This window comes from Pseudorca crassidens, chromosome 20 (assembly GCF_039906515.1).
Source record: "Pseudorca crassidens isolate mPseCra1 chromosome 20, mPseCra1.hap1, whole genome shotgun sequence".
In the NCBI taxonomy this organism is placed as follows: Eukaryota; Metazoa; Chordata; class Mammalia; order Artiodactyla; family Delphinidae; genus Pseudorca; species Pseudorca crassidens.
In genome coordinates, this window is record NC_090315.1 from 60,754,085 (window position 1) to 61,008,418 (window position 254,334).

General features: G+C 53.4%; 2 protein-coding genes, 6 long non-coding RNA genes and 1 other non-coding gene across 14 annotated transcripts; 3 read left to right on the plus strand and 6 right to left on the minus strand.

Annotated features, from left to right (window-relative positions):
* Positions 1 to 553: 553 nt before the first annotated feature.
* JPH3 (junctophilin 3) lies at positions 554 to 162,251 on the plus strand. 2 transcript variants are annotated; one of them, XM_067721390.1, is made up of 6 exons: positions 554 to 770; positions 3,745 to 3,838; positions 113,354 to 114,131; positions 156,878 to 157,002; positions 158,131 to 158,984; positions 160,547 to 162,251. In XM_067721390.1, exons 3-6 carry the CDS (start codon positions 113,383 to 113,385, stop codon positions 160,625 to 160,627), a joined length of 1,809 nt encoding a protein of 602 aa, XP_067577491.1. In that variant the 5' UTR covers positions 554 to 770; positions 3,745 to 3,838; positions 113,354 to 113,382; the 3' UTR covers positions 160,628 to 162,251. The 2 variants fall into 2 exon arrangements, with proteins under 2 accessions (XP_067577491.1, XP_067577489.1); XM_067721388.1 differs by lacking the exons at positions 554 to 770; positions 3,745 to 3,838 and adding an exon at positions 79,833 to 80,704.
* Positions 24,726 to 31,879, minus strand: LOC137214753 (uncharacterized). Of its 2 annotated transcripts, none has more exons than XR_010939024.1 (3): positions 31,423 to 31,879; positions 30,960 to 31,064; positions 24,726 to 25,530 (listed from the first exon to the last, which is right to left on the minus strand). It is a non-coding gene; the product is annotated as an uncharacterized lncRNA (long non-coding RNA). The 2 variants fall into 2 exon arrangements; XR_010939023.1 differs by lacking the exon at positions 24,726 to 25,530 and adding an exon at positions 29,602 to 30,024.
* Positions 37,540 to 42,533, minus strand: LOC137215143 (uncharacterized). Its single transcript, XR_010939169.1, has 3 exons — positions 42,328 to 42,533; positions 38,221 to 38,338; positions 37,540 to 38,008 (listed from the first exon to the last, which is right to left on the minus strand). It is a non-coding gene; the product is annotated as an uncharacterized lncRNA (long non-coding RNA).
* On the minus strand, positions 55,405 to 60,151 carry LOC137215590 (uncharacterized). Its single transcript, XR_010939336.1, has 2 exons — positions 59,736 to 60,151; positions 55,405 to 58,516 (listed from the first exon to the last, which is right to left on the minus strand). It is a non-coding gene; the product is annotated as an uncharacterized lncRNA (long non-coding RNA).
* Positions 147,995 to 160,148, minus strand: LOC137215749 (uncharacterized). The gene is made up of 3 exons (XR_010939395.1): positions 159,235 to 160,148; positions 150,191 to 158,939; positions 147,995 to 149,166 (listed from the first exon to the last, which is right to left on the minus strand). It is a non-coding gene; the product is annotated as an uncharacterized lncRNA (long non-coding RNA).
* Positions 162,252 to 168,989: 6,738 nt separating the features above from the next.
* Positions 168,990 to 223,873, minus strand: KLHDC4 (kelch domain containing 4). 4 transcript variants are annotated; one of them, XM_067721393.1, is made up of 13 exons: positions 223,697 to 223,839; positions 222,536 to 222,703; positions 219,832 to 219,923; positions 217,087 to 217,166; positions 216,415 to 216,513; positions 210,854 to 210,990; positions 186,800 to 186,892; positions 176,219 to 176,378; positions 173,693 to 173,768; positions 171,582 to 171,790; positions 170,666 to 171,071; positions 169,909 to 170,022; positions 168,990 to 169,562 (listed from the first exon to the last, which is right to left on the minus strand). In XM_067721393.1, the coding sequence occupies exons 4-13, from the start codon at positions 217,096 to 217,098 to the stop codon at positions 169,498 to 169,500; spliced, it is 1,371 nt and encodes a 456-aa protein (XP_067577494.1). In that variant the 5' UTR covers positions 217,099 to 217,166; positions 219,832 to 219,923; positions 222,536 to 222,703; positions 223,697 to 223,839; the 3' UTR covers positions 168,990 to 169,497. The 4 variants fall into 4 exon arrangements, with proteins under 4 accessions (XP_067577494.1, XP_067577492.1, XP_067577493.1 ...); XM_067721391.1 differs by lacking the exon at positions 222,536 to 222,703 and having other exon boundaries at positions 217,088 to 217,166; positions 223,697 to 223,871; XM_067721392.1 differs by lacking the exons at positions 186,800 to 186,892; positions 222,536 to 222,703 and having other exon boundaries at positions 217,088 to 217,166; positions 223,697 to 223,873.
* A 2,554-nt stretch (positions 223,874 to 226,427) lies between these two features.
* LOC137215748 (uncharacterized) lies at positions 226,428 to 229,809 on the minus strand. Its single transcript, XR_010939394.1, has 2 exons — positions 229,694 to 229,809; positions 226,428 to 228,902 (listed from the first exon to the last, which is right to left on the minus strand). It is a non-coding gene; the product is annotated as an uncharacterized lncRNA (long non-coding RNA).
* Positions 229,810 to 233,365: 3,556 nt separating this feature from the next.
* On the plus strand, positions 233,366 to 234,996 carry LOC137214346 (uncharacterized). The gene is made up of 2 exons (XR_010938869.1): positions 233,366 to 233,517; positions 234,485 to 234,996. It is a non-coding gene; the product is annotated as an uncharacterized lncRNA (long non-coding RNA).
* Positions 234,997 to 240,488: 5,492 nt separating this feature from the next.
* Positions 240,489 to 240,652, plus strand: LOC137215805 (U1 spliceosomal RNA). The gene has a single exon (XR_010939438.1). It is a non-coding gene; the product is annotated as a U1 spliceosomal RNA (small nuclear RNA).
* The last annotated feature ends 13,682 nt before the right edge of the window (positions 240,653 to 254,334 follow it).

Consider the following 254,334-nt stretch of genomic DNA (forward strand, 5'->3'; position numbering starts at 1 on the left):
CACCCCAGCCCCAGTCCCTCGTTATCCAAACACTAACCCAGGTGCTGCTGTGAAGTGATTTTGCAGATTAACGTCCCAGGTCAGGTGATCTTAAAATACGCAGATTATCTGGGCGGCCCTGACTCATTCAGGTGAGTCTTATAAAAGCAGAGCGTTTTCTCTGGCTGGAGGCTGAGGGGGCTGACAGAGATGGTAGAAGAATCGGGAGGCCGTGACACGCCGCCGTTTCTGCTCTGAAGACCGCTGGGGCCACGTGGGAAAGAATGCGGGTGGCCTCCAGGGCAGAGCATGGCCCCAGCCCACAGCCAGCAAGGACACGGGACCTCCGACCCACAGCCTCGGGGAAGCAGATTCTCCCGCAGATGGGAGCCCAGCTGGGGGACACGGGGCTTTTCGGCTGTGAGACCTGAACAGAGAACCCAGTAGAGCCTGTTCAGATTTCTGGCCCACGGAACTGTCAGGTGATAAGTGGGTGTTATTTTAAGCCACTAAGTTTGTGGTAACTTGTGCAGCAGGAGATGCTAACCCGCCTCTGCTCTTGATGCAGGTCGGGGAGGACGCAGAGATTGGGGTCAGGCAACTCCATCTCTTCCACTGGCACACCTCCATCCTGTGTTCATCCGTGGGATCTACCAGAGCTCCTGGTCCCTGCACGCGATGTAAAGACACTACGATGAGCTGGCTGTGGGGGTCCTCTGCTCCAGAGGCTGATGGAAAACAGCCAAGCGCCCCTCTTGTGGTCAACCCGTTACTGAAGACCCGGGAACCAGGTGAGTCTAACCACCTTTTATCCAGGTGTTTTAGACCTTCCTAGAACCAAAGAACCTTGATAAAGTCCCTTAACACAATCAATTCCCCCTTTAGGGTAACAGCCCAGAAAGTTGCATTCCCGTCCCCCCACCGAAAAAACAAAAAATAAGTAGGCGGCAGAGTGTTGGGCATGTCACAGCTCTGGGTACGCTGTGCCTTGCTGCTCTCCTCCCTCGTAGAGTTGAGGTGGTAGGTGTGGGGCACTTGGCGTCCAGCAGATGCTCAGTTAACGTTAGCAGTGGGGATGATGACCCTGAGGTGGAAGGCTGATCGCACCACCCATCCTGGATATCACCATTGTGAAGCTGCGTGACCCAGGGCGGGTCTCCTCGTCCCGTCACAAAGGTGAGACTAGAGGGGGGACTTGCAGCCCTGCCTGCACCGGAGCATCCCCTGGTCTAGGGAGGAGCTGAGCCTCTGCCTGGGAAGATGACCCAGACCCCTGAGCATCACTGAATGGCAGTGTCAGGTGTGGGTGGGAGGAGGGGTCGGTGCCGAGCGGACCAGTTAGGGCTTTGAAAACCAGTGTTTCAGGCATGTCTGAGACAACCCTCACGCGTGAAGAGGAATAATCAGAGGATGCTGGAAGGTTTCCTGAGGAGGTGGGCGTGAGGCAGGAGAGGGGGTTGGGGACGGCCCTTGCTCAGGCAAGAATGACCCCAGGCATGGGAGCAGGGGTAGGGGGTCTGATCTTGGAGGAAGACGGCACAGGTGTGGCCCTTACCTCCCCTCCCGAAGAAGACAGAAGGCCGATGTGGTCTCTGTTCTGAGCTGAATTGCTTCCTCCCAGAAGATGTGTTTAAGTCCTGAACCCTGTTACATGGGAATGTGGCCTTATTAGAAATAGGGTCTTTGCAGATATAATCAGGTTGAGATCAAATCGTTAGGGTGGATCTTAATCCATTAGGCCTGGTGTCCTTATACGAAGAGGAAACACAAAGGCGAGAGGCCATGTGAAGACGGAGGCCGAGACTGGGGGGAGGCAGCCCCAAGCCAAGGATACCTGGATCCCCAGAAACTGGAAGAGGCAGGAAGGACCCTCCCTAGAGCCCCAAGAGGGAGCACGGCCCTGCCCACACATGGACTTCAGACTTTAGGTCTCCAAACTGTGAGAGAATCCATTGCTGTTGTTTTAACGCCCCCCCCACCCCGCCCCCAGTTCATGGTCCTTTGTTGTGGCCGCCCCAGGACACTGCTCCAGTCTCCCAGGCCAGGGCGGGGATGGCCGATCGGTGAATGTGCAACACTGCCCATGAACTACCTGAGACCCATCCCAACCTGTTCTGTCTTGCTGTCTCAGACTACAAACGTGGGAAAACAAATTTTCATGTGCCCAGCTTCCCTTGCATCCAGGAGTCACTGTATGATCCCGTTCTGGCCAACAAGACCCAAGTACGTCTGCTGAGAAGTTTCTAGAACACTTCTGCTTCTTTAATAGAAAAAGTGTGTCAGGCATCCCTCTTTACCCTCCCCGACGGGCCTTCCTTGAGCACAGCATGGCCGCAGTGTAGGGGGGGCACGGCACTGGGGACCATGCTGCCAGTAATGCTGGGACGTCACCCAGGTGCTCAACTCAGCTTCTCCCACGAGAAAAATAAAACCACATCTGTCAGGTTACTCGGGTTTTCTGCTACCTGCTGCCGATTGCATGCCTTCCTCGACACTGTGGTCTCCCCCGGGGAGCCTTCCCAAACCTGTCTTCCCTCCGGTGGACCAGAGGGGTAAGGGCAGGCGCTCCGGACGTCAGACGAGCAAACTCTAACCGCGGCTCCCTCACCCCCAGCTTGCAATTCGCCCCCTCCTCCCAGCGCCTCAGCCCCCTCGATATGGAGATAAAGATATCGACTTGGGAAGGTGGCTAGATAGTTGAGATGATGCAAGTGCGTGGCAGATGGTTGACAAGTAGCGGCTGCCACCACTTCCAGGAGCATCTTCAGCCCCAGGTTCTAATGTACGTAGGGGCTCCACAAAAGCCCCAGCACCGGAAATGCTGTAGACAGGGCTAGGGCGAGGACTGGTCCATCTCACCGGGAATTTGAACAAGCACTTGACACCATATGGGTCCCCTATCCTCAGTGCGTGGGCGTGTTTACATTACAGACGCCCACGTCAGAGAACAAGAACAGCCCTGTATCATCATGGTCGTTGCCACCAAGGGCGTGGGTTCTGTGCACAGAGCACGGCGCCGGGGAGTCACCTGCCAGAAGACAGACAGCAAGTGACAGAGCTAGGCCTCGAGGCTGGCAGCTCCTGGTGCCTCTGGCCAAGCTAAGGGTTTTGGCACCGAGAGCAGGAAGGGCAGAAGTGCCAGGGGACAGAGCACTTTCATGCCTCATTTAACCTTGTAACATGCTTTGAAATCAATAGATCCTTATCCTCAGCTGGTAAAGGAGGCGATCAGGCCTGGGGGAAGGAGAACAGATACCGGCGGAGCTCAGCCTAGAACAAAAGATTCCTGACCCCAAATCCTACTGCCCTGTGCCCTCCAGAAAGGCAGAAGATCAAGCCCGGGTCAGGATGACACCTCTGTGGGCGAGGAGGGTCACTGGGGCTCAGGTGACCCTGGTGTCAAGGAGCTAACACCTGTCGAGACCTACTGGAGGCTGGGTGCTTTGCTTCATAATCTTGCTCGGCTCTCTTTGGACTCAGGCCACTTGCCCACGCAGACAGCCAGCAAGGACAGACCCCATATCCTCCCCGCTGTGTGACGCTAATCACCATGGGGGTTTCCTGACCAAGTAGGGACCTTTGCCCAGCGTTTTCACCAGAGCCGGTCTGATACGTATGTATGATGTATGTTTATATATTAATATGTATTTGGCTTCTGCTTAAGATTTTGTGTGAAGAGGATGTCCTGTGGCTAATGTTTTTAACCGTTGGTCCACCTATCACACGTGTGATTCTTGGTGATGAGACTTATTTTCTTTCCTGCAGGGACAGTATTCCTCAAGAACTTCTGGACAGAGCATTCAGAACCATTCCTGGCTACAATATACAGCAAGGCCATGCTGGGATGTCCCAGGTGAAGGTTAGTACTGTCAAAACACATGTGCTGGTGGCTTAATTAAATTCTGAGTTCCCTGAGAGCAGGGACCAGGTCTGATACTTTTTTGTCACTTTGGGTTTCCAGCTCTAGACAGTTGCCTTGTACATAGTAGGCATTTATTAAATGTTTGAGATGGTCATTCTGAATTCCCAAATAAGTTTTTGTGATGTTTCTCCCAAACAGAAACATTTTCTTCTGTAAAGATCGTGGTACTGTGCTAATTTCTCCAATTAGTGGGATAGCTTGTCAATTATGATCTCTTGTGTATAATTATGGTTCTACCCAAGTGCTTGCAAAGTGGAATGTTTTCAAAAATATTGTTGATATTTCCTTATAACATAGCATCAATCCCAGGATGGGAAAGACTTGAGCTGAAAGAGAATTTAGCAGTCAGGCAGGTTAACTTCTTAACTAGCAGATGAAGAAAAGAGGTAAAGGGCTACCAGGGATCACCCAGCCAACCCACTTATCACCCGCGTTGGGGAGCGATTGCTGGTGCAGAAAGTAATTGAAGTGATTTACAACCTTTTCAGATTTTTGATCAACTACATGTTTTTTTTATAATTTTATTTATTTATTTGGCTGCATTGGGTCTTCATTGCTGCACGTGGGCTTTCTGTAGTTGCGGCGAGCAGGAGCTACTACTCTTCGTTGCGGTGCGCGGGCTTCTCATTGTGGTGACTTCTCTTGCTGTGGAGCACGGGCTCTAGGCCTGTGGGCTTCAGTAGTCGTGGCACGTGGGCTCAGTAGTTGTGGCTCGCAGGCTGTAGAGCGCAGGCTCAGTAGTTGTGGCGCACGGGCTTAGTTGCTCCGTGGCATGTGGGATCCTCCCGGACCAGGGCTCGAACCCGTGTCCCCTGCATTGGCAGGCGGATTCTTAACCACTGCACCACCCGGGAAGTCCGGATCAACTACATGTTTGACCAAATTTCTCTGATTTTCATATGTGTTAACATTTTGCAATAACATGTGCTAGTCACTATCGATCCATGCTTCTGACATCAGATTTGACTTTATCCATGTACCCTGCTAACTAGCAGCTCCCAAGAGCAGCTCTGCTTGCTCACGGTGACTAGTACATGTGAGGTAATCGACTGAATGATTGATGAAACTTGGATTGAAATGTTCCATATGACTTTCTCATTAAGTCTGATGGCCCACTCAGCAGGCATCCTAGACCATCCTGTCTAATTGCTGCTGGGTTTTAGTGAGAAATATCTTTGGTTGCAATGGACAGTGATGTTAAACATTTAGGGTTTGTTTTTCTCACATGACAAGAAATCCAGAGATGGGTAGTGTTGGTGGTGCTGCTCCAGCAATGATGCTCAGTGACATCAGGGACAGCATCCATGATTCTTTTTGGCCTTTCCTCATGGTACCAATATGGCTGCCACCGCTCCAGGCATCACATCCTACACTAAATGCAGGAAAATCGGAGGAAGGGAAGAAATCAGCAGTGTACAATTCAATAGTTTTTAGTTAAAAATTAAAAGATTACAACCATCACTACAATTTTAGAACATTTTAACCACCCCAAAAGAAACCCTCCCGTGAGCCATGGCCATTGAGCCTGTGCGTCCAGAGCCTGTGCTCCGCAACGGGAGAGGCCACAACAGTGAGAGGCCCGCATACTGCAAAAAAAAAGAAACCCTGTACCTATTACTATCACTCCTCAGTTATCCACACCAACCCCAGCCCTGGCAACCACTGATCTATTTTCCACCTCTGTGGATTTGCCTCTTCTGGGCATTTCATATAGATGCAATTGTACAATATTTGGTCTTCTGCTACTGACTGCTTTAAGTTAGCGTGATGTTTACAAGGTTCGTCCATGTTGTAGCATGTGTCAGCTTCCCCCATCTTTTTGAGGTATAACTGACAAATAAAATTAAATACATTTAAGGTGTACAACCTGATGATTTGATGTACACATATACTGTGAAGTGATTACCGCAATCAAGCTAATTAACATTTCCATCACCTCACATAGTTAGCTTCTTTTTTTTATTAATTGAAGTGTAATTGACCTACGTCACTACGTTGGTTCCAGGTGCACAACACAGTGACTCAGTGTTTCTATACATAACAAAATGGTCCCCGCCATAAGTCTAGTTACCATCTGTCACCATACAAAGTTACTACAATATTATTGTTTGTATTCCCCATGCTGTACAATTCCATCCCCATGACTCATTTATTTTGTAACTGGAAGTTTGTACCTGTTAATCTCCCTCACCTATTTCATTCATTCCTCCCACCCCCATCCCCTCTGGCAACCGTGTATAAGTCTGTTTCTGTTTTGTTATGTTTGTTCATTTGTTTTGATTTTTAGATTCCACATATAAGTGAAATCATTATATTTGTCTTTCTCTGCCTGACTTATTTCACTCAGCATAATACCCTCCAGGTCCATCCATGTTGTCACAAATGGCAAGATTTTATTCTTTATTACGGCTGAGTAATAGTCCTTGACTATGCATACCGCATTTTCTTTATCCATTTATCCAGCAATGAACAGTTGGGTTGCTTCACTATCTTGGCTATTGTAAATAATGCTGCAGTGAACATAGGGGTGCATATATCTTTTCAAATTAATGTTTTTGTGTTCTTCAGAAAAATACTCAGAAGTGGAATTGCTGGATCATACGGTAGTTCTATTTTTAATTTTTAAAGGAAGCTCCATGTTGTTTTCAGAGTGGCTGCACCAATTTACGTTCCCACCAACAGTGTATGAGGGTTCCTTTTTCTCCACATCCTCGCCAATACTTCTTATTTGTAGTCTTTTTGATAACAGCCATTCTGATAGGTGTGAGGTGATAACTCATGGTGGTTTTGATTTGTATTTCCCTGATGATTAGTGATGTTGAGCATCTTTTCATGTAATGTTGGCCATCTGTATGTCTGCCTGGAAAAATGTCTATTCAGATCCTCTGCCCATTTTTCAAGCAGGTTATTTTTTTTTATGTTGAGTTGTATGAGTGGTTTGTATATTTGGATATTAACCTCTTGTCAGAAATCTCATTTGCAAATATCTGTCTCCCATTCAGTAGGCTGCCTTTTCGTTTTGTTGATAATTTCCTGTGCTGTACAAAAGATTTTTAGTTTGATATAGTAGCATTTGTTTATTTTTGCATTTGTCCCTTGCCTGAGCAGACAGGTATAAAAAAAAAGAAAATACTGCTAAAACCACTGTCAAAGAATGTACTGCCTATGTTTTCTTCAAGGATTTTTATGGTTTCAGGTCTTACGTGTAAGTCTTTAATCCATTTCAGTTTATTTTTATATATGGTTAAGAAAGTAGTCCAGTTTGATTCTTTCACATGTAGCTGTCCAGTTTTCCGAACACGATTTATTGAAGAAGATGTCTTTCCCCCATTGTATATTCTTGCCTCCTTTGTCATAGATTAATTGACCATATGTGTGTGGGTTTATTCCCGGGCTCTCTATTCTGTTGCATTTATCTATGTGTCTGGTTTTGTGCCAGTACCACACTGTTTTGATCACTTTAGCTTTGTAGTATAGTCTAAAGTCAGGAAGTACAGTGCCTCCAGCTTTGTTCTTCTTTCTCAAGATTGTTTTGCCTATTTGGGGTCTTTTGTGTTTACATACAAATTTCAGAATTATTTGTTCTAGTTCTGTGAAAAATGCCATTGGTATTTTGATAGAGATTGCATTGAATCTGTAGACTGCTTCAGGGAGTATGGTCATTTCAGCAACATTAATTCTTCCTATCCATGAGTACTATAAATCTTTCCATTTGTTTGTATTGTCTTCAGTTTCTTTCATCAGTGTCTTATAGTTACCTTTTTTGGTCTGTGATGAGAACACTTAAAAGTCTACTGTCTTAGCAAATTTCAGGGGCACTATACAGTATTAACTCTAGTCACCATGCTGTATATTAGATCCCCAGAACTTATTCATCTTGTAACTGAATGTTTGTACCCTTTGATCAACATCGATTGCTGTTTGTGATGACATTTTATTCAGCATTGTTGGGGCCATGGTTACCTGATACAGTAGGCAAACCTCATTGTTTACCCCTGGGGTAGTAGGAGAGCATTCATTAAGCAGACACTGGAGCATAGCACAGAGGTCCAAGGCACTGTCTCTCTTAGGGAGTCTACATCTCTAGCCAGGGAGCATAATGTACACACATGAATGAAGAAAGCCCTCGGAATCATGGAGGTTTGCTGTGCTTGCTTCATATATTATCACCTCACAAGGCAATGAAAGCTGCCGGCTACCAGGGATTATAGTGGGCACTTTATATATTTAATTCTCAGCACGGCCCTTCAATAGAATGGATGCTCTTGACTACATGTACTGGAAAATCCAACCCAAAGGGCCTTAAACAAAAAAGAAATTCATTGTCAAAAAGTCCTGAGGTGTGAAGATTCTGGAGTTGGTGAATGTATTGGCTCAAGGACACCATTGAGGACCCAAGCTTCTTCTGCCCTCCTCAGTGTGTCAGCCTTGACCTTAGTTTGGCTCTCCTCATGCTCACAAGTGGCTGCAGCTGTTCCAGGCATCACATCTGGCATCCAGAAGAAGAAGAAAGATTATCTTTCTTTGTGTAACAATTTTAAGGGCAAAAAAATAAAAACAAACAAAACAAAAATCTTTTACTGAAGCCCCTTAACTTAGGTTGTATCATATGCCCATGCTTAAATTAATCACAGACAAGAGGAAGAGAGTCATCATGGTGGCCCTTGACCAATCAGGATATGCCTTCTGGGGCTGGAGCCAGCCTCTCCTGAAGCCCATGGATGTGCAGAGAGTGTGGAAGGCAGAACAATGTCAGGGCTCTGCTTGCAAATGAGGACACTGGGGCTCACAGAGGTTATATAACTTGCAGGAGGTCACATCTGGTATACTGTATGCCAGATTTCTAACGCAGATCTGTCTCACCCCAAATCTCTCTCCACCAGACTACCCTGGTTCTTTACACGAGGTGGCAAGATTGGATAGGGAAGGGCTTATATCATTACAGGGCTGTTATTACCTTTTTTACGGTCATAATCACGGTGACCATCGTACTCCATTAGAGCCAGCTTATGTGTGTGTGGGTGCTCCGTAATCATTATTCTTATAGCTGGGCAGATAGAGTCTAGCCCCAGATAATCCCATAGCTCATTCCAACATAGTGTGAAGGTCAAGTCTGCCAGCTTAATCACCTCCACTTCTCTGGAGATGGACTCTGCAGCCTCTCGTGCTTTCTTCCTCCTTGTCCACCCCTCAGCTAGTTCTCTGAATGAGCGCCATGCTAGGACTGGGAAGGAAGTTGTTGTGTCTGCCTGCATCACTCATTAGCATCCCTGGGAAGTTTGACGAGGGAGGAGGTTCGAGTGGCTGTGCATCATGAGGCTGGAGCACCCCTGGATTTGCTGTCTAACCCATTTATGGTCCACTGCCGCGGCTAAGTGGGGAGTGGGTGCCACTGGCATGGAAACGGGCTATGCCCTGCCTTGGTCCTGAGCTGATAGGGGCTAAAACCTTCCTGCCATCTGGGTTCATGAACAGTCAGCGACGTCAGAAGCGGGACAGCTGGGAAAGCCCAGAGCTTTGGAAACTTGGGTTCTGTCTTTCCTACCTTGGCTTTGGGCGTGCCACTTATGCCCTCTGTACCCCAGTTTTCTTATCTGTGTAATGGGGCGCCGCATTGCAGGGCTGCTATGTAGCTCAGGGACCAAGGATACTGAGACTTGACAAGAGGCTGGCACCCAGGGGCAGCGGCCATGAGTGCCATTATCACTGGACTCGGGCCAGTAAAACTTGGGACGAAGTCAGGGCTCCTCCATGAAACTGTTGAGTTTTATAAACTATGGGCCAATTTCTTACCACACTTGGGTGTGGCCGAGTTGGATTCAAATGAAGTGAATTGATCCGGTAGTCACCTGACATCTTGGCAGACTCTGAAATGAGAGTTTAAATTTTCCTGTGAAGGCAGACTTCAAAGTCTCGTGAGCTTCCTCACTTTGTCCAGGGAACTCCGAAAGAAACATTCCATGGATTTATGTTTCCTTCCGGGTGAGTGTACCAGCTCCCTCTGGCTGCTTGGTACCTTGACATGTATTTATTATCTTACAGTTCTGGAGGTCAGAAATTAGTCTTTTTAAAAAATATTTATTATTTTTTTATTTATTTAGGCTGTGCCGTGTCTTAGTTGCGGCATGCATGTGCGATCTAGTTCCCCGACCAGGGATCGAACCTGGGCCCCTGCATTGGGAGTGTGGAGTCTTACCCACTGGACCGCCAAGGGAAGTCCCTGAAATTAGTCTTACAAGTTTAAAACGCGTGCATTAAAAGTGCAGTGTGCTCGGGACTTCCCTGGCCGTCCCGTGGTTAAGACTTCGCCTTCCAATGTAGGGGGTGAGGGTTCGATCCCTGCTCAGGGAGCTAAGATCCCACATGCCTTGCCGCCAAAAAACCAAAACATAAAACAGAAGCAATATTGTAACAAATTCAATAAAGACTTTAAAAACGGTCCACATAAAAAAGAAAAAAGTGCAGTGTGCTCAATGCTCCAGGCTGTGACCACACTCCTGGGGTGACACCATCTGCTGAGCACCAGAAAGAGATCCTAGGTCATTTCTGAAGACTAAGAGATCTGGCTCTGGATTGACATTGGCCCTCTGTATCCACGGGAGTCCAGACAGGAAAACAGACCACCCCAGCTCTTTTGGCAGGAGAATTCAACACAGGGCACTGGTGGAACAGGTGTGGAAGGCTGGAGGGGCAGAGAGGTAACATGCAGTAGCAGAGGGCAACACAAGCTCGGCCCCTGGAAGGGTGATGCTGCACATGGTCACTCCTCACCCGTCTCCCAACGCGTATCCTTTGGAAAGAGCGAGAATTCCCCTGCAAAGTCCCATTGGCTGGTTTGCTAGCTCTTAGCCTACTGCAACATAAAGTTGTGACATGTTGGCTTCACAAAGTGGATTTGCAGGTTCTATACCCACCTCGTCTAGTCCTAACTAAATTAAACACGTGCCTTAGAAAGATTCCTGCAAAGAAACTGAGGATTGAAGCAAATACTATGAAACTTGAACACAAGTAAGAGCCAGAAAGCGGCAGAGGCAACTGTCCTATTCCTGCCCAAGCTCTTTATCAGACGTGTCCCATGGAGAAAACAAAGACGGTCATCCAATCTGACCTCAAAGACAACCCCAGATTCCAGATGATCAAGAAGTCCCTTTGAAACACGTATTCAAAAAGCCATGATTATTGGCAAAAATCCTCACCCAAAGGCATCTTTCTGCCTTAAGTCAGTGATGATAGAAGCTGACAATTAGCAGGACATTAAGAAACATCATTTCATCTTTTACTCGGGCCTTAAAAATTTCCCTGTTGAGGGAATTCCCTGATGGTCCAATGGTTAGGATTCGCCAGGGTTCAATCCCTGGTCAGTCCCACAAGCCACACGGTCCGTGCCCCCCACCAAATTTCCGTGTTGATATGGGTCTCATGATTTTTGCATAAAATATGAGAACAGAGGCACATGTGTATAATTCATAAATTTTAAAACACACATATATTGTGCTGGAAAGTTTTTGCCCTAAAGAATTCATGTCTATTAGCTGTCAAAACACAAATGGAAACAAAAACCCCATATCAAACAGTGACCGATGGTAGGCAACATTTTAGCTTTATGCACTATGTAGTCGAGAACTCTGTAACGGGGATGGCTGCAGGCAAATGGTGAGGGCCTAGATGTGTTTTTTTATTGGTGGGGAGAGCCCGCTGTACAGAGAAGGCGTTTGCTAGAGGATTTTGTCTGTTTGTTCGTTTGTCTACTGATTTATTAGAACTGGACTAAGGAGCCCCTTCCCCGCTCCGTGTCGTTCTTACTTCTCAGCAGAGTGAGGGTTGGGTGGCGGGGAGACTAGAGCATCTAATAACCAGAAATGGGGGGATGGCTCTGGCTCCCCTACCGCACGTGGGTGCCAGTCCTAAGTGCACAGGACCTTACAGAGAAAACACAGTTGTGGACCTTTCTCCCCTTCAAGACTTCAAGGGGCAGGAAGTAGAGACCAGTGTCCCTCCCCTGCTTCACCCAGAGCCCACGCCTGGCTTGGCGATGGAGTGTGGAGACATATGCATTTGGATGGTTGGTAGGGATTCTTATCCAAGTCTTTCAAGGAGAACTTGACCTCCCTGAAATTACACACAACATTTGCATGTAAATGTCTGTACCCACTTTTTACAGCAAAGGGTCCATAACTTTCACCGTATTCCCAGATAAGCCTGAGACCCAAGGGAGGTTGACAAGAGTTGGGAAAACATCGCTCTGAGCTCAGACTGGGTTCTGGCCGCGGACCGTCACATCACCTTTCTGAGCCTCTGCTTTCCTCATCTGGACGATGGGACAATCCTGCCCGCACCTCCCCACCCCCAGTTGTTGCCATGGACACGCAGAGTAGTGATGCCCTGTACCAGCAACACCAGCCTTTGCTGACCCTGTCCTGCTTCCCAGGGCTGCGCTGGCCTCCCTGGGTTCCTGGCTACCAGGTTCCCCAGCAGGCGTTTTGTTTGTTTGGAACAAGCTCCTGGGGTCTCCTGGAGAAAAGATTCTCACCCGAGTTCCAGAAAACAAACACGCTCCTCCCCGCTTGCAGGTCTCCCAGCTGCTCCCTTGGCCCCCCAGCTGAGAAAAAGTGATGTTAGGAATGTTTATCTCTTGAGGAAGCCGAAGAGCACCTTTTAGCAGAACGAGCAGAAACCACAGGAGGGGTGCAGCGGGGCTTGCCAAAGCGTCCTAGCGTGGCACTCTGGGAATATCCGTTTCCTTTGTTCTGCCTCGGCTAACAGTGCTTCCAAGAGAGGCTGTCAGTGGAGCTGGAGACATTGGCTTTCTTGGCCCAATCATGGTCGTTTCATGTCACAAAACACACTGATGTCTCAGACCAAAGAGACTGGTCCTCAACTCCAGCTTTCAGCCTGTAGGCAACGTGAGGGGCCCTATACTGTGGTTGATATCTCGGCATCCCGTCCTGTCCTTAGGTGCCCTCTTGCGTGAAGAAGCAGGGCTCTTGGCAAGGTTCGTGCTGATCACATAATGGTTAAGGGCCTCAGTTCTGTAATCACATTGACCGGGGTTTGCATCCTGGCTCCACCACTGAAGAGCTGTGTGGCCTTGGGAAAATTACTCCATCCTTCTGAGCCTTAGTTTTCTAATCTGCAAAATGGCAATAACAAGCATTCTCACCACAACGGGTGGTTCCGAGACCTGAATGTGGTCATCGTAATAAAGCGTTCAGTATAGGTAAACGCAGACATGTGGAAAGGAGGTCGCAAAGGGTAGCTAGTGTTATTTCAGTTGTCTGATTATAAAATCCGAAAGTGGCAAAACACAAAAAAGTTCAAAGAAGAAAACCAAAAGCACTCGTGACCCCACGCTCTGGAGGCAAACACTGCTGGCTTCTGGTTAGGTTGCCGTTCAGTCTATTTTCTTTCTCTTTTTTTTTTTTCATTGAAATATAGTTGATTCCCAGTCTATTTTCTGTGCATGTGTATTTCATAGACTCATCTCACTGTGGAATGAGTACAGCTTACATACGTATATACGTGCTAACTTTTCTTAATTCCAGGCATGATGTTTCTTAACCCACTTTTTTTAAACTTAAAAATATATCGAGAACATTTTCTCCAGATCATTACATTTTACCATATTGCATATTTTCCCACACTTTGATGTTTCTGAAATAAAGATGTGTTTTAGAATCAATGTCAAAAGAAACATGCCAGCTATTTCTTCTCTTTCTCTTTTTCCCCTGAAGAGGGGGTTATGAAATGGGTGTTACACGTAAGGAATGATGGTATCTCAGACTCAAAATAACGGCGCTTTCAGAAAAACACTTCTTAAAAACCATATAGTATTCTTGGGTGTCTTTGCCATAATTAACGTAACCCACTTCTAATTTTGGACATTTCAGCTCCTTCGGTTTTTTTTTTTTTTTTTTTAACTATCATCAACAATGCTGCCAAAGAAAACGTATGGCAGGAAGTACAGTCTGGTGGGTTGCTGACCCAGTGGGACGGAGGTGGGTGGAGAGGTCAAGGGCACAGCCAGCCTGTGGTGACCTTGTAGGGAAGAAGGTGGGAGATAAGTACCGGCCCCCTTCCCCTTCCTTCCTCCCTCCAATCTCATTCCAGGGCTCCCTGCTGGCGAGGAAGGGGGCACAGTTCTTCAGGTCACCCCCCGGGCACCATGGGGAGGCACCCCAGATGTGCAGACATGATGCCCAGCGCACATCTGCCTTTAGGCTGGGAGCTTACCGCGCGGGCTTTCCCTTCCCGTGGAACAGAAGGCGCAAACCGAGCATGGCCCCCACCAGCGCCAGGCACAGACTGGGGAGCCCACATGCTCCGAGTCAAGAGCGGGGATGCTTTCTCCTGTTCTGCAGTTCTGGCTCATGCCTGCGTCTTGGGTAGGATGCTATTCTTAAGCGCCTGGCTCTGTGGATTTGTACACGGGAAGGGAGGAGAGGGGATTGACACCGTGCAGGGGTGGGCAAGGGGGCGCTGCCTGTGTGCTGTGCTAACAATGGGGCTGGGGTTGGCGGGCTGTCACACCCACTGCCGATGTTAATCACATCCTGCCTTGCCTTCCCCAGCAGCTCTGACACAGGAGGCCACACCCCGCTTCTGGAAAGCTCCGCTCAGACTCTAAGGGTGCTTCTTGGCCACGCTTCCCCTGTTGGGTCCCTCCCCCCCCGCCCCCCCCACGGATCCTGCTGCTGGCTCTGGAGGCTGGGTGGGCCCTGGGCGACCACGAGAAGCTGATAAAGCACTTTGTACAGCAGGCTCTTTGACGGGAGGACGCCTGTCCCCTTTGGAATGTCAGCGGTTGTGTGGGGCAGGCTCACAGGCAGGGTGTGAGGCCCAGCGCGGTCACTTGCAGCCAGGGTTTTGGGGTTGCAAGCAACAGAAGTGGTTGGGGGAGGGGGTTACTGGAAGGAGGTGAGCTAGTTTACAGAATAGAGAGGAAGGATGGACAGCAGATTACAGGACAGAGAGGAGAGGCACAGTACCAGGGATGTGGGAGAGGCACGGTCAACAGCCTGGAGGCAGGGGGGGCTCAATTTGCCCCATTTTACAATCCGAAGTCAGAGGGGAGGGGACTTGCCCAGGGACTTGCCCAGCCAGCCCTGAGCTCAGACCCCTGACGTGGTGCGATGGGACCAGCGCAGGTCCCCAAAGAAATCCAAAGCCAGCAGGTCCTTCCGGCAAAGGGAGTGCTTATTCCAGGGCTGCCTCCCCTCCTGGGTCCTGACCCCTGGGCGTTGCTTTCTTGGGATTGGCGGGCAGGCTGTGCCCCAGGCAGAGGGAGGGGGGCTCAGGCAGGACCGGGGTGTGACTCATTTCTGCCTACCCAGCCAAGCCCCAAGTGGGGAGGCTGGCCAGCAGGAGCCCGTGCGCAGCCGCTAAGCAGCTGCCGGAATCCTGCTCGGTGGCCTCAGTTTGCAGAGGCCACAGAAGCACGGCCTTGGCAGGATTCCAGGCCCTGCCTCTCTGACCACCAGCAAGCCCACCCCGTCGGTGTCCACTGCCATGACGAGTCCCGCCCTTCGGGCTCCGGACACACCAGACATCTCGCCCATCCCTACCCACTCCCCACCCATTATCACCTCACCCGGAACGCCACCGCCCCCCCGCCCCCCACCGTGTTCCTCCCAGCCCACTAACTTGGCATGTGAAAGAATTCGGGCTGTGCAGTCAGAAAACCACGGCGCCGTCACAACTTCCTGGTGTGGGTCTTCAGCAAGCTGCCTAGCTTGTCTCTACGTCAGTTTCCTCCTTTGTAACATGAAGATAAGATCTCCCCTGCAAGGTTGCTGTAAAGATGAGGGGTAGGGTGTGCAGACACCGAACTCTGGCACACAATAGATCCTAGAGATGATGGCTGTTTTTCTCATTCCAAGGCCCGGCATCTCCCTCTGGGACCCAGGCTGGAGGAATGCTCTAGGCCGCAGGGTCGCTCTCCCTTGTGCTGCCTCTCACCTTGATCTGGGTCGTTTTTATTTGTTGTTGTTTCTTTTTTTTTTTTTTTTTTGCGGTACGCAGGCCTCTCACTGCTGTGGCCTCTCCCATTGCGGAGCACAGGCTCCGGACGCGCAGGCTCAGCAGCCATGGCTCAGGCGGACTCTCAACCACTGCACCACCAGGGAAGCCCGATCTGGGTCGTTTTTGTAGCACTTCCCAAATGCCACCTTGTACTGTCCTCGTGGCAGAAGGGAACATTCTGGCTGCTTAAAACCAAGCCACACAAAAAACTCACTGTCATCAGTTCTTGCCTTCAAAAGTGGCAAATCATACTGGGGATGCTGGCCTCGGGATTCTGGTTAGCCAAGAGCAGAGGAAAACGTGTCATTTCAAAGCACCAGCTAGTGCTTTGTGCTACTAACTGCTGGAGTCCTGGCTTACCCGAGCAGCTTAGTGACCTTGTATACTACTCAGGGCTCTTTTCGCTGTGAATGACAGATATTCAACCCAAATCTCTAAAGGAAAAATAATATTTATTGGTTCACTAAATGGAAAACAGAATCTATAGGTGTGCGTAGCTCGGGTACAGCTGTATCCAGGGGCTCAAATGGTATCTTTCCTTCTCTTTATTCTGCTTTCTTCTGTGTGTTGGCCTCGTTTTGTAGATACCCTCATTTGTTTGACGAAGGGTGATGGTAGCTCTAGGTTTCTGTGTCAGGTTGTATATTCCAAATTTGGCCACATCTACATATGTCCCATCCCACATGCTCTTCTAAAATGTAATGTCGACATACTCCCATCAAAAGGGAGGGTTTGGGCTTCCCTGGTGGCGCGGTGGTTAAGAATCCGCCTGCCAGTGCAGGGGACACGGGTTCGAATCCTGGTCCGGGAAGATCCCACATGCCGCGGAGCAACTAAGCCCATGCGTGACAACTACTAAGCCTGCGCTCTAGAGCCCGTGAGCTACAACTACTGAGCCTGCACTCTAGAGGCCGTGCTCCACAACAAGAGAAGCCACCACAATGAGAAGCCCGTGCACCCAACGAAGAGTAACCCCCACTGACCACAACTAGAGAAAGCCCGCATGGAGCAACAAAGACCCAACGCAGCCAGAAATAAATAAATAAAATAAATATATATGTTTTTAAGTTTATTTATTTATTTTTGTTTTGCGGTACGCGGGCCTCTCACTGTTGTGGCCTCTCCCGTTGCGGAGCACAGCCTCTGGACGCGCAGGCTCAGCGGCCATGGCTCACGGGCCCAGCCGCTCCGCGGCATGTGGGATCTTCCCGGACCGGGGCACAAACCCACATTCCCTGCATCGGCAGGCGGACTCTCAACCACTGCGCCGCCAGGGAAGCCCTAAAATAAATAAATTTTTTAAAATGATAGGGAGGGTTTATGTTCTCTCCTCTTGACCTTGAATGCCCTTTGTAACCACCTCAACAAATAGAAAATTGTAGAAATGATGTTAGGTAACTTCCAAGGCTAGATCTTAAAAGGCATACAGCTGCTGCCTGGCCTGTTCTCTTTCTGGACACTTGGAAGCCAGCCACCATGCTATAAGGAAGCCCAAGCTGGCCTGTGCAGAGAGACGGCCCACATGGAGAGGAACAGAGGCCCTTTGCTGACAGCCAGCATCAACCTCCAGCTTTGGAGTCTTCCAGCTGAGGCCCCAGACAGTGTAGAGCAGAAAGGTTATCCACACCGTGCCCTTGTCTTGGCCCGGCCCACAGAATCTGTAAGCATAGTATATGTCTGTTTTCTGTCCCTAGGTTTTGGGGTAATTGGTTATATAGCCTTAGCAACTGCAATAGATTTCGTGATCCCTATAGCTGAAAATGTTTGTTGAGATAGATCTTCTTTCTCCCAACATCCACATCATCAGTTCTTAGTAAAGATGCAGATCAGTTTGGCATGGGTGAGTCTCATCTCTGAACCACCTCTTGTGGCCAAAGGGATGGAAAACTCTGGCTGGTGAGGCTGGACCGTGAGTCATGGTCTGGCCTGGTGAAGAGTGGGGACAGAGATAGCCAAACCTGGTCAGGACCCCAGCCGGGAAAATGGGGATGGAGCTGTTAGATGAAGCAGGAACCATTCTAGCCTGTAAAGGCAGGTCCAAGCTGACTTGTGAATTGCTCTACCAGTGAAGAAAATGTTTGTTAAGGCAGAGGTGATGGGGAGTTGGGAAAAGGAACCCAGAAAAATAACATTCATGTTGTTTCTCCTGCCATGCATGGGTAGGATTTGGAGAAAATAGGAGGATGTCAAGATATGCAGGCAACGAATGCCTCAGTTACCCTTGTCTGTGTGAGGAACTAATATTCTTTGCCCAGCCTCGCATTGGGTGTTTTATATGCATTCTCACTGAATGAGCCTGTACTCTTGGAGGGGAGGAACTGAGCCTCCAGGGCAGTATCTGGCATGTAATAGTGTGTTTTAATTAGGATTACATCTTGGCTGCTGTAACAAAGGCCAAAGTAACAGTGGTTTAAATAAAATAGGAGTTTCTTTTTTTCTGTCACAATTGCCCAAGATTAAGCAAATAAGGCCCATGTGGCAATGCTAGCTGCTCTTATAGATATAAGATCTTGGTGTTCTGCCAACCCCAATATGTGACTTCCATCTTCAGATCTAAGATGGCTGCTCCAGGTCCCGCCAGCACATGTCCATTCCAGCCAGGGCAACAAGGGAAGAGAAGACGCAGGGTGCCGCTTCCTCCTTGTAAGGACTGGCCCAGAAGTGTTAGCCCTCTCTTCTACTTACATCCCATTGGTCAGAACTTAGTCACATGGCCACATCTAGCTGCAAGGGTTGCTGGGAAATGTAGTTTCTAGCCAGCAACCATGTGCCCACTGAAACTCAAGGGTTGCATTGCTAAAGAAAGAAAGGGGAGAATGGGTATTGGGTGATAACCAGCAGTCTTGGCCTAAAACACTCGAAGCGGTATTCGTAATGAGAGAGGCAGTGTGTACACTGATTAAGGGCTCAGGCCCCAGGCAAGCTTCCAGAGGATTTTATCTCGGTTCTACCCTTTAATAGCGATGTGATGTTAGCCTCAATTTTCTTACCCATAAAACAGGGGTGATGATAAAACTATATTTCATTGATTCTAAGATTCACACATTGGGATGTGTTTACAAGTAATGACAGGCTTTTTCGTTCTTTTTTCTTTTTCTTTTTTTGGCTGCACTGTGCGGCTTGCAGGATCTTAGTTCCCTGACCAGGGATGGAACCCATGCCCCCTGCAGTGGAAGTGCGGAGTCCTAACCACTGGACTGCCAGGGAATTCCCATTTGTTTTTATTCTAAATAGTGTATACCATAATGGTCTATCTTACAACTAGTAGTGTCTAATATTCAATGAAATATTGTTTTGAGGATAAAATATGGAATATACATATTCTGTTTATTAATAGAATTATCAATAGAATATATAGAATGTTTACACTGATGTTTTCCACTTGAATAGTTCCAGGATCATAGTAAGAACTCAATAAATGCCAGGATCTTCAGAGGGTAGAAGGAAGTGGCTCATTCCGCTGGGGCTAAAATAATACCCAGGGCTCAGAGAGTATAAACCACCCAGCTGTCGTCAAGACAGGAGACAGGCAGGTCCTTCATCCCACGCACCACTGATTATAAAATCAATTTTGCAACTGATGGCTGCATGGTGGGGATGGGGGTTATGTGGGAAGGGGTGGGGACCAGCTCACTTACTGTCTTAGCTCAAGATGCTATAACAAAATACCATGAACTGGGTTGGGGGGGCAGTGCCTGCAGATAGCAGAAATGTATTTCTCACAGCTCTGGAGGCTGGAGTCCGAGATCAGGGTGCAGTGTGGTCGGGTTCTGGTGAGAGCCCTCTTCCGGGTCGTGGGCTGCCAACTTCTCATTGTATCCTCACGTGGCAGAGAGCAGAGCCCGGGCAGCCAGCTCCCTAGAAGGACCCTGATCCCATTCATGGGGGCTCCACCCCAAGCCATCCACCAATCCTAATCGCCTCGCAAAGGCTCCACCTCCTAATACCGTCATATTAAGGGTAGAGTTTCAACATACGAATTTTGGGCAGGACACAAACATTCAGCCCCTAACACTTACCTTCTGAGGTTTTCCTTCGTAAGCCCTGGGGCTGCCATAACAAACTGCCGCAAGCTGGAGGGCTTCAGACAATAGAAATGTATTCTCTCACCATTCCAGAAGCCAGAAGTCTGAAATCAAGGTGTGGGCAGGGACGTGCTCCATCGGGAGGCTCGAGAGGCGGGTCCTTCCTGCCTCTTCCGGTGGTGCATCACTCACTCCAGCCTCTGCCTCCGTTGTCACCTGGCCTTCCGCTCTGTCTCTCTCTGGATCCTGTCCTTTCTTTACAAGAAGAGGGCCCACCCTAATGCCTAGATGACCTCCTCATAACCTACCTGTATATCTGCGAAGACCCTGTTCTTTACACGTAAGGGCGTGTTCTGAGGTTTGGGGGGGATGTGACTCCTTGCGGGGCACTGTTCCATGCGGAACATCCCTCACTGCAGTCTGTTCCCTCTCTGGCTTTGCGTGATTCTGCTGTGGGTTTTTTTTGCCGTCTTTCACTCCCTGGCACATCTGCCAGTTCCATGCAGCATCCCTGATTCCGACCGTTTTGAACATTCTGTTCCACGCAGATGGGGAAGACAGTGCCCCAACCGTTCCGCTAGCTGCCGTTAAAATATAATAAGTTCGAGAAGATGGGGGAAGATAAGCCTGGGAGAAATAATTAACAGGAAGGAATGTCACATGGCGTGACCTCACTCAAGCACATCAAAATTTGTTACCATAGACTTCCTCAGATCTCCGCTTATTTTCTCCCCTTCAGTAAAACGTTCTAGGTAAGCACTGCACTTGTCAAAGCAGAAAGAGATGGCATAAGGAAGATTTTTCGTTTGAGGTGTCGACTTTTCTCTTTTTTGAGGTGAAAAGGAAATAAGGCGAGTGTTATGTTACAAGCCAGGTGGTTTTTCTAGCAGGGTCAGAAGGCAGCTTCTTAAGAGTCCACAGGCCCAGCTTGTTGAAATCAGCTGCTGGCTGCACTTGGGCCACGCTGGTGCAATGACGCTTTGGGGATTATTGGAAAGACGTTGTGCACTTGGTTTCATTAGGATTACGGAAAAAGTTTTCGGAGGTCAGGTTTAATTATTTAAAATCTGGAAGGGACCTGCAGAAATGATGTAGCTCAGTGGTTCCCAGATCTCTCTCAGCCCTAATTAACACCTTTTAAAGAAGATAACAAATATTTTGTAATGCTGCTTTTCTTATTCTGAAATGAAATTCATAGAATTTGTAACCTACCTACATACTAATTGCAAAAAAAAAAAAAAAAAATTCATACAATGCCCTAACTGCAACATAAAGGAAAAGTCATTTAAAATAAAACAATGTGGAATTTCAAAAGGTAAATGTTCAGGTCTGATCATCCTGGACGACACAGTGAAGTGGTAGACGCTTGGCCCAGAGGGACTCGCGGTGACACAGGTGCATCATATGGCGGCTCAGACACCGTGAAGCATCGCTGCCACTGATGGGCTTTTCCAAAATGGTGAACAGCTTTCAGTCAAGCTCTGAACAGAGGAAATGACCATCTGCCCTTGACCACATGATATTGTAGTTGCCTTCCCAGAGCTTCCAATGTATATTCCAGCTCTGCTAAAGACACATAAACAGAAAACAGAGCTGGTTCTAGACCCGTAAATTACAAGAGGACTTTTCATTTACATGAAGGTCTGGTGGGACATCGCAAAGTGGAGGGATTGGAGGAATTCTTCATTTTGGGGGACTGTCCCGCTCGTGGAATGCCTGCAAGTTTTCAGAACACCCCCTAGGAGGCAGCACTGCCCCTGTTGAGGACCCCAGATTTTCAGGGCCCCTCAATTTTTAAGGTAAACAGAATGAGGCTGAGAGATGGAAGACAGAAGCTTCTAGGCTAAGTAGCCCTACGAGCTGCAGAGTCACCTGACCTTGCATCCTGGAGGGAGGAAAAGGAAGCCTCCAGTGACCTGGACCTCACTTGACAGTGGAGGGTTTAGAGCACATGCTTTGGGGTCAGATGGACCTGCATCCAAGTCCTGGCTCTGCCGTCAACTGACTGTGTGCTCTTGGCCAGTTGCTTACTTGCTCTCTGAGCCTCAGTTTTCTCATCTGTGATATAGCGTTAATAATATGACCCCATTATCAGGTGGTTGAGAGTACTTAATAAGAAAGATGCATATAAGATGCTCACTTAGCACAGTACACGGTGACCTGAAAAGTCCTGCTCAACGATGATGAGACATTTATACGAAGGCCTCAGCCTGGGGGAGAGGAGAGCAAAGAAAATCCCTTTTCAATTAATTCTCCACTTTTTTTTTTTTTTTTAATTATCCACTTTTTGTTGTTGTTGTTCTGTTTTACAATTCAGTGCTTTGTAGGATGTCCACAGAGTTAGGCAACCCTCATCACTACCTAGGTCCGGAACATTTTTATCAGCCCCAAAAAGAAGCCCCTACCCGTTAGCGGTCACTCCCCGTTCCCTCCTCCCTTCAGGCCCTGGCAACCCTGTCACTGTAGATGTGCCCACTCTGGACATTCACAGAAGTGGTCCTCTGTGAGTAGCTTCTTCCACTTAGCATGGTGTTTTCCAGGCTCATCTATACTGTAGCATGTAGCAGGACTTCATTCCCTTTGATGGAGAAATAATATTCCACTGTTTGGATGGACTGCAGTTTACTTATTCATTTTTTCCGTTGATGGACATTTGGTTTTTTCCCACTTCTTGGCGTTATGAGTAATGCTCCACTTTTAGGGCACCAGCCAGCCCCTGACACGTCACAGGTGCAGAATGAGAGCTAATGGCATCTATTCTGCATCTGGGCCTTGGTTTGAATGAAAGGACATGAACAAGACAGGCTGGATTTGGACTCTGATTCCACATAAGTCACTGTGCGCCTTAGCCTTTCTGAATTTCAGTTTCCTCACTATGCAAGTGTGTGGTCATGAGGAATCAGCATGGTGTTTGTACATCAACCCTCTCTCCATCATCTCAGCCAGCCCTTTTGATGCCTTTATTTTAAATTAATTAATTAACTTAGCTGCATTGGGTCTTTATTGCGGGACACGAGCTTCTCATTGCGGTAGCTTCTCTTGTTGCAGAGCACAGGCTCTAGGCACGAGGGCTTCAGTAGTTGTGGCATGCGGGCTCAGTAGTTGTGGCACACGGGCTTAGTTGCTCCGCGGCATGTGGCATCTTCCTGGACCAGGGCTCAAACCCACGTCTCCTGCATTGGCAGGTGGATTCTTAACCACTGCGGCACAAAGGAAGTCCCTTGATGCCTTAATTAACAGGATTTAGCGGGTTCTGGTCTGGGCTGCGTGGGAGCTGGCCCATGCTGGCTCGTGAGAGCCTGCCTTGCAAGTCTCCTCCCAGCTGTGTAGTCAATGATGTCATGTTGATGGCTTGAAATCAACCGAAATGGGAGTGTTTACACCCTGGAACTCAAACCTTCAAATCAGGGATTCCCCCAACCCGAGAGCCTGCTATTAACATTAACAAGCACACCACAGGTTCTAATACTTTCTGTCAAGCTGGCCCGGGTGGCAACAGGCCAGAGAGATCAGGAGGGGGTCAGACGGGACAATCAGGGCTTAAACCCTAAGGTGCTGGAGCGGACGTGGTTTTCTGCACCCCAGCCCTGCCCACTCCTGCGGGGCTGCCACCCACTCCAGAGGTGGAGACCTCCACACCCTCACTGCCCCAGAATTTCCCTGGAGCCCAGCACAGCCAGTAGGACCTGCAGGAAGGTCTGTTGGGTGTATGGGGGGGTACTTCTGGGAAAGCTTTCCTCCCCAGTAAAAAGTAATGCAAAACTTAATCCAGGGCTTCCCTGGTGGCGCAGTGGTTGGGAGTCCACCTGCTGATATAGGGGACACGGGTTCGTGCCCCGGTCCGGGAGGATCGCACATGCTGCGGAGCGGCTGGGCCTGTGAGCCATGGCCGCTGAGACTGCGCGTCCGGAGCCTGTGCTCCGCAACGGGAGAGGCCACAATGGTGAGAGGCCCGCGTATCACAAAAACAAAAACAAACAAACAAACAAAAAACTTAATCCAAAAATGAAGACCTAAATAGACGTTTCTCCAGAGAAGATATACAGATGGCCAACAGGCACATGAAAAGATGCTCAACATTGCTAATTATTAGAGAAAAACAAAACTGCAATGAGATATCACCTCACACTGGTCAGAATGGCCATCATCAAAAAGTCTACAAATAATAAATGCTGGAGAGGGCGTGGAGAAAAGGGAACCCTCCTACACTGTTGGTGGGAATGTAAATTGGTGCAGCGACTATGGAGAACAGTATGAAGATTCCTTAAAAAACTGAAAATAGAGCTATCATATGATCCTGCAATTCCACTCCTGGGCGTATATCCGGAGAAAACTCTACTTCATAGAGACACATACACCCCAGTGTTCATTGCAGCACTATTTACAGTAGCCAAGACTTGGAACCAACCTAAATGTCCATCAACAAATGAATGGATAAAGAAGATGTGGTATAAACACACGTACACACACACACACACAGGAATACTACTCAGTCATAAAAAATGAAATAATGCCATTTGCAGCAAGATGGATGGACCTAGAGATTATCATACTAAGTAAGTCAGACAGAGAAAGACAAATATTATATGCTATCACTTATATGTGGAATCTAAAAAAAATACAAATCAACTTATTTACAAAACTGAAGCAGACTCAAAGACATAGAAAACAAACATATGGTTGCCAAAGGGGAAAGGAGAAGAGAGGGATAAATTAGGAGTTTGGGATTAACAGATACACACTACTGTATGTATAAAACAGATAAACAATAAGGATTTACTGCATAGCAGAGAACTATAGTCAATATCTTGTAATAACCTATAATGGAAAAGAATCTGAAGCTGTATACCTGAAACTAACACAACAGTGTAACTCAACTATAGTTAAATTTTTTTAAAAAAGTGATGCAAAGTATGAGAGGTCCCTATTCCTGGGAGCTTTCATGTCCACACACAGATGCCTGGAACTACAGCAGTGATCATGTGAAAAGCAGGCCAATGTGCTAAGGATGGGAGGAGCAGAAAGAGAGAGTTTTGGTCCCCAGTGACATCATTGTGCCCCTGGACCAGCCCTGGGACTGCCTGCCTTTGGACTGCTCACAAGCATTGGTAAAAATACTTCGCCATTTAAGCCATTTTTGGTCACATATTCTACTACCTGCAGCCCAAACAGTACTGATACCGATGCCAACATAGGAGAAGGCTGGAATTTCAAAGAGATGAGGGCAAATTCAGAGTGATCTGCCTAAGATTTAGAAGGTAGAAACCTCGGGGTAGCCAGGTAAGGATTTTTCCAATTCAAGGAGTGGCAGAGAAACAGGAAAATTCTTAGAAAAAAATGTAATTGACTAAAACTGGCCCCCAAAGAAATAGAAAGTCTGAACAGTTCCACAACCAATAATGAAATTGAGCAGTAATTTAAAATCTTCCCACAAAGAAAACACCAGTCCCAGTGAGTTTTACAGAAGAGCTCTACCAAATATTTAAAGTCTATCATTCTAGTCTCACAAAACTCTTCCAAGAAATACAAAAAGAAGGAATAGCTCCAGACTCATTCTGTAGGGCCAGTATAATCTTGATGTGAAACCTGACAAGAGTAAGAACAGAAAGTTATAGGTCAAAATCACCCATAAAAATAGACCCTAAAATCTTACACATAATATTAGCAAACCCAATCTTCAACATATAAAAAAATAATGTATCATGACAAACGTAAATGTATGCCAGGAATACAGGAGTGAAATAACATTAGAGAATCTATAAATGTCATTCATCACATTAACAGGTCAAAGGAGAAAAACCATTCCATCATTCATACAGATGCAGAAAGAGCAATGGCTAAAACTCAGCATCCTTTTATTATAAGAAGTCTTGAAAGAGTAAGAACAAAATTAAGGGCTTCCCTGGTGCTTCCCTGGTGGTGCAGTGGTTAGGAATCTGCCTGCCAGTGCAGGGGACATGGGTTCGAGCCCTGGTCCTGGAAGATCCCACATGCTGCGGAGCAGCTAGGCCCGTGTGCCACAGCTACTGAAGCCCGCACACCTAGAGCCCATGCTCCACAACAGAAGAAGCCACGATAATGAGAAGCCCGTGCACTGCAACAAAGAGTAGCCCCTGCTCGCCGCAGCTAGAGAAAGCCCACGCACAGCAACGAACACCCAAAGCAGTGAAAAATTAAATAAAATTTTTTAAAAGAACAAAATTAAATTTTCTTAATATCTTAAGCCTATCTACCAAAATGCTACAGTACACATAATTCTTAATGGTGCACAAAATAGTTTTTTTTTAATACATTTAAAAAAATTTATTTTATTTATTTATTTTTGGCTTTGTTGGGTCTTCATTGCTGCGTGCAGGCTTTCTCTAGTTGTGGCGATCAGGGGCTACTCTTCGTTGCGGTTCACGGGCTTCTCATCGTGGTGGCTTCTCTTGTTGCGGAGCACGGGCCCTAGGCATGCGAGCTTCAGTAGTTGTGGCTCACAGGCTCAGTAGCTGTGACTCGTGGGCTCTAGAACACGGGCTCAGTAGTTGTGACGCATGGGCTTAGTTGCTCTGCGGCATGTGGGATCTTCGCGTACTGGGGCTCAAACCCGTGTCCCCTGCACTGGCAGGCGGATTCTTAACCACTGCACCACCAGGGAAGCCCAAAATAGTGTCTTTAAAATCAGGAACAAGGAAAGGATGGGTGTCTCTTTGCTTCTGTTTAACATTGTATTGGAGGAGCTACCAGCATAGGAAAATAGGAAAAGTAATATTTATCAGGGTTGGAAGGGAAGAAACAAAACTATCATTGCCTGTCAGATAATATGACTACATTGGAAAACTAGAATCTACAGAAAAAATTATTAGAAATGAAAAAAGAGTTTAGCAAGGTAGTGTCCAGTCATTGAAAATTAAAATCTAAGAGCCCAGCGTACAAACAGAGCAACAGGGAACATGACAGGTGAGAGGCACAGGGTTCTATCTGCAAGAGCTGAGCCCATCACAGAGCCGCTGGTCCCCAGAAGAGGTTCTGCCCAAGGACAGAGCTGCTTCCGGAATGTGGGTGGGTCTGAGCCCAGGCGTAGCTCTGTGGTTCTGGCTGGTTGGAGGGAAGGCATGGGAGGGTGGGGAGCAGGGCTTTTCTGCGGTTGGTGCCAACTGTGAGTGCAGCTAGCGTGACTCTTCTCTGCTCTACGTGGCCTCATCCTCGGTGGACAGGTTGGGCATCTTGGCGGCCTCCAGAGGGTGAGAGTGGGCACGGCAGGGTCTCTCGGGACTGAGATCACAAGTCACACGGCATCACCACTGCATCTCAGCTCCCCAGCCGTATCATCTCCTTTGGCAATTTACCCCCCAAATCTGCAGTTTTTTCCTCTGTACGATTTCCTACTGCTGTTGTCACAAATCACCACAAACTTGGTGACTTGAAACAGCACAAGTGTATCATCTGAGGTCAGAAGTCTAAAATGGTCTGCAGGCTGCATTCCTCCTGGAGGCTCTGGAAGCAAACCCGTCCTCTTGCTTTTTCCAGCCTCTAGAGGTGCTGCATCCCTGGCTCGCGGCTCCTCTGTCTTCAAGGCCAGGGGCCCGGCACCTCCTCTCCTCTCTGACCTCGCGCCTCCCTCCTGTAAGGACACTGGCATTGCACGTGGGGCCCACTCGGATACTCCAGGGTAATCCCCTCCTCTCAGCATGCTTAAGTTAGTCACATCTGCAAAGTTTCTTCTGCCAAGTAAGGTAAATACAGCTTCTGAGGATTCGGACACGGAGGTTGTTGGGGGCTGTTGTCCTCTCTGCCAGAGGCTCACCCTTTCTTTCTAATCTGGTAGTTTCCAGACTTTTTCAAACATATTCCAATACAAGTTAAAAAAAAGAGCGTGGCCTAACATATGTAATGAAAGCCCTGGGCTTTGCAGCCAAACACCTGGATTCAAGCCGTGGTCCCATCTCCTGGCCGTGCTGCCTTGTCCAGACTCCTTAACTTCCCCATACTTCCACCTCCTCACCTGCATGAGGCGGGTGGTAGTATCCTGCGGGGGCCTCAACAGACGGGCACAGACTCGGTGGTTTAAGCCACAGACATTGTCTTACCGTTTTGGAAGCCAGAGGCCCAAGGTCAAGGTTCTAGTGATTCAGTGTCTGGAGAAGACTCTCCTTCCGGCTTGCAGACTGCCGCCTTTTCTCTGTGTCCTCACATGGAGGGGAGAGAGGCCAGCTAATCCTATGGGATCTCACTAATCCAGTGGGACCAGGGCCCCACCCTTAGGACCTCATTTCCTCTTTATTACTTCCTTGTTCCAAATGCAGCCATGCCTTGTTCCACTGCGCCACCAGGGAAGCCCCCAGAAGGCAGATTCTTTACCACTGGGCCGACAGGGAAGTCCCAGCTAGCTATTATTATGATTATGCATAAAGCCTGCATCTGTACTCTGCTGCCACCATTTAATGCACATCATCAAATCAGCTTGTGAATCTAGTGGGGGGGACACAATTCAGTCCATAGCAGGAGGTAATGGTACCTTGCAGAGCTGTGAGGAGTAAATGAATGAATACCCGTAAAGAGCTTGGAGCAGGGCTGTGGCACACGGGCAGTACGAGGGCTAGCTATTATTAGTATTATTTTTAAATCAAAGGTCAAGTTAAGTGCTTCCTTTTTATTTATTTATTTTTAAATATTTATTTTCTTTTCTTTTTTTTTTTTTTGGCTGCGTTTGGTCTTAGTTGAGGCATGCGGGATCTTTCATTGTGGTGCTCCGGCTTCTCTCTAGTTGTGGTGTGCGGGGTTTTCTCTCTCTAGTTGTGGCACACAGGCTCCAGAGCACATGGGCTCTGTAGTTTGCAGCACATGGACTCTCTCACTGAGGCGCACGGGCTCAGTAGTTGCAGCGTGCGGGCTTAGTTGCCCCTTGGCATGTGGGATGTTAGTTCCCTGACCAGGGATCCAACCCATGTCCCCTGCGTTGGAAGGCGGATTCTTTTTTTTTTTTGTGGTACGCGGGCCTCTCACTGTTGTGGCCTCTCCCGTGGCAGAGCACAGGCTCTGGGCGCGCAGGCTCAGTGGCCATGGCTCACGGGCCCAGCCACTCCGCGGCATGTGGGATCTTCCCGGACCGGGGCACGCACCCGTGTCCCCTGCATCGGCAGGCGGACTCTCAACCACTGCGCCACCAGGGAAGCCCCCAGAAGGCAGATTCTTTACCACTGGGCCAACAGGGAAGTCCCAGCTAGGTATTATTATGATTATGCATAAAGCCTGCATCTGTACTCTGCTGCCACCATTTAATGCACATCATCAAACACCAAAGAGAAATTTTAAAAGGATGAGGTGAATTGAAGTTGAAATGATAATAGTTTCTTCCCATACTTTTAACAGACCTTCTTTCATATATATGCCTTGGGCTTCCCAGTGTCTGCGTTTTCCAGACATGATCTTGGTGTTTGAGAAAATGCTCGAGTGAAGTGTGGGGAAACGCTGAAGACCTGCTTACGTCCCTCCTAACACAGGCTCCCAAGTCAAGGTCACCCCACCTGCTGAGCCTGACACCATAGCTGACGACATGGAGTTCTTATATTCACGAGGTCAAAGTCACCACACCAACACCCACATTCCCCAGCCCGCAGTTCCCGTCTTCTTCCCTTGAGATGAAAAACCATTTTTTTTTGTTTGAGACTCTTATGTCACACCCAGGCCACCACTCTGTTTAAGGGGGGATGCCCTTTGACCTTCACCACCGGTGCCAGCCTCCCCCCACCATTAGCACAGTGACCCTCTGGAGATACGAGTCTTGAGGCCCAATTGCATGAGACCTGGATTCATTTGGAAATGTGAAAAACTTATTTCCCAACTCCTTCTCATGCATTTCCCCCCCTTTTCTCAGTTGCCCACGAGGTGGACAGCAGCTGGGCTGAGGGTCAGTGAAGCTACACCCTGAGGGCTGCTTCTCGGAGAATTTGAAACCCCTGCCGTCCTTTGGGTCGGGGAAAACAAATTCACGGGTTTCCCAGGAGTTGGTGCAGCGTTGGAGCAAAACACTCTGGAATCTGGTTTGCATTTCCATTACCTCTGGCTGAGTCCCTGCGTCCTCTGACCTTGGCAGCGCTAGGATTAGAAGAAGAGAAGGTTCCAGCCTCCATTCCTGGCTCTCTCCCTTCCTCCTGCCTTGTTTCCTCTTTCTCCCTTCCTTTTCCCCCATTTATCTGTTTTTTTGGCTGCGCTGGGTCTTCATCGCGGCGCGCAGCTCTCTACTCTCTAGTTGTGACATATGGGCTCCAGGGCGTGAGTCCACTCATCTGTTTTTAACTGAAAAATTAATGTATGCAGATGATGAAACCAAACCCAAACCCTAGAGAAAAGTGTGCAATGAAAGTAAGTCTCCCTCCAGCCTACCTCTTCAGGGCACCAGACCTGCCTTCACACAGCGAAGCAGAGTCATCTGGTTCTTGTGTATGTTTTCAGAAATCGTCTCTATCCACATCCGTTCACTCAGCGATATGTGTATGTATACGTATCCCATGGACGTGTGTACACACATGGACGTTCATGTTCACAGTGCATCATGCATTTCTTACAGAAGCAGGAGCATCTCTACATCTTGCACTTTTTCATCAGTTTATCCTAGAGACTGTTGTGCATCGGCTCAGATAACCCAGCACTTCTTTTTGTCTGACTGTGTGTTTGTTGTTGGTATGTGGGTGTCAAGCTGTATGTATCCAGCCACCCTCCCGGCAGACATCAGTCCCCATCTTTGCTGTAGTAAACACAGCCTCATGGACGTGGCTGCTCGCACGCCTATGCAATATGCCTCGGCACACACAAGCCAGGCGTTGGTCAGAAAGTACCCCTAGAGGCAGGACGGCTGCACGGAGGGACCCGCCCAGTCAGTGCTGACAGCTGTCATTTCACTGCCTTCCAAAGAGGCTGCCCCACTCCCATGCCCACCCACCATATGTCAAAGCAATGCCCAGCCCTTCTCTCGACACCATGCAGCGCGCCACGTGCCAGGGGCCCTGCGGGCCTCCCACCAGAGAACTCACCCTCATCAGAAAGCAACAGCGTCCATCGGCTTGATTTTCAAATGACTTCACCACAGATCACCTCCTTCACCCTTGGATTGGGAATGTGAGCCTTCCCTGGAAACACTGATATTAAAAAACACAAAAAGCTGTCCTTAGGACACAGACAGAATTGCTGCCTGCACCAGGGGAGCCAGATAGACTGGGATCCGGATCCGCAGACCCCACCCTTCCGTCCCGCCAGAGCTCACCCAGCAAGACCAAGACATGAAATAGGCACCATCCTCGCCAGCACAGAAACAGCCCCTCTGCACCCTCCTCGGTCTCCGAGTCCCCAGAAGGGACTTGGAGCCCACCTGCCCGCCCAGCCCCGGCTCAGCGTAGCCAGCTGGGTGCACGCATGTCAGATTCACAGAGGTGGAACACTCCCAGCTACGTTCTCTGAAGAAGAAATGGCTGCAGAATCGGAGGAGACCGCCCTTACCACTGGACGGAGTCAGGTTTAAGACGGACCTCCCTTCCCCGAGGGCCACGCTTCCGGTGGACAGTGGCCTGGCCTGCTGGTCACCACGAACCACTCTGCAGAGTCCACCCGTTCCCACCCCAACGACTGATCTAGACATTATTTATAGACCCGAACTCCACGGAAACCATTGTGTCTGCTGTTGCTGTGGCAACGGGATGAGAAGCGGGCGCCAGGCGAAGGCGGTTGACGTCTACCCCGCAGCCCGGCTCACAGGTGTTATCAGGGGTCATCCGGGAATGAGAGGAGGTTTTCCGACGCACGTCCCATAGGGGCTGGTTCATGTCCCAGAAGCAGCACCACCTGGGTGTGGAGCTGCCGGCTGCCTGTTAGGTTTCATCAGACCTCTTGATGAAACCACCCAGAATGACGTCCCCCAGCCTGGCTGAGCTGCGGCCAGCCCAGGAGCCTCTCAGACCCTGACTTCTCACCCCAGGCCAGCTGCATCAGGCTCCCGGGGGGCGGGGCCCAGGAACTGTGTTTAATTTTCTGGATTGGTGGCATCGGCAGTCTAAACATGCAGAGGGCTTGTGACTTCCTGCACCCTGAATATCTGCTTTCATTACTTTCATGTATTTCCTTCTTTTTAAAAAATTTTTAAATATTTATTTTTTGCTGCGTTGGGTCTTAGTCGTGGCACACGGGATCTCTCGTTGTGGTGCGCGGCTTCTCTCTAGTCGGGGCGCACGGGCTTAGTTGCCCCACAGCATGTGGGATTTTAGTTCCCTGACCAGGGATCGAACCGGCATCCCCTGCACAGCAAGGTGGGTTCTTAACCACTGGACCGCCAGCGAAGTCCCCATGTATCTCCTTCTTGATGGAGGTGCAAGCATGTATATAATACACGTTCTTATCCTTCCCCCTTCAAAAAACAAGGATACCGCATCTACTGTTAACAGTCTGTTCTTTTTTTTTTCCCCACTCTAAATGCATGTACTTCTTTGTAGTTGAAGTATAGTTGATGTACAATACTGTGTTCGTTTCAGATGTATAGCACAGTGATTCAGTTATATATATATTCCATATGTATAGTATAATATATATATTCCCTTTCAGATTCTTTTCCCTTATAGGTGATTACAAAATATTGAGTAGAGTTCCCTGTGCTACACAGTAGGTCCTTGTTGGTTATCTGTTTCATCTATAGTGGTGTATATATTTAACAGTCGATTCTAAAGGTGTCCCTGAAGCAGTAGCTGCTGCTCCCTCCTTTTTCCAACCACAGCTGTGCCGTTTCCTTTGTGTCGATGACTAAGGAATCGTTAACCCAGATCTGTTTCCTGGGACAGGTTGCCCAGAAGCAGAGCCTACCATGATGATTTGTTTTGAAGCAACAATTAGGGAGTGAGGGAATCTGGACAGGAGGGACGGAGGCCACGTGAGGATGCCTAGGGAGCAGGCTTTCACACTCCTGCCCAAGCCCACCATCTTGGTGAAGGGCTTCCTGGAGTGATACAAATCACAGGCATCTCGCTTATGCAGGCAGGTGCCCTGCAAGAGGCAAGGCGGTTGTCCAGACATAGCGCAGGTGCCAGCCGCTGGAGGTGTGGACACACCCGCACTCTGGGTACATGGAGACAGTACGAAGGGCTCCAGAGATCCCTGGCGGATCCTGACGGTATCCGCCCCACTGCTGAAACCGAAGCTGCTTCCATTGTCTGTGGTTCAGACTGGCAGCTTCTCAGCAGCTGGAAAGCAGGATGCAAAGGCACTTACCTAGTTTAGGGACCATAAATGACCAAGTCATCCTCTGTTTACATAGCACCCCCATGAACAAGACATTGTGAGGGGTCCTGGAGGCCTGGCCCCCAGCGGGAGCATCAGACCTGTGGGCACAGTTTCCATCAGTGGGGCGGCCCTGCGTCCTCACGGCAGATTCTCAGGAAGAGGCTGCCGGCTGCACTGCCCAGCCTTGGTGTGTGCCGAGCCCCGCTGTCAACATCACTTGGTCCTCAGCTCATCTTATTTATCTGTTCATGGAGTCGGCGTAAAATACGTTCATTGGTAATTACTTGGTAATTGATTCTGACATTTGATACTAAAGTCCAAGGCCTGGGAGATAAGCAGAAAATCCTTGTAAGTGCTGGCAGAGATCACGTTACCCGAGGTCTCTTAACAGCCTCGTAATCACTTGCTGCCGCTTCCCACCTAGGCCTGCCTCGTGCGGTCCGTAAATCACCCTGCACGTGGAGGCCGGATCTCAGGAAGGGGCCGTGTGGTCCTGCGGAAGCCACGTGTTTCGCGGACCAGAGGCGTTTCTGTAAGGAGTTCCTCATAAGGATTTCCGACCCTTCCTTGGCCACCCGTTTGTACAGCGTTCCCAACCCCGCGTGGATCTCGCCTTTGGCAGGAAGGGACCCTCATTTTCTCCCGAGCGAGTCATCAAGCCCACGCTGCAGGTGGGACCTGAGGCAGTCCGTGGGATGTCTGTGCAAATCAGAAGAAAGATACCCCTATCTGGACTAAGTTTAAAAAGGCATGGCCTTCTGGGTGGAGGAAGATTGTAGGGGCTCAAACCTTTCGGGCTGCTCGTGCATCCGAGCAGCCTGGTATAGTAATTAAGGTATCGACTGCAGTGCCCTAGCAAAGGAAGCCAAAAGAGCAGAGCCGGAAGCGTCTCTGTCTGTCTCTTTCACGTCAAGGTCAAGCTGACTTGGTGCAACTCCTCACCGGTGGCTCCCCTGTCCTGTGGTGCTGCCTTTCTCCGGGTGCAGGTCGGGTCCCCCGGGGGAGATCTGCAGGAGGAGGGTCCTGGGGTCCTGCCTGGCCAAGGGAGACCCTCACTGTGATACAGCCTCCACAGGCCTCACCCCGCAGGGAGCTCCGAGGCTGGGTGGCCCTTCAGGGGTGTCCTAAGCAAGGCGAGGGGCTGGGCCTTTGCGTCTTGGACCAGAGTGGGTATGGCTCCAGGCAAGGCAGCTGTCTTCAGCTGAGGGTATTTCTGGAAAGGCTGTGTCCCAGAAGAGCAGGTATGAGCTCTCCAGTCCAGAAGGGTGGCCCGGCTGCTGGACACACAGTCAATCAGGTACACAGTGCGTACCTAGTGGGCTCACATGGGCTGCGTTCCAGCCGGCAGGGAGGGAGGGAGGGAAGGCGGGCCCTGGTCTTCAAGGACATGGTTCAGAAGCTTCACACCTCCCCTCCTCGCAGGTCCCTGGCCAGAACTCGCTCACATGGCTGCATCCCCCTGCTGGGAGTTGCAGTGTTGACGATGGGCACCCACGTTTCTGTTGGAAGCCAGAGGTCTCCATCCGAGAGAGAGATGGGCAGAGCATAGTACCTGGCACAGATGCAGCCCACCCAGAGCCCAGGTGCTCAGTACATCCTTGAGCGAGCAAAGAAGGATCTGGCCACCCACTGTATATAGGAAAAGGGGGTGTTTTCTCATGGTTCAGGAGGACTCAGAGGGATCATGTGTGTGTTAGTTTCCTGTGCTGCATAATAAATTGGCACAAACTTAGCAGCCGGAAGCAACCCCCAGTACCGTCGCGCAGTTTCTGAGGGTCAGGAGTCCAGGCTCAGCTGGGCCGGGTCTCTGCTCAGGGTGTCTTGGGCTATGATCAAGGTGTCAGCCGGGTTGCGTGCTCATTCGGAGGTTCGACTGGGAGGGCCCAGCTTCCCAGCTCGCTCTGGCTGTCGGCAGGATTTATTTCCTCGTGGCTAAAGGACCCAGGGCTCTGCTTTGTCCCTGGGTGTCAGCTGGAGGCTGCTCTTGGGCCCTCCCCATGGCAGTTCATAGCCTGGCTCTTTCCTTCTCTCTCACTCCCTCTGCTAAGACAGAGTCTTGTGTAATGAAACATAACCATGAGAGTAACATCCCATATTCTCATGGTTGGAAGCAAAGTCACAGGTCCTGCCCACACTCGCGGGGAGGGGGCCACCCTAGGATGTGTCTGCCACAGCACGAAGTTGTGAAAACACATTCAGGAGGCCTGGGCTCCAGATCCGGTTCTGCTACTGCTGTGTGACCTCGGTCAAGCCACTCACCTTCTCTGGGCCTCAGTGTCGTCATCTGGATGGCAAAGCAGTAGAGGCCAACGGTCTTTAGCTTCAACGTTGAAACAGATGCACTTTTTTCTTATATTCAGAGAACATGCTTAGCAGTTCTATTTTTCGTGTTAATTATACGAATGCTCCCAACTGTGGCTACAAGAGCCAATGGTAACAGAGAACTTGCTGTTGGTGGAATGTTTCCCGTTCACATCTGTGATCCTCTCAACGGTTCTACACTGAGGTATTGCTGTCCTCACTCTGGAGTTGCCGAGGGGCCTGCCCTGGACACCCAACTAGCAAATGGGCGCTGGGCGTAGGCAGGTCTGACTTCAAATCACCTGCCCTTCCCGCTAACGCCCTCTGTCCCTTATTGGCAGCTGTCTCCTCTCTCTGATGGAATTTAACTTTCAGCAGGAGGGGTGGGAAGGGAGGAGGCTGCCTCCCTTGACCTTGATAAAGTGCTTGGGAAAACCTGGGCCTCGCCTCGCCTTCCCGCCCCCTCCCTCCACCTTGCTGCTTCCATCAGAGCTCAGGGCAGAGCCAGGGGAGGCATGGGGATGGTTTGACTTTCCGGCAGCAAGGTTGGCCCTCGAGTGTGCCGACCATCATCGTAAATCTTTATGACATCTCATCTCGAGGAAAACAATGATCTGACCCAGACACAGTACTCACCAGTGAAATTGATCATCACTGGAACCTGCTAGCGCATTTGCCTGCCAGGGCCTTCCTGACTTTTACAGGGGTTCCTATCTCGAGTGATGGGCCTCAGCGGGTTCTAAAGAAGAAAGGGTGGCCCTTTCTCCATCCGTCAGGAGACGCACGGCACACTCACATCAGGGTAACCTGAGGAGGGCACTGATGGGGTGTGATTCCCAGAGGTGTGGGCAGGCAGGGGGCCAGCAGGAATAATGCAGTAAAGCTGCAGAGCTGCTACCTTGGGGGAGCAGGGCCTTGGGGTAGGAAGGCGGGCATTGCTGGAACCGGGAGGGGGAGGTGTGTGGAGCCCACCGCCTTGACCGTCAAGGGATACCCCGGCCCGAGGCAGTCCTACAGGAAGGGATCCAGAGACTGAACACCCGGCCCTCACTCTGCACCTTCATGCTGACTGCACCAGGGCCCCCGGGGGCAGCCAGAGGCCAGAGAGCAAGGGTGTACCCTTCCACTGAAGGCACAGGCCAGCTCCTGGGGCAGGAGCAGGGTGCATAGGGTGCAGCGTGGTTCCGGTGTGGAGGCTGAGGGTGGAGCAGGCATTCGTGGCTGGGCATTCCTGTCAAGCTCTGTGGCAGGTGTGTGTGGCAGGCTGAGAAACGTGGCCAAGATCACACAGTGAGCAAGTTATCAGAGCTGCTGCGTCAGCAGCGAGCAAGAGCAGGGGGCGGCAGGGGCCTGGGGAGAGCGGAATTGTTCTGTGCCATCGACCGAGGAGAATTTGGAGTTGGGGCGTGTGGGCCAGGCGGGGGAAGTGAGGAGAGCCAGGGTGCAGAGAGGAGAAGGGCCCAGTGAGAGGGCAGGACACCAGGTGGGACCAAGTGGGGGGCACTGTCTCTGATGATTCTTTGACAGCAGGTTGGCTTTTGGCAGTAGAACGGTCTATAATGGCATAAAAGCAAAATGCATAAAACTTTTGCAGGGAAAAGCTGTATCTTATGACATTAAAGTAAGGAAGGATTTCTTTCTTTTCTTTAATAAATTTACTTATTTTTATTTTTGGCTGCGTTGGGTCTTTGTTGCTGTGCACAGGCTTTCTCTAGTTGCGGTGCGCGGGCTTCTCATTGTGGTGGCTTCTCTTGTGGCGGAGCACGGGCTCTAGGCGCACCGGCTTCAGTAGTTGTGGCACGTGGGCTCAGTAGTTGTGGCTCACAGGCTCTAGAGCACTGGCTTAGTAGTTCTGGCAAATGGGCTTAGTTGCTTTGTGGCAGGTGGGATCTTCCAGGACCAGGGATCAAACCCGTGTCCCCTGCATTGGCAGGCAGATTCCCTGCGCCACCAGGGAAATCCCGGGAAGGATTTCTTTAACAAAATCCCCAAAGCACAAACTGTAGAAGAAAAGATTGTTGACTTTGACGTCAAAATGAACAGGCAAGTGGAAGAGGAGAGACGTGCCTGGTGGGCAAAACGCAGGTCCCGGCCAGGCAGCAGGGCGTGCACACCAGTCACGGTGTGGCCCTCTCCTCGCTGGCAGGTTGGCAAAACTCAAAGAACCCGAGCACACCAGGTGATGCCAAGGATGAGACCACAGGCGGCTGGTCCTTTGCTGCGGAGAAGGTCCCCATGTGCAGTGTGCAGGGGCAGAGGCCACGCCCGCCGGAGACCCCACAGTGACCTTCCAAGTGCGGCCACAGGAAATGCTCACAAACGTGTAGAGACACACGGACGTTCGCAGTGGAATCCCTTGTAGTAGAAGCAGCCTGGAAGCTTCCGTCAGCGGGAGAAGGAGTCAAGTGACTTCGGGGTCACCACCAAGGTCTCTTTTCTCCTCGCCACCCTCCTGTCACCGGGCCAGGAGCGGGGAACACACGAAGAACGAGGTCTGTGACCGCCCTAGGGTTTGTGGCTGCAAGGGAGGAACCCAGTGACAGTGACAGGGGCCCTGGTGTGAGGGCCTCACGGCCAAGAGCTTTTTCTGGAATGTTCCCACCCATGCACTACCCCCACCGTCCAGCAGGTGGCGGCACCAGGCAGTTTGCAGCAGGGTCGGGGTGCGGGGGGAGCCCTCCCAACCCCCTGTATGCAAGCTGGGGACACTGAGGCCTGAGTTCTTCCTACCTCTGCTGGCTTTCCTACTCCCAGAATCTTCCTTCCACACCAGGGGGGTTGTTGCTGTAAGTGCCACGTGTTCATGGCCCTTGTTCTGTGCCGGGGGCTCCCTCTGGAGTTTGCATCCCTGAGAGGGGAACAGGTGTATGCCTGATGGGAAGTGCCTGGCCCTGAAACATTGCCCTCATCCCACACCCAGCACAGTGTCCATGGAATTGTGTTCCCCCGGAGATGTGTTTGAGTTCTAACCCCATTACTTATGGATGTGGCCTTACTTGGAAACAGGATCTTTGCAAATGTCCTCAAGGTAAGACGAGGGCATGCTGGCGTAGGATGGGGCTCCAAATTTGGGAGCCCCAAATCCAATGTCAAGTGTCCTTATAAGAAAAGACACAGAGACACACACACACCACGGCAGAGACTGGAGGGATGCGTCCTCAAGCCAAGGAGCACCAAGGATGGCCAGCGACACCGGGATCTGGGAGGGGCAGGAAGGACCCTCCCCTGGAGCCTCCAGAGAGCGCGGCCCTGCCCACACCTCGATCTCAGGCTTCTGGCCCCAGAATGTGGGAGAATAGGTTTCTGTTGTTTTAAGCCCCGTGGTTTGTGGTCCTTTGTCATGGTAGCCCAGGAAGCTGGTGCAGAGGGCGTGCACCGGAGCAGGAGGGGGACAGGCCTGGTCCAGCACCCGGCTCACAGCAGCCCTGGGGCGGGCTGGCTCCCGGGCTGCCCGTTCTCTGCTGGGCAGTGGCCACACGTGGGGAGGTGGTTCCTCCCCAGGCTCAGCACAGCTCTCTGTTCAGGGGCAGACCTCTCGGCCAGTGCTTTGTGTACACGTGTCCCGTGTGTCCTTCTCCCTCCCTGGCCCCGTGTGTGCTCTGAGGACATGGCTGCGTCGTGCTCCAGGATGAGGCATGGTCAAGAATCCTGCCTCTGCTGCTTATAAGTGTGAGCAGGGGGCTTTACCTCTGAGCTCAGTTTTTTCATCCGTAAAAGGGGCTGGTTACACACAGCTCATCATGCTGTTGTAAGGACAGAACCAGACACTGAAGCACATGCGTAGCAGGTGCTCAGTAAATGCCCCATAGCTACTGTAAGTATCAAATGCTTCTCAAAACGATGGACGAGGGAACAGACAAGAGACGGCCAGCTCCTTGATCTCCACTGGGCAGTGTGACCGGCCCCGGACTGGGGAAGCTGGGGGTGGGTCAGGTGGGAGGGTCAGAGCATTTGTTTCTGGCTGGGCCCTTACTCAGAGAGGGTTTCACTGGAGAGCAGCGAGGAGAAAGCCCGTCCATGTGTAAGATTCACCCTCAAAAGACTCCTGAAGTTCCTGTGCTGTTTGGGGGTTAAAACTCAGGTATTTAAGGGAAAACAGAGGTTCCGCTGGAAGAGTGTTGGAAACACATGAACAGGATGCTGTGAGTTTCCCGGGTGGAACATGAGAGCTTCGGAAGCCTTGGATACACCTGGAAGATCTCTGAAGTAGGGTGGGACGCAAGGCACACGTCGGATTGTGTAGTTTTCTGGCAACGCAGGTTGGAAATCCAGCTTCAGAGACTACGCTTTTCAGTGCTCCCTGCCTTAAAATTCACTCACAAGGATCACAACAGCACCTGCAGGCAGGGGGGCGCAGAGGGCCTGGGGGCCTGAGGACAAGGGTGCCAAAAGGAGACAGAGGGGCCAAGGTCTCCCTCCGCATCGTGGGCCTGCCCCGTCCAGCCCTCCGGAGCATCCCCTGCGGCCCAAAGTATTTGCTTCTGTTTGTAGGAGGAATAGGGAGCTGAAGCCCTGGTTATGAGAGAAGGTTGAGGTTAGATTTTTGTTGCTTTATTTTCAGGTTAGGTCTTTCCATGGGAGTCCATGGGCTGCCTCCTAAGGGGGGTGCTACAGCCTGGATGTGAGTGGACACAGAGCCTCTCAAAATAAAGCTGTGATTCTTGTTAGATTGGTCACTCACTCAAACTTCAGCTTGGTGGGTGTGGCTGTTTTAAATGAAACGTGGGCCCAAAGGTCCCTGTACATCTTCTCTGTAGCCGATTCAGATTCTCAGGCAAGGCAGGCGAGAGCACAGTCCCAGATACACAAGGCGCCTTGTGCATGAAGATGTTGCTCTCGGTGTTAGTTACCATAGAAAATACTGGAAACAACTGACATGTCCCATCATAGCAGCTGGCAAAATAAATGCTGCTGCTTTCCTGAGATGAAACATTATGGGATCATCAGAAAAGAGGGTTAGAAATATTAAAAGGGGCCTGTCCTATGATCCAGCAATTTCACTTCCCCGAATTCATCTCAAAGACATACTTGGAAAGTGTGCCAGAGTTTCACAATTATTGTGAAAAATTGGAAACCACTGTCACCCAACAGAGACTTGGTTGAATAAACTGCTGAACTTGGATAGAACAGAGTGGAATGCAGTTTTAGGGTAGAAACAGATGAGCAAATTCAAGGAGTTTAGTGAAGGGACAATGTAGAAGGTGCTGGTGGGGTTAAAGGAGATTCACATGGGAGACAGAAGCAGCCCCGGTCTGGGTCGGGGTAGCTGTTAGCCCCCTAGGCTTCCAGGCGGGAATGCAGCCCCTGCCCAGGCAGAGCCGGATGTGGAGGGGCCAGGGGAACGGCAGTCATGTTAGAAATTGGGCCACCGCATTTAAAAATGTATATGTGGGACTTCCCTGGTGGTTCAGTGGTTAAGAATCTGCCTGCCAATGCAGGGGACACAGGTTCGAGCCGTGGTCCAGGAAGATCCCACATGCTGCGGAGCAACTAAGCCCGTGCGCCACAACTACTGAGCCTGCGCTCTAGAGCCCACGAGCCACAACTACTGAGCCCACGTGCCACAACTACTGAAGCCTGTGCGCCCTAGAGCCTGTGCTCTGCAACAAGAGAATCCACCGCAATGAGAAGCCCACGCACCGCAACGAAGAGTAGCCCCGGCTTGCCGCAACTAGAGAAAACCTGCGCGCAGCAACGAAGACCCAACACCGCCCCCCCCCAAAAGTATATGTGTACATTCAAAAATCCTAAATACAGTAGATTTCAGTGTCCTTGCTCTCCTAATCTCAGTGGAGGTATAAAACTATAAAATGAAATAAAAAACATCGTATGAATGTATGTATATATGTGAATACGTGTGTGTATATAAAATGAAAAAAATATATAATAGCAAGCACATATGTAGGTATGATCTTAAGTTTGTAAGGGAACAAATATATTGATATGTAGAGGGTTTTTTTTTTTTTAATCACAGTCTGGCCAAGTGAGCGTCCAGCGGTGACGGTGACAACCCCAGGCATTGGGGTTGAGGGTGATCTTTTTATCTTCTCTCTCATCCCACTTTTCGGTCTCTGAATATTTTGCAACAAGTATGTACTATTCTTACAACCAGAAAGATGGCGATTTTGCAATAAATGCATAAATAAATGTTGCAAGGATAAGCGGTGTTTGCCAGGATTACGAAATCGCGTGGACAGATGCTTACTGACACACTGTGAAGTGGACGAGGGGGACAGGCTGCCCACACGTGTGCCCGCGACCCGGCAGACAGAGCTGCCCGCCTGGGGACACGAGGCCCCTGGGGCCTCCCCGTCAGGGCTGCGTGGGAGGGCCTGCTCTGCCCTTCCTCTACGCTCAGGTTTTCTTTAAGATCCACACCCCAAAATTAACCAAACGGGCTTTTAAAAGAGGACAGGGAGGGTCAGTGGCAAGGAAGGGAGCTGGACTCCATTTCCGGGTGACAGGAGGGATCAGGTCAGGTCTAGACAGTTCTGTAGGATGGGCCAGAGAGGTCTCTACTGTGAACTGCAGCCAACATTCCTTCCCAGGGCCTCCCGCAGAGCAGGTTTGGCTCCTGGAGCCTGACCCCCGAGATGATGTGATGCTTACCGTCTCCTGCAAGGGCTTCTCCCGGGCCAGGGCACAGTCCTTGCTGGACGCCACTGCCCTGCCTTTGCCCCTGATGTGAAATGCCCTCACTTCTCCACTCTGCCCGGGGTGGGAGGAGTGGCTGGGCTGCTGTGTGGGCAGAGTCCCTTTCCACCCACGGAGAGCTGCCAGCAGCCTCAGGCTGCACCACCCACCCCCAAATCCCAGCCGTGGCAGCTGGTTACTCACAGCTGGGTGATGTCTCTGCTTCCTGGCCGGCCAGCGCTTTCCCATCCTGCCAAGACTTTCAGGAATACAGCTGGGATGGCTGGTGACCTGAGGGGTCTGGCTCTGAGTGGCCTTCCTGGCTGGCTGGGCCCAGGGCCATGCCAGGCACAGAGACAGCCTTGGTCCTCCCCAGCTGCCCAGAGGGGAGCCTGGCTGCAGGCTCAAGGTCTGCGTGACCCTGACAGGCCTGTCCCTGGCTCAGGGCTGGCCTTGTTTCCCTTCCAGGAGGAATAAAAAGCAAAACCTCAACCTTTAGGCCCAAGGGTTTCCAGGCTGGCGGGTGGGGGGCTCAGGCTGGAGGTGCAGAGGCCATGGCCATCTGACAGCCTCGACATGCTTGCTTACTGCCACTGGGGCTCAAGAGGTTAAAAAATTCCCACCGCTCAGGGTGGGCCCAGAGCCCCTGCCAGCCGCAGCCAAGGGCAAATGCCCGTGGGCTCCCATGGGGCTCACGGAGGGACTTCAGAGGTCGATGAACTTAGACAGGAAGGGAAAATTACATCCTTGTTTTCACCAACCTTTCCCTGATGCACACAGGCCCCGGACTCAGTGTGGGAGTAGACCTCGGGTGGGGTTATATCAGCCCGAGTCAGGGCAGGCATCTCAGAGCAACACCATCCTCGCCTCCAGCCTTATCCCCACTTTACAGATGAGAGAACCGAGGATGGGCAGGGTGACGTCATTACTCAAGGTTCTGCTTGTGAATAGTGGATCAGGATTCAAGCCCAGGTCCATCTGATCTCAGTGCTCACGCCCTGGACCCGTGCACCAGAACATACCATCCCACAGCTTCTGGTGGCCCCCCCAAGGTCCCACCCCCAGAAGGAGGGACAGTCACATTAGAGCTTGTTATTTAATGTGCTAATAAAGATATACACATCACTAGATCTCAATCTAAAATAATACTTTTATATAACTGTTTTGTTTATACCCTATGATTTTTTTTTTTTTTTTTTTTTTTTTTTGCGGTACACGGGCCTCTCACTGTTGCGGCCTCTCCCGTTGCGGAGCCCAGGCTCTGGACACACAGGCTCAGCGGCCATGGCTCACGGGCCCAGCCGCTGTGCGGCATGTGGGATCTTCCCGGACCGGGGCACGAACCCGCGTCCCCTGCATCAGCAGGCGGACTCTCAACCACTGCGCCACCAGGGAAGCCCTACCCTATGCATTTTAGTTTGTGCTTTTAAAACATTATTCTGAGCAGGGATCCATAGCTTTCACCAGAATGCCAAAAGGGTCTATGGCACAAAAAAGGCTAAGAAGATGCTTTAGAGCATGCCTGGAAAATGATGGCAGTGAGGAGGAAAATTGCCAGTTTTCCGAGGCAGGGATTTGCCTCTTCAGTTCACTGCTCTATTTCAGCATCTAAGTGAGCTCCCACTCCGGGGAGCGCCAAGGGCGCCTCGGGGAAACTTACAGCTTTTAACCAGCCCCCACCCCGTTATCCCTATAGACAGACTCGCTGGGAACCACCCCCCTTCTGGTCAGGGTGCTGCCAGGGCTCCTCTCCTGCAGAAACCCTGGGGCGGCTGTGACCCTTGATGCCCTCCCGAGGAAGGGATGAGTCCTACAGGGTGGACACAGCACAGCTCTGGGCCAGACTAGCCTGGGTTCAAATCCTGGCCCCCACAATTTACTGGGTGACCTTGAGTAATGTCTCTAATCTTTTGAACCCTTGGTTTCCTCATCTGTAACATGATTTAATCAAACTTTAATAGAAGTGTTCTGTACTCGCTCACACATATCTGTGCGTCCGTCCATCCATCCCCCGTCTGTCCATCCACCTGTCCACTCATCCATCCACCCAGCCTTCCATCCATGCATCTTACTTTTCTGTATTTCAGGGTATGTACATCTCTTCCTAAATACTTCAACATGAATATCATTAACAAGGCTTTAATATTTCAGAAGCTTAATCTTACTTCTGGATACGCAGATGACCAAGACCTGCTTCTCCCCACTTCCATCCTGCAGCCGCAGGCTGAGAGACCCTGAGCCAAGGACCAGCAGGACCCTCTTAATTCCCACCCAGACCCCTGGTTCCTGGCAGACCCTCTTCCATGGAAAACCTGAGGACAGACAGGAGCTGGTGCCTTAGCTCACTGGAGGCTCGTTTCTCTCCAAGGCTTCAGCGTGAGCTGTGTGCTGCTTTTCCGCTATGGAGACATATGTGCAAATTCTCCCCCTAGACGTCCTGCCATCTCTGGTTCTGACGCAAAGCTCGTCACCTTGGACCAGCTGCTCCTAGAGGTAGCGAGCCCCCCATCACTGGGGTTAAGCAAAGACTGAAACGGCTCTGGAGGGGGTGGGAGGATGCCAGAGAGAGGATTCAAAGCCACAACAGAGGTTGAACTACATCAGGGTTTCTCAGCCTTGGCACTGTTGATGCTCTGGGCTGGATACCTGCCGTGGGGCGCCCTGTGCACTGCTGGATGGTTTGCAGCCTCCCTGGTCTCTGTCCACTGCATGCCAGTAGCACCTCCCACCCAACCAGAATAGCAACCAAAAATGCCTCCAGCCATTGCCAAACGTCCCCCAGGGGGAACTCGCCCCCGTTGAGAACTCCTGGACTAGAGGACATTGAAGGTCCGTCCCTTCTGTCTTGAAATTCCATGATTTATCCTGCTCCCAGGATGTTCCCTGCCCCCCGCCCCACCCCCCGCATAGTGTTGCATCCTTTCTGTTGCTATGGAAACTGGGGATTATCTTGCCTCTTCTATTTCTCTTTGCCCCACTCCTTTGTGCCGCCTTTCTACCGACAAACCCATGTGTGGAGCCCAGGGGACACTAACACACAGCCCTGTTTGCTGTCGTGTCAGACAGGAGCAGTTGTAGCCAGACCTCCCGGGGCGGATTGAGGATTGAGCGAGAGGTGCCGGGAGAAGTACAGCAAGGTGCGGCAGGCACAGGGCACGGCAGCCGGTAGAACTGGGATGAAAGTCGGCGGGGGCGGCCGCAGCAAAGGAGAGTGCCCAGGTCTCGCTGGGCGGGCAGGGGGCGGACACCCGACCTGAGGTTGAAGGAAGGATTTTGCGCGGAGAGGAGAGCCGTGGTTTGCAAGAGCAGAGGTGTGGCGGGGCTGGACAGGGTGCTCTCGATGCAGAAGAGACTAGTCTGGGGGAGGTCCTTGCCCCTGGAGGCAACAAGCCCTCCGAAGGCTTTTAAGCAGGGGGTGAATACATCTATTGGGGGTGAGAAAGGGGCAGGGAGGGGACTGGGAGGCTGGCGGGAGGCAGTTACAGCAGCCCGGGAACTAGATGGTGAGGGCTGGTCCCAGTGGTGATGTCCAGAGGAGGGGCTGGGTAGGAGGAACGCAGCGGGGACGCAGGTACTAAGAAAAAGGAAAAAGCCAAGGATGGGGCGAGGTCTCCTGAGGGTGAGGCAGACTTCCTAAGGGCGGAGCCAGGCCTCCTAGGGGTGGGGCCAGACCTCCTGGGATGAAACCAGACCTCCTAGGGGTGGAGCCAGGCCTCCTGGAGGTGGGACCACGCTTTTCTGGGGGCGGTGCCATGTAGCCTGGGCTGGAGACTGGGGGCGGGGCCAGGTCTGGGGGCGGGGCCAGGCCATTGACCGGATGGAGAAGGCAGACAAACAGTATCTTTAGAGATCACTGACAAAGCATGGGCCTAGAAGGATTTGAAACAGCCTAGTGTCCATCAGTGGGGGAGTGGTGACGCCCCCCCCAGTCACAGCACACAGTGAAGGACGCATGCACCACCCCCGTGACGCCGCACCCCGTCCCTGGGGGAGCCTGAGCTTTCCTGCAGAGTGGACACGTACAGAGCAGTGTGCTCCCCGCTGCCGCTTGGGGAAAAGAACAACCTGTGATCACGGTGCTTGTATGTGCATCCATATTCCTGGGGAGACCTCAAGAATCCGGTCAGCTGCTTGCCTCCAGGGGAGCTGGGTGCTGGGACAGGGCTGAGAAGGAGACTCCTCACTTTGTTCTCATTTTATCCCCGAGCCTGTTGGGAACTGCACGTGGCTGCAGGGAACAGAACCAGACTCAGACCGTGGAGTAAGCGTGTTTCGTCCTGGGGCCCTGAGGCATCCAGACGTAGGTGTCCTGGCTGGAGCAGTAGCTCCACGCTGGCAACAGTGACCTCACCCAGCTCCTATCCTCGTGGCCACAAGACAGCAGCTGCACTGCCAACATCCTGGCCTTCAGGCGGGAAGGAGGGCAGACACCAGCTGAGTGGGAAGGACTTTTCCAGAAGCCCCTCCCTGACACCCATGTGCCATTGGCGGTGCTGGGCCCACACCTGCAGGGAGGGCTGGGCCACAGGCATTTTCAGCCCCGGACCTTGATGCCCTGGGCAAAGTTGCAGCTCTGGTAGGAAAAAGGAAGGGAGGCACGGAGACAGGGCTGGCACCCCATGTGCCTTTTAAATTATGTCCTAGGGATTGCTGTTACTTGTCTAGGACAAACAGAGAGCTCCAACACTTCCTGAGGAGGTGCACAGCCTGGGCCTCGGCCCCCCACAGCAGCAGGATGCAGGCACAATATGGAGGGAGAAGGCTCAAGGCAGCCTGGGATGGGGACATGCCAGGTGACAGGTGAGGTGGCAGATGGTGGCTGAGGGGAGTGACAGTCTGCGAGGTAATGAGGTAGCTCAGTGTCAGGCCATTTTTGTTGGTGGTGGAGAGCCCAGCTGCCGTCCAGCCTACTCAGCCCAGGAAGCTGAGCTCTGGGCCTGCGCTGCCTGTCCAGAGAAGGCACAGCCCTGTCTGCCTGCACAGCGTCCTTTGTCACCCCTCCGTGATGGGCCAGGGCTCCCAGATCTGCCACCTGGAAACAGATATGCTTCACATGCAGATCCTGGGCTCCCCCGCCCACAGAGGAAGAGCCAGTGGGTCAGAGGGGCCCAGCAACCTGCTGTCTGAGACAAGCTCCCGGTGATTTTCAGACAGTCGAGTCCCTGGCTCAGTTCCAGAGCCACACCCAGATGCGGCTTGTTGAGCACCCGCTATGGACTGGTGACAGTTCCTTTTACCTACGTGAGGTTCTGTTTAATCCTCACGGAGGGGGGTGGGGGCAATCACTGCCCGCAAAGTGTCAGTAGTCCATTTCACGGACAAGAGAATGAGACCCAGGACGTGACATCTCTGTCAGGGTCACAAACTTGTCCAGGAGGAGCCTCCCTCCTGGCAGACAGCCTTGTTCTCTGACTGAGCCTAGCACGTACGTTGTCTGGTGTAGGCTCACAACATACTCGAAGATCTGGCATTGCTACTCCCCTTTAACAGGTGGGCAGACTGGGGCCTTAGGGGCTGGGTCACCACTCTGAGTTCCAGCCCTACCAGAGAGTGGATGCTTGGGGAGGGGAGGTGGTGGTCCACCAGCCACACGTCCCTCATCTACTCTCCACCATAAACATCCTACCTGCCAGTCCCATCAGGCCGACTGTGAGTGAGGAACCTCGGCCCGCCTTTGCCTAGATCTCCGGAAGTGGGTCCTCGCACAGCCCGGGAGAGGCAGCCGCCTACCTGCCTACAAGTGTGGCCTTAGACAGAACCGCTCAAGCCCCATTCTGCCACCCTCAACCGGACAGGAAGCCCGGCCTCTTGGGGCATCCAATTCCTCATCTGTAAAATAGGGGTGATGATGCTTCCTAGATGGTTTTGAAAATGCAATGAGATCTTGTAGGAACAGGGCTCATCCTAGATCTTGGCACATAGCAAGTACTCAAAATACATACTGAGGTGTAGTTTACAGGGCCACGTTCATTCGGGATACCAGCTCTGTTTATACCTGGCCAGCCTCTTGATACCACCACTCTTGTTGACATAAAATTCACCACTGAACTCTTTTAAAGTGTACAGTTCAGTGGCATTTAGTTCATTCTCAGCATTGTTACAACCATCACCACCATCTAATTCCAGGACATTTTCGTCACCCCCAAAAGAAACGCTATTCCCTTTAGCAGGCATTCCCTGTTTCCCCTTTCCCAGCTCTCAGCAACCGTGAATCTGCTTCCTGTCTCTAAGGATTTACCCACTCTGGACAGTCCATATCAACGCAATCAGACAGTATGTGATCTGTGTCTGGCTGTTTCCGCGCAGCATGTTTTCAAGGTCCATCCATGTTACAGCCTGTGTCAGCACTTCATTCCGTTCTGTGGCTGGATAATAGTGCGTTGTAGTACGGTGTTTATCAATTTGCAAGTTGATGGACATTTGGGTTGTTTCCTTTGAGTAACTTTTTTAACATATTTTATTAGTAGACTTTTAAAATTCAACTATAATTGCTTACAATATTACATTAGTTTCAGGTGTACAACATAATGATTACATACATTTTGAAATGGTCACCATAATAAGTCCAGTTACCATCTGTCACCATACAAAGTTATTATAGCATTATTACAACAGTCGGCTGGATATTACGTTCCCGTGACTTATTTATTTTATAGCTGGAATTTTTTTTTTTTTCACGGTACGCGGGCCTCTCACTGTTGTGGCCTCTCCCGTTGCGGAGCACAGGCTCCAGACGCGCAGGCTTAGCGGCCATGGCTCACGGGCCCAGCCGCTCTGCGGCATGTGGGATCTTCCCGGACCGGGGCACGAACCTGCGTCCCCTGCATCGGCAGGCGGACTCTCAACCACTGCACCACCAGGGAAGCCCTATAGCTGGAATTTTGTGCCTTTTAATCCCCTTCACCCATTTCACCCCTTCCCCCACCCCCCTCTCCTCTGGCAACCACTCGTTTATTCTCTGTGTCTACGAGTCTCTTTCTGTTTTATTTTGTTTGCTCATTTGCTTTGTTGTTTGTATTCCACATATAAGTGAAATCATACAGTATTTGTGTTTCTCTCTCTGGCATATTTCGCTTAGCATAACACCTCCAGGTCCATCCACGTTGTCACAGATGTCAAGATTTCATTCTTTTTTTTAAGGCTGAGTAATATTCCACTGTATATATATGCCATATCTTCTTTATCCATTCACCCATTGATGGACACGTAGGTTGCTTCCGTATCTGTGCTATTGTGAATAGCGCTGCAACAAACAAGGGAGTGTATATGTCTTTGCCAGTTAGTGCTTTCATTTTCTTTGGATAAATATCCAGAAGTCGAATTGCTGGATCACGTGGTAGTTCTATTGTTAATTTTTTGAGGAATGTCTGTACTGTTTTCCATAGTGGCTGCTCCAATTTACCTTCCCACCAACAGTGCACCAGGGCTCCCTTTTCTCCACATCCTCACTAACACTTGTTATTTGCTGTCTTTTTGATAGTAGCCATTCTGACAGGTGTGAGGTGATATCTCATTGTGGTTTTGATTTGTATTCCCTGGTAATTAATGATGTTGAGCATCTTTTCACGTGCCTGTTGCATACGTCCCCTTTGGAAAAATGTCTATTCAGATCTTCTGTCCATTTTTTAATTGGATTGTGTGTTTCTTTGATATTGAGTCATATGAGTTGTTGATATATTTTGGACTTTCTGTATTTTCTTTATATATTATCAGACTCAAATAGGTTAAAGAGTTAAATATAAGACCTGAAATCATAAAACTCCTAAAAGAAAACGTAAGCAGTACGCTCTTTGACATCGGTCTTAGCAACAGTTTTTTGACTGTCTCCTCAGGCAAGGGCAACCAAAGCAAAAATAAACAAATGGGATCACATTACACTAAAAAGCTTTTGCACAGCAAAGGAAACCATCAGCAGAACAAAGGGGCCGCCTACAGAAGGGAGAAGATATTTGCAAATGATGTCTCATAAGGGGTTAATATCCAAAATATATTAAGAACTCCCGTGCTTTCCTGGAGGCTGAGTGGAATGTGTTTATATTCCGGAGCAGAGGAGTGCCTGGTTCCTGGAGACCGGCATCCGCAGAGCCCTTGGGCCTCCCAGTGGCGAGGAGGGAGAAAGGACAGTTGGTGGGGACCCAGAGTTTCCACATCTGACCAGCCCAGGGACTTGCTTGGACCAGGAGGCTCTTTTCCTCTCTCTCATTCACTCAGCTTTTAGCTTTGGGCATTTAACAAATACGTGTGAGTGAGCGATTCATTCATTTGCTTATTTACTCAATGAAAAATATTAAAGTCTTATTCAGAAATGGTGGCCACAGAGGCAGCACAGCCACCGCAGAGGCCGCGTCGCCGAGTCAGCAGCCCATCTCTGGACGCGGTGGAGGGGGAAATATAAAGTCAGGGTGAGCTGAGCATCCGCGGGAAGGACCCCACAGCCTCCCCTCTGGCCCTCTCTCTTCCCTGAAGGCCCCTTCCTGGTAACGGGATATCCATTCACTTCTCAGCAGAGTTCACAGCCTCTTCAAGCCTAAGGACAGGATCACTGCAAACCAGCAGCAGTGGCGGGCAGAGTGGTCCCTGTGGGGAAAAGGCAGATGAGGCAGGGCTAGGGGGACAGCCTGGGGAGCCCTGGTCCAGGTCATTTGTCAGGGGGAGACCGAGAGTGGGGGCCGCACTGCCTTCTTATCCCACAGTAATGGCTCAATTCAAGATTTAGACGAGTGGGGGCCTCCTTGGGGGCACAGTGGTTGGGAATCCACCTGCCAATGCAGGGGACACGGGTTCGAGCCCTGGTCCGGGAAGATCCCACATGCCACGGAGCAACTAGGCCCGTGCGCCACAACTACTGAGCCTGCGCTCTAGAGCCCGCTAGCCACAACTACTGAAGCCCGCGTGCCACAACTACTGAAACCCACGAGCCACAACTACTGAAACCCGCAAGCCACAACTACTGAAGCCATGTGCCACAACTACTGAAGCCCGCAAGCCACAGCTACTGAAGCCTGCATGCCACAACTACTGAAGCCTGTGAGCCACAACTACTGAAGCCCACGTGCCACAACTACTGAAGCCCGCGAGCCATAGCTACTGAAGCCCGCATGCCACAACTACTGAAGCCCGCGAGCCACAACTACTGAAGCCCTCAAGCCAACTACTGAAGCCCGCGTGCCTGGAGCCCGTGCTCCGCAACAGGAGAAGCCACCGCAATGAGAAGCCCGCGCACTGCAACAAAGAGTAGCCCTTGCTCGCCACAACTAGAGAAAGCCCGCGCACAGCAACCAAGACCCAACGCAGATAAAAATAAACAAATTAATTAATTAATTAAAAAAAATTTAGATGAGTGGCGCTCTGAGGTCTCTCTTTCTGGCGTTTTCCTGCCTGACCCACGAGATCTGTGAGTCCTCGCCGTGGCCTCTTCTCTCTGCCCTCTGCCCTCCCCTGCCTCCAATCGATCACAGTGACCAGCACACCCAGGCCGAGGTGGGGCCGCCCAGATCTCACTTCAGTCTCATTCCAGAACTCCACCTTCCTCTGCCAGGTCCTGGTATTGCCCCACTCCGGGTCCCCACTTGCCTCCCCGCCTGGGAAGACAGCCCTGAGAAGCCTGGTCCACCTGGTTCTCTGCCCCTGCCACATGGGGGACCCTAGTCTGGGTCACTGCTGTGGTCCCCACCCACTGCTGCTTCGAGGCTGCCATCATTCCCGGGAATGGCGAAAAGTGGGCCATTCGTGGGATGCATCCAAGCCGGCTCCCCTGAGTCCTGGCGGACTGCCCAGCAGAGTGGGCACTGCCTCCCCTAGAGGCCGAGTTGGAAGTTTCTGGAAGGAAGTCGTTTGTCACAGTGATAGGGTGCCACTCGCACTTAAGGGTGTGGACAGGGGTCTCAGACACACCACCGGAGCAGCTTCTGACATCTCACCTGGTTCTAGGACATCCTTTGGGACAGTCCTGCAGGGGAAAAGCCTGTTTGTAACTGTGCTCGTTTAGGACCAAACGCTATTTTACACACCCGTGGGAAGCACGGTTTTGCACGAGTTTGCACCGTTGGCAAGAATGCAGCCGTTTTGCAAATGGAGGGGACACTGTGTCAGGTTCAGAACTTTGCCAAGAGGTTTCCGCCACATTGGAAAGCCATGTGGCTGGCAGGTGGGTCCCACTGTCACACCCGGGTCAGGTGCCATCTGTCACTGTTGCGCTCACATGAGCCTGTGTGCCAGTGCAAGCAGCTGAGGTCCAGGGAGGCTGGGCTGATCGTGGACACATTGAAAAACCTGTTATTTTATGTTTTTGTCTATTCCTTCTAGAGCTGCTGCATATTACAGCTGGGGCATTATGTGGAGTTGAAAATGTTGTTCAGGATTCTACGAGTTTCATTTCAGGATAGCAATGGGGGTATAAAATTGTGTGCTATGAGGAAGGGCGTTGGTCTGTTGGATTGGGTGCCCTTCACTGAGGGTACTAACCCTAGTGGTTGTGCCAATGTTGCTTTTCTTTTCTAGCTCTGCCGCTTGCTCTTTTTTTAAAAAACAACTTTATCGAGGTATAATTGATATACAAAAACCTGCAACTAGTTAGTGTGTACAATTTGATGAGTTTGGACGTCTGCATATACCCATGAAATCGTCACTGCAGTCGAGTGATAGACATACCCACCCATCACCTCCAGAAGTTGCCTCATGCCCCTTTGCCATTGTTTTTGGTTTGGGGGTTTTTGGTGGCAGGAACACTTAACATGAAATCTACCCTCTCAACAAATTTTAATGTGCCCAAACAGAATTGTTGACTATAGGCACCATGTCATGCAGTATATCTCCAAAATGTATTGACCAATGCTTTTTTTTTTTTTTTTTTTTTTAGAAAAATTAGTTTCCACTTTTTATTATGGACCATTTGGAACATACACAAAAGTAGAGAGAATACCATAGTAACCCCCCACGGAGCCATCTCCCAATTTCAACGTTTTGCCAATCCTGTTTTAGCTGCCTGCCGCTCTTTTTTTTTTTGCCCCAAAATGTCCAAGCAAATTCCAGACATTTCGTCGTGCCGCACCTAAGTATGTTAGTATGCTCTCTGATAAAGACGTTAAAAAGAAGAAGTGCACATTGTACCATTAGGACACCTGACACGATGATTAGTATTTCCTTAATATCATCAATAACCACGTCGTGTTCAAATTTCTCCAATGTGCCAATGATATCTTTATGTAATTTCTTTTAACATCTTTATTGGAGTATAATTGCTTTACAGTGTTGTGTTAGTTTTGCTGTATACTTAATTTTTATTGGAGTATATTTGGTTTACTATGTTGCGTTAGACTGCAGTTTCTTATAATTAGGACCCAACATGGGTCGCACGATGCGTTTTATGTTTTTGCCCCATGCTTTTGCCCTCCCTGGCCCCTTCCTCCTCCCCCCTCCCACCCTATCCCTCCGCGGTGCACCTACTGCGTGCCAGGCACTGTGCTGGGGACATGGTTGTGATAAAATTAGCCTCCTTGTTCTGAAACGACCTCAAATGATATGGGTCCTTATAGGGGGACTGGAGGGAAGCAATAAAAAAGGACACAAAAAATAACATACATTTAGCAAGAAAATTAACATAGATTTAGCAGATCTATGGGGAAAATTGCGTATATGCGTGGGAAACTGTCCGCAAGGAAACACCCCAAAATGTTAATAGTGGTGATCCCTTGGGAATAGAAAGGGCAAGTATTTAGTAAAGATGGTGTTGGACCTACATGTGCATCATACACACACAGCTCTGGGCCTTTTCACAGATGCAAACACCATGTAGAGTCCAAGCAGCAGAGGCCCAGCCTCCCTTCCAGGCCCGGCACCTCCTCCAGGCTGGCCGCCCTCCTGGCTTCTAATTCACAGGTCAGTCAGGGCACCTGAGAGGGTCCGGCTTCTTGCCTGTGAGGGTCATCCTTGTGCCAGATCGAGTTGGTTCATTTCCTCGCCATGTAGTGCAATTGGGATGTTTTAAACTCTTCTTATGCTTATTTATATTTTCTCATTTTTCTACAGCAAATATATATTCCATAATGAAACGTATTTTTTAAAAAATCAAAGGGGGAAAAGAAAAGCTAGGAGAATTCAAGGAATTGCAAGGAGAATTCAAACATTAACCACAAAAAAGGCAGAGTCCTGGGGCTTCTGGTTCAGGGACAGCTTCAAAACATATAATTTCTGGCCAAGGCCAGCCTGTCTGTCGGCCAAGTGGGGGGAGCGCAGGCAGCGGTCACCACAGGCGACGTCGTCCTCTGGTCCCGTGACCCCGCCCGCCCGGAGCAAGCGTTTGAGGCCAGAAGCCAGGGAGGAGGTGATGAGCTCCTCTGCTTGCGGGCACACCGCTCCTAGCCTTTTGGTCTCTAGCCTTTTTCTTTCCCACTAAAGCTTGCAGTAGGGAGAAAAGGAAACCACCCTCGGAAGAATGAATGGTCAGGCGGGAGGTGCCGTGGGGAGTGCACACGGCCCAGCATGCTGCGGGCGGACGCTCACTCCCTCCTGGTGGCTGTCGCAGAAAGGACACAGGAGCTCGCACAGGCTCTTGGTGACGGTTCTGCAATTTGGAGGACACACGGGGTCTCGCCTCCCATCTGGGCCCTCAGGGTCCAGGTGGGTCCAGACCCACACCTGTCACTTCAGGCCGTGTGAGGTTGGGGGAGTCACACTTCTCTCCCTGGAGTCTTTTATCCCGACTTTAAAGTGAACATGCAGACCAGATACACTCTAGATATGCACCTAGGCTGAGAAGGAGCCGGAACAAAAGGAAGGGTGGTGGGTGGAGGCATCACTCCACTGTGTGGCTCAGAAGGGAAAAGAGGCTTGTTTACGTCTCCAGATACAAGCCTTAGAGGCTCAGAATGTGGGCTGCGGAGTCAGGCTGTCTGGCTTGGCATCCTGGCCCCACCATGTACCAGCTGTGTGGTTTTACGAAAACCGCTTTGCCTCTCTGAGCCTCAGTTCTCTCATCTGCAAAATGAGGATAATAGTAGGACCCATTTACAGGGCTCTTGTGAGGTTTGAAAGGGTAATAAGGGTAAAGCTCTTAGGACGGCGCTGGACCCATGATGAGTGGTCAGTAACTGTTATTAGGTGTGCAAACACATGTATACACACATAGTCCACGCAGTAGGGTATTATTCAGTTGTAAAAAGGAATGAAGGCAACCTACCGAATGGGAGAAGATATTTGCAAATCATGTATCTGATAAGGGGTTAGTTTCCAAAATACATAAAGAACTCATACAACTCTATATCACAAAAACAAACAATCCAATTTATTTTATTTATTTATTTTTAAATATTTATTTATTTATTTGGCTGCACTGGGTCTTAGTTGCGGCACGTGGGATCTAGTTCACCGACCAGAGAGCGAACCCGTGTCCCCTGCTTTGGGAGCACGGAGTCTTAGCCACTGGACCACCAGGGAAGTCCCTCCAATTTGAAAATAGAGTATCTGAATAGACATTTTCCCAAAGAAGACATACAGATGGCCAACAGGTACATGCGAAGATGCTCAACATCGCCAGCTCCTGCTGTCTTGGTATGAATAAGGTGAATGCTAAGCCACAGCCCTGTTTGCTGAGGGCTCTCCCCGATCCAGCGGCTCCCTTCACCTGCCTGAATTCTCTCTGCTGTCCTGGGGATGGTCCTGGAGATGGGTGCAGTTTTGACCCTGCTTTACAGATGAAGAGAGTGAGGCTTGGGGAGGAGAAGAGGTGGCGGTAGGGGATTGAAAACCCAGGTCCGTCTGACTCCAAAACTTCTTGCCATGGGGGAAATCCCAGAACACTGCCTGTGGCAGAAGTTGCTGGATTCTGTGTCAGTAATGTACCTCAGGAAGAACACTCAACAGGGAGCTAGTTGCCTGCAGCTGGGAGCTGGGTCTGAGTTTATTTTGTAGTATTACAATCCCTGGAGGGGCAGCCGGTCAGGGCTGCGAGGGAATTGGCAGAGAAGGGTGGAGTCGGAGGAGAAAGAGGAGGAGGCGTTTACCACCGTGCTCAGCCCCATGTGCTGATGGTTCCACGCTGGTGGCTCCTGGGCCATCACACTCCTTCTGAGGCCAGGATGCTGTGAGGTGTGGGTGGTGAAGCCAGCTGGACTCCCAAGTCTGCCTGCGTCCCGCCTCCTGGCCTCTGAGGGAGGCTGAATAGGTGTGTCAGTTATCTGCTGCTGCATAACAAATATCCCCAAACTCAGGGGCTTAGAGTAGCACATGTGTATTAGCTCATGGCTTTTGTGGGGCAGGAGTCCAGGAGCTGCCTGAGTGGCTGCAGTCAAGGTGGTTGTGCAGGGTGTCAAGGATCCAGTTCCAAGCTAACTGCGGTCGTCGGCAGCCCTCAGGGCCTCGCTGGCTGATCACGGGAGGCCTCCATTCCTTGCCTTGTCTCTGCAGAGGGCAGCTGGCTTCCCACAGAGTGAGTGATCACAGAGAGAGGGAGAGAGACAGACAAAGACAGAAGCCCCAGTCCTCTTATAACCTGATGATGCCACACCACTCCCGCCTGTTCTATTTGTTAGGGGTGTGTGCGGCCCATGCTTAGGGCAGGAGAATTAAGCTCCACCTCTCAAGGGGCAGAGGGTCCAGGAATTTGTGGACATACCTTTAAACCACCACGACGGGTGGCCTCACCCTGCTAGGGTGTGCGGTTCAACCGGAGCTCTGACCCTGCTGTGATCTTCTGCTGGGGAAGCAGAGGACACGGTGGATTTGGAGTCTGCAGACTTGTGCCCGTCTCCCGCCTCTGCTGCTTCCCCTCTGAGCATTTTGTCCTCTTTGTCTGAAAACAATGACTAGAAGCAAAACTCAAGAACCCCCCATAGGCTTACCAGGATGTGGGCTAGTTAACTCAGCTGGGGTTCATTCTCACAGCGGAATAACCTCTATCCTACCTTTAAAATGAATGAGAGCTGCAGGAATCAACAGAGATGAACCTAAAACGTTATATCTGGTGGAGGGAAAAAGAACTGCTAAAGGATGTGAACAGTGTGATAATCTTCGTGGACATTCTGTAGGACACACATGATGGCAGACGGTGGGAAGGACACACAGTAACTCTGCAAGAGGTCACCTCTGGGCCTGGTGAGAGGGGAGGTAGAGCTTCCACTCTAACTTGAACTGCTTAAAAAACTCTCCAGAGCAAATATGAAAAAGATAAACATTTGTTCATCTGGGTGGTGGTACATGGGTGTGTGGTACAGGCTGAGCTAGTCGTAATTTTAAATCTTGAGTGTGTTTTTTTTTTTTTAATTTTATTTATTTATTTCTTTTTGGCTATGTTGGGTCTTCGTCTCCGTGTGTGCGCCTTCTTCAGTTGCGGCGAGCGGGGGCCACTCTTCATCGCGGTGCGCGGGCCTCTCACTGTCGCGACCACTCCCGTTGTGGAGCGCAAGCTCCAGATGCGCAGGCTCAGCGGCCATGGCTCACGGGCCCAGTTGCTCCGCGGCATGTGGGATCCTCCCAGACCAGGGCTTGAACCCGTGTCCCCTGCATCGGCAGGCGGACTCCCAACCACTGCGCCACCAGGGAAGCCCCTTGAGTGTGCTTTGACAGTGGAGCTGCCTGAAGCTGTTCTGGGGGGAGGTGGGTTGAATGCACCCCCATAGACACTAACGTGCTGGAGACTTCCAGGGTCGTCACACTCCCTGTGATGTGCACGGACGCTCACGCTTGTACCACGTGCAGGTCGCACGTGTCACTGAGTTGTGATACAGGAAACGGTCACGTCAGCGTGTAGTAGAGTCTGACTCCATCTTGGATGTCGGGGTGCTGGCAGCTTTCCTCCACCCACCTTCTCCAGGCTTAGGCCCTGCATCCAGGCAGGCTGGTAGACGGTGGGTGCTCCGTCCTTCGGAGCTGCTGGACACTCCTTTCTGAGAGCAGGACCCCTCACCTGGCCCCGCCCCCAACTGCAGCAAGACCAGGTCAGTCTCCTTTCCATTTGGACCAACTTCGGAGGCCGCCCTGCTCTACCCAGAGAGCCTCATCGTGAGAGCATGTGCCGCTCATCACTCCCGACGTGAGACCCCCACTTGGCGGGGGACTGGGTCCAACCCCATCCCTTCAGCCTGGCCACAGCACACTGACACCTGGGAGCTCTCACCTCCTGATTCAGGAAGGTCAGGGCCAGGTGAGTCCCTAATCCACGCACACATTGACATCTTTCTTTCCCGGGATCAGACAGAGGTTGGCATCTCCAGCTCGGAGCTCTGTCCCGCCTCCCTCTCCCCTCCCTCCCCACAGCTCCTCCCTGGGATGGGCCCTCAGAGTCTTTGTGGGAGAGAAAAGGAGGGCAGCTCCCACAGGTGTGAAGCAGACGCTAGCCTGTGGGGCCTCTTTCTTCCTCCTTGGCCATCAGTCTTCATGGGTGTGTGGCTCCAGGAAGCTGGAAAGAGAAGATGGGGGGCACTGACCCTCCAAAGTTCCCCAAAGCACTGACAGTGGAACTCAGCTGTCGGGGATGGAGGGGCCCAGAGCACCCTACGCCTGGCATCTTAGATTCCATGAAATATGGTCAGTGTTGGTGGCAACGTGTGTGAAACGTGTACCTGTCTGTCAACATCGTGCATCCTGAGAATGGGCCGGGTATAAAAACGACCCCAAAGGTTTGCTGTGAGCTTAACATTGAACCACATGAAATTGCCCTTTTGGAGGGCAAAAATGGCCCCAGATCTGCAATTTCATGTGGCTCATACAGAAAGCAAAAACCCCCTACGTGTTTTGTGCCCTCCCCCCTACTTTTACCTGGAGTAGAGTCGTTTGTTTGACCCCTGAGCCCAAGAAATGCCCAGGCTTTTCAGCCCCTTGGGCTGGAGCGGGAACCCAGCGGAGCACACTGCATCTTACGGGGAGAGCGCGAGAAGGGCTGCACGGACGCTCCCGTCCAGATGGGGTCTCCCTCTGCTCGCCCGTCCGCTCCGGGCCTGCCCGCAGTGCCACTGCAGGGACCGAAGCCCGCAGGCCGGAGGCTGCAGGAAAGGCCCTCCCTTCGCAGGGCTGGACCCCAGCCGCCTGGCCTCGGTGCACAGAGCTGGTCTCTCTCGGCTTCTCTGGGTGGATTGGATTTGCTGGAATTGGCTGCATAAACAGCCCAGCTGGACTGGCGGCTGATGGCAGAGATTCAGGCCTCATGGGGATACGCAGGCAGCATGCCAGGACGGCCTTCCAGCCCCGCCACTAACACTGCCTGAGGCTGTGGTCTGCCCTGCCCCACCGAGCACCCAGCTTCCTACAAGAGGGTCTGGCAGAGAACAGCCCCTCTTGAGCACCTGAGCACCCCCGCCCCCCCGCACAGGGGCAGGGAGTGGTGGGGGCGGGGGGGGGGGGGGTGTGTCCTGGACCAGGGGCATCACACCACCTGCCTTAGAAATGCAGTCTCAGGCCCCGCCCAGTCCTGCCAAATCAGAATCAGAGCCAGGACATTCTGTGCATGGGAGGTTGAGCAGTGCCGTAACCGGGAGGGCCACCAGGCAGCAGAAGCAGCAGCGGCCGTCGCAAAAGGCATGTGCCCTTTGGTCTGGCCGGTCTGCGTTTTGGAATTTATCCCAAGGAAGCGATCAGGGATGCACATAGGGAAATATTTGACCTGGGAACACAGCACTTACCGTGACGTCCTGCTCCAGGCAGAGCGGGCGCGCCATTCATTTCACGTCCTCGGGCACAACCCTGGGAGGGGGCTGGCTGATAAAGAGGGGACTGAGGCTCACAAAAGTGAAGGATCCCAGGGTCCCTCCAAGTTTGGGCTGCCTGGCAGCAGTCCCGCTGCCTCCCTGGGTGAGCGTGGCCATCCTGGTGTCCTTTACAAGTAAGGGGGCATCCACCCCGCTGGGGTGGCCAAGGGGGACGTGGTCTGTCTCTGTAACGGGGCATCCTGCTCTCTGGTTTGGGGGCATGGATACCAGCCCGTGGTAGGGACGTCACATACACTTGAACAACACCCCTCCAAACTGGGCTGACGTCCGTGCTTTCCTCCTTTCTTCCTGCTCCTGTAAAACATCCCAGAATCCCACTGGCGTGGCTTCCTGGGGGTGGGGACACGCCTGTCCTCCCAGCCAAGGCCTATGATCAGCTCTTGCTGCCGAGGCTGCCAGTGGCCAGTGAAGCCCTTGTCTGCGGTGACTCATGCTGGCATTGCCACGGGCAGCCTGGGCAGCCGTCATTCTAGAACATGGTGCTTAAGACCAAGGGGAGGGCGGGAATCAGGGGCCTCCCGTCACCGCAGCTCTGGGAGCTCCACAGTAAGTGGGTTCCCAGGGTTCTTGAAGGTGCTGGCGGATGCACATGTCCACACAGACAGGCACGGTGGCTTCCCCACCATCTGGGGACGGCGAGACAGGGTCACAGGCAGCCCACCATCAGTTACACGCTGGACCCAGAGACACCTCTCCGTCTGTCTGCCAGAGCCCAAGAGAGAAGGAAGCTTGCCCCTTGTCCCCCACCCTCCGTCCCCCCACTGCTCTTCCCGTTCCATTTCTGCCCGTAATGAGGGCAATTCAGAGGCAGTGTGGACTCTGGAGCCAGCCTGCCTGGGTTCAAATCCTGGCCCTGCCCCTTAGCAGCCGTGTGACCTTGGGCAAGTGGCCGCACCTCTCTGTGCCTCAGCCTCCCCCTCTGTAAAATGGGGTCATAATACTACACTTAGCTCATGCAGTTGTTGTGAGGATTAAATGAGTTAATACTTGGAAAGCATTGAGAACACATGAGCACGATGTAGCCGTTATAAAGTTCTAAAGGGATGTAAACTATATTTGCATATAACGTTTGCTGTTACTGACAGCTATAGACAGATACTAGCAACCATTAGGTTGGGCTGTAGAAGACAGTTTAATGAAATGAGAAAATAGTCAGGACGTGTGCTAAGTGGAAAAAAAAAAGGAAGTACAAAAGAGCCTCTTCCTAATTCTGTAAAATATATCTCAAAGAAATCCGTTGTTAACTGTGTGACCGCTGGGCGCTGGGATGATGATGACTTTCATTTCTTGTGTGTGCTTTGCTGTATTTTCCAAAGCGTGTACAGTAAGTGTAGTTGTTATAACGTGAACCAAGTACATTTAAAAACTGCTCTCAAAGGAGAAAGCTACAGTTCGGGAGGCCCTGACCCTTGTCATGACGGGGAGCCACCTTTCCTTTCCCAAAGCTGTGGCCCTGCTGCAGGGTGAAGGTATGGGGGGATGGACTGGTGAGAAGTTAAGGGAATCCTCTCTCCTTCCCCAGCTCTGCAGGGAACGCAGAGACACTGGGCCAATAGGCTCAGCCCCTCCCCGCTCCTGGCCTTCTGTTTCCTTTCCTGGGCGTGCCTCCCACGTGGGGTTGTTGTATGGATTCAGTGGGTAACACCGAGGCCAGGTCCTGACACACAGATCTTCATAAACAGAGGGAGTGTCACCGCCTGCAGCCAGGTCAACGCTGACAGTCACACGTGACCTCGTTCTCTGCAGGGAGGAGGGGCTGATTCTCCTTCCCGTGCGACATGGGATGACTCTGAGGCTCAGAGAGGCTGAGTGACTCGCCCAAGGCCACACAGCTAGCGAGGGGCCGACTTAGGACAGAACACGCGTCCTCTGAGCGCACTCCAGGCTTCTGGGAGTTCTTTATTCAGTCGGTGATTCCTGAACTGACACTATTGGCCAGCCAAGTCTGGCCTCCCTGTCGTCAGTAACTAACTGCCATTCGCCGGCAGAACGCGCTGAGCTGCTACAGACAGCTTTGTGGCCACGTGGGCAAAGGCCACACCTGTCTTGTTCTCGGCCACACCCCCAGCCCTGGCCTGGGGTTTCTGGAACGAATGTTGTGTGAGCCGTTGAGCGTTCGGGGTGAAGGGCCTGTGTTTGGGAGGAAGGTGGAGAAGAAGCCGGTCTGCTCAGCTCTTCACACGGCCACGTGCAGAGCAGGTCCTGCCAGCTCAGGGCGAGGTCTGTTCTCTGACACGTGGGTCTCGCGGAGGCTGTGATGGGCTGCGATCACCAGACTCAAGCACACTCCAGGGTCTTGGCCCCCAGAGGGTGGCCCCCAGAGGGTGCTCACGCTCTGTAATTGTCCCCCTCCCTGTGTCTTTCACTTCTCACTGGCCCTTCCTCCAGGAAGGCCTCCCGTGTCAGATCAGCTCTGGCCACGGTGGGGGACAGGAGTGTGTGGCTCAGAACCTGGTCTGTTTGGGCATCTGAGATGATTTCCACGTTGCTGGGGGGCAGATGACTCTGACATCATTGGCTCAAACGCCCCCCGCCCCATCCCTAGGGCACGAGGCTCTCTTTAGGAGGAAAGGCTGCCATGCTCTTAGGACATAAGCAGGGGTAGGTTGATGAGGAGTGACCAGTTGGGGTAGGTTGATGAGGAGTGACCAGTTGTCTCAAAGGAGTCAGGTGTGTTAGTTAAGATCCTTTAGCAGTGACACCAAAAGCATGAGTGATAAAAGAAAAAGCAGATACAAAGGACTTCATCAAAATTAAAAACTTTTGTGCTGCAAATGATAGAACCATGAAGAAAGTGAAAAGACAACCCACAGAATGGAAGAAAATATTTGCAAGTCATCTATCTGATCAGGGATTTGTGTCCAGAATATGCAAAGCACTCCTACAACTCAATAATAGAAGTACAAATTTAGAAAAGGGCAAAGGGTTTGAATACATATTTCTCCAGAAGAAGACATGCGAATGGCCAATAAGCACGTGGAAAGATTCTCAGCATCACTAGTCACCAGGAAAGTAGTGCAGCTGGCCTGGAAAACAGTCTGGCATCTCCTCCAGAGGTGAAACAGAGTCACCACGTGACCTAGCGATTCCGCTCCTAGGTTTATACCCAAGAGAAATGAAAACATAGGTGCACAGAACACTTGAAAACAAATGTTCACAGCAGCATTGTTCACAGTTGCCAAAAATAGAAGGAACCCAAATGTCCATCAGCTGATGAATGGGTAAACCAAATGTGGTCCATGTACATAATGGAATGTTACTCAACCATGAAGAGGCACGAGGTACTGGTGCTAAAACATGAATGAACCTTCAGGACATTCTGCTGAGTGAAAGAAGCCAGTCACAAAGGGACCTTATTGTATGATTCTCTTCTCTGTGGAATGTCCAGGACAGGCAAATCCATGCAGACAGAAGGCAGATGAGTGCTTGCCAGGGGCTGCGCTGCAGGGGGGAGGATAACGAGTGACTGCTGATAGATATGGGGCTTCTTTTGGGGGGTGATGGGAAGGTAAAATTACACTGTAGTGGTAGTTTATAACTTTATACTAAAAACATTGAATTATACACTTTTAAGTGTATTATATGGTATGTGAAGTATATCTCAGTAAAGATTTTTTTTTTTTTTTTGAGGTACGCAGGCCTCTCACTGCTGTGGCCTCTCCCGTTGTGGAGCACAGGCTCCGGACACGCAGGCTCAGTGGCCATGGCTCACGGGCCCAGCCGCTCCACGGCACGTGGGATCCTCCCGGACCGGGGCACGAACCCGTGTCCCCTGCGTCGGCAGGCGGACTCTCAACCACTGTGCCACCAGGGAAGCCCCAGTAAAGATTTTTTTTTTTTTTACATCTTTATTGGAGTATAATTGCTTTACAATGGTGTGTTAGTTTCTGCTTTAAAACAAAGTGAACCAGTTATACATATACATATGTTCCCATATCTCTTCCCTCTTGCATCTCCCTCCCTCCCACCCTCCCTATCCCACCCCTCCAGGCGGTCACAAAGCACTGAGCTGATCTCCCTGTGGTATGCGGCTGCTTCCCACTAGCTATCTACCTTACGTTTGGTAGTGTATATATGTCCATGCTACTCTCTCGCTTTGTCACAGCTTACCCTTCCCCCTCCCCATATCCTCAAGTCCATTCTCTAGCAGGTCTGTGTCTTTATTCCTGTCTTACCCCTAGGTTCTTCATGACTTTTTTTTCTTAAATTCCATATATATGTGTTAGCATACGGTATTTGTCTTTTTCTTTCTGACTTACTTCACTCTGTATGATAGACTCTAGGTCCATCCACCTCATTACAAATAGCATAATTTCGTTTCTTTTTATGGCTGAGTAATATTCCATTGTATATATGTGCCACATCTTCTTTATCCATTCATCCAATGATGGACACTTAGGTTGTTTCCATCTCCGGGCTATTGTAAATAGAGCTGCAATGAACATTTTGGTACATGACTCTTTTTGAATTATGGTTTTCTCAGGATATAGGCCCAGTAGTGGGCTTGCTGGGTCATATGGTACTCCTATTTGTAGTTTTTTAAGGAACCTCCATACTGTTCTCCATAGTGGCTGTACCAATTCACATTCCCACCAGCAGTGCAAGAGGGTTCCCTTTTCTCCACACCCTCTCCAGCATTTACTGTTTCTAGATTTTTTGATGATGGCCATTCTGACTGGTGTGAGATGATATCTCATTGTAGTTTTGATTTGCATTTCTCTAATGATTAATGATGTTGAGCATTCTTTCATGTGTTTGTTGGCAGTCTGTATATCTTCTTTGGAGAAATGTCTATTTAGGTCTTCTGCCCATTTTTGGATTGGGTTGTTTGTTCTTTTGTTATTGAGCTGCATGAGCTGCTTATAAATTTTGGAGATTAATCCTTTGTCAGTTTCTTCATTTGCAAATATTTTCTCCCATTCTGAGGGTTGTCTTTTGGTCTTGTTTATGGTTTCCTTTGCTGTGCAAAAGCTTTGAAGTTTCATTAGGTCCCATTTGTTTATTTTTGTTTTTATTTCCATTACTCTAGGAGGTGGGTCAAAAAGCATCTTGCTGTGATTTATGTCGTAGAGTGTCCTGCCTATGTTTTCCTCTAAGAGTTTGATAGTTTCTGGCCTTACATTTAGGTCTTTAATCCATTTTGAGCTTATTTTTGTGTATGGTGTTAGGGAGTGGTCTAATCTCATACTTTTACATGCACCTGTCCAGTTTTCCCAGCACCACTTATTGAAGAGGCTGTCCTTTCTCCACTGTACATTCCTGCCTCCTTTATAAAAGATAAGGTGACCATATGTGCATGGGTTTATCTCTGGGCTTTCTATCCTGTTCCATCGATCTATCTTTCTGTTTTTGTGCCAGTACCATACTGCCTTGATTACTGTAGCTTTGTAGTATAGTCTGAAGTCGGGGAACCAGATTCCTCCAGCTCCGTTTTTCGTTCTCAAATACCTCAAGTTTGCTTTGGGTATTCGGGGTCTTTTGTGTTTCCATACAGATTGTGCAATTTTTTGTTCTAGTTCTGTGAAAAATGCCAGTGGTAGTTTGAGAGGGATTGCATTGAATCTGTAGATTGCTTTGGGTAGTAGAGTCATTTTCACAATGTTGATTCTTCCAATCCAAGAACATGGTATATCTCTCCATCTGTTTGTGTCATCTTTGATTTCTTTCATCAGTGTCTTATAATGTTCTGCATACAGATCTTTTGTCTCCTTAGGTAGGTTTATTCCTAGATATTTTATTCTTTTTGTTGCAGTGGTAAATGGGAGTGTTTAAAAAGGTCTTTTTGCCAGTGCCAGAAAGCCCAGCTCAGAGTGGTGTACACAAAAAGAGATCTGTTTGCTTCTGTATCAGTAAGTGGGTAAGTTCAGACATCCATCTGCCCTCAGGTACCGCCTCATTCAGGGACTGAATCAGGTCCTCTGCACCTGAGTGAAGACGCCCAACACGTAGGCTGAGAATCGGGGAGAATCTGAGTGCTTTTGCCTGAGCAAAGGGGAGTGGGTTCTTAGCAACCCTGTGTCCACTGCAGGCTCAAGTTGGCACAGGACACAGCTGCTCAAGAGGAGGAAAGGGGGGCTGCGTCCATGTGGAAGGTGAGGTGTGGGGCAGAGCTGGACGAGGGGAGGAGCTGTCCCCAGGCCCAGGTAGCCCTGAGTCACCCCATGGTCCTCGGCAAATACTTGCCCACCTTCTTCATTTCATCACCCCCAACACGTACTTGTTGAGCATCTACTGTGGATGGACACTGAGTTGGGTTAGAATGGGAACCCAGCAAACATGGTCCCTGCTTGTAATCATCTGGCAGAGAATACAGATGGGGAGCAAGCCTGGACCCCACGGTACACCAACTGCCACGATTTGGAGGGTCCAAGGAGCTACGGCAGCACAGGCAGGGCCACCCGTCCTGGCCTTGGAAGCGGTAGGGGGTCAGGCAGACTTCCTGGAAAGCGTTACTAAGCAGAGATGGGACAGGATGCAGCAGGAGGGCAAACAGAACAGGTGAAGGCAGAACCAGCAGGGGAACTAGGAGCAGGGAAGGGAGTAGGAAGGGAGGAGGTGGGAGGCAGAGCCCGGCGCTGGTCAGGGAGGCCTTCTAAACCGTGTTAAGAGGGCTGGGTGTAATCCCAAGGCCAGCGGGCACTGACAAGACCCATCGTTGATAGGACCGGCTTGAACTCACCTGGCCTGGCCCGCACACCTAAGGAAGGTGGTCTGCGCTGGTCGGGGCTCCCATCCACTACCGTGACTTCCCCTCCCCCGGCCTCTGAGCCGGTCTACACTGGCTTTGATCCTTGATACACCCACCACCTATGGCAGCTCAGCCCCTGCCCACAGCCCTCACCCAGACTCCAGGACTTTCATCTTCCTCTTTGACGAACCAGCAAATTCACAAGCATCTTCAGGCCAGACCCCCAACACACACGTGCGCACATGCACACGCACACACACAGGCACACGCACACACCCGCACAGTCATCCAGCTCACCCCTCCGGATACACAGTAGATGAAAGGCAGGAGAAAGCCACTGGCTGCCTTGTTCTAATGAGGTCTAATCACACTCATTAGCCCTGGGAGGCAGAGAAGGAGGGAACAGAGAAAAGCAATCCGGCTGGGAAGGGTTTCCCTGGATGTGTCTCTGTCTCCGACATCCCACCTGCTGAGCAGAAAGCGTGAGTGAGGCGTCCTAATCCTCCCACCCCTCTGCCCATGGACTGTGTCCCCAGTGCCACCGCCGTGACATCAGTGTCAAGCAAGGTCAAACACAGATCGAAAGCAGCCCCAGCTAACAGCACCTCCGGGCTCCACCGTTCCCTTATGTGACACGCTTCGGTTCAACAGATGTTTAGGGAACACCCACCGTTCATTCATTCCTTGGTTTGTTCATTCATCATTGACTCAAAATGCAACGATCGCATTCCTGATGTGTGCCAGCCACCGTGCCGGGCGCAGAGGGGGACGAGAGGAATCGGATGGGATCCCACCTTGCAGGGCTCCCCCTGCCATGTGAGTGGGTGAGACCATGAATTAAAAGCTAACTACATGGCAGAGTGGCATGTGCTAAAGCCAGAGGAGCACAGGTGCTGACAAGGCTCGGAGAAGAGGCACCTGCCTAACCTGGGATCCCTGGAGACGGATGCTGATGGTGGGTCCTGTGACTGAGTAAGTGCTCCTGGGACAGAGATGAGTGCACACATTCCGGAACACATAGATCAGAAAGCAAGAGTCATTGTTTTTAATAGCCCTAAACTGGAAACAACCAGCCTGAATGTCTAGTTACAGTAGAACAGCTGAGTAACATTTGATGTATTCATACAATGGAATATTATACAGTTAAGAGAATGAATGAATCCCAGAGACATACAACCACATGAAGGACCCTCAGCGGAATGTTGGGCAAAAAAAATGCATGTAGTATAATTCTAGTCACATAAAGTTCCAAACAGACGAAACTAAACTACAGGGTTTAGGGATACATATACACAGGTGGCAAACTATAAAGGAAAAACGATATTTATAAATTCAGATTAATGGCTCTGTTTAGGAGAGGAGAGGTTATGATTGGGGAGGGACACACTGTGGGGTTTGGGGTGACGATAACGTTCAACTCCTTGACCTGGGTGGTTATTCATGTACAACGCTATATAACCATTCATTAAAATGTCTGAATATGTGGCTTGACCACAGATAATAGCTTGTGTTCCCCGGTGAGGGGACGTTTACACACTTGAGACAGAAAAGTGTGGTAGTTGCAAGCGCATTCTTTGCTGTTGGCTGATTGGGTTCATTTTCACCTTGCGCAAGTGACTTGACCTGTCCGAGCCTCAGGTTTCCTCATCTGTAAAATGGGGTTAATGATAGTACCAGCCTCATAAAGTTGTTGTAGGATTAAATGTGATGGCAAATGTCAAGTGCTTGGCACAGAGCCAGGCACACAGATGTAATAATTAATCATGATCACCATCATCACCATCACCAACATCACCATCACCATCATCATCACCAACATCACCATCACTATCATCATCATCACCACCAACATCACCATCATCACCTACATCACCATCACCATCATCATCATCATCACCAACATCACCATCACCATCACCACCAACATCACCACCATCACCACCATCACCATCACCACCATCACCATCATAATCACCAACATCACCATCATCATCACCAACATCACCATCACCGTCACCATCACCATCATCATCACCATCATCATCACCACCAACATCACCATCATCATCATCACCAACATCACCATCATCATCACCACCAACATCACCATCATCACCAACATCACCATCACCACCATCACCATCATAATCACCAACATCACCATCACCACCATCACCATCATCATCACCAACATCACCACCAACATCACCATCATCACCAACATCACCATCACCACCATCATCACCAACATCACCATCATCACCAACATCACCATCACCACCATCACCATCATCATCACCAACATCACCATCACCATCACCATCATCATCACCACCAACATCACCGTCATCACCATCACCATCATCATCACCAACATCACCATCACCATCATCACCACCAACATCACCGTCATCACCATCACCATCATCATCACCACCAACATCACCATCATCACCAACATCACCATCACCACCATCACCATCATCATCACCAACATCACCATCATCTTCCTCATCATCACCATCATCATCACCAACACCATCAGCATTACCACCATCATCACCAACATCACCATCATCTTCCTCACCATCACCATCATCATCACCACCAACATCACCATCATCTTCCTCACCATCACCATCATCATCACCACCAACATCACCATCACCACCATCACCATCATCTTCCTCATCATCACCATCATCATCACCATCAGCATCACCACCATCATTACCAACATCACCAACATCACCATCATCTTCCTCACCATCACCATCATCACCATCACCAACACCATCAGCACAGCATCACCACTATCATCACCTACACCACCAAAGCCTCTCTTTTTCCTTCTTGCTAATCCATCCAAATCACTTCTTTCTTATCCTTCTCTTCCTTCTTTATTCCTCTGGCACTCTCTTCTTCATAATTGTCTTCATCTAGAAATTGAATGACCCGGTGACAGCGCCCCCTGGAGTCATAAATAGGTCTAGATCTTGGTAAATAAGGAACTAAAATTATACCTGCCATTTTTCAAAGCTCTTTCATTCTCAGTTTCAAATCATCTGTCCCATTGACAGAACACACATCCCAATTTATTTTATTTTTTAATTTTATTTATGTATGGTTCATTTACAATGTCATGTTAGTTTTAGGTGTACAACAAAGTGATTGAGATTATAAATATATATTCTTTTTCAGATTCTTTTCCCTTATAGGTTATTACAGAATATTATGTAGAGTTCCCTGTGCTATGCAGTAGGTCCTTGTTGGTTATCTATTTTATATATAGTAGTACGTATGTGTTAATCCCAACCTCCTCACTTATCCCTCTCCGCCCCATCCACTTTGGCAACCATAAGCTTGTTTTCTTTTTAAAAAAATATTTATTTATTTAGCTGTGCCAGGTCTTAGTTGCAGCATGTGGGATCTTCGTTGCCGCATGTGGGATCTTTAGTTTTGGCACACAGGATCTTTCACTTGTGGCGTGTGGGATCTAGTTCCCTGACCAGGGGTCGAACCTGGGCCTCCTGCATTGGGAGCGCAGAGTCTTAACCACTGGACCACCAGGGAAGTCCCCATAAAGCTTGTTTTCTATGTCTGTAGGTCTGGTTCTGTTTTGTAAATAAGTTCATTTGTATCTCTTTTTTTTTTTTGGTTCCACATATAAGTGGTATCATACAATATTTGTCTTTCTCTGACTTCACTTAGTATGATAATCTCAAGGTCCATCCATGTTGCTGCAAATGGCATTATTTATTTTTTATGGCTGAGTAGTATTCCACTGTGTATATGTACCACATCTTCTTTATCCATTCATCTGTCGATGGACATTTAGGTTGCTTCAATGTCTTGGCTATTGTAGATAGTGCTGCAGTGGACATTGGCGTAGATGTATCTTTTTGAATTATAGTTCTCTCTGGATATACGCCCAGGGGTGGGAGTATGGGATTATATGCCAACTCTGCTTTTAGTTTTTTAAGGAACCTCCTTACTGTTCTCCATAGTGGCTGCACCAATTTACATTCCTGCCAACAGTGTAGGAGGGTTGCCTTTTCTCCACACCCTCTCCAGCATTTATTATTTGTAGACTTTTTTTTTTGGCCGCACCACTTGTGGGATCTTAGTTGCCCAACTAGTGATTGAACCTGGGCCACCACTGTCCTAACCACTGGACTGCCAGGGAATTCTCATATATTTAGGCTTTTTGATGATGGCCATTCTGACGGGAGTGAGATGATTTTGATTGGTATTTTGATTTGCATTTCTCTAATAATTAGCGATGTTGAGCATTTTTTTCATGAACACACATCCCAGTTTTTGCCTCAGAATCTGCTTCCTCTAACTTGCACTAGAAATGCCAATCATGTCTTCTTCTTGCTGTCACAAGGCAGGACCCCACTCCCTGACCACAGCTGATTGGGTCAGGGATGGACACCTGACTCTAGCTGACCTAAGCTGCATCTCTCCAGGGAGTCAGGATCCAGAGAGTCAAGGTTATTGACTGCCAGGGTGTTGGACTGAGAGGTGATGGGAAGAGCACCCCGCAGCAGAGAAAGCTGGTCTGTGGGGAGTGGAAACGCAGAGCAAACAGCAGGAGAGACAGTGGAGCTCAGGAAAAGAGAGGGACTTGGGTTCTGGTTTCTGTCCAGAGCCTGATTTTGCCTCCATCTTTAAGATCAGAGAGATCCTCCTCTGTTCCACTAAATTGCACATTCTTATCCCTGATGGCCTGTGGTTTGCATAATATTTTTCTTTAAATAGATCTTCCCCTGGCCCCCTTTTTAAAAACATGGATAGATTTATTTTCAAAGAAAACTTTACATTCGCGATCTAAACAGAAAATCAGTAGCGTATGATATTCTCAGAAGGAAACTGTAAAAGTAGATATAAACAATAAATAATAATAGATATAAACATCAAAAATTAAATAGTGAATACAAGGAAAAAATAAGCCCAATTAATTTACAAAGTGTTTATCTGAGAAATGCACATTAAAATCATAATGAGATACCACTACACATTCACTAGAATGGCTAAAATTAAAAAGACTGACATTACCAAGTGTCGGTGATGCTGTGGAGCTCCTGGAACTCTCACCTTCTGCTGGGGGCATGCTAACTGATTCAACCACTTTGGGAAACTAAAGACTAAACTTAAATGCATTTGACACTTGAACAACACAGGTTTGAACTGTGTGGGTCCACTTAAAAATAGACAGATTTTTTTCAACAGTAAATACTACAGCACTAAACGATTTGTGGTAGGTTGAATCCATGGATGCAGAAACGTGGATGCAGAGAACCTGCGGATACAGAGGGCCGATTATAAGTTATATGTGAATTTTTGACCGCACGGAGGGTGGGTGCCCCTACTCCCCTCGTTGCTCAAGGGTCAACTGTATACTTCTCCTCTAGTCCCAGTAAGTTCATGCCTAGGTGTATACCCAAGAGAAATGAGTGCCCCCCAGAAGACACATAGGCGTGCTCATACCAGCTTTATTCAAAATAACGCCACACTGGAAACAACACACCTGTGTATCAACAGGAGAGCAGAGAAATAAATTGTAGTACATTCATGCAATGGAACAGGAACAGCACTGAAAAGAACAAAGTGCAGGTGCACGTACAAAACAGATGAATCTGAGACATAACGTTGGGTGAAAGAAGCCATACACACACGTGTGATTCCATTAACATGAAGTTCCAAGGTAAGGCAAAACGAATTTGGGGTGATACAGTTCAGAATAGCTGTTCCCTGCAGTGGGTGGAGGGGCGATGGGTGGGAGGTGCTCAGGGAAACGTCCTGTATCTTGAGCCACGTGGTGCATGTATCTCGTTACCGTGAGGGGTGGGTACCGGGCAGAGCAGAGTGGCCACCTCGCATCAGGGTACTATTACTGCCGCTATTGCTGCCAGCTCCTGATGGCGTGATCCCAGCAGGAAGCGGGAGAAGGATGGCGGGGATGTTGCCGGGCAGCAGGGAGGGGGGGTGCCCGCGTGCTTGCTCCGAATCTAGACTCTGCCCCTCACTGGCAGGTTAGCTCATGTGCCCGAGACTTTCCTCATCCGTAAAGTGACACCATCTGGGGGCTGATGTGGCTTGGGGGTTTCAGGGCACTGAGCCCAGCTTGCTGCAAGCACCCACTGGCTGTCCTAATGAGGGATGGTCAAGGATGAGGGTTCCTGACCCTCCTGGCAGAGAGGACAGTTTGAATGAGTCTGGAAACACTTGAACTTGGAGTGTCAAGCTTGGAGAACCAGCTCCTACAGGATTTACTTGCCTATCTTAGGCAAATTGCTTATCTGCTCTCTGCCTCAGTGCCTTATCTGTGACCTGGGGACCAGCATTTCCTGGGACTAAGATGTGGGCCTTGCAGCCACAGGGTGGAGAGAAGAAGCACCCAGCAGGGTGTCTTAGGGTAGCATTTCAAAGCTCAGCTTAAGTTCTCAACTTTTCTCCTGAGCAGACTTTTGACCCTGGAGCTGGTCAGCAATTAATCAAAAACAAAGGATTCCTTTGTTATCATCTCCACACAGATCAACCCCTGGGATGGGATGCTTGCCCTGAAGCCTGGGTGCCGGCATCCCAGAGCAGACCAGGAGTGAGATGCCCCAAAGAGTTCTCCTTGCCTTTCGTTTTTTAAAAAATATTTAATTAATTAATTTTAAAATTATTTTTGGCTGTGTTGGGTCTTAGTTGCAGCACACGGGATCTTCGTTGCAGCATGCGGGCTTCTCTCTAGTTGTGGTGTGCAGGTTTTCTCTCTCTAGTTGTGGCTCGCGGGCTCCAGGGCACGTGGGCTCTGTAGTTCGCGGCACACGGCTCTCTAGTCAAGGCACACGGGGTCAGTAGTTGTGGCGCGCAGGCTTAGTTGCCCCGTGGCATGTGGGATCTTAGTTCCCTGACCAGGGATCGAACGCGGGTCCCCTGAATTGGAAGGCAGATTCTTTACCACTGGGCCACCAGGGAAGTCCCCTCCTTGCCTTTCTGGAGCTGACACTTGCTAGCCATATGTGGCCTCGGGTCACTCACTTTACCTGCTTGAGCCTCAGTTTCCCCATCTTTAAGGAGGAAGTGATGGTCACAGTCTGGACCCCAAAGGGTCCTGCCAGGAATTAGATGAAATCAGGTGCTCAGGGTCCTGGCAACAGAAATGGGCCAAGGACATCCAGGAAGCCTGTCTACTCCTCACTGTGCTCCCATCCAGGGCTGGCGTCTTTCCCTGCCTCTGGTTTGGGGAGAAGGAAGAGCCCAGGACAGTCTCGAGGTGTAGACCCTCATGGGCACCTCCAAGCAATTATCTTCTCTTCTCTGGGCCCTGAGCAGGGACAGGCAGAGAGTTACAACTGGAAGATGAATGATGGTGGTTTGGGAGAAGGAGAGAATGGGAGGGGAAGGACCCGGGGGCCTCCTGCACCTCTCCACCTGCTCGGGGCAGAGGCAGCTCCTGTAACAAGATCATCCTCATTCTTGGGAAAATTATCCCTGGAAAGGGGCAGGAATAATACTAATAACAGTTATGAGTTATTGAGGACCAATGAGGCGGTGGGGACCGTACAAACACCTCACTTACCTGGGTTGAGTCCTTTGCTCTTTGCCCCAACCCTACAAAATAGGAACAGGTGTTGGTGTCATTTTACAGATGAAGAGAGAGAGGCACAGAGCCATCCCATAATGGGCTCCCAGCGAAGAAACAGCTGAGCTGGTTTTCACACCCCGGCAGCAAAGGGGACTGCGCAGATGAGATCACGGATGCCTGTCTTAACAGCTGCTCCTGGAGCTGTAGCCAGGCAGAATTCCCACGTTTGCATGAGTTTGTGTAGTGGGCCCAGTTTTGGGGTGGAGAGATCAAGCCTTGGAAGCTGGCCTGGGTGACCCTAGAAAGATAAGCCCTTCTGAAGAGGTTTGCTCATTGCTTACTACGGCCACAGTCCTGATAAGTAATCCATGGCACGGCAGGGCAGGGTCACACTGAAGTGTAGGAAGAGTAGGCGGGGACTGCTAGGGGAAGTCCTGCAGCCTGAGAGCCGAGGGACCAGGGAAACCATCTTGCTCCCCACTTTATAGGTAAAGCCACTCGGCCTCCGGAAGCTCTGGGAGACTTGCCCAGTGTCACACAAGTTAGTGTCAGAACTGAGACCAGAATCCGGGTTCCCCAATGCCTGATAGGGTATTTGTCCCTCTCATCACCCTACTTAACACTAACTCTTAGGTCAGCATATTCATGCAACAAAAGTGTACTGTACACTGACTGTGTTCCAGCTTGGGGGGCATGAGAGTGAGTGACACAGATGTGGCTACATCTGTATGAAGCATGCAGTCCATTCTGGTTGCTACTGCTGTGTAACAAATATCCCCCAAATTTAGTGGCATAAAACAGGCTGTTATGGACTGAACACTTGTTTCCCCCCCCCCCCAGTTAATATATTGAAGCCCTACCCCCCAGTGTGACTGTGTTTGTAGACAGGGCCTCTAATGAAGTAAAGTTAAATGAGGTCATAAGGGTGGGGCTCTGATACCTTAGGATTAGTGTCCTTATAAGAAAAGACACCAGAGAGCTCTCTCTCTTTCTCCTTCTTGCTCTCTCTCTTGCTCTCTCTCTCTCTCTGCCATGGGAGGACCCATGAGAAGGCAGCCATCTGCAAGTCAGGAAGGGGCCCTCTCTAGAACCTGACCATGCTGGCACCATGATCTAGGACTTCCAGCCTCCAGAAAATAAATTTTCGTTGTGTAAGCCGCTCAGTCTCTGTTACTCTGTAATGGAAGCCTCAACAGACTAATACACAGGGCTTGGCAAACTTTCTCCGTAAAGGGCAAGCTGGTAAATATTTTAGGCTTTATGGCCACGTGGTTTCTGTCCAAATTATTCACCTCCACCACTGAGTGTAAAAGCAGCTGTAGCCACGTGTAATAAATGGGCATGGTGTGTTCCAACCAGACTTTGTTTATAAAAGCAGGCAGTGGCCCCTGAGCTGTAGTTGACGTGACCTCTGCCTGACCTCACAAAGCAATAATCATCTATTTTGTTCAGAAATTGAAATTATGATGGAAACAACCTAAGTGTCTGTTGCTGGACGAATGAATAAAGAAAATGAGGTAGATATAGAAATAATGGAATATCACTCAGCCATAAAAATGAAGGAAACCCTGCCATTTGCAACAACCTAGATGGACCTTGAGGGCATTATGCTAAGTGAAATAAGTCAGAGAAAGACAAATATAATTTCATCTCACTTACTTGTGGAATCTAAAACAAAAAAACCCAAAAGCCCACAGATACAGAGAACAGATTGGACTGGAGGTTGCAGGGGAGGGGGGTAGGCAAAATGGGTGAAGGGGTCAAAAAGTACAAACTTCCACTTATAAAGTAAATAAGTCCCAGGATGTAATGCACAGCATGGTGACTTTAGTTAACAGTACTGTGTTGCAGATTTGAAAGCTGCTAAGAGAGCAGATCATTTTTTCTTTTTAATAAATTTATTTTATTTTTAGCTGCATTGGGTCTTCGTTGCTGCGCAAGGGCTTTCTCTAGTTGCGGCGAGCGGGGGCTTCTCACTGTGGTGGTTTCTCTTGTTGTGGAGCACGGGCTCTAGGCGCGCAGGCTTCAGTAGTTGTGGCATGTGGGTTCAGTAGTTATGGCGCGCAGGCTCTAGAGCGCAGGCTCAGCAGTTGTGGTGCATGGGCTTAGCTGCTCAGTGGCACGTGGGATCTTCCCGGACCAGGGCTCGAACCCATGTCCCCTGCATTGGCAGGTGGATTCTTAACCACTGCGCCACCAGGGAAGCCCTAAGAGAGTAAATCTTAAATGTTCTCATCACAAGAAAAAAATGATTCTGTAACTCTGTATGGTGATGGATGTTAATTAGACTTATTGTGGTGATCATTTTGCAATATATACAAATATCAAATCATTGTTGTACATCTGAAACTAGTATAATGTTGTGTGTCAGTTACACCTCAAAAGGGAAAAAGAGAAATTGGAATTATGACAAGGCATGGGGGGGAAAGCCCCATGGATGGGGTCTCTGATCCACGTGGCATTTGCTGGTGTGGCCGGACAGGAGCTGGTGGACTGACTTTCAAAATGGTGTGCTTACAGAGCTGTCAACTGGGGCTGGCTGCTGGCGGGGAGTCCAGCTGGGGCTGAGGGCTGGAGGGCCCATTTCTCTCCTGATGAGCCTCTTCACGGGCTGCTTGGGCTTCCTGACAGCATGGTGAGATGGGCCCATGCTCCCAGATCTCAAGAGCATGAGGCAGAAGCTGTGTCACCGTTTACACCCTAACCTTCGAAATCACATTGTGCCACTTCTGCTATACTCACCAGCCGGCCCACCTCCCAGCAGATAGAGCGTCAGTATCACGTTATAAGAGAGCATGAAGAAAGGGAGCTCCCGATGCAGATGTCTCACTGTGTAGGGTAAACATAGGCACCTTCAAGGAGACAAAGGGGAAACTATAGATTGCAGCTCAGGTCTCTGAAGGAGACACATGGGCTTCTGTGGAGGTGAGAGGGAGGCATTCTTTATATAGGGAAAACAGGAAGCCTTTCTGGAGCTGAAACCGGAAAACTTCCCGGTCCCAGGAAGAGGGAGTGGGCATAGGAAATGGCAATGCACACCCTGGAGGCTGGCAAAGCAGACAGCTTGGGCTGGAATCCTGCTTAATCAATATCTTCCCTTTGGCCGGGCACTTCCCAGAGCGGGCTTTAACCTGGTCATTGTGGAAGCCCAGGTCACCTGAGGAGTTGCCCGTGGAGTCACTAACGTGAGCTGTTCACCCCAGAGCCTGGTGCACAGAACCGTGAAATTCCTCATGGTGGTCTGGCTTTTTGTTCCTTCTCCCTGGCTTGTGTTTTGAGATTGCTGGGTGGTACTGTGTTTATAGCCTTGGACAGTTTCCTCCAAAATGAAATCAATACCGCTAGCCCTACTTTATGGGAGAATGATTTCCAAATTGCACAAAATGAATGCCTCTACTATCTGCATTACAGGGAAGAGAGTCTGTCACTGTTGGAGCTAATCTGAGAGGAGGCAGGGTCATGGGGGGGGCGTGTTTGGAATTGCCTGGGGGAAGGGTATGCATTAGCCAGAGGTAGAAGGTGCTGACCAGTAATTGCTCGGAACCAATCACCATTTCCCAGCGAGATCTCAGTTGCAATCCACTGCTTGTGTGAGGAAGGGCTGCTGAATCAGCAAAAGAGAGCTTGGAAATAAAATGAAAGAAAGTGCAGACTGTCCAAGAGAAACGGCAATTTTATGTCAGCAGTGTCGAGGGAAGCAGGCTGAAGGCTGGGCATCCCATGTAGAAAGCCGTGACCTTTGCTGGGGGCTGGGCTTCTAATAACACCACTTCCCACTTCTTGAGCTCCTACCGGGCACTGGGCGCTCAGCTGAGCTGAGTTCTCACAGCGACCTGATGGGAATTGCCCAAAGCCACACAGCTGCTGGGCCATGGAGGCAGGATTTGAATCTGAATCTTGAGGAAAGTCTGCAGCCCTTTCCCTTACACATTCATGATATCTTATTTTTCATTTACACCGAACAGCCGTGAGATACTATTTTATATCCATTTAGAGAGAAAAAAAAAATGCAGACCTAAGTCTGATAACACCGAGTTTTAGCCAGAAAGTGGAGAACCAGAAGTGCAGTGCACTGCAGGGTGAGAAGGAAATTGCTCCAGGTGTTCCGGAGAGCCATTTGGCAACGTCCATTAGGTCCAAGATGTGCTCTCCCCAAGAATTCCACCCCTAGGAGTTTAGCAAAACCTTCCGGAGAGTACAGGGAGGCGCCACCTAGAAGGCGCATTGAATCACTGTAACTGCAAAGTCACAAAGCAAAACTGAAAACTCCCTAATTGTCCCTCTGCAGGGGGCTGGTAAAGAGAGGACTGCCCTGCAGGCTGGTGGCCCTTTAGGGAGGGGGCTTTGGTGCTCAGGTCAAGACAAGAAGTTGAGCGTGAACTCTGGGAGAAGGAGGAGGGGCTCGTTTTCCAGTGAGAGCCCGTTTGGCCAAAGGTGGGAACAGTGCTGGCAGGCGGTGTGAGCAGGGCCCCTGGCTAGTGGTGACTTCAAAGTGTAGCTTTTTTGGCGTCCTAAATCTCAGCTCCAAGGCCTGTCTTGCAATTCCTGACTCTGCTCGGCCCGAGTCACCCCTGCACTCCAACGAGCCCCGACCCTGTGCAGTCTCCCCCCGCAGCACTCGGGTGCTGCCGTTTGCCCAACACGTTCCGGGAGAGCTGGGAACTCGGGCTCCTGCCTACGGATTTATGGGCCAGGAAATGCATTTCAAATTGGTCCCAGGATACTCGGATCCAGCAATCAGACACCATCTCTTGGGGGTGGGGGATGGGAGTATGTGTGGAGAGAGACCTAATAACGCCCGAGTGGCGATCCCACTTGCTCCCCCAAAGCACAACCGCTCCCGGGATGGGGGGCTACCTGTTGGCCAGGGCGCGGGGAGGGACGGAACTTGGGTGTCTTTACTCCAAGGTATGTGCGTGTAGCCGGACTTTCTCTTAATTTATGGGGCGGGGCTAATCTCCAAATACCAGTTTTCTAAGGCGAGCATCACCCTTCCCCCAAAAGTGGACCCGAACTGCCTGTAAGGAAAAAGGACGGATCATTTGTCGTAGAGAAAACCACCTGTGGTCCGCCAAAAGCCTCTTCAGTCAAGTCAGGGCCAGGCGTCGCAGGCGGGAACCGGGCGCGAGGGGCGAGGCTCGGGGTGGGGGAGCCGAAACATGCGGGGCGCCCCCGGCCCACCCTGGGCGTGCTGTGCAGGGCTTCACCTCGCAGCTCCCGGGAGGGGGCAGAGAGCGCCCTGGGTGCTGGGCGCCTTCCCGTTACGCAGTTCCTGTCCCTTTAAATCCAAGTCCCGGGAAAGGGGGGGCTGGGGCGCCCCGGCTGGACCCCTATTTCCAGGCTGGCCCGAGCAAGAGGGGAAGACGGGCGGGCGGGGCGCCTGGGGCCTCCGCCTGCGCCACGCGCCCTAGACCAGGAGGAGCAGCTCCCCTCTCCAGGCAGCCGGCGCGCTGGGGGCGGGGGGCCGGGCGGGGGCGCGCGGGCGGCGGGGTGCGGGGGCGCGCGCGCGGGCGGCGCGCGGGCTACGGGCGCGCGCCGCGCCGGCCCGAGCGCGCGAGCCGGCCCCGGAGCGCACGCCGCCGCTGCCGCCCGCCGCCCGCCGCCCGCCGCCGCCGCCGCCGCCCGACCAGCCGCATTGCTGCTGCCGCCGCCGCCCGGCCCGGCCCGCGGCCCCCAATATGGTGCAGCCGCCCGCGCCGCCGCCCGTGCCGCCGCCGCCCGCGGGCCCCGCCGCCGCCCTCGGGCGCCCGCAGCGCGGCAGCCGCAGGTGGGGGACTGCGCCCCAGGCCTGAGCTCCGCTGTCCTCGCCCGGCCTGCGCGGCCAGCCCGGCGGGCTCGCCTCCGAGGGGCACTTGCAGCTGAGGTGGAGCCGTTTGCACCAGACGCTCCTGCTCCTGCCCCCTCCCTCCCCCTCCCCTCCCCTCCCCTCCCCCGCCCTCCTCCCCTCCGGTCCTGTCTCCAGCGGGAGCGCGAGACGCTGGTCAGGCTCCGCGGCGCAGCTCGAAAATGAATAATCGCCCCCAATTGACTTAAATTCCACCGAAGCCGGCGCCGCGGCCGCCCGCCGACCGGGACCTGCTCGCTGTGTTTTTTGCTTTCTCCATTCTTCCTTTAAAAAAAAAAAAAAAAGCAAAACAAAACCAGCCAGCCAGCCAACCAAGACTCCGGTTTGTTGATCGCCTTTTTTTTTTTTTTCACCGTTTGCGGGATTTGCAAACCGAGTTACATGCATGTCCAGTGGGGGTAGGTTTAATTTTGACGATGGAGGGTCCTACTGTGGAGGCTGGGAGGACGGCAAGGCGCACGGCCATGGCGTCTGCACCGGCCCCAAGGGCCAAGGCGAATACACCGGCTCGTGGAGCCACGGCTTCGAGGTACTGGGCGTCTACACCTGGCCCAGCGGCAACACGTACCAGGGCACTTGGGCGCAGGGCAAGCGCCACGGCATCGGCCTGGAGAGCAAGGGGAAGTGGGTGTACAAGGGCGAGTGGACGCACGGATTTAAGGGGCGCTACGGGGTGCGGGAGTGCACGGGCAACGGGGCCAAGTACGAAGGGACCTGGAGCAACGGGCTGCAGGACGGCTACGGCACCGAGACCTACTCCGATGGAGGTAGGTGCGCTGGGCGCGCGGGGGCTGGCGGAGGAGGGACCTTCTTCTCTTGCCTCTTCTGTTTATCTCTGGGGAAGTCCAGCTTTTCCCTCCAGAGGGCCGTGGGCACCTGGGGCATTTCCTGGGGCTCCCTGGAGGCCACAGCGGCCTTGGCTACAGGTTGCCCCACTGCCTGGCGGGGGACAGTGCCCCTGTGCTAGCTGAAGGGTGTTGGGGGCTTTCCAGGAGCAGTGCCAGGCCCGGGAGCCGCGGAGCTGAGCAGTGTCAGTGCATCGTCCAAGAGGAGGCCGGAAAGGCCAGACTGGGCCCGCGGCCTCCTCCGGGACCCAGCAAGGGCGCAGGGGGGCTGGGAGAGGGCCCCCTCCCCTTGTTGGCAAAGCTCCCTGGGTGTCGGCTTCTAGGAGTCAGGCCCCAGCTCTGCTGCTTGTTTTCCTGCGGTGCCGACGGGCCTCCCTGAGTCCTGATCAACCCAAGCCAATGGAAAGAGAGTGGCTGGGAGAGCTAGAGGCGGGGGCTGCAAACCCAAACCATCACAACAAGGCAATAAACTTCTAGGTGGTTGGACGCGGGCTAGCACTGCCGGAGCAGGCTGCTGAGGGGAGGAGGGAGGGAGGCCCATCTGTTTAGCGCGAGCCCAGGAAGCTCGGCTTTCAGTGGCTGAATCATTTTCACCATTAGTTTAGGGGCGCTCTGTGCCTTCATCCTAAGATGCCACCACATTCCCGGCTGGAAGCCAGAGCTCTGCCCGCCTGCCCACCCGCCGCCGCGGCCGTAGGATGGTTTCTGTGCGGGGAGCCCTGGCCAGCTTTGCGGCTGTCCCCCCCTCCCCCCGTCCCAGACGGTCCGGTGTCCACTCCTCGGGGCGTCTGAGAGGCGTGGAGAATTTACTGTTTCTGCAAGCCAGACCCCAAACGAGCCTGCTCTCTATAGGCTCCCTCCCCCACGTAGGAGCTCCTCCCCAGAAGTGGCTCCATGGCTCCCCAGGAATTTTTCAGGCACGCCTGGGAAAGCAGTGGGGCCCAGGGGGGACTTGCGTGCTTCGGCACAGAGATCACGAGCGTACGTGTGGTCTCCTGCTCGCTGCCTCCGAGTTAAACACCTGCTCCCCGGCCACATCCACAAGTGACGGAGGGCTGGAGAGTAATTATTACTTTGGCTTATACAGCCGAGAGGCAGGGTTCGTTATTCGCCCGAGGGGAGGAGGCGTGGGGGGCAGTTACTTATATAACGCTCTTGCCTGTCAAAGCCGTGGCGCCCCGTCCCAGGCGGCCTCTTCTGTGCTGTTGTTGTTTTCCTGGAGTGGGTTGGAGAGCTTCCCTGACCCTGGGGCGCTGGGGCAGGCTGAGCAGACGGCCCTCCCTGGGTTCTAGGCCGCGCGCGTGTGTGTGTGTGTGTGTGTGTGTGTGTGTGCGCGCGCGCGTGTGCGTGTGTGTGTGTGCGTGTGTGTGTGTGCGCGCGCACGCACTCGCAGGCACGGCAAGGCCCAGGCGCAGATGTGGGTGGCTGAGGTGGGCGGCCGAGCAGCTTGGCGCTCCCAGCTGGGCTTTTTGGGAACCCGGGGACCGTGGTCACCCAGGGGCTCTGGTCTGGCCGCTAGGCAGATCCGTCCCTCCAGAGGTGCTCCCAGCTGTGCCTGTGCCTAGAGACTGGAGCCTGGGAGGAGAGGAGCCCCGGTCCCTCTGGAGCTCAGCAGAGTGTCTGAGAGTGAGGTCCAGCACCCCAGTCGGCCCACCTTCCCCAGAAATCTTCAGTGGCCAACAGAATTCTATGCTCCGTTCCACAGACATCTACTGAGTGCCTACTCTGAGCAGGTGGTCGGGGCTCTGGGAAAACAGCAGGCGGAAGGCCGTACCCTCGCGGAACTTCCATTTCAGAGGGAAGGGTGGTAATTTCGCTGTGACGGCTGGGAGGGGAGGGTCTGATTCTGGGGCTGGGCGTGAGCGTAGGAGCAGATGCGTCGTTGTGAGGAGTGCTGCCTTCGTTGGGTGGACATCCTTGGGTCTCTACCCGCCATTCAACCGGCTACGCCGTGTCCACTCCCTAAAGCACTTCCGTCTGCACTGTGTTGCTTGAGTCTCACACGTTGGAGGGGCAAGGGTCATATCCATCACAGACAGAGCCAGGGAGGCCCCGGAGCCCCCGAGACAGGATAGAACCCCCAGCCTTTGGTGGCAGAGTCGAGGGTTTGAACCCCTGATCTGTCCAGGGTGGGGCCCTCTTTCCTCACATCACACCACCTGTATGCCAGCCGAGGCAGGCACACAGATGCAGGGCGCCCGGCCGACTGCTGCCTTGTGGTTGGCAACAGGGCATGATGGAAAGTCGAATTGACCTTCCTGGCCTGGAATAATCGGGCCCAGACATCTGGGGCCACTTTTCTGGAACGTGGTCCCCGCTCCTCATGAGGAAGGAGGGGACTGTTGAGAATGTTTGCCCTCAAGCAGCGCGTGGGGTGAGCAGAGCCGACATGGGGTGTCGTAGTCTGCCAGAACGGAGCGGCGGGCCTCCTCGCCTGCTCCCAAGTCAGCTGGTGGGCGGGGGTGGCCGTGTTTCGGAGAGGGCAAGTAGAGCCTTCATGAGTTCACGGTCCTGACTCCAGTCCTACTCTTCCTTTGCACAAGGAGTGGGAATGTTGGGCCCGCATCAGCAGAGCTCCCGAACTTCAGCCCAGCTCCCAGTGCTGACTTGGGGAAGTGGTGATTTTCATGAATAATGCACCGACGGCAAATGTAGTCTGCGTTTAGCTGGAATTGGTATGGAATCCATTTCAGCTGGGGACACTTCTGCCAACTCCCCCTCCTCCAGGTTCCTCCTCCCCCGGGCGCAAGGCATGCATTGCTCACTAAAGTGAGCTGAGCGGCCTTCACTGTCTGTCAGGTGACCCCGCATTGACGGTGAGGCCTGAGGGCCCAGGGTGGCAAGAGCACATGCTGTGGGGTTGGCATCCGTTGGGCTTGAATCCCAGGGGTGCCTTTGCTCTGCTCTGTGACCTTGGGGAAGTTACTTAACTTCTCTGCGCTTCTGTTTCTGAAGCTGTACAAAGGGCTGATAATAACTGTGAAGTAGGTGGAGATTAATTGAGGCGGTGTACACGTCAATGCCAGGAATAGAGTAAGCATTCGTTATTATTTAACCCTGTTTTATTATTACAGTTCATATGTGATGAATGTCACTTACAGTGATCGTTATTAGAACCAACAGCCAGACATGACGATGATGATAATGAAAATGATAATAAAAGGCAATGTTCAGCACTTGCTGTGTGCCGAGCATGGGGCTGGTGTATGTATAATTACAGCACTCAATCCCTGTACCTCTCCGGGCTTGGTTTTCTCCGTCCTCTCATTTCCCACATTGGGAAGCTGAGTCTCAGAGGAGCCAGATGAGTTGGCTGGTGAACGCTGGGCGGCACCCGGATTCACGCTCGGGGCAGCGGTTCCAGATCCCGTGCTCCTGTGTGGAACACTTGTCTCTAAACTCCCTCGTGCAAAACTCCCTCCTTGTTCCTTCCTCTTCCTCCGTACCCGTTCTCCTCTGGGTGCAGCAGAGGAGTTGGAGGCAGATGCACACGGGCAGACACCACACCCAGGCCCTCTTGTCTGCTCGCTGGACCCCTGCTTTGCTGTACAGGTAAATATTTCCTGCTGGGTGCCATGCACACAGGATCCCACGGACCAAAAGTTACCCCCCCCCCACAAATAAAACCCTCCCACAGCCCGAAAGATATGAGTCATTGCACACACCCGGCCGCTCCCCCTCAGTTACAGATTCCGTTCACCGGCCCAGATCCCTCAGCCCACACACGAATCACACACGCCCACAGTCAAAATTCAGATTCCCCGGTGCCTGCGCGCTCACACAGTACACCTGTCACCCAGAGATGGGTTCCACCCTGTCTTCCAAAACACAGCCATGTGCATCCTCCAGCTTTGTTCGATTGCCAGGTACTCCAGATCCCTCCCAGCTCCAGCTCCTGAGAAGCAGCTCTCCCTGTAAAGGGAGGGTGCCAGCCGCGGAGCAGGGCTCAGATACAGATGACTCGCAGCTTTGCTTCCACTTTAAATACACGTTTAGGCAGTTAATGCCTCGTTGAAGGGGGAAAAACCCTCATCCAAAGTCAGTGACCACTGGTCGTGTTTTGGGTGCTTGGCCAGGAATATGTGAAAAGTAAACTGTTTTGTTTTTTTTTTTAATCCAAATGCTCAATTTAGGAGGAAGCAGGTCCATGGACACGGGTATTACGCCAATAGGAACTCATTTCAGAAACAAAAGGCAGTTGGAGATAAAAGCATCTCCTCAGAGAGCCTTTCAGCCCCTTTGGGGAGGGAAAAGTCTCCATGAGGTGAAAGGAGAGGGGAAAGCAAGTAACTAGTTCTTTGTAGCCAGAAATAGCTGAGAAAGGAGTGTAGCTGAAAGCTCCCCCCATCCAGCACAGCCCCGGGGCGATGTAACGAGCCTTATATTAGGAAGCCTAACTGGGCTGGTGAGGAACTAAGTATCAGCATCCTCCGAAAATAGCCCTCCGCCGGCTGGCTAGTGAGTAGCCCTCGCTGACGCTAACAGTTCGCGCAGCAAACCTGGGGAAAGGGGGCCGTGCGCCCATCTTCCCTGAGGATGCCGTGGAGAGAGGACGCCCCTGGGGGAAAATGGTGATGGTGGCAGTAGGGGGTGGGCCAGGAACGTCTGCCCTTTCTCTTCAAGACTGTTTCTTCCTCATCTTCTGCCAGGCCTCCACAGCTCGAAAGACCGGCTAGCTATCAACCATGAGCTGATAATTCTGTATAAAACATTCCTTAGTCCTTAAATGTCAGCAAGAGATTAGATTTGTGAGCCCTGGAAGAGAGGATGATGTTTGCTTGAATTTTCTGCCGTGGTCCATCCCTTCTTGGATTAGCCACTCCCCAATTTGTACTTTCCTGACTTGTGAAAGGTCACGTGGTCAATGAAGGTGGCACTGCAAGGGGTCCTGGCCCCGCCGAACAGGCCCTGTGGACTGGAGGAAGGGACCGGCTCTCCCATCATTCCGGAGAGGAGCTGTCCCTTCAGCACCTTGGAGAGCGCCCCCCGCAAACTGCCTGGGCTTCCAGGGAGCCCGCCTTGCTCTGATTCCTCCGGGCATCTCTTCCCGCCAGTACCGGCCAGTGACCACCTGGCCCTGACCCCTCCACACTCGGCCACCAGAAGTCTTCCTGCTCCCGCTCTTTCAGTGTGTGGGTTCCGTGCTCCATGAAACACCACTACTGGGGGTGTTTGTTTTTCACCCCAATCCTATCAGTCTTTTCTGAAAAAGTTGAGTGCCTTCTAGATGTCTCCTGGTGAACCAAGAGAGCATTTCCCAGCTAGGGGAGGCAGCTTTGGGGTGGGGTCCTTTATTAGGACTCATGGAAATAAGACCTGAGGTTTATTTCCGCCTTGGGTTGTGTGTGCTCAGTTCCTGTGGGTGTACAGGGGTTATAAGTGCACACCAGGGACATCCCTGGCGGTCCAGTGGTTAAGACTTCGTGCTTCCACTGCAGGGGGCATGGGTTCGACCCCTGGTCAGAGAACTAAGATCCCGCATGCCACGCAGTGTGGCAAAAAAAAAAAAAAAAAGGGCACACCAAAGGCAGCAAAGGAACGATTTTGTCTGTAGCAGCGAATGAAAGACTGTTTTGCTTCTGTTCTCTTTAAACGGGCATCAACGGATTAGTCATCTACACCAACCCTGCCCAATCTGTATGTGGCTATTTGAATTTGAATTTAAATTAATTACAATGAAATGAAATTTAGAGACTCGGCGCTTCCGTCACACTAAGCCACATTGCAAGTGCTCAAGTGCCACTGTGACTCGTGACCACCACCCTGGACAGTGCGGAGACAGAACATTTCTGTCATCACACAAAGTCCTGTTGGACAGCGCTGGTGTGGAGTGTAAGAGTCATGCAGGAAGGGCTGTGTGTCTGTGCCGGTCACTGTTGAATGTCCAGTAACTAAAGTGGTACCAACATACAGTGGTCACTCAATAAATACTTGTGGAATGAATCACCTGTGCCAATGTAGTAGTGTTTCGTGATTTCATCCACTGTCATCATTTCACACATCCATGTTGTTGCAAGGACTTAGAACTGGATGTAGACAGTTAAAGGGGAATTTTAAAGCTCTTTAAAGCATTGCCATTGTAATTCCCTGGTCGGTTTTGTTTTGTTATCAGCTCTGTCGTTGCTTATAGAGACTGACAGTGTGTTACATGAGTAAGGCAGATGGTGTTGAATATGGTGCATAATAGAGATAATGTCCTAATGCTGTGAGGCATTCATGGCCAGAAGAGTTTTTTTTTTTTTGCGGTATGCGGGCCTCTCACTGTTGTGGCCTCTCCCGTTGCGGAGCACAGGCTCCGGACGCGCAGGCTCAGCGGCCATGGCTCACGGGCCCAGCCGCTCCGCGGCATGTGGGATCTTCGCGGACCGGGGCACGAACCCGTGTCCCCTGCATCGGCAGGCGGACTCTCAAGCACTGCGCCACCAGGGAAGCCCCAGAAGACATTTTTGGAGCACTGTCTAATGAGCAGCTTTCGTTGTAAAGTGCTAGGAAAGACAAGCAGAAAAATAAGCACCCTTTCATTTGCACACTTTCTAAAGATCCCTTTTCCTGTTTGATTCATTCATTCACTGAGAAGCATTTACTAGTTCCTACAGCGTTCAAGCCATAAAGACTGAGAAGCTCAGGTCCACTTTTGATGAATCCACCTGGCAGTCTTTGCCGAGCCTGACTCTGTGTCTTAGTTCATTTGGGCTGCTGTAACGGAATACCATGGACGGGGCAGGGTTTGGGGGGTTTTAAACAACAACATTCATTTCTCACAGTTCTGGAGGCTGAGAAGTCCCAGATCAAGGCCCTGGCAGATTTGGTGTTTGGTGAGGGCCTTCTGGGTTGCAGACTGCCACCTTCTCTGTGTCCTTACCTGAGGGGAGGGACAAAGGAGCTCTGTGGGGTCTCTTTCATAAAGGCACTGATCCTATCATGAGGGCTCCACCCTCATGACCTAATCACCTCCCAAAGCCTGTACCTCCTAACTCCATCACTTTGGGGGTTAGGATTTCAACGTATGGTTTGGTGGGGGGAGGACACAGAAATGCAGTCTAGGGGCTTCCCTGGTGGCGCAGTGGTTGAGAGTCCGCCTGCCGATGCAGGGGACGCGGGTTCGTGCCCCGGTCCGGGAAGATCCCACGTGCCGCGGAGCGGCTGGGCCCGTGAGCCATGGCCGCTGAGCCTGTGCGTCCGGAGCCTGTGCTCCGCAACGGGAGAGGCCACAACAGTTAGAGGCCCGCGTACCGCAAAAAAAATAAAAATAAAATAAAGCACAAGAAACAGGAGGACATGAGTTTTACCAAGAAGAATGTAGCCTGTATGCAAAACTAAACTATGTGAAATAATTACGGCTTTCTTATGCCAGACTTTGGGCGTCCCAAATGGAAGCACCACAGGTGAGAGTTCTGAGAAGGGGTGGGAGAGACGTGTGTGTCCTTGAGTGACAGCAGAGACGTCCCTGGAGGGCCCCTGAGCTGTGTCTGAACGACGGCGGGCAGGGTGGCTGTTACCCCAGGGCTGAAGTTGCTGACTTTGAAGGAGACTTGTTCTCAGCCTCGGTTTTCTCATCTCTGCGATGGAGTCATAACAGTTTCTTCCATCTCCATCTCCCACCTTCGCGGGAATGTCAGAGGTGTTGATTGGAATGCAGGGAGGGCTCCCTGGTGCTTTTGGAGACCTCTGAGCGAATCGAGGGGCAGTCTCCACGGCTGGTGCCGTCCCGCCACTGTCTGTTACTCGGGCCAGTGCGTCCCACACGTGAGTGTGTGTGAGAGTTGCCTGGGAGGTGTGCTACAACAGGTTGCTGGCCCCCTGCTGAAGTTCTGGGTCTGAGGTGTCGCCCAAGAATTTACATTTCTTACAAGTTTCAGTTGATGCTGCTGCTGCTGGTCTGAGGACCCCACTTTTAGAACCACAGTGCTGGGCGGTGCCTCTTCACCCTGGCTGCACACTGGGACCACCAAGGATGGTTATCCCTGGAGACTGTTAGAAACGCAGAATCTCAGGCACCCGCAGACCTGCAGGGTTAGAATCCACATGCTTGCGGGACGCCCCGGGTGGTTCTCACGTGGGCGGCTCCGTTGTAGCACGCTTGTCCCGATCTTGGCTGCTCACGGAGTCATCTTGGGTCCTTTGGGAAATGCTAGTGCCTGGGCCCCACCCACACATGCTGACAAGGTGGTCTGGGTGTGGCCTGAGATTCTTTTTCAGAGTGTCCAGGTGATTCTGACACGTGTCTCAGGTTGACGGCCTCTTGCCCAGAGCAGCCTCAGCCACATGTTGGAACCACTGGGACGGTTTCAGGGAGGGGTCCGTCTGGGTTCCACCCAGCACTGCTCCAGCCAGGATCTCGGACGGTGGCATCTGGCTTGGGTGTGTGATAAAAGCAGGCAGGGCTGAGAGTCGCTGCTCTGGACAGAGTTTTTTAAAACTCTGGGCCAAGTGGCTCATGAAAATGAAAGAGACGGTAGCGTTCGCAAGCACCACATGTGAGTGCTGTTACGTTTCTGCTCTGTCAGCAGTGGCTTCCTCCTCTGTGTCTGTGTCTGCCCTTTGTTTCTTTTTTTAATATCTATTTGGTTGCACTAGGTCTTAGCTGTGGCAGGTGGGCTCCTTAGTTGCAGCTCCAGGGCTCCTTACTTGCAGCTCGCCAGCTCCCTAGTTGTGGCACGTGGGCTCCTCAGTTGTGGCATGCGAACTCCTAGTTGTGGCATGCATGTGGGATCTAGTTCCCTGACCAGGGATCGAACCCGGGCCCCCTGCATTGGGAGCACAGAGTCTTATCCACTGCGCCACCAGGGAAGTCCCTCCCCTTTGTTTCTTGTAAGGATGCCTCTCATTGGATTTCAGGCCCAGCCCAAATCTAGCGTGATCTCATCTCAAGAACTTTAAGTTCATTGAATCTGCAGAGACCCTTTTTCTAAATAAGCGCACATTCCCGGGTACCAGGGTTTAGGACATGGACATATCTTTTGGGGGACACTCTTCAACCCACTACCATGCCCTACGGGCTTCGGTTTGAACGTGCTCCGGGGTGCATACGTGTTAACTAGAATCCTAAAGCCAGGAGATTCCTTTGGAAGAAGGATAATCACTGTTTTTAACATCCACTTTGTCCCAAGTACTGGGCTGTGCACTTACCATAGATGTTCCTTCTTTTAGTCCTTAAATCAGTGCTTTGGGGTAAAGCGTGTGCTGTCATTTAAGGGATGATGAGAAAGTGAAGCGTGGCGGGTTCCGTGGCTTGACGAGTTCGCACAGCCGGGGGCAGTGGGCCTCGGCTGGCCCAGAGCCGCCCGTGGCACCTAGCGATGGCATTTCCCAATGGAGCAATCATTTCAGTGCCCACCCCTGACCCCACCCCATACCTTACTGTTGAGGAAGCTGAGGCCCAGAGGAGTCCAAGGTCTAACAGTGAAGCAGAGAAAGGGAAGGAAGACACATTCTTCTGAACCTGAGCCTTTGCTGGGCCTTTGCCCAGCCATGCATAAACTTGTGGGGTCTCCCAGACCCCTCTGAGAGCATTTGGAAGCTGTGGTCCTCTCCCAGGTGGCAGGCAAGTCCCTGTACTCATGCGATGTTTTGTGGGCACCTCTGGGTCGAAGATTCCCTGAGACTTCTCCATGGACCCCGGATAAGAGCCCTTCCATCCTCCACGGATGTCCAAATGGGCCGAGATCCCACAGCCAGTGGGAAGTGGGAGCAGGGCCTGCGGAGTCCACGGCGGAGGCCTGGAGCGGGCAGTGGGCCTCTCCCTGTCCCTCCTCTCCTGTGAGGGTGCTCGGTAGCTTCTCCTGGGGGACTCCTGGGTCCGCCCTTGCAGCCAACATCTGACGCTCTGACCTTCCTCCCATCCCACTCCCCCCAGCTCACTGCTGTCACTCTCAGGCCTGGCGAGTGTCTGGCCTTGAGCTGGGGAGCTGCGCAGGCTTCTTTCCTGTGGTCTCCCTGTGAGAGAAGCATGACTCGCCCGTTTTACAGGTGGGGAGCTGAGGCTCAGGCAGGCAGTGGAGACGGGAAATGCTGCAACAGGGCTGACCTTGCAGTCTCTGGGCTGATCGCCTAACCCCGGCCACCTGGACAGGCTCCCAGGGGAGAGCCCAGGGGCCTGCAGTGGGGCCGTCTGACACAGGCAGTCCCAGGGACCACGCCTTGAGAAGCACCTGTCCCTCCCACCCCGCGAGCCAGCCTCTGCATCAGGGCTGAGGACGGCAGATGGGAGGAGGGGAGGCATTTCCAGGTGGGGGTGGGTGGCAGCCACACTGTGGGCAGGTCAGTGGGGGAGGGTTTCAGGAACCAAGGGTGGCCAGGGGACCCCTCCCAGGAGTACCAGGCAGGATCTTACCTGGTAGGCCGGTGTCACAAAGCCAGGCAGGCTTTGTCGGAGGCTGGTTGTAGGAGCCAAGCCGAGTGGCTGTGGGCCATGCAGCCAACCTGTGTGCATGGCCTTTTCACAGCCCCACCCCCAGCCATTGGGTTGCTTACTGCTGAGTTCAGAGACGCAGCCGCAGTGGTTGACGTCCACTTTGGTGAGGGCGGTGTGTGGCACCAGGCGTGGTGCCCCTCTGCTGTCCCCTCTGGGCGCCCCGTGTGCACACACGCCTGTGCGCTGGCTCCCGTGGCCTCCACGCTCTGGAGGGCAGAGGCCCGTCTGTCAGGTTCCTGACTGCGGCCCCCGGTACGGCCGCAGCACCTGCAGCAGGGGGAAGCTCGGGGGACCGTGGTTGGACGATGCATGAATGACACACCAGCAGAGAGCTGAGGATGTGAAGGGGCAGTCGTGTGGAGAGTGGGAGAACGAGCAGGTGGGGAGAACAGCACGTGCAAAGGCCCAGAGGCAGAGGCGTAGGCTGCAGCAGAGTGGGGGCAGAGGGTAAGGGGTCTGAGCACAGCTTCCGGGCCATGGGAAGGACGTTAGATTTTGTCCAGAGGCCAGGAAGGGCTCTGAAAGGTTTAAGCAGGACAGCAATGCGATCTGATGTTTGTCCTCTTGTAATTAAACATTTTGTTTCCAGATAATTGTAGATTCACGTCCAGTTGTAGGAATAATCCAGGGACGTCCCCGAGCCCTCCACCGTGCCTGCCCCAAGGGTAACATCTTGCAAAACTCTAGTAGTGTTATAGCCCAGATGCCAACGTTGATACCGTCCGATGCAGAATATCCCATCACCGCAGGGACCCCCGTCCTCCTTTTATGGCCACACCCACTCCCCCTTCACCCCCGTGTCTCCTCAGCCTCCGGCAACCGCTGATCTGCGCTCCATTTCTCATTTCAAGAGTGTTCTACAAATGTAGCCTCTGGGAGCACCTTTGCCGCTCGCCGTGCTTCTCTGGAGCCCGTCCAGGCCCTTGTTCCCGTCGACGGTCGGTTCCTTTTACTGCTCAACTGTGCCCCGCAGAGCGGATGGGGTGCTGCCCCGTCACCGTCCGGGGCGTCTGGGATAGTTCCCGCGTGGGGCTGTTGGGAATACCCGCCGCTGCTAACTTTGACGTAGAGGCTCTGTGTGAACCTGAGTCTTCATTTCTCTGGGATAAATGCCCAGGAGTACGTTTGCTGGGCCGTGTGGCAGTTGTACAGTTGTGTTTGGATAATCACTCTGGCTGCTGGGTGGGGAAGGAAAGGGGGGCCAGAGAGGAGGCTGGGGGCCCCTGGGAGGCGGTGCAGGTGTCTAGGGGGGAAGGGATGATGGCCTGGGTCCAGGTGGTGACAGTGGGCTGGGGAGAACCAGAACCCTGAGAGCTCAGAGGTGAGCAGAGCAGGCAGGCAGAGTCAGGGACGGTCAGCACCCAGGCACCGGGGACACAGGGGCCCCTGGGGGAGGGGTGGGTGTGGAGCCAGGTGAAGATGGTGAGGCTGCGGTGGAGGTTGTGAGTCCGGATCTCAGTGGGGCATCATACTCTGGGAGTTGATAGCAAAAGGCAAGAGAGAGGTTGTCCCTGGAGGGGCCCCAGGACTCAGAATCGGCTGAGGAGGGGGGCAGGGAAGGGAGGAGGGTGGAGACAGGCCCGGGGGCGGGGGTGGGTCAGCAGGAGCAGAGACGGGATGGGGACCCAGCCCTCACTTGTCCCGGCCACGTGGCCACCATTTTCGTCCGTTAGGAAATCTGATTGCCCCACACCCTGTGAGGCCAGGCCCACACAGTTACTATGCCCATTTTACAGACGAGGAAACCAAGGCCAGGGGATAGAGTGACTTGCGGAAGTCACGTGGGAGATTTGGGTTCTGGAAGCCACAGAATCACACAGCACAGGGCTGAGTTCAGACCCCAGATCCTTGGTTACGAGCCTGCGTGGGGCGTCCTGAACGTTGCATGCGAGCCCAGGCAGAGATTTCTGAGCTGGCGCCTGGATGCACAGATGCTGCATAAATAAGCTAGTGTGACTGTTGTAAACCGTTCACAGACACCAGTGGTGGCTGCTGGTCCCGCTTCTGCGCTGCCCGTTTTCCCCTCCTGTCCTTGCTACATCCTAGAGGTGGTATCAAGCCTGCGCCCTGAGAGGAGACAAATGGTATTGTTTTACTGAGACATAATTTACATAAAATCCATCCTTTTAAAGTGTACAATTCACTGCTTTGAGAAGTTCACGAGGTTGTGCAGCTGTCACCACACCCTAATTTTAGAACTTTTTTTTTGTCACCCACAAGAGAAACCTCGTTATGCATTAAGCAGTCAGTCACCATTGCCGCCCCCGCCCCCACCCCCCCACCCCCCCCGCCCCCCCCACCCCCCACCCCCCCCCCCCCCCCGCCCTTGACAACCCCTAATTTGCTTTCTGTCTCTGCATTTGCCTGTTCTGGACATGTCAAACAGATGAAATCCTACACTACGTGGGCTTCTGTGTCTGGCTGCTTCTACGCAGTGTCTTCAAGGTTCATCCACGTCCCGCGTATCAGAACTTCATCCGTTTTTAAGACTGAATAACAGTCCACTGTATGGACAGACCTCAGTTTGTTTATCCGTCCATTCATTGATGGACATTTGGGGCGGTTCCACCTTTTGACTCTCGTGAGTAGTGCTGCTGTGAACATTGTGGACGCGGTTTTGTGTGGAAGTATGTTTTCCATTCTCTTGGGTGAACACCCACAAGTGGAATTGCCAGGTCGCATTGTGACTCTTGTGTTTCACCTTTTGAGGCGCTGCCGCCCTCTCTTCCAGAGCAGCTGCACCGTTTTACATTCCCATCAACGGGGTTTGAGGGCTCCAGTTTTTCCACGTCCTCTCCACACCTGTTAGTCTGCCTTTTTGATTATAGCCATCCTGGTGGGTGTGAAGTAGTATCTCACTGTGGTTTCAGTTTGCGTTTCCCTCATAACCAGTGACACTGAGGAACTTTTCATGCGCTTCTTGGCCATGCGTGTGCTTTTGGAGAAATGTCTGTTCAGGTCCTTGCCCGCTTCAAGATTGCCCTCTTACTGTTGAGTTCTAAAGCTTTTCTATGTATTGTAGATAACCACGGTGACTTAAACTGCAGCGCCTGAGTCCTAGCCACCCCCAGGGTGCCCGTTGGCATGCTGCCCCCCCCATTGGATGGTGGATTCCTTGAAATAAATCGTGGGTGCCTTCCTCTTGCCCCCAGAGTACCTAGCACGGTGCCAGACAGGGGCTCAGTAAACGTCGGGACCTCAGCCCACCAGCTAAGCGGCCAGGTGGTCCTGTCCAGTTCTCAGCGAGGTGGCTTTGATGGGCTGCATTTAGGGTCTGATTTACCAACGGCGAGAGAACAGCAGTGGTATCTGCAGGGAAGCTGGGACCCACACAGGTATTTATTGAGCAGGGGCTGTGCCGGGCAATGAGCTGGCCCCAGGGAGAGCAGGGAACCGAGAGCCCCAGGGCGGTGTGTGCATTTGCACAGGCTGGGGACCGTGTCAGTGAATCCGGGATGGAGGAAGCTGGGTCCATGCTAACATGGGCGCTGGCGGGTGTCTGGGGCGTCCGGGAAAGCCTTCTAGGGGAGCGACTTTCCCGCAGAGACCCGAGGATGGCAGGAGTGAGGCGGGTGTCCGAGGCACGCCAGGAGGAGCATTTTTAAGCACCCAGAGGCAGAGGGAACCGGGCTGCCCCGGAAGCACGGCCGTGGGGCCACGGCCTGACCCTTTGGGTCTGCACAGAACCAACCTGATTGTCAGGAGAAACAAGAGCCAGGAGGTAACCCACCAGGGACCGAGGTCCCAGGCAACAGCTGGGCCGGAGTGTCCCTGGGCCCTGGTGTGCCACGCTGCCCGGACGGCACCTGTGTCCATGGTGCCGGGCTCAATGTGGAAGAAATTAATCGTGGGTCCCAGAGAGAATGCGGCAGAAATATAGCAGAAGTCAGGGTTTTCTCGGGGCTGGATCCAGGCTGCCATGTTGACAGTGACCATGAATCGACAGGCGGAGAGTGTCCTGCTAGCTCGAGGCCAGGCAGGAGGAGGAAAGGACAGGAGTGTTAGTGGAGAGACGGAGAGGGAGGGAAGGGGGCAGATAGAGACAGAGACAGAGGAGACAGAGACAGTGGAGGGAGAGAGACAGGGACGGGGAGAGGCAGGGCTGGGGAGGAAGAGACAGAGTTGGGGGTGGGTTATGGAGGGGAGGGGAGGGAGAATGAGCCCTTCCTGCTCTCAGGGGCACACGTGTGTTATGTCTCACTTCGCCCCTTGTTTCTAAGCCCAGAGCCCAGCCCCTTCCACATACCTTCCCATAAAGTCCCAGCAGCAGCCCCTGAGGATGGCTGTCCTCTAGCCCAGAGCAGCCGGAACCCACCCAGAGCAGGGCCACCCCGGCTGTTGCTGTGCCCCAGGCAGGAACCCCTGCCTCAGTGGGCAGCCATGTGCCCCCGTCTCGGGACACTGAGGGGCGCTAAGTAGATCTGGGTCCCCAGGGCACGGGGGTCTCTAGGTGATGCCCAGCAGTGCTGCCCAGCCACCCGGCAGCCCAGGGCTTGATCCCACTTGAGGTGCTCTCAGTTTGGCCCGAAGTCCTGAGATGAAAATGCGGGTCTGCCTCAGCTGCCCACGGAGCAGGACCCCCCGCCTGGGGACAGCTCTCCATCTGCTTGGAGATGCCCCCTGCGTCATCCTGCAGGAGTGGCCCCGGCCCAAGCCCACTGCCCAGCAAGCCGCGGGGGGGGTTGTCAGGGCTGGTTCTGAGCCGGAGCCAGTCAGGCTGCACGGTCAGCCTGGGGGCTTCTGAGTTCCCTCAGCACCCGCCCCCGCCCTGGGGAAGGCAGACCTGTGCCTCCAAGCTTCCCCGCCCACCCACAGTGGCCAGCAGGGAGGAGTTCCTGTGGAAACGCCCAGAACTCCCTCAGGGCGCAGAGGCCAGCCCCCCAGGAGCACTTGCTTGGAACAGTGGGGAGCCCTGGAGCGAGAGGGTGTTAGAAAGAGCCTGCTGTGGGAGTGGGCTTTGGGTGGGCCGTTTGGGGAGGGTCTGAGGAAGGGGGTTCGCCCTGGAGTGGGTGCTGTCGGAAAGGGGGACAGTCCTCTGATGGGGGTCTGACTCATCTCCGGAGGGAGGCGAGGATACAGCTGAAATGGTGAAGGGTGCCTTGGCCTCCTTGAGGGTTTGGCACTGTGTGGGTGGCCGGGTGACCTGTGTCACTCCGTGGTGGTCAGAGCAGCCTCGTCTGAGGTCCTGTTTACGTCCAACGGAAGGACAGCCCAGCCTGGCCGGCTGGGAGGCAGGCCAGTGCCCAGGTGTCCGGGGGCCTCTGGGGGAGGGATGGGAGCCCCTCAGGTCTTCACACCATCGGACCGCCTCTCCCAGCCGCCTTCTGCCCTCAGAGCCGCCGTTCTGGCCGCCGTGCCTCGAGGATCCTGGGCGATGGCTGAGGGAAGTTTCCGGAAAACCCAACCTCAGGGGCCTGTCTGCCAGGGGCGCAGGCCGTCCTGCCTGTGTGGCCGGGGACCGTGCAGGGCCTAGAAGGAGCGTGGGCCCTGGGTGGGAGCGACGGGGGTGTGGCCTGGCCAGGTTCCCTGAGGCACAGGGTGCTGGGAGCTGAAGGAGCCGGGTGAGGGCTTGCTGGGAGCACCCAGAGCGAGTCAGGGTCCCCACCCTCTCTCAGAGCCCGCCTGGAGATGCCCAACCCCGCTGCAGCCCCGGGGCTGACCGGGAGTCGGGGTGGGGCTGGGGGACACGGTTTGGCCAGAGGCCTGCCCTGCCCCAGGCCCCCTGAACATTGAGTCCTCCCGGGTGGTGCAGGGCTCCTCCCTCTGCGCTCGGGGTCCCTTCTCAGAGCCGCTCTCTCCAGAGACGCCTGTGGAGCCCGCGACGTCCCTCCTTACCCTGGGGCAGCGGGGTGTGGGGCCAGGTGTCCCCCCACTGGGCCCAGCACAGCTTGGAGCTGCGTCCGTGGGGGCCACAGGGGCAGCGTGGGGCCCTGGCACGGTGTGTCCTCGGCTGGTCGCTCTGGCATCCGGCAGGGTGGGCGTGAGCTTCATCCTCAGCTCTGGGGCCGGCAGGCCTGGGTGTAACGCTGTCCCAGGGCGTTTGCAGCCACCCTCACTGGACGTGCTGTTTCCATGGGTGACGGGGTCACGGGTTTGGCAAACGCCGCCGTGGTTTGCTGCCTGCCTCAGTCCCAGGTGGAGGCTGGTGAATATAAGGATGTAATTTCTTCCCTCACGATCCCCAAGTCTGTCCTACCCCTGGGAGTCCGCAGACCCCAGGTTGGGGGGCCCCTGCACCGGCCCCGCCCTTTGGGAGCAAATGTCACGTCTGAAGTCAGAGTCTCCTCCTCCGTGTCCTGGGTGGAGTCCTGACGGGAGCCTTCTCCACCCCCTGGGCCACTGGGGCCTGTGGGTGGACTTGGGGGTGCCCTGTGGGGTCCCCATGGAGCCCAGTAATCAGGGAGATTGTTTCTGGCCTTCACAGGAAGTGGAGGTGTCCCCACTGGGGTGGTCAGGGTAGCTGTGATGTCTGTCAGGAGTGGGCAGAGACCCCCAGACCCCCCCCCCAGGGCAAAGGAAGGGTGGGCCCGCCTCACCCCCAGGCCCACTCAGACTGCAGGGGCCCCACTAAGCTGAGGCTCTCTTTTTAATAGTTTGAGGTGCAGTTCACACACCATACAATTCACCCATTTAAAGCACACACTTCCACGATTTCTAGTATATTCACAGAGCTGTGCAGCATCACCAGTCAATTCTAGAACATTTTTATCACCTCAAAAAGAAGCCCTGTCATCCCCCCTCCCCCTCCCCCTGTCATCCCCCCTCCCCCAGCCCCTGGCAACCGCGAATCTGGTTTCTGTCTTATGGATCTGTCCATCGTGGACATTTCACGCAGATGGAGTCCTGCACTGTCTGGCTTCTTTCACTCCCTGTAATGTTTTCAAGGTTCATCCATGTTGTAGCTTGACTACGTGCCGCGTGAATATGAAGACAGTAGTGTTCCAGGCTACGGGTGGACCATCTTTGGTTTATCCATCATCATTGATGGACCTTTGGCTTGTTCCCCTTTTGTTCCCCCCTTTTGCTGTGAACATTCGTGCACAGGTTTGCGTATGGACGTGTGTTTTCATTTCGTTCTTTGCATTTGGGGGTATAAACCGAGGAGTGGAATTGCTGGGTCAGGTGGGGTCTCTAGGTTTAACTGAGGAACTGCTGGGCTGTTTTCCAGAATGTCTGCACCATTTTACATTTCCATTCAGCTTCTTTTTAAAGAATCTTCTGGAAGTTGAGATGTCCTTACAGGCCCTCTACCCCTCACCCAAACCTGGGGATTTATTCCTGGACGCGGTGAAGTCTATGTTTGGAGAAACTCCTAATTTCTCAAGCACACCGTCTGTGCAGGGCGCAGGACCTGCTCAGTTTCGCCCCCTGCAGGTGGCCCTGCCCGCGTTCCTGCCCCTCCCCACCAAGTGCGACTCTAGTTTCCTTCATGGTGGGGTTCACCTAGTGTCTCTCTGTCCCCCTACATCTCAGGTCCGGGAGGTTCTTTGCTCTCTGTACCCTCAGCCCCTGGCACTCGGAAGGTACCTGGTAGATAAACAGTCATTTAGAGTAGGGGGGTGTCCCCACGCCACGGGAAGCGGGCGCTCAGGGGAGGTGGGAGGGGCCCCGAGGAGGTTCTCAGAGCAGAGAGTGACCAGCAGTCCTGCTCTCTGTGTTTCGGGGCTTTGGAAAAAGAGACGGTGCAGGGCCAGCTGGTCCCCAAGCACGCTCTCCTTCTTCTCAGAGAGGGTGGACGGGAGGGGAGGACGTCCGTGAGGAGATGGCAGAGACCTGAGGGTGGATCGGGCACCTGGGCGGGGGCTCCATGGGGATGCTTCAGGCACCTGGGGGAGGGGCTGCGTGGGGACGCAGCAGGCACCTGGGGGAAGGGCTGCGTGGGGATGCATCAGGCACCTCGGTGGCCTCCGTGGAGCTATAACGCACCTGGGCGGCCTCCTCGGGGATAAAAGAGCTCACAAGCTGCTCCCGGTGCTGGTACCCGGTCGGTTAGGAGCTGCAGCCCAGCGCGTTAGGAGCTATTTTATCCCCATTTTACAGGCGTGGAAGCTGCAGATAAGTCACTTGCCTGGCCTCACGGCTTAGTGGTGGTGGAGCTGGACTTGAACCCAGGGTGTGGCAGGTGTCCTGCCCACCCCTGTTGCTCCCTCTGCCGGTCCCCCTGCAACAGGAGCCCCACGCGGGCCTCAGCCATCCCCTCTCCCCCCTGGGGGTCCTGCGCTCCAGGAACTGGGGCCTGTGGGGGGGTCTCACTGGGGCCCAGGCGGGCCGGTGGTGTGGAACCCCTGCGTGCGGTTGTGGGTGTTAGTGTTTTCCTGCGATAACGGCTCATAGCTCATGTCACATCTCAGACGGCTCGGTGACCCACCTGAGCCCAAATCCTCCATTTTTTTTTTGTTTTGTTTTTGTTTTTTGTGGGGTTTTTTTTGCAGTACGTGGGCCTCTCACTGTCGTGGCCTCTCCCGTTGCGGAGCACAGGCTCCGGACGCGCAGGCTCAGCAGCCATGGCTCACGGGCCCAGCCGCTCCGCGGCAGGTGGGATCCTCCCGGACCGGGGCACGAACCCGTGTCCCCTGCATCGACAGGCGGACTCTCAACCACTGCGCCACCAGGGAAGCCCCCAAATCCTCCATCTTAATCTGGGTGCTCGGCCTGTGGCCTGGGCCGCCTTCCTGGAGTGTTTGGTGTGTGTGTATAGAGCGCCCGCCCTGGGAAGAGCTGGCGGGGCTCCCCGGAGAGTGTGAGACAGAGGCTGCTGCCTGGGGTGAAGCTGGGAGCTTGACCATCGGGCAGATTTTCAGCAACAAGATCGGTGGTCGTCAAAAAACATAACATAAAAAAGAAAACGATTGTTGGTCCTGAAATAAGAATCACCTGTGAGCTTTTAAAACCCTCTGCTGCTCAGGCCTCGCCTCTGACCCACTGAATCGTCCCTGGGAGGACTGGGTGTCAGTTACTAGTTTTCAAGGTCCTGCAGGTGGTTCTAACAGGACAACCTGGGTTCTTGATCTCGAGTGGCATGTGAGTCACCTGGTGGGCATTACAGCCCCGGTGGTCTGCCCACCCCCACAGTTTCTGCTTCAGTGGGCCCGGGGGAGCCCGAGAATCTGCATCTCATCAAGGTCCCAAGCGATGCTGTTGCCGCCGCAGTGATGGAGAGCTGCAGCACAGAGCAGCCATGGCCACCCGCGTCCATTACGGCCCCCCAGGTCCTCCGCCTGGTCACGGGCTAGACCATCGCGGCTTCTGATGTGACGTACTTAACGCAGCGCCTGCCACGCGCCCTGCACCATCCTGAGGTGCTTTGCAAGTGTGACTCCTCTTACTCGCCACGAGCATCCCACGGGGTGGGTATTGTCACTGTCACTCGTCACAGCAGGGGACACGGAGACCCAGCAAAGTTAGGTGACTCGGGCCCGCTCTGAGGGCAGTGCAGTGTCGGTCTGACCCCAGCTCCTGGCTCTTCACCCCCACGCTGTTCTCCTCTTCTGTGGCTCCGAGAGAGAAGTAACTTTGACCCCCATTTTGCAGATAGGGAAGTAGAGGCTCGGGTCAGGTCACCTGTCCAGGATCCGAGCTCAGACCTGCCTGACTTCCGGCCACTCTGGTCAAGGACCCTCTCCCGTGAGGGGGCTCCCTCGATTCTTCCTCCCATCCCTGCCCTGCACCCCCTGCTGCCCCACCTCAGAGTTATGTCCATGAACCCCTGACCTGTGAGAGGCCAGCCCCGCGGGCCTCGGGCAGCTGAGCCTCAGTGCCTGCTGGGTGACCAGAGAGGGGAGCACGGGTCCGGGAAGGGTGCTCCCCGGATGGCGGGATTGGGAACCCTGCGTCTATTCCTGTCTCCCCTGTTCAGGCCCAGAGGGAGGGGCATGAAGGGTGAACAAGGGTGGTCCCTGCTCACTGAGGCCCGACAGGATATGGGGCTGAAACTTGGAAGCTGGAGTCAGGGATGCCCAGGTCTCCAGAGCCTGCACCTTGAAACCGTTCACACCACAGAGAAGACAGTGCTTGATGTCAGTGGCGTCCGAAGCAGCAGCCGGCCTCCCCTGAGCGAAACCCAGGGTTCTCCTGACGCCCGGGGCAGCTCCTGGGTGCTGGGTGCAGAGCTGCGTCCTGAAGGGACCCTCCTTCAGGATGAGTCATCCTGCCATTCTGAGTGAGGACCCCCAGTCCAGGGGGACCTGGTGTAGTTGGAACTGCAGGCTGCGCTCTTCGATGCTGACCCCCTGTTTTTCGGTGGGCAGTGGAGAGGGATCGTCCCAAACGTGGGCCTGGGAACCTGGCACACATGGCGGGGGTCCTAGCTGAGCCGCTTCCGTCAGGACTTCGGGCAAGTGACTTAACCTTATCACGCCTCAGTTTTTTTCCGTCTGTAAAATGGGTACAGTGTCTCCCTCATGGGCTCTCTGTGGGAACTGACTGGCTTGGACCTGCCGTGAGCACTTGGCAGTGGGGAGAGGAGCCTCTGTCGTCCCCGGGAGGTCAGGGCAACAGGCGAGCAGAGGGCGTCTCCTCAGGGAGTGCAGCTCAGAGGGAGCCAGGCTCCCAGGGGAGAGGACGCTGACTTGGGGTCTACAGACCAGCCACTTCTCTGACTCATCCTCGATGTGCACGTGTCAGCCGACGGTGCCAGGTGTGGGCCTCTCCTCTGATGGGGAACAGGTGGCATTGGGGCTGGCCCCCACATCCCCGTGGCTCCTTCCAGTTCTGGGGACAGCTGAGCGGGGAGGTTCAGATCTTCGCCCCTTCCTGCTGTGTGGCCTTGGACAAGTCACCTTACCTCTCTGAGCCCCCTGTTTTGATGACAGCTCCTGGCCCTCCGTGGATGGTGAGAGCTCAGCAGATGTCAGCCGATGGTGTCCCTGGACACCGTGGCCGTGGTTTCTGACTGGGCTGCCCTGGAAGGTTTTCTGGGTGCCTGCAACTGAGAAGGCAGCCAGTGTGGGGAAATTCTCAAGGTAAACTTAACAGGGTTCATTCTTCAGAAGTTAGGTCCATCTCTTTTTTTTTTTTTTTTTCCTGACGTGGAAAAGACCTTCCCTTTATTCATAATTACCAAAACTTAAGCAACAAAGATGCTCTTGAGTAGGAGTGGATGACACAGTATGGTTCAGGTCCACAGAAGACGCGGAGGCCTTAAGTGCGTACGACAAAGTCAGAGAAACCAACCTGAAAAGCCTTCGTACTGTATGAGTCCCACTCTGCGACTTTCTGGAGAAAGCAGAACTATGGAGACAGTCAAGGAACACTGGTTGCCAGGGGTTGGGGGAAGGAAGGATGAATAGGTGGAGTGCAGAGGAATTTTAGGGCAGGAAACTATTCTGTGTGACACAGTAATGGTAGGTACAGGGCGTTACATCTGTCCAAAATCACGGGATGGGCGACACCAGGAGTGATGATGTATCAGCATTGGTTGATCGACGGTAACAAATGCCCCGCACTCATGTGTGTCTGTACTTGCACTCAGTTTTTCTGTGAAGCTAAAGCTATAACGTCTAAACTTAAAAAAACAAAACAACCCCGCGAAACCTTCCCAGGATGAACGGGTGAGGAAAGCAGAAGGAGCAATGCTGGCATGAAGTCAGCCAGGTGGGCACGGCCTAGGGTGCTGGTTGAGCTTGTTTTTTGAGTCTGGTCCTTCCCCGGCCATTGGGGACCCCCTGCCTGCACCGTGGAGGTGGGCACACCTGGGTGGCTCCCTGGTTTGAGGCCAACTGCGCCTGAATCCCCTCCCCTCTGGGCAGCACAAGGATGAATGTGGGGCCCGTGTTTGCTGGCCTCCGTGGTGTCTGTTTTTGCTCTCAACCCCTCCCGGCCTTGGGGTGGCTTCCTGGCTGGTGACCTGGTCTCGGCGTGGGAATAGCCGTCATCTGCATGCGATGCTCATGGCCTCTCCGGTCACTTTCCTGCTTCCAGTCTGACATATCTGGTGCCTTCTCAGGGAAGCTTGCCCCCTCCGTCCCCCCAAGAAGGCCACTGACCTGCCACTTGGGCCCCCTTTCTGGCTTTCCCACCAACGTGCTAAATACTCGGGCTGGGCACCTACCAGGCCAGCATCCTCTGTGAGGAGCAGGACTTTCCCCCAACACCCGGGTTCGGATCCCGGCCCCCATGAGGCACAAATCCTGAGTCTTAGTTTCTACAGCTGGAAAAGCAAGCATAGCGTCACTATTGTGAGAATTTTCTCATGAAAATCTTTCTTCCCATCCCTCTTGAAAAATTTTAATTTTTATCAAGACGATGTGCCCACAGTTTAAGATGTCAATTAATGTTAAAAACAACAGTGTTTAGGACAAAGCCCCCTTCCCTCTACTGCTTCCAGATGTACAACTTTAAACTCCTTCAGCTGTGTCTCCAGGCACTTACCTCCAAGTCTCTACATCTGTGCTTACTGCTTTCTTGGTTTACGATCACTTTCAGCTGTTATGTACTGACTCCCTACTATGGTAGGTGAAGATTCTCAGTCTTTTAGAACCACCTTTCTCTTCCCTTTCTTAACCATTCCAGCATTGTTAGGTCAATTCTGTTAAATCGATAGCTCTCATTATTAAAAGACTGGGGTATCGAGGCAAGCAACGCACTGATTCTGTATACACGCATGTATTGATACTTTTCACGTGCAGCTTGAGTTAGTAATCGCCTCATTTTTTCAAATACGTAGTTTTCTTTAAAACAGTGGTTAATTTGTTGCCCAACTTCCAAATGCTCAGAAAAATATCTCTCAGTGCTGCGTTTTGCATGAAACATCCACCAGATTCTCTCTCTCTATATACAGTATATGCACATTTTTTAGATTTATATATTTTCCTTCAGTGTTTGCTGGAAGATATATACAGTTGACCCTTGATCGGTGTTGGGATTAGGGGCTCCGACCCTCCACACGTTTGAAAATCCACGTGTAATTGATAGTCAGCCCTGAGTATGTGTGGTTCTGCTGTATCTGTGGATACATCTGTGGATTCAACCATGAGTCATGTAGTACTGTAGTCTTTACTACGGAAAAAATCCATGTATAAGCGGACCCTCACAGTTCAAATCCGTGGTATTTTTGTGTAAACATATATAAAATTGCTCCTGGAAATTCCCTTCGCCACCTCATGTTCGTTGGACAACCACGCCCCCCCCCATGTCTTTCCTCTTCTGTGATTTTCTCCCTCATTTTGGTGGAGTACATCCTGCAGTAGCTTCCTGAGAAAGGATGCATGGAAGATAGATAGTTTTTGTGGCTTAATGAGTTGATAAGTTGGTTGTATATGTCATTCTAGATTGAAAATCATTTTTGTTCAGAATTTGGGTGGGGGCCATTTCCCGCTGAGGTCTAGGTCTCGGTGTTGCTGTCAAGAGGTCTCATGCCCTGCTGACCCTCAGTCCTTCGTGTGAAGTCTGTCTTCTCTGGAAGCATTTGGGATCTTTGCTCACTGAGGTTCTGAAGTTTCTCATGACTTTGTATGAGAATCTTTCCTCCGTTGTGCAGGGTGTCTGTGAGCCCCTTCAGCCTGGACGCTCACATCCTCCAATTCTGGGACGCTTTCCCGTCTTACATCTTTGGTAATTTTCCTTCCTTGCTTTCTGGAACTCCTAATTTATAGATTTGGGGCCCTCTGGATGACTCATGAATGACTCTAATTTTCTTCTCACTATTTCTCACTACTTTGCCCACCTCTTTTTGTTCTAGTTTCTGAAAGGTTTCCTTGGATTTATCTTCCAACTCACTTATCAAAATTTTTATTTTAGCCATCACATTTTTAACTTCCAGGAGCTCTTTTTCTCTGTTTCTTTTTTCTTTTTCCTTTTTTATTGCCTTTGATTCTCATTTTGAGGATACAGTACCTTATCTCTATGAGGATTTAATGTTTGGTATCTATGTCTTCCACACCCTGCATTTTTCATGATTCCCTCCAATTTTTTCCGCATTTACTTGTATGTTTTGGTCTCTTTCCTCTTGGAGGCTTTCTCCAAGTGTCTGATGACCCTGGGCTGTTCACTTATTGCAGTAAGGTACCAGAAAGCTGACTGAAAGCTCTGTGCAGGCTTCACTGCTGGCCTGATCCCGTTTCTCCAGAGAAATTCTCCCCACCCTGCCTGGGTGTAGGAATTCCAGCCGCCAGCACCTGGGTGGGCCGGGGAAGCGGGCAGGGTCTCTGTTCAGAGTGAAGACTTCCTCCTAATAGTCCCGGGTCTGGTCCCATGCCTCCCCCCATGCTCCTCACCTGCCTGGGTCCCCTGGGGCATGGTTTCCTGGTTCACGCAGAAACTTCCTGTGTCACGCAGGAGGGGAGAAGTCTCTCTTTTTAATTCACGATTGATATGTTCTTGGCACCTGGCTTTCTATCTTTTCTCTAGATTTCTCCTAACTTTTAGTTCTTATTTATATAGTTTGTAGGTCGCCTGGCTGGAGACTGAGAATCCTGTATTAGTTTGCTAGGGCTGCCGTAACAGAATGTCACAGACGGGGGGCTTAACCAGCAGCTACTTATTCTCTAGCAGCTCTGGAGGCTGGGTTCGTTCGGGCTCTTCTGAGGCCTCTCTCCTTGGCTTGCAGACGGCCACCCTCTTGCTTCTTCTGCACATAGCTGTCCCTCTGAGTGCACTCCTGGCGTCACTTACAGGAACACCAGTCATACTGGATTAAGCCCGCCCCTTCCCCCCGCCATGGTCTCATTTTTTAAAATATGGTAAAATACACGTAACATAAAACTTATTGGGGCTTCCCTGGTGGCGCAGTGGTTGAGAGCCCGCCTGCTGATGCAGGGGACACGGGTTCGTGCCCCGGTCCGGGAGGATCCCACCTGCCGTGGAGCGGCTGGGCCCGTGAGCCATGGCCGCTGAGCCTGCGCGTCCGGAGCCTGTGCTCCGCAACGGGAGAGGCCACAACAGTGAGAGGCCCGCGTACCGCAGAAACAAAGCAAACAAAAAAAACCTTATTATATTCACTGTTCTTAAGTATGTGGCTGACTGATATTCAATATGTTTATAATGTTGTGCCACCACCATCACCACCATCCACCTCCAGAAAGCTTTCATCTTGTAAAACTGTACCTCTCCACACCCGTTAAACAATAACCGCCCTGCCCCCCAGCACCCACCACTGTGCTTTCTGTCCGATTTTTAACTACTCTAAGAATCTCAAATGTAGAATCATACAGTATCTATCGCTTTATGACTGACTTAATCTCACTTAGCATAAGGTCTTCAAGTTTCATCCAGGTTGTAGCCTGTGTCAGAATCTCCTCCCTTTTTTATTTTTAAATTTTTATTTATTTTTATTTTTGGTTGCATTGGGTCTTCGTTGCTGCCTGCAGGCTCTCTCTAGTTGCGGCGAGTGGGGGCTACTCTTCGTTGTGGCGTGCGGGCTTCTCATTGAGGTGGCTTCTTTTGTTGCAGAGCGCAGGCTCTAGGCGTGCAGGCTTCAGTAGTTGTGGTGCACAGGTTTCAGTAGTTGTGGCTCGCGGGCTCAGTAGCTGTGGCTCGTGGGCTCTAGAGCGCAGGCTCCGTAGTTGTGGCACACGGGCTTAGCCACTCCGTGGCATGTGGGATCTTCCCGGACCAGGGCTCGAACCCGTGTCCCCTGCGTTGGCAGGTGGATTCTTAACCACTGCGCCACCAGGGAAGCCCCCTCCTCCTTGTTAAGGCTGAGTAATATTCCATTGTGTGGATGAACTGCATTTGGTTTATCCATCATCTTTTGATGGGCACTTGGGTTGCTTCCACGTCTTGGCTATTTTGAGTAATGCTGCTGTGAACGTGGGTGTACACGTATCTTCTTGAGACCCTGCTTTCAGTTCATATGGGCACATACATGCCCAGAAGGAGCCGTCAAGTGACACATGGGTTCAGGGAAGGAGGGAGGGGTGTATCGGGTGCCAGGGCCGAGGAGCAGCCCCTTCTCCTTGCTCAGAGGGAAGAGGCCCAGCTGCTTCTGTCCACAGCCCCTGTCTCGTTTCTTTCTCTGCATCTTTGGGCAGGTAGTAGTCATGTGACCTTCACCTCCTCCCTCCTAGGAGTCCAATGGCATCACCTTGTCAGGGTCCCAGCGACCCAGGGGGAGAACATGCTGGCCAGGGGCAGAGTCTGGCCAGGGTCTAGTCATCTGTGCCCCCAGGCCAAGCCAGGTCAGTCCAGTTGGATGGGAGGTTTCTGGACGGGAAGGCTTGGGCCGTGGCATCGGCACCTGGGTGTGTGAGCGCCGTGTAGGGCCAACCAGGAGAAGGGGTGGTTCAGCCACCTCCAGGCCTGAGCCCCCGTCTGCTGCGGGCTCCAAGCCGCTCCCAGGAAGAGCTCCCCCGTCCAGGGCTTGGCCTCTGGAGGTCACCGCATCTGGCCACACTGACCTGGCCCTCTCCTGGACGTATGGCAGAGGCTGCGTTGTCCCCAGGCTGGTCCCCTGGGCTCTGTGGTGAACGCGTTGGGATAACTTCAGCGGGCAGGCGGGGGCTTCAGAGGAAGAAAATAAAAGCGTGCGAGAGGCGTGCGGGGCCCTGGGGAGGCACGAGTGACTTGGCTAGAGCCAACTGCCCACACTGCCCAGGATGCCGGCTGCAGGGGTCGAGGCCCAGATCTCTGCTGGCTGAGGGCGCGGGGTGGACTCGGCTTTCGGACTTGGACCCGGTGGTGTCCTAAGACAGACAGCGCCGGTGCCCGCAGTGTGCCTGGAGCGATGGTCTCGGTGGCGCTCAGAGTGGGTCCCCGAGCACCGTGTTGGCTTCACCGGGGAGCTTGTCAGGAATGCAGAGGCTCTGGCCATGCCCACCCGGCTGGGTCAGGAGTTCGGGGGGTGTTAACTCGCCCTGCGATCAGGGACACTGCCACCACCCAAGCCTGAGACCCGCCGGTGGTCACATCTCATTTGCTCTTCCCTACGAGCCTGGGTCACTCAAGTTGGCATCTTACAGGCCATGTTTAGGGAGGTTGGGCCTCCCTAAGGCCCACTCAGAACTCCTGATTCTGGGTTCCGGGTGATGGGGACAGAGGGGTCGTCCCTCATCTTCATGGCGATGGGCACGTGAGGTGGCAGTGGAAGTGGCAGAGTCCCTGAGAGGGTCACCTGCGTGCAACCCTGCCCTCCCAAGCTTACCTGGAAAGAAGCAGGGGTGTCCCCTTGACGATCTGTCCGCATCTGGGTGCCTCCCTGAGAGGGGCAGCCACGGCTGCGGGGCCCGGGGTCGGCGGAGTGCAGAGTGCAGGCAGGAAGTTGCCCCTGCCCTGGGGGCTGCACCGGCCCAGACAGACCCCACAGCACCGCAAGGGTGGTGCCCTGTCGGGCCGTGCGTAGTCTTCTCTTTGCGCAAGGCTGGCTTCTGTCTTTCCACATACAATCTGCTTGGGGTATAAAACAAAACAGTGGATTTAGTCTTTTGCAAATAACCAGCCGGATTCAATGGAACCACCATGGGGAATCAGGGCCTTGAATTCAACCTTTTGTCTGGTGGCCCCAAACAAGAAAGCAAGAGGGGGAGGAGAAAAGACTCTGGCCCAGTGGAGGCCGGCCCAGAGCCTCCCTTTGGGAGAAGCTGTCTCCTCGCTGAGGGCCCGCGTTCTCTCTCCTGCTCTGCGCCAGCCTTTGCTCTCAAGCGGCGGGGCCCAGCTACCCCGGCAGGTCGCAGCAGAGCTGATCTGGAGCGTATTTCTGTAATAGCAACGTCCATGATTCTTACCGACTTCAGCTCTAAAATCAGAGGTGTGTTCCGACCGGGAGCAGAACCGCAAATACGATAAAAACTGCAAGCTGCAAGGCCAGCTCAGCTGCCCTGTCACGCCATGTGCAGGAGGCCATGCCCACTGCTGTGTGTGCCTGGGGGGTCACGCCACGTGCAGGAGGCCATGCCCACTGCTGTGTGTGCCTGGGGGGTCACGCCGTATGCAGGAGGCCATGCCCACTGCTGTGTGTGCCTGGGGGGTCACGCCACGTGCAGGAGGCCATGCCCACTGCTGTGTGTGCCTGGGGGGTCACGCCGTATGCAGGAGGCCATGCCCACTGCTGTGTGTGCCTGGGGGGTCACGCCACGTGCAGGAGGCCATGCCCACTGCTGTGTGTGCCTGGGGGGTGGGTACAGTTATCACTCCCATTTCACAGGTGAATAAACTGAGATCTGAGAGGTGGAGTGAGGTCCCCCCGGTCGTGGGTGGGCGGAAGGGCCCAGCTCTGGACTCAGGGCTCCTTACTTCTGGCTCTCCTCTCCCGAGGCTCCGGAACCGCCCGGCAGGCGGGTCCAGCAGGGCCCCGTTGGCCTCAGGAGTTTGTTTCAAAGCCCCGTGTCCCTCACTCTACTCTCAAAGCGCCTAGAACGGGTCCAGCTCATCTTCTATCTTGCTTTGGGATTTGAAATTATATATTTCTCACTGCTTCCGTTCATTTTTGTGTACCAGTCATTAACCATCTTGTCTTTTTCAAGTGACCTGAAATTTCACGTAACGCACAACTCACCGTTTTCAAGTGAACAGTTCAGTGGGATATGGCACGTTCACAACGTTGTGCACCCACCACTTGCTCTAATTCCAGGCCGTCATCTTCGTCACCCCAAAAGGAAACCCCGACCCCGTTAGCATCACTCCTGTTCCCCCTGCCCCAGCCCCTGGCAGCCGCCGGCCTGCTTTCTGTCCCCACGGATCTATCTGTTGAGGACCTGGAGTGTGTATGTATTTTAGAGCAAAGGCTGGCTGGGTAGCTATTAGCTCCCTTTTCCTCACCATTCGCTCTTGTCTGGCCGCACCCTGCGTGCACATTTCTGACCCTCTCCAGCCTCTGCTAATCTGTTCGGGGACCCCTGGAGTCACGGAATTGAGGAGTAATATGCCGAGCAGTTCTTTTCGCTGATGTGGAAACAGACTCGGAGGCCGTGGTTGGTTCTGGTCACTCAGGTCTGCAGGGGCGCAGTGTCGAGGCTTGTGGAAGGCCAGGGTGGCAGGACCCGGGAGCTCGGAGTGGGAGGGAGGCTCCAGCGCCCACGTGGGACCCTTGTGCTGCCTGCTCGTCTCTCAGAGAAAGCTGGTGTTTGCCTTTGTCTCTGTTTATGTTAGACTGTGCGTTCACGTCTGGAAGGTGGGAACGATGCTGTCCAGCCTGTAGAGACGTGGGGTGGATTCCGTGATGGGGCAGGGCGGCCCGCTTCCCAACACCTCCCCGTTATCACCCCTTTATCTGAGGGAGGGAACGTGGGCACTCATTTTCTCAGGGGTGGGGTCCGCCGCACCGCGCAGGATGCCAGCTGTTGCTCCCAGTCTGGCACCCTCAGGACGAGGTGGGCAGGAGCTCACTGGGTGCAGAACGCGGGTACGACCGCGAGCCCTGGGTTTGAATCCCTCCGCTTTGGCTGCCTGGCCCCTCTCTGAGCCTCAGTTTCCTCATCTGGGAGGTAAAATGCTGTTCACCCCTAAGGGTTGTTTGTTGTTGTTGTTTTTTAAAATTACTTATTTATTTTTGGCTGTGTTGGGTCTTCGTTGCTGCGCACAGGCTTTCTCTAGTTGTGGCGAGCGGGGGCTACTCTTCGTTGTGGTGCATGGGCTTCTCGTTGTGGTGGCTTCTCTTGTTGTGGAGCACGGGCTCTACACGTGCGGGCTTCAGTAGTTGTGGCATGCAGGCTCAGTAGTTGTGGCTCGCGGGCTCTAGAGCACAGGCTCAGTAGTTGTGGCACACGGGATTAGTTGCTCCGCGGCATGTGAGATCTTCCCAGACCAGGGCTCGAACCCGTGTCCCCCGCATTGGCACGCGGATTCTTAACCACTGCACCACCAGGGAAGTCCTATCCCTAAGGTTTTGATGATGATGATGAATATTAGTTACCGTTAACTGAGCATTAACGACCTCCCAGCACTTTACACGGATTACATGGATTACCGCGTTTAAGCAGCACAGCCACCGTCCCCATTTTACAAATGAGGAAACCGAGGCACAGAGAGTTAAAGCAGACATTCCCAAGGGCACAGATCCAGAAAGAGTGGAGCTTGGATTTGACCCCGTGTCTGCTCCACTCCTGAATCCTCCCCGTGCCCCCATATCCACGGCCTCCACAAGGCTGTCTGTGGAGCTCCTGTGCGTCCTTAGCTGAAAGCCCAGCCTGCCTTGAAGGGATGCAGGGGTGCTGGCAGGGCGGTGGGCTGAGTCTCTTCATGAAGGAGCATCCTTAGCTTTGGTCGGGGGGGCACCAGTGAAACCCAGGGTGACATCTTGGGAGGTCCCAGCTGGGGCATCCGGATTCATTCAGCAAATAAACAAGGGACACCAGTTAAACTTGAATTTCAGATCGTCAGTCAGATCATTTCTAGTATAAGTATGTCCCATGTAATATGTCTCTAAAAATTACTTGTTCATGTGAAATTCAGATTGAACTGGGCGTCCTGTGTTTTATCTGACAGACCTGTCGCCAACCCACAAGTGGGAGTGGCAGTAAGCTGGGGGTGAGAGGTCGCTGCAACAGCAGCCTACGCCCAGCTTGCACTGGCCACAGGGAGACCGCTGTCCAGGCAGACGGGTCTGGCCTTAAAGGGCCAGCTTCCCGCAGGCCACCCACCCCAGGCAGGGGAGGGGCCGTCCAGGACCAAGAGGCTAGTCTAGGTTCCTTCTCACAACCCCAGGTGCAAGCCCTGGGTCTCTGCCCCAGCGTGGGCAGCTGCAACCTGAGAAAAGGAAAGGTGTGGGGTGGGGCGAGGGGTGGGGGGGGAGGAGGGAAGAGGGTGGGGAGCCGCACCCTGTGGAGTGTCATTTAATTTGCATAACTACCTATGGCAGGAGAAATTTAGACCCATCCCATGGGAGTCACACAGCCTATAAGTAGAGCAAGAATATGGGCCCAGTGCTGCTGAGTTTATTTTATTATGTAAAATACATAGATAACTGGGCTTCCCGCTGGCGCAGTGGTTAAGAATCCGCCTGCCAACTCAGGGGACACGGGTTTGAGCCCTGGTCTGGGAGGATCCCACATACCGCGGAGCAGCTAAGCCCGTGCACCACAACTACTGAGCCCGCGTGGCACAGCTACTGAAGCCCGTGCGCCTAGAGCCCGTGCTCCGCAACAAGAGAAGCCACCGGAGTGAGAAGCCCGCGCACCGCAACAAAGAGTGACCCCCGCTCGCCACAACTAGAGAAAGCCCGCGTGCAGCAATGAAGACCCAATGCAGCCAAAAATAAAATAAAATAAATAAATTTTATTTTTTTAAAAAAGATACATAGATAACATAAAACTTGCCACTTGAACCATTTTTCGGTGCACAGTTCAGTGGCATTAGTCATGCTCAGAATGTCGTACAACCATCACCTCTATCTATTTTCAAGACTTTCGCGTCACTGCAGACAGAAACTCTCTACCCATTAAGCAATAATTCCCTGCTCCCCTCCCCCCGCCCCATCCCCACCATCTACTTTCCGTGTCTCTGAGTTTGACTCCTAGGTATCTCATGTAAGTGAAATCAAATAGTGTGTGTCCTTTTGTGCCTGGTTTATCTCACCTAGCAGAGTGTCCTCAAGGTTCGTCCACATTGTAGCAAATGGCGGAACTGCCCGTCCTTTTGAAGGCTGAATAATGTTCCATTGTTTGGATGGACCACATTGTCTTTGGCTATTGTGAATAATGCTGCTGCGCACATGGGTGTGCAATGTTGACTCTTTTGGAGATATCAGGCCTGCCAGTTTTCATGCCTTAAGGTGTCCTTGCTGAGTGGTCTTCCCAACTCTTCTTGGATGCCTCCAGCAATGGGGATCTCACTATCTTCCAAGGCAGCCTCATCAGTAGCCAATTTGTAGCCTGGATCTGTGTCCTTGTAGCTGCCCCTTATGGGCCCCATGAGCCCTGTTTGGAGCTGCTCACCCAGGATGTGTTTCTTCCTTCTTCTCTTCCACCCCCGCTGCGTGTCTTCCCAGGTTGGGCCTTCTGCCCACGTGGCCTGGGGAGCCCTGCAGGTCACTCCTGACTGCCTCAGCCTCTTACTCCTGCCATCGCCGTCCGCGACCTCTAAGAGAGAGAGAACAAAATCCACCCGTGGGAAGCAGGAGGGAAGGGTCTTTAAACACACTGCCAGTGGCAGGAATCATAAAATCACCTGTGGTCTGACGGTCTGTCTACCTCGATGTAAACCTCGCCGAGTTGCCCCAAGACCGGGCAGACCGTGGCGGCTGCGTTGCCCGCCCGCACTCAAGCTCACCCTCTCCTGTGTCTCCGCAGGGACCTACCAGGGCCAGTGGGTCGGCGGCATGCGTCAGGGCTATGGCGTGCGGCAGAGCGTCCCCTACGGCATGGCAGCAGTCATCCGCTCGCCCCTGAGGACCTCCATCAACTCCCTGCGCAGCGAGCACACCAACGGCGCTGCGCTGCACCCCGACGCCTGCCCCGCCGTGGCCAGTAGCCCAGCCGTGTCCCGGGGGGGCTTCGTGCTCGTGGTGCACAGCGACTCTGAGATCCTCAAGAGCAAGAAGAAGGGGCTGTTCCGGCGCTCGCTGCTGAGCGGGCTGAAGCTACGCAAGTCGGAGTCCAAGAGCAGCCTGGCCAGCCAGCGCAGCAAGCAGAGCTCCTTCCGCAGCGAGGCCGGCATGAGCACCGTCAGCTCCACGGCCAGCGACATCCACTCCACCATCAGCCTGGGCGAGGGCGAGGCCGAGCTGTCGGCCATCGAGGACGACACCGACGCCACCACCACCGAGACGTACGTGGGCGAGTGGAAGAGCGACAAGCGCTCGGGCTTCGGCGTGAGCCAGCGCTCGGACGGGCTCAAGTACGAGGGCGAGTGGGCTGGCAACCGGCGGCACGGCTACGGCTGCATGACCTTCCCCGACGGCACCAAGGAGGAGGGCAAGTACAAGCAGAACATCCTCGTGAGCGGCAAGCGCAAGAACCTCATCCCGCTGCGTGCCAGCAAGATCCGCGAGAAGGTGGACCGGGCCGTGGAGGCGGCCGAGCGGGCGGCCACCATCGCCAAGCAGAAGGCGGAGATCGCGGCCTCCAGGTAGGAGGGCGGGGGCGGCGCGGGGAGGCGCGGGGCGGTTCTGCGTCACGGGGCCTGGTTTGCTTGGTTGTGCTGCCCGGGTTGAGGGCTACACTGGTGTTTCTCAAACTGTGCCCTGCGGAGCCCTGGGGTTCCTCAGAGGGTCCCAGAGGTGCAGCAAGGAAATGGTTGATCTGAGGGGGTTCTGGGTCTTACAGCCTCCCCTCAAAGGGAGCAGACCTCCCTTCCTCTCTTTTACTTGTTCTATATGCTGGTGTTTAATGTAAAACATTGATGGATAAAGATGGTGGCCGTTCTGCTTGGTAACATGCATAGGACGGCTGCGGGCTGAGAGAAACATGTGCTGCCTCCGCGGCCGCACTCCCAGGTGGGCACGGAGTGCCCACTGCTGCAGGGACGTGGGAGCAGGGTGGCAGCTGTCCCGGCCACCCCAGCCCGAGGCCCAGATTCCCCGATTCCCCATGGGCCCTGGATTCGGCACCAGCTGGACAGACGGGCTGTGGGCACTGGCCTGGGGCTCACTTGAGGCTTGGCGCTGTAGGCCAATAGCTGTTCTGAATGGGATGCAGGACTCACTGCATTTAGGGTTCAGCGGGGCCACCAGGCCCTAAGCAGTGGCCCCAGAGCTGACATTGGCTCCGTGTTGGATGTTGAGGTGTCTTTGGTGTTGGTACAGGGGTGGGGGCTTCAGAGCTGGAAGAAGGGGCCCTGGGTCCCCCTGGGAAGCACAGAGGTGAGTGTGTGAGCCTGGGTCTGCCCCCCTCGGCTGTGGGCAGCAGGAACCTCCAGCCACAGCTTGAAGGAAGCTGCCCTATTGCAAGCCAAGGCCCCCAGGTGGCCATGCTCCTGGGTTCTAAGGAAACAGTTCCTAACTTGAGTTCATCGAGAGCTTCCCACCGCCGTCCCCTTTCCTGGGTCCAGGTAAGGCCCTCGGGTCCGCGCTGAGAGTCGTGGGGCCTGGGACGGGGATCTGGTGTTGCTCTAAATGCCTTAGGCTGCCCGGGCAGGAGGTGTTCAGGAGGACAGACGCTGAGTCTTCCTGGATGATTCTGTATTCCCGGCAAGGGGCAGGCCTGGAGTTATTCCAGGGAGACGCCCAGCTCAGTTACAGTTCAGGCCTTCCCAGCCTTGTCACTAATAAAACTTAAGCTCGTTCGGTTCTGGTCTCCAGTGACCTTTGATCCACACTGAAAGAACAGAAAAGGTGGCTGTCGGTTGTTGGCAGACTATCTGAGGTCTTGGAAATGAAACCCATTCCAAGAAGCTGAAGGGGAGATGGAATTACTACCTTGAATGTCGGGGTCCCGCACCGCTCTGTTCACCCTTCCTACTCCCCCAGAAGTGTTCAGGCCGCATGAACAGAAGCAGCATTTATGACCGCTCATCTGGTATTTTAAGATCAAATTTGGTTCCATAGTTACTTTTTCCATTATACATGTAACACTTGCTCGGTATGGAAAAGGCAGGGAGCCGCAGCCGCAGGGCGGGTCTCACGCGTCACCCAGAGACTCCAGCTGGCGCTTGGCGTATTTCCTTCCTTCCAGTAGTTCGTCTGTTGGTCATCTTTGTGTTTGGTTGCCTCATTGACCTCAGTGGACCCAAGGCACTTTCCAGGGCAGGGGGACAGTGTCGTCAGACATTGAGGTGCCTGTGAGGCAGAACTAGGATTTCATGGACAGTGTTCCCCGGAACTGACTTTAAAGTCCGACACCCGGGCGAATTTCTTGAGACTGGGGACAGAGCACATATCTGTGGGAGGTGTTTTCTGACACCTCCCACGGAAACTGCGGGGGGCTGGTCTTCACGAAGGAGTCCGTGGAGGTGGTGGTGGTGTGGGTGGAGCTCAGAGCCAGCTCCCTAAGGAGCCCCACCTGGGACAGGCTTCCCACCTCTCACCTGTGAGATGAGAGCGGCGGCTGCCCGCCTGCCGCAGAGGCCTGGGAACTTCCCTGACAACGGCTCCGTGTATCGGGTGCTGGCTCGCTGAGACGTCCAGCCTGGGCCCATCACTGCTGAGCAGCCCGGGGGAGGTGCTCGCTCTCTCTGGGCCACAGGTTCCTTGCGGAAGGATGGGATGGAGCGACATGCGGTGCCCTCAGCGTGTGTGGGGCCTGGCGTGCGCCGCTGTCAGCCTCCCAGGCGTCCCCTGAGCTGGGCTGGCCCCTCCCCTCCCGCCCCAGGCCTTGTGGGGAGGTGGGTGTGAATGCCACCCGTGGTGTGATCTCAGCCTTGTGGCTCTGTGGTGCCCGGGGTCACCTCTCGGAGGTGGGAGGGGACAGTGTCCTCGGTCACCACGACAGGATTGAGGACGAGCCTCCATCCCAGGCTGTGGTGGGAGCTGCACTTGCCGTGTTTCTCGATGAGCTTAGATTTGAAAAAAAAGAAAGAAGAGAAAAGGAGGAGAAGGACCAGCGGCGGCTGTCCTGGAGAGTGAAGCCAGCGGATGCGGGCGGGTCGGTGCCCACCCGCCACCGCAGTGTGACAGTGGCCACGGCAGCCGCCTGGGGCTGTGGGGCGGCTGGGCCCGGTCGGGCTGCGGTCACTGTCACAGCCAGGTTCTGGCCAGGCGCGGGGAGCTGCGTCCTCGGGCCCCAGCCGGGCTCGGTCGCTAAGCCGCGTCAGTGAGAAGCGGTTTGGTGTGTCCTCGTCGTGATGCCTGGGACCTTCCCTGGAGGGCGCCTGCAGTGAGGACAGGGGCGCAGGCTTTCCTGGGAAACGGCGGTGGCACGGAGCTCGGGGTCTGAGAGGGGGTCCCGTTACGTCCGTTTCAGGGCGGACCGCACCTGTAGCTTCTAAGGGCTGGGCCCTGGCCCCGCCACTGAGATGGGTTCCCAGCATGGTTTCCAGCATCCCTGCCCCCGGTGTGCGCTGGGATCACCTGGGGGCAGACGCACAGGCGGCCCACCCCCGAGATGCTGAGCTCCTTGCTGGGGCTGCCACCTGGGCTTCAGAGCCCTTCGAAAGCTCTCCAGGTGATTCTCAGGTGCCCTCGGCACCCTCAGGAGGTGTATAACATGCAGATGGCCGGGCCCCACCCCCAGAGCTTCTGCCTTAGCAGATCTGGGTGGGGCCTGAGAACCTGCATTCCTGAGGAGCTCCCGGGATGCTGGTCGGGCAGGCCTGCCGCTCTTGGATCTCCAGGAGGCCCCAGGGAAGAGGAGGTGTGCGCAGACATGCCTGTGAGCAAAGGCGGGAGGTGGAGGAGGTCCCTGCCCCGTCAGGGTCAAAGTGGGAGCCGGGGCTGAGGGGAAGGTGTGCCAGACAGGTCGGTCTGGGCGAGGCAGACGGCATCAGAGGCCCTGCCGTGCCCCAGCTGTGACTTCTCAGCGTCGTGTCTGCGCAGGAGCTCGTTTTGAATGAATGAGTGAATAACTGCTCAGGCCCCACCCCCTCACGTTGTCAGGGGCCCCGGCCACCTCCTTTGGTTCTGGGTCCTGCACGTGTGGCCCTGGCCACGGTGGGGCAGGGGACCACCAGGCCAGGCTCCCGAGAGGGCTGAGGGTCCCTTCTTGCTTCTCGGTGCCCGCAGGTTCTCCAGGGTACGAGGCAACCCCGCCCCCCACCCCGGGGTCCAGCAAGGCAGCGTCTGCTGGTAAAGTTCACGGGAGAGAACTGCGAGTTCCTGTGGGTTTAGTCTGTCTCGGGGCCGGGCCCGCCCTCCCGCAAACACGGGCCAGTCCTGATCCGGGCGCGCTGCTGCGCCTCGCGGGTCCCCTGGCTCCACGGAGGGGAGGAGAGAGAAATCCACCGCCCCAGGGTCCTGCGTTGTGGGGATTATGTGACAACTCGCTGTCCCACCTGGACACCCTGCAGGTACCAGGTCCGCGCCCGAACGTGCCCTTTCAGAGGGGCAGGGGCTGGATGGTAGAACAGGCGTTCGTGTACCCCCCCCACCCCACCCCGCCTCTTGGCCTGGTGCCCTCTGGTGCTATACCCGCAGCCTGGAGCTGGGAGCCACCTCTGCTTCCCGGGAGTGACCTCTGTGCTTGGGGCTGAGTGGGGAGCAGCTGCAGGCAGGGCGGCTGTGCTGCTCCAGGATCTCTTGCTCCCCGAGGCGCGGGCAGCCCTGGACGGCCCGGGTACGGGGGCAGGAGGTGGGGGCAGCCGGGGCACCCGCTTCTGCACGTTGAGGCTGCTGGGCGATCGGGGCGGTGGACGGCATCGTGGCCCCAGGCCCGCGTGCGGCCGTCAGCTGACGCCCCTGTCTCGTGATGCTTTGCTGAGTGAGCAGAATCGCGGTGGGGGGAGCTGGGAGGGACCTTGACCAGACGTTTAGGTGTGGAAGATGACAGTTCTTGGCACGCGGGCAGCCGTTCCTCTCTCCCGCACCCACGGCAGACGTGGCTAATTGACGGCTGCGCTCAGAATCCTCACGCCAGGCAGTCCAGCCCTTCTGAAGGTCGGAGGTCATCCCTGGCAGCATGGTGGGAGAGTGGACCCTGCAGGCAGCGTGCCTGAGAGCCGGGCCCCCGTGCCAGCAAGGCAGCGCCCGGGTCTCAGAGCCAGGCAGTGGCCCAGGCGGGACTAGAGCTCACATCTCGGGCGCTGCCTACTGCCCTGTTCCTGTTCTCGGCCCCTTCAGACCTGCACCAGATTCTGGGGACCCTAACTGTGAATAGGGGGGTGCTGGCTGGCTTCCTTAAAGTGCTGTCCAGATACAGCCCTGCCCCTGGGCCAGGCAGGGTTTGGCGTATGAAACCTCGGGTGAGGCCTACACGGGGAAGGGCTTCCAAATCCCCAGTCGCTTTTTTTTTCCCCCCCCAATTATTCCACATAAATGTACTGAATGTCAGGAACTACCTGAAGCATTGAATACAAAGATAAGTAAGACGTGGTTCCAGCCATTTAGGGAACTTAGTCCACAAGTTTAACTTTTATATTAGCAGATATTCTGCTGACTTCAAGAAGGTCTTGTCTTGGTTTTTAAAAAAAAGAAATAAAAACGATGTCATTCTTTTTCTTACTGTAACGTTGCTGTGCGCAGTCGCTTATTTTATGCCCGGCCCTGCGTTGGCACCTGTCTGGGCCTCAGGGCGACCTGTTCGCGTTAAACTTTCTGCTGTGGCGTCTCTGCCCCTGAGTTATGGATCTCCACCAGGCTGTCCCCAGAGCCCTGGGTGCAGGGGGACAGCGCACAAGACCCCCTGTGGGGTCTCCCAGACCCGGAGGGTGGATTATTGCCCGGAGATTGCCTGGGGCTCTCTAACTGGGGCATCTTTCCATCTTAAAGGAAACAAAATATCGGAGGATCTGAAAGTGGGGGGCGGGTAGTGGTGTATTATTGTTTTAAAATACGTACCTATCATTCCTTGTTAAAACGTTAAGAGTCATATATCCCTGTAAAAAATGTTAACGCAACGAGGCAGACCGGTATCAAGCAACCGTGTCGCACCGTGGGCTGTCCATCTCCTTAGAGGGAATCACGGTTTTTTCAACACATGTACAGGTAGGTGTGTCACACCTACATGATTCCCGGTTACGGTGATGGAATTGTACTCGACTTGTTTTATAGCTTGTTTTTCTTTTCCCCTCACTTTTATCCGGGACCGCTTTCCATGTCAGGTATGTTTCCTTAGCAGCTGCATCATATTCCATGGTGTGGAGGTACCACCGCGGTCCAACTTATTCTGCTAACAAATGTTTCAGATGCGCCCCATCTCTCAGTCTTACACACAAGGCTGCAGAGACTGGCCCCTGTCCTCCGCGCCGCACCCCCCGAGCTGCTGGCAGGGGTCTTTCTCACCATGATGCCACAGAGCAGGCATGGCTGAGTGACGTGTGCATTTAAAGATTGTAGAAGCCGCTGCCACGTTGCCTGGCCGAAGGCTGCAGCAGTTTACCTTGGCTGGGTGGGAAGGCTCCGGGAGGGGGAGGTGGGGTGGCCTTGAGTGACTGCTCTGTCATCGAGGGGTTTCTCCCTGCAGTAGGCCGATAACAGCCCCCCAAAGCATCCCCATGATGACAATTCCTGGAACCTGTGGGTGTGTGACCGTCTGCGGCAAAGGGGGCCTGGCAGATACGGTTACATTGGGATCTTGAGATGAAGGGATTCTGCAGGGTTACCTGGGTGGGGGGCCCAGCATCGTCACAGGGGTCCTTAGTAGCGGGTGGCAGGAGGTCAGAGCCAGAGCTGTGATGATGGAAGTGGAGGTTACGGTGATGTGGCCACGAGCCAAGGGATACAGGCGCCTCCAGACTCTGGAAGAGGCCAGGAAACAGATTCTCCTCTGGAGCCTCCAGAGGGAACCAGCCCTGCGACACCTTGATTTCGGCCCACAAGACAGGCTCGTTTTGGACTTCTGACCCCGGATCTATAAGGGCGTAAATGCACAGTGCCCTAAGCCACTGCGTATGTGGTGAATTGCTGCAGCTCCGTAGGAAACCCATAGGCTCCCGGCCGTAGCCGAGGGTGGGGTGTATCCCCGGTGTCCCCCTTCTGGAGCGGGCATGCCTGTCCCCTTCTCGCTCCCACCCGGCGGCCTGCTCTGCAGCCGTGCTTCCAGGTCCTGCAGAATTGGGCTCTCTGCGGCTTCCTGCCTCCGGGGGAGGGCCGGCCATGTGCCAGGACAGGCCTTCTGGTGGGCGACAGCCATCTGTTCCGGCTCCGCCCTCCCAACATTAAAAAAAAGGAACAGGAGAGAGTGGGGGAGTGGGCTGCTAGGTCCTGAGAAATGCCTGCATTGGGGGCCGGCCCGAGGGCTCCCTGGGGGTGAGAGGCCGCTGCCTCTGGGGCCACGTGGGCCCCAGACTTGGGCTCCGTCCCGGAGATCCAGGAGCCCTTGGCCTTGGGCCTGTGTCTCGCGTCTGTAAGGTGCTTCCCGGGGCCTGGCAGGTGTCGTCTTGGGGTGCCAGCTTCTGCCCACACCTCTGTCACCTCCGGTCAGCACGCGTGGGCTTGGGGATTCGGGCTGTCAGATGGGATTAGGATCGTTGCCCGCCTTGCTCTGTGCCACTTGTCAGACAGGACGCACGGGGCCTCTTACTCACCTGCAGGCAGCTTTCCCACCCGGCATCAGAAGGGCACATGGGGTGAGATGCCCTGGCCCTGGCCTGGGGTTCTGGGGCAGTTGAACCTACCTTCCACTGAACTCACCCCTTCACAAGAGAAGCTGTTGTCTCTCACACGGCCCTGGAGAAAGGGGTTGCCAAATGGTCTTGGTGAGCTGTCCCCAGGCTTGGAGACAGTAGGGATTTTTTCCTCTAAATCTAAACCCAAACCCTCCTGTTACAGCTGGAGCCGGTTTCTTTCCCATCTTGGAGGGAAATGGTAAACGATTCCACTGTTAGTAGTGCTGTGGCCTCAGGCAAGGTGCATAAACTCCCTGGGCCTTCACTTTCAACTCTGTAAAATGGGTTGAAGAGAGCGTGTGCCTGGCAGGGTCATTGTGAAGAGTGACGCATCACCAGGAAAGACGGGACACCAGGCTGCCTTTGTCAGAGCAGGCGGGGGTGGGGGATATAGGGGAGACTCCCCTGCCCTTGACTCCTGGGCAGCCGTGGAGCCTCAGTCTCCCCACCTGAGTGAAGGGGCTCCCTAGGCGCGGGGACTGCCATATCCACACTGGTCAGATCTGAGGAGTTTAATTTGAGGGTTTTTTTTTTCTTTTTTTTTTTTTGGCTATGTCAGGTCTTAGTTGCGGCACGCGGGATCTTCATTGAGGCACGCAGGATCTTTCTTTGTGGCATGCGGGCTTCTCTCTAGTTGTGGTGTGCAGGTTTTCTCTTTTCTAGCTGCGGTGCGTGGGCTCCAGGGCGTGTGAGCTCTGTAGTTGTGGCGTGCGGGCTCCAGAACGCTTGGGCTCTGTAGCCGGCGGCACTCGGGCTCTAGCTGTCCCGCGGCATGTGAAGTCTTAGTTCCCTGACCAGGGATCGAACCTGCGTCCCCTGCATTGGAAGGAGGATTCTTTACCACTGGACCACCAGGGAAGCCCCTAATTTGAGTTTAAACTGAGGCGTTTCATCAGATGGAAGTTCAGTCCAGCCTGTGGTAGGTTACACGTTTGTTCCGCATTCCCCATGCCCTTGGCCATGTGACTGTGGTCCCTTCCCACTGGAGGCTCGGCCACGGGCTTTGTTTGGTCCGTGGGACCGGCCTGGAGTGACGGAGGGTCCATCCCAGGCTGAGGCCCTGGGACGCTCGGTGTGTTTCTGCTCACCCGCCTTGTAATTCTGCCATCGCCATGACAACACGCCCTGGGAGCCCCCATCCCTGGGGGTGAGGGACACTTGGGAAGACCTGATGCACGAGCAAGAATAAGTGATTATTTTAAGCCACCTACTTTGGGGGGGCGGGGTTGTTAAACAGCGATGTTTGGCATCACTGGCTCTACAGCCTTCAGTGGGTGGTTCTGGAGGGAAGAAAGGAGTGTCTTCACTGTGCCTGTCTGCACACACCATGGGCTCTGGGCCACACTGGACCTATTGGTCCTTTTTGGAAACACTCCTGGTCCTTTATATGAGTGTCCTGGGGCTGCTGTATCAAAGCGCCTCAAACTGGGTGGCCTAAAACCACAGAAATGTTCTCTCCCAGTCCTGGAGCCGGAAGTCCAAAGTCAGGGTGTTGTAGGGTTGCAATCGCTCTGGAGGCTCTAGGGGAGGGTCCTTCCTGCCTCTTCCAGCTCCTGGGGGCTCCAGGTGTCCTTGGCTGGTGTCTGCATCCCTCCAATCCCTGCCTCTGTGTCTGTCCTTCCTTCTTATAAAGACACGTCACTGGATTTAGGGACACCTTCATCCAGTGTGACCTTATCCTAATTACATCCACCAAGACCCCATTGCAAATAAGGTCACAGTCTGAGGTTGCAAGTGGATGTGAACTTGGGGGTCTGCGCTCTGCACAGCTGCACCACGGCCGCTGCTCCCGTGGTCATGGATGCCTTTCTTCCTCCTGCTTCACCTTGACCTCCTGCCTCTGGCGCCAGGCCTGCCCTCTAGAGGGCTTGGAGCAGAACTTACTCCTCTCCTGGGTAGCCCCTCCCCCGCCCCCAGTAGTTGTGTCTTTGGGTCTCAGGGTCTTATGTGCTCCTGGGTCGTGTGCCCCAAGCTCAGAGGCACTGCTTGTGCTTCCCCAACTTTTTCTAACCATGAACATCTTCCGTGAGAGGCTACCGTATCCTCATCTAAGGGGTGTGTGTGTGTGTGTGTGTGTGTGTGTGTGTGGACTTTGCAGATGGTTTGGCGGAATGGAAGGGGGTTTCTTTGGTCGCTGTTTGCCGACCAGGCTGTTTGCACAGTGCCCAGCCTCTGCTCCAGCAGGAGCTTCAGGCTTTGTCTGCTGTCAGCTTCCCCCATCCCCGCCGCCACCTCAGACTCTGTCCCGGCCTCCCTTTGCCTCTCCCAAGACCTATTAGTGGGCTCTGCCAGGCGGGGGGTCATCTTCTCCCAGCCTGTCTGGCACCTGGAGAAGTCACACCACGTGAGCATGGAAGTTACGGATTTGACCGTAACGGCAGTGAGTCAGGAGGGAGAAACGGAGGGAGGAACAGAACAAGATCGGAAATGGGAACATCTCACGCGTAAGCACCTCTCTGAACTTAGTTTCCATTGTGAAAAGACCTATGCGTTTTGCATAATGGAGCTCCTAAATGTATATATTTTAGGGGATTTTGAATAGTCATCTTGACCACTTGAGGTTTTCTCGAAACCTAAAGTCTGTGTAAAACGTGACTTGGCCCTGTTAATCAGGACTCTGCTGCAAGCAATAGAATCGTAGCTCAAATTAGCTGAAGCAGAAGGGGACTGTAGGGGACTTCCCTGGTGGCGCAGTGGTTAAGAATCCGCCTGCCAATGCAGTGGACATGGGTTCGAGCCCTGATCCGGAAAGATCCCACACGCCGTGGAGCAACTAAGCCCGTGCGCCACAACTACTGAGCCTGTACTCTAGAGCCCGTGGGCCACAACTGCTGAGCCCGTGCACCACAACTACTGAAGCCCGCGCGCCTAGAGCCCGTGCTCCACACAAGAGAAGCCACTGCAGTGAGAAGCCCATGCACTGCAACAAAGAATAGCCCCCGCTGGCCACAACTAGAGAAAGCCCACGTGCAGCAACAAAGACCCAATGCAGCCATAAATAAATAAATAAATAGATAGATGGATAAAATTTGTATAAAAAAAAAAAGAAAGAAAGGGACCGTATTGGCTCCCATTTCCTGTGTTGGCTTCAGGCAGAGCTGGATTCAGGAGTTCAGATAAGGTCAGGGCTCTGTCTCTCTTGGTTTTGCTTTCCCCTGTGTGATAATTTCATTCTCCAGCAGGTTTTCCGTGTGTGGTGGGAAAGGCCACCAGGTCTGCGTTCACATAACCCTTAGAGTTCTCGATCCCGGCGGGAAAGAGAGACTGTTTTCCCCCAGGGTCCATCCAGTGATGGTCTGGAATGGCTCGGATTGGCTCTGCTGGACCCACCTGCCTACTTACTACCCACAAGGGATGGAATTTCCTGATTGGCCAGGCTGGGTCATGTGCCCACCTCCAATGTGACAGCGGTCAGAGGATGGACATCCTGATACCCCACCAGGACGTGTAGTGGGGGAGGGATGGTCCCTAATGGGGGGCGCTGGGCAAACAAACCATCCAGCTTCAGCAGGGAGCAGTACCGGCTCATGTTGTCATGTCCACGTGGAAAGTAACAGTGCCTCCGCCACTCTTCTTTCTACGGAGACATATTCACATACCATAAAAATTCCCCTTTTAAGGTGCGCAACTCAGTCGTCTCCAGTGTGTTCAGAGTCGTACAACCGTCACTGCTGCTTTCAGAACATTTCCATCGCCCCAAAAGGAACCTGCACCCCTGTGCCAGCCTCCCCCCCAGTCCCTGGCAGCCACAAATCTACAATCTGTCTGTGGATTTGCCTGTCCTGGACACTTCATATAAGGGGAATCGTACGGTATGTGGAATACGTGGTCTTCCATTTCTGGCTTCTTCATTCAGTGCAGTGCTGTCCGCGTTCATCCCTTTTGTCGTCTGTGTCTGCGCTTCCTTCTTTCTACGGCTGAGTAACATTCGTGGTACAGATGGACCCCATTTTGTCGATCCACTCACAAGTTGAGGGACATTTGGGTTGTTTCTACTTTTGTCTATTATGAATAGTGCTGCTGAGAACGTTTGTGCACAAATTTTGGGGTGGATGTCTGTTTTCAGTTCTCGTGGGTGGATACCTGGGAGAGGAGCTGCTGGGTCGTATGGCCATTCCAGGTTGAACTTTCTGAGGAGCTGCCCCACTCCTCCGCACGGTCTGCCTCTTCCACGTTCCCTCAGCACCGCACGAGGGTTCCCACGGCTCTGCGTCCTCGCTGACACTCGTTACCGTGCGTCTCTGATTCTAGCCGTGATCCTGGGCGTGGAGCGGATCTCCTTCTGATCGCATTTCGAGCGTCTTTCCCTGCGCTTGTCGGCCATCTGTGCGTCTTCCTGGCAGAACCGTCAGCAGCTTGGATTTTTAATAAATATTTGTGTCGTCTTGCCTGTGGGCTGTGTTTGCTAGTCGGAGGCACCGAGCCCATGGGGCCGAGCTGCCCTGGGCTCTGGCGGGGCCTCTGCAGGGTGGGCTGGGTTCGGCCGGCACTGAGGGAGGGACCCCTTCCCCAGCAGCCTGCTCTGCACTGACCCGCCTGATTCGGAGCCCTCGGCCGGCAGTGCTGTCCTGGGGGAGCAGCAGGGCCACCCTGGGGACAGACCTGACTCTTCTGCAGTTGTCACCAGGGAGACCAGGTCCCTCCTGCCCCGAAGCCCTGGTGAGCTCATCTTCTAGAGGAAGCAGGGCCCTACCCCCACCCCTGCCCAGCTTGGATTCCTCGGGGATGGGGACGGGGTCGAGACTGAAGCTGCTTAAGACCCTGCCCCCTCCCTGAACCTCAGGTGCCGCCAAGCTCCTGGGACCTCGCAGGAGCATCAGGGACGCTGGAGGGTGTTTGTCGCTTGGCCTCTTTGGCTCCCGCACCCTCTCCCTTGAGCCCCCATCCCTGCCCTGGGCTCCTAGGATGCGGGAAGGGGAGGTGGAGGCAGTAGAGCCCCAGCTGTGCGTCTCAGGCCTCAGTGCCACCCCCCAACCCCAGGGACTGGTGAGAGGCCACGTATATGGAAAGTGTAGCACAGTACCTATTGTGGAGGGCTTGCGCTGGGGTGAGCAGTGCCCCCCCAGAATCCATGTCCACCCAGAACCTCAGACGTGCGCTTGTCTGGAAATAGGGTCTTTGCAGGTGTAGTTTAAGATAAGGTCACACTGGGTGGGCCCTAAATCCAATGGCACGTGTCCTTATAGGAGGCCATGTGAGGACAGAGACTGAGATGGAGGGACACAGCCACAAACCAAGTGTCACCGGGACCCCCAGGAGCTGGAGGGGCAGGAAGGACCCTCCCCCAGAGCCTCCGGAGGGAGGGTGGCCTTGTGACCCCTGGGTTTCGGATTCTGGCCTCCAGACTGTGAGAGAGTAAATCCTATCGTTTTGACCCACCCGGCGTGTGCAGCAGCCCCAGGACGCTGTACCTGCCCATACCGCCTGTGTGTCGTCTCCTCGGCTGTAAGAGGAGCTCTCCCACCTTCACAGGGACCCAGGGGCTGCCCGGCAGCCTTCCCCTTTTGACTTGGGCCCATTCATCACTTCCTCTCCATTTGGAAAACTGCCTTGAGTAGGAATTTTCCTGAGGAAATGAGGAAACTTAAGCAAAACAAGGCTTCGTCCCCTCCCCATCCTACCGCTGCTGTCCAGCCTGACTGTGCAGGGCTGGCTCTCTGCAGAGGCAGGTCCCCTCCTCCCTGGGTGCACAGCTGGGGGCGTCTCTGGGCTCCCCCTGCAGCGGGGTGGCCGCAAGCCAGGCGGGAGCCGGAGAGCCGGTGCAAATGACCCTCTGCTCCGGGCGCTTGGTTCCTTCCCTGTCACTCGGCTTCACCACAGTGTGGCCCAGAGCCGGTGTTGACCTGAACTCTGACCCACCCCTCCCCCAAGGTTCCTTCTGAAGAGAATTCCAGGCATCATACCCTTTCATCTATGAAAATTAAAATAATTTAAGAAAACGTAACCTCAATATCATCCCCCCCGAAATAACACCAATATCTAATATTAAAATCCAGCTGCGGTTCTCATTCTGCTGGCTGCCTCATTCTTAATTAGTTTATTTATTTAAATCAGGACTGAAATAATACCATGCACTGTAATTGGCTGATATGTCCCTGGTCTCTTAAGCTGCAGGTTCCCTCGCTGCCTTTCCTTTTTTAGATTTTTAATTTTTATTGGAGTATAGTTGATTTCTAATGTGCGTTAGTCCTCGCTGCATTTTTTCCCCTGCAGTTTGTTTGTTGAGAAAACCAAGTTCTTTGTCCTGTAGAATTTCCCACAGTCCGGGCTTTGCTGAGCGCCTCTGGGGGTGGGCTTAATAGGTCCCTCCGTCCCGAGGATTTCTGAAACCGGTAGTTAGACCGAGGGGTGTGATCTGGTTCTGCTTGCTTGTTTGTGTAAGAATATTTGCTGGGTGCTCTGAGCAGCTCTGAAGATAGCAGGACTTAAAGACCGTCCTGCCTCTGGGTGAAGTCACTGGTCAGTTGTGGCCATTGCTGGGTCATGTTTCAGGAACACCTGGTTTTGGCTTTAAATGAACAAGATATAAGCATGGGTTGCATCCAAGCTGTTACCCATCGTTGGGCCTGTTTGTTACAGCACTCAGCCCAGCCTGACTGATGCATTGAGTGCTGAGCTGGTGCCTCTCCTGCTGCAGCATGTGTGTGGGGGAGGGTGGTTCCGGCCCTGCGCAGGCAGCTGGCTGGACCCCAGAGCCCCAGGCAATGAGGGCCCCTCCCCGCGTGGCTCATCTCCAGGCAAGCCTGGTACTGGTCCCTCTGCAGCCCTGCAGCCCTGCGCGTGGGTGAAGTGATTGCCTGGCTTCCGCCTGCCCAGAGAGGCAGCTGCTGGGAGGAGGGAGGTGGGGCTCTGCACCCCCAGACTCTGAGACAAGACTCTCCTCCCGCTCCAGCCTGGGGGGGAGCCTTCCCTCACTCTTCCCTCAGCCACTCGTGATGTTACAATACACTTTCTTCTTCTTTTTACTCAACTAAAGAGTCAGATGGAAACACCGCCTCTAAGCCCCACCGCCCACGGGGGCCACTGCCCAGGGTCTTTCTTCCCGTTCACACAATGCACGTGCGTGCGTAGAGGAGGCATGTCATGTCGCTTCTGTAGTTCCAGAGTCACTCTTTATTCACAGACCCTTTTTGAACATTTCTGTGTGATACGCACACCCGCTAGAGGTACTTCTTCTCCGGAGGAAGCTGCCTTCTAAGGGTGTTCTTCTTTAAAATCGCGTGTGGATAGTGTCCTATCTTCACAAAGAAAGGAAGACGAAAAGTATGCATTCATGCACGTATACTGAGAGTATACAGTTAGATGCTTGGCTCTTGGCCGTGTGGCTCGATGCCTCTAACTTTGACAAGCCCCTTACCGCCCCTGGGACTCCCCTGAGACGGGGGTGGGGCTGAGATCTGCCGGCTGACCTGCCGGCTGACGGCTCAGAGCAGGCGGTACAGAGCAGGGTCCCCTATCCTCCCGGCACGGGTAGGGACCCAGGAAGCCCATAGGGAGGGCTCAAGTCTGCAGCCACAAGCCCCCTTGAGTTGGCCACCCGTCCCCTCCTGGGACTCGAGGCTGTGACACTGGCAGCAGCTCCGCAGTGAGGCTTTGATGTGAGGTCTGTGGGGCCTGCCCTTCTCAGAGGGAATCGCGGGGAGTGGAGGGATCTGGCAGTCGGGTCCAAGCCCCGGCGGGGTTCTCTGTAACCTCAGGCTTGCTTGTCAGACGGCCCCCCTGATACCCACAGAGGTCCCGCTCGACCAGCCGGGAGGCTAGTCTCGTGGGACCAAGTGTGGTGGCCAGTGTCGCCTGCGTGGAGACTGACCCAGCTCCCTGGAAGGTCTCCACCAGTGCAGAGAGGGGATATCGGGGCGGGGGCGCAGGACCCCCGCCTCTGGGACCGGGCACAGCGGCCCGTCCCTAGTGCCTCGTGTTGGGTCATCTCTGCAGTGGACAGAGGGGCACATCACAGCCTGCTCTGTCTGTCCCAGTGCTTCCAAGCCTTGGGATAAAGTCCAGATCCCCAGCGGGATGGCAGCCCTCCTTGTATTCTGGCCCTGTGACCCGCCACCCCGACTGCAGTCCTGCACTGCAGCCCCACCACCCTCCGGGCAGCCTTCCTCTTTGCACACGCTGTTCCTTCTGCTTGGAATGCCTTAGCTCCACCCAGCCACCTCCTATGCATCCCTCAAGACCCAGTTCAGACGCACCTTTCTGAACACATCCCCAACTCTGAGAGGAGTTTTTATCTATTTGTTGGAATTGTGAGTTCCCTGAAGTTATGACCATATCCTTCTCAGTACCCAGTAGGTACAGGAGCGAGGAGGGGAAGGAGGGGATCTCTTTAAGAAAGAGGAACGCGTCAGAGTAATACGTGTCGGGGGCTGTAGGGTCGGACCAGCCGTGGTAGTCCGACCTCATGTGAGCCTCCACTCTGAGGTTGTTTCCCCATCTGTGCGTCAGGCATGATGATAGACCCACTCCTGGGGCAGCTGGGATGGACCAGGAGCATGCCTGTGGAATGCTCAGCACATCCTTGCCCCCAGGGAGCCCTCAGGGATTGCATTTCTACCTTGAGATCCTCGGGGCAGTTGGAACTCACAACAAGCTCACTGAACACTAACTCAGGAATCAGAGGAATTCTCCTGCCAGGCTCTGGTCCTCTCACCGCCCACAGACACTGTTCCTCAGGTCCTGGTCACTGCCCCGCCCTCTCCTTGTGGAAGGGTGACCACACGCGTGGACTGGTCACCTGGGATATTCCAGCAAGGATTTCAGAGAAATCCCTGCCCTGGTTTGGCTCCAGGAAGACACTGTCGCTGCAGGCGGGCTGTTCTTTGTTGCCGAGCGCCCAAAGGGCGTGGCGAGCGGGTTCCTGTCGCCCACCTTGGACAAAGGCCGTGTGCCGCCAGCTTGCCTCGGGGGTCCGAGGGGTGGCGCCTTGGGGCTAGAAAGGGCTTGTGGCCTCGCGTCTCTGGCCTCGTTGTGGCCCTGCTCTTTCTTCTTCAAAGTCTCACTATTCTGTTCGAGGCAGGAGGTGGGGACCCCCATCGCAACATCCCCTGCCCATCCCCCCGCCGGGCACGTGAGCTTCGACACAAACCCATCACGCACAGGTGCAGACCTGGCCTCAGGCCCGCCAGCCACCTTGGCAATCTTGCCTCTCCTTGCTGAGCTAGTTTCTCTGTCTGTAGGACAGGAATCATTTGCTATTTTTGTTTGGATTTTCATTTCCCATTTCTCTTCATAACAATTCCCAGGGGTGATAGTCAAAATACTTGTCAACCAATCAGCACAGCACCCGCCAGCATCCCTACAGCTGCATGGAGAACCAGGCACCTGTCCCTGTCCACGCTCCTACTCGGCCCGCCTCTGAGGCAGTTCTGGGTTAAATGAGGAGGGAGGCAAGTGCACACAGTACGCTGGCCCAAGCGCACCTGGAATCTCTGCTGCTCTGCTGCCGTCACTGCCCCCCTCGCATTCCCTTCTACCACCGCTTGGCCAATCTCTGCAAGTTGACTTGAGTAGGGGCCGCCAAGGTCGGGGTATCACCCATGACAGTGGAGCCTGGATAGTGGGTCTCTCCAGGGTTGCCAGCAATACCGAGTTAACCTGTCAGGGTGCCCTGACCGTGAACTTGCTTCCCCGAGCTGGTCAGATGAGCGGGACACAGCCGGGTGCCCTGGGGTCTCTATGCCCCGTCCTCAAAGGCCCTCAGGTAGCACGGGAGCCCGTGCGCCTGTTTCACAGCTGAGGAAGCCGAGCACCTTCCGTGCCTTGTGCCTCTCTCCCCACTCCTGGCATCTTTGTCCTCCTCTTTGCCTGGTGTCTTAGCTCAGAATGCGTGACAGAATCTCACAGCCTGAGGGTTTACACAAGACGCAGTTTCTCCCAGTTCTGGAGTCTGCAGAGTGCAAGGTGAAGGTGCCTGCGGGGTTGGCTCTGAGCCTCTCTCCTTGGGGCAGGCGGTACCGTCTCACTGTGTCCTTACGTGGCCCGCCCTCCACGCATGCAGAGAGCTGTCTCTCTTCTCCTTCTCATAAGGACACCAGTCCTATTGGATTGGGGCCCCACCCTTATGACCTCATTTATCCTTAGGTACCTCCTATAAGTCCTGTTTCCAAATATAGTCACATTTGGGGGGTAGGGCTTCACATTTAAATTTCAAGGGATACAAAGTTCCGTCCATGGCACCTGGTGTGTTAGGAAGGAGGCCAGATTGACAAGACCCCAAATAACAGTAATTTAAGGTCTGATACAGGCTGCAACACGGATGAACCCCGAGGACATGGTGCTGAGTGACAGAAGCCAGACACGAAAGGACAAATCCTGTCTGACTCCATTCATGTGAAATACCTAGAAGAGGCGAATTCATAGAGACAGAAAGGAAAGTAGAGGTTCCCAGGGGCCGTGCAGCAGGGTGGGCAGTGACTGCCTGTTACTGGTATAGGGTTTCTGTGTGGGGCGGTGAAAAGGGGTTTGAAATAGATCGTGGTGGCAGTCGCACGACACTGCGGATGGCACCACCGCCGCTGAGCTGCACACTCCAGACGGTCGACGTAGCAGATGTTATGTGTAGTTTGCTACAATAAAGACGCTCACAGCAGCGCAAAGGAGATGCTTATTTCTTCCGAGATCAGACGAGATCGGGCGCATTCAGGGTGGTATCGCCATAGACGAGATGCTTATTTCTTATGTGTAACATCCATGCTGTCCCCTCCAAGGAGCACATGGCACTGTGCTCACACCCCATTGGCCAGAATGTAGTCACATGACCAACCAGCTGCAAGGGAGGCTGGGAAATGTAGTCCTTATTCCAGGTGGCCATGCACTGCTACAGGGGAGTGGGGCCAGTGGTTACTGGAAGGGCAACAGCTGTTCCTGCCACACCTGGCCACAGAATGGCCATTCTTGATGACCTAGGTGAGCCCTGGGGGCCAGGGTCCTGCAGCGTGGCCTGTGCTGCCCTGTCTTGGGGCTGTGGGACCTGGCTTTGTCCACCCCACCTGCCCTAGACCCCTCACTCTTTGGGTGCAGGGTGCTGCCCGTTTGTTGACTGGTGTCTCCGGGGTCAGATGAGAACCTGGCACCTTGGAGACGCTCAGCAAATACTTTACGCATGAGTGAGAGCAAGTGAAAGTCCGTTCCTGGGGCCATAGCCGTTCAATAGCCGAGCCAGGATGTGAACCCCCAATGCAGCATCCGGTGGAGACTTCTGTGTTTGCCTTTGGGGAAGAGCATTAGGACAAGGGTTCCATCTCTCTGTCTCCCTCTCTCCACCTGTGGACTCTGACACAGACCCAGGGCATAACGGGCAAGGGAGGACAGAGAGAAAGAAGCCTTGCAGCTGACCCCACGTGTGGGCAGCGGTGGCGGGGAGGTGGCGTGCGGGGCTCTGCTCCTGCCCTGGGAAAGCTGAACAAGCAGCCGGCCTTCCCGACTGTCTTCCTTCTCAGGCCCTCTGCGTGGGGCCTGCTGGCAGGGTTTATGTGAGGGAGTCTGAACCCCAGCCTGGTGGACAGGGGGCGGACGGGCGGCTGGGAGCCGGGCTGGGTGAGGGCCTGGAGCAACAGCGTCTGCCCCCTCAGCCCGGCTCCTGCCTTTCCGACTGAATGCGCCCTTGTTAGCTGTTCCCGGCAGGAGGCTTGACTGCGGAATAATTACGTGAAGTGGCTGAACAAGGGCACGGTCACCGGCAGGGTGCCACCGTGTCTGCAACCTCGGTCAGCACTGGTGCTGGCCGAGACTCCCGGCCAGTCAGGGGGCCCCAGCCCAGGCCGGAGACAGCCCGCCCTGCGTCTGGGGATTGGCGCTGGTTTGCAGGGCCCCCAGGCCCAGTCCTTCACCTTCCCCCTTCCCCTCCCCCTCCCCCTCCCCTCCCCTCCCCCTCCCCCTCCCCTCCCCTCCCCCTCCCCTCCCCTCCCCTCCCCTCCCCTCCCCCTCCCCTCCCCTCCCCTCCCCCTCCCCTCCCCTCCCCTCCCCCTCCCCTCCCCCCTCCCCTCCCCCCTCCCCTCCCCCTCCCCCTCCCCTCCCCCTCCCCCTCCCCTCCCCCCTCCCCTCCCCTCCCCCTCCCCTCCCCTCCCCCTCCCCTCCCCTCCCCCTCCCCTCCCCTCCCCCTCCCCTCCCCCTCCCCCTCCCCCTCCCCTTCCCCTCCCCCTCCCCCTTCCCCCCCCTCCCCTCCCCTTCCCCTCCCCCTCCCCCTCCCCTCCCCCAACACCCCTCCTCCCTTCCCCCAGCCCCTCCTCCTCCCCTTCCCCAGCCCCTCCTCCTCCCCCAGCCCCTCCTCCCCCTCCCCAGACCCTCCTCCTCCCCTTCCCCCAGACCCTCCTCCTCCCCCTCTTCTAGCCCCTCCTCCCCTTCCCCAGCCCCTCCTCCTCCCCTTCCCCCAGCCCCTCCTCCTCCCCCTCTTCTAGCCCCTCCTCCCCTTCTCCCAGCCCCTCCTCCCCCTCCCCCGCCCCTCCTCCTCCCCCTCCCCCAGCCCCTCCTCCTCCCTTTCCCCCAGCCCCTCCTCTTCCCCAAGCCCCTCCTCCCTGGGTCCCATCTGGTCCCAAAGGTGGCAGCCCCATCCAGCTCTCCAAGGTCTCTTCTCTTGACACCTCTTTCCCCACGCTGCAGCCACACTGGCCCCTGCAGCCAGACTCTCGGGTTCTGTGCGTCTATCTGCAGGGCCCCTGCCTGCTGTCCTTTACCTGAGCCCCAGCGCCCCTTCTCCAGAGCCTTCTGAACCCTCTCCAGGCCAAATGAGGTGCCCCCTCTCAGAGTCGCCACTGCCCGTCCGTCCTGGTGTGTGAATGGCCTTGGGTGGGGGTCAAGTCTTGGGGTCTTGGGTAGGACAGGGTCCCCCATACTTCACGCTATAGGGGGTCAGCCAGGCTGGCCTGGTGAGAGGTCACAGGTGTGCCGTGGCCCCTGTGGAGGAGAGGCCTTCCCGAGACCCCCAGGGGTGTGTGGGCGCCCAGGCCCCCTGCACTCACTGCTCTGAGACACGGGGCAAGCGCCCGCACATCTCTGAGCCTCGGTTCCCCGTCTGTGAAGTGAAGCTGCCGCAGGACCCATAGAGAGGCAGTGGTAGGGACCGAGGGGGCGGTGCCACATGGCTAGTCGAGCCCTCAGCTCCCAGGAGGCGGGGGCTGAGTTGTTAGTGTTTCCCGGGAGAGCTTTCTAGACCAGCGAGTTCCCTCCTAGAAGGGCTCTCCCTGGAGCCTGATTCGGGCGACTGAGCCTTTCCCCAGAGCAGACCTGGGTGCCTTCTCCGATGGATGGAGGTCTTCAGGGTCTGTAGTTAAGGGGCCCCGGGAGTCGTTCCCAGGACTCTGCTCTGGAGGTGGCTGGATGACTGTCCACTCACCCGCCCCCGTGCTCCCTGCAGAACTGGCCCCTCGGCCCTGCACTTGTCCTCCTGTTTCCCTGCAGCCCTCAGTCTCCCTGGGTCCTGGAGGGGAGACCACCAGCTCCCAGGAGGGTCTCCATGCCCCCTGCAGTCACCTCTTCCTGGATACACCCATGATCACGTCAGGTCACCTCTCTGAGCCTCTCTGTCCTTGCCCACAAGATGGGATGGCGGGACCCCCCCATGGGGCGTCCTGGGCACTCAGTGGCGAGTCCTCATAAAGCTGGAGGGAGACATCTGGTCTGGAGTCGCCCGGCTGGATGTCAGCTTTGGGGGAATCCCACGTCCTCCTTGGACAGACCCGATGGATCTCCTGGAACTCACCGTAGTTTTTCTGAGCCTAGTTTTCCCATCTGTCGAATGGGATAATAATAGTACCTGCCTTTCAGAGCTTAGAACAGTGCCGGGCACGGAGCGGACTGACAAAAATGCTGTCTCATCCCCCCGGCCCCCATCAGCACAACGGCTCAGAGTGCGGTGGGATGGGGACAGTTACATCTGCGTCGCGCTGGCTTCTAGAGGAGATGCGCGTTTCCCCATTTCCCCATGTGTGAACGTAGGCTTTTGGCCCCCGAGGCGGCGGAGCCCGGGCTTTGCTGCCAGGGGAGCCTCAGATGGTTCATCATGTGTGGAGGTTTCAGATGCCTAAATTCTGGTGGTTTTAGGCCTTGATCTGTCACGTGCTCATCAAAGAGCCGGCAGGACGTGTGACTGTCACAAACGTAACACAAATGACTTTACACCACAGAACAATCGGTTTCTTCGTAACATCACGTCTTTAATTTTGTGTGTTTAAAACCATCCTGAAACAGGCCGTGGGCTTCCCCTGCCCAGCGCTGGCCCAGAGGAGTTGCAGACGGCTACGCCGTGTCACTGGGAGGTGCCTGGCCTTGAGGTGCTCCGTCCACCTTCGAGGACCCCGGGGGCCAGTGGGTTTTGTTGGCAGTGGACTCTGCATCCCCGTGAAACAGAAACCATGGGAAGAGTTAGATTTTTGCCCCACTGCCTGATTTTGCCAGGCTCGCGTCTGATTTCTGGTACCGTCGGCTAACAGCCCTGGGTTAATTTTACGGCTGTTGGTGGTGGAATTGGGCGCTGGCGTCTTTGGGGGCTCCTGTGGGGTGGGTACAGCAGGAGGCTCAGGGGCCTCAGACCCTCCTTTGCCGACCCCCCAGCGGCCTCTCTGTGGTCCACCTGGGGCTGGCCCAGGGTGCGCCGAGCCCACTGAGGGTTGGGCCGTGCACAGCTGTCTCTGGGGTCAAGGTCGGCTAGTGGGTGAAGAGTATTTGTACATTCAGCCCTGCCCCCAGCGTTTGCAATGAAAACATGAATTTGCTTAACATGATTGATACAGTAGGGAACAGTCTGAACATAAGACAGATCACCTGTTTTCTCACAGTTTCATCCACTAGAAGCCCTGGTGAATGCGGACATCCCGCTGAACCGAGCCACGAGGGAATGCAAACACGTAGACACGCCAAGCCCACCGTGTCGGTGCTCCCGGGTGTGAGGCCCCCGGCCCCGCTTTGGGCACACCCATCCCACCCACGCCCCGTCCACACTCGCGCGTTTGTCGAGTGCAGAGGCCCTGTAGTGGGTATGTGTTGCCCACCGAACGTGGGAGACGGTGCCGTGCGTACTGCTCCCATCTTCACGTGCTCCCTCAGCTGGTCTGCCAGAAGCCCCTCCTCCGTCCTCGCTCCGTGGCCCTGGGCGTCTGGGTATAATTGCCTCGGTCTCACCGAGCCTGGCTGTGTCCCAGGGCCTCGTGTGGGTGACTCACCTACCCGGTAACCGTCCCACTTCACAGATGGGAGGATGGTGGGTGGTGCTCCGTGGCTGAAGCCGAGCCTGAGTCTCCTTCACCGTCTGTCCCCAGGTGTCTGGCTCGGTGCCTCCACCTGAAGACACAACGAGATGGACCAGCAGGTCCTTCCTGAGGGCCCCGGGTGGGGCTGGAGACAGGTCACTGGAGCCGCTGGTTCAGAGCTGCAGGTGCAGCAGGGTGAGACTGTCGCCTCTGGGGCCGCCTAGTGGACAGACGGCCGTCACTGAATAAGTGACCTCGGCGGAGAGGGAACGCCAGACTCAAACCCCCTAAGCGAGGGCCGCCCGCCCTTGCTGTCCTCACGATGCCTTGGTGACAGGGGTGTCGTGGGCCGTGCTTCACACGTGGGGAAACTGAGGCCCCGGGGGCCCTGTGATTGGTCCAGGGTCCCACCTAGTAGCCAGCATAGCTCTGTGAGGCCCAGGTCATGGCAGGGTCAGCCTTGCCCCCTGCCCGGCTCGGATGTCTGTCCCCAAGCCTCCACTGCTCAGAATTTGAGCATCTCATGAGCGGGAACCGTCCCATCTCTGCTCACCTAGCTCCCTCCTGCAAACAGTCAGCATGCAGTGGTCGTTTTTTGCAAGATAAACCTGGGAGCTGTCACCCCAAGCTCATCCCTTTGACGTGTGGGCGCGTGAGGAACCGACAGGAAGTAACGGGCTCATTGCAAGTGGCTGGACTGGAACCTCCTTCCCTGGGGAGCGCTCAGGGACCCCCGCCCCGGACCCTGGGCCAGCGCTGCCTGGGACCTCCTGTCTCATCTTGGGGGCTGGTCCCGCAGGCCAGGGCCGGCAGGGGCTCTGGTGTCTCCCACCTGCCCGTCTGTGTGGAGACCCCGTTCTTCCTGCAGGCTGTGGGAATGGTGTCCCGTGAGCCCGTGGCATGGAGCCTTCACCGCGCCTTCCCTTGTGGCTCTGAGGCCTGGACCCCGCCCACGGGCTGGTGGCGGCAGGGGCCGGAAGCTGGGGGCGGAGGGGAGGGGCGGGAGAGGCTCACCAAGCGGGACTCGGGGCCCCCGCAGCTCGCCGACCTCTAAAACTGTCCCCTGCCCGAGTCCAGCTTGTGCCCATGTCCCGCCCCACCCAGCTGGCACCTGCCCACCACGTCCACGTTCCTCCCTTTGATGAGGCCATTTAGACAAAGCGCCTCGTCTGTTCTCCAGAATGTCCCGTCCCCAGTTGGCACGTTGGTCATCATTGGCTCCGTCCTGGGCTTTGAAGTCGGATCTAACGGTTGACCCTGACTGACCCCAGGCAGCCTGTGCAGAACCAGTGTCCCGACACCTGCATGGAGAACCGGGTCCTAGTGCTTGGTGGTGACAGCTGAGGATCTAGGACAAGGTACCCCCATCTCAGAGCCTCGGAGATAAAGGGGTGAGACTTTGACCCACAAAGTTCCCCTAGATCAGTGTCATCACGCCTTTCCTGTAAAGAGCAAGACAGCAAGTATCTTGGGCTCTGCCGGCCCTGTGGTCGCTGTCATAGAATCTTCTCTTTTTTGTAAAATCCTTAAAAATGCAAAACCCACTCTCAGCTCCAGGTGTCGGCCACATTTGGCGGTGGGCTGTAGGTGGCAGCCCCCTGCCTCTGTCTGTAGGCGTCGTGCTGGACTCCAGCTCGACAGGCACTGGGCCACAGGTGGGGTTTTCGGGCTCCATCCGTCCTGCTTTGGGGGTTCCTTTTCTTTGGCTGTGCATCAGCGAGCAGAGCATGCCGGCCCCCCGTTTCCTCCGACGTTGGTTCCTTGTCCTTCCTCCGTCTGCTCCGGGCCCCTCTGCCTTCAGCGGCACCTCCTCCAGGAAGTCCTCCTGATCTCCGTCCCAGCCTCAGCACATTTGCTGCCTGAACACTCGAGAGCTTGGCCTCCGGTGGAGCTGCCCTGGCACTTGGAGCTGGCCTTGCTCTGCAGTGTGGCGTTCTCCGGTGTGGAACTGACCTGGACTTGCGGTTCCACCGAGGCCCATCCCTCATACAAGCGCTTGAAGGCGGGTCCCACGCTCACACACTTTTCAGGAACACCCTTTCCGGTTCTTCTCAAATGGTGGGTGAGCACGACTGAGCCTTGATCCCACTCGGATCCACAGAGGAGGCGATACCATCTCCCGTCTGTCGTGCGAGGGTCGGGGGAGCTTGACTCCGTGCAGAGCGGCCCATCAGGCTGGCCCTGCCCGGTGTCCAGGGACAGTCAGAGGAGCGGATCAAGGCAGGTGAGGCTCCAGACAGGACGGGTCCCGGCCCCTCCCTCCCTGGTGTGATGGCTGCTCAGTCTCTACAGAGGTCCTTGCGTGGCTGGCTCTGAGCCCCTCGTGCCCTCAACATTACTGACCAAGCAGCTGGACTCCAGTGCCGCCACCTGGCCCTCCTCCACAGGGAGCGCCGGCTGGGACCGGGACCTCTTCGCCGCCAGCCGGCTCCTTGCACCCGCCCAGATCTGGCCTCCAGGGAGCTCCAAACACCTTACAAACATCTCATTAATCCTCTCTGAGGTCCCGTGAGGTTAAGCTCATGCAGCCCTGCCTTCGGAGAACTGAAGGAAATTAGTAAGGACATCTCTCCCAGCCTCTCCAGCTGGACGCAGGAGTGTTGAGACGCTGCTGGCCTCTGCCATCTCATGCCAGATGGGACAAGGGATATCTGTAGTCGGGGGAGGTCTGCTCTGGGCCCTCCCAGGAGTGCCATCGTCTGCAGCGGGGGGTGCGGAAAGCAGGAGGTGCAGGGGTGGAGTCGACTGAAAGCCCCTGGTCTCCCCTCCGCACCTGCGGGAAACCTGGTCAGGTCAGTGGGTAGAGGATTCCTGATCCAGGAGCCCCCCTGCAGAGTGGGGCTCAGCGCCCAGAGCGGGTGTCTCGTCTCCCCAACACCTGACTCAGGAGAGGCTGAGAAAAGGAGAGACTGGTTACCTGAAGGCTAAAGCTTGCGCCCAGACTGGTGCCGTATCCGCGTGAGAAGGCGGGCACCTGAGCTGGACCGGCAGGATCTCTTCCTCCCCGCCCAGCTGCTTGTGTGTCATCTGAGGCAGGTTGTTGAACCTCCCCTGTGCCTCGGCGTCCTCTTCTGTAAAGTGGGTCCTCCTAGCGCCAGGTGCTGGGATGGGGAAGTGCAGGGCGTCGGGCTGCTGGTACCAGTAGGCAGGATGTGTGAGAGCCACCAGCCCGGGTGGAGGGGGTGCCCAGCTGGATCAGGCAGAGGGAAAGGAGCAGCAAGGGTCGCGGCAACAGGAGCTGCTAGTCCAGGGCACGGCTCTGGGGCCTGGCCCTGCGGAGGGCCTGCGTGTGCTCATCTCTGGATCAGGACCTTACGTGCAGGGCTCTGGGGCTCGGACAGGCTGGAGCCACGTGCCGGTGCCCCACAGCAAGGGTCCGGCTGCGTGCGGAACCCAGCCCCGTGTCCGGGAGGCCATGGGAGTCGTTCCTTTAGCGCATCTCAGCCCTTCCGGGGTGGAGGTGTGGAGCCTTTCTGCAGCAGGTCAGGGATGGAGCGAGGCCCCTCCCACGGCCGGCAGCTGGTTCCCAGGAGCCCGAGGCCCTGAGCGAGCTCGCTGTCACCCTGCAGGGGCAGAAGGGACAACAGGACAGGGTTGTGAGGAGGGGTTTGGACGGGCACGGGTGGGTGGCGGCTGCACCCACGGCTGCGCAGCTGCAGGGCGGCGGCCTCAGGGGGTCTGCCAGGAAGGTGGCACTGCTTCTGAGTGGCCTTTGTCTCCACTGCTCCTGTCACTGAGACCCTGGCAGAAGCGAGCCCGCGTGTAGCGTCCGCGGGGTGTCGGCAGTGCAGGGCCCTCCCCGCAGGCCTGGGGGCACGGAGCACGGCCCGTGCCGCTGTCCAAGGTCCCCCAGGGCCCGGCCTGGCCTGATGTTGTTTATTCCATCAATCAGCGCCTGTTGCTTCTGCTGTGGGAACAGCCAGGTGCTGGGATCCGCGGGCGGACCCCGGGTGAGGGTCCGTCCCTCACCCACGGCGCCATCCCCCAGCCTCTCCCCCACCCCCCGCACTCCTCCTGTGGCTCGCGCCGGTCTGTCCTCCTTTCCATCCGCTCATTCATCAGGCGAGTGTCTCCTGAGCAGCCTCTGTGCCCTGGGCACCGGGGGTCGGTCGCAGCACATTCTCAAGGGACTGGGATGGGGTGGGGGCAGGTGGGCGTTCCCGGAGAGCCCCAGAAATACACTGAGTTGTCCATTCACCAGTTGCCTCTATGGGGCCCATCCTGCCCCCTGCCGCTGTCCTTGGTACTTGGGAGGAAGATGCTGCTTGGGGGCTTATGCTCTAAGGCGGGAACAGGAACTGGGATGAATGTCCCGGGGTTCTGAGCGTTGAGGGGGAAGGGCAGACTGAGGGCGCAGGAAGGACTTCCCGGAGAAGTGACCTCGGTCAGAGATCCAGGGGCCAGCAGGAATGGGTCCTGGAGTCTAGGGGCAGCGTTGTCATCACCAGAAGGCGCAGTGGGGGTGGGCAGGACGCTGGGTGGGCTGCGGGCAAAGGGGTTGCCCGCGTCCCCTGCCCCAAGGGGCCCCGATACTCGGTGTCACCATCTTGAAATGCCTGACCCTTTGCATCTGTGTCGAGGGAGGTGCAGTGGGGCAGCGAGCAGGGCCTTGCCTTGACCACAAGGGGCGGGTTTGCAGCCGCTGGCCCCTGACCTCTCCTGGCCCCCGCACGCCCCCCACCTGCAGCGTGGCCGGTCTCGTCAGTGAGGGCACCCTCGTCCCACCACTGCCCTCTGCTCCGCGGGGCCTGGTGCGTCAGGCCGGGTGCACAGGGCTGTCCTGAGCCGGCCGGGTCACGGCAGTTTGGTGGGAGATGGGGGGCAGGCCACCTCGAGGTTCCTGGAGAGCCTAGGAGGCCGGCAGTCCTGGGCCCAGTCCACACGTCGTGGACAGACTGGTGCCTTATTAAACTGAATACAGCTGAGTTATTTCAAAGTCCAGGTTTCAAGCAGGGCATTATGTAGGCAAACCAGAGGACAGGGACGCACTTCCAGCTGGCTTCTAAGTAACAGGGACTCGATGGGGAGGGGCCTTACACGCTGGAGAGAGACAGTGCCCACCCCTGCCCCGGCCCCTCCCGACACCCACCCTGTCTGGGCGCACAGACAACCCGGGGAGACGCGGTGCTGGGATCGGCCGTCTCCCACTCGCTCAGTGGGTATATAGGCTACTCACGGGGCGGCAGCTCGCCTGCTATTCCTGGTGTGCGGGGGCTCGGGGTGTGGGGTGGGGGGGGGCGCTGGGTCTAAACATAGACCACAGCGGGGGGGAGGCGGCGGGAGGGAGGGAGGAGTGATGTTGGAAAGTCAACCCTTTAAGAGACTTGGGTTTCTAATGAGCGGGAGCCTGTGGGTTGCCATGGCAACTGGGGTGTGCCTTCCCCCCACGCCCATGCCCACGCCCACCCGCCTGATCACAGGCCCTTCTCTGTGGGCTTGCCCGGCTCCGACTGTGGCTGGGCTTCTGGCTGGAGGTGGTCAACGCACCAGCCGTGCCCCCGGCAGGGCCCTGCCTGCAGAGGTCTCAGTGTTCTCACCTGCGAAATGGGGTGGGGGGTGGCTGTGGCGGCCTCAGAGTTTCTTTATGAGCAGTGCTACAGATCAACAAGGAGACCCACTCCCAAAGTGCAAATTAAAACTACAAGGATATATATACATTTTTAAAATATTTTCTTCTTAATAAGTGTATTTATTTATTTGTTTATGGCAGCGTTGGGTCTTCGTTGCTGCGCGCGGTCTTTCTCTAGTTGCGGCGAGCGGGGGCTACTCTTCGTTGCGGTGTGCGGGCTTCTCATTGCGGTGGCTTCTCTTGTTGCAGAGCGCAGCCTCTAGGCTTGCGGGCTTCAGTAGTTGTGGCTCGTGGGCTCAGTAGTTGTGGTGCGCGGGCTTAGGAGTTGTGGGTCACGGGCTCTAGAGCACAGGCTCAGTAGTTGTGGTGCACGGGCTTCGTTGCTCCGTGGCATGTGGTATCTTCCCGGACCAGGGCTCGAACCTGTGTCCCCTGCATTGGCAGGCGGATTCCTAACCACTACGCCACCAGGGAAGTCCCAAAACTACAAGGATATTTAACAAAAGAGAGAGAAAACTACACGGATATAATACTGTTTCACCTGTCAGCTTGGAAAGGAACAAAAAATGGATTCCCGCTGAATTGGAGATGTTGGGAAACGGGCACCCGCAGTCCTGGAAACGTGTCCTGAAGATGGATTTGTGTGTGAGATACCAAATGCACAAGGATGTCATTGGACCTTGATTTGTAAAAGCAGGAAATGGAGAAAAACCTACATGTCTGTCAGCAGGGCAGGCTTAATGTATTTTGGCACAAAATCCATTAAAAAGAACAAGAAAGGCCTGTTTGCTGGTGTGGAACAATCTCCAAGGTACAGTGTTAGGTGAAAACAACAGAGACGGCAAGAGGTAGAGCCCACTGGGGTGAGCTGACAGCCGCGTCCAGACTCTCTAGCGTGTGAGTGTGTGACGGCCAGTGTCGTACACGCAGTGCAGGTTCATGCCGGCATCGGAAACAGTATGGAAAACAGTGGGGAAGTCATAAGCAGAGGTGTTCAGGACATATTAAAGGCAAAACCGAGTCACAGGAAGAAGTATGTAGAGTATGACCCCGTTCGTACTTCAGAAATCAGATGAGCATGCGTGTCAGTACGAACCTCCCCGGCCACCCGAAAGCAGAGCGCTTCTGTGAAACTTCTCCTGCGCCGGAATGGCATAGGTGAAGAAGCAATGGCCTCAGGACACATCTGGCTGTCGGATGCCCAAAAAAGTCCAGACGCAGCACAGATGCTGACACACTTCACAGCTCTGGCGGCCTGATGCTGAGATGCTGAACGTGGTCCCCCGGGAAGGAGCTTGACGGGGGCCCTCTCGCTGCAAAACAAACACTGAACACTGTTTTCGATTTTCTCTTCTTCTCATAAGCACGAAAATCTTCTTTCAGTTATGGGAAACAGGGATGAGTGTAGGTCTTTTGTAAAAGCAAAGTGGCGTAAAGTGAACTTTTGAGAAGCAAGGGATTCCCGTATGTAGAAAAAGAGCTGGAAGGGCGTCAACCAGAATTAAGAGTAGCTACTGTGGGGTGTTGAGTAGATGAGGGAAAGCTTGGAAGGGGAATTTACATTCATTCTCCACAGTTTTTATTTAAACTTTTTTTTTTAAAAAAAATTTATTTTATTTTTGGCTGCGTTGGGTCTTCATTGCTGCGCCCGGGCTTTCTCTAGTTGCGGCGAGCGGGGGCTACTCTTTGTTGCGGTGCGTGGGCTTCTCATTGTGGTGGCTTCTTGTCGCGGAGCATGGGCTCGAGGCATGTGGGCTCAGTAGTTGTGGCACGTGGGCTCAGTAGTTGTGGCTCGTGGGCTCTAGAGCGCAGGCTCAGTAGTTGTGGCTTGCGGGCTCTAGAGTGCAGGCTCAGTAGTTGTGGCGCACAGGTTTAGTTGCTCCACGGCATGTGGGATCTTCCCGGAACAGGGCTCAAACCCATGTCCTCTGCATTCGAAGGCAGATTCTGAACCACTGGACCACCAGGGAAGTCCCCATCATATCTATTTTTAATGGTCTGTTTAGCTGGGTATATCTCTCTCTCTTTCCTTCCTCCCTTCCTCTCTCTTTCTTAATGGCTGTGTTGGGTCTTCGTTGCTGCGCGTGGGCTTTCTCTAGTTGCAGCAAGCTGGGGCTACTCTTCATTGCGGTGCACGAGCTTCTCATTGCAGTGGCTTCTCTTGTTGGGAGCACAGGCTCTAGGCGCATGGGCTTCGGTAGTTGTGGCACATGGGCTCAGTAGTTGTGGCTCGTGGGCTCTAGAGTACAGGCTCAGTAGTTGTGGCGCACAGTCTTAGTTGCTCCGCGGCATGTGGGATCTTCCTGGAACAGGGCTCAAACCCGTGTCTCCTGCATTGGCAGGCAGATTCTCAACCACTGCGCCACTGGAGAAGCCCCTGTTATTTATTTACTTATTTTTGAACCTTTTTTTAAAGAACACACGTGTACACACACACAACACTCGTGTATATATAAAATATATTTTTTAAAAGCCACACTAGCCGGAAAGTGGAAGGTTTCAAGCCCCCCTCTTCAGGGTCGTCCCCACCGCCGCCCCAGGGCCCCGGCACGCCGCTCCCCCCTGCCCTGGGCCTTGGCGCTCGCTGCCTCTTCACCCCAGGGCTCTTGGCGGGCCAGCTCCTCCTCTCCTCTCGGGCCTCAGGGAGGCCCGTGTCCCCTCCAGAGCGTGGCCAGTGCTCGCTGCTCCGTGGTCAGGTCCAGACCGGCCTCCTCATCAGGACTTCCGCCCGGTCGGGGCAGGACCTGCCCCTGTGCGCTGGGTCCGTGGTGTCCCCACATGTCCAGCGCATGGTCACACCAGGTCAGGACACCAGGAGCAAGTGGACAGGTGAGCCCAACAGACCTGCTCTCCCAGTGGGTGTCGGTGGTGACTGAGCCCTGCTGCGGGAAGGCGTTTCCGTGTTTGGGTTGAGTTTTCTACCCTCCTCTCTGTCGTTTGCTGTTTTGTTCCGGGAGGGTGGTTTTCTAGACTTTTATGTATTTTCATGGAAAAGGGTTTCTTTTAACTCAGAAAAGAACAGCACGACAAAGGAAGTTCAGAGATGGCCAGGGCAGCGCGGAGAGCAGGGAGGGGGCTGCGGTGCTGGCCTGCCCCCAGGTCACCTGTCCCACCTTTCCCAGCACCACCCCCGCTGCACCCAATTCAAATGCAGCTGCCTCTCCCCTGCCAGCCCTTGGCCCTTAATTCCTCCCTGAGAGAAATACTTCCATCAGAACAGCAAGGAAACAGAAAGCAGGCTGGCAGCGGGCTGCCAGGGAACAGGGAGGGAGTGACGCTGATGGACATGAGGTGTCTTAAAGGTGACGAGGACGTAGAACGAGAGTCGTGCAGCCACCGCCACAACCTAAATGTACTAAATGCCACCAGCTCCCTTAACAGGAGGATGTGCTGGTGTGTGGCTTCCACCTCAGTGAGGCTGCTTGTTAGAAAGCCTCCTCTACAGAGCGTCCACTAATATGGAAAACTGGGCTGTGTGCTGTCTGTGCCTCATCTCAGGAATCTTTACCAAGATCCCACGAGGATCCTTGTACTACAGCTTCTTCAGCTGAGGACTCTAAGGCCCAAAGAGGCATGAGCTGCCCCAGACGGAGCAGCCAGTGATCAAGAGGCTGGATGTCAGCACTCGCCCCTTCACCCCCATCACACCTTCCTGGGCAGTGACACTGGTCCTGGGAAGCCCAGAATGCTCCTGGGGGTGGGAGGGGCTCAGGACTGCTTCCCGAGCATGATATTTGGCCTGGGATCAAAGGTCCCAAAGAAATGGAGCATTAATACCCCATAGTAGGTTAAATGGTGGACCCCAAAAGATCTGTCCAGCTGGAACCTCAGACTATGCCCTTATTTGGAGTAAGAGTCTTTGCAGATGTAATTAAAGCTCTTGACATGAGATCATCCTGGATCAGGGTGCTCTAAATGCAGTGATGAGTGTCCTTACAAGAGACAGAAGAGGAAGAGCGAAGAGACACAGGGAGAGGCCACAGGAAGACGGCGGCAGAGGCTGGCTGCAGCCCCACAAGGAACGCCAAGGACTGCCAGCCCCACCGGAGCTGGGAGGCAGGCCCGGGACAGAGTCTCCCCTGGGCCTTCGGGGCGGGGGGAGGGTTGGACTTCCCACCTCCAGAGCTGGGAGCGAATAAGTTTCTCTTTTAAGCCCCCAGTTTGCGGTCGTTCATTGCGGCAGCCCCAGGACCCTTCTGCAGATCCGAGGCTGCTCCCGGGCGGGGTCTCGGTGTCGGGCACAGGTGCCTCCTGGCCGCAGATCGTGCCCCACGCCCCCGGCAGCCGGGGCCTTGCTCATCTCCAGCTGGTGGGCAGAGCACTGGAGGCTGCGCGTCCCTCTGTGACAGCCTTTGACCCCCGTCTGTTTCTGTGCTGTGAGTCAGCCTCGCTGGACCCGCCGGTACACTGGACACCATTTCCTTCTTTACTTTGAGTTTTTCTTCCTCTGTCTTTGAAGATGTTTTAGTAGGAAAAGAAAAGGGGGGAGGAGGTGGGGGAGGCCTGGCAGGAGGCTGGCTGTCGTGGTTTGATCCAGAATGTTCTCCGGCTCTCTGGGCTGCTCCAGTCTTTGATGTTCAAACTGGGTCTGACCAGATGAAATACCCTTTTCAGGGACTCAGGTGGGGTTCAGGCACTACAGACCCCTTCCCCCCGACCCCGAGTTTCCTGGCTCCGGTAGGAAACCCCATTGAAATGGTTGCAACAAGGGACTTGTTTTGTATTCTGCTGTTGTTTTTTGACTTTAATCATTTTGGAAGATGTTGCCAGTCGCCTGCCTTACTTGTGTGGATGGGCTGAGGCAGTGGACGGGCGCGCGGACAACAGATGTGTTTCCTCCCAGCCCTGGAGGCTGGATGGCTGACATCAAGGTGTCGCCAGGTTGGTTTCAGAGACTCTCTCACCCGGCACGTAGACGGCTCTGTCCTCCCCGTGTCCTCATGTGGTCTCCCCGCTGTGTGTTTGTGTCCTGGTCTGTCTTCTTCCGAGGTCACTGGTCACAGTGGATCAGGGCCCACCCAATGACCTCATTTTAACTTGATTACCTCCATAAAGAGACTCTACTTCCAAATAAGGTCATGTTCGGGGGTACCAGGGTTAGAACTCCAACGTGTGTATTTGGGGGAACCCAAATCAGCCTGTAACATACATGTATTTTCGGTGATGCTTAAAGATCTTCCCAGAATTGAGAAAGGAAAAAACCACACTTTTCAGGCGGGAGGAGAGTCCACCTGCCCTTGGGGGCCGGAAGCCCCGCGTTCCCTGGGGCGATGCTGGGTCTGTCCCTTCGTCCTTGGGCCTTGGTTCTCTCACCTGTGAATTGGACCATGTGGAGAGTTGACACCCCCACCCCCGCTCTGGTGCTCACCGCAGCCCCCTCCTGTCCTGCGTCATCAACGTCCCCATCGGTCAGCGGGCTCTGGTCGGCGCCTCTCCTAATGAAAAGGCCTCGATTCCACAGCTGCCCGTTTCCTGCCCCATCTCTGCTCTCCTCCGCGGCCCGAAGGTGTGGACAGGGAGAGATGACATGGCGGTGGGGCGGGGGGTGGGGGGGGACGACAGGAGGTCCTGAACGGGGAACCCAGGGAGCAGCTGACAGGGCCACACGAGGCCCTGGGAGGCAGCTCCTGTTCGGTGGTGTCAGGAGGCTGTGTCCTCCCCCCGGACCTGCCCCAAGAGCCCCGGGCTCTGCCACCACCTCCCAGGGCCCCGGGCAAGTCGCTCCACCCCTTGGGCCCCAAGTTGTCTTGTCTGCAAGATGGGGGCCTTGTCCACCTCGTGGGGCCCTGGGGCTGAAGGGAGGGTGCCCGTGAGGCCGATCTCCGGTGGCCACAGCGTGCGGTGGCTTGAAGTGGAGTCTTAGTTCCCTGATCGGGGACTGAACCCAGGCTACTGCGGTGAGAGCACCAAATCCTACTCGCTAGACAGCCAGGGGCTGCAGGTGGGACCCCGGTTCTCGTCTTCTTTGAAGAAAGAAGTCAGCAAACAGACAGAAAATTTGTGAAACAGAATGTTTATTAGAAGCAAAGTACACGCAGAAATACACAAGGGTGGGCTCGGAGAGAGAGCCGCGTGCTTTGGGGGCGGTGCACATCGCTCACGTGGGGGCAGCCTTCCGGGTTTTCTCTGGCCAATCATCTTGCTTTGTCTGGCTTTGTGTCCATATTTGGTCTGACCAAGGGCCCTGCCACGTGTGCACCCATGTTTTACCCACGATGGGTTCCAGCGTGAGGGTTTCTGGGAGGTTGGCAGGACGTGTTATGGTGGCACCCGCTCCCTCCTCCGACCCCTGAGGAACGTCTCTGCGCATGTGTAGCGTGGGAGGCCTCCTTGACCCTAAGCATGAGCCCAGCTCCTCCCTCCTGCCTGCCTTGCCACTATCGTGCAGTGTCAACAGGAGACAGAGCCCAGCTGCTCACCTGGGGCCCAACTCTCTCCTGTCTCAAGGCGAGACCGCGCAGGGGTCCCACTCTGCCACTCCCGCCCACGTGAGGGGCTCGGGGCTGACCGGGTTGCCTGTAGCCTTGTCATCTTGGGAGAGCCGCCGTGACCCATGACCGTACTCTCACTCACTCACTCGGTGGTCTCGCACATTTCCGTTTATGCACCGTTTATTGGGACGCACGGCTCCTCGGCTGGAAGGCAGCCCTTAGCGAGGATCTAACGATGTGAAAGCAAAGGGCTAACGCACGAGCCCTGCCTGCGAAAGGAAGGCTTGTGTGCTATTCCCGCCTCTGTTTCCCCCCAGTCCTGGCTCCGATCCCTCAGCTTCTCTTCAGGGGAAGTACAGCTCTCGAGTCTGCCCTAGAGACGCCTGCCCTTCACAAGCCCCGTGCGGGGTCTGGGCCAGTAACACGTCTGGCACTGCCTTCGAGGCAGCCTTGCAAACAACAGAGTGAAAGGACCCTTCAGCAGGGGTGGGCGGGGCTGGGCTGCCCCTCAGCCCAAACAGTGCCAGCCTCCATCCCCCCTCAAGTGGGCTGAACAGCACCCCCTAGAAGACACGTCCACCCGGAAACTGAGAGCAGCCCTCCTGGGAAGACGGTCTTTGCAGATGGAAGTGAATGAAGGATCTGGAGATGCAGTCGTCCTGGATGAGGGTGGCCCTGAGTCCAACGACTGGTGCCCTTACAGAGGCAGGGGACCACTGTACCAGAGAAGATGGCCACGTGAAGATGGGGTCTTAGAACAGTGTGGATCACCCTCAATTAAGCTGTTATAAAAACAGAGGGAACAGGCGGTGGTTGTGAGGTCCAGATACCATATCTCCAGCATGACCTGACAGGAAGACAGCATGAGCTCCGGAGGACGGGGGCCGTGGGGACGAGAGATGGACGTGGAGCCGGGTCACGGCCTTGGGCAGCAGGGGCAGGGCTGCGGGCCGTCGGGCAGACTGGGCCTCGTCCCTCCTTCCTTGGGGCCCCAAGAACCTCTGGGCCTGTCGAGGAGACCTGGGCGTGAAGCCCAGCCTGACGGCCCCAGCTGGAACCACACGTGGGGTTCCCGGGGCTGCTGCGGGACCCTGCAGGGCCGGCGGGAGGCGGAACAGGGCAGGTGGGACCCCACAACACCTGACTTCCGTTCGGAGCCTTTCCCCCTACATGTGCCCAAGGCCCATCTGCACCTCTGAAAGACGGCCGTTCACGTGGCCAGAGAAATGTGTGTACCTGTCCCACCCTCAGCCCCAGCCCTGGCCCTACAGCGCCACCCAGGCAGGTGTGCAGAACCGCTGCTTCCCGAGCAGAGGAAACCTCCCCAGCTGTGCCTGTGCCTCCCGCTCCCTGGGAGCCCCGTCCCTTCCCCGCAGCGCAAGCACTACCCCTAGCTGCCTGTGGTCGTGACCTGGGGCTGCTGCAACTAACAGCTGCAAGCCGGGGGCCCACAGTCTGGAGGTCAGGGGTCTGAGGCCCGCGTGTGGGCGGGGCCGTGCTCCCTGCAGAGGCCCCGGGGGAGCGTCCCTCCTGCCTCTTCCAGCTCCTGGGCACCCCGGCGTATCCCCCCCGATCTCTGCCTCTGCCTTCATATGGCCTCTTCCCCACGGAAGGACGTGTGTCATTGGATTCAGGGCCGCTCTTATCCAGCATGACCCCATCTTAACTAATTGCATCTGCACAGACCCTATTTCCAGATGAGGCCACGTTCGCAGGCTCTGGGTGGACGTGAGTTTGCTGGGAATGCTCTTCACCCCAGTACAGGCCCTTCCCAGGCAGATGCTCACGACAGCCCGTGTCACTCACCCTCTGGATCGATCACTTGTTGTGGACTCGGGGCACCTTTTCGAGCTGGAAGAGAACTTGGATCCTCGATTGGGCCGAACCAGCAAAGGGACGTGGATGCCCAGACCCTGTGCCTCGGTTTCCTCACTTGTCAGCGAGAAGCGATCCCCACGCCGACCTCAGGGTCGTCACGGACGTGGAAACGAGCCGGACTGCTGGCCGCCAGCAGGGGTCACGACGCAGCATGTGACAACTCCTAACCCCGGCGTCCCCGCATGCATACAGCAGGCGCTCAGCGAGTGCTGAACTGAATCTGGACGTGAATGGGCGGGAAGGGGGCCTCTCTGCGGAGATCCCAGGGACTGTTTCAGCCCCTTGGTGACCAGCACTGGTGACAGCTGCCTGGAGGCTGCGTCCCCTGAAAACCAGGATGGGGTATCACAGACCCGGCTGGAGGCGTGGGCTCAGGCTGGAGGAGAAACAAGGAACGGGGTGAGCGGAGAAAGTCAAGTGTGGATTGGGTCAGGGAAGGTGGCGGCCACGAGTGGGACGGCACGCCCCGACTGGGGCAGAGGAGAGCTGGAGGGCCCGGGGCGGCACTGGGGGCGGGCACACCTCGATCCGGGGGCAGGAGCGCGTTGAGTGGGTTCACCGCGTGGCGGCAGAGTGCAGAGGACTGGCTGCAGACGTGCAGTAGCCGCTGGGCAGGAGCGGTCAGGAAAGACCTAGGCTCCCACTTTCCTGCAGTGGTTCTCTGAGTGGGGCCCCCAGACCACCAGCAGCTTTACCCAGGGGTGCTAGGAATGCAGGTTCCCGGGCTCCGCCCCAGACCTGCCGAGTCAGACACTTGGAGGGGCCAGGCCATCTAGGGTTTTATCACACCCGTTGCCAAATAAGGTCACATTCCCAGGTTCCCAGATGGACAAAGTTTGGGAGGGATACAGGCAGGTCACCGCACAGCCCACCCGTCCACCCATCTGACACGCCTGTGGCTTTGTCTCATGCAGCCCTGTGGTTGGCTATCCGTCCCCTGCGCCGTCTATGGGAGATGGTGTCTCACGTTGGAGGGGGCCCTGCCCGCCTTGGCCCCTGGTCGGCAGGAACGCAGGGCCCTCCTCTCGGGGAGCCGGGGGTGCAGGCACTGCCGGGCACGCGGGTGGAGCTGCTGTCAGGAGGTGGGGGCCGGGGGCTCGCAGGCCGGCTCACAACGCTGGCCCGACCCTCCTCGGTGTCCCCAGAGGGACCGGGGCCCAGGGGAGCCGTTACCTGGCTGCCAGCCAAGTCCTGCGAGTCTCACTTCAGGGGAGCGTTCGCGAAGCCTCGGGAGGTTTCTTCTCTATTAAATGCAGTCGCCTTGATTTAATTTTATTTCAGGGTTGCTGCAGCATGTTCTTTTTATATACGTGTGAACGTGTATGTGTAAATATACGTATGATGTTGGGGAATTAACGTCCGTGTGTTTTTACTAAGCAAAGCTGCGGGAACCAGATCGTGGCCCCTTCGATCCCTCTGGCTGTGTGTGTGTGTGTGTGTGTGTGCACGCACGTGTGTGTGTATGAGGGGGCGTCCCGAGCAGGCGGGCGCAGTGCGCCCTCCTCTCTGGGAGCCGACGGTCGACCAAATGGGGACCAGATCTGGGGGTTGGGGCTCGGCCACACCCACCACGCTGGCTTTGAGGACCGGGCCCAAGTCAGGCGTCCACGCAGCCATCTGAGGGCGGCGACCCGGCTCTCACTGTCCAGCAGGGCCTCCCTAGGAGCAGACCAGCCCCGTCCAGGGCAGTCACCTGGGCAGGAGGCGCCTTTGTTTTCATTTCCGAGGGTTCGGGACAAACAGGGAAGCACGTGCTGTGAAAGCTGGGCCTCTGTTGGCCTTTTGGACGAACCCCTCCCTGGAGGGACTGCTGTGTCTGAGCCACGTGTCCATCAGGGACAGAGGGGACGGCACACGTGTTTACATGCGTGCCATTGGGACGTGTGTGCAGAATTGCGCTGGAACGATGCCTGTTAGCCTGACCTTTGAAGGGATTTAAGCTGGGTCCTTCGAGATGGGCGCTTCTTTAGGGAATGTTCATGTCATTCCTCTGAGCGAGGAGCCATCAAACCCACTACTTCAGAACACACAGACCCTCGCTCACGTCCCCGTCCCCGTCCCTCCGTCCGGCGCGCTGCACTTGGCCGTCGCTCTGAAGGCTCTGACTACCCGCCGGCCCCCCAGCGCCCCTGCAGTCCGGCCCCGCCTCTGCCGGCCGCGTTCCTGCCGCCCCACCCCTCGGGGGGCCGGCCCTTCCTACCTCCTGGCCCAGAGCCCCATCCGGGCCCCACAGCCATCAGCACTTGCGCTTTCGGAACAGCAACAGGCGTAGGGACCTGCTGCTAGCAGGCGCCAGGGGACTCTCCCGGGGGTGTAGGGGGGTGGGAAGGGGTGTCGGCCCCAAGCCACCCAACCTACATGGAGCCGCGCCGGCCCCTCCCAGGCCCACAGTGCTGGTCTCTGGGTCGTTCCAGCCTTTTGCATTTGGCGCTGAACTCACCCTGCAGGGCCCCACGTCCTGCACTGGGGGTCTTTACGGGAAGCACCCCCCTCCCCGCCGCCCCCGAAACCTTGAGGCCCAGAAACTTCCTCCAGGCCCACAGCCCGGCCCGGCCACCTCTCTCCTGAGCCAAGGGTTTGATTTTGTCTGGCAAGTGCCCTGAATGGCATCAACGCCGTTCCGTGCTTGCCTTGGCCCCTGGGGAGCTCAGAGCCCTCCTGGTGCCCTGGGCCCTCCAGCACCCACTCTGTACTCACCCCTGGCTTCCATCCTCCCGCCTGACCTTAAGACACTCCACTGTCAGTGCACGCGTCGGCCTGCTCTTGAGACCGCGAGGTGGCGTTTTGGAGGGGGCTCTGAGCAGCTCGCTCTTTATGTCTCAGGGCAGAAGGAATTCAGCGAGAGGCAAAGCGATAGATAGGAAGTGATTTAGTAGAATAAGACACTTGTGAGGCTTACAGGCGGGCGGGCAGGAGGGTGCTGTACCCAGAACTCAGTGGGCTAGTTTTATAATCAAAGGAAAAGTGAGGGAGGCGGCAGGGAGGGTGAAGACCACCTTCTTCCTCATTCTTGATGTCACAGTCCCATCCTCTCCCACGTCCAGCAGGGGACTTTCCTCATCTCTACATGGTCAAGCCGGGACTGTCACGGCACAATGAAAATGAGCAAAAAGGTGGTAACCTCTATGCTAAAAATGGTAAATCATCTCAGGTGTTAGTATAATGTCACCTTTTCCTTGTATCTTTGTTTTTAGTGCACACGGAGGAGCGTGTCCTAGGAATCATTACCTTACTGAGCTCACTGGGCAGGATGTGGGTCTCGCGGCGCCACTGTATTACTGTTTGGGGGCATGTCTCGTGCTCCTGTTGCATAGTTTTGTTGCTAAGCAAACCTGCTTTCTTGAGTGATCATTAACTCACAGGGGTCTCCCGTACTTTTTTCTTTACTTATAATCCCCTAGTGGGATTAACTATTTAATCACCTGCTTCGTCCCTTTACTCTGTTCCGTGCCACTCTTAGGGCTACGAGACAACTGCTCTGATGACGGGTGTGCTGGGGACGCGACAGCCCTGTCCCCCTCAGCCTCCCCGGACCTCCCGTCCTCAGCCTCCTCACTCGGGGTGCCTCCACCGCTAGGTGCACGGCCCTGACACGTTTACTTCTCGGGGTTCCGTTGTCTGTGAGGGAAGCACACTGCATCCCGAGGGCTGGGCCCGTCCCAGACACGGTCTCCGAGGGCCTGCTGGAGGCTCAGGGTGGATGTCACCAGCTTTGGGGACGCCCCGTCTGGTCAGCCGTGATGCTCGTCCGCCAGCCGACGACCCCGGGTCCCGGGATCGGACAGCACAGCGTGGCGGGGCACTCGGCTCAGACCCCAGAAGCAGCCCCAGGACTGGCCCCGCCGCGTGGCTGGGAAGCGGGGTGGGCGCCGTCTCCGTGCAGCAACGGGAGGGGCTTTGTCAGCGCTGAACTGTGGCTCAGACCCCTGGTGCCGGGGGCGCAGGAGGGAGTGACCGCCCTGGGGTGGTGGGAAGTGTGAGAGCTGGACAGAGGTGGCGGCTGCATGGCGTGTGGACGTGCTGGATGCCTCCGACCCGGGACCTCCCAGGTGGTGCGCCTTGTGATGTGCATGTCACCCCAGTCAACTCCGTCGTGCATGAAATGTCCACAACAGGCAGCTCTACTGAGTGCCTAGGGCTGGTGGGGAGGCTTTGGGGGAAATGGGGTCCTTTGGCGTGATGGAAAGTTCTAAAATCGGCCAGGGTGATGGCGGTACAGCTCCGCGAACAGACTAAAAACCCCTGAATTGTACGCTTGAGAGGGGTGAGCTGTATGCTCTGTGAGTTATATCTCAATAAACCGTTACTACCAAAGCCAAACCCATGGCACGTTCTGGAGAAGCCACGTCATCCAGCAGAGGCGAGCTCGGGCCCACGAGCTGGTTCTGGGCCGAGCTGGGGCCGTGCCGTGACAGAGCGCCTCTGGGCTGCGGAAGCCGCCCTGCGGGAAGGGAACCAGGTCGACCCGTCCGGGACTGGCCACGTCCAGAGCAGCGTGTTTAGGCTTTGGGGCCTCATGGGGTCTGATGAAAGCCGTGGACCCCCTGCTTGTGGGGGAAGGAGAAAAGCACGCAGAGCACCTTGGGTACAATTTCAGGGGGTGCCCTGGGTCTCCAAGTCGGGGTGTCTGTGCTGGGGCTGCTCACCGGGGTCCCAGCCCAGCAGGTGGGGCAGGAGTGGGAGAAAGGGTGGGGAGTAGGGTCACCCGATGGGACCCCCGCGCAGCCGGACACCCTGCTATCTGTCCTTTCCTCTCTGTCCCCAATGTTCTGACCCCCAGATGGGCCTTGGATGACCGTGGCCTCACACTGGCCGTCACCAGGTCTGACCTGCACCCTCATTGCTGACGTGACACTGCCAGTTCCTGGGATACGTACGTGCCTCTACCAGCCTCCAACTCGGGGCTGGACAGGAAAGCCTGTCTGTGCCGTAAACTCGTGGCTGTGCCGTTAGGAACGTAGCGGAACGCACTGGCCACACAGGTGGGGGGCACCGCGTGGGAGCCTGCGGGCTGCTGCCGTGGTTTACCAACTGATGTGATAACAACTGATAAACTAAGTATTCATAATTTGTGTTTTATTCCTGGCTTTGCCCCCCTGAGGTTCCTCCCCCTCTTCTGCTGGAATTATAACCGCGGAGTTCCCAAGGAATCTTCTACAAGGCGGTGCTTCCCAGCTTTCACTCCGAGGGGCATGGGACGCAGCTACAATGAGTGACAGAAACCACGCAAAGGATAGAATTTTCTCAATGCTGCGCTTTTGCACATAGGTTTCTTCCGTCTGTGGGCCCTGCTCCCAGGTGACGCGGCAGGTGGCGGGTGGCAGAAGCCTGGAGGCTACTCGCTGCTCCGCGTCCTGGACCCAGGTTCACATGATGACGTACATGTTGTACGTGTGTGTACGTCGTACGTTGGTTTTCTTCCTGTAAATTCTTCTTGGTTAGCACAGTGGCATTTTGAAAAAACAGAACCCAGTGGCGCACGAGGGGTGAGGGGTCTCCAGGTTAAGCCCGTGGAGTGTGTAACGGGGGCAGGCTGCCCTCGTCTCGGGGGATCAGTCGTTGTTGCCTTGGCTTCCCCGGTGGGAAGCAGGGCCTCTGGAGCCAGGACACCAGGCAGGAAGAAATGGAAACCGCAGGCAGGGGAGACCCTCAGGAGCTGGGTGCTGTCCTGCTTCGGGCACCCAGTCCTGCCCCCGAAGGGCCTCACACGGACTCAGCTGGGGAGGGGCAGCTGAGCGCCGGGCGGGAGGTTGTGCTGCTGGAAGCGTAAGGGCGGTGTCATCGGCTCATTTGGATTCGCGGCCCCGTGTCCACCCTGGGGTGTGCCCCGCCCGAGGGCAGTGCCACCACTGGCTCTGTCCATCGCCCCCCCAGCTGCTAAGCGGCGTCGGGCCTCATCCCGGGCCACAGACTTGCCTTCTCTCGGCACCTGCAGACTAGGGCTCAGACTTCTCTGCGCACACCGGACTGGTGACACCAGCTTCCAGGGGACAGGGTTTGGGCTGAAGAACTGCTTGGCCGGGGGCCCAGGTTCAGGGCGCTGGGACGAGCGAGGCCCCTTCACACAGGACAGGGGGAGGCTGGGCAGGCCAGGGCGGGCCGTGCGCGCCGTACTCCTCGTGCCCTGTGCCCTCTTCTGAGGGCGGGCTGGTCCTGCTGTCGAGCCCTCCCCTTCCTGCCCGAAGCTGGCCAGTTGCTCACCCTGGAGGGTGGCCCGCTCTGCCCACAGTGGGGCGGGGGGGGGGGGCACAGCCGCCCCCGGACGGTCATCTCTGGTCGGGTCCACACGGAGTACCTGCCCGCCCCCGGAGGTTCAGAGATGAGTCAGTCACGGGTTGCGGTCTCTAGCCTGTAGCCAGGCTAGGGGACGGAGGGAGCCTCCTGGCGGCAGGATCTGGGCTCACCCCGGATGAAGACAGCCCAGGCTAGGCAGGTCCTGCTCTCGCTCTGGTGCGGTCTGCTCCATGCTCAGAACAGCTGGCGGGCACCCTGGCCTGGGCGGTGCCCGGGGACGTTTGCCGAGTGAGTGAGGTCTCGGGCATCCTGTCCCGGCCCCTGTGCTGCAGCCACCCCCCACCCCGTGCCTTCACCGCCCTCCCTGTCTCTCCTGCCCAGGACCTCCCACTCCCGGGCCAAGGCCGAGGCGGCCCTCACCGCGGCTCAGAAGGCCCAGGAGGAAGCGCGCATCGCCAGGATCACTGCCAAAGAGTTCTCCCCTTCCTTCCAGCACAGGGAAAACGGTGAGTCCCGGTGCCGCTGGGGGCAGGGCAGCCGGGGTGGGGGGGGTGTCCCAAGGCACATCCGACGGTTCTGCCCCGCAGCCGCCATCAGCCCACTGCCTCCCTCCGTCTGCTTCTCCCCCGAGACTGTGTGTGCACTCCTCCCCCTAGGGTTATGCTAGAACCTGTGTGACTGCTCTGTCTGACGAGGCTGCTGCCCGCCAGGCCAGGACTGCGGCCACGGGTCTGCATCCATCCTTAGCTTCACCTCGTCTCACCTGATCCATCAGCAGCCACGCGTGACTAGCAGTGGCCAAGTTGGTCAGCACAGCTCTGGGACGCTGGGGGGCGGGCCTCCCGCCTGTCCAAGGGGTGGGGCTGGAAGGAGCTAGAAGCCACTGAGAGTCAGCCAGACCCGAGGCCCTCGTCCCCCCTTGGGGGACAGGCCTGAGGGAGGCAGGGAGGCTGCAGCAGGGACGTCATCGATCGGAGAGGCCCGCTGAGGCCGCGATCCTCCCAGCCCGACGCGTCGCCCCACCTGGGTCAGGCTTCCCAGAGCGAGTGGAAGCCTCGCGAGGTTTGGGGTGGAGTGTGTCCCGGGACCACGCCCTGAGCTCTCCTCCCAGAGCCTGCAGTTCTTGGCCCCGCCGGTAGGATCCCTGGGCTTTGGCGCAGCCTTGAGAACCACAGGACCCAAGATAGGGAACAGAAGCGTTGGAATTCAGCCACAAACACTCCCTGTCCTGCCTTGTAGAAGGTCACCTAGCACGAGATGTTTCTTTTATCGTCAGGAGGGGTCCGCGGGCGTGGGACCTCAGAATCCCCGAGCAGGCCAGGCCAGCACGCTCTCGGGCCTTGGGTCACCCCTGCAGCCGGGGGCATGGACCAGAACGACTGTCCACCCTGCCCGTCCCACTCTGGTCATCCTTGAAGTGCCCACAGAGGGGAACTGGAGGGTCTATTAGGGGCTTTGGGAGCACTGCCCTCCCACTTCCTTCGCCCCATAGCCCGCGGGTGGGCAGCGAGGGCCCTGGCTGCCCGCCACCATAGCCCGGTCCTGGTCCCCTGCCATCCTCAGGTGAGACTGGGCCTCCACACGGAACATCCAAGTAACCCCCCTCTGTGCTCCCCATCTCGTCCCTGACCCAGGGCTCGAGTACCAGCGGCCGAAGCGGCAGCGTTCCAGTGACGACATCGAGGTCATCTCCGCCGGGACACCCTTACAGCAGGAGAGCCCAGAGCTGTACCGCAAGGGCACCACCCCCGACGACAGCCCCCTGCAGAGCTTCCCCGCCAGCCCCACGGCCACCCCTCCACCGGCCCCCGCCTCGAGGAACAAGGTGGCCCACTTCTCCCGGCAGGTCTCGGTGGACGAGGAGCGGGGTGGGGACATCCAGATGCTCCTGGAGGGCCGGGGAGGGGACTGCGCCCGGAACAGCTGGGGAGAGGAGAAGGCCGGGGGCTCCAGGGGCGTCCGCAGCGGCGCCCTCCGCAGTGGCCAGCCCGCGGAAGCCTTCCGGGCCCGGGGCCCAGGCCACAGGCAGCCCAGCAACCCCAAGCCCCGGGAGCGACGGACGGGGTCCCCCACCACATTCTCCTGGACTTCCCACCACCGGGCTGGCAACCCCGGCCCGGGGAGCACCAAGCTGCTGGAGCTGGACGAGGAGAAGCTGAGCAACTACGAGATGGAGATGAAGCCCCTGCTGAGGATGGACTCGTACACGCAGGAGGTGCACCCCCCGAAAAGACGCTACAGCAAGGGGGGCACCGACGACCGGGGCTTCGGGGCCCAGAGACTGCGGTCCAAGTCCCAGAACAAGGAGCATGCCAGGCCGGCCTCGTGCGCGGAGCCCGCGGTTCAGAGGCTGGAGAGCCTGCGGCTGGGGGACCGGGCGGAGCCCCGGCTGCTGCGCTGGGACTTGACCTTCTCTCCGCCCCAGAGGTCCTCACCGGTGGCGCTGGAATCGGACGAGGAGAACGGGGATGAGCTCAAGGCCAGCACGGTGAGTGGACGCTAGCGGTCCGGGGCCTGAGAGCCTGGCCCCCTGGGTCTTCCCCGACCCTCCTCTGTAGGAAGCCCACACGGGTGCGGGCTGCACTGCCTTGGACGGGTCCCTGTGAGGGCTACTCCCAGGCGCCATCCTTTCAGCAAGGGCACTTGGGTGGTTTTGGAAGCTCTCCAAGAGACACGGGGCAGCATGGGACCCCACCCTTGCCCCCAGACCTCCTCCTGCTCATCAGGACGGTCCTCACCTTGGAGGAACGTCCTGCGTCCTGTGGGGAAACACAGAGGCCAGAGCAGGCAGGACACACACGGGTCTGGCTCCCATGTGGGTGAGAGGAACAGAGTCCCCCAGGTGGGATCAGACGCGCGGGGTGGGGCCGTGACTTGGGTTCCTCAGGCCCCGTGGTGGGCGCTGGGTCTCGCTCACGGGTGAGGACCACGCCTCGTGGGTGAGACCCGCCCTTGGCGCACTCCTCCCATGGAGGGCGGGTGCTGTTGAGGAAAGAACAGAGATCCTGGGCCAGGCTGAGGGCTGGGGCTCTTGCACCCAGGGGACACCTCCTGACCCCTGGCCTACCGGCTCCCACCCGTAAGCACTCCCCGCTCCCTGGACCGAATGGCAGCGGGAATGGCCCGTGAAACGCCTTCTCAGCCCCACGGCGCAGCGCTGACGCCGTGCTAACGGCCATCAGGCCCCTCACCCGCTGGTGGGGCACAGCGTGCTCGGCCCCATGTGAACACGAGGAAACCAGAGGGCCTGCCTTGCGGGGCATCCCCACGGGGCCCTCTGGGACTCAGCACCTGCCAGGCGGACCCCGGGGCCGAGAAGCTTTCTGTTGGAAGGTGGCCCTCGAGGCCACTGTGAGCATCCGTCTGGGCGGCGGGCTAGCTCCTGTGACGCGCCTGCCCTCTCTGAACCCAGGTGCTCCCGCTGGGACCTAGATACCAGCTCTATTCCAGAAACACGTGTGGTGTGTGCGCGCATGTGGGTATTTTAGGAAGCTGAATGATGGGCAGGGTGGGAGATGCAGGAAGGGGTTCTATATTTAGCCCACTGAACCGTGTTGTGGCTTTAAGACCTCTTCAGGCGCGTCTTGGGTGCTTTAAAACAACGCTGCTTCGGGCAGCAGCACGAGCACGTGGCCACCTCCAGCCGGGCATGTACTCACCCCTGAGTGGTTCCACGGGAGGGGGCTTCCAGCAGAGGCCCAGGGTGGTCGGGGCAGCTGGTGCCCCTCATCCTTGTCCAGCACCGTGGCCTCGGCACCGTCACCGCAGAGGCTCAAGGACGGCGGGGTCGGGGTGGGGGAGAGGCTGTGGTCCAAGGGCCAGGTGGGCTCGTGCCCCAGGAGAGCGAGGGGCTCCCGGCGGCTGCGCAGCTCCTGGGCAGTTGTTCACTGAACCGAGAGGGCTCTCCCGTCGCCAGGTCTGGGGCCACGCTGGGTGGGCTGCACCTGGCGTCCCAGGTGTGCAGAGCTCGGGTGGTTATGCTGGGGGAAAGTTTCGCTCAGGAGGAGGGGGCGTGGCCTGGGGCTCACTCCTCTTCCGCTTCCGTTCCAGGGCTCGGCGCCTATCCTGGTGGCCATGGTGATCTTGCTGAACATCGGAGTCGCCATTTTGTTTATTAACTTTTTCATCTGAGGAGACTGTCGCATTAGCAAAAGCAGCTGGTGTACACACGGGGGACATTAAACGCAGAACGACAGAAGGGAAGGCTCGTAGCTCGGACACCCAACGACAACTTCCTGGTCTTCTCACAGAACCACGTGATTGGGTATTACTCACAGTTTGCCTTTTTTTCTGGGTCATGTTTTTTGGATTTTAGCCAAAATTCTTTGCTTGTATAACACTCTGCTGTGTGGCATGGCAGAAGGAGGCCAGCACGCCGACCCTCCAGCTTGACGTGGAAAGAGAAGGGATCCCGGCAAATCAATGGCAAAAAATACAGTCACCACCGTCATCACACCCCCGTCTGGGACGTGGAAAAGGAGGCAACCAGAGGCAGAGCCCCTGGAGCGCCCAGCAGCTAGCGGGTGGCAAGCCCTAGCGTGAGGCACGGGAGAGGGCGCCCGCTCCAGCTGGTAGTGGCCTGGGCCTTTTTCTGTTTTAAATCTGTGCTGCACACTTACTTAGGGAAGCAGAGACCTGCTTTCTCTTCTGCCCATGAAACGACCACAACCCGGCCCTCCTGCAGCCCCGACACTGAGTCTTAAGGCAAAGTCCTTCTTTTCCCCACTGTCTCCCCCCCCCCCAACCCCAGGGCTGCTGTGCTGTGGGCATCCAGGGGGCTGGCACCAGGGCCAGGGAGCACTGCGGGCATGGGGAGGGCCTCACTTGGACAGCCTGCCGTTGGGCCTGGGCTCAGAGCACGTGGCGTTTCTGCACTGAGGATGCAGGCTGTGCGTCCAGGCTGTCAGATGTCCGCGGCCCCGACGGCCCTCACACGATGTCGTCCTCTCAGTGTGTCACTGAGCCCACGGGTTTGCACATTCTTGTCCTGGGCCTGCCTCGACTTCCCTCACAGATATGCATATTCTTCCAGATGCCTCGCCCACACTCGGGAGCTGGTCGGGTCCCAGGACAGGAATGTGTTTGAAACCTGGTGGCTTGACAATTCCTGAGAAATCATGGCATATCCATCTCCAAAATATGCAACGTACCTTGTTTCAATCCAACAAAACCAGGTTCCTGGTGTGTCTGCCCTTCCTGCCAGCGTTGTCCCACCGTCCAAACAACAGAATAAGGTCCCGGACTGTCTGGATGCCCCGTGGTCCCAGCCATGGAGCAGCCCCGGCCACGCGCATGGATGTGTCTGTGGGGCCCCTGCACCCACGCCTGGGAAGGTCCTGGGCACGGCCGTCCGTGGACCCTGCCTTGCTTTGCTTATGTTCAGCTGTTTCTCTGCTACCTTTCGAGCAGATTTCTTTACTACACTGCACTGGATTGCTATATTTTTAACCAGAAATAAACTAAAGATTAGAGCATGTTCCCGTTAAATTCAGTTTTTTTTCTGTTACATACTCACCCCCCGTCCCTTCTCACAGTTTGGTTGCGTTTGGGGGTCTTCTTTCAGGGAGTGGGGACACAGGAGAGGGAGGGAGGATCCACAGGAAATCCGTTTCTGATGATGATACTTTCTAAAGGGGTATTTCACGTTTTTGTACATCTTACTTCCCGTTCCTTTTTTACAACTGCGTGGTTGCCGCAGCCCTGGAGTGAACCAAATAAACATGCCTGCTCCTCGCAGCTCTCTGCGTCGTCCGTGCTGGGTGTGTGGCTTGTGATTCTGTCTGCAACGCGCTGTGAAGATTAGAAAGACTTCTGTGCATTCCAGTAACTGCAACACAAAATGGTACCTACACAGGCAGGTTGCATCCTCCCATGTGAGCACACACCGTGACGTAACGTAGCTACGCAGAAAAGCAACAGCACAGATGCCCATCGTGCGAGGCAAGCAGTGGTTTCGGGGCTGGGGCTCACGGGGGGGCTGGCCAGCGTCCCACCACTTGTCTGGCTGCCAGTAACACAACTGAAACCCAGAGCAGCACCCACATTACTGCCACTTCCCTACACCCGGTGAATTCCGAGTGGATTCCACCGAGACCACGATGCACTGGGTCTGAGAGGCCCTGAAAGCTAGTTTTTACCTGGTTTCCAGAGCAGGCTGCCCTGCACACAGGCCTAACGCTTTCGCTCAGCCTGGCCAGTCTTTCCTACCTGCCGGAGGCCGGGGTTACCGGCAGGCGCGCCCGTGAGCCCCTCTGGGCCAGGCTGGCTGACCCCGCTTCTGCCGGGGCGCCTTCCTGGTGGACACGCGGGACGGGGCAAGAACAGATGCTGTCGCGAGGCCCTAGTGGCGCGGAGCGCTGACAGGTTTTAATTAATCCCAGAGCAACCTCGTGAGAGTCATCTTCTCTCCTAACAGCTGCTCCCGTGCTTGAGATGTGAAAACCAGAGGCAGAGAAACTGAGTTACCTGAGCTGAGCCGGGGAGCGGGGGGACAGGCCACCCCCTGCTGCCCAGCCATCCCCCACCCCCAGGCTGGGAAGCTGCACCCGCATCTCACCTGCGAGAGCGGGAGAGGACGCTGCACAGGGTATGCGACACCCGCACCCGAACGACTGACGAGGAAGACGGTGCCCATGCAGAAAAGCTCAGCACGGCCACGAGAACACAACGCCCGCGGCTGAGGCCACTCCAGGGGAGGGCGGAGAGGGCTCCAAACACAAGGACTTCCCACACCCCGTCTAACAGCCATAAGCCCATTTCTCTGTTAGACGCCCTCTGGGTGGGGCGTGGGAGGATGACAGGCGCTCTCCTACACGCACGAAGCCCACGGCTCCCCCGGGCTGCACGGAGAACGCGGTGCGGGTCCCACAGACTCCCGCCGGGCCCGGCAAACATCCAACGCCCAGCCTGGCCATCAGAGTGCTCCCTTTCATCTCAAGAGCCCCACTTTGGACAGGAAGTTACACAGCCGCCCCACATAAAAACCGAAGGGCGTTCCCGAGCCCAAGGGAGAGACCCAGGCAACAAGCCCAAGACGCTCTGGACCGCTGGAGCAGACGAACGTTCGGGAAAGTGAATGAAATGAACTGTTTCCGGTTTTCACCCTTTTCTGAGCTCGGGTACCATCCCCCTGGGTCCTCCAGGCGTCCTGGGTGGAGGCCCACCCACTCTGGACCGAGCTCAGCTCAGCCTTACAGGTCTTGTCTCCAACGCTCCATGCCTTTCGTCTCAGAAACTTACCGTGAAGGGGCCTCCCAGGCGTCACGACCTCTCTCCTCACTGCCACGCGGGCCGCCCACCCACCGACGGCATCCAGCTTGTCCCGTCGTGACATCGAGTCAGCACCACGACAGAGTCACTGTTGATCTTTCCAGGGACGAGGATTTGCTGCTGGTCAGCGAAGGAGGAGGATCGAGAGTCCAGATGAGGGTGCAGGAGTGAGGGGGGGGCCGGGCTCGGGGCCTGGTCAGTCTCGCTCTCCTGCCCAGGGCTGTCCAGGTGTCAGGAAACGGGCAGGAAGCAAACAGTGAAAAACCACCGGCCCCAAGTGCCGACTAGTGTCGCTAACGCAGCCTTAAAAGAAGAAAAAGTGCAGCTGCCTTCGTGTAAGACCAGAGAACGAAGCCGCTCCTGTACAGCACGCCCACGAGCCCGGGCAACATGACCTCAAGGACGTGGACCACCCTCCAGGGTGGGTACGAGGCGCCAGGCACCGAGATGCCGGGGCCCGTCCTCCAGCAGGGGCCGCCAGGCGCCCAGGGGACCAGCAGGAAGGAGGCGGCCGCAAGGGGGGGGCCCAAAGCAGGCGGACACCCGAGGGCGACGGAAGCAATGCCTAACGCTCCCCAGACACGGCGCGTGCGTTAGCACAGACGGAGCTTCTGGAGTCCGCTTCCACCCCAACGTGGAAGAGCCTGGGATGCAAACAGGCAACACACTTTGTTCCAGATCGCCCCCCACCTCAGGGAAGCAGGCACCCCCGGGGGTGGATCACAGTGTGGACGCGGCCAGGCCCGGGCCTGGATCTGGGGCAGCACCCCTCTCGTGCCCACCTCGCTGCCCCCAACACACACCTCTCACAGTACGCTGGGGCTCACACGGCTATCACATGTGCACACCCTTCCCGTCCTGTCACAGGTGGATGCAGGTCTCCAGCTGTGCAGCTGCTGCCTGGCAACACGGTGACAGCACAACCCTAGCCCTGGAGGCCCCAAGGAGTGGCCGAGATGGGCCTCGGCTGGACCCTGCCCTCCACCCCCTGGCGGTTCCTCGTTCAGCCCATTTCAGTAGCTCACTCCACGCCTGCCAGGACGCTCAGACAGGCACCAGGCTCCTCCTGAGAGGGCAGCGCTTGACACACCCAAGGCAGGCGTGAGAATTCCTGGTCCCTTCAGAGCAGAGCACACTGGTATCCCAGGGCCTCCTGCGTGTGGACCACAGAACAGACCGAGGGTTTTCCGGCAGGTATTGTGTTCAGCCGTGACCAAGAGACAGGCCTGGCCCAAGGGTGCCCCGCTCTGAGCGCCATCAACAGGACCATCAGGCAGCCAACTGCCACTCAGTGGGTGACTCCCACCCCACACCAAGCCCGCAGAGGGCAGAGACGGGGCAGGAGGGGCCGCGCTCCACCGCCCTAGCAAGGGCTTCCCAACGCTGGGAGCTGGTACGGCGAGCAGACGGGCATGAATGCAGGGGAGCAGAGTACAGCCTCCCCCCGTGCTGCTCTTGCACCCCTGGGACCCCCAGCTCTTCCCACTGGGCCTCTCGGGGAGCCCAGCTCCAGTGACAGCAATGTGGCCTGCGCTCACCGCCGGGCCTGCCGCGTGGCGGTCTGCCCCGCGCTGCAGAGCTGTGGCTCACGTGTGGGCAGATGAGCCCCTGATGCTGACCTGGTGCTTCTCTGACAACGTCCTCCAGCGGGACCCTGCTTATGGGTACCACGCACCACCTCCAAAGCAATGCCACCTGACGCAGCCTGACTGAAGTAAACCCACACGGTCCGTTCCGTGCGGGTGAGCCGTCACTCAAGTGGTGAAGCCACTAACCTGACACAGATGCCCTCCTGTGATTCTCTCACACATCAGTCTCAACCTGCACTTTCTCTTCTCCCTCCTTATGTCCTGGTGCGTGCAAACTGTTAATACAGGCAATCGTTTTGCACACTGACAAAAAGGCAATGTCGACTGCGTTGATTCTTCTCATTGATGAAGCGGTGAAAACGTTACCCTTTGCCTTTCTTCTCTTCTTTCAGCTGGAAAAATGGCTTAGTTACTTACCAAATGAAAATAACTTTCCTTAACGAATGTAACTGTTTAAACCGTACCGCTACTACGTTCTTCACTACCTGCAAGTGAGGGACGCTGTCCAGATTAAAGAAAACTTGCCCTCCTTTTGGTAATAAACGCCACCATCTGAAAGCTCGGTAACTTGCATCATCTCGGTGTAAGTCAGCGTCTTCGCTGCAGATCCCTTCTATTGCCCACGCTTTGAGATGCACACACACAAACTCCTTCTCACGGAACCAGGTGTATGTTACCTGACGGTGTCCGTCTATCGTGTTTGGAGGGTCTCAGGACGCTGAGCAGCACAGCTCTGAGAGCAGGGATCTGAAATGCGCCCCTTCCCTCGCCAGCGCTGCCCCACTGGGCGCCAGCCCCTCACCGACCCGGGAGCCCACCTCGCGCCCGCTCCCCTCCGCCAGCCAACGGAGGACACAGAGGCAGCTGGCAGAGGCACGCTCTGCTGAGGGACCGCCCAGCAGCGTTGCTCCAAACCTACCTCAACTTTCTGAAACTTCGACAGCCTTGTGTCTCTTGGGGCGGTTACTGTTTCCTTCCGACTGGAGTCTCTCTGACCTCCACACCCTCCCCGCACCCCCATCCCTGCCCCAAGGCCGGGAGGAAACCGCCTCTCCTGCGTTCTCGGCTCAGGGCCCTGCGCTCCACGAGCTGCCCTGGTCCCGGTCCTGACCCAGGTCCAGGATCACAGAGAGCCCCCGCTCTGCCCCCGCACAGCCTGCCGACCAGGCCTGGCCCTGGCTGCACTGCGCGGTTCCTCGGCCCCAGACGGCACACATCCAGGGGGCTCCGAGGTGAATGGCTGGGCTGGCCAGAGCCTAGATCACCTCGGCCCTGGCCCCGTGGCCACCAGCTGCGCCCGTCGGTGCCTCAGCTTCCACTGGAGGCTGTGTTCAGAGCCCTGATGACCAGGCCTGGCCTCGGACGGATCTTCCACAGAAGCGCAGGTGACCGTGGTCTAAGCTCTGGACCAACAGCTTCCACGCAGCTTTGCTTTCTGACCTAAGACACCTGGGAAGACAGCAGCGAGCAGAGGCATCGCACGCCCACCCGAGCTGCAGCCACCGCGCTCCTCCAGGCAGGACCTACTGCCCCTCCCTGGCCACACTCCTCCAGTGGAAGCTCCAGGCACACTGTCACATTCTCATCCCCACACACGGTGGGGGGGGGGGGGGTCCCTAAGCACACGTCTCTCTCGTGTCACGTGGCCAGTGCCTGAGCGAGGCCTCAGGAGGGCCTCCTCTACCCAGCGTGGACAGCAAAGCAGCCGTTTCCCCGGCAGCCCCGCCCAGCGTGTGGTCCCCCAGCACGTTTCTACTGTCACGGAGCACTGACTTCCTACCTGCACCGACTTGGTACAAAAACCGGATGTCACGCTGCAATAAACACCGCTGTCACATGCTAACAAACACGCCACAGACGACTCTGTGAACGACAAGGATCTCCGAGCTCGCTGTGTGTTTCCCTTGATTTCTGCTCAATTCAGTCCAACCCCAAGGAATCCACCGCCTTAGACCAACCCTCTCAAATTATCTAAGCCCGACGCCGTCAGCCAGCTGAGCTGCTCCTGGGAAGCGGGGAGAAAGCAGCACAGCTATTCACACTCAAACCCCACAAAGCCCTCCAGGGGCTCTGGTGTGGTGTCCGCAGGAGTGACGGGGCCAGCTGGTGGGCACCAGCGACAGACAGAGGCAGAACCCGTCCAAAGGCGGGGCAGTGAGGGGGTCTTACCAACAGGTCAGCAAACCCAGGAGCAGGCAACACAAATGTCCACTCAGGGCCCTCGCTGACCCTGAATACAGCTGTCACCATGCTGTTTTGGCTCCAGCAATGCAGGGAACAGAGGCCTAGGGCTCTGTGCTGGCCGTCCAGGCGCCAGAAGCATTCAGTTCGGCAAACCAGCTGCCAGCAGGCAGAAGGGGGAACGGTGAGCTGGCCGCTGCCCTCCCTGGGGACCCTGCAGTCCTGCACCGTACACCCACCTCTCCTTGCAACTGCCCCACCGAAGGGACGCTCTGATCACGGGGGTGACACAGCAGAGGCAGCTCCCCGTGTGGAGCGTGTGCTTGTCTTCCTGTCCCTCAAACGGCGTCCTCAGCAATAACCCCGTGGACAGGACAGCAGAGCCAAGAGCAAAAGAGAAGTTTCTTCCGGGGGCTGTCATCTTTTTCTACTTCTTTGATTCCAAACTACCTTCCCTGGAGTCTCACCCGCTTGCAGGCTCCTTCCTCTGTAATAACAACGGCCCCGGGAACAGAAGCCTGCGCTGGGGCCGACGCTCTCCCAGCCACCTCCTCCCAAGGCAGCAGCCCAGAGAGCGGGAGCTGTACGCCTGGGCCTCGCACCGCGAGCACACAAGGCAGGTACCGGGAGGGCCTCTGCGGCCCCCGCGGGCCTGCCGTGGCATCCAGCCTGGCTTTGAGCCCTGCCCGCCTGCCCCGGCACCCACGGGGAGCCGCAAGCAAGATGCTGAAGCCGGAGCGCCTGCCCAAGCCCTGTGACCAGGACCCCCATGGGCTCTGCCAGGCCCCGTACCAGAGGGAGGCTCTGGTGGGCAGAGGCGAGGAGAGCGCTTCCTACTCCTGATCCGCGTGCAGTCAGGCGGGAGAAGTCTGACGAGTGAGGTCACACGGCCGGAGGTGCGGGGGCGGAGCACGGCGAGAAGATAAGTGCTGCTTGGGGTGAGGGGCTGCTTCTGGGCAAGCTGGCCTCGACCTTCCACGGAAGCCTGCCCGGGCCCGGGCCCGCTCTGCTGGGTGGGTGCGCCCACTCTCCACTTCTAACTTCCAGGTCATGAGCAGGATGGCCCGTTCAAGGTAACGATGGGTTGTTCGGCCGTCACTGAAAACTAAGAACCCTGCTTTCTCGTTACTGATGATACTTTAGATGAAGATGAATTCACCTGGTGTGAATTCAAAGCCCAAGCTCTGCCCCAATTACATAAACGAAGAGCAGCCTCCTGCCATTAACCCTGGAGCAGGCACCAGTGAGCGTGCCCGGTAGGGGACGGCGAGGCCGTGTGGGGACAGTGGGGCCCGCCCTCCGGTTTCCTGCCCTCTTCTGCTGCTGTGCGAAGGACGACCTTGAGCCCGAAGGGGAGAGGGCAGAGCACAGCTCCACCACCTCCTCCCCAAAGGTGGGGAGCAGCCAGAGGAGCTGGGCACACGGCACTCCAAGAGACCCCAGGCACAGCCACGTGGCAGAGCGAGCAGACCAGCCCACAACAGGCTTTATTCTCCAGAGAACCGAGAAAACGCGTACAGGAGGCGGTGGGCGGCCACCGATCATTTTTAAAAAGGAAGGAGTCGGCTGAACGTGCAGGCGGGCAGAACCCGTCTCCTAGTTTTGCAGAGGGGAACCCCGCAAAGCCCGCAGCGTTCCACTTCATGATCAAGGTGCCGCCTGCCGTGTAGGCGGCTCCCCCTCACCATCAGCTCGGCCCGACCCAGCCCGAGGCCCCGCCAGAACCACCGGGGCCCGGAGGCTGCACGAAAGACCACCCTCGCGGCAGCAGCCCCCTGCCAAGTCCAGTTTATTTTAAACCGCACGCAGCGCGCTGAGGGCAGGGAACCCCACCCCCTCAGTCTAGGCTCTGGCGGGTGTGCGGCTGCGGCTGAGTCATCAGAGAAAGCCACGGCCACGGCCCGGGCGGCTCTCAGCGCTCTCCTCTCCGGGGCCCGGCGTTGTCCGCGCCAGCTTCGCCCACTACTGCTCGGTCCTGGGCAGGGAGTCTGCGAACGGCTCACCGGGCGCCGCCGAGGGGCGTTGCTCTTTCGTGGGGAAAGGGGAATAAGAAAGAAACGGGTTCAGTCGGGGAAGGAGCAAACGTGCTGCGAGCACCCGGATTTACATGGAGGACGTCACGAGGCCGTCACGACCCTGCTTAGACAGCGAGTGCTCAAACGTACTCCAGACACAATTAGAAAAAACACTTCAGCTGACCTCAGGAGCGCACCTACACAGCAAAGTCAAATTTTAACAGAAACTTGGTAAAATTTTACGTACCCTTGTCACCGACAAAAATGAGGGCTCCGGCAGAGAAGTGACCTGAGCGGTGAGCCCTGGGGCCCCTCCTCAGCACCGGCTGTGGCCGCGCGGCCCCCGTGGCACACTCACCCCTGGCCTCCTCACCGCTGTCCTCGTCATCTTCACTCTCCCCGCCGCCCTCGGCGCCCTTGACCTCGTCGCTGTCCTCCTCCGAGTCCGTCTCCTCCAGCCACTCCTGAGATTCTTTAAGCAAAAGCAAAAACCACAGTGTCAACACGACCAGGGCACCGGGGAAACTGCAGGCGAGCCGCGGCCGCCCCCAGGAGCCCACCTTCTGCCTGGACACGCGGATGTGAGTGCGGGGGCCCCGACCCCAGCACGTCTGGAGCTCACGGCAAACATCACATCCCCACGTGTCGAGGCAGAGACAAGCAGAGTGAGAAGCTGCGCTCCAAGACAGCAGTCGTCTCGCACAGCCGCTCAGGGCCTCTGCCCAGACGTGTGGATTGTAAGGGATTTCAGCCTCAGACCCAAGGACCGAGCAGTGACCGAGTCCAGCGCAGCCTGTGGTGCAACACGGCAGCGGAGACGGGTGGGCCGCTAGTCTGCTCCCGGGCACACACGCGCACCGCGGGGAAAACGCGCGTCCCGTCCGCTCTGCCGGGGCAGGTCCGAGGCTTACGAGTGGCGTCGGGGTGAGGCCGCTCCCTCCCCCAGGCCCCCTGCAGGGATGGCCGTGCACAGACATGCCCCTGGGCAACAGGGCCCTCCCCCCGGGGCTGAGGGCACGGGGGCGAGAGGGGGCAGAGGCGTGCAGCACTCTGCGGGTGCACAGCAGACAAGCTGGGGGGCTCCCGAGGCAACTCCAGAGGTGCTACCCCCTCACCTGGATCCATCTCCACCAGGACGGTCCACTCCTCCATCTTGTGGAGGTCGAGGCAGTACAGGTCGCTGAGGGTGACCTGGCGGTCGCCAGCCTCAAACATGCCCCCATAGAGGTAGAGGCGCCCGTGCTTCACGGCCAGCATGGCGCTGGAGCGGGCGCTCGGCTCCACCGCAGGGACCGCCGCCTCGCTGGGGCCATCGTCGCTGTCGTCGGACTCGGGCTCTCCCGCCGGGCCCCGGGCAGCGAGCCCCTGCTGGATGGTGGCCACGGTCCCGTCCTCTGCCACCAGCTCTCTGGCCACCTGCAGGGGCTCCTGCGCCCGGGTCCCCTTCAGTTCCTGCTTGCTGGAATCCCCGGGCTCCCCTCTTCTGCCCCGCCTGCGCCTCCTCTTCTCCACCTTGGGCCCCTGGTGATAAAGAGCAAAGGCACCGCGACTCAGGACGGGGGTCAGCGAGCACCCGACAGCCAGAGGAGCCCCGTCCACTTGCTGCCCCTCCCCGGGGAGCACACCACCCCTGCCTGGTGTGCCCTCTGAGGGGAACGGGCAGCAGATACCAGCCCTCACACGCTACCCGACTCCCCTCAGAGGCGCCCAGGCACTTCAACCGGAGCCAGCCTTTGCCACACAGTGGACCATCCGCCCTCCTTCGGCCACAGGGCCCTGCTTCTGAGGCCCCTGACCTGATGAAGCCCCCAGGGATGTCATTCCCGGGAGAGCAGCCACTATGCCGCGTCTCTCAGGCTGGTGCTGGCAGGAGGGGCAGAGGCGACCCAGTCCCTGCTTACGGGGACAGTAAAGATGGTGGCAGCTCCACAGAGCCTCACAGACAGAGGGACCGGGGAGGCCCTGGGCATCACTGACAGAGGTGACAGCCGGGCAGGCCCTGCGCTGGCTGCAGGTCTGGGGCCCAGGTACCTTCAGCTGCCCCGCGAACCAGCGGTTCCTGACGGGGTCGTAGAAGTGCAGGTCACTGAGGAAGTGGCCCTCCAGGCTCTCGTCCTCCTCATCGTCACACACACCCCCAAACAGCAGCGTCTGATGGTTCGGGGCCACAGCCACCGAGAAGCCGGACCTTGGGGTGGGCTTGGCTCCGGAAGGGTTGACCCGAGTCCAGGCCCATCTGCCTGATGAGGAGAGGAAATAAGGACGGGGGGCCTGCAGAATGCCATGGCCGTCGTTCTGTGCCTGCGGGTCCGGCACACCCTGGAGGCCATGCCTCCTCCTCGAGGGTCAGTCTGCACTGAGGTAGGGAACCTGTCCACACACCCTCCCAACACTTGCCCAGGGGCGCCGTGCGGCTGTGATGTGAAGGGTGAGGGAGAGGCGGGCGCACCAGCTCCGGGGGACCCCGTACACTGTGCCCTCGGGCGGGGCCCTCCGACCTCAGACACCCCCAGAACCTCCCGTGGGCCACGCACTGTGGTCCTTCCTTCTAGGAGGGCGCCGTGTTTACGCAGCAACCCTCAATATGTGGCCTGGCACAAAACATGTGGGAGTCTTCCCAACACGTCCAGAAAAAGGAACTGGGATGTTTTTTCTTTAATGAACATTTAGAAGAAGCTAGAGAAGCAGCCAAGAGCAAGCCCCCCTGGAGGCGCAGCCCTAGCGGCACTAGTGGGCCACAAGGTCACTCACAACAACCAGCATCTAACGCTTAAAGAGAAGAGAAGCATCAGCGTGCCGTGCACGTGGCTGCGGGAGTCGCTTTCCCGGCTGTGCCGGATGCGTCTCAGGACACGCCATGTACTTTTCACTGGGGGCCAAGGGCCTGACGGCCAGACGCGGGAGCTGAACACAAGGGCTGGGGTCCCACTGCCTAGAACACAGTCCACTTTCAAGTTCAAGTGCGCTGACATGTAAAAGGGGCTCTAAACCTTGGCTCCCACGTCCCCATCAGTCACCGCAATCCGGCGTGGTTGGGACCTGAGAAACGCCTTGTATGTGACGTTTCTGCAGCCTCTGCTTGAAGAACGTCACAGCAGGAAAGAGGAAACGTTCCTGCCCAGCAGGCCTCTTGTCTTACGGAGACGGGTCTCACAGGGGCCAAGGGGCAGCCAGGACCACACGGGCCCCATCCACTTAGGCCCCTCTCCCATCACGTGCACCATGCAAACTAACCACCTCCCGACTTCTGAGCTTGAAAAATGAGCACTGGGAAGCCACCCTGGTGTCCATCAACAGAGGAACGGATATAGAAGATGTGTGTGTGTACGTACACACACACACACGCACACACGCACACGCACACGCACGCACGCACACACACACACACACACACACACACACACTGGAATATCACTCAGCCATGAAAAAGAATGAAACAATGCCATTTGCAGCAACCTGGAGGGACCTAGAGATTATCATACTAAGTGAAGTCAGACAGAGAAAGACAAATACCATATAAGATCACTTGTATGTGGAATCTAAAAAGATGATACAAATGAACTTATTCACAGGAGAAACTGACTCACAGACAAAGAAAACAAACTTATGCTTACCAAAGCGGAAAAGCAGGGAGGGATAAATTAGGAGTATGGGATTAACAGGTACACACTACTATATATAAAATAATTAACAAACGACCTTCTCTATAGTACAGGAAACTCTACTCAATATTTTATAATAACCTATAAGGGAAAAGAATCTGAAAAACAACACATACACGTATGTATGACTGAATCATTTTGCTGTACACCTAAAACTAACACAACATTGTACATTAACTATACTTCAAATAAAACAAACAGTGGGCATTTCAACCCCACAAGATGCCTTCCAAAAGTCTACGTCCTAACATTAAGCAAGAACAAATGAGAGATGACACAGATGCCGTGGCCCCGCCCCCAAGAAGGGAGCTGTGGATGGACTGACATCACCTGTGTTTCTAACTCAGTGCGTCCTCAACGCCCCAGAGAGGACACGGGGGCTGTTCATGGAGTGCCCCACCAGCCCCGCGACCCCCTGCCCGCTTCCCCCAGCGACACACTGACCACCCGCGTGGTCTGTCACCTGCACGGCGCATGTACCTTCTCTTCCCTCCTCAGCCTTCAGCAGGAACATGTCGGAGTGCTGGGTACCTCTGTCCACATCCTTCCTGACTCTCTGCAAAAGGAAAAGGGAGCCGTGACAAATGCCACGTGCTGTGCGAAGCCACGCAAGGCCCCCCAGGCTTGTGGTCCCGTCTCCCGTGGAGGTGACTCGCTAGCCTTCAGACCAGCCTCAAAATCTGAAACACAACAGGTTCCATCCAGACCGCCTCTGAGCAGACAGAATAGATGACCACAGGCTGGGGACACCCCAGAGCTCTCCTCTCAGAGCTTCCTGTGGCTGTGAGCCGAGCCCTGCTCTGGATGGGCGGGGTCGCCGCAGGGACCCTCCTATCATCACACAGCCACCCTCCATCTCCAACCCCTGTGCCCTCAATTCCCATCGCCTTCCCAGTAATGGGATTCAAGCTTCGGTGCGAGGATCAAACGCTCTGTGCAGAAGCCGGCACAGCCATTCAAAGAGCTTTCCTGAGCTGCAGACAGCACAGCCCACCTCCACCCGGGCCTGCTGCTTCACACCAGGCTTACGGCGCTGGGCAGACCACACCCTTCACTCTCCCGAGCAGCTGCACTGAGACGGCATGTTCCTCTCTTCCAGCAGGCAGCAGGGGAAGCGGCTGCCACTTCCATGCCCACCTTCCAGGCCAAAAGCCCAGCACCCTCAGGAACCAAATCCACACGAGGGGCTTCCCTGGTGGTACACTGGTTAAGAATCCGCCTGCCAATCCAGGGGACACGGGTTCGAGCCCTGGTCCGGGAAAATCCCACATGTCGCGGAGCAACTAAGCGCATGCGCCACAACTACTGAGCCTGCGCTCTAGAGCTCGCGTGCTGCAACTACTGAGCCTGCGTGCCACAACTACTGAAGCCCATGCACCTAGAGCCTGTGCTCCACAACAAGAGAAGCCACCACAATGAGATGCCCACGCACGGCAACAAAGAGCAGCCCCCGCTCACCGCAACCAGAGAAAACCCACACGCAGCAACGAAGACCCAACACAGCCAAAAATAAATAAATAAAATAAATTAAAAAAAATAAATCCACACGAGGCCTTGCCCACTGGCCGCACACTGCAGGAATGCAGTGCCGTCTGCTTGTGTCGCAAACTTGACCACAGCCGGGCTCCAGCCCTTCCCTCTCAGCCCCTTGCCCTCCTGCACCTGCGGGCATCCACGGCACTGCTCCGCCGACAGCAACCTTCCTTCCTTAGAACCAACGAGCTGAGGGGAACTTTCATGCTGTCACATTTCAATACACCCCCCGAGGCCTGTACGCCAGAGCCCTCCCTGAGAACGCCGCTCTGCCCGCCCGGGGCCACGGCTTCCACACAGTGGCCGGCGTGGCAGAGCCCGGGGCTGGGGAGGCGAGGAGGCTGCTCCCCATGAAGCATGTAACTCCCACTTCACCTCCCCTTCCTGACAGGGGTGATGAGAGGCCCGTGCGCTAGTCCCTCACCCAGTGGCCTGCGCCGTCCTTCCAGTAACGCGAATCACACTGGCCGGACACTCACTCTCCTCACTGGACTAGAGGAGAACGCAGAATGTGCGTGAAGCCCTGGAGCTGTCAAACTTCCCCCAGGACGTGCAAGGCTCCGCACGGGGTCTCAGCTCGTCCCCAAGGGGGAGTGGACGCTAACGCCACGGAGCAGTGACTTGGGCGTGCACCTGACAGCTTTCCTTCCGCTGCTCGCAAATCTCTGTCTCGTACGGTATTAATGGAGCCCAAAGACATCTGAGAGAGCCGTGTACCAAGGGTCACAACACTACGCTGCTCCTGTGGAGGGCGTTCCCACCCAGAAGAACCCCAGTGTCACACCCACGCCTTCACCACCAACTCTGGTAAATCCCCCGTGAGCGCCAACAGAGCAGCTTCTCACTGCCATCAAATGCCGAAGGCCTGGCGTGAGTGGCCCTGAATCAAAGGGACTCGGATCACCCCCCAGCTGTCCGCGTGGCTGCAGAAAAGCCGCATTTGGGAGTCAGGCGCTGCTTGGACTGAAGTGACATCAGCTTGACGAGGGCTTGCTGTTCATCACCCGGTTTGAGGAGCATCTACTGCGATAAAGCATCAGTTCTGGGCACTGCACACAGCTTCTGGCGACAGCCGCCTGTTTCGCAGGGCCCTCCCAGCTGTCACGCGTCTAGCCACACCCCAGGCAGGTCACAACCACAAATCCCAAGTCAGTTTTCCTTTCCAGAACAAGGGCTGGCCGCTGGCTGGGTGGGGGTGTGGCAGGGTGGACGGAGGTGGCCGGGGCACCTCCCTGCCACAGCCATCACTTACGCTGCATGTTTCGGGGGCGTGTGGATAAGAGCGCAACGTGACCGTAAAGAACCTTAGTGTGTTCACACAGGAGCAGATCAACACCACCTCTGTCCACTTCTCATTCCACAGAAAGGACTGTTCATATTAATCTAATGAACTATTATTGGAAGTTTTCATCGCTGGTGAAACTGAAAAGGCAGCAGACAGAAGTCACTCTGCACCCCACACACGCGTCTTACCTGCTTCGAGTAGCCCCCGTAGATGACGATGCTGCCCTGGGCGGTGACGGTCATCTGGCAGCCTGACCTGGGTGTGGGCCCAGTCCCGGACGGGGACAGCCTGCTCCACGTGAAAGCGTCCAGGTTGAAGGCATACAGGTCATTGTAATAGATGTAATCTCTGTTATAATATAGGAACACAAAAAGGCGGTGACGTGAAAAAGTGAACTTGATCTAAAATAAAGGTACGTTTGCTACCGTATGGACTAAGTTATCGGTTTAATTGAAGTTTAAATTCATAGGAAAGGACAGCAAGCCTATGTGGGTTTGCACTTGAAGCCAGAAATAACGCTGGCCCAGAGAAGCACTGTAACATGCCTGGATCCGAAAGTCTTTTCCTTCTGAAAGTTACGTGATACATCCTTACACAGCTTATACAATCACAGTCTTGCAAAACAACTCCATTAGTTTTCTGTATGTGTAACCTTAAGCGGGACAATGAACTATGCACCAATACCCTGCGTCCTCAGAAGGGAGATATTACAGCTTGGCAAGCGCTGTGGAGACCCCGGGCTGGGCAGAGACGGGGCAAAGCGTTCCTGGAACTGAGAGAGAACTCCTGGAGCCCACAAGCCCGAGCCAAAGCCCAGAGGCCATGGCTGAGGCATCCAAGAGGCACAGCGGCCTTGCCCTGCTCAAAGCTCCTGGGGCTTCAGTGGCAAAGGACTCAAAACACACATGGGGCCTTGAGGAGGGAGCACGTGTGTGAGGAAAGCAGCAGTTCTGCCAGAGACACAGAGGCAACCGTGTGTCCTGACGGGAATTTCACAGGTGGCCACGGGCAAAGCCAAGGGGCCTTGGGTCAGAATTACACGGAAGAATGAGAGATGCCCCCCAGCTACTCCACACGGAGAGCTGGGCCCGATGTTCGCAGGAAGAAAGCATGGATGCACGGAAGGACTGAGCAGCCCCACCGGTCAGACGTGATTCCTGACTCCCCTGCTGCACTCAGGTCACCCACGTCTGGCGCCCTGCAGCCAACGTGCAGGTCACTGAGCTCCCCGGAGTGCTGTCCAAAGCAGGGCACTGGGAACAGGGTGAGCCACGTGACCGCTCCACCGAACACACCCTTCCGTGGGAGGAGGGCTTTCAAGTAGATGAAGTGAGGAACCAGGGGCACAGTTTTTAAAAGACTTCACCACATTCCACAGTTTTCTCAGATTTCACGTTGCAAATTTCCAGGAAAAAAAATATTCTATTCTGCACGTAGGGTAAACAACAACTGTCATTGGGTTTTAAAGGTCAAACTGTACTTTGTTTAATATGGATGGTGACCACACAGATACCTGTTTGAGGAACTTCAACTTTTCTATATGTTTGAAATACTTCATAAAAAATAATTTTAAACAAAGTAACAGATAATAGCTTTTGAAAAACGTTCTGAGTTTGAAATGGTTCCAAGTTACAACCACCATAAAACCTGAGTCATTTCGTAACCTGTGAGTTTCAGGAGAAGGGCCTGCGTGGACCCCACTCACTGTCCCGCACACGACAGGTGCTGAATTAGCACACTGACGTCGCATGAACCCCCGTGTCTGCGATGGCAAACGATTATGTGCTTTGTTCAGGGTTTTAAATGTAAATAACAGTCCTTTAAATAAGAATTTTAAAAAGCAGAATAGGCTCTCTTCTCCTAAATGGCAAGAAACCGAACACGTGCAGGTCAGGAAACGGACCATGGGCAGGAGACGGACCAGGACAGGGCAGGGAGCCGGGGTGGAGGCAGGAGACGGACCAGGGGTAGGAGATTAACCAGGACAGAAAACCAGGGTGTAGGCAAGAGACAAACCAGGAGCAGGAGACGTTACCAGGGGCAGGGAGCCGAGGGGTGCAGCGTGACAGACTATGGGAGTAACTGAACATCTGCAATCTTTGGTCGAGGACAAGTTCTACTACCTAACAGTTACCTTGGTTTCCTCATCTTTAACTTGAGATAATATAACCTACTCTCCCTATAGCTTGGTTTTTAAGTGAATTCTGTAAAAACCACTTGGTGAACTCTGTGACGAGACATAAAATTTAAGCACTATTATACCCAGATTACGTCTTTAAGATACACAATCATTCCTTGTTTTATGTGAATTTGACTTTAAAAATCTCCTCCCAAAGCACTTAAGAATTATACCCTGGGAGACCTTCAAGATGGCAGAAGAGTAAGACGTGGAGATCACCTTCCTCCCCACAGATACACCAGAAATACATCTACATGTGGAACAACTCCTACAGAACACCTACTGAACGCTGGCAGAAGACCTCAGACCTCCCAAAAGGCAAGAAACTCCCCACGTACCTGGGTAGGGCAAAAGAAAAAACAGAGACAGAAGAATAGGAACGGGACCTGCACCAGTGGGAGGGAGCTGTGAAGGAGGAAAGGTTTCCACACACTAGAAGCCCCTTCACTGGCGGAGACGGGGGGATGGCGGGGGGAAGCTTCGGAGCCACGGAGGAGAGCGCAGCAACAAGGGTGCGGAGGGCAAGGCGGAGAGATGCCTGCACAGAGGATCGGTGCCGACCAGCACTCACCAGCCCGAGAGGCTTGTGCTCACCCGCCGGGGCGGGCGGGGGCTGGGGGCTGAGGCTCGGGCTTCGGAGGTCAGATCCCAGGGAGAGGACGGGGGTTGGCGGCGTGAACACAGCCTGAAGGGGGCTAGTGTGCCACAGCTAGCCAGGACGGAGTCCGGGAAAAAGTCTGGAACTGCCTAGGAGGCAAGAGACCATTGTTTCAAGGTGCACGAAGAGAGGGGGTTCAGAGCACCGCCTAAACGAGCTCCAGAGATGGGCGCAAGCCACGGCTATCAGCGCGGACCCCAGAGACGGGCATGAGACGCTAAGGCTGCTGCTGTCGCCGCCAAGAAGCCTGTGTGCGAGCACAGGTCACTCTCCACACCCCCCTTCCGGGGAGCCCCGCCACTGCCAGGGTCCCGGGATCCAGGGACAACTTCCCCGGGAGAACGCACGGCGGGCCTCAGGTTGGTGCAACGTCACGGCGCCTCTGATGCCGCAGGCCCGCCCCGCACTCCGTGCCCCTCCCTCCCCCACCCCCCCGGCCTGAGTGAGCCAGAGCCCCCGAATCAGCGGCTCCTTTAACCCCGTCCTGTCTGAGCGAAGAACAGACGCCCTACACGCAAAGGCGGGGCCACATCCAAAGCTGAGCCCCTGGGAGCTGTGAGAACAAAGAAGAGAAAGGAAAATCTCTCCCAGCAGCCTCAGGAGCAGCGGATTAAAGCTCCACAGTCAACTTGATGTGCCTGCATCGGTGGAATACCTGAATAGACAGCGAGTCATCCCAAATCGAGGAGGCGGACTTTGGGAGCAACGATATTTGTATTTTTTTCCTTTTTCTCTTTTGCGGGTGTGTATGTGTATGCTTCTGTGTGTGATTTTCTCTGTATAGCTTTGCTTTTACCATTTATCCTAGGGTTTTGTCTGTCAGGGGTTTTTTTGGTTTGTTTAGTATAGATTTTAGTGCTTGTTATCAGTGGTGGATTTGTTTTTTGGTTTGGTTGCCCTCTTCTTTCTTTTTTTAAATTACTTTTTAATTTTAAATAATTATTTTTTTATTTTAATAACTTTATTTTATTTATTTTTCTTTCTTTCCTTCTTTTTTTCTCCCTTTTATTCTGAGCCATGTGGATGATATAGGGTCTTGGTGCTCCAGCCGGGTGTCAGGGTTGTGCCTCTGAGGTGGGAGAGCCTAGGTCAGGACATTGGTCCACCAGAGACCTCCCAACTCCACGTAATATCAAACAGCGAAAATCTCCCGGAGATCTCCATCTCAACGCTAAGGCCCAGCTCCACTCAACAACCAGCAAGCTACAGTGCTGGACACCCTATGCCAAACAACTAGCAAGACAGGAACACAACCCCACCCATTAGCAGAGAGGCTGCCTAAAATCATAAGGTCACAGACACCCCAAAAGACACCACCGGACGCAGACCTGCCCGAGAGAAAGACAAGGTCCAGCCTCATCCACCAGAACACAGGCACTAGTCCCCTCCACCAGGAAGCCTACACAACTCACTGAACCAACCTTAGCCACTAGGGGCAGACAGCAGTAACAACAGGAACTACGAACCTGCAGCCTGCGAAAAGGAGACCCCAAACATAGTAAGTGAAGCAAAATGAGAAGACAGAGAAACACACAGCAGATGAAGGAGCAAGGTAAAAACCCACCAGACCTAACAAATGAAGAGGAAACTGGCAGTCTACCTGAAAAAGAATTCAGAGTAACGACAGTAAAGATGATCCAAACTCTTGGAAATAGAATGGAGAAAATACAATAAACGTTTAACAAGGAACTAGAAGAACTAAAGAGCAAGCAAACAATGAACAACACAATAAATGAAATTAAAAATTCTCTAGAAGGAATCAATAGCAGACTAACTGAGGCAGAAGAACGGATAAGTGACCTGGAAGATAAAATAGTGGAAATAACTGCTGCAGAGCAGAATAAAGAAAAAAGAATGAAAAGAATTGAGGACAGAGGCTTCCCTGGTGGCACAGTGGTTAAGAATCTGCCTGCCAGTGCGGGAGACATGGGTTCAAGCCCTGGTCTGGGAAGATTCCACATGCCGCGGAGCAACTAAGCCCATGCACCACAACTACTGAGACTGCGCCCTAGAGCCACCGAGCCACAACTACTGAGCCCGTGTACCACAAGTGCTGAAGGCCGTGCACCTAGAGCCCATGCTCCCAACAAGAGAAGCCACCACAATGAGAAGCCTGCACACTGCAACAAAGAGTAGCCCCCGCGTGCAACAACTAGAGAAAGCCCACGCACAGCAACGAGGACCCAACACAGCCAAAAATAAATAAAATAAAATAAATTTATAAAAAAAAAAGAATTGAGGACAGTCTCAGAGACCTCTGGAACAACATTAAACGCACCAACGCACCAACATTCAAATAACCCCACCAACATTAGGGGTCCCAAAAGAAGAGGAGAAAAAGAAAGGGACTGAGAAAATATCTGAAGAGATTATAGCTGAAAACTTCCCTAATATGGGAAAGGAAATAGTTAATCAAGTCCAGGAAGCACAGAGAGTCCCATACAGGATAACTCCAAGGAGAAAAACACCAAGACACATATTAATCAAACTATCAAAAATTAAATACAAAGAAAAAATATTAAAAGCAGCAAGGGAAAAACAACAAATAACATGCGAGGGAATCCCCATAAGGTTAACAGCTGATCTTTCAGCAGAAACTCTATAAGCCAGAAGAGAATGGCAGGACGTATTTAAAGTGATGAAAGGGAAAAACCTACAACCAAGATTACTCTACCCAGCAAGGATCTCACTCAGATTTGACAGAGAAATTAAAACCTTTACAGACAAGCAAAAGCTAAGAGAATTCAGCACCACCAAACCAGCTTTACAAGAAATGCTACAGGAACTTGTCTAGGCAGGAAACACAAGAGAAGGTAGAGACCTACAATAACAAACCCAAAACAACTAAGAAAATGGTAATAGGAACATACATATCGATAATTACCTTAAACATAAATGCATTAAATACTCCAACCAAAAGACACAGACTGGCTGAATGGATACAAATACAAGACCCATATATATGCTGTCTGTAAGAGACCCACTTCAGACCTAGGGACACATACAGACTGAAAGTGAGGGGATGGAAAAAAGATATTCCATGCAAATGGAAATCAAAAGAAAGCTGCAGTACCAATACTCATATCAGACAAAATAGACTTTAATGAAAAAGAAATGAAGGAAATAATAGCAAAGATCAATAAAACTAAAAGCTGGCTCTTTGAGAAGATAAACAAAATTGATAAACCACTAGCCAGACTCAGCAAGAAAAAAAGGGAGAAAACTCAAATCAATAGAATTAGAAATGAAAAAGGAGAAGTAACAACTGACACTGCAGAAATACAAAGGATCATGAGAGATTACTACAAGCAACTGTATGCCAATAAAATGGACAACCTGGAAGAAATGGACAAATTCTTAGAAAAGCACAACCTTCCGAGACTAAACCAGGAAGAAATAGAAAATATAAACAGACCAACGCCAAGCAGTGATATTGAAACTGTGATTAAAAACCTTCCAACAAACAAAAGCCCAGGACCAGATGGATTACAGGTGAATTCTATCAAACATTTAGAGAAGAGCAACACCTATCCTTCTCAAACTCTTCCAAAATATAGCAGAGGGAGGAACACTCCCAAACTCATTCTACGAGGCCACCATCACCCTGATACCAAAACCAGACAAAGATGTCACAAAGAAAGAAAACTACAGGCCAATATCACTGAGGAACATAGGTGCAAAGATCCTCAACAAAATACCAGCAAACAGAATCCAACAGCACATTAAAAGGATCATACACCATGATCAAGTGGGGTTTATTCCAGGAATGCAAGGATTCTTCAATATTCGCAAATCAATCAATGTGATACACCATATTAACAAATTGAAGGATAAAAACCACATGATCATCTCAATAGATGCTGAAAAGGCTTTTGAAAAAATTCAACACCCATTTATGATAAAAACCCTCCAAAAAGTAGGCATAGAGGAAACTTATCTCAACATAATAAAGGCCATATATGACAAACCCACAGCCAACATCGTTCTCAATGTGAAAAACTGAAACCATTTCCACTAAGATCAGGAACAAGGCAAGGTTGCCTGCTCTCACCACTATTATTCAACATTGTTTTGGAAGTTTTAGCCACAGCAATCAGAGAAGAAAATAAAAGGAATCCAAATCAGAAAAGAAGTAAAGCTGTCACTGTTTGCAGATAACATGATACTATAAATAGAGAATCCTAAAGACTCTACCAGAAAACTAGTAGAGCTAATCAATGAATTTGGTAAAGTAGCAGGAGACAAAATTAATGCACAGAAATCTCTTGCATTCCTATACACTAATTTTGAAAAATCTGAAAGAGAAATTAAGGAAACACTCCCATTTACCACTGCAACAAAGAGAATAAAATACCTAGGAATAAACGTACCTAAGGAGACAAAAGACCTGTATGCAGAAAACTATAAGACACTGATGAAAGAAATTAAAGATGATACAAACAGATGGAGAGATATACCGTGTTCTTGGATTGGAAGAATCAACATTGTGAAAATGACTCTACTACCTAAAACAATCTACAGATTCAGTGCAATCCCTATCAAACTACCACTAGCATTTTTCACAGAACTAGAACAAAAAATTTCACAATTTGTATAGAAACACAAAAGACCCCGAATAGCCAAAGCAATCTTGAGAAAGAAAAACAGACCTGGAGGAACCAGGCTCCCTGACTCTGGACTATACTACAAAGCTACAGTAATCAAGACAGTCCGGTACTGGCACAAAACCAGAAATATACATCAACAGAAATCCCAGAGATCAACCCACACACATATGGTCACCTTATTTTTGATAAAGGAGGCAAGAATATACAATGGAGAAAAGACAGTCTTTAAGTGGTGCTGGGAAAACTGGACAGCTACATGTAAAAGAATGAAATTAGAACACTCCCTAATAACATACACAAAAATAAGCTCAAAATGGATTAAAGACCTAAATGTAAGGCCAGAAACTATCAAACTCTTAAGAGGAAAACATAGGCAGAACACTCTATGACATAAATCACAGCAAGATGCTTTCTGACCCACCTCCTAGAGAAATGGAAATAAAAACAAAAATAAACAAATGGGACCTAATGAAACTTAAAATCTTTTGCACAGCAAAGGAAACCATAAATAAGACGAAAAGACAACCCTCAGAAGTGGGAGAAAATATTTGCAAATGAAGCAACTGACAAAGGATTAATCTCCAAAATTTATAAGCAGCTCATGCAGCTCAATATCAAAAAAATAACCCAATCCAAAAATGGGCATAAGACCTAAATAGACATTTCTCCAAAGAAGATATACAGATTGCCAACAAACACATGAAAGAATGCTCAACATCATTCATCACTAGAGAAATGCAAATCAAAACTACAAATGAGGTATCACCTCACACCAGTCAGAATGGCCAGCATCAAAAAATCTACAAACAATAAATGCTGGAGAGGGTGTGGAGAAGAGGGAACCCTTTTGCACTGTTGGTGGGAATGTAAATTGATACAGCCACTATGGAGAACAGTATGGAGGTTCCTTAAAAAACTAAAAAGAGAATTACGATATGACCCAGCAATCCCAGTACTGGGCATATACCCTCAGAAAACCATAATTCAAAAAGAGACATGTACCACAATGTTCACTGCAGCACTATTTACAATCACCAGGAAATCTGCATCTTGCCTCCTTTATCAAAAATAAGGTGACCATATGTGTGTGGGTTGATCTCTGGGATTTCTGTTGATGTATATTTCTGGTTTTGTGCCAGTACCGGACTGTCTTGATTACTGTAGCTTTGTAGTATAGTCCAGAGTCAGGGAGCCTGGTTCCTCCAGGTCTGTTTTTCTTTCTCAAGATTGCTTTGGCTATTCGGGGTCTTTTGTGTTTCCATACAAATTGTGAAATTTTTTGTTCTAGTTCTGTGAAAAATGCTAGTGGTAGTTTGATAGGGATTGCACTGAATCTGTAGATTGTTTTAGGTAGTAGAGTCATTTTCACAATGTTGATTCTTCCAATCCAAGAATCAACATGGAAGCAACCTAAGTGTCCATCAACAGATGAAAGGATAAAGAAGATGTGGCACATATATACAATGGAATATTACTCAGCCATAAAAACAAACGAAACTGAGTTATCTGTAGTGAGGTGGATGTACCTAGAGTCTGTCACTCAAGAGTGCAGTAAGTCAGAAAGAGAAAAACAAATACTGCATGCTAACACATATATATCGAACCTAAAAAAAAAAAGTTATGAAGAACCTAGGGGCAGGACAGGAATAAAGATGCAGACATAGAGAATGGACTTGAGGACACGGTGAGGGGGAAGGGTAAGCTGGGATGAAGTGAGAGAGTGGCATGGACTTATATACACTACCAAACGTAAAACAGATAGCTAGTGGGCATCAGTTGCATAGCACAGGGAGATCAGCTCGGTGCTTTGTGACCACCTAGAGGGGTGGGATAGGGAGGGTGGGAGGGAGACGCAAGAGGAAGGAGATATGGGGATATATGTATAGCTGATTCACTTTGTTATACAGCAGAAACTAACACACCATTGTAAAGCAATTAAACTCCAATAAAGACGTTAAAAAAGAAAAAAGAATTAAAAGAAAAAAGAATTATATCCCCTTTTCTCAACTAATGAAAATATTTTTTGTTCGTGAAAGAAACCTGAAACCTTAACTGAGCCAGATCGACACCAGGATGCCTCAGCTCGGGTAGGGAACAGTGAACACAGAAACGCTCGCTCCCGTTAACGTACCGAGCGCCACTCTCTCCACATATACGTGCAAGGACTTATTTTCACGAGCCAGTGAGTATCATAAAAAATGTGTGCCAGGGGCTTCCCTGGTGGCGCAGCGGTTGAGAGTCCGCCTGCCGATGCAGGGGACGCGGGTTTGTGCTCCGGTCCGGGAAAATCCCACATGCCGCGGAGCGGCTGGGCCCGTGAGCCATGGCCGCTGAGCCTGCGCGTCCGGAGCCTGTGCTCCGCAACGGGAGAGGCCACAACAGTGAGAGGCCCGCGTACCGCAAAAAAAAAAACAAAAAAAGTGTGCCAATGGAGTCACACTGAAAAAAGTGTGTGTGCTGCCACCACAACGAGTTGACGAGTATGTTATTTTTTAAAGGAGTAGGGAACAGAGGAGCTTGTGAAACGAGGCACCAGCGAGAAAGCCATCCACCCACCTTGTCTGACACGGCCCGAGGTCAGAGGAAACGCACCACCTGCGGGGCCTGCACCAGGCATCAGAGCGGTCTGGATGTCTCACCCAGAGCCTTAGCGTTTTACGACAGTGGCAGGAACTAACCTGTTCACCAAGTGTCTTCTTTTTCTGGACTGAACTAATAAGGACATTCAAGAAAGTATCAGTATAGATGATGGGCTAAAAACCCCCGGAGAACATGCCGCCAGGCTAGGCACATAAGCACTGTGGCGACACAACCAGGCACAGCAGACCTGGATGTCCCCTCAGGTCCCTCTGCAGGATGCAAGCTGCCACATGCTCCCCATCGGGCGGATTTTCAAGTTATTTTAGCCTCGTGCTTCTCAAAGTGGGGTTCCCTGGCCAGCAGCATCACCTGGAGGCTGAAGAAATGCAGATTCTCAGCCCAATCCCAGGCCAATGGAGTCACAGATCAGTCTGAACAAGCCTTTCAGAGGATTCTCAATAGGCTGAAGTTTGAGAGCCCATCTTAGATAGGATTGGCCACATTACTTGCAGGCCTTGGTGCAAAATAAAACTGTGGGAACCTCTGTTCAGTAATTATGAAGAATCCCACGACAGTGACAACAGAGCATTAAACCAAGCCCAGGGCCCGCCTCTGCAGCTGCCCAGGCCGCTGGCCCTGGTTTAAGGGATGGGCAGCATTTTCCACGTGTATTCAGAACGGTTCTTCACATAAGGAGCCCACTCCTTACAGCTCCAGGAGACATGGTCCTCCTGTTTGTACTGACCTTGTACTCTCATGGAAGCCACCAAAAAGGATTAACTGTCTCTTCCAGGCCACCATCCGATGTCCACTCCGTCCTGAAGGACCGCCTGGTGATCTAAAATTGAACAACAAAAAAAGAGGAGCTTGGCAGGTGGCGGAAGAGTAGGACGTGGAGCTCACCTCCTCCCACAAACACCAAAATACATGTACAAGGGGAACGACTTGCACAGAACATCTACGGAACGCTGGCACAAGACCTCAGACCCCCGAAAGCACAAGAAAACCTCCACATGACTGGGTAGAACAAAAGGAAAAAGAAAAAAAAGTGAAAGGAGTTGGGACGGGACCTACACCCCAGAGAGGGAGCTGTGAGGGAGGAAAGGTTGCTGCACCGTGGGAAGTCCACTCATCGTCAGGGAGATCAGCCTGGACAGACGGGGTGCTCTGAAGCCTGAGGGGAGCTAACAGCCAGTTCGCGGAAGGCAACACGGAGAGTGCCCTGCACAGACAGTCGGTACAGCTGCCCTGCACTCCCCAGCCTGAGACACTCATCCACAGGCACGGGGGGCGGCTGGGTGCTGAAGCTTGGGCTTCGGAGGTCAGACCCAGGGAGAGGCCCAGAGCTGGCACACGGAGACAGCCTGAAGAGGCTGCACTGTGGCAACTGGGGGTGTGCTCGGAAGAAGCCTGGGCCTGTCAGAGAGCCAAGGCGCCATTGCTGGGGGGCATGTAAGGAGAGAAGCCGGACCACCATAAAAGCTTCCTTCCTTGTACACGTGCTCTCAGTCAACGGGATACCACCTACACGAGCTCTGAGCTGGGTGTTAGCCGCCACCACCATCATGGGCTCTAGAGGCGGGCATGGGCCATCGCCACTGCTAAGACACACACAAGCAGACCCGAAGCGCTGCCCCCTGCTGTCCTGGGAGTGCACAGGCCACGACCACGAAGCCCGCGAGCAGGCCCCAAGCGCTGCCCCTGCTGCCCCAGGAGTGCACGGGCTGCCGCTGCCACCACAAGACCCATGAAGAGGTGCCAAGTGCTGCCTGCACTGTCTCCGGAGGGCATGGGCCACCACCACCAAGAGACCCGCCAGCAGGTGCCAGTCACTGTGCCCTCATGGGAGCATGCGGGCTGCCACCGCCACTACGAGAACTGGGAGCAGGGGCCAATCGCTGCCGCCACTGCCCAAAAGGCTCAGGGGCCACGGCCACTGCAGGGAGACCAAGAGGGGCTGATCGCCGTCCCCGCCACAGCAGGAGCGCACGGGCCCCCGCACCTGCACACCCCGTATCAAGGGGATAACGTCCAGCACACACTGAGGAAGGAGGCAGCAAGCATCCAGACTGAAAGCAACCCCTCAAAGCCAGACAAGATGGCAGAGTAGAGGGTCGCGCTCACCTCCTCTCAAGAAAACTCCAAAATCACAGCTAACTGCTAAACAACTATCAACAAAAAAGACTGGAGGGCTTCCCTGGTAGTGCAGTGGTTAAGAATCCACCTGCCAATGCAGGGGACACGGGTTCGGGCCCTGGTCTGGCAAGATCCCACATGCCGCGGAGCAACTAAGCCCGTGTGCCACAACTACTGAGCCTGCGCTCTAGAGCCCGCGAGCCACAACTACTGAGCCCTCGTGCCACAACTACTGAAGCCCACAAGCCACGACTACTAAAGCCTGTGAACCACAACTACTGAAGCCCGCACACCTAGAGCCCATGCTCCGCTACAAGAGAAGCCACCACAATGACAAGCCCGCACACTGCAATGAAAGGTAGCCCCCACTCACCACAACTGGAGAAAGCCTGTGCGCAGCAACAAAGACCCAACTCAGCCATAAGTAAACAAACAAACAAGCAAGCAAATTTTTTTTAAAAAGACCGGAACCTACGAAAAAAGATATTTTACACCCAAAGACAAAGAAGAAGCCACAACGAGATGGTAGGAGGGGCACTTTCACAATATAATCAAATTCCATACCCGCCAGGTGGGTGACCAACAAACTGGAAAATAATTATATGGTAGAGGTCCTCCCACAGGAGTGAGAATTCTGAGCCCCACGTCAGGCTCCCCAGCCTGAGGGTCTGGCCTCAGGAGGAAGAGCCCCCAGAGCTCTTGGCTTTCCAGGCCAGCAGGGCTTGAGTGCAGGAGCTCCACAGGACTGGGGGAAACAAGAGACTCCACTCCTGGAGGGCACACACAAGATTTCGTGGGCAACGGGACCCAGCACAAAGCAGTGACTCCACAGGAGCCTGGGACAGACATATCTGCGGGTCTTGGACGGTCTCCTGGGGAGGCAGGGATCAGCTGTGGCTCACTGTGGGGGCAAGGACACTGGTGACAGAGGCCCCAGGGAATATGATCAACGTGAGCTCTCCTGCAGGTCACCATCTTGGCACCAAGACCTGGCCCCACCCAACAGCCAGCAGGCTCTAGTGCTGGGATGCCTCAGGCCAAACAACCAGCAGGGGAAACACAGCCCCACCCATCAGCAGACAGGCTGCCTAAAGTTGTAATGAGCTCACAGTTACCTCTAAGCACACCCCCTGACATGGGTCTGTCCACCAGAGGGACAAGACCCAGCTCCACCCACCAGAGGGCTGGCTCCAGTCCCTCCCACCAGGAAGCCAGCACAAGCCCAGCACCAACCTCACCTACCAAGGGCAGACACCAAAAACAAGAGGAACTACAATCCTGCAGCCTGCAGAAAGGAGACCACAAACACAGAAAGTTAGACAAAAAGAGATGACAAAGAAATATGTGCCAGATGAAGGAACAAGATAAAAACCCAGAAGAACTAAGTGAAGTGGAGATAGGCAAGCTACCTGAAAAAGAATTCAAAGTAATTATAGTAAAGATGACCCAAGATCTCAGAAAAAGAATGGAGGCACAGACCGAGAAGACACAAGAAATGTTTAATAAAGAGCTAGAAGATTTAAAGAACAAACAGACGAACAACACAATAACTGAAATGAAAACTACATTGAAAAGAATCGACAGCAGAATAAATGAGGCAGAAGAATGAATAAATGAGCTGGACAACAGAGTGGTGGAAATTATTGCCACAGACCAGAATAAAGAAAAAAGAATGAAAAGAAATAAGGACAGCCTCACAGACCTTTGAGACAACATGAAACACATCAACATTCACAATATAGAACTCCTAGAAGAAGAGAGAGAGAAAGGGTCCAAGAAAATAGTTGAAGATATTATAGCCGAAAACTTCCCTAACATGGGAAAGGAAACACTCACTCAAGTCCAGTAAGTGCAGAGAGTCCCATACAGGATAAACCCAAGGAGGAACATGCCAAGACACATATTAACGAAACTGACAAAAATTAAAGACAAAGAGAAAATATTAAAAGCAACAAGGGAAAAGCAACAAGTATCATACAAGGGAATCCCCATAAGGTTTTTTCAGCAGAAACTCTGCAGGCCAGGAGTGAGTGGCATGATACACTTAAAGTAATGAAAGGGAAAAGCTACAACCAAGAATACTCTACCCAGCAAGGCTCTCGTTCAGATTCGAAAGAGAAATCGGAAGTTTTACAGACAAGCAAAAGCTAAGATAATTCAGCACCACCAAACCAGCTTTACAACAAATGCTAAAGGAACTTCTCTAGGTGGAAAAGGCCACAACTAGAAACAAGAAAATTATGAATGGGAAAGCTCACCAGTAAAGGCAAACACACAGAAAACGTAGGAAATCACCCACACACAAATATGATATCAAAACCAGCCATCGTGAGAAGAGGAAAGTACAGATGCAGGATATAGGAAGTGTGTTTGAAATTAAGAGACCAGCAACTTAAAACAATCTTGTATATACTCAATACACAGACTGCTTTACCAAAACCTCATGGGAACCGCAAACCAAAAATCTACAATAGATACAACAGACACACACAAACAAAGCAATCCAAACACAAGACTAAGATAGCCATCAAATCACAAGAGAACAGAGAAGAAGGCAAGAAAAAAGACCTACAAAAACAAAACAATTAACAAAATGGCAATAAGAACATACATATCGAGAATTACCTTATGTGGAAATGGTTTAAAGGCTCCAAACAAAAGACAAAGACTGCCTGAATGGATACAAAAACAAGACCCATATATACGCTGTCTACAAGAGACCCACTTCAGATCTAGGGACACATACAGTTTGAAAGTGAGGGGATGGAAAAAGGTATCCCATGCAAATAGAAATCAAAAGAAAGCTGGAGTAGCAATACTCATATCAGACAAAATAGACTTTAAAATAAAGACTGTTACAAGAAACAAAGAAGGACACTACCTAATGATCAAGGGGTAAATCCAAGAGGAAAATATAACAATTGTAAACATATATATACACCCAACATAGGAGCACCTCAACATGTAAGGCAAATGCAAACAGCCATAAAAGGAGAAATTGACAGTAACACAGTAATAGTAGGGGGCTTTAACATCCCACTTACATCAATGACAGATCATCCAGACAGAAAATCAGTAAGAAAACCCAGGCCATAAGTAACACGTTAGACCATCCAAAAGCAGCAGAATACACATTCTTCTCAAGTGCACATGGAACATTCTCCAGGACAGGTCACATGCTGGGCCACAAAGCAAGTCTTGGTGGATTTAAGAAAACTGAAATCATATCAAGCATCTTTTCCGACCACAACACTATGAGATTAGAAATCAATAACAGAAAGAATTTAAAAAAAAATAACAATACAAACACGTGGAGGCTAAACATGTTGTTAAACAACCAATGGATCACTGAATAAATCAAAGAGTGAATAAATAAATAACTAGAGATAAAAGACAATGAAAACACGGGAATCCAAAACCTATAGGATGTGGCAAAAGCAGCTCTAAGAAGGAAATTTACAGCAATACAATCTTACCTCAGGAAACAAGAAAAATCTCAATCAACCTAACTTACACCTAAAACAACTAGAGAAAGAAGAAGGAAACACAAAGTTAGTAGAAAAAAAAAATCATAAAGGTCTGAGCAGAAATAAATAAAACAGAGACAGAAAACAATAGCAAAGATCAATGAAACTAAAAGCTGGTTCTTTGAAAAGATAAAATTGATAAACCTTTAGCCAGACTCATCAAGAAAAAAAGGGAGAGGGGTCAAATCAATAAAATTAGAAATGAAAAAGGAGAAGTCACTACTGACACCACAAAAAATACAAAGGATCATAAGAGACTACTACAAGCAACTCTATGCCAATGAAATAGACAACCTAGAAGAAATGGACAAATTCTGAGAAAGGTACAACCTTCCAAGAGGGAATCAGGAAGAAATAGAAAATATGAACAGACCAATCACAAGTACTGAAATTGAAACTGTGAGTAAAAAACTTGTGACAAACCAAAGTCCAAGACCACATGGCTTCACAGAGGAATTCTATCAAACATTTAAAGAAGAGTTAACACCTATCCTTCTGAAACTCTTCCCCAAAACTGCACAGGAATAAACATTCCCAAACTCATTCTATGAGTCCACCATCACCCTGATACCAAAACCAGACAAAAATACCACAAAAAAAGAAAATTACAGGCCAATATCACTGATGAATATAGATGCAAAAATTCTCAAAAGAATACTAGCAAACCAAATACAACAATACGTTAAAAGGATCATACACTGCGATCCAGTGGCATTTATCCCAGGGATGCAAAAATTCTTCAATATACGCAAATCAACCAGTATGATACACATTAACAAAGTGAAAAATAAAAACCGTATGTTCATCTCAATAGATGCAGAAAAAGCTTTTGACAAAGTTCAACACCCAGTAATGATAAAAACTCTCCAGAAAATGGGCATAGAGGGAACGTACCTCAACATAATAAAGGCCATAGATGACCAACCCACAGCCAACATCATTCTCGATGGTGAAAAGCTGGAAGTAGTTCCTCTAAGATCAGGAACAAGACAAATATGCCCACTCTCACCACTTTTATTCAACATAGTTTTGGAAGTCCTAGCCATGGCAATCAGAGAAGAAAAAGAAATAAAAGGAATTCAAATTGGAAAAGAAGAAGTAAAACTGTCACTGTTTGCAGATGACGTGATACTATACATAGAAAATCCTAAAGATGCTACCAGAAAACTACTAGAGCTCATCAATGAATTCGGAAAAGTTCCAGGACACAAAATTAATGCACAGAAATCTCTTGCATTCCTATACACTAACAATGAAAGATCAGAAAGAGAAATTAAGAAAACAATCCCATTTACCACCGCATGAAAAAGAACAAAACACCTAGGAATAAACCTACCTAAGGAGGAAAAAAGACCCATACCCTGAAAACTATAAGACACTGATGAAAAAAATCGAAGATGACACAAACAGATGGAAAGATATACCATGTTCTTGGATTGGCAGAATCAACACTGTCAAAATGACTATACTACCCAAAGCAATCTACAGATTCAGGGTAATCCCTATCAAATTACCAATGGTATTTTTCACAGAACTAGAAAAAAATTTTTTTTAATTTCTATGGAAACACAGAAGACCCCAAATAGCCAAAGCAATCCTGCGAAAGAAAAACGGAGCTGGAAGAATCAGACTCCCTGACTTCCCACTATGCTACAAAGCTATAGTAATCAAAACAGTATGGTACTGGCACAAAAACAGAAATATAGATCAATGGGACAGGATAGGAAGCCCCAAAATAAACCCATACACCTACGATCAATTAATCTATGACAAAGGAGGCAAGAATATACAATGGAGAAAAGACATTCTCTTCAATAAGTGGTGCTAGGAAAACTAGGCAACTACATGTAAAAGAATGAAATGAGAACATTCTCTAACACCATACACAAAAATAAACTCAAAATGGATTAAAGATCTACTGTAAGGCTGGATATGATAAAACTCTTAGAGGAAAACATAGGCAGAACACTCTGACATAAATCACAGCAATATTTTTTTTGGATCCACCTCCTAGAGAGTAATGAAAATAAAAACAAAAATAAACAAACAAATGGGACCTAATGAAACTTAAAAGCTTTTGCACAGCAAAGGAAACCATAGAAAACAAAAAGACAACCCACAGAATGGGAGAAAATATTTGCAAATGAAGTGACTGACAAGGGATTAATCTCCAAAATATATACACAGCTCATGCAGCTTAATATCAAAAAAACCCCAAACAACCCAATCAAAAAATGGGCAGAAGGGGCTTCCCTGGTGGCGCAGTGGTTGAGAGTCCACCTGCCGATGCAGGGGACACGGGTTTGCCCCGGTCCGGAAGATCCCACGTGCCGCGGAGCGGCTGGGCCCGTGAGCCATGGCCGCTAAGCCTGCGCGTCCAGAGCCTGCGCTCCGCAACGGGAGAGGCCATAACAGTGAGAGGCCCACGTACTGCAAAAAAAAAAAAAAAAAAAAAGGGCAGAAGACCTAAACAGACATTTCTCCAAAGAAGAGAAACAGATGGCCAAAAAGCACATGAAAAGATGCTCAACATCATTAATTACTAGAGAAATGAAAATCAAAACTACAATGAGGTACACCTCACACCTGCCAGACAGCCATCCTCAAAATATCTACAAAGAATGAATGCTGGAGAGGGTGTGGGGCAAAGGGAACCCTCCTACACTGTTGGTGAGAATGTAAATTGGTGCAGCCACTATGGAGAACAGTATGGAAGTTCATCAAATAACTAAAAATAGAGCTACCATATGACCCAGCAATCCCACTATTGGGCATATACCCTGAGAAAACCATAATTCAAAAAGAGACATGCACCCCAGCGTTCACTGCAGCTCTATTTACAATACCCAAGACATGGAAGCAACCTAAAAATCCACTGACAGAGAAATAGATAAAGAAGATGTGGTATGTATATACAATGGAATATTACTCAGCCATAAAAAAAGAATAAAATAATGTCAGTTGCAGCAACATGGATGGACCTAGAAATTATCATACTAAGTAAGTCAGACAAAGACAAATATCATATGATACCACTTATATGTGGAATCTAAAAATAAAATAATAATACAAATGAACTTATCTACAAAGCAGAAACACTCACAGACTTCAAAAAAAAGTGATGGTTACAAAGGGGAAACGTGGAGGGGGGGGAGGGATAAATTAGGAGTTTGCAATTAACATATACACACTACTATATGTAAAATACATAATCAACAAGGACCTACTGCATAGCACAGGAAACTCTACTCAATATTCTGTAATAACCTATACAGGAAAAGAATCTGAAAAAGAATGGATATATGTATAACTGAATCACTTAGCTGGACACCTGAAACTAACACAGCACTGTAAATCAACTATACTCCACTATAAAAGAAAAATTAAAAATAAAAAAGAACCACTTTTTACACCAATTTATTCTGTAAGCACTTACTGGGTACCATCAAATTTGACCACAAGCTACCAAAACCATCCTGAGTATAACTAACTATTATAAACTCTAGAATAAAACAGGAGAAAATCTCTATGACCTTGGCATAGATATAGATAGAAGCTAACAAACTGGACTCCATCCAAATAAACATCTTCAGCTCTTCAAAATAAACCATTAAAAAATAAAAAGGCAAGTGATGGACTGGGAGAAGTATCTGCAAATATACATCTGCAAGTGACCTGTATCCAGAATATATAAAGAACCCTTACTATCTTATCAGTAAGATAAACAACCCAATAAAAACACAGGCAAGGGCTTCCCTGGTGGCGCAGTGGTTGGGGGTCCGCCTGCCGATGCAGGGGACACGGGTTCGTGCCCCGGTCCGGGGGGATCCCGCATGCCGCAGAGCGGCTGGGCCCGTGGGCCAAGGCCGCTGGGCCTGTGCGTCCGGAGCCTGTGCTCCGCGGCGGGAGAGGCCGCGGCGGTGAGAGGCCTGCGTACCGCATTAAAAAAAAAAAAAAAAAAAACCACAGACAAAAGATCTGAACAGAAAGTTCACAAAAGATATGAAAACAAAATTCACAAAAGATAGAAAAATTATGTATAGACATACAGACGACTAACAAAAATATGAAATGTGGTCAAGGCCATTAGATGTCAGCTGTTTAATACCAGAAGTGAGCTCCTCCCTGCACCCCCCGGGGGGCCTGAGACAAGAGAGGGCACCCAGAGCTGTGAGGCCAGGAAGCGCTGGAGCTGTGGGGAGGGTGAAAACGGGACAACAGCTCCTCACAACTGCCACACAGAGACTCAGCACACAACCTAGCAATGTGACACCAGACATTTACTCAAGAGAAATGAGAACACAGGTTCACAGAGACACCTCCACGCGTTCAGAGAAGTTTTACTAACGGCTGTCCAAAGCTGGAAGCGGTGGAAAGTGCTCCGAGTACACAGATACACAAGGTGTGGTGTGTTCATCAGACAGAACACGCGTCTGCCATGGAAAGGAGCCACCTACTGACACACACCACGACATGGACGGTCTCAAATACACCACAGACGAGGGAAGCAGGGAGATGGAGGAGCGTGGACTGGGTGATTCCACTTGTATGAGATTATAAAAAGGCAAAAGGAATCCCTGGTGACAGCAGCTGCCTGGGGCCCAAGCTTAGGAGGGAACTGACTGCAAAGGGGCAGAAAGGAACTTTGCAGGGTGATGGAATGTTCTGTTTCAGGTATGGGGGTGGCTACACAGGTATATATAGTTGCTGAAATTCAGCTAACTGTACACATAAAAGGTATACATTTTATAGAATGTAACTGTATCTCAATAAAATGGATATAAAAATACACAGCAATAAAAAAACAGGAAAAGGGACGTCCCAGCTTCTGGTTCAGCATATAAGGAGCCTGGAAGTTGCTACTCCGTCCTATAAAAAGCTAAACAGACTGAAAAATCCACAGTTCTTGATCTGTAAGAGAGGTGAGGACACAGGGAACACTGCTGCCCACAGACTGGAGAGACGGGCAGTGACACAGAGTTGTGCTCGTGGCAGGGGGGACATACACAAGCAGAAACCCCGGAAGGAACCAGTGCTGGGGTAGAAACCAGGTAGAAACCCTAGCTCAGCTGGAGGCCCAGTGCAGACAACTCTGAGCGTGGGAAGCCCCAGGTGGACCTCATCACCAGGGTACCCACAATATTGTAAGATGTACCGCCAGGGGCTCGACCAAAGTCCCACAGTAAATATCAGAGAAAACCCCCCTCGAGCCTCTGGCAGGGGGAGAGGAAAAGGAACCACTTTGAGAGACAACAGAGCCCTGTTCTTAACGAGGCCGGCCCTCGAGGGAAACTAGTTAACCACAATCTAAGCTGCTGTGTATTATCAGGGCCAAAATGACCTGGAGGAAGAGAAATACCCAACTCCAGCCCACTCCAGGCAGCCTGTCTCACCTAAAGGGATGGAGAACACTGAGAAACACTGGAGAAGTTCATGGTCCAGAGGCACAGGCTTCACTAGAAGACCTAAACCCAATCAAAGAACAAGCGAACGCTTCCAGTCCCCCCTCATCCCCAGCGACCTATTTACAGCAGTTCCTTTAACAGATACATCATGTCCGGCAGTTGAGAAAAAATTACAAGGCATACTAAAGGCAAAAAACACAATTTGAAGAGACAAGTGTCAGAACCAGACATGGCAGGAATGCTGGAATTCTCAGACCAGAAATTTGAAACTAAGTTTAATATGCTAAGGGTTCAAATGGACAAAGCAGACAGCATGCAGGGACACATGGGCAATGTAAGCGGAGATGGAAGTCCTAAGGAAGAACCAAAAAGAAAGCCTAGACATGAAAACCACAGTGACAGAAATGAAGAATGCCTTTGATGGGCTTGTAGTTAGACTGGACACAGCTGAGGAAAGAATCACCGAGCTAGAGGATATCTCAATAGAATTCCTGAAAACCAAAAAGCAAGGAGAAAGAGACTGGGCGGAAAAAAAGAACAGAATATATAAGGACTGTGGGACAACTACACAAGGTGTAATGTACATGTAATGGGACTATTAAAAGGAGAAGAGAGCAAGGAACAGAAGAAATATTTGAAGTAACACTTACTGAGAATTTCCCCAAGTTAAATTCAGACACCAAACTACAGACCCAGGAAGCTCAGAGGATGCCAAGCAGGATAAATGCCAAAAACTACACCTTGGTATATATATCATTTTTAAATTACAGAAAATCAAAGATAAAGAAAGTATCCTGAAAGAAACCAAGGGAAAAAACACCTCACCTACAGAGGAACACAGATAACAATTACATCCAGCTACTCCCCAGAATCCACGCAAGCAGGAAGAGACTGGAAATATTTAAAGTGCTGAGAGAAAAAACCCCATCACCTAGAATTCTGTACTCTATGAGAGTATCCGTCAAAAGTGAAGGAGAAATAAAGCCTTTATGAGACAAATAAAAATTGAGAGAATTTGTTGCCAGTAGACCTGCCTTACAAGAAATGTTTAAGGAAGTTCTTCAGAGAAAAGGAAAACAATATAGGTCAGAAACTTAACTGATCATACAGGTAACAGTTTGTTTAAAATAATAATGGCAACAATGTATTCAGTTATGTTTGCTTTTGTGCCTGTGTGCGTGAGTGTGTGTGTATATATGTGTATGCCTCTAAGGAATATATATTTGTGTGTGTATACATACTCACATATGTGTACATATAAGTGAAATGAATGACACAATGATACAAGGGATTGGAAAAAGAAATCAGGATTATCTTGTTCTTACAAGGTACTCACACCACCTGTGAAGTGGTATAGTGTTATTTGAAAGTGGACTTGGATTAGTTATAAATGTATACTGCAAACTATACGGCAACCACTTAAAAAAGTAAAAAAAGAAGTATAACTGATATGCTAAGAAAGGAGAAAAAAATGGAATTATAAAATGCTCTATTAAGACCATAAAAGGCAGAAAAAAGAGTGGAGGATAAAAACAGGAACAAATAACAAGGGCAACAAACGGAAAACTATAACAAACATGGTAGATACTATATCAGTAATCACTTTGAATGTCAATGGTTTAAATGCACCAATTAAAACACAGAGACTATCGGAGTGGATCAAAACACAAGACCCAATTACGTGTTATCTACAAGAAACACATTTTAACCATAAAGACATAAATGGATTAAAAGTAAATGGAATGGGGACTTCCCTGGTGGCACAGTGGTAAAGAGTCCACCTGCCAATACAGGGGACACGGGTTCAAGCCCTGGTCTGGGAAGATCCCACATGCTGCAGAGCAGCTAAGCCCGTGAGCCACAGCTACTGAGCAACCCCCACTTGCCACAACTAGAGGAAGCCTGCACACAGCAACAAAGACCCAATGCAGCCAAAAATAAATAAATTAAAATAAATAATTTTTTTAAAAAAGGAAATGGATGAAGAAAGATATACCATGCTAACAATGATCAAAGGAAAGTAACAGTAGCTATATTAATTTCAGATGGGGCCGACTTCAAAGCAAGGAAAGGTGTCAGGGATAAAAGGGGCATTACATAATGATAAAGGAGTCAATTCTCTAAGAATACATAACAATTTTTAACAGGTATGCACCTAAGAACAGAATGTCAAACTACGTGAGGCAAAAACTAACCGAAGTGCAAGGAAAAACAGATGAATCCATTATCATTGCTAGAGAATTCAATGCCGCCCTCTCAAAAATGGACAGATAAGATACAGCAAGCAGAAATCAATAAGGATATGCCTGAACTCAACCACCATCAATCAAGTGGATAAAATTGACATCTACAGACTACTTCGTCCAGCAACAGCAGAACACACATTTTTCTCAAGCTCAAAAAAGATCATTCACCAAGTCAGACTCCATTCTGGGCCATAAAACACATTGTAACGACATTAAAAGTACAGAAATCATATAAAGTCTACTCTTAGACCATGATAGAATTAAACTAGAAATCAGTAACGAAAAAAATAACTGGAAAATCCCAAAAAAGGTAGAAATTAAACAACACACTTCTAAATAACACATGGGCCAAAGAATAATTATCAAGGGAAATTATTAAATATTTTAAGTCAGATGGAAATGAAAAGACAACTTACCAAAATTTGTGGGATGCCGTCATAGCAGTGCTTAAGGGAAACTTATAGGGTTGAATGCACACATAAGAAGATCTAAAATCAATAATCTAAGTTTCCACCTTAGGAAACTAGAGAAAGAAGAGGAAATTAAACCCAAAGTAAGCAGAAGAAGAAAAAAAAGAAATTTAAAAAAAAGAAATTAATGAAATTGAAAACAGGAAATGAATAGAGAAAAAATGAACAAAACGAAAAGCTGGTTCTTTGAAAAGATGGATAAAATCAATAAATCCCTAGCCAAGTTAAGAAAAAAAGGGACAGGATACAAAGCACTAATATCAGAAATGAGGGCTTCCCTGGTGGCGCAGTGGTTATGAATCCGCCTGCCCAGGCAGGGGACATGGGTTCGAGCCCTGGTCCAGGAAGATTCTACATGCCACGGAGGAACTAAGCCCGTGTGCCACAACTACTGAGCCTGTGCTCTACAGCCCGTGTGCCACAACTACTGAGCCCACATGCCACAACTACTGAAGCCCGTGTGCCTAGAGCCCATGCTCCACAAGAGAAGCCACCACAATGAGAAGCCCACGCACGGCCACTTGCTGCAACTAGAGAAAGCCCGCGTGCAACAATGAAGACCCAACACAGCCAAAAAATAAATAAATTTAATAAATGAAAAAAAAAAGGCTTCCCTGGTGGTGCAGTGGTTGAGAGTCCGCCTGCCGATGCACGGGGCACTGCTTCGTGCCCCGGTCCGGGAAGATCCCACATGTCGCGGAGCGGCTGGGCCCGTGAGCCATGGCCGCTGAGCCTGCGCGTCCGGAGCCTGTGCTCCGCAAGGGGAGAGGCCACGACAGTGAGAGGCCCATGTACCGCAAAAAAAAACCAAAAACAAAGACCCAATGCAACCATAAATTAATTAATTAATTTATAAATTTATAAAAAAAAGAAATGGAAGAGGGGACATCACTATAGATCACATGGAAATGAAAATGAAAATAAAGGAATACTGTGAACAATTCTATGCCCACAAATTGGATAGCCTGCATGAAATGGACCTACTTCAAACAATTGGACCTCCTTCAAACAATTGTGTGTCAAAACCCACACAAGAAATAAACAATCTGAATAGACCTATATCTATTAAGTAAAAGTAATCAATAATTAATAACTTTCCAAAACAGAAAGCCACAAGGCCCAAAAGGGTTCACTGGTGAAATCTACCAAACATTTAAGGAAGAAATTATACTAATCCTCTACAATCTCTCTGAGGAGAGCTTCTATCCTCTATCCAGCATTACCCTAATGACAAAACCAAACAAAGACATTATAAGAAAACTATAGGCCAATATCTCTTGTGAACATAAATGCAAAAATCCTCGACAAAATATTAGCAAACTGAATCCAAAAAATATAAAAAGAAGTATACACTATGGCCAGGTGGAATCTATCCCGGGTATGCAGGGCTGGTTCAAGGTTTGAAAGTCAATATAAGCCATCACATCTGACAGACTACAAATGAAACATCACATGCTCATATCAACAGCTGAAAAAAAGCATTTGACAAAATCTAATATCCATTCATGATAAAAACTCTCAGTAAACTTGGAATAAAGGGGAACTTTTCCAACTTGATAAAGATCTACCAAAAAAACTACAGCTAAAGTCATACTTAATGATGAGAAACTTGAGGCTTTCCCACTAACAGCAGGTACATGGTAAGGATATTCTCTCTCACCACTCCTTTTCAACTTCGTACTGAAAAGCTCTTGCTAACACAATACGGCAAGAAATGGAAATAAAATGTATACACATTGGGAACATAAAAACTCTCTTTGTTCACAAATGACATGACCATCTATGTGGAAAATACTTAAGAATTGACAGGAAAACTTCTGGAACTAGTAAGCATTTATAGCAAGGTTGTAGGCAACAAAGTTAATATGCAAAAGTCAATTGCTTTCCTATAAACCAGCAATGAACAAGTGAAATTTGAAATTAAAAGCAGTATTGTTTACATTAGCACTACAACATGAAATACTTAGGTACGAACCTAACAAAATATATATAAAATCTATATGGGGAAAACTGCAAAATTCTGATGAAGAAAACCAAAGAAGAACTAAGTAAATGGAGGGACATTCCACGTTCATGGATAAGAAGACTCAGTATTGTCAAGGTGTCAGTACTTCCCAACTTGATCTATAGATTCAACAGTCCCAATCAAAATCCCAGTAAATTATTTCATGGATATCAACACACGAATTCTAAAGGTTATATGGAAAGCCAAAAGACACAGAATAGTCAACACGATCTTGAAGAACAAAGTTGGAGGACTGATGTTACCTGACTTCAAGACTTACTATAAAGCTACAGTAATCATGACAGTGTGGTGTTGAACGAGTAAACAGGGAGATCAATGGAAGAGAATAGACAGCCCAGAAACAGAGTTCCATAAATATAGTCAACTGATCTCTGACAAAAGAGCAAAGGCAATACAACGGAGCAAAGACAGTCTCTTCAACAAATGGCGTTGCAACAACTGAACATCCACGCGCAAAAGAATGAACCTGACCACAGACCTTTCGCAAAACATACTCAAAATGGATCACAGGCCTACGTATAAAGTAACTGATAGATAAGCTGGACCTATAAATGTAAAACTTCTGCTCTGCAGAAGATAGTGTCAAGAGAATTAAAAGTCACAGTCTGGGAGAAAATATTTGCAAAAAACACATCTGATAAAGGACTATTATCCAACATACACAAACAACTCTTAAAACTCAACAGTAAGGAAACAACCTGATGTAAAAAGAGCTGACGTGGTCACCTGGGCACACTCACCAGGTACCTCTGCCCACCTTGTTTTGCGCTGGTGCTATCTCAATCTGGCTCTCCCACCTACACAATCCAACCATGACGTCAAGGCTGCAAAAGATGGTTACAATCTGAGCTGCCCAGTCCAGTACTTCTCTATACAAGGCATTATTCTCCATTTATTTCCACAAAGCTTTCCCCCAAACCAGGTGCCCTAAAAGAAATACAACACAAAGACTCTCAAAATGAAAGAGAGGCCTGAGCTGCCCAACCCAGCGTCTCCCCACTAGCAAATCTCAGATGAACATTTCATCACACACTGCTACGAGGACCTCCAGGATCTTCCCTTATTCCAACCTAGAAAAAATTCCATTCTTCTCACCTTTCTTGAAATGCTTAAACATCCTAGTCTCTCTCCCCTAATGCCCTCAGCTTATTAACTTCCCTTTTAATGTGTCATTCAAACCAACCATGGTACTCATCCATGGAAAGTCAACCAAAAATCACCAGTTCCTATTCCTGAAGACTACATCCTGCTAATCTCATCTTTAAGCATCAGTCTTGGAGTAGCCTCACCATATGTAGATGACTACGGGCGTTTCAAGTTACTAAATACTTCTCTTCTACTAGCAAGGGCAGCTTCTTTAAATGCTACATTTATATGCAACCTACAAGGAAAACTTACCCCACTTCAATTTCATCTTGCTAGATCTGCTCCACAAAGAGAATTTTGGATGCTGAACTGCCAACCAATTTATTTGCTTTTCTTCCTAGTTTTGTTTTTTTTTAATTTATTTATTATTTATTTTTTCAATTTTTTTGGCTGCCTTGGGTCTTCATTGCTGCGCGCAGGCTTTCTCTAGTTGCGGTGAGCGGGGGGCTACTCTTCCTTGTGGGACACGTGCTTCTCATTGCGGTGGCTTCTCTTGTTGCGGTGCACGGGCTCTAGGCACACGGGCTTAGTTGCGCCACAGCATGTGGGATCTTCCCAGACCAGGGATTGAACCCGCGTCCCCTGCATTGGCAGGTGGATTCTTAACCACTGTGCCACCGGGAAGTCCTTTCCTAGCTGTTTATCACCCACAAATCTAGTAAGCATGTTTTCTTTTCCAAATTCATGATAAAAATCCCAGACGGACAAGGTTCAGGAGGGTCTGCACCACGCCACGACATCACCACCACAGGTTCACGCCGTCACTGGGCACTGACCCTGCCTGTGCACTCTGCACGGTGAGAGCAGCGCTCTCCTCGGAGCTGGCCGCACTCCGCAGGCTGAAGCGGCTGGCACGACTTTTCCATGTCCCGGGACCAGGTGCCGAGGAGACAAGCCACAGTGTACAGCTGCACAACAGAGAAGGGGAATGAGAAGACCACCACCGTGCCGGGCAAGCAACGAACCCCCTTCTGAGAAACTGTCTGTTACAGTACTTTACAAGTACAACCTGGGAAACAGGTTTTCTTTCAAAAACTAATAGGTTTGCTTCCAATTCTACTTCAAAAAAGTACACAGGAGAGCCCAAAACGCTCCCAATGTTACTCCAGTAACCGTGAATGGAATGGCCCAGTGACCTATGGAAACAGCACCAGCGAGCCAAGTGATCTCTAGATGACTCCCCAGAGCCGAGATGGCCAGGTTAGGGCCTCCTGCAGCCTCTGGCCACAAATCTGATGGGTGTTCTGTCCTTTGGTGAGCCAGGCATTAAGGACTCAATTAACTTTCTGTGGCAGCAGCCAAGTACCACTGTGTTTTGTAACCAAAAAGGGAAATGTTTTCTAAAAAAAGACTCCATATACCCCTTTAGAAAATAAAGCCACCCAAAAAAGCCTGTTTATATTTGAATCTCCAACAGGCACTTTTCAACTGCCGTCACTCCTAAATATGGAGTCTTAAAAAATTAACATGTCCTACTCAGCCAGCTCTATAAAGCAGCGCAAAAATACATGTGTACTGTCGTGGGAGTGAGCGCTTCCAGCGCATCTGAGCTGCGTGCAGAGCAGCGCTGCGGCAGGGCACACTGCCACTCAGCACCACCCAGGCCCCTTCCAGCCAGCTGCTGTGGTGACATTTACAGAAGACGCACACGCGTCCAATAGCTCCATGGGCTTCGGGTACAAACAGAGGGTTAAGCACTCAGTATGCAAACGCTTCCCTGAGTTATCTGAAAGTTTACACCTTACAAAAGATACACCATAGTACCGTGCTGTTCCCGAGATATTTACCGAGCAAAGGAAAAATTCCTCTCACCATCCCAGAGATTCAGGGCCACACAGGCCGACCTGATGGGGCACTCAGTCTAGTGGCCCATCCTCAGAAAAGGAAAGGGCCCTCCTCCAAGAATGGTTCCGACGTGGAGAGCAGGAAACGCAGGCGAGAGCATCTCTCCCTTCATCAAACCGGGCACCTTCAGAATTCAGCGCCGCTTTTCCAAGTACCACCAGACAACAAATTTGGGACTTAGTGTTTACTCACATTGCACAGAACAACTAGTAGCAGTCTCTAGAATCCAGGCAGCCTATCAAACTGTGCCCTTCTACTTTAACTATTACTATTAGTAACGAAACCATTTATGGAGTGTTTATATAATAATAACCCTACCATAGCGGAGTCTGCGCTGTGAGAGACTGAGCAGGCAGGCAAATGCTGAGTCCTGCCTTTGGTGTCGAACTGCCCTCAGACTCACACAGGTGCACATACACCTAAGCACAGTCCACTCTCCTCCCCGACCTCCTGGAGGAGATGCAGCGGGGAACGGGGGGAGAGGCTGTGTATGGTATAAAAATAAAAACACGATTAGTACACAGAATCTGTGTTATCAAATCAGGCCTTTGTTTTTTTTTTTTTAATCACGTCAGTTGTGCAGGCACATCCCACGGAAGACAGACACTGCAGGGAATCTCAAAACATCTGTTAAAGTTGGTCACACTCGTCCAATGTAAACCAGGAGGCTGTGCTGACATTTAAGCTCTGGTCTTCTTGATGTTAGTAACACTAGGACCTTTCCTCTCATTTTCAAACTGTTATGATGTCAATTAAATGTTGCAAGAATGGAGAACGTGCATAAAGGAAGACAATACAGACTCCTAAGGGTCTGCTCGTTGGAAATGCGCTACAGATGAAACCCGAGAAGGGCAAAATTGAAAGACAAAGCGGATGCCTGGGAATCAATCACCCTGCCCTCCCACGAGAAAAACCTGCTTAAAAGCCCACAAAGGGACTACACATACCACATACTGATTTAACTCTGCCTCTGCCGGCCTTTACTGTTACATAACCTTTTCTTGGTCTCAGTCTCCCCAAACATAAAACTTCCCCCACGGGAGTGAAGAATGTTTCCTAAAAAATGAATGCACAGAATTCCCTGGTTAGGACTCGGTGCTCTCACTGCCAAGGGTGAGGGTTCAAAACCTGGCCAGGGAGCTAAGATCCCGCAAGCCGTGCAGCATGGCAAAAAGAATGCAGAGTGCCGGGCCAAGTCCTGGAGACTGAATAAGTTCGGTTCACAGTGACCTCTTCCTGCACTTTTCCCATGATTTGAGCTCACACCGTGTGGATTCCCCCAGACTCAGTGATCTTCCCCAGAAATAGCAAAATCAGCCTTCATTTTGGCTGAAGCGCCTTCCCTTTTCTTTTAGGTAAGAAAAAATTACAGAGGAGACAGCAGCCATTGTGTCTGCCTATTAATAACCAAGCCCAGTTCCGAGTGCCGGCAGCTCCAAGGCAAAACCCCACGTGCTGTAACCCAGCCCCCGGGATCGATAGACCAACTTCAGTAATTAGTCGGCCTGCTTCCGCCGCTACACCAGGCCTCGTCAATTAAGCATGCACAGCCCTGCCAAACAATGGTGGGGCGACGCTTTCGCTGTGGAATAAGTAGTAAATTACAAAAGCAATACCCACGCCGTTTTTCATTGTTAAGGATCTAAGAGGCATTTTACATGAGTCTCTTACTTCTGAAAAGGCAGCCGATGCTTTCACATTAGTGAACAGTGCTCAAAATATGCATGAGATGCGCCAGTAGGCGAGGCCTCCAGCTGTGATCCAGGGCCGCCTGGATCAAGGTCACTAAGGGGGGTGGGGAGGGGTTACTGTCAGATGCAGACTCCTGAGCCCCATTTTAAAGCGGCTCTGAATCAGACCTGATGTTTAGGGGGCCGAGGACAGGAACACGCACTTTCAGAGCTCCCTAGGTGCTGATCGGTGCACGGAAGACCAAGAATCACCCAGAGAGGTATCCTCTCCGCTCTGAGCCATCTCCCCAGGCTGACAAGTCGCCCAGCCACTCCACCACCGACTCCTGCTGTGAAACCGTGGAAGTTCTTTAAGACACCCCCTCCAAAGTGCAGACAGGGCAGCCACCCCGCGGACTAAGCATGTGCTACACTGTGAAGCGAGGGTGGTCCCTGAGAACAAGTAAGAACTGCCCCAGACAAAACACCTGTGCACTGCAGACAGCTGTGCCCACAGGGCCTGGGGAGAAAGTCAGACCCGGCGACAAGGCTCCAGGAACACATGCCCTCTGACTTTGAAACTCTACCTCTGGGCCGGTTTAAATGTTTCTGGAGAATAAAAAATAAACCTAACTGAGACTCCTAAGAGGAGAGAAGTGAAATGTTCCCGACTGGGAAAGCTAAGGATTAGACAGATGTCAATTCTCCCTAGGAGAAATCGACAAACTATGATCCAATCGAAATCCCCTTGGAACGTTTATAAAACAGAACTTGAACATTCTGAAGCTCTTATGAAAAACAATAAGTGGGGCTTCCCTGGTGGCACAGTGGTTAAGAACCCACCTGCAAATGCAGGGGACACAGGTTCCAGCCCTGGTCCAGGAAGATCCCACACGCCGTGGAGCAACTAAGCCCATGCACAACTACTGAGCCTGCGCTCTAGAGCCCGTGAGCCACAACTACTGAGCCCATGAGCCACAACGACTGAGGCTGCACACCACAACTACTGAAGCCCGCGCACCTAGAGCCCGTGCTCCACAACAAGAGAAACCACTGCAATGAGAAGCCCATGCACCTCAACGAAGAGTAGCCCCCGCTCGCCACAACTAGAGAAAGCGCGCACGCAGCAACAAAGACCCAATGCGACCAAATATTAAAAAAATTTAAAAATTAAAAAAAAATGAGTGCATGACAAAGAAATGTTTTTAAGTAAATGAGAAAAACCTTCCTGCTATCCAAATAAACCACAGAGCTATAGCGATTAAAATGGAGCAATACTAGAATAGGTGGGAAGAGAAGATTAAGGAATCAGAAGAAAACCCGGAAACATCCAGACCCTTCTGGACTGCGTGTGTGCACGCATGTGTGCCTGCACCGGCTGTCTGGCCCAGTCTGCAGGCACACGTGCATGCACACACACTCAGGCACGTGCTGCTCTGCATCTTAGGTTTCTGTACAAGCTTTTTTGTACAACATGAGAGGGAACATTTCTTTAGGGTATATTCCTAACAGTGCACATGGGGTCGAGGGGCAGGCGCAAGCAACAGGACGCTGGAACCACAGGTGCTGCCGGCGACACTTCAGCCAGCGGGAGGGACCCCTGCCTGCCCAGCCCTCGCCGCCTGGCAGTCCGGCCTTCCGTGGAGCCACTCGTGCTGCCTTCTCACGTCCGGCCGCTTGCTGCTCACTCTCTACGCAAAGTCTCTATTCTGAACATGAGCTCGCTTCACGCTGTAAACCTGTCACCACTCCCACACTTTCCTGGTGGCATCATTCCTGATACAAAAACCTTAACATTTCCCATGGTCAGACAGTCACCCTCTTGTGGCTTCCAGTGTGTGACTCACTCAGGGAACCTTCCCTGAGACGTGCTTGCTCCCCACAAACGGTGGCTGCAGACACCGTAACAGCAAGGAACGGGCCACACAGGGCACACCTTCCTCGCTGGTCTCACAGAACACGCTGGGGCAGGGCGGGGGAAGAGCTGTGGCTGTGCGCAGTCCCAGGCACCGAGCCCCGCGCCCACGATGACAAAGGGGAATGGAGGTCGTCACCCCACAGTACCTCTTGCACACCGCTTCCAATTTCTTGCATCCCACCAGGGGCCTTAAAAACAGAGCCAGCCTCGAACACAACGCACCGGGGAACCGTGGGCACGTGAAGCAGCAGTAAGTGAACTGGGCTGAGCAGCAGAAACAGAGAAATTGAGCTGGTCGTTTAAAATCTCCCGGCAAACAGGGTAAGAGGAGAAGCCAGGGACAGACCCTCCGTCCCCCAACTTTCAGCCCCGCAGGGACCACGGGCTCTGGTGAAATGCACCGCCGCACCCTGGCCACTGAAGAGAACAGCTCAGCACAGCTCTGCTCGGCTGCCCATCTCCCCACCGAGAACCAGAGATGACGGCCCAGAAGGTAGGCTCAAAAAAAAGATGCTGCAGACAAAAAAGACAAAAAAAAAGCGCCTAACCCTTTCCCTGCCACACCACTCTATCCAGGCTAGAACAGGGGTGCCGAGAGAGGCAGCTCAGTTCTGTCTCTGCACCTTCACATTAGCATTTCGCAGGTTCCCCAGTATACCTTTAGGAATTCTCCCACTTTAATTACAATCAGCAAAAGAGTAATGAAAGACCTGCTCATCAGGAACGACTTCTGACTTAGGACAGCGGCCTCGCGTGCCGAGCAGGCGCAACCAGGCCGACGACGCCGGGACGCAGCTCACGGCGCGCAGTGAGGCGGGGCTCGGGACAGCAGGCCCGGCGAGCTCTGCAAAGAGCACTGACTGCACGGCACTAGGGCCCCCCTGCTTCCCTGGAGCGAACACCTGCACTACCTGTCACAGAAGCGGAAAGGTCCGGAGGCCACGAGAAAGCACGCGCCACAGCACAGCCCGGCAGGGCACTGCGGGACAGCCCACAACATGCTGCCACCACCACCACCAGGCCCCACGGGTGCCGCAGGCCCCACGGGGCCGTTCACCGCCCCTCACCCACATGCTACAGGCAAAAGCTACCAAAGCTGACAAAAATGCAACGAAAACATCAAGAACCGATTCGCCAGAAGTGAACAAAGACATAACAACTGGATTTTAAAAAGAATAACTGAAGCAAAGCAAGAAAGACAAAAAAGGGCACATGCTCTGGGCCTGAACACTCTTTAAATTATGGGGAAAATGAAAATGACTAGGTCTCAACATACACACAATGAAATCAATTTTTAACATGAAAAGTTCTCAGTTGCCACGCCTTTCCCAAAGCAAGTAAGACAAGCAGATGCAGGCGGCGCTCGGGAGAGCGCACCAGGCTCACCCCGGGTCCCACCTTACTAGCACTGCTCTCCAGAGCTTCCCCGGCAGCTGAGCGGGCTTGGGAATCTCCGAGCACCTTCCAGTCACTCTCACGGTCAACTCTTTACACGTTAGTCCAACACTCCAGGCTGGAAGCCGATCTGAGCAGGCCACAGCCGGGTGTTCACGGGCTCCTAAAAGGCCCCTCAGGGGACCACGGAGCACACCCTCCAGAGACCTCCCTCGGATGCAAGTCCCGGGACCTGACAGCAGCCCTGCACCCACCCCCCCCGAATTCCACTCCGCTGAGGCGAGGAGCCTGAACTAATGCCCCAGAGCCACGCGTGCACCCCACGAGGGCAAAGCCACTGCCTCCACTTTCAGTCCGTCATGCTACTAGGCTTCTTCTTGTACATAATTTATAGGCAGACACACCGTCCGTCTCTCTACAGAGTCAGGTGTGTGGCTCTGGCCATGGAGACTGCAGGGGTGAACGTGACAACCACACGTCAATGTCACCGCCAGAAGCAGGAATCGAGCACCAACGATGGCCGAGCCTGCTTTATTCAACAGTGACATAAAGGCTTCCCTGTCCTTCCTCTTATACGCTCCACTATTCCTATGTCAAGCGGACCTAGCCGGATACTTCCTCTCAGTGACACGGCACTCCACGGGCAGCAAGATGAAACCCAGAGCTGCCTCTGGGGCGATAAACGGACAGGAGAACTGCAGGAAAACATGATCAGTGTTGACGCTGACGAGGGGAGGGAGGACCAGGAAAACGAGCCCAGATGCGGCGCTGGTCCCAGAGACCCTGGCAATGCCTTCCACGAAGCCAGATTCAGGCAGCCGGCACCGGGCCGGGCCGCTCCGCGAAGGGGAAGCTCCTCCCTCACTTTGGTCACCAGCCAGACTGGTCTCCCAGGCGGGGCAACCGCGCTCCTCGGAGGCCTGGAATTACCCTACGAGAGCCGACCCCGTCACTGTGAACCCCAGACGCCGGCACGGGGCAGGGGCGGGCCCAGGGGTCACGCTCCTCACCTCACCTGACTTGCTCCCACGTCCTGGAGGCCAAATGCAGGACCCAGAGGTCCCTGTAGTGGTAGAAGTGCTCTCCGTCGGGAGAGGCAAACTCCCCGCCAAAGATCCACAGCTGCCCGCCGCCCTGGGGCACCACCACCGCCTGTTGAGAGAATGGCGACAGGTCAGGGCACAGCCATACAGCTCTCGGGGAAAACCGGAGCCCCTCCCCCAGAGCAGCCGGTGCCAAGCCCTGACCTCGTCTTCAAACGCCTGCCCCGTCAGGTCCTTCTCGCATCCTGCCCTGCTGTGGTTCTGCTGAAGGCCCAGGACTCACAGGCCACGTGGGAACCAGGCAGGACCGCCTGGGCTGACAGAGCCACACAAGCCATTGGTGGGCCAGCCCGCCCCGAGAGTCCCCAGTCCTGGGCCCAGACAGCGAAGGAGGCAACTGGGCCTGTCCTTCACACCAAGGGGGTGCGGGACGGGAACCCGTCGAGGGGCCGTCTGGCCAGGGGCTCACATGCAGTGCCAACGGCAGCAGGCACAGTGTGGCCGGGGCAGGGGAACTGGATCGGGGGCAGCTGGACACCAGGTGCTCCAAAGCAGCCCGTGTGAATGCCTCCTGCCCTCGCAAACCGCCACGGGCAAGCACACAGTGGGCGGTCAGATGGTGGTTCCCAGAAGGCCCGCCCCGGGCACCCTCCGAGCACCCTGGGGCTTGCACTGCAGTGTGGTCCTTCGCTTAATTAAGCTTAACGCTGCAGAACTGCAGCTCCATCACCGATGCTGCTCCTGTCCTGGACTAACTGGAGGGTCCTGGTGACACACTTAGGGTGATGTGCCCCCCCCACCATTTTCACTCAGTCTTGTGCATCCTCTCAGGACTGACCTATCGAGACAAGCCAGCTTCCTAGGACTCTAGAACCCCAGTAATTATAAAGCAAGAAACTGACCACTTCAAATCTTTAAACCAGACATGAGGATTAGCTCAGGCCCAAACCTAACACGTTTTTTTGAGCTTAATGAAGTTTAGGTAGTACTTTCACGCTACGCAATACAATGCAGTTTTGAAATATCTTATTATAGAAGCTACTGAACGTCCCAGGATAACACCACAAATAATGCATTAACTGGGAAGAACAGTACAGGGAGAATATATGTATGTATACGTACACATGCATATGTGTGCACACACACGTATACACACGTATGTACGTGTACAGTCCAACTAAGATGAAATGCATAGAAATATGAATCACAGGTGCAGAGAAAAGATGCAGAAAATATAAATTAGGAGTTCTGGAAGAATGGACAATGGACTTACTCTGCTTTCATTATCTTCATTTTTTTTTTCCCACAACGAATATTTATTACTTACATAATCAGTTTTCAGAGCCATTCTTAAAAAATGAAGTCAAACTCCAGGCAAGAAAAAAGACTGTGACCAGAGTGTGTCTCCCACGTCCCATCACAGGCAGAACTCTGGGGACGACACAAAGGTGGATTATGGGCAGTGATCTGAAGGCTCTGTATTAACCTCCTCCTCAAAGACCATAAACACCAAGAAAGAGCTAACGTACTACTCAAGAGAAGATGCAAACTATAGGGCCAGGCATACAACTTCCACTTCTGCCCAGGCTCAGCCATCAGCACCATGCCAGCCCTCCCACTGTAAACAAGGAGGAAACTGGACAAAACCCATGAAGCACGACAGCCAGACAGCACGACGTGCAGGACCGTGACCCTGAGACACGGTAAACGGGCAAGGTCAGCCCTCCGACCCCACAGGCAGTTTCACACCCTCGTGGCCCTGCTGAGCTGAGGAAACAGAAGCCAGAGCTCCAGGATGCGGAGGCAGCTGGAATTTGCAGGGCCGAGCACCTGACGTCTGGCTGGGTTCCCCGGGAGCCCGTAGACACTAAGCTGCACGTGTGCAGACTGAGACCACCCAAGGCCGGGCACACGGTGGGGACCATCACTGTGAGGCTGAAAACCTGAAAACGACCTGAGCTCACAGGGGGCTCGGAGACAGACAAGTTCCAACCAGAGGGATAGGTGCCACTGAATACCCAGGGCGTTCGCTAGAGACCCCAGCAAGGCCACGCCATAGAGCTACCATTCTTCAGAGAGCCTCCAAAGGCTCATGGTGATCTGCACGAGGCTGAGCCACCTACCAGAACGAAACTCATCACCTGTTGATGAATGAAAACAAACGCAGACAGTCAACCCTCCAGCGGCCCTTTGCTGAATGGCGTCATGCTCACGGCAGGAGGGGTCTCGGCGTCCCAAACACCACCCACTTTACTAGCGTGACACAGACTGAGGACGCTGTCTCCTTGTGGGCCAGGCTGAAGCTGCAGAAGGCATCACAACCACTGTTGACAGAGAAGGAGTATGAAGACCCCAGTGGAATGCTGTGAATACGAAGACATGTGAGAATCTGCAAAGACAAGAACTGCCCTAGTGCTCAGGGATGTACCTCAGCTTTGGGGCTTGCCCAGGCTTCCCTAAGATCTTCTTTTGCATCCACAAAGTCTATCATCTAACCACACAGTTCCAGCAGAAAGACGTGACCCACATCAACAAGGTTGGTCGATACAAAGAGACCCAGAAATGATACAGATGAGAGAATCAGCAGACAAACACTTGAAAAGTTATAAATATGTCCAAAGACTCAGAAGAAAACATGAACATAATAAACAAACATATAAACAACCAACATTCCCTGGATCTAACAGAGGCAAAGCACCGCCCAGAGACCAAAGTAGGACGGCACTGCTCCCCACACCAGGCAGGGCTGTCCTAGCCAGCCTCTACTTTGCTACTTGTCCCACGAGGCTGTATGCTTCCCAGGTGTTTGGGTTTCTGTATTGTTGTCTTAACTGGAATAAAAATCATGTCTAGAAAACCTTAACTTCACAACTCTCTCTCCAAAGATCAAAAAAAAAAGGCACAATGGAGTCCAAACAACATACAGACTCTGAACGGATTCTGACATCAGCCACATAGGTCAGCTTTGTGAAAGCCAAGTCCTAAAAGCGTGCCGGGCCATCAGGACCAAAGGAAACACAAACTATGGGGCATCACCAAGAACGGCAAACGTGTCTTTTCTGCCGCTGCATCCCAGCCCTGCAAGAGTGCCTTGCCTGTTAAAGATGCTCAGACTTTCCCAAGGAACAAGTCTGCAACACCGTCTCGGATGGACGGCGACGAAGCTGTGACTGAGCTGGAGGAAAACACTCTCTGCAGCTCACGTGGGCACTGTCAGTGCAATTCTGCTCGCTCAGGAACAGACATTCTGTAAACACTAACTCTTCTACATAAACGGCTCACTGCTCATGCTTGCACCAAGCCCGATGAGAACAGAGGCGACGTTTTTTTAACCATACGGAACCTTCTGTTCTACTGTATGAGAGAACGCATTTTGTTTCAAGTGAGTTTAGTCAGTCATTGCTTGGGGAGAAACAAACCATCAGGCAAGTAACAAAATGTGAACTCCGTCTGTGCCCGCACCTCCCACTCCCCCACCCCTCAATCCTCAACAGTCCCGTCAGCCCACCCAGGCAGGAGCGTCTGAACACTCTCCCCAAGGGAGGGTGCCGGGAGGGGAGCGCCTGCCAAGGCCTGACAGGTGAGGCCTGACAGGTCGTCGTCAGGCACACCCTCAACGGGCCTCGTGACCCTTTCCCTTCTCTCACTGGCTGTATTCATTTCAGAAAAGGCCACTGGACTCTCAAATTATGTGCTAAAATAACTTAGCCACTGGACCGCCAGGGAAGTCCCGGGTTAAGACTCCACGCTCCCAACGCAGGGAGCACGGGTTCAATCCCTGGCTGGGGAACTAAAACCCCACAAGCCACACAGCACGGCTAAATGAACGAGTGAATGAATGAGCAAAATAAAATAACCCCCCAAATATCTAGAGGGAAAAGACAGACGAAGGGTCCACGTATAAGCTTTCTCTTTCTACTCATTTTACCCCTAACTGATTCAAGATAAAGAACGTGGCTTCTATCATCACATTCATAACCTAGTCCATCATGAGGAAAAAACTTTTTTAAATATTTATTTATCTATTTATTTGGCTGCACCGGGTCTCAGTTGCAGCATGTGGGATCTAGTTCCCTAACCAGGGATCAAACCCGGGCCCCCTGTGTTGGGAGCACGGAGTCTTAACCACTGGACCACCAGGGAAGTCCCATGAGGAAATTTTTATGTCTCAGAATTTAACATAGTGGAATCTGAACTGTAATGACCTTTAGGCAAAAGACTTTATAAGCAATTATCTGTTTTCCACAGCCCCGATTTGTTGTGAAAGTCACAGAGTAAACAGCAAGCCAACCTCATCTACAGCCTCAGACTCACAAAGTACTCACAAGATGTACATCCAAACCGGAGCCTGCCCAAGTAACTTACTTAAAACTCTCAGAGACTTTTCTCAGAAATCTCAGTGACACTAATTCTTCAGGGACAGAGTTAATAACTGATTGAAACGGATAAGAAAACGAACATCAAAGAAGCACCTCAGCCTGCGTGCCTGGGGCCCAGGAACTGGAGAGGCGTTGAGCGGACAGCGCTCCCCACCGGATGGGCCGGGCCGGGACAGGACAGGACTAAGTGCTTGGCCTGGAGGCCTGGGGTGGATGCATTCTCAGAACTGGAGAGGGCTCCGGCGAATGCACTAGAACTTACCAAGATGCAGTTATTAGCCTTACTAAGGTGCAGTTGTTATATCAGAAAGCAGTGCACGCCTCTCTTCCAGAAGATGAGCCAGTCCAAATGCCTGGCAGCCCGGCTATGCACGAGGCGTCCGTGCAGTTCAGGCAGCCAGCCCCCCTCACAGACCCCATTTCAACCGGGAGGCTGTCCTGAGCACAGGATTAGAAAAAAGAGAACCACACACTGTGGAGGGATGTTTCAGTCGTGCCGCAGTAGGCTGACACTGGCGAGGTATCACTCCTTCAGGTTATCTTTTGAGCCCCAACACTGTCCCGGGTACAATAATGAACAAGAAAGACCAATGCCTGTCCTCGTGGAGCGCACGACTGTGGAACCATGAAACCAGGACTCCTTCCCTGGTAAGTCATCGGCTCTGACGGAGCTCGCTGGGGTGAGCGGAAACGAGCTGAAAGCATGCCGACCTGGCGCTGCTCCCTCAGCGTCCCTGGGCACGACTCACTTCACTCTGCAGTAGCTACTTTCTGTAACCACTGACACCTTCCGTTCTGTCTTCTTGTTTTCATCTCTCTGGTCACCAGATCTTGGGCCTGTGGGAGCCTCTCTCACTCAAATACAGGAGCCTTTTTCTGACTGCTCCACGCCAGGCACCACGTCGGTATTTTTACCTAGCTTCACACCACCTGCAGGAGCAGGAGTTCATCTCCAGCCTCACAGGTGAAGGCTGAGGGTGAAGCAGCTCAGAAACAAGGCCAAGTTGGAGGCGGCAGAGTGAGGACCAGGGGCAAGGTCCAGCGTCTCCATACCAGGCTGCCCGCCATTACCAGCTCTAAAGGTCTGTCGTGGAATCCTGAGCCAGAGCCCCAGCGAGAGAGGAGGGGAGGCTGATGGCCATACGGACACGTACCTGGTGAGCACAACGCCTCGGAGGTGGGTTGGGGATTTCGACTTTAGTCCAGGCGTCCTTCCTGATGTTGTAGACGTAGAGTTCATTATATACAAAAGTCTGCAGAAAGGAAGAGGTACTTTAGCATCACGAATGGTGCTTCCACACAAGCGACAGCAAGTGGAAGGCAGGATCTCAATCACTAGCTCTCCCCAGGAAACGTGTTTTCTAAGGCTGGTCCCTGGACCCTTCAGGGTGATGACACAATGACAAAGACCATCTCTGGACCGCCACACAGGGAAGGCGAACTCAGGATTTTGGAACTGTTTCATCTATAGCTCTGAAACCCAGGGCTTTCTGGTCTGCTCAAGAATAAAAATTACAGGTTTTACAATTTATCAATTGCTCTGCAATTTATCAGCACTTCCCTTTTCAGACACCTCTGGAAACCCATCATGAGGAAGAACAGCAGGGTACTGGCCCACCTCACGCAGGCAGTTAAGAGGCGTGACCCTAAAGGTCCCTAAAGGACCCTGGTGGCTTGTCAAGGACCATGGCCCAGGCCAGTCCTGACATGCAGACACACAAGAGGGGAGTTCAAGGACCATGAATATCTGATATCAGCCTAAAATGAAGTTTCCTCTAAATGCGACCCATGAAAACTTGGAGGGAAAGAAGAAAATATATACGTAACTTTTTGGCCATTGAAATATTCACCTCCGAAAAGGATTAATTCTTCTTTCTCAGGATGAGCAGAGAGTGAGGCATTTAACCTGCAAGAGACACAAGCAGCAGCTCAACACAAAATCAAACCACGTGACGCCCAAACTGAGAGCTGTTCTCCTTTCCAGCAGAGGGCTTCCCCACCAGGGACATGCCTGTCCTAAACTTCTGTGAAAGAGAAGCCTGGCACTGAGGACAGAAGCTGAGGCACCGCCCTTAAAAGCAGTCTCACCGTCAAGACACTAACACCCCGGCTCAGTCTCCTACGAGGGCAGGGGCTACTCACACAGCGTTTGGCTGAAAATCAGCAGCAGCGGGAAGTCCAGGGGCTCCTATTCATGTGCCAATTTTCCAGAACTGTCCTGTTTTAAAGGTCTATCCTCTTAAATCACAATCTAAACTGTTCTAAGAGGTCCAGTATTGAAGCATTTCAATATACAACCCAGATCCCTTCCATCTAGAAAATGCAAATACTTTTCTACTTACTTCACACACGAGGACAAGGGAATAGCCATAAGGGAATTATAAGTAGGTCCTGACCATTGCAGCAGGAAGTAATGAAGAGTCCGGTGACTGAGAGGGAAAATACCCTTCTTGCAGAAACCCTTAGAGCGGCATTCCCCAAGGTGCCCTCCACCACGTTAATCCCACAGGACGCTTCTCAAAGGGCAAAGGGTTTTAAGGTCAGGGAAGTCTGGGAAATCTGAAAACTGTTTTTCTCCTGGGGATTTAATGTAGACAGAGACGTTCTATAGGCTGAGAAACTCTGCAGTCAAACTCTCAAGTCAAGATAGTGCACCCCTGGGCTCTGGTACAACCAAGCACCTCATCTTCACGTCCCCATTAAACTACCTCTGAGCCAAGACGTGGGGACGTACACACTTAAATTTGATAACTTTCATGGGTTTTTCCCCGTAATGCGATAGAGAGGTGGAGGTGAGAAGGTACTAAGGTTACCACCGAAACGTCTGCATCCCAGGAGATCTCAGCTCCAACTGCTCCCTTCTGCCAGGAAGCTTCCCAGCTGACCCATGGAACTGCCGATGTCTCACATCATACTGTGACATTACACCTGGCCTTTTTGGGCAGCATACTTTAGGAAAAATGTCATCCAAAAAAAGTCAACCCACATTCTAAGTGAATTCCCTCAGGGGGGCTGCACAGATAAAGCCTCAAAGGTCTCAAGGACTCATCTGCTTCAACAATTCAGAAGAAAACGTCCACCTACCGTGTGTGAGTCTTATACTTGGCCTCAACGATAACATGATAAATACAAGGAAAAGAATAGCAGATTCCTAACGGAATTTAAGAGCCAAAGAATAAGAAGGATCTGCAACTTTGGGAGCAGTTGCAAAGTCGCTTGTGTCTGCTCAGGGGTAAGCACACTGCTCCCAACCCTGAACAGGTAATGATCGCATGCCGGGGGCGAAGTCGTGGGATTCGGGGCCATGCCCTGCACCCACTGAAGCAGAGGGGGCACTCTTACCACCTGCCTTCCTGACGTGCTAGACCAAGGCCTCCACTCAGGCCTGAGGGAAACAAAGCAAATCATTTCTCAACTGATCAAGACAGCCCCGGATGCTCGTGCAGTTAAGGCATTCCCCCTTCTCCAAAGGACACGGCATCTCCTTATCAGGGTCACTCAGCCTCCCTGGGCTCCTAGCTTGATGCACTCCGTGTCCAGCCTCTGCTCTGCCAGGAGCAAGTATAAGAACTATGGAGCCTGAATCCCTGGATCAAATTAGAGAACTGGCATTCCGGAGCCAAGGGGACGAGAAGAAAGGAGCAAGAAGCCAGTGAAAACCACAGCCTGGGGCTTCCCTGGTAGTGCAGTTAAGAATCCACCTGCCAATGCAGGGGACACGGGTTCGAGACCTGGTCCGGGAAGATCCCACATGCTACAGAGCAACTAAACCCGTGTGCCACAACTACTCAGCCTGCACTCTAGAGTCCGCGAGCCACAACTACTGAGCCCGCGAGGTGCAACTACTGGAGCCCATGTGCCTAGAGCCTGTGTTCGGCAACAAGAGAAGCCACCTTAATGAGAGGACTGCACACCGCAATGAAGAGTAGCCTCCACTCTCTGCAACTAGAGAAAGCCCGCGCATAGCAACGAAGACCCAATGCAGTCTAAAATTAATTAATTATTTTTTTAAAAAACAAAAGAAACCCCACAGCCTGCTCCTTCCACAGGGTCTCAAATCCTACAAAAGATGCTGGAGCTCCTCACATAAACTACAAACCCACCTAAAATGGCTAACAGACAGTTTACGCTTAATGGTCACACTTTTCACACGAGAATTTGAAAGCATTATGAACGAACACAGCAAAAAACTATCATGATTTTAAGTTTCGCACCGTGATGGGCCTTTAGAAACCTAAGAAGCAAGGAGAAGCTCACGGACTGCCCACAGACTGTCACCGGGTGGCGAGCAACCCAGCCCACACAACCTCCCTGACTGGCAGAGCAGCTGAGCCAGGAGACCTCCTCACCGGGTTTCTCCACGACAATGAAGCTGAGCTGCCTCGCTCCCATTCTTCCTAAGCGGAAGTGAAAAAAAGGTTTTGTGGGAGCTGACCTGGCGGGTTTTCATGATGAAACTGTCCCAAGTGCCCGGTTACTTATGAAAACACAGTGCCTACTTCAAGCACTTTTCCAACCTATACCAGAAGACTTCAGGTCAGAAGCTACACTGGAGAGTCCGTGCTGCTTACCTTGGAGAAGGTGGGGAGCAGGGTGTCTCCACGATCCGAGTCTTTCTGGCATCGAGAGCCTGGAAGTGGGCTATGAGGGCTTCGAGGTCCTCCTGTAGACAGACAAGCCACCACACGTGAGACGTTTGCTTAAACCCCATCACGTGGCCAGATGCCTGGGCCAGCTTTCCCCAGCCCTCTGACCTGACCGGGGTCCAGTCACATCCGTGAATTACAACTTGTTTCTCCCATTTCAAACACACAGAACCTGACACATGCGCAAATGCTCAGGGCCTGACCTGCCCGCGCACGGCATGTGCATCATCTCCTTCCAAACTCTCACCCCGCCCCCCAAGGCCTTCCTCTCAGACAAGCCCACCCAACTTCACGCCAACACCTTCAGCCACCCCTGGAAACCCAGGCCTGGGCTACCGCACCAGCCTGCTTTGCTGTCTGCAGAGCGGGGTCTGATGTTTCCTTGTTCACTTATTTATTTTGTTGCCACCTCCCTCCCACCAACATAACAAAACATAAGCTCCAAAGGAACCAGACGTGTCGGTCTGCTTAGAACGGCGCCTGCGCGGTGGGCGCCCGACCTCTATCAGCTGCAGCCAATCCGTGTACGAAGGCCTCCACCTTCGCAGAAGGACCGCAGAAACCAATTTAGATGTTAAGGCGCCAATTTCCGTGCACAGCTGGGTAGCATTGGCACTCAGTCTTCCCGCCCTCAGTCCCTGCATTTACAGTAGTGCCGCCCACCCCGCAGTGATGCGTGATGTCTGTCACGGGAAAGTCTCCCATCCTTCTCTTCAATGCTCGGCCCAGCACTTTGCTCATGCTGACACCTGGCATCTGTCCCCCCCATCCTTCCTCCCATCCCACCCCACCCCACCTCACACTACCCCGGCTCTCCTTCCCAGGCTCCACATTCTGCAGGGCCTGAAAGCAGGTCTTCCAGACCCTTCTCCCTCCCTCGCCTGCCTCACGTCCCACCCCACCTCCTCACTCTCCCAGCCGCACTGGCTTCCTCTCAGCTCCTTTCCTCAGAGCATCACACCCCCGGGCCTGAACAGCCACCTGCAACCCCGCCCCCACCGTGTGTACCCCCTTCACCTTCCCGAAGGCAGCCACTCTCTGGAACGGAGGGCTCGTTACTCTCACACCATCTCTCTATACTTTTACTACACGTTATGTATCCCTAAACTACGTACGTTGTTGTTTTAGGTTTTTCAATTCCATGTAAATGTTATCGTACTGAACATTCCCCTGCAACTTGCTTTTCTGCTTAACACTGCTGAAAGAAAGCTCTGATGCCCTGAACCCGCTCGTCATCATGGTGGCGGAGCTACATGGCTTCTGCACCATCCAGCTGCTGCTGAACATCTGGGTCAACTCCAAAATGTTCTTTTTTACATGAAATACTACCTCGGCCGTTCTAGTACCTGTCTTTGTGTAGCTGGGGGTAATTTTTCCAAAGTAAACCTTTAGGTGGGTAACTGCTAGGTTGTAGCTTCCACTTTTCTAGGTATTGACAAATTAGAACCCAACTGGCTCTACCAATTTTCACCTTCGCAGGAGTCCACAAAAACACCCGTCATCCTGCTACTCCTACGTGTAATTAGGTACTCAAGATAAGTTCTGAACCGCTGCACCCTTACAGGAAGACGTGCGTGGAGAAGTGACTGCTGGGGCCTCAGTAAGCTCAGAGCTTCCAGTCCACTGTCACTCACCCGAGAAATTGTCTTACTTAAAGGGAGAAGGGAAGACGGGAACAAGGTGGGAGGAAGGCGTGGCTGCGACGAGCAGCGGCAGGCCTGGAGGGAGAGCTGCTGTATCAGTCCTGGGGCGAGTGGCACTGACACCCACCTGGCTAGGCCGGCAGGAAGCATCAAACCCCGTCACGCGAGGGCAGGCACGAGCACGGTGTCTCTGGTTGGGAGCAGGCCTCGTCAACCCCTTAGTTAGCAGCACAGGCTCTGCCGTCGTGTAACTGAGCAGGACCCTATGAAGCCTTCCGCGAACAAGAAACCGCACCCCTCCCCCCGCCCCCCCCTCCGCCAACATGTCCTCTGCCTGCCTCTTGTCTGTAGAAAAACTTTAGCCTCCTAGGCCTTCCCGAGTTCCAAAGAATAAATTTAGTCAGAGAAGGGAGAAAATGCAGAAAGAAAAAGAGTCAAGGAGGACAAAATAATAATAGTTTGATCTCAAAGTCAAGGACCTTTAGTCCCTCCTCAACAGCTGCATTTGATACTCTGCGCCATGTCCTGTGAGCTGTTTCGCAGATATGGAAACCCTCACCAGGTGGAAGAAGTTAACTGCGTGCTGTCACCGGAATGCAGACCCCAGACGGGCTGGAAACAGGTTAATGATGTTGACTCCCGATGACCTCACCACCAACCAACAAGAAGAATGTCCACAAGCTGATCACACAGCCCACAGCACCCCCTCCCTGACCCTGTCTTTAAAAATCTTCCCTAAAAGCCTTCAAGGAGGTCGGGTCTTTTGAGCACCAGCTGCTGGACTCCTTACTGAGCACCTGCAATAAACCCCGCAGTTTCCCTCACCACAACCCAGGGTCTGTAGGTTGGCTTTGCTGCGTGCAGGCTAGGGGACCCAACTTTGGTTCGGTGGCTGTCGGGTGACTCGCTTCAACCCCCACCTCCTCCACATCTCGCCAGTTAATCTAGCAGCCGCTCCCCATGCCCGCACGTTGAACAAATCTCACCAGATTAAAACAAGGTCCAGAAGCCAGGTAAGCTTCCCTCCCACCACTCTAAGGCAGCACTTCTCAAGCGGCTGAGCATCACAATCGCGGGGCCGAGGGGCTGGGACAGGGCAGGTCTGGTAGCACAGGCAGCCTAGTCTGGGAAAGCCTCTGCAAGGTGACAACAAGCTGAAAGATGAAAAGGAACGAGTGTAGAAGAATGTATTTGGGGTTGAGGTGCAGAAAGAAGGTGGCATATCTGAGACACAGCACAGAGTTGTGTGGCTGGAGGGGAGTGAGCCCAGGTGATGTAGGTCTCCCCAGCAGGGTGAAGAGATGGAGCTTCAATAGGACAGTTTAGAAGGGGAGGAATCTGCGCGACAGCCACTTGCAGGTGTCAACCAGGTATCTGAGACATGAGTTCTGCACTGGGCAGAACTCCAAGTTGTCCCCCAAGACCACTCGCTTAGTCCCCCTGCCAAAAAATGATAGGAGACAGGGAGAGAAAAAGTTCAACCCCATTATTTGACAGATGAGGAAATGGACACACGAATGCCTTAGGAAGAAAAGGGACAAGGGTGTGTGGTTAAGAGCTCTGGATCAGGGACACCCGGTCAAATTCCAGCTCCAAGCCACCTCACAGCTGTGTGACCCTGAGCTGCGTGTAACCTGTTAGCTTCTGACCTCCTGTCAGATGGGGACGCCAAAGCTACCTAACTCAATTGGTTGTAAGAATTAAAGCGCAGAGAGCACAATGCCCGGCGCGCAGCAAACACTCACTAACCACTATAAACCGCCCCGGGTTAGGGAGCCCGTGCACAACAGTCAATTAAGAGCAGAGAGCTCTCCTCTAAGCTCAGCACTGATCCATGTGTACACACTTCTAAAGATAGAGAGAAAGAGGGGGAGAGAGTAAGAGGGAGGGAGGGAGAAGGAGAGACAGAGACGGAGAGAGACACAGAGAACTCTTTTGGAACACCCCACAGTTCCACTTACTTATTCCACTGACGCTCACTGCTCAGGGCTGCCGCGAGGATCACGAACCCTCTTTTAAAGCCGAGGGCTGAGGCTTGCAGAGGCGCGCCCGCTCAGCCCGGCCCCTCCCAGCGCCCAGCACAGGGGGCCCGGCTACGCACGAGACCCGGGACGAAGGAGGCCAGCCCGCCTTCCGGCCCCGCTCACCTCCTCCTTCCGCGAGCGCTTGGACACCTTCTTCTCCACCTTGGCGGCCGTCTTCTCCGCCCCGCGGCCCTTCTTCTCTTTCTTGCTCTTCTTGCCCATCACGCCGGGTCAGAGGAGATGCCGGGACGCCTGCAAGTCTCGAGCGGCGCGCAGCGCGCAAAAAATACGTGCTAGGCGGCGCGCAGAAAGCGCGTCACTTCCGGTCCGCCCCCACGGCGCATTTCCGAGAGAGTGGGCGGGGCGGGCGGGGCGGGGCGGGGCGGGCCTCGGCCCGGTGGTGGATGTTTTACTGGTTGTCTGTGCGGAAGTTTCTGCCGTGTTTACGCATATTGCTTAGTGCGTGCACATTGCACAGTGACCCAGTTGGGTGACTTGGTAAATGAGCCGCGTTTTGTCAGCGCGAGCCCTTGTACGAGTCAAATGATTGCTGTGCCTTCGTTCCCCATAGAGACGCTTATGCACTTAAAGGATTCGCAGACCCTGAGCACCAGATATTGTTAGGGGCTGAGGGTACTGTGCTCAGCAAGAAAAACAGCCCTGCCAGTCCGCCTTCTAGGTGAATCCTTAAGTGTCCTGTGTGAGGCGACTTGTTTCTCCATGATCGAGCAGGGCTGATGACACCCCCTCCAAAAGCAGTCAGTGTTCCAAGTCTGGGAAGCCAAACTGCCCGCTAGCATTTGACTCAAACGACTTAGTAAATGGGAAGAACCACAGGTAGAACGTGGAATGCTATGGTTTGGACAGAGCAGAGTGAAAACGCTTCTCATTGCTTAGAAGATGTCATCTTTGGACTTGTGATCAAGGAAACAGGACAAATTAAGGACAAGCACAAGCAAACATTTGGCAAAGGGAAAGCATAAATCAGGAAATAATCTCCTTTCCTACTTTGTGGGTGAACCGCCACAAGGCTCAGCCTTAAAGAAATTGAGACAGGCTGAGACCTGGGACCTTTTGGTGCAGTGCTTGCACCTGGACAAATCTCGTCCAAACAAAATACAAAGAAACTAAGGGATTAAAAATAACTGCATGAAAAACAACAACAACAAAAAACTGCATGCATGTGGCAGTTGGGGCAAACTATGAACAAGATACAAAAAGACCAAAGACCCAACTGCCACTTCTGAGGAGTCAGGAAGCAAAGCACAGGTACTGCAAATCCCTCTACTCAGCACCGCCAAGTTGGGGGGGGGGGCAGACCACCCAAGCCACTGTTGGGGACCATCCTGTGGACCCGCCTCTGCCCTCACCCCATGTAACGTACAAGCTCGCCCCCCCCATCCCCCGTCAGGGGGCAAGCAAAGGATCCTGCTACTTGGTTTCGCTGCCTCGTGCTGCAGCACAAGTCCCAATAAAGCCTTGCCTGAATTTCTTCTCTGGCCTCTTACCAATTTTTATTGATTAAGGAGTCCAAGAATCCTAATCGGTAACAAAATCAACTTAGATCCAATCAACTTACTAATCTCTGAGCAGCCAGGGAGGAATGCTTTTTCAGCCAACTCCAAGCCTTGTCAATTAACCTAGCCTTTCAGAAGAAAAATAGGGCTTCCCTGGTGGCGCAGTAGACAAGAATCCTCCTGCCGACGAAGTGGACGTGGGTTTGAGCCCTGGTCCGGGAAGATCCCACATGCAGCGGAGAAACTAAGCCCGTGCGCCACAACTACTGAGCCTGTGCTTTAGAGCCCTTGAGCCACAACTACTGAAGCCCGTGCGCCTAGAGCCCGTGCTCTGCAACAAGAGAAGCCACCACAAGGAGCAGCCCACACACCACAGCAAAGAGTAGCCCCGCCCGCCACAAGTAGAGAAAGCCCGTGCACAGCAACGAAGACCCAACGCAGCTAAAAATAAATTTAAAAATTAAATCTTTAGGGTTTCCCTGGTGGCGCAGTGGTTGAGAGTCCGCCTGCCGATGCAGGGTACGTGGGTTCGTGTCCCGGTCCGGGAGGATCCCACGTGCCGCGGAGCGGCTGGGCCCGTGAGCCATGGCCACTGAGCCTGTGCGTGCGGAGCCTGTGAGAGGCCCCAACAGTGAGAGGCCCGCATACAGGAAAAAAAATAAATAAATCTTTAAAAAAAAAGAAGAAAAATAAAATTTGGGGAACTACGGGGGGTGGGGAGGATGGAGAGGTGGAATAGGATTCAGGCTGCCGCCGTCCCCAGCACCGATTGTAGGAGAATGTGAGAACACGTGAGATGATAGAGAAAAGAACCAGCTAGAAGCCAATTGGAAGGGAGCTGCAGAATTCCACAGTACCCTGGCCCCTGAACCTGCAGACATAATCGCCTTCAACAATGAGCTACAAATGGCGAAAGCCTCACTAGTGCTCCTCAGAAACCGTTACTTTCCCTCTAGTGCAATATGACTAAGAGCATGCCTAATCCTTTTATACTTTTCTGAGAATACTGGGTAACCTGGAAGCAACACACTTGAAGTAAGATGGCCCTTCAGTCACAGCGCATCTGTCTGCAACACATTACACTGATCGCCTCTTAAGAGCTACGGAAGGGGGAGCCTATGCCCTGCTGAAGATTTGGAAGGATCTGATAGATGGAGGATTTTGTACTTTTATTATCTGAAAGAATCTTGAAGCTCAGTTGGAAGGCTCTTGGAATTAATAGTGTCATGGTGATTTACATGAGGTTGAAACTCTCATTACCAAGAAAGAACACTTAAAATGAGATCAGGATCCTAAAATAGTAGAAAGATGAAGTACACGGTCCTATTTTAGTGAAATTCGCGTTTTTGAAACTTTAATGAATAATCTTAAATCTAATATATCATTAACATTTAGAGTGTACCTTTTGTGTGGTCAGGCGCCCTCTGCTGTCTTCAAGTTGAAATCTAGAAGAGAAAAAAATATTAACAATGCACCTAACATCTAATTACCCTCACCACAAATAATCAGTGTAATTGGAGAGATCTCCCAAGTATGCTATAGATGCAGTGGGTCTTTGTACTTTCCCACCTGGAAAGTGATCATATTAAACCCGCCCGCCTACTACACAGAACTCTTGAGAGAATCAAGTGAAATTTAAAAAGCTTAGAAAAGTAAAAAGCAAAATACAAATTTAAGAGATTCTCTGTGCTGCAAAGTGGGGTCGCGGTTTTGAACTGGCTGACGATCATTTCATTTAACAACATGAATTGGTTACCACAACGCGGGGATGTTGTACCGGGACACATGAGACAGAAAACAGAAGACCCAGCCACCAGCTTCAAGGAGGTTTTCTTCTAATGAGATCAACATGATGACATTCCTCAAATGCTCTGTGAAATGAAGCAGGGAATAAGTACAGAAGGAGAGGATGTGGGGAGAAAGGGAAGAGGGAAGGCAAGGGAGGGAGTGACATCAAAACCTTTGTTTCATGTATTTTGTCCAGTTTAATAGACATCTGAGGGGAAAGGGGGAAACCCAGTCTCTCTGCTCCATCATGGCTGAAAGCAAAACTTTCTCCTCCTTGGGGTCAAAGTGTGCTGTTTAATTTCCAAACACTTGGAGATCTTTCTGTTATTTATTTCTAATCCAATTCATTGATTTGAGGGATCTCAGAATTCAGTGCTCTCCATGTCCCTTTAATTCTGCTTCAGCTGCATCCTACAAATTTTAATATGTTATTTTGATTTTCATTTAGTTCAAGACACTTCCTGATTCCCTTTTTGATTTCTTCTTTGACCCTTGGGCTACTTAGAAGTGTGTTATTTCGTTTCCAGATATTTGGAGATTTTCTAAAGATCTTTCTGGAGAGTAATATTTTTTCTCCACCTGCTTTTGCGGTTTTTTCCTTCATCTTAGTTTCACTAAGATACGTTTAGATATTTATTTCTTTGTATTCACTTTGCTTGGGTCCTCGTGAGGCTGTGTGTGGTGGCCTTACAGGTCTGGGATTTCTCTGTCATCCTCTCTTCAGAGGACGCTGTTGCCCCCTCGTCTCTCTCTTCTGGGTCTCTTAACCTCTCTTCTCCATTTTCCCTCTGTTTGTCCCTCTATGCTGCATTCTAGATAATTCCTCCTGGTTTATCTGCTGGTTCATGGATTCTTTGCTCAGCCCCATCACATCTGTCTCACTTGTCCATATAATTTTTTATTATGATGAGTAATTTTCAGAGGTTCAATTTTTCTCAAATCTGCTGGATCCCTTTTATAGCTTTCAGTTCCCTGAAGATGTTTTCAAGCTGGTCTTGTCCTTAAATAATGTATGTTCATCAGTCTGTGCTGCAGTGACGCTGCTCGTATCCTTGAAGAACTGCTTGTGAATAACCTTTGAAAGATTTCAGCAAAAGCATCTTTTTCCCAAGGGTAATTGCTTTTGCTTCTGCCAGACAGCCTCGGACACTGCCAGCTCATGACATCCTGAGTCCAGTTTAGTATCTTAAGTTTCTTTTGGACAACCCAGGTGATGTAAATTGAGGCTGAGAATCCAAGGAAAGCCTGGATGTGGTTACAGTATCTCAGGGACCTTGCCTTCCCACATACCCCGCTCGGCACTGGAGTGACTTTCTCTGTTCCCGGCATTCTGGGCAGCAGGCTTACTTCTGCTGCTCCCTCATCCTCAGGCACAGCTCTGGCACCTCAGCTTCATCTGCAGGGAATGGCCCTGTAGCCCCCACCTGGGACAGCCGTGGATTTGCTGAGCTTTCTCCTTGCCCTTCGAGGCTGTCAAACCCAAGTCAAACACGGCAACACTTGCCCATGCCGGAAGCAGAAGCCGTCTCGGAGCCCAGCCTCTACTCGGTTTTCTTTCTGTATGTACCTCCCGTTAGGCTCCGATTTGGTGATTCTTTACTCCTTGTTGATGCCTTTAAGAAGACTCATTTCAACATTTATCCATCATTTTCTAGTTTGAATGGGAGGATTGGTCCAGATAACTAGTCTACCATATTACAGCACTGCTTCAGTCTTTACATGGTATTTTTCAGCGTGTCATTAATACACTAACTTTTAAAATTCGGAAAATACAGGCACAGCCTGTCTTTCTTTGCTCCCACGCACATCCACGCTTAGCATGGGGGGGAGTTTCCTGCTGACTGATTTTAAGCAAAGATCTGTGTTGTAGTTTCACTCATCTGCTTGGCTCACACGTGCAGGGTTTCTTCATCCTTGCCGTCGCCCCATCTTCTTTATCACCCATCTCGGAGCCAACACGTGAGGATCAGGGACATTCTGTAAGTCATCAGAGGCCAAAACTGGGGAGGGGGAAACGCCAAAACCTAGATAATAGTGCAGGAAATGCAACAAAAGACAGAGCCATGCTGGGTATGTTAACTGCAAACTCGAAACGGACCCGTAACATCACAGCGAGTCAGGGAACAGGTTGCGATGAAGCCAACGACCTTGCGTGCCGCCCTGTGAGCCTGCAACTGCTCAGTTTCCCAGCCACTGTGTCCCCTAAACCTACCCAAACGCAGCCCAAAGCCAGCTCTCCTGCACGCAGATTCCGAGGCACCAGCCTAGAGAACACGCAGCATGCGAAACTGCAAATCTGTCCCCAAGGTTAAATTTGTTTTTAAAAAGGTAAAACTCCTTGCCCAAATAGTTGGAGATATTGGTGATTCTTTAAGTTGATTTTTTTTTTTTTTTTTTTTGTAGTACACGGGCCTCTCACTGTTGTGGCCTCTCCCGTTGCGGAGCACAGGCTCCGGACGCACAGGCTCAGCGGCCATGGCTCACGGGCCCAGCCGCTCCGCGGCATGTGGGATCTTCCCGGACCGGGGCACAAACCCGTGTCCCCTGCATCGGCAGGCGGACTCTCAACCACTGCGCCACCAGGGAAGCCCTAAGTTGAGTTTTTAAATCCCCATAATATCACTCTTTTGAGCATCTGGCCCTTTAATCCTGCCTGACCCAGGAACCAGCTCGGTTTTCAAGCCTGATCATCTCACAGTCAACAACTTATGCTCAGGGTTCACAGCCATAGCCCCTTAAATTCCAGCTGCCTGGCTTTGAAAATAGATCGCATGGCACTAAACGTTCTAATTCTCCAGAAGGGCTGTTCTCTCGCCTCTTCCAGAGAGGCTCTGACCTCAGGCCATCTGGAGGGGGCCAGGTGTTAACCCTTCACGGAAACGCAGTTCTGAAACCTAGGTTCTGGGCAGAGACCTAACCACATCCTCCTATCCTTGGCCATTAACTGCGTCATTCATGAATGATGCAATTAATCTAAAACATGTGAAATGCAACAAAGACTTCTCATCAAAACCTGAGAGTTCTACGTTGTTACAAAGCACTCAAAGACCGGACTGGAGAATTGGTTAAGTGGTGCCCAGTATTTCAAAGGCATGCCAGGAATAATGTTCATGTTATCTGATTTCCAAGTAAGTCAAGATTTTCCCATGAACGCATTTCCTGGAACGGTCCCCAGGATATGCTAGGAGCTTACCGCTTTATAGTTATCCATGTGCTGTGTCTCTCCTCCGCTAGGTGTCAGTCTCCCTCAGGCTGTATCTTATTCACCTTTGTATCCCCAGGACAAAAATGTTGCACTATTTGCTAAATGTTAATAAATTATGAATAAACAGTGAATGAATCAAAGCCCCCACATGACACCACGACTTGACGCAGAGAAGGTCTGTCCAGCATGGTCAGAGGAGGGGAATGTTTGAGCTGCTCAAACATTTCACAGCAATGTCCTGTATGTGGATCATTCATCCCCAAAGACTAAGAACCACACACGTGGGAAATCAAAACTCAAGGGAGATAAAAATGAAGATCTAGAAAGATCTATTAGAGGAACACAGGACCAGTGAATAAGTGCACAGTCGACCCATTTTGAATAAGATGCCTGTCCTATCTTCCCTGTGAAGCCGCTTTGATTGCAGGTTTGATCCTCTCATAGCAAACTGTTCAACTCTAAGGGGTTTGGGGTAGGCTCTCACCCCGATTCCTGTCTCACACTTGCTGTTTTTCCTTCCTCCCTTCTCTTGACTGAAAGGAAAAGGCACAGCGTAGAAGTTGTCAGTTAAGTTGATTCGGGGACCTTCCTGAGGACTATATACCCCTCTCAGAAGAGGTAAGGGAGAAGCCAGGTTATATAGGAATTCGTGTGATCAAGCATGAAAAGATTACTGCTAATCACAAAGAACGGACATCTCAAGTTAATGATTTTAGTGTGCTTTTCTATGTGTGGAAAGATGCAAGAATCTGGGGTCATTGAAACTTTTCCTTAGACATGTAACTTCACTATCTAGGGGGTCTGCATCCAAAGCACAGAGTGCTTCCTGGTTTTTTTCCATCCTGAATTCCCCTCACTGTTGGTGGGCGACTGCAGGGGCCGAAGGCTCGATACTTGTAGCCGTGGAGTGGCGGGCAACTTCTTTTCCTTACTCTCCCTTCCTCCCTTCTTTCTCTCTTTCTCTTTCTTTCTCTCTCCATCCCCCGCCCCCCTTCCTTTCTTAGTGTTTCTCCTTCTGGCCTGAGAAGGAAGGCCTGGGGTGGACAGAGCGGAATTTTGCCCCTATGGGCCCCGGAAACACTGTCAACGTTGAGAGTAAAAACAAAAAGTAGGTTATTCCGGGGAATGGGTGGAAGCTGATCAAAGGCAAAATCGTGACGCCGGTGAAATTGCTCTGACGCTGTGCAAGGCCCTCATGCTGTGCTGCCACCCGGACCCTCCCAGGTGGGGCTCCACTCCGACGCCTTAACACCCCATCCAAATGTCTTACCTCCCAGTCTCTCAGATAACCTCTCTCGAGGATGACAGCATTAACTAGTGATTTTGTAAGTAACACAGATGCTCCACATCACACGTCATCAGGGAGTTGCAAGTTAAAACAGCCAGGAGACGCCTCCACACACCCATCGGAACGCCCGAAACCCAGAACGCTGACAATACCAAATGCTGGTGAGGACCTGGGGCATGTGTTTACACGAGTCATGTCGGGGAAGACTTCCTCTACCTTCTAGGTTCTTCTGCCTGGTCTATGAAGTGGATGGGCATGGGACAGATTAACGGGAGAAAAATCAAAGATTAATAACACGTGTACATGGGAGAGATCCAGAAAGGCTGAGTAACTCACCAAAATGGCCGAAACCCTCGCCCTAAATACCATTTGCAGCTAAACACAAACGAGGATGGTGAGTGCAGTGGTTTGGGACTTCAAAGGGGAGGAAGGTCATTCACGTGGAGATGTTTGGTGAATATCTGTTTGCTGGGCCGGGCAGAGACAATGGGACGCTGAGTGGACTCTGATCTCCACGCCTGGCCCATATTCTTTGCAGACATATCGGGTGATAGCTCTATTCTGGGAACAAGCCCTCTGTCTAAATCCTTCGGGCAGTTGGAGGAAGGTCAAAGTTTCTTCCCGAAGTCTTTTGGTGTCTTGATTGTTCTCAGCTTGAAATAATTTGCAGGCCAGAGACATTTTGGGTGTCTCTGGCCTGCAAATTTTGTTCCCCTACAGTAATGTATTTAACGTTACCCTCGATTCATCCAAAAAACGTAGCAAGCCTGTAAGAGCAGTGCTACAGCAGGTGGGGTCTCGGGAGCCAATGCCCACCTCCCAGAAAGTAGGTTTAGGGGGTGCTCTCTCTGGGACACGGATATGAAACTGCAGGCTCTCGAGTGGGTGGCATGCAAGGCTCATGGTGTCACTACAACCTGCTCACCGACCCACTGCTGTGCATTTGACGTTAATGGTTGCTTCCTGGCTGGCAGAAGACCCCGTCTTCCTGGGATACCTCTGAGATACCCCAATAAAGATGAGGAAACATCTGTCACAGGCTGGGCCGCCTAGCAGGGGCTCTACCCACAGGCACATGGGAAATGTTCACATTAGTATATGTTTAATAATAATAATAAAAGAAGAAGAAAAAGAGAGAGAGAAAACCCAGTCACCAGACTTACCTCATTAAAAATTACCAGGTACTGGGACTTCCCTGGCAGTCCAGTGGTTAAGACTCCACGCTTCCACCACAAGCGGCACAGGTTCGATCCCTGGTCGGGGAGCTAAGATCCCACGTGCCGCACGGTGCAACCAAAAACAAAAAAGCAAATTACCAGGTACTATGTGAACTGGGCATCCTCCCCCTGCACTGACCCCTCCCCACTCTGACCCTTGACACGGAGGAGGCATCGAAGGGTCTGCTGTCAGCATTACTTGGTGATAAAATAATGACTTGGTGACAATATTCTTAAAGGCAGAAAGGGGTGTCTCGTTTTGTCTTAGCATCAGGCCACTTTGGTCCGAGTGGCCAGGGCAGGGCAGGGCAGGCTGAGTACCTTCTGGCTTTTGCTGAGACAGAGCCGACCGGACCCTCTCCTGGGCCGAGGACGGAAGGACGCAGACTGGGGGATCTGGGCTCAGCAAGGGCAGACAGAGCTCCCTTAGGGTTGAGGAGCAGCCCCATGGTCCTAGTGGACCACCAGAACCCATAGACGGGAGCCACGCCCAGGGCCACAGGGCTGTGGACATAGTCCGCACAGGGAGAAAGGGGCCTGAGGGGTGAGCTCACCCTACCCCACACACCCTCATGACCCCCAGCCAGGAAGGCGCCCGTGGGATGGGGAGGGCCTGGGTCACCCCGGACGGGACGGACAAGCCTTGGTGTCCCCAGGCTCCCGTGGGGGGGATGCAGACAGCATAGAAGCCGGGAGAAGCACGGAGGCAGCAATATGGGAACTGGCCACCAGAGGTCAGCCTTTCCCCACAGACGGCCGCAGGCCATGTGACACTGACCTTGCATCATCCCCGCATGGCGTCCGGGAGGAGGGCCTAGGACTCACCGCTGCCAGGGCTGAGCCCGCAGGAAAGCCCCCGGCACTGGAAGTAGGAGCAGCCACAGCTCTCCGTGGCACGGACTGTGCCCCCTGCGCCTGTCACACTGGAGGTTGGCTGGTCCCCAGGCAGGGAGCCAAGAGGGGCCGGGACGGGAGGCTGGGAAAAGTAGCTCTTCGAACTAACTTACCTCCCTGATGAATAACGTGTTAGGCGCTGCGTTGGTTTTTGGTTTTTCGAGGGTTTTTTTGGCCGCGCCGCGTGGTTTGCAGGATGTTAGTTCCCCCAACGGGGATCGAACCTGGACCCCCGGCATTGGCATTGGCAGCTCAGAGTCCTAACCATTGGACTGCCAGGGAAGTCCCAGAAGCTGCGTTTTAAAGAGCGGCTTCGGTGCAGGCTTTGTGATCGTTTTGTAGGATGAACCGAGGGAGGACCAGGCTTGCCAGCCTTCAGATAGGACACCGGGGCAGGCACAGCCGGAGCCCTGGGGCCCCAGAGGAGTCGGCCAGGCTTTCCTAATCCGGAAAGATGACGGGGGTGTGGGGGGGTGATGTCTGGGAAAAGGGTCGTTTGCAACCCCTGGCGGCACAGTCACCCAGTGTCTTCAGATGTCTATGGAAGCCTGTAAATTACCGTTTGCTCAATTGTTGGGCACAGGAAGAATCCTCCCTCCTGCCTGCCAGGTGAGGACAGCCATACCAAGGGCTCACGTGGAGGCCAACTGTTTGTTCTTAAAATCTCAACCTTCAACACTGTCATCTCCGATGATGATGATGACGTCATCTCCGTCATCAAAGTGTCGGAAAGAATTAGAGCCGACCCACCTCTGTGCTTCCTGCAGTCAGACCCACGCGGCTCTCTCCACCGGGTTTATAATGGGCTCTCCGGCCTCACCCTCTGCCCTCTGCCCCTGCACCTGCCCCCGCACCTGCCCTCTCCCCTCCCGCGCCTTACTATTGCTTTCACCTTTGGCTCCTTTTTTTTTTTTTAAATCAGATACTTTTCCTTTGGAATACTTTTAGATTTGCAAAAAAGTTGCAAAGATAGTTCTGAGTTTTTGTGTGTTCATCTTCCAGGGCATGGTAAGTCGGTCAAAATGGAGAAACCAACACGGGAACATGACTGTTAGCTAAACTGCAGACGTTATTTGGACTTGGCTGGTGTCCTCACTGAGAAGTGGAGTATTTTCTGCCATATCAGTAAACAAAGGATGTCACAGTCGTCAGCGCTTGCAGCCACTCCCCATGGTGAGCCCTGGGGAAACTCAGGAGGTGAAAACTGTGGATACTGGCCCCAGAGAGCTGAGGTGCATATCAAAGGAATGAGTTCAGTGAGCCCAGACTCTTGCATCTTCCCATACATAGAAAACCGCTAAATTCCTTTAACTTGAGATATCTGGTTTTCCTTTAATTAACAATAATCTTTGGACATTCAGACTACCTGCCTTTCGTTGCAAAACTTCGATATAATCTGGCTGTACCCGCCCTCGCCTCCTGGGAGCAGTTCTCTCAGGGTTACTTGCGATGCTGCCTCCTGGGCTTGAAGTCCTAAAAATTCCCGCCGAATGAAACATAACTCTCAACTTTTAGGTTGTGAATATTTTTTTAAGTCGACACCACTACTATCCTTTGTCTGGTCCCATTCAGGATCCCATGCACGTCACAATGTTGCATTTAGAAGCAGATCACTTCTCAGAGTGTGGACTGCAAAGCACCCCTGCCCACCTGGTGTGGCTCCCACCCAGAAGACCCCACCTGCTGCTCTTGGGAGAAACGCCCTGAGTGGAAGTGTCCGGCTGTCTCTGAAATGTCTTTGGGCTACAATGGAGACCTTCCTTTTTTTTTTTTTTTTTTTTTTCCGGTACGCGGGCCTCTCACTGTTGTGGCCTCTCCCATTGCAGAGCACAGGCTCCGGACACGCAGGCTCAGCGGCCATGGCTCATGGGCCCAGCTGCTCCAGGTGCTCCCGGACCGGGGCACGAACCCGCGTCCCCTGCATCGGCAGGCAGACTCTCAACCACTGCGCCACCAGGGAAGCCCTGGAAGGCCTTCCTTTGGCCTCTCCCCAGCCAGCCTCCACAATGGCTGTCCTCCGTCCCTTTGGGGTACCCTCTGTCCTCACCGCTCCCGTCGCCTTGCTCTCGAGATTCTGAGTATCAGTCATTGACTACTTAGTATATACCCCGGGCTTTGCTCAGCACTGTTCACTGCTGAGCTGTGAAGATTCAGAGTTCTCTGGGGTGGGAATCGTCTAGAATCTTGGGTGGCATTAGGGATTAAAGCTTTTTTTGAGAATCCCATTACTTAGAGAGTTCCCCTCACTCCTGTGACTGTGGCCCTTTCTGCCCCTTCCCCACCCATGCCTGGAATAGCGCAGATCCTCGTGCTGTGTTTCACTGATGCCCACCCCGCCCCACAGAGTTTCCCCCGAACCCTATAGCTGAAGCACCGACACAGGACATCATTTAAGACTCACTTCCATGCAGCGAGATGAGGTGTTTACTCGAAAGAAAAGGAAGGGAATCTGTAAGAGAATCTTGCCGAGGCCAGGCCCTCCTCCACCACTGGTCTCCCGGTAACCAGGTAACCAGGATACCTTCCTCCGGCTGCCCAAGGTCATGGAGTTCCACTCAGAAAACCAAAACAAACCCCTAGGTAAGGGATGCAAAGATCAAAATGTCCCCACCGTGCACCAAAGGGAACACTGAGTTACCTGTTCCTCCCGCTCAGGGGCCGCCGGCCACAGGGAGCCGGGAGTGTTAGTGATTTCATCCACGGGACGATCCTTATTTCATGTGATTGTCAAACGAGGCCAAAGCCAGGGGTCTGAGGAGCACTGGTTTTCTGAATCAGTGACCACAGTAAAAGCTGCAGTGACCTTGCGGGGCCGCATAACTGAGCAGAGTTCTGGGTCGCTCACCCGGAGCCGCTCGGCCCTTCAGGCCAGAACTGGAGAAGGTGGACAGTGTCTTACCCAGGTCCCGGTCTTTCTGCAGTGGCCGCTAAACAAGCTTGGGCTGGGAGAGCTCGTGGCCCCTGCACACCTGGGAGGGCGGAGCTTGGGGAGGCGGTTGAGGCTGAGGCGCTGAGTCCTGTGCCCCGCACCGGGCAGTGGCTCCACCTGTGAGCTCCGTACCCATGGTTGTGCCCTCTCCCTGCTCCCCCCCAGGCCCGAGCTACAGTTCACTCCACATGCACTGCCCAAATTAGTCTTCCCCCTTCCCCTTCCCCCCGTGTTGGCCTTGCAGAATACCCCTGGGTTGATTCTGCGAATCTGGGAACATCCAGGAACAGCACAAAGAGAAGCCACTGGGGCCGCAGGCATGCAGCCAGGACCAGGGATCTGCTGCCCTCGTCCAGGCCCCGAGCCCCGGGCTACAGGGGCCTCTCGGCCCAGGAGCTTTCTGTACCTGGGACAGGCCGGGAGCACGGTGACACCCACTCCAGCCCCTCCGGCTCCCGTTGAGGTGTGCCCTGGCTCAGTGACCGTCCCTTTCCCTGGTTCCCCATGGCCACCCCACATCCACTTCCACCTCCATCTACTCAGGACAATGATACCAGAACAAACCCCCTCTTACCATGCAGCAGTGGCCTCAGATGTTACCCCCAACCTAGGACTTCCCTGGTGGCGCAGTGGTTAAGAATCCGCCTGCCGATGCAGGGGACACGGGTTCAAGCCCTGGTCCAGGAAGATCCCTCATGCCGCGGAGCGACGAAGCCCGTGGGCCACGACTACTGAGCCTGCGCTCTAGAGCCCACAACTACTGCGCTCTAGAGCCACAACTACTGAGCCCACGCACTGTAACTACTGAAGCCCACGTGCCTAGAGCTCGTGCTCCGCAACAAGAGAAGCCACCACAATGAGAAACTCATGCACCGCAACAAAGAGTAGCCCCCGTTTGTGGCAACTAGAGAAAGCCCGCGCGCAGCAACGAGGAACCAATGCAGCCAAAAATAAAAATAAATAAATTTATTTAAAAAAAAAAAAAGAAGTCACCCCCAACCTAGAGAGAGAATAAACCTGGGTGACTGTACCAGGTGCAGGACCGTGGTACAGGAAGTCCATGCAGGGCAGGGTGAGCAGGGACTCTGGACCTGCTGCTTGATTTTGCTGTGAACCTATAACTGCTCCAAACAATAAAGGCTATTGTTTTAAAAAGCCAACACACTACTACATATAAAATAGATAACCAGCAAGAACCTACTGTATAGCACAGGGAACTCTACTCAATATTCTGTAATAACCTACAAGGGAAAAGAATCCGAAAGAATATATAGATATAAAGATATAGTTTAAAAAGCCAGCCTCTGGCTTGGCCAACCCCATTCCCTCCGTGAGCTCACTAGGGGATTAGGAGTCTCAAGGACACCTGGGATGATGGAATTAGAATATCCCTGAACTAATTTGTCCCACATTCTTTGTTTCCTTTTGAATTTTAAAACATTTCTCCTTCTCACCTTCTACTTCTCTTAAAGCATTATTTATGGTGTTTATTGACTCTTGTGTTTCTTCTAATTTAGTCTTCACTTAGGAAATGATTTTTTCTTCTTTTTTTTTTTGGCACGCAGGATCTTAATTCCCGACCAGGGATCAAACCACTGACCCCTGCAGTGGAAGCGTGGAATCTGAACCACTGGGCCGCCAGGGACATCCCTTTTCTTTTCTTTTTCTGTTTAATTTTTTTTTGGTTTATTTATTTGTTTATTTATTTATGGCTGCGTTGGGTCTTCGTTGCTGCACGTGGGCTTTCTCTAGTTGCGGCGAGCGGGGGCTACTCTTCGGTGCAGTGCACAGGCTTCTCATTGTGGTGGCTTCTCTTGTTGCGGAGCATGGGCTCTAGTCACGCGGGCTTCAGTAGTTGTGGCTCACGGGCTCTAGAGCGCAGGCTCAGTAGTTGTGGCGCATGGGCTTAGTTGCTCCGTGGCATGTGGGATCTTCCCGGACCAGGGATCGAACCGGTGTCCCCTGCATTGGCAGGTGGATTCTTAACCAATGCGCCACCAGGGCAGCCCCCTTTTCTTTTATTTTTAATTCTTTTCTGGAGTCTGTCATTTCTGAGTTTTAAAAATCGACTTATAATGGTGTTTTTCTCATATTTTGTATCATTGTCCTAAATATTTTTAGCTTATTTTGAAACAGCATGTTTCAGTTTTTATCTTTTTTCAGCGCCTCCTTCTAAGTCTCCTCATTCTCTATAGGAATGTCATTCTGCTGCTTATTCTCATTTTTCCTGTAGTAACTTTGTATGGGGTTTGACCTTGATAGTTTTCTGTAGCTTTTTTTTTTTTTAATGAATTTATTTATTTATTTTTGGCTGCGTTGGGTCTTCATTGTTGCACACGGGCTTTTTCTAGTTGCGGTGAGCGGGGGCTGCTCTTCGTTGTGGTACGTGGGCTTCTCATGGCGGTGGCTTCTCTTGTTGCGGAGCACGGGCTCTAGGCGCGTGGGCTTCAGTAGTTGTGGCTCGCGGGCTCTAGAGCGCAGGCTCAGTAGTTGTGGCCCACAGGCTTAGCTGCTCCGCGGCATGTGGGATCTTCCCGTGCCAGGGCTCGAACTGTGTCCCCTGCATTGGCAGGCGGATTCTTAACCACTGCACCACCAGGGAAGCCCTTTCTGTTGCTTTTTATGTGAATGTAATGTTCATGAGCTTTTAGCAGGAGACCTGGTTCAAAGGCTTTTCCTATTTCATAGACACACTTCTTCTGTTGGTCTCATGTGATTTTGACACACATGGCAGCAGCTCCCCTTTCATCCCCACCGTCTCCCTCATTTGTCCCCATACTCCCTGTCCTGCTTAACTCTGATCCCAGCACTGCGGTTTTCCCCCCACGTAGGGCTCTGTCCTGAAAGGAGGCCCAGGTTGGCCATTTTGAGAGCTCACAGGGCCTGGACCATTCCAGCCCCTTCAGATACGACCAGGTTGCCCCGCACTCACCCCACTATCCCAGCAGCCACGCCTCTGCCAGCTTCACCTGCTGACGTCAACTTGGCCTGCTGCCGCGCTGTGCAGGGCGCACCTGTGGGCGTTCGGGGGCCCTACACTCAGCATGTAACTGCCCTCTGCTCTCTCCGCACAGACCCCGCACCCCACGGTCTGGGCCTACAGAGGCTCAACCCCACGCACTGAGGCTCCAGGCTGTGTGGGAACACCTTAGCTCCTTGTTTTGCTATAGATGTTGTCCATGGAATGTTTTTTATTTTAAAGATATATTTCTTCATTCACTTAAAATGGCAATAATAATCCTATTACATGTTAACATAAAAAACATTTTTTAATAAAAAGTAACTATATCTCTGAAAACACAACATTTAGTAACAAAAGTTTCATTGTTTCATGTTCTTGCCAATGTCTTAATGTCTGGATTAACAGAAGACAGTTGACTTCTTGGGACTTCCCTGGCAGTCCAGTGATTAGGACTCTGAGCTTCCACTGCAGGGGGCACAGGTTCGATCCCTGATAGGGGAAGTAAGATCCCGGAAGCCACGTGGTACAGCCAAAAAAGAAAAAACAAACAAAAAAACCCAAATAAACAAAACCCACCCCTTTAACTAAAAGAAAAAAAGAAGACAGTTGGATTCTTACATCTGCTTGTGCATTTAATCTGTTGGGCTGTAGCATGTCACGTGGCCTCTGGGAAACTCCGCCATATACTCTCAGGAATTTTTCTTTTTCTATCTGGTGTACTACCTGTTTTTAAGCGGGGCTCTTGGAATATCCAAAAACTATGTTACTACTTCAATCTTCCCAGAATCCTTCATAAGCTTTTTAATGGGGGGGAAGGGGGAAGAAATAGCTAAAGCTGTGACATCCTTTCTCACCCCATCCATTTAACACAGCCAGCGTGAAACAGCAGGAGAAGGAAATCAAAGGCATAAGCCTTGGGAAAGGAGAAAGGAAGTTCTCATTATTCAGACACAACATAACGTAGAGTTTACCAAAAGAGTTTACCAATCATCGATTAGAATTAACACTTAAATGTGACTAGATTGCTGGATACAAGATTAACATACGAATTTCTTTTATATATATAGCAGCAACAAGCAAACAGAAAATAAAAATCTTCGAAAGTTACCATTTATGTACTTAGCTGGAAGGGGAGAGACCATGATCACAAAGGCGGCTTTCCCAGGGTGAAGCTCATCCATTGCACTCCGGGTGTGATGACTTCTGCGATTTCCCCAAGTGTGGGAAACGCGACTGCATAGTTTGTGGTAGTGGAAGACTGTGTTCGTGCTTTCCCCTGGAGGAAAAAAAAAGTTACCATTTAGGGGCTTCCCTGGTGGCGCAGTGGTTGAGAGTCCACCTGCCGATACGGGGGATGCGGGTTCGTGCTCCGGTCCGGGAAGATCCCACATGCCGCGGAGAGGCTGGGCCCGTGAGCCGTGGCCACTGAGCCTGCGCGTCCGGAGCCTGTGCTCCGCGACGGGAGAGGCCACAACAGTGAGAGGCCCGCGTACCGCAAAAAAAAAAAAAAAAAGTTACCATTTATAAGAGCATCAAAAAAGGTCAAATGCCAATGAAGAAATGGAACAAAAGATGTGCAAGACCTCGACACTGAGGACCACAAAGCGTCACTGAGGGGAAATTTAAGGAGGCCTGAGGAGGTGGAGGCACAGATGTGAATAAGTGAGGGAAGACTCAACAGCAGAAAGGTGTCCATTGGTCCCAAACTGACCTATAGATTCAGTGCCACCCAACAAAATCCCAGAGGGGGTCCTGTGCGCATGTGCGGGCCGTGCACATGCAAACTGACCAGCTGATTCTAAATTTAAATAGAAATGCAGAGGATGGAGATGACAGAGCAGCAGGGAGAGAAAAGGGGCTTAGCTTCCAGGTGTCATCAGAAAGGAGCAGCGCGTGCAAAGTAATGTGCGGGCAAGAGCTCGGACATGTTGTAACTTCTCAGAAAACCTACACTTTCCTTTAATCCCCAAAGAGATGGCTTCGGTACATTTTATGCCGCAGGGGTGAAAGTAAGGAGGAAACCAGGACATGGCTTGCACTTTCACTGACTGCCGAACTGCTCAGGGCCTGTGGGAGCTCGGTCTGGGCATCTTGAGACCAGCTCCTGATCTCTCACATCAACTCTGACGTCTGGCATGGCCGGCCTCCCCTGCTGCTGGCTCCTTCTGGGGTCACCTCAGTTCTTTGGCAGGGTTTTGCCCAGTTACCAGGGGCCTCCAGTTCAAAAGGCAAAGCCAAACTAGTTATTGTTTGTCAATTTCATTTTAAAAAGACTGGCAGATCTTTGGACCAAAGGGCAGTGTCAGGAGCCACTCACGCTCTTTGCTTGTGTTCTACATGGCCCGCAAGTCTGCATTCAGCAGTTTCCCTTATTCCAACCCAGGACTCCTGCCTGGGAGGCAGGAGGAACCAAAGACCAGGAGGGGAGTCAAGTGGGAGGGAAGCAGCTTCTGAAACCTGTGCAATCGGATTGGGAGAGCCATTAATCCGCTGGAATGAGAGTCCGGCATTCCGGGGTCCCTCCGGCTGTTTCATTCCTTGGGAATTAGCGCATAGGATCCTGCAGGTTTCAACAAACAAGGCCAGAAGAGGGGAGCGGGTCATGCCCTGAGCATCCGACGCCGTGGTCCTGGGTGGCCCATGAGGCACCAGCTGATGTGCAGGGTCCCTCCGTCCATGAGATGGTCACGAGTCAGTTTCAACTGTCCATCCTGTGATACAAATGAGTCTTGACAAGGATGCAGAACTTCCCGTGTGAAATGTTTCACACGCCCACCCAGAGTGGTGGTGTAGGTGGGGGTCTTCTGATGGCAAACTCCTACAGCAGCCCCCGCCCCGCAGCCTCTTGGAGGCTCTGTGTGACCCTCTTGGGCACCGTGGACCCTCTCCCGTGTAAAGCAAGCCGGGTCCTTCTCATTGGGTGTTTGCGTTTGGCCTCTTGGCCGGGCTCCTCGGGGGTCTCCAGGACCCCAGAGGGCTCCTTCCTGGGGGAGCAAATGAAAATAAACTCACATTAGGGTTTCCATTTCTATTACCTCAGAGAAGACTTTTGCTTCCCCGGCCTTCCATCTACTTGGCTGGTGGACACATCTTTTCAGCCCTAGGCAAAATCATGCAACACTGCATTCTCCGGAGGTAATCCTATAACTCGCTATAATTAACAGCCACGCGAGACTGTGTGAAGGTCCCTGGGACGGAGGGCAGGAACGGCACACGTGCTGGGACCTGGCCATGCGCGCCTCCCGGGCGCGGCCGCCATTTGTCTCTGAGCATCGCTGCCCTCGATACTCCCCGAGGCTCTCCCACTCGGAGGAACCAGTCACACGCTACTGCCAAGATGCAGGTGCCGTTTATCTCGTCGTTACAGAGCTCGGCCGAGCTGTGGCGCCCCGCCAATAAATATTATTCTCTGCTGCTGGGAGCCAAGGCCAAGCTCAGATTTGGGGGTGGAGGTCAAACGAGCAAGGTTCCCAGACGATGGGGGCGGAGGGGGGACAAGAGAGGAGCACAGCGTCTCCGCTCCTGGTGTCGCTTTGCTACAGTTGGAGGGAACCTCATTTGCTGAAGTGGCACAATGAACGCCCAGAGGCCGAGACTTGAGTCTCTACACAGGACACTGCCCCTTCTGTTCTTCCCCCGCCGAGGCCAAGAGCTCTTTGTGTGTCTGAATAACTGGCCGGGAACTGGACAATGCTCCGTGCCAAGACCGGCGATGGGCCGGCTTTAGCCTCTGCTGGAATTCCTCGTCGCTTTACAAATATTTGGTGAGTGTGGTCGGCACGCTCTGGGCACACAGAGGCCTCGGCTCTCACCGAACTCACAGCTGGTCCTCGGAGGAGGACAGACAGGAACAGGTGAACGGAGCCACAGGTAGTTTGGGATAATGATAAATGGGGGAATGAATGAAACAGGCCAGCCTGGTAGGCAGGACGGGGTCTCCTTCAGGGCAGGGGCGGGGAGGCTCCTGAGGACGGGCCCTGCTGGAGTGACTTGGGTGTCAGGGGCCGCTGTGCTGTGACGAGGGGTCGGCGGGGGGACAGGACCACCTCCCACGGGCGGTGGGCATAGAGAGGGGTTTGCATTTTGTTCTGAGCACCAAGGGGAGCTGCAGGAGGAGGGTAAGCTGGGCTGTGACATGAAAGGGCCTGCCTTCTGGAGAAAGGGCTGGGGTGACAGCAGGCTGGGGAGGTGGGCAGGGTGACCACGACCTGACCCCAGGAGGAACCTGTGGATGTGCGGCCTCACGTGGCGAAAGGGGCTCTGCAGCTGGGATTAAGTGAAGGACCTTGAGGTGAGACAACCCTGGGCTGTCCGAGGGTCGCAATGTCCTCCCGAGGATCTGTCTCAGGGAGACAGGAGGTCAGAGTCAGAGAAGGAGAGGTGAGGACAGAAGCAGAGGTCGGAGCGGTGCGGGGCCACAAGCCAAGGCATGCGGCTCCTCTAGAAGCTGGAAGAGGCAGAGGATCCTCCCCTGGAGCCTCCAGAGGAACCAGCCCTGCGATCCCCTGATCATAGCCCCGTGAGACCCAGACTGAACGGCTGACCTTCCAAACGGTGAGACAGTAAATGTGTGTGTGTTAAGACACGACACTGGTGGTAATTACACCAAAGGGAAACTAATACACATGGCAGGAGGCCACTGGTGTGGTCCAGATGACAAAGCTGAGTACCCAGGTGCCCAGGTTTGCTGACATGCTTGGCGTCACAGAGCACAGAGAGGAAGGAACAGCTGAGGGTCCCACGGCAGGCGGGCAGGAGGGGATGGGGTCTTGGCTGACCGGCAGCCGTTGGTCCCTGTGTTGACGGGGAAGCTCTGGGCCAGAGTCAGAGCCGTGGGGGGCGGCGAGTGGGCACGGGTGATGGTGAAGGCCCAGGAGGGTGGTCCCCCACGGCCTGTCTCTTCACCTTCACCCTTCTGCTGTCTAGCTGCCCCGAGACACCGCCGTCCATGTGTGTAAATAATCAGAAAAGATGATTCTAGTTCTTTTGGTCAAAAAGTCAGGTACTGGGACTTCCCTGGTGGCACAGTGGTTAAGAATCCGCCTGCCAACGCAGGGGACACGGGTTCGAGCCCTGGTCCGGGAAGATCCCACATGCCGCGGAGCAGCTAAGCCCGTGCGCCACAACTACTGAGCCTGCGTTCTAGAGCCCGTGAGCCACAACTACTGAGCCCGCATGCCACAACTACTGAAGCCCATGTGCCTAGAGCCCATGCTCCACAAAAAGAGAAGCCACCGCAATGAGAAGCCCACGCACCACAATGAAGAGTAGCCCCCGCTCGCCACAACTAGAGAAAGCCCGCCTGCAGCAACAAAGACCCAACACAGCCAAAAATAATAAATAAAATAAATAAAATTTTTTTTAAAAAGTCAGATACTTTCCTGGTAGCCTGATTTCACAATAAACCCAAGACAGAAACAAATGGCAAGGAAAACACAGAACGAACAAGGTCGGCATAGAGATTAAAGGGACCAGAAATATATTAGACATACATAAGATAGATAAGCAACAAGGAATTAACGTAGAGCCCAGGGAACTATGTTCAACGTCTTGTAATAACCTATGATGGAAAATAATCTGAAAAAGAATATATATAAATCACTTTGCTGTACACCTGAAACACAATATTGTAAATCAACTATACTACAATTAATAAAAGAAAGAAAAAGGAACATATTAGAAATAGGAACCAACAGGGTGTCTGAGTGTCCTGGGGCCGCCAGAACAAATTACCACAAACTGGGGGCCTTGAAAAAACAGAAGCTGATTCTCTCCCCGTCCTGGAGGCCAGAAGCCCAAAATCAAGGTGTCATCGGGGCTGTGCTGCCTCTAAAAGGTCTAGGAGAGGGTCCGTTCTTAACCCTTCCAGCCCTGGTGGCCGACAGTCCTCGGCATCTGGGCTTATACCTACATCCCTCCAATCTCTGTCCATCTTCACAAGGCCTCCTCCTCTCTGCGTCTTCACGTGTCTTTATATAAGATCACCAGTGATTGGATCTAGGGCCCACCCTCACTGGATTTAGTGTCCCCCGAAAGGCATGTCCATAGTCCTAAGCCCTGGTACTTGGGGATGTGACCTCATTTGCAAACAGGGTCTTTGCAGATGTGATCAAGTTACAAGATCCAATGACTGGTGTCCTTAAAGAGGCAGAAGAGGGAAGTTTGAGATGCAGAGACATTGGATTTTCCAATGGCCACGTGAGGACAGAGGCAGACATTGGAGAGATGCAGCTACAAGCTAAGGAACACCAGGAGCCCCCAGGAGCCGGAAGAGGCAGGAAAGGTGTGAAGATTAATTTTATTTGTCACCTTGCCTGGGCCCAGCAGTTTGGTCAACCATTATTCTAAGTGTTTCTCTGAGGGTGTTTTGGATGAAATTAATATGTAGATTGGTGGGGGCTTCCCTGGTGGCGCAGTGGTTAAGAACCCGCCTGCCAATGCAGGGGACACGGGTTCGAGCCCTGGTCCGGGAAGATCCCACATGTTGCGGAACAACTAAGCCCGTGCGCCACAACTACTGAGCCTGCACTCTAGAGCCTGCGAGCCACAGCTACTGAAGCCCACATGCCTAGAGCCCGTGCTCCGCAACAAGAGAAGCCACCACAATGAGAAACCTGCGCACCGCCCGTTCACCACAACTAGAGAAAGCCCATGCACAGCAACGAAGATCCAACACAGCCAAAAATAAATTTAAAAAAAAAATGTAGATTGGTGGACTGAGTAAGCAGATTGCCCTCCGTAATGTGGGTGGGCCTCGTCCAATCAGTTGAAGGCCTAAACAGAACAGAAAGGCCAACCCTCCACTGAGTAAGAGAGAATTCTTCCTACCTGATGGCCTTTGAACTGGGAAAACAGTTTTCTCTTGCCTTTGGAACCCGAAGCATCAGTTCTTCCTGGGTCTAAAGCGTGCTGGCTTTTGGACCGGGACCACACGACAGCTCTCCTGGGTGTCCAGGGTGCCGATCCTGGGGCCTGTCGGCCTCCACACTCACACGAGCAACTCCTTGGAATAAATCTCTTTCTGTGTGTGGAGCCATCCTGTTGGCTGTTTCCCTGGAGAAACCTGACCAGTACAGAAGGCTCTACTCTGGAGCAGTTGGGGGGAGCTCAGACCTGCTGACACCTGGACTTCACACTTCTGGCCCCCAGGACTGTGAGACAATCCATTCCTATTGTTTTAAACCACACAGTTTATGGTAATTCGTTACAGCAGCTCTCAAAAACCCAAACCAAACCAAACTCGAAAGAGAGGCAATACTGAGCTATTTAGGGAACTTGTCCCTAGAAGCCTCACTCTTGCTCTGAAATGCACAATTACCCATGTGCACACAAGATTCTGAGGGTGGAGGACGCTTTAATTTCACAGCTTCCCCCAGAAGAAGAGCCAGACTGCTGTCCTCCCCAGCCCTGAGAGGAGATGTTACCGGGAGAGAAGCCAGGTTTACCTCTGAGGACCCGACGGGGGGGGGAGGATGGAGGGGGAGGGAGGGAACTTCGCCGCCGAGGACTTTGGGTTTCTGTAGTGTTTGCGTTTATAACAAACTTAAAGTTAACACGGGAGGAGCTGTAACCGTGGCTTTTAGATGAACAGTTCCCCTCTCTGGGCCTCTGTCTACTCTTCTTTCTAATAGAGCGCATTCGCCTAAGAAGACCTCCCAGGCTGCCTTTCCGACTCTGTGGCTTCTGTGACCAGCGGCTGGAGGGCAGGCCAAGTTGCCGCAGGAGCCCCGATTAGAGGTGCCTGGTCAGGAAACAGCCGTGGCAAGCATGGCCGCCTGCTGCAGGTCCCCTGGAAGAGAAGCCCGGAGAAGGCGGGTGGACCTCTGCTGATTCCACGGGTGTGACTCGGGCGCTCACCCCTTAGCAGGTTGTCAGGGTGTGGACCTCCCTCCCCCAGGCTCCGCATGGCCCTGTCAGAAAGTCCCCTAGACCAGCCGTGGACCAGGGCTACCCCCATCCAAGGGGCCAGTGCCTCCACACCCCGGCACCGGCCCGGGGTGCCCGCCAGGAGGGCCGAACATGTCTACGTCCTCTCGGCCGTTTCCTCCCAATCTGACAAGTTCCAGCACAACCTGGTGGGAGTGGTGGACAAGGTCACAAGCAGGGGTCCTTCCCCGGCCAGGGAACTGCTTGCTTTCTGGACCCCAGGGCTCTGGCCTCCCTGCTTCGGCCGGTGTTGGTCCTTCTTCCCAGCCTCCCTCCTTCTCCCTTGCGCCCCTCCCTGCTCCCACTGTCACAAGTTGAGTTCCGTGGGTTTCCGAGGCTCTGACCACCTCTGCCAGGAAGCCCCCTTCCCCACCGCTCTCACAGAGGCAGCTCCTAGCCCTGCCCTTCACACCTGGGAAGCTGTGAGGCTTGGTCCATCCCAGCTGATGGAACAGACGTGGAACCTAAACACAGGACAGAACTCCCCTCACATTTCAAGACCCCACCTTCCCACGCCCGCCAGGGGCCACCAGGCCCTGCACGGGACACCCTGTCCCGGCACAGCGACATCCCCTGTGATCCGGGCTGCCCCTCCAAGAACGCTCCTCTAGCTCCTCTAGCTCCTGACGAGGCTAGAGGCTTGTGAAAGGGGTGGGATTTTGCTCATTCTGAGGTCCCTTCAGGTTCTAGTATTGGGTCCTGCCTTGGGCTGCCACCCCAACGTGGCACAGGGTGGCTTTACATAGGCACACAAAGTCCGTAGGGCCTACAACTCCTCTCCTTGAATGTGGGTGCGCTCCGCGGCTGCTGGACGAGTAGAATCTGGAGGAAGTGATCTGTAAGAAGTCTGACCACCTTGAGACTGCCAGCCTCTGGAAGACCCCATGGAGAGGCCCGCCCAGCTCCCGCAAGTCCCGCCACGCCAGCCCAGGACCAAGAAGCTGGGAGAGGACACTAGATCCAGCTGCCCCATGGTTGCAGCTGTGTGAGACCCTGAGCAGGACCCACCCACTGAGCCCAACTGCCCAGAGCCAGGAGCCCTCATGATAAATTGTCTTAAGCCGGTAACCTTGGGGCTGCTATTAACATGGCCATAGCTGGAGCAGGTGGCTTGGCGAGAACTACAAAAGTCTTCCCCTTGGGGAGATCTGTTGTTAAAAAGACGCCCTCTGGGTGGGCACAGTCCCACAGGAGGCTTAGGTAGTGGACAGCATCTCTGTACAAAGACGCAGGTGCCCCGTCCTCTGATGAAGGAAGTCCAGGCCAGGGTGCCTTTGTGCAGTGTACAGTCTGTGCCGCTATACATGGCGGCCCTGAGCAGAAGCCGCACTACGACAGAAGGAGGGGGGAAGGCACTTGCCTGGCGGTCCAGTGGTTAAGACTACACCTTCCAATGCAGGGGGTGTGGGTTCGATCCCTGGTCGGGGAGCTGAGATCTCACATGCCTTGTGGCCAAAAAACCAAAACATGAAACAGAAGCAATACTGTAACAACAAATTCAATAAAGACTTTAAAAACGGTCCACATGAAAAAAATAATAATCTTAAAAAAAAAAAAAAAAAAGGAGGTGGGAATTGTCGGTTTCGGATGAGCGCTCCAGCACTGTCCCCATCACACCTCCACCGCGTCTGTCTCAGTCATCACGGGGTCCCTTCCTCCTCCTGGCCCATTCCGGCTGCCAGGGAGCTCAGCCGAACAGGGAGCCGGAGGAACATGCCGGCAGAGGCAGGCCCGGGTGCCAGGAGAGCGTGGAGGAGGGTACCAGGGAGGCTGTCCGCCAGGCCCTGCGGCCCACGGGCCAGGACTTGACCCGACCTCCCAGGCACAGGTCTGTAGTCACTGCTTGTCCCGGCCTCGTCCAGCCCCAGGGGAGCCCTCTTTAAGTCTGCTGCTGGGGACGGGGCACAGGAGCCCCGACCCGGAACCCAGTAGCCACCCCGCCCCGCTAATCTTTGGCTGCATCTGCTGCAAGCGGGTGTGCCTCTCCCTACCCTCTTCCCAGGTGACCCCAGCTTCCCGGAGCCACCTGGCATCGTGATGCAGCCTGCTCTGCCTGGACCTGAAAGGCTGGGTGCTGCGTCTCCCCGCTCCCCTACCCACTGCAGGCACCTCGGGGTGTCCTCGCTCCTGCCCTTGCCCGCCCCCAGGGCCCTCAGCTCCAAGGGCGGTGCCTAGGCTGCCCTCCTTGGAGGCCGCCTGTCCCGCCAGGGCCCTGCTGGTGTGGAACTGAAGAGAGAGCACCAGCTTGTAGCACTGGTGAGAAAGGCCTCATCCTCATTCCGCCTCCCCGAAAGCCCCTGAGAGATGTCGAGTAAGGGGCCTGCACCCAGAAAAGGGTCGTCCACTGTATCCCACATCTTGGGGCCTGATGGCGGGGGAGTGCGGGGCAGAAAGAGGAAACCCGGCCTCCCGTCCCTCCCTCACCGGACGCCAACATTTCACGGGGACACGTCTGGGCCCAGCGTGGCCTTGCCGGCCTCATAGGCCTGCCCAGCTGCGGCGCTGGGGGCCTGCAGCCAGCGACCCGGGCTCCCCGAGTGCCACTTCTTCCCGAGTAGCGATGGTAACAGAGGAAACAGACGCCCTCCGCACTGCGACAGGGGCTCTCCCGGGACCAAGCCCCAGTCAGGCGCCTCTGAGCACTTTTTCAACGAGGCCTCATCCTTGGGCATGTCCTCGAGAGACCAGTTTTAGCCAGAAGCCTGCTCAGTGGGTTTAGCCAGAGTCGCCCACCTTTGACTTCTGACCACTCGACCTCCTCATCCCCACGCTCCCTGCTGATGTCTGACCCCCTGGGCTGCCTTCAGCAAGAATCCTGTTGGGTCTGGGGAGCCAGAGTCTCCCTCATCCATCCCTGATGCTTCCTACTATTAATGTTTCCATCCAGCGACCCCCACCTGCTCCTCGGCCGCAATACCCCACTTGCTGACGCTGTATTCAGACTTGAGCACTCTCCGCTCCTGCAAACCCCACCGCAGGGGCCCTACACCCATCGCGACGCGACGGCCCTGGGTCGGCCTCACCATCTTTAGCACGTGTGATGAATCATGTTTTCTTTAACTCCCGTGGTTCACTCAGGTGGGACGGAAGGGAAAGAGCGCCCGGGGCCCCCAGCACCACGCCTCCCGCGGGACAGAGGCCATAGCGTGTCTTCTCCGCTTTCTAGGGAAATCTGACTTTTGAGAGGGAGATGTCCATGTTCCAGACACCCAAGCAGGTGCTGGGGGCCTCTCAGGAGACCTCCGAGAGGACCGAGAGTCTGTCTTCACATCAGGCGGCGGGGGCCAGCTTCCCCTCCTGTGGACGTCTGGCAGGAGCCGCCTCCCAGCAGCCCAGCCCCGAGGAGGGCAGCAGAGCCCAGGCAGAGGGCGGCCAGGCTCCAGAGAGGCCAGGGCCAAGAAGCTCAAGGGACAGGGTGATGTGGACGTGGCGGGCTGAGGGACGGGATGGGACATTCCACTGGGCAGAGGAGGAAAGGACAGCTCCCTGGGCTGTGCTCGGGGCCTCCAGGCTGGCACCCCCAGGACACTGGGCATTTCTGATTGCCAGTACTGGGGGGGATGGGCAGTGCCATGGCATCTAGGGATGGAGACCGGGGTGCTGTTCGACCGCGTACGGTGCACAGGACGCGCCCCCGTCCCCCATGCATCCAGCCCAAATGTTCGTGTGGTGGGCGTGCACCCCTGTGACAAAGGGCACAGCCCCCGAACTCCTGCCATTGCCCGGTTCTCTTAGTTCAGGCAATGGTGACACGAAGGACAGCTAACCGGCGTCAGAGGCTCCGCCCAACACACAGCTAAGCAAAGGCGCGTGCCTGCCGTGCAGAGGCAGCATCAAGGCCACCGGCCCCTCTCTCTGCAGGCACGATGCTCCCACGTCTAGAAAGCCCCACTGCGTCCAGGATCTGAGCCTCGCCCACAGTCCCCGGGGCTGCTGAAGCAGGTGTTTCTGTCCCTCTTGAGGACGTCGCCCCTCCCCACCACCCCATCTGTGACGGTGTGCCTGGGGAGTTGCACACACGGTCACTCTGACTTCCCCTCCTCCCTTCTATGCCCACAGCGTTTGTAAGGGCTCCAGGAGGACGCAGGGTCCCTCCGTGGTCCCCCTCTTGCAGAATTCCAGCCGGGCCCCTCCAACTCCCCGCCGAGCAGAGTGCCGGCAGCGCCACCCCCTCGCCTGTGCTTTCTGTGTGCGCGCGACCGCGGCAGCAGCCGGTTCACTCGCACGTCCCACGTGAACTGCCGCTCTGGGGAAGGAAGCCACGCAATCCCGGAGCCTCTTGCATCAGCCGGCAGCCAGCCTCTGCGCGAGGGGGAGGGGACGAAGAGGCCGCCGGAGGCTTAACCTGGCTCCCGGGTTCACTGATGCGAGGAGATGAACGTGTGCCTGGGGGCTTCTTTCTCAACAGAACACGCTCCACCGTCTCTGCCCAGGCCGGCCCTCGTGTAAATGGAGACTGGCTGTAACGGGGCCAGCGCTCCTTGGAGCTGCTCTGACAGGTGCCCGCCCTTGCCTGTCTCCGAATCACTGCTCCACACTGAAGGGCAGGGCTGCAGAGCCAAGCGTGGGATCTGCACGTTGGTCTGATGCAGCGAGGTTCTGGAGGGAGTCACGGTGATCGAGCACGGATATGCAAACCAGGACCCGCACACCCCACAGGACGGCAAAAGAGGCTTCACCTGGGCCAGCTGTAATCAACGGGTCCTGTCTCAATCCCTGAATGGCATCTGCAGGGTGCCTGGCAGTGCCTGGAGATATTTTTGGTTGTCACAGCAGGGGGTGCGGGGCGCAGGTGCTCCTGGCATCTAGTGGGGCCGGGTCAGGGATGCTGCTCAGCTCCTACAGTGAATGCATAGGTCACCCTCCTCCCCGCTCCAGCGACAGAGTGATTCAGCCCCAAATGTCGATAGCCAAGACTGGTAAACCCTGGCTCCAAGAGAAAGAGCGCTGTAATCCACTGCTTATGTCTGTCACTGGCACAGAAAAGGGAGGTGGTGATGCTCACACAGTTTAGTCTCCATCCCAGTCTCACCTGGTAAATGATCCTGGGTGAGAGCAATCAATACATTCCACCTTCCCCCGTTTCTATCTGGGGCCTTTACACCTATGGCCCCTTTGCACCGCCAGCTGCAGGCAGGCCCCAGGGAGGAGAGGTGTTTGGACCAGGGCACATGTCACCCTATTCCAGGGGTCCTGTGATGTGGTGGCCTTATGTGGGTTACTGCTTTCTCAGGGATGGTTTTTATATGGTCCAGGAGTTGAAATCTCACATGTCTCCAGGGGCCAGACGGAAGAGAAATGAGTTGAGTGGGCAGGTAGAGGTGATGGTTAGATACCAGGGCAGCTGCTGTGTGCTCCAGCCACTTCAGTCCCTGGGGACAGACAGCCTGACATTGCTAGATCCTTGGGTTTTTTTTTGTTTTTTGTTTTGAGACAAAAAAAAAATAGAAATTTGGTCATTTTTTAAAGTGAAGTTTCCCGATCTTTGAATATTAATGCATATTATTTGAAAATAGTGTGTGTGGGGGGGAAAGGAGTCTGTGGGTCCCCATCACCTGCCCCCGTGCTGGTCAGGCAGGTCCCAGCGCCCTAAGTGCCCGTGACTGCACCTGCTCAAATGATAGCAGTCCCCACGTGGTCCAGGCCAACAGGCTGTGATGGACTGTATCACCACCTGCTGGAGGATGCTCACTCCAGGGCCTGGGGCTGAGAGCACGGTGTGCATGTGAGGAGAGGGTGGGAGACGGTGAGACCCAGGGGCTAGTCCATGGTTGGGCTTGTGGATCCTGGCCCCAGACCAGCGCCTCCCAACTGGATCCCCACAGCACCCTCCAGGGACCCCTTATCCTAAGGACCTCTGGGCTGCACCCAAGATCTGCTGAGCCAGAATCTGTTTTTCAAGGCTTTTTAGTCATGTTCGGTATCTTGGTGTGGAGTTGGGTTACTCAGTGTACGTGTTTGTCCCAACTCATCCCGTGATGCACTGCAGACGGTGTACTTTGTGATGTGTAATTTTACAGAAGGAAGAAGGGGGCTTCCACGGTGGCACAGTGGTTATGAGTCCGCCTGCCGATGCAGGGGACATGGGTTCGTGCCCCGGTCCAGGAAGATCCCACATGCCGTGGAGTGGCTGGGCCCGTGAGCCATGGCCGCTGGGCCTGCGCGTCTGGAGCCTGTGCTCCACAACGGGAGAGGCCACAACAGTGAGAAGCCCGCGTACCGCAAAAAAAAAAAAAAAAGGAAGAAGGAAGAGGGAACTCCCTGGTGGTCCAGTGGTTAGGACTCTGCGCTTTCACTGCCGAGGGTGAGGGTTCAGCAAGCCCCACGGGGCGGCCAAAAAATAAATAAATAAAAAGAAGGAACAGAAGGAAGAGAAGAGGGAGTGTCGAGGAAGAAGAAACGTTCCTGTACCCTGTGAAAACGAGCAGGGCCCCGTGGGGCCCTCTGGGTACAAAAGCCCCTCTGTGTCCCCCGTTTCTTATTTGTAAAAAAGGCTTTAGTCTCCTGGGCCTTCCCTGAGTTCCAGAGAGCGGACTCAAACAGTTACTAATTAGGGAAGTGGGGGGACACAGGAACAAAGGAAAAGCCGTTAAGCAAGAAAAGGAATGAGAGCTTAAACAATAAACAGAACCTAGCTCCTCCTCAAGGGATGTACACAATAATAGGACGCATATCTTCAAGTCCTGCAGAAACTAAGAACCCCGCCCAGGTGGAGGATGGTGACTACATGCTGAGACCCCCAGCCCTGTTGGAACCAGAAGGCCGATGACTGAGATTCCTGGGACACCACCCTGTTACCTCACCACCAACCCATCAGAGGCGAGTCCACAAGATGCAACCCTCACCCCAAATGTTGCCTTTAAATACCCTTTCCTGAAAGCCATCAGGGGTTTGGGTCTTATGAGCACGAGCTGCCCGTACTCCTTGCTTCATACTCTGCAAATAAACACTGTACTTTCCACCTGAAACTAACACAATACGGTAAATCAACTATATTTCAATAAAAATTATGAAAAATCAATCAATGAATAAACA

What these genes read in the sequence shown, in the direction of transcription:
- JPH3 (XM_067721388.1), top strand. Translation starts at nt 80,323, where the DNA reads ATGTCCAGTGGGGGTAGGTTTAATTTTGACGATGGAGGGTCCTACTGT. An exon ending in CGAGACCTACTCCGATGGAG is followed by an intron (nt 80,705 to 113,353) that starts GTAGGTGCGCTG and finishes GTGTCTCCGCAG; the next exon opens with GGACCTACCAGGGCCAGTGG. An exon ending in GCGGAGATCGCGGCCTCCAG is followed by an intron (nt 114,132 to 156,877) that starts GTAGGAGGGCGG and finishes TCTCCTGCCCAG; the next exon opens with GACCTCCCACTCCCGGGCCA.
- KLHDC4 (XM_067721391.1), bottom strand. Translation starts at nt 223,795, where the DNA reads ATGGGCAAGAAGAGCAAGAAAGAGAAGAAGGGCCGCGGGGCGGAGAAG. An exon ending in TGCTCCCCACCTTCTCCAAG is followed by an intron (nt 217,167 to 219,831) that starts GTAAGCAGCACG and finishes TGTCTCTTGCAG; the next exon opens with GTTAAATGCCTCACTCTCTG. An exon ending in CAGCGGTGAGGAGGCCAGGG is followed by an intron (nt 169,563 to 169,908) that starts GTGAGTGTGCCA and finishes TCCCCACGAAAG; the next exon opens with AGCAACGCCCCTCGGCGGCG.